Here is a 269,685-nt window from a genome sequence, read left to right as displayed (position 1 = left end):
CTGCAGGAGCAAGCTCTGACATTTGAATCATATTCATGAAAAAAATTCCTTTGTGGGATATGTATTTCCCCTCCCCCTAAGTTTCAAATAATACTACTCCTTAAACTAGGAACAAACATTTTACTTATGGCTAGAATGCATTTATTGGTAATTTTCACATAAATCAACTTATATGAAAATGTATTCATAATCCAAGCCTTCTCTATAGTGATAAAATGTTTCTGCTTCTGTGGTAGAAAATAGCTTATTATGCAAACAGCATTGCTAGTGTTACATTATGCATGGGAGTCACCTGGAGAACATCACAAAAGCTTCAACCAAAAGAAAAAAAGAGGGGAGAAAATCGGGTGTTCCATTTACTGCACCACTTGCCTATTATAATTAGCTGTAAATGAGCTGATATCTGTACTTTGAAACACATTTCATATATGCCTTGGTAACACTATACAAATACGAAAAGCAGAACAGAACGGAAGAATGTGAAACTCACCAAGGAACGGCCTTGCAGAATGTCACCCCAACTAGCAAATGAGAGCCAGTTGCCATTTTAGAACTGGTCAGTTGTGTTTACTTTGAGAATAAGTTATTTATGTTTGTATACTACTGGATTTAATTCAGGACACAGCAAATTCCCACTGGACTGTGAGTATGAAGAATGACATTGTTAAAAAGTTTGATTAAATAAGATCTGTCCAGAGAAGACTGAAAAATGCACTGTCTCAGATATTTTTTAATAATAATGAAAGGAAGAATTAGTCCCAGCACAATCATCCAAAGCCCAGTGTCTCGAGTCTTTCTTATTGAAGGATAAACCTTTAAAGAAAAGTGAGAGGATCACTACAATAAAGGGAATTCCTCTGGAGACAGTGAAATCTTACAGCTCTTTTTATGGAACATTTTTTAGGAAGTTCTGGAGACATATTGTATATTAAAGCAGCTGTTGCCCAGAGTGGATTTACAGTCAGGATTGTTCAAGATGAGATCTCAGAGATTTCTGTAGTCCAAAGACTAGTATTCAAGCAATCCTGAACCTTTCACAAACTATGAGACTCAGATTAGGGTCTGCATAAGATTGCCTCCATCAGCCCTTTCTTGGCCACTGTCTTTATGTGCCATATGTTGCTACATCTCACAAACTTTCACTGGAGGGGCTTGTTCAGCTAGTCTTGTTGAAGAGGCCAAATATTTCCATCGTCTTTTCTGCAGTCTTGGAAATAGTGAGTTCTTGACTTCTCTAATGTTCTTGGCTTTGTTTATAATCTAATTGAATTACTAGTATTTTCCTGAATGATTTAGTTTTAAAAACATTTGACTAAGTTAGATCAATTATTTTAGAGCAATTATCTATTACGCTGTATTCATTTTATTACAGTTGACAGCAATAGCATGACAAACATGAACAGGGCTTCACAACCCATGGCAGAACTCAACCTTTTAGCTATGCTAGTCAGCCAGCAGCGAAAGCTAGCCCAGACGAAAACAAGATGACATTGAAGTGAGGGAGATACTGTCAAAAAGCTCTTGGTATAAAGGTTGACTGCTACTGTCGAGGCTGTTAATCAGCACTTCTGTAATGGTGGTGTTCCTGGTCTAATGCTGAAGAAAAGCAATGAGGAACTGTTTGTTGATATATACGAGTCAGACCCCCTTCTCTGGGCAAAAGTCCTTGCTCACATCGGTCCTGGGCCAGTCATCCTTGCTGTAACCCCACCGTCTTCCAGGTGGTGCCTTGAAGTGCGCCTGGTTCACCGCAGGCAACAAAGCAGGAGGGTAGTTTTGGGGGTTAATCCCCGGGTTTACTAGCCCATTCATGGTCGCATGAAACAGCGAGTGTTCAAGGGGCTGGTGCTATTCGCCAGCCCAGGACAGGGCACTCTGGCCTTGGAGAAGTGTGGCTGGTAACGCTGCGCGGCAACTGGCTCCACAATTTAGAAAGTCAGTGCTGCTTTCTGAGCTCTCACTTCAGCATCATGGTTGTTTCGCTTGAGAAACGCTGAGCGTGTAAACTGCAGGGAACTGTACCTTTCAGTGGCTCCCGCATGAGCCACCTTGACCCAGCCACTGTGCACCCGTGGTGGCTGTTGCTGCTCAGGTAAACTCAGGTGCTGGATGAAGCAGGTATCTGTCATGCTTTTTGACTCTCTATGATTACTGAATGACACAAGGCAGTAGGAGGAGAACCAGCCAAGAAAATATCCTGAGAAAAAGATTGGATGTTGAATGTTAAATATTGAAACTCTCTGAAAATGTGCCAGACAACTGGAGATGGTTTAAATCTCACTTCACCATCCACAAGATATGGAAGCCAGCAAACAGGAAGATAATCAGAAGGCAATTTCGTTTCTGGCAACAGCTTGATCTGAGACAGCTCATGTGCTTAATGGTTTTCACTTAGTTCCCTCTTGGAGGGGTCACTGGGAAATTATATACAGAAATGTGAGGTGTACTGCGCTGCCCAGAAGGAAAACATACTGTTAATATTTCATATGTATAAATACATTTGTATATATACATACACATATGCATACATACACATCTATACATACATAAATATACATATTCATGTATACACACATGCACATGCATGTATAAAAACCCAAGAATCAAAAAAAAAAAAAAATCTGTGATTCATTTAAGCCAACGAGCCGGTTCTGGAGTTGCTAGCAAGAGACAAGATCATGACAGGAATGTGGGGCAAAATGCTCAAAGAAGAGATTGCTTGAAAAGACAGAATTAATCTGTGGCAGGGGAAATAACATTTCTAAAAGGTGGTCACTGCAGCTGTACTGTTTCTTATGGAGGCTACATGAGCTCATACTGCGGCCAGTAAGGGCGATCCTGAATATTAAATGAAAGAGAGTGGCAGAAAGTCATGGCTGGCAAAAATAGCATACAAAGCTGCACTAAAAACCAATGCAAGCAAAGATAATGCTTGACATTTGGGAAGATATGCAAAACCGCAATGGATTATGTTACCGTGCAAGAGTGCATACGCCAGCAGAGTGTGCACAGCATGGACAAAGAAGATGACAACAATATCACTAGCTCAGAGCAATTCCTTCTCTGAACAATGGATGCTGCTGCAGAAGATGAGGGGAATATTAGCCTGAAATCAAATGGAACATTTATGAATTTTAAGTTGGACACAGGTAGACAAGCTGGTGTGGGGCCAGAAACACAGATATTATCATGGAGATAAAAGCCACAGGCAGTAGGAAATGAGCTGGAAATGTTGGGACTTACAGTGGGAAGCTTATCTCTACCAAGGGAGTGTATGAACTAAATGTATGAGCAAATAACAAATTAAGAAAAGAAAGATTAACATGTGTGCCAAAGGGGGAAAAAATCTATTTTTGGATTTAAAATATGTAATAAAAAAGTACAGTTATTAAAGTGAAATGAGGCCAAACCTATTTGGTAAGAATTTGAAGATATCTTGTAGAGGGGAGGGAAGGGCGCAAAGAAGCCTGGAATAAATAAGGATAAACCTATTGATACCACATCTAATGCCTCCAAGACAGAATTTCCCCCCATCCTAAACCAAAAGGCAAAAGACCAACTAGTTAAATCTTTGCTGTTGGGTCACAGAGTAAGGAAAGCATCCCTCCAGAGTGGATACAATTGCTGGACGTTGCAGGAGAAAAGTAGTGGTTACTTCTGGATATGTTAAATAGGGACTTGAAAGGTAAAATTTGCTTCTCAAAGAGTGACATCTTTGGAAACATGGACATGCCAAAGATACTCTGCAAGCGATGTGTCAGTGTGGTCTGACAAGATCTCTTAGTGAGAGAGAGTGTTTGCTCACCTCACACAGCGTCCTTTCTAGGAGCAGCCCATGAGCTATGGAGGGGGGCATGGGCTGCGCTAAAATCTTCCAGATGCCTAGAGAACAAACTTCTGCTCTTGGGAGGAGTTCAGCAACACCCCCAGCCTCCCACACCTGGCTTTTCCATTGTCTCAGGTGAGAAACTGGTCTCTACTTTCATGGTCTTTTGTCCTATACCTATGTTTCAGTACCAATGAGTCGATTCTCTTCTCTTTCTGGCCATTATTTAATGAATTATATAATGAAAAGGTACTTAATGAGAGCATACTTTGAAGATCTACTACTTTTCAAGCCTTGGGAGACTATGTGTGCTCCTAGTTCATTCAGGTTACAGAAATGCTCCCCTCCATGGTGCCTTTTGCTTTTTCCTTGGCTCAGGACAGAGGTCTGTGTGGATATCCAAAGGTGATATAATTAGACAAGAAGCCTTATTTCAGCAAGTAACACCTTTATTTTCTTTCCTGACTTCACCCCTGCAGGTGGCTAGTGGACTGGACTAGCTCACAGTGATAAAACTGCAGAGGAGTGATTGAGGAATATTGTTAACTGAAAAGTCCTTCCGTCCTCAAATCAGCATCTCAAGTGCCCTGGATTTACTAATGAAATGACAGTCCTGTGTCAAAGTAGGAGCAAGTCTTAGACAGCACATGAACAGATCTCAGTAATCAACACAGTCACAGGATGCTAAAGATCCTGCTGCTGTCTAAACCCAGCAGAAAGAAGGCAAGTCTTTCCTGGTGCATAAAGGAAAACGACCCATCCTGCCTGTGTTCGTGCCAGTCTAGTTTCACTTCTGGGTTGAAATGTGTGGTCTCTTCATTAGCCACCAACCCCACAAACATTGTCTCTGCTTTCTCAGAAAGTTTTATCTCACCTCTTAACTAACAGAAAAATCCTTTAATGTTCAATGTACTTCATCGGGCTTAACTAGAAATGAGCAAAAATGGGTTTGAGGCAGAGACAATTTAGTGGAATGACCTTCCATCTTCCCAAAGCTGTGGCATTATCTGTATCGCTTGGTACTTGAGAGAGGCAGTAGTTGGGCTGGAAAAGGTGGAGCTGCTGCATCCCTTCACCTGCAGGAGCTTTGCTGAGTGAGACCATGTCTGCCCCAATACCTTTGGGTCTGGTGAGGGGGCCACAGTGAGAGCATGCTTGCTATGATAAGCTGGCACGGAGGGACTAGATCTGAAAGCTAACTTCCCTGCTCTTTATGGGTATGCCAGTGCCAAGAGACAAAGCGTACAAGACTCATGTTGTTTTCTCGTTCCCCTAGGAAAAAGGACAAGTGTGAAAAGGAAGAGTTCAGTACTGATCCAACAAATAGAGAGGTAAAAGACAACAGTCAGGCAGTAAGAGATGACACTGAGGACTAGAAAGGGGCTTTTTGTGAGAGTCTCACAGGTGAGGTAAGTGAGATTTTAGGGTGGTGGCTGGAAGTCAGAAAGGAGCAGGAATTACTGTGCAGGGGGTGGAAGAAGGTGGAAAGAAGCCAGCAGCACCATGGGATAACGTGCCCTTTCAGGCCGCTAGACAAGAGAGAGCAGTGCTTCTTCAGACACAAGGCTGAGCTGATAGGGTAATAGCTTGCTACAGTCAAACTGCAGAGTGGGGTTATTATGGTTTTAGATAAGAGCTATTAACTATGGTTAAGGTGATTGATCACTTTTATCGTTTTGTTATGGAAGGAGTTTCACAATCAGAGCTAATCATGGGGCATTACACTACCCCTGTCTGCTTAAATGCTGAAATCCAGAGGGACAGATTGTGAGATGATTACAAAAATTGCAAGACTGTCATTTCCATATTGAACATGGACTGGGCAAAAATCATAACAACACATGCACTGCTGAGATACCCTATGAGGGGAAAACACTTGTAAAGTTTGCTTTCAGCCTCGGAGGAGGGAAACAAACAAGTTTGCTTACTGTTCTGTTTAGCTTTTCCAGCACACAAAGTTTTCCCAGTTTCCAGAGAGTGTGCTACTCTGCATCTCCTCTGGTATCTGTCTGTCTGAGTTCTGGGGGACTGACTTCTGCTACTGCCTGCAGGATTTGCTGACATTTCAGCACGGAAAGTCGGGAAAGGCATTTCTCTATAAATGTATTTAAAGCAAGTAGTTGTGAAAACACACCTCACATGCCAGAGGAGAGCCAGATTAAGAAACAGATTTGAACTCAGGGTTGCATGGCCAAAAGGGTGTATTTAGGTGTCTCCAGAGAAGTGAGATGCTTTCTAAGAACATGGACTTCCATCTAACCCTCTCACACAGCCTCTGTGAGGCCATATGTGAGGTTTGCAGCTGAGAAACAGAAGACTCAAGCTCAAGGCCTTATTCTACTTGCTGGAGAAAACAAAGAAGATTTGAATTCACTTGAATTAAAACATAAGGAAGTTCTGAGAAAACCAGCTGCACCAGCTGGTGAATCCAGCTGGGACTGGTGGTTGAGACAGGCACAAATCTGCTCCACATTGTTGAGCTGAGGCAGTTCTGCACATGCCCAGCAGCAGAAAGGAGTTTTCATGAACTAAATCTCATGTGCCTCTAGGAACAGGCATGTGTGTGTATGTGTGTGTTTGTGTCTGTGTGTTTGTGTAAAGTACCAAGAATCTGAATTTTAGTTTTCAGTGTCTAAAGTGAGCATTAGTGACCATCAGAAGATGACATGCTTTATTAATTTTATTTTTGCATGTAAAAATGTATACAATTGTCCAGGGAGATCTGAACAGAAACAAAAGGGGAACTAGTCCACAAGACATCCTCTCTAGTAACACGTGGCTGATCCTACACGAAGATTTGAGATGCTCAGAATATATCAAGTAAATTCACATCTATGCCTCGAGGCTCTCACTAGTGATAAAAGAGAGTTAAGAGAATACATGTAACGTGTATAGTCAGCATCAGGAAAGCAGCGCCAAGGAAGCAGCCCTTTCCACACTTTTTCAAGGCTCATTTTCTCTCCTTGAGCACCCCATGAAGAACAACCTACCAAAAGAACGAGTATCTGCCTAAACAATGCAGTGTTCAGCTCCTAATGGAAGGTGCATGGTCACCTTGACCTTGCACAAAATATGCATGTAATAGTAAATGCAATGGAAATAAGAGGCAAGAGACTGCATGAGGACTGGACAGAGTGGAAAATTATGAGTGACACAGGACTAGCAAGTCAAGCTTTGATTAAACTGTGCGAAGTTCTTCAGCAATAAATCATGCAATAAGAATTCCACAACTAAGTAGTATATTGTTGTGCATAATATTAATAATGTCTCAGACCAGGGATATGTGTGTGTGTGTACATGTGCTCACAAGTGCAATCTCTTGAAATGCTGTTTCTCTGCAATGTCTGACTAGGACAGGAAAAAAGAGGTCTCTTGTGCTGCTAGCTCGCTTGTGTATCCCTACATCAGAAGCCTCATGCAAATAAACCCTTCACTGTCACTACCTTGTTAGTTTATAGTCTGTTTGCTCTGGCAGCTCCTAGCTCACATCTGCCCTGGTATTCATCTACTTTTGAATAGGGATATGAACTCTTCTGGCCCTAAAGATTAATATTTGCACAATCTGGTTTTGTGTACAACCAGTCCCATTCTGCTTTGAGAATATCAGCTTCATAATCTATGAACCTGAATATCAGTAAAGACACAAGCTCTGTGAGTTTTCTTGACTCAGTAGGTTTCAATAAAAGTCTGTATACGTGGAGTGCCTAAAAACCGCTTGTGTGGGTGTTATTGGGCTTGCTTTGCCATGGATAACCACTGACCAGAATTTAATCCATTTGCCTCAATTCATCTGTCACTGATGCAAAAGGAGTCCTGTTCATAGATATCATACTGATGGGCAGAATGATGCATGCATGAGATGAATTTGGAGACGTTTTATATGACTAAACAAGGCTCTGCCTCGAGAGCAGATAATTTTGCAGGGAATGGAGTAGAGCCAGTGATCAGCTGGTGTGCCCAGATTTCAGACTGCTTACTGAACAGAGGGGAAAACCAACTCTGAAGTCTTTGAATGTGCATGCTCGCTAGATTAGATTTGTACTGATAGCTTTTGTTTCCGTTTCTTTCTCTCTTGCCGAGTTTAATATGCATGGCTATATATGGAGAAAATGTGTCTCTGTGCCGGCATAGCAAAGATAACCTTGAAGAGTATAAATGAATGTATGTATTGATGGAGCAATTTGTGTTTTTATTGATTTCTTGCTGTGTCTCACTGAATTCCTAGTATGTAGAATAGGCTGTAACTATTTTGTTATGAAGAGCACTATAGAATATATTTTCCCATACCAGTTCTTAAGGGACTTGGACAATTTATACACAACAGTATGAAAGAAAGCATATGGTATATATTGATTATTATTGTTTATTGCTATAAGTAGGATTTAGGGCTCCAAAGAGAGATACAAGGCTTCAGATCAAACATGCAGAGCTGCTAAGATAAAATACCAAGATTTTAAGCCTGATGTCTATAGCTTTCCCAAATGTGGAAAAAGTTGAAGGTGAAAGGGTGATACAGTGATGTGATTCTGACAAGAAGGGACGTTCTCACAGAAGAATGATGAATGCTGTCAAAATGCAAATGGGAGCTAGAAAAGGAGAGGCTAGCTGGCTCTCCTCTGTGGGAGAGGCCGGGCTGTGCGTTAGGTGTGTTCCCAAGCAGTGAGATGAAGCGTCACAGGAATATAGGGCATTGGGCTGAAATGTGGATGTCAGGGTCAGGTCCAGAGGCAGGTGCCACCCCAGGCCCTGATCCTGCAACTGCTTCTGTGAAGCTGAGATCCTCTGGTTTCTTTGAAAGCAGTTACGTGCTACATGGGCACAGCGGTCTAATCCACATGGATTAATTCCCTAGCTGTCAGTTAGGGATCTAGTTTGGCTTGGTGACTAGCGTCATGAAAACCATGGATGTGTGTGGGGGTAGCTTGGCTGGATTTTCTTCCATTCCTCTGGATTTTGCCACCCTCCTCTCCTATTGCTCACTCCACCTGCTCTGAGCAGAGAAATAAATAAGAGAAATGTGTTGCCTACTAGATCCTTGTGCAACCTTGCTGGGCTTCGACACCAGCTGCTGTAGATTCCTGAAGTGCTGTTTAAGGCAGCTGTGTTCCAAATTTGAACCAAGTCTCCAGTCTGTTCACAGCTTGGAAACTACACCTTTCTTGTCTGCTTGCTAAAGAACAAGGAGAGGAGCAGCGTGTCTATTTTCCTACACGGAAAGTAGTAATATCAGAGACTCTGTACTGGGATGAACACACTTTCATTTAGCCCAGTATTTGGTATCTGAAAGTGCCCAGAAGTGGATGCCTATAGAAAGCACATATAACGTGATACTTCCCTTCAAAGACTAAAGGACTTTCTAAGCTGTAGGTTGCCTCTGAACCCTGTATTTAATAGCCACTGATGGGCCCATCCTCCACAAATCTGTCTTATCTCTTCTGGGCTCATTTAGGCTCCTGGCCTTCGGAACATCCTCTGGTAATAAATGCCACAATTTAATTATGCACTGTGAGAAAAAGTACTTCCTTTGATTGTTGTGTAAATCTGGACCTACTTAATTGTAAATGAATGTCCCTGTCAGCTAATGAGGCTTTTAAAATAGAGAAGGGAAGTCATGAAGCTGCTCATATAGGTCTGGTGTGTGAGGCTAAACTCTAAAATGTGGGTGCGGACAATATTGAAGCCTGAGTAATTAAAAGTTAGGACTGACAAAACAGGATAGCAGTAATTTACCAGTCCTTGCTAGATTTATAGGTTTCCAAGAAATAGAGAGAACATGAGAACATGCCAGAGCAATGATTAATTGTGAGATTTACATTAGCAATGAAGTTGAGGGTCATCACACAGATAACTGTGAATGTCTATAAATGAAGGCAAGTTTAACATATTTTCTCTCCATTCATCTCCTTACCAAGACTTGAACTGCACAATATTCAAAGTACCAGTGATTTGTACAGTTTGTACAGTAGCATAATATTTTCTTCCTTGTTCTCAATTCCTTGTTAACCATTTCTTACACATTCTCGTTACAACTATTGTATCCCCTTATACAACCATTTCTACATTCCCAGGAAGGAAATATAGGATTTTGTTAATGAAGAGTGCCCTATGCCAGCTTTCAGTTAATGCATTAAGATAGAAATAGGTAGATTTAAAACCAACAGCTTCAAACTATGCCATTTGTAGGCAAGCTGTGAGTCTCTGGATGTGTCAAAGTAGCTCAAAGCTGAAACTTGTGACCAAAACCAGGGATCCTTACAGCAAGCTGGCACACAAAGAGCGTCAGTGCTTCCTTGCGGGAGGGCAGCATTTCTGCCAGGCCCCCCCCCTGAGCGAGAGCCACAGGGGCTCCTTCCTGCTCAGAGCTCCGCCAGCTTCTCTTCCCAGCTTGCTTGATCTTTAAGATAATTTAATGGGCTAAGCAACCTGTTGCTGTCTAAAGTTTACTAACTTCCTTGGGCTGTACAGCACGCAGAGTGACATTAGTCTCCCAGACTGAGATTTTCCGCTTGGTGACAGGCACTGGGGGAGAAGCCCAGGGCTGGGAGCTCTCATGGATAATGCTGAGGAGCCCATCTCTATAGTTTGAACACTTCAGAAAGATGGATTTTAGCTCACAACATGCCTGTAGAGAGAAATTGGGGCATCTGTTGTACAATGGTGAGGCTGAGGCACAGACACTAAATGATTTTTTCAAGGCCAGGCAGACCCAGAATAAAACCCAGACTTCCCACTTGCCAGTCCAGTGTCTTAACATGTAAGACTTCATATAGATATAGCTACCCTCTAAGTCATGCACTTCTGCCTCCTTTCCCTTAAAAAAGAAGCCCCAACCCAGATAACGTTGTCCATCTTTCCCTCTGCTTGTTTGACAGATGGCTTGTGCAGCGGCATTGTCAGAAGAGGGCAGGAGGTAAATGGGTCCGCGGCTCATTTGCTTTTCATGAAAGAGACTTATTTAAGGTATCCTGTTGTGGGAAAGGACTCATGGCTTTCCGTCCAAAGGAGAGGCAAGGCACCCGCCTGGGCATGCCACTGTAACAGGCTGCCCAGGGCCTAACTGCTTCCTCGTGTCCAGCTATATTGCCTCTGCCTCAGCTGGAGCTGACTCTTTAGCAGCCCTGCTACTTCTGCCTACATGTCACCCTTGGCCAGGCTGGTGGCCCTCAGCTAAGCTGGTGTCCAAAGACATCTTCCTTGAAGTATCTCTGTCTGGAGTGCAGGAGCCAGCTGAACTTGGGGCTGATCACATCCTGAAGATCTGAAACCTGGTTCCCCATAGTCAAACGATCTTTTGACAAAATGGTCCCTTAAGTCCCAATCTGTTGACCTTCGAGGCAAGAAGGCATGAACACTGTCACTGAAGGGAGAAGAGAGGTGAAGTTAGGGAGTTAAGGTCAACAAATTCCTACAGAACTGACCCTAATACTGCTGTCTCTAGTCAGAGCTGCACACAGATTTCTGTTTCCATGGGAAATTCCAGTGATATTTCCATTTTGTGGAAAATCCATAATCTCAACATTTCCTGTGGAACAAGGTTTTCATGTTTTGTTCCATGTTTGTTCGGCAAGATTTAAATTTACAGAACATTTACAATTTTATTTTTACTATAAAATTTCTAAACTAAATTAGGATAAAACCAAATTATTCTAGACCAAATATGTTGCAACAGATATTTTAAGTTTTTCCAAAATGCTTTATTTGCTTTAATTAATGGAAACAAAATTTTATTGAAAATTTTCCTGCAAGACATTTCAATATCAACTTATGGAATTTTTCTAATGGAAGAATTTTCTGACAAAAGTTTTAAGCACTGTATATATTTCAATTTTGCATGTGCTTTTACTGTTTTTAATGCATTTTATAATTTCAAAAATAAATAAAGAATAATAAAAGCAAAAGAAAGTCTTTTTGGTAATGAGAACATTCACTAATAATGGACAGTATAAACTCAGGAAGTATTTTTAAAATGGCCTGCAGGGTCCTACTGTTTCACACTGAAAGAGTAATTGCTTTTGTAAGCTACCAGCCTTATTTTATACAATACTCATATATTACCGTGTTCCATTAATTTATGCTGAGAATGCTGTAGAAAAAAAAACCTCTCTAAGAGCACCAGAGAGAAAAGCTGAATTAGTCAATGCTGAAGGTTGCAGCGTGGCTCAGCAAGGGCAGCTTTCCCCCCTGCCTCCCGCTGAGCCTAAGAGGACCAGCAGAGTTGTGTTACTTGCCAGGCCAGGTCCATGTGGAGCCCAAGGAAGAGGTGTCCATAGGCTCCTTGTAGTCTAACCTTCCACATGCAGCTTTTGGTACAGCTGACTGAAAGCTCCTGGGGAAGTTTTGCTATTCATAGACAATTTGGAACATTTGCTTTTACCCATGGAAGAAAGTTTCCTGCGCTCAGGCATCTCCCCTTTGAAAGAGGTGAGCAGTTTGGTGAAAAGGAACACTCCAAATACCTCCACATTGCCAAGGCAGAAATATAATTTGAGGATCTTGAGGGCCTATATGCAGACTATTAAAGTAATGGAACAGATATACCTGACAGAGTGGTGAGGATTTCGGGGCTTTGGAAAATTCCTGTGATTATTTACTAGTTTGGGTAATATGGTTGCAGATGTTTGAAATTCAGATACTAACTGTTCAGCAACTGAATGTAGTGAATCTTTTTTGCAAATATAACTGAAGATTGAGGGGGAGATCCCACCCAATAGAATGATGCCAAAAACCATATAATGATTGCTCAGAAATGATGCCATCTCATTCCACACTCCTAGGTCCCTCATTCAGGGCTGTTGGCTGGTATGTCCATCTCAAAGTTTTTTCTGCTGCTAAGTACAGGCATCCATTCCTCGAAAAGCTGGAGCAGAGATCATTGTTGCTTTTGGGCTTTCATGGTCCCTAGGGTCACCCGTGGCCTGAAGAGGGTCTGCCTGCTCTTCAGCAATGATCCATGGTTGGAGTGATTGCATGAGGAGTAGGAGGTCTGGGACCTGAAGCCTATTCAGTTTAAATCCACAGCTCCAATCTACCAAGAGATTGACCTAAACGTAAGGCTACTGTACACAGATTCCTCTGCCCATGGTTTAAAAACCAATGTCCTCAACTACTCTGAGGGCCTGATCCTGATAGTGTTTTAGGTATTCCCAGAGCCTAGCGAACAGGATACCTTCAGGATGTAGGCAGAAAAGTGATCAGTTTCTGGATTTTGGTTGTGCTTACAGAAGAGGTGCTGTCTGGGACAGATGTTGATGGCACTGTTCAGGGGTGGGTCTGGAGGCTTCATCAGAGCTGCCCAAGGAGAGCTGCACCTCACTAGGCTCTCTGGGTGCTGAGTGGCATTCCTTTGGATGTAGGCAGGCTTTTGGGAATGAAGAACATATTTGGTCATGACAAATTTGGCATGGCTTGGGAAGACCAAGACTGCAAAGTATTCTCCTTCTGAGTGTCAGTACTTCAAGGCAAGTATTAAACTGAACGAAGGAACGCTAAGCGTTTGTGGCTTCTGAGGTTTTGATAGCTGACATAATTTCTCTTTTTGAAAGAGATTAGTCAGTCATTTCTGCACACTGGGCACTATCCAGATCCTGTGCTTCTACCTTACAGTGATAACACGGTACCAGTTACTGGGAATTGTTTTAAAGAACTTGTGGTTTGGGCACAGACAGCAGTGTCTGTCACAAACTGCATAAAGTATTCATTTCTTTCTACACAGGTCTCTAAAGAAACTTCCTTCTATTATCACTATTATTACTTTTCAGCGCCTTCTGGATGACTACTGGGTCAGAATCCCAGCAGTCTAGATGTCATACGATACACGGGAAAAGCAGCAGTTTGTGACCTCCACACTGAGAACGAGGTTCCAGAAGTAGAAGTTTGGTCTTCACTACTCACACCAGCTACTGCCTTCCTTCCCAAATATACCAGAGATTACCATCATTATTGGATTGGACTTCTGTTTCTTTCCAGTTTTTTAATGATAACAAAGAACTTTTTGTAAAACTTCATACACCCAAAGCTAGTGCATGAATGAGAGTACATAACACAGAAAAATTAAGAACTGAAGGGCTGTATTTATATTGAATCTGTTTTTTTCTAATAATTATATGGTAACAAAATGCTAAACTAATAGTACCAAATACAAAAGAAAGAGAAAAAGTCGATACTTATTATATTCAGTCTCGGCATAGTCAGATAGATATGACCATTTTTTCTGACACGTTAGCCAATATTTCCTTCCCCACTCCTGCTAGCAGCTGTCTGGTGAAACCTGACCATAAAGGGACAAACATATCCAGAGTATAACTTCAGCAGAATTACTCAAGGGATACATTTGGTCCATGATGGTGAGCAGGGAATGCAAGTTGATTGGAATCTCTTCAGTGTTACAAAATTGTACTTAAAGCTCAAGAAATTACACTTAGAGCATACTTTTTCACCCCAAAACACAGGCACAGCAGTGCACACTGTTTTTTCAGGGATGTGATTGCCTTCAAAAGATAAGCTGTTTGGATATATTTTTTTACTCTTTTGTTTCTTCTACAGATTCACAAGCTAAGGGATTTTTTGTTTGTTTGTTTGGGGTGTGAACTTTCTTGTTTTGTTTGGGTCACTTCTAGAAAGTAGTCTGTTTATGAGAAAGTCAGACTCTGTACATGTTCAGCTAATCTAAAGTAGAACATGGAAGATGGTGGCATTGCAAAGACCTGGAAGATTTCTTCAGGCTGCATCTTGCCTTGAGGAACACTTCCGAAGTGCCAGCAGATCTCTTGGTGACACTGGTGAGAGAGGAGAGGATGCAGATGAGAGATGGTGTGCCCGGAGGTGAGGAGGTCCTCTGGCAGTGGTGGCCACTGCTGACAGCGGCCCATGAGAAGGGATGGGTGACCCCAGGCAGAGCAGCGGCTGTCCTCTCACTCCACATTTTCGCAGTGGCTTAGCCAGAGAGGTCCAGGTTATAACCGGGATGCTGAACCCCTACACTCATACTGCCCAGTCGCTTGCTCAAGCCTGTGTTTTGCTTTCCTTTTCTCTTGAATTAGCTCCTCCAAAAAACAGCTATGGTCCTGAAGGGACTGACATACCAAATGTAGGACAGAATTGCTAAAATAGGGAAGGTTGCTGAGCCAGAGAAGATATATCTTTATGCCTTTGGAAAGCAAACTGAGTGAACTGCAGCTAGGATGTGGAGGCAGATGGTTGCTCTCCTGGGGTGTGGTGGTGTTTTGTGACCTTGGTTTACACAGGATTTGGCATGTTTTCATGTATCCTACATGTTAGAGGGACAGAGAAATGGTAAGGTCACAAATGGCCACAGTACCAAAGTCCTCATTTTCTTGTGCAGTTTTTCCAAGGAAGTATATGATACGTAATGCTACTGATAATGTAGCCAGAAGTCCAACAGTCACTTGTACCCAGGTAATCTGCGTTGTATTATGTCTCTTAGAACTGAGAATGTCGCAGGAAAATGTCTTTGGCAAGCAAAAGAGGTGTTTAAAAAAAAAATCTTGCTTTTCATTTAAGTAGCACTGGAGTATGTCTGCATTATGTTATTGCTTACTTTTTGGGGTGGTGCTTGGACTGTATGTCTTTGCTTATCTGACCCATCCAGAGCAGGTGCCTGTCAGTGAGTTACTGTCTCATGGTCATGGTTCAAACAAGGAACTTTATTGCAGCTAGAAGAGTTAGAGACATTAACTTTCTTTTTCTTTTGTCGTTACCTGGAGGTCTCACACTGCTTCTGGGAGATAGTTCACACCACTCCTCAGTGCTCTAGGACCACTGGCTTCCAGCAGGCTTTACGCTCATAAATTGCCCTGGCAATTTTAAGATTTCTGAAATGTCTCCCAAACTCAGCATCAGGAAAAAGCCCAACTAAATGGGGGGTAGCTGAAGCCTCTTTATGCTCAAAGACATCTGAGGTTGCTGTCATTTCTTCAGCACTAACCTAATGAGAATGCTGAACTGGAGCTTATAAATACATGGGTAATATTTCTAACTTCCACTTTACTTCACCCAACGCTCACCTACATTAAATTAACAAACATTACAAGCAAGAGCACCCTTTCTTCCTTACAATTAGGACATAAGAAGCTCTTGCAGCCCAAACAGGGGTGAACACAATATGCTGTGTATAGGCAGTTTAATTCCAGGGGTACAGGATGACGCATTCATCTATTGCACCTTGAGTGGCTTTATATCCCTGCGCCTTGGGACAGCTGTAGTTTATTTCTCCATCTCTCATGCCAGGCCAGCAGCTCTCAGGTCTTACCAGCCTCATGAGCAATTCAGTTACATGGCATATAAATCTCAAATACTCAGGAGCCTGCTGGGGCTTTGGCTCCGGGTGAATGAATGAGTGGGTGTCTGCCAGGGGACACTTGCCCCCCTCCCTGTGGTGGAGCGTGCCAAAAGTCAATTGACAAATATAAGTGCAAATCTGCCACGTACGGGCTGGAGCGGCAGACCTGCCGGTGGCGGCTGCAGGAGGGAGCCAGGGATCTGCACTCCCTGTGGGCTGCAACTCTGCCAACTCACAGCATTTACTCTGGTTCCTCCGCAGCGCCGAATGGGCGATTTGCTGCACTGGGGTTGGGCTCGGCACAACTTTCCCCCCAAAAGCAGCAGGCGCCAGCAGGTGAGAGCAGCTGCTGCTTCACGGCGCGTGCCAGGCCCATCTGTCAGTGCGCCGCGCACCCACACGCACCCTACAGCGGCAGGCCGACAGCGCGGAGAGCGCGGCTGGTTGTAGGCTGCGCCGGGTTCAGCTGGCATGGCCGGGGGACCCGCTTGTTTGGAGAGACCGTGGGCTGCTCAGTCTGAGAACTGCCGCGCTCAGCCCTGCTCGGACTCCTGTGTAACCGACAGCAGAATCACAGCAGCAGGTTTCCTTCATGGTGGATGTCAATGCTTTAACTTACAGTTTCCAACGACCTGAGACCTGTGCGTGAAAATGATACTTCGTAATAAACAAGATCAACTAGGGATAATTCTTATGGTGCTACCTTGTCCTTACTCTTGCTATGGATACGAGAAGTTTTTTTAGCTGTTTCTCTTGCTTTACAATAGACAGTATTGCCAGATAATCAGGTGAGCCCTGATGGGTTGGAATAATTCGGAGAGTGGACACTTCATTATTCCCTCTTTTAAATACAAATCTTGACACTTGTTCTTGGCAGAGGCACTTCTCTATGTGTGGAAGGCTGATGTAGAAAAAAATAAATCAACATTAGATTTCCCACGATGTCAACCCATTGAAGTTGCTGGTCTAAGGGAAGACAGGGTTTATGGAAACGGTGATTTTTTTCCCGCGTGGCTGCAGAGCGGCGTGCCTCTAGAGGGCACTGCCAGACGCCTTTTGCAGCAGGTTCGCCTTCGTCAGGCGACAGGGCTCGGAGCCTGAGAAAGTGCAGGACCACACTGAGCCATCACTTTTCCTTTCCAGCTATATCCATAATACTTCTGAAGCACATATTTTAAGACACTGATTTTAACAGAATTAAAATGTGCATGTGCAGCATAGCTGAATACAGACCATATTTGCTAATGAAAGCTAACACAAGCGTAAGATTTTCCAGAAGAATGTGGGAAGGTGCATAGAAAAGATTTTTGCTTTAAGGACCATCATTGCATGCAATAGGCAAGCATACTGCACAGTTTTCATTAGTATGTGAAACTCTTTAAATAGCTGGGGGACTTCTACTGACCACAATGGTCATGCACAGGGAAATGTGGCTCTCACATGAACTTTCCCATCACATACTTCTGCAAGCTCTTCACTTCAAGAAGTAACCAGCACATGAAGGAGGAAGAAAAGGTGTTCAGACTTTCATGAGGGTTGCTAGTGGTGGGACTCAGGGTGGATTTAATATGCTTCCTTCTGCCCTCTCCTCTCTCTGTATTTCAATAACAACTAGTTAAAAAGACTTTCCTTTTTTTTCTTTTTTTTTTTTTTTGAAAAGGTTTCAGCATTGCTCAAAATGTAGGTGCTGATTGCTCTCACCTTTACTTCAAATCAAAGGAAACGGTGGGTGAAATAAAACTGCAAAGGTGACCCAGTACTTCATGAAATCTAATGAAAAGTACAAGCCCTGAATTAAGAGGTCAAATGAGATAAATTCCAGACAGGATTTTTTTTTCTCTTTCTGTATACCAGCTAATTTTGGACAATGGAGATATAGCTAGGGTATGCTGTACTTTATAATTCCAATACTTTTTCATTGCACCGATAGTTTTGGGGTGGGCCTCACTGAAATGTTTTCCTGCATTTCACCTAATAGTGTATGCAGCTTGCCTCAAATAAATACAGATGCTCCTGTCCTGATGGTGAATTCCAAGTCTGCCAAAGGAGTAATCTGGCTGTCTGAAAATAAAGGAATAGCAAGAAAAAGTCAGTGGCTTTAATTTATTCAGACTACAAACAATGCTGAAAAAAGCTGTAAATGTTTGGGATGTGTCAGTGTTTTCCTGAATCTGCCAGTTATGTGTTTTCAGGGCACAACTTGTATTTGTTTGCACACATTGGCAGGAGAGACAGCATGTTCTAATGAGCTGCTTTAGCATAGGCTGCTTTAGCGGATTCCAAGGATTTGCTCTTGGTGTTTATTCCAAAAATAAGCACATCTTCTCCTAATAAATTTTGTATGCAAATATGACTCAGTCATTTCTGCATAAGATTCTAATTCATTCATTCAGAGATGTTCATTTTGTAGTGTATGCAAATTTGCATATGTAATTCGGCAAAGGAAGGAGCAATCTTTTATATTCTCATCACTTCTGACATTTTAATCAATGATTTATGTCTTATTCTTACATTTATTAGCCCTCTCTCAGAATGCTAAGCCAGATTATTATGCATTGATATTTCTACACATATATAAAGCTCATTACGGACTCTTTGACAGAAGCATGGTCAAAGTGCAGGAACAGGGGGTAGGCGTTTGAGGACTTATACTTCACCCCTTCTACAGGCTGGCTGTGTGCATTAGATAAACAGTTTCCCTGTATCACTGTCATCCCATCTGTACAGTAGAGAGAGGATTGCCCTAACTCAAACGTGTAGCTAATTGGAGTTTTTAAAGCTTTTTGAGCTCCCCAGCTGGAAGTTACTATATAAATATTCTTCCAGTCATGTAGAAAATTAATGAAGGTACAGCCCTCTGCAACAAACATATCATCTGTTATTTCTAGTTTTTGTCCGCACTTAAAAATGGCTGCAGAAATGGTGTTCTCTCATTCAAGAGACTGTCCCTTGTAGGTATTCATAGTCACATACTTCCTGACTTTTTGACAAAATACAGCTTTTACTGCAATTGCCTTCTTCTAACGTCATTGGCTTTGCAGCTCTGAGAGACTAAACTGGATTTTATTACCTCCTAGGCACCATCAACAGAATAATTTATCTAATCTCGCTGCCAGTCAGTCACTCCTCTGTGAATCCTTGGAGGGCAGTTGAGATACAAGGGTGATCAGGAAAGCCTGAACTTTAAGACACAGAATTACAGAGGAGTAATTTAAGGGTGTAATTTAACCTGCAGGATCTTTACGCATGGGGTGAAGATGTGAAAAGAAAGAAACCAGCTTGGATTGCAGATCCCATTTTGAGTCTGAAACAGGCCTCAGCATTTTAGAAAGTTATTTGTGATTTGACAAAACAATAAGGGATTTCTCAGAAGTATAATTTCACCTTAAAGAGTGGAAATATGACCCTGCAATCCTCTCAGAACCAGAGCTTTGCCCACATGATTTTTGGAAATATGTTTGTATTTATACATGCATTAAAGGCAGCCCTGTGTCCTACAAGAATACAGTTCTAATTTCCAGATGTGTAAATCTATTGATGCTACTTGTCAAAAGCAAAATCTCAAATGTTTGCAATTAGATATATGAACTGTAAACTTGGGTTTTGTGCTGGGGGTGTCTACCCTCTAGTTCAGTTTGGTAAATGCCACACCATACTCTTGGAGAACACACACATATGTGAGAAATCTGTTATTTTATTCAGTACAGCTGTTGTCACAGCCACGTCAGATCGTTCAAGCGCATGGTGTCTGGAGGACCTCTGAAGTGTCAGTTCAAACTCTTTTCAATAGATTATTGTCTGAATTGCTCATGCTACATACTCCAGGTCATATCCTTTGTTAGAGTAAATCCACATGACTGCAGTTATCGACATCAGCTGCCTAGCTGGCCCACAGTCAGGATGACAGCCACGGGAGACCTAGAACATACAACTGGATATTTTCACTATATGAAAGTCTCACCTGAGTTCTAATTCTGCTCAGATATTTTTATGACTCTCGTATATACTGAGATTATTTTGATGCCATGTTTTAAGGTCCAGGATAATGAGTAGAGTTTCTCAAACAATCTTCATTATCAGCTTTTTCCTAAGAACAGCATGTAGCTTCAGTGTTACCTAGTAAAATAAACATTTTTGATGTTGATCTAATTCTAAAGTTCCTAAAGAGAGGTGTGTGCACATCCCTCTTTTCCTGGACATGTAATTTTAAAAAGTTCAAGTTCCTACTAGTGAGAAAAAACATTAATTCTGTGGAGGAGCTCAGGAGTCAAAGTGGGGCAAAGAGGCACATCTTATCAATCTCTCTCTTCTAAAATCATTAGGCAGGACTCTCCTCTTCTCTCCTCAGCAAGCTGTTAAGAGCAGTTTCAGACTCTAAGAAAATACAGTTTATGTTCAGCATTGCCAAAAGTATCCTATTCCAGCTTTTAAAGGGCATTCCAAATACCATATGTTTTATTCTTTTCTCTTTAATTTATGACCAAATGTGGTAAAGGACAATAGTTGTTTTTTTGGCTTGTCTTGTCACTCAGACCAAACCTCGTCACCACAGAGCTGCCAAAATGGAACGAAGGGAAGATACTCATCCGTAACTGGAATGGTTTACAAGTCAAAGAAATCCTTTCCCTATGCTAACCTCCCACCTTCTGCTTTCTGAGAGGCAGGAGCACACCATCTCACTGAGGGTTTATCCAGCGAATGGATGTGCAGCATCACCTCCTCCTAAGGGAAGCTGGCAAGCAGCTACTCTCTGTCAGGGAACACACATTGTCTGGGATAAATCCTGAAGTTAATCCTCTGCATCTTAAGGGCTGCCAGGACACCTGGACCCCACTCTGTGTCCTCTGCTGTCTCACCATATCCTGCAGGAGAGTCCCCAAGGAATGGAGCCATGAACATTGTCCTCCTTCCTGCAACTTCACCTTTGGCACCTTCCACTAGTCATGGATATTCCCTGGATATAGGTTTCTTCCAGATATACAGTATCTGCTGCTTCTCTGATTTCAGGTCTGGAAAGTCTGGGCAGGAGAGCAGCAAAGCTCTCAGCAGGGTCTGACCCAGGCACATGCATGGCCTGGGGGAAGCCCTGGCCCTCCTCACCCTTCACTTGTTGCTGATGAACTAGCAAATAAATTACTGCATCTTTCTTGCTACAGAATGCACAAACCTGTCAGTCTACAGCAGGTGCCTTCCCCAACATTTCTCAGGGATTCTTCAATCCATAATTACATAAATGATATTGCAAATCTGAATTAATAATTACCATAGTAAATTTAAACCTTAGGGAAAGAAAGATTCTGTGAGAGAAGAATATAGTTTAAAGAGAATATAACAAAGGAATGACTGGAATTTTAAACACAGATACACAGCAGTATACAAGGCTCATTACTGAATTTGTTTCTTGGGAAGCCCATACCTTTTTGTTTGTTCTACAAGTAGCATTTTTTTTTGCTTGTGTGGTAGTTGTTGTAAAGAGGCAAACACTTTCTCTGCCATGATGAGACAGTCACACAGCCAAATTCCCACAGAAGAAATGACACAGGCAGTGTAGAGAAAGCAACTAGTAGTTATTATTTGCGTTGCCTGTCTTTTATAGTGTCTATCATCATGCTAAATACCTTCAAACGGGTGCTCCAGGGCAGAGGCAGAAATTCCATGGAGGTGAGCAATGTTAGTGCAATGAGACCAATGTGGGGTCTGGCCTGGTCCCCCTTCCAGGGTGGTGCCACTGGCCTTCATCACCCCACAGGAGGATGAAGACTCAGTCACAGGCCATCTCGGTTCAGTGAGGCCCTTCTGAAAACAAGACCTCATTAGTCCTGGGGAAGTCAGGAGTCAAAAGAGAGTGTTGAGTAAGGCCAGATGTGAGCGTGGACAGTGAGAGGGCATGTGGACCACAGCTGAGAAGACAACTGAGTGCTCAGTTCTTACACTGCAAATTGTTCTTCCATTTGGGACTTTTGGCTATAAACCTAATATCATTCACACCACAGTCACTTTAGGGTCTGTTTCTCTGGTGCCAGGTGGGTCCTGTAGAGCGAATGCAAAACTTTCTTTAAACAGGAAAATAGCAACAGGAAAGAGATTTGGCTGATGAAATATTAAGTACAAAATGACTTCTTTTTCTGTATCAGATGTCAGTGAAATGTATACATTTTTAGCTCAGTACCTGTGATTCAATTTTTTAATTGCACAATAAATGGTGTCACTGAAAAGTAAACACAGAGCAGTAGGTTCTGCACTGCTGTGCCTCAGCTGCTCTTACTGAGCATGTAGAGCTGGTCATCTGGCACATGAATTTCTCTGGCCATTTCTTGAACATTTCGTAAAAAGCTGCGCTTTTGTAGGGTTTGATATTTTGGCCAGCACGTGCACAGCCCTAGCAGCTTCTTCTTTGGTAGTAAGTACTACTCATTAATTGAACTTAGACTTTTTCTGTGTGGTTCTAAAAGTAATTTGTCCACCAGTAAGAGCTGCAGACCCATGGGCTCTAGCCAGCATTTGTTTCACATAAATCATAGCTTGCTTAAAAATTTTATTCGGAATGGAAAGCTAATTTGTTTAGTTTTGCTGGGCTGAGAGCATTAAATTGGACCACATTGTCACTGGTAGCATAGACAAGCTCACAGACTGCTCAACAACATCAGTAAATGTTATTGGTCAAATATCTTCACCTAGCCATAACTCTGAAGGTAAAAGTCTGATAAGTTAGTCAAAGCTTCACCTTTCATGAGCTATCAGTTCATACATCATCCTTGACATAAAAAGGGCCTCATTCCAATAGCCTTAGCACCAGAAATTCTTTTCCTGGTGTTAAATTCTTAGAAATAACATCTGTGTACAAGTCTTGGAAAATTTTATATGAGCAACTAATACATTACTAAATCAGACCATAAGGACGGTTCCTTTGGGACACTTCAGTTTATTTTGCAATTGTATTACTCATTCATTGAAGTAGCACTTTTCAAATCAAGCCTTAATAGTAAATCCAAGCAAAAGTAGCAATTGTGCTTCCATCTTCTAACAACAAGAGGAAATAAGTTTAATTATATTATTCTGTAAAATTATTTATGGACAAGTGACCTTTTAGTACCCTTCATCTTCATTAAATTTCAGACTAACATAACATTTTATTTATTAGAAAATTCTTTTCTAATTTATTAACTATATGGTCTCTCTCTCTCTTTTTTTTTTTTTTTTTTTTTTTTTTTTAATTTTAGTGCTGCACTTCACAGCACTGTAAAATACCCGGAACAAGACAGTGGTCTCATTCATGAATGACATGAGGATGTTTCCTGTGTTTCCAGAACAGTCATTACTGAAACCCAGTTGGTGGCCACCAGCAGGTACCTTTTCTGTGGACTTCCTATTGTGGCATCCCCAAACATTCCTTCTTAGCCCTAACATGGAATGAACCCTGTCAAAAAGAGCTCCCCCCAACATATAACACCAGATATGGATCCAGACATCTTGTTCTTACCCTCATATTGGCTCTCCTACAGAGCTAAAATTTAGGAAGAGTAAAGACATCTCTGCCCCTAAAGTTTGTATCTGTTCACAAACGAAAAAAGTTGTGCCATCAAGTTACAGTGGATTTATCTCCTGATTTAGTCATATTTTTGCTATTGTCAAGCTTTATTAGGCCTGGTCACACGGACTTTGATGAGATTAATGACCTCAGAGAATCAAAGGAGTTAACGTAACCCTGGTAGTGTACAGCATTATATAGTAAAACAATGTACTGGGTTTTGGACACAGGAACTCCAGCCTCCTTACTCTGATGATCTATTTAATGTTATAAGGAAGAAAACACCAGTTAAAGCATTTGGGATGTGACTGATTGAGGGTTTCATTTTAACAGCATTCCTTATAAATGTTTTCTACAAAGAAAAAGAAATAGGTAAATTGTCCTGTTTCACATTTTCTTTCCTTCTTTCTTTGGCAGGAAGGAGAGAAAAAGGAGGGTGGAGAGAAGAGAGAAAAAAAAAAACATAGTGGAAAGAAATTGAGTTGTGTGCTGCCATTGCAATTCTGTATTTTTCTCTTGGTGGACAAAGAAGTGACCAATGCAACGGGAAGGAGAGACAGCAGAGATGAACTGCAGCTCGTGTTTCTGACAGCAACTCCAGGATGCAACCCAGGGAAAAGCAGGTACTGCGGCAGCTCTTGGCAGCCATGCCACATGCCCGCACCGTGTCTTTCCCAGCAGTGATGTTCACGCTGCTGTCAGCCGGGGGTAGGGGACACCTAACTGGGGCGACCTGGCATCCATGTGGCCATGGGTGCCCCAGGCGTTCCCTGGTGAGCAGCTTCAGCTGTGGCTCCACCAGGAAGGATACAGCTCTAGGCTGCAAGCATAGGCGCATTTGCGGCATGCCGCTGTCTTGAGCACACTTGGTTGCTAGTGCTGGGACACCCTCTGCGGACTGGCGAGCTTCTAGCAGAGTCGCTTATAGTACTGGCTGTAGTTGTGCTTGCATTTATATCCCATGCTATCTTTATGTTTAATGACCTTGGATGGAGTTTTTTTTTCTCCCTACAGGACTGTCTAGCAGCTTTCTGCACATGTAAACTTCTAGCATTCAAAATATCCCATCCCACATCTTGATTAGCATTTTGCTAATTTTGTAGCTACCACCTGCTATTACTAGAAGATAGAGTGAACAACTGTTTCCTATTCATTTTCTCCATGCTATTCACAGTTTTACTATATCCTCCCTACATTGTTTCTGTTCCAGACTGGAGAGCCTTACTCTGTTATTATTCCTTAGAGCAGACACACTCAATCTGCTTACCCGTTCTTGGCACCATGCTCTTTTCTTTTCTAGTGGTCCTGTAGTCTTTCCGAGCCCCTGATCACCACTTCTAACATATAATGCTTGCTAGCTATTTATATATGTCTGCACTACATAGTTTGCAATCAAACTAATTTGCATGTATCATCTAGTGGGAATTCTTGCTCCTTACACATATTTTAGTATTCAAAGCATGTTACTCTTGCACTAGCTAATTAATACCCAAACATGCTGAAGATGATAGATAATCAGAAACAGACAAATCGGCAATCACATGGCAACTAGATCTCAGATGAAGTATGCAAGTCTCAATCATATAAAGAGTTTATTTGATACATATACATGCATGAGAAAATAGGCCTTTTTTTTTCTTGAAAGTCTGCTATGTAAAGTCTAATTCCAGCTACTATACAAAAACATGAGCAGACAAAAGACATAAGGTTTTGTTGCTCTTTTCATTCAAACTTCAGGTAGGAAGCTATTGAAAAACAGGACAAATTATTAGACTTCTGGCCCTTCCCATGAATTGCTTATTACACTTTTCTACCTGTTTTCACATTATACCAACTCCTCTTTACATTGCAATACACAGTCAGAAAAAAGAAAATAGAGGCATTATGACATCAGGGAATTACTTATCTAAGTTTAATAGCTCTACTTTTACAATTATTGATTAAATATTGCTCTCTCTGAGGGCTGCTGAAATAAGTTTTCATGATTTATTTTTCACCAAAAATGTCAATGCTTATTGTTCAGTACTATTGTATTGTCTTCTGGTTACATAGTCTTTCACTTATTAAAAAAGAAGATCCATTATGAAATGCTCTTTTGTGCACCTCCCAAATGTACCTCATTGTAGTAATAATTCATTGCAGGCCTGTCTCATGGTGTCACTGAGATAAGGCAGATTAGAGGCAATATTACCTTTAAGGCAATCACAGATGATCCAAAGGGACACACATGTTTAGCAACCATCTGATAATTGCCGTATGATAAGATCACTGCGCTTTGATTACATGTCAAGCCTATATGATGGTGCTCGTATCATGGTACATTGTGAAAGACACTACAAATGATCTGATATGCAGATTTGTGAAAAAATATTTGTTGAATTGAGGGGTAGTTTCTATCTCTCAGGTTATCTGCGCTGTAGTGTTATGTACAAAATGCAATAGCAGTCCTTTGTTTCAGCCCAGTGGACTAGCAGTGGCAGGTAACTGTATAGTGTTTCTTGGAAGCCCAGTTCTGCCTCGCTTCAGTTTCAGAACAGGGAACTAAGGACTCCTTCTCCCACTCAAGACCATGAACAAGTGATCGTTGCCTCCTTCCATATCAGCAGCCTCCAGACTAGGGAATATAACTAAAAACTCCAGTTGAAATGTTAAGTGGGATTAGGAATTTGGAGAGGGGGAATTGTCACGCAGATGTGGGTTATGCTGTGACTGGAGGAGAGCTAACAACAGGGAGCAGGGAGAAAGCACTGCTCCCAAAGTCCCTCTGCAACCAAACGGGGACAGAAGAAGCAGCCTCTGACACTCGGGAGGATTTATACTGCCTGCTAGGTCAGGAGCACAGGAAACACCACCGCCTGACTGCCGGCATGTAAAAATAAATCCATCAAGAGGATGTTTCCTGAGATTGCTATTTCTTGCTTTATGCTTCATAGAATATTTGTGGGTGTCTCTTAAGTTACTTTCATGTACACCAGAAAGTGTCGATGCATGTTACGGTTTCAGACCAGATTCCTATGGAGATGCAGAACTGGTTAGTCTCAAAAGGCATGTGGTTGTTTAAGATTGTCCGTGATTTTTTATCCATGCAGTCAGTGGAAGTTTTTAGAGATTTTTTTTTATAAGTGCCCTGAAAAGTTTTACTCCCAAAGGATGTTCATTAAAAAATTTAATAGGAGCTTCAACAGCCAAGTTATATGGAAATGCTCAGTCTTTATGTACTGTCCCCAGCATTAACAAAATTAGCAGCAATACTCTCTGCATTTGTGTAATGATTATCCTCCAGTTTCTATTTTGTGCCTGTAGATCATCTTGCTTGCTTCAAATGTTGTGTCTTCATGATTTATTGCTAGATCTGCTTTGTCACCATCTGTTCTGCTGTTGCTCAAGAAATAACAAATCCCCAGAAAACATTACTGTCCGGACTAAGAACCATATAAGCATCCTTTGCATATGCAGCCAAACATTGACTAATGGACAGCTAAGTTATAATCACAAATTCCCTCCTCTCCTGTTCACTGCAGTTCAAATTCATATCAAAAACTTGGTGGAATTCAGCTATCCTCCTTGGGGATATAGGTTACCATCTGTCTGGTTTCCAGTGGTACATTTAAAAAACATTTGTTCCATTTTCATAAAACATCCTGCTGCACAGCAACCACTTTAATATCTAATTACATAGTATTATGTATCACATATGTCACAACCAGAATAATTTGACCTAAGTTTCTCTTATCTGGTCTAGTCTGTTTTGCTTTTTGAAATTAAGTTGTCCAAATACCTACAAATCTAAAAATATGCCTCTAGCTAATGTAACTTAAAAAAATAAGTAATTATTGAAGCACCTGAGGAATATTTTGTATTTAATTTGGTAATTTATACAAAAAACCCATTTCGAAAGCAAGCTAGGTTTTAATCTAAAGGTTAATGTACTTACCATTGCATTAAAAAGAAAAATCCAGGTTCATAAAAGCAGGAAAGAAAATAGCAAAGGATATCACTAATTTTTACACTGCCCACATAAACATATACAAATACCAGAAATATAACAAAATAAATCAGCCTTATCCCCACTCCTCAAACCTTCCAGGCTGTCCCAGAGGCCTGTGCAAAGCACAGTGAGTCATACGGTGGCAAGTCAAGGGATAACGTCCTCCTAAGCAACATTACTCAGGGTGATTGATTCAAAGGCCACTCTAATTCTGCGGAAAGCTTCCCATTGGCTCCAACAAGTCTTGGCGCTGTCAGGGTGACCCAGAGGGGGCTTCAGAGAGCTCTTGCAGTGATGTCCTCACGGGAGGAAGAAAAGGGATTTCTCACTTAGGGTGGTCCATGCGACTTGGTGGTTTAAAACCAAATAACCTCACCAAGAGCCAACAGGCAGCCAGACTGCAACAGGGCAGTGTCCTTGCTCCCTGGGCAGCCCTAGGTCCCTTCCCCAGTCTCGCCTCTGAACATATTTACGATGCAGGCCCCAGTTAATGATGAGCAAGGCACTGATACTACGGAAGCGCTGTGACTCCAAGTGCACACGATACCTCTTAATACCAAAATAACATGGGGTGATGGCATTCATGATACTAGTCCAGTAGCTTGCCTCGCACCACCTTGCCCAGCTATATTGTGCTTCTGCATGTCTCCAGCAGCAGCGGAGGGATAAAACCTAGAGTCACATCATATTTCCATCCTGCTTCCCCTTCCCATGGCTTGGGTCTCTCTTCTTTCCCCAGCAATGTGTTGAGGCAGATCAGAGTTGCCATGAACATAGTGGAGTGGCAGTCTGTAGCTCCTCAGTGGGTTGTTAAGGGTAGGAGGTGGGGAAAGAAGAGCCCTTGACTTGGGGACTTCACCCAGTTCCTCTGGAGTAGCTCTCCAGCCATTAGCAAGATGAGAGTGACTCGGGAGTGGGGGCTCAGAGAGGAGATAGGGAGAAAGAGAGAGATAAAAAGCCCTCCCTCTTCCACCCAGCAACTCAAGTGACTCCTTGTCCAAAAGTTTTGGTATTCCAGCACTTGCTTGTGTCATGATACTTTTTTCTGCTGTGAGGTCCTGGAAGATCGAAATGGCATTTCCCATTGTTGTCCAAAGGAGAACAATTACAGCAGACTAGTCTTTAGCTGACAGACAGCTGGTAAATAATAGCTTTTTTTTTTTTTAGTACAAATATTTCTATTTTCCATCTGCAGGCCAGAAAGCAGCAATCTTGTTCACAGCTATTTGTCTGAGAGGAGCTATAAATAACTGAAGTTCACCATGTACGTCCACTGTTGGGAGAGGTAGGGCATGTCGCCTGTAATCATGCCAGTTCTGTCTGCATTGAATCTGAAGCAAATTACTCAAAAGTGTCCCTCAATTTCTCTTAGTCTTTCAGACAGATATGAGATAGTCACTCTGAAGAACAATGTTACTTGTGGAGATTACCTGTTGCACTGTGAGCCCATAGTGTAGATTATTTTCCCAAAAATTCAGAATCACCTTATAACAGCATAAAGCATCAACAAGCTTGTTCCTGAAAGCAACCAAGCTTGATCAAACCATTCTGTCTCCACTGAATTGCCAATATACTCTTCCAATGTGAGGAAGACTCTGGCTGCTTTGCAAATGAAAAATTCAGTTCAGATGAAGCTGTCTGCATTGCTGCAGAGGGAGAGAGATAAGGTCTCTTCTGGATGAAGCTGGCTGAAATTCAAGTAGAGGAGATTGTATGAACATTAGTTCCTTCTACACAAAGAAGTGTTTAAGCTTCAAAAGCCAGTTTATTAATAACACACGATAAAGGTATGTAGTAGAAGAGGAGAATTACAATTAAGGTAATATTAGATGTAATCTGTGAATCCCAGAATTCACCGCCGGGGACCTTGAAGGGCTGTTGATGACCAAATGTTGCCAGCTGTCATCTTGGGTGAATTTTGATGCCTCCATTTGAAGGAAGAATAAAGACCCAGAGAACGTATGAAAACAAGGACCACTAAAGAACAGGGGGAACTGACATTGTGCTGGGTCAGGGTCCTGCTTCTTCTTCATCAGATACAGTGTCAGAAATTAATTTTATGGGAAGGAGAAGGGGATCAGAGAGGATTACAAGCAACATGACTCTGTTAGATAAGGCTAAGGCAATCAGAGCTGGCAAAGAGCACTCAAGTTGCTTTTCAAAGTGGGACTTGGCAAATGTTGCCCTTTTGTCTGGAGGAGCAGCAGAACAGCCCAGAGTAGCTCCCTGTGACATACTAAACTTCTTATTGTGGGGGGAAATACAGAACTATTTGGGCTGTTCCATTCACGACCTTCATTGCTTTTATGGCTGATGAAGCAGTGGAGGTTTTGCCTTCACAGTGCTCCTTCCCTTTCCTTGAAACACCTCAAGGGTTAACTTGAGAGACTGACTCTGTAATTCCCTGAGCAAGAATGGTCTTTACATAAGGTATACGACTGGGCAAAGAAAGCTTGCATCCCTCGGGACTGGTCATGGTCTGGTCACACATTAGCCAGCATCAGTTGTCTGGCAGCAATGTCCTGGGCACCTGCAGACACTTGGCCAGACTCCCCGGAGCACTGACAGAGGAGCAGGAGTGTCAGCACTGTAGTGCTGGAGCTGCACACGTAGCTGGAGCTGCCCCATCTTTTGTGAGTGATAATTATTTTCATTGCGTTATTGGTGTTAAACTCAAGAGTTGGGAATTCCTGGGAGTAAATGCCAGATTTGGCAGATGGAAAATGATGCCATTTAAGCAACAGATATTGAATTGCTGGGCAGAATTAAAGCAAAAAGGGAAAGTTTGTAAATCAGTTTAGATTTTAGAGAACTTCTTCTATTCCACATACAGCCCAGTAGGGCAGAAAAACCTCTTTATAGGAACTATTGCACAGGCATCAAATAATGTAGCATTACACTGCTGGACTAGTCAATGAGATTGAGAAAATATTCAGACATTGAAACTAAAGCCTACTTGCCAACTACCCCTCATGGCAATACTGTAATACTGGTAGCAGCTAGTGGGGAGAGAAGTAATCCATTTAAATTTATCTGCAGTTTTAGGGCACGTTATCTGACCAAGAACAGTATGACTCTGAAGCTATTTCCAAGCTTTCAGATCACCACGAGCGAAAAATGGAGGCAGGTAAGTAACATAGCTAAGAAGACATTTCATTATCAATCTATAAATGAACATCTTTATTCTTCAAATAGCCAATAAATGCATAGAAGGAAAGTGATTGATACATTTACCATAGTATAACCTTTTACTTTTTGCTAAGTAAGTGACAAAATTTATAACTTTATGCCTAGAACTTCATTTGCAAGTCCACACTGGAGCACATTTACTCACACAACAACTATGATTGCCAGAGCAACCATACTGGCAGCTTATGAACAAAATAATCCTCCTGTGTATAGGAGTCCTCCTATGTCTACATATAGAGGTCTAAGTACTGTAGTAAAGGGAGGATTTAACAATTCACCTTGCTTCTCATCACTGAATTAAGCTGGACAATTGATGGTAAGGCAGGCTATACATTTAATAAACAGTTAATAGTCATAAGTTTTAGACTTATGACATATCTGAATAGACACAATCTTTCAACCCAAGGTGATGTGAATACTCTAGTGTTCTTTGCATAAACCTGAAATATACACTGACAGGATGCTAATTCCATTTTATGATTGCTGACGAATACAAGACATAGAGTATACGTACGTTCACCCCAGAATATACATTAATAAGTCTCATAAGTGTTTTAAGAAACTCAAATGACAGAAATTGGAAAAAAAAAGGTGTTCTTATTATTTTCAAAATTGATAGTTGTTCAGTGTCTCTGTTTCAACTCAGGAACTAGTTGCAATGAAAAATTTAAAAATATGAGCATGGTATTGCAGGATCAAGCTGTAGATCATATAGGCAAAATACCTTTAATTCTAGTGTCTGTTGAATCAGTCTGCCAACCCATTTGTAAGAAAAAGGTGGTTCTTGTTTTGTGAGCCTGGTGACCCTCAGGTTGCTTGACCTCCTCAGCCTCCCTGTAGCGGGGATGGAGCTGCCAAGAGAAGAGCTGAGAGGTGCCGAGAGGAGCGCGTTCAGCCGTACCTGCTGCTCCTGCCAGGGGCGTCAAAATGAACAGTAGAAAAGAGAGTAAACCCATCTGCATTAAGGAGTAGTATAATGCTGCAGCAAATTAGCCTCAAAAACGACGAGAGCAGCGCTAAAAGGAAACCCAAAGCAAGCAACGCAGTGCTGACTTGTCCAGGCAAAGGCTCTCTGCAACCAGTAGCATTCAGCAGCAAGAATATCAGCTGTGAAATTATCAGATGACCAGAGCTTTCTAGACCAATTTCAGAATTTTATTTAAAAGCAGCTGGTCCAGCCTTCCTGCCTCTTGCATTGTATTTCTTTTGTTTGTTTCAGAGCAGATAGTTAACACTCATTTCAAAGCTTCATTACAGGAAAAATAAGGCCCATGGGAGGTATGAAATGGGAAAATAGAACTGAAAATTGACCAAGAGACAGGAAATAAAGTGTTCCTTTACGTCCCTAAAGCACTTAGTCCAGCCTCCAAGCTATTTCACAATCCTGTGGCATAGTTTGCAAACCCATCTGCAGAAAGTTATAGTGCTGAATGTTTATTGTAATTAATTATTATTTATTTTTGCTGCAATAAAAAGTAATTATACTAGGCACTGGACACCTAATAATGAAAAAACAGTCTCTGCTCCAGAAAACTTAAAGGCTAAGGGAAACTCTCTCTTTGGACTGAAAATATTGGCAGTATTTTCTTTAGGGTTGATCCATCAGGTACTTGTGTCAGTATTTCCAGGGACAGGTTCCTCAACTTCTCCAAATAAATAAAAAGCCCTGGCTGGTAGAAGGAACTTCAGAATGTGAAAAGTGTCTTTAATTGCAAGCAAGGCTTCTGTTAACCAGAAGTTACCCAAATTGTGTTTTAGAAAACAATTCATAAAATCTGCTTGGATAGTTAATAAGGGGGTATTGGAGTTAGCCTGAAAAACATAAATGGAGCTTTGATTACGAGCTGATATGACAAAATGAGCTGCATTAGCAAAAATGAAGCTGAGCATTTCTATTTTTGCTGGGCTAAAGACTGTAATTGCCCAAAGCATGATTGTAATATCTAAAAGATATTTGATAGAGGGTGTGGGAATGAGGCATTATGAAATCTGTAAATGGTCTAGCATCTGCTGCTCAGAATGCCTGATGATTGGGTTATGACAGCAGAGCTACCAGTGTTTAATGTAAAGATGTGAGAACAGACAGCTTATATCCTGCCTGAACTCTTGGGGTAAAGACCTTGCAATTTGCTAGCAGAGTATTTTGCAGAATAGTTTCCTGATACTTTAACTGAATTCTTAAGTGCTTGTGTAGTAGTGTGATAATGATTAACCATACAGCAGGCAAGCTGCAGAACAAATGTATATGCTAAGAAAAAGACAAATAAGCAACTGTAGAGAAGTACAGTAATTAATAATTTGAAAATTGTCCTAATGAGAGAAGCTTCTTTAGAGCAAAGAAAAAGCTTCTGACAGGAACATGAAATTAACTCTTAACTAGGTTAATCTACCTGATGCTTCACTGTTTGGTTCTCTTAAATAGTAGGATTTGCAATAGGTCTATTAATCAAAGTGATGGAGGAATAAAATCTTCACACACAGCCAGGAAGGCATCAAGTCAATATCAAAATCATAACATTTTAAGTTAAAGCTGTCTAGCTGGACTTTGGAAGTGTTTAGACTACTCAACCAAAAGTTAGAAACCAAACATTTGAACTAAGCTGATAACAAGTGATCATTAATTAAGAGTGAAGTCAACAATCTGGCACTGAAGACATTTCTAAGACAGTGAGCCAAGAGCCTAAAGATTTCCAAAGGAGGTTCATAATAATTTATCATTAATGCAAGAGAAGAAAAGCTCATTAGAAGAAGCCAAATGTGGATAACAAGGCACATAATAGGCAGACTGTATGTTGAATATTATCTTCTCTTCTGAGATGGAGGTTAACAGGGACTCAGGATTCAGGTAATTTAGGACAGGTTTTTATGACTGGATAAACATTATTTCAGGGCTACTATTACTGCTGTTTTTGAAGATTTATATTCAGAAGCCACCTAACAAGCACAACCAGCTGGGACCCTGTTGTGCTAGACTGTGTCCAAACACATATTCATGACAGTCCTTGCTTCCTCTACCTTTTAGTCTAAAAAACAAGATTTTATGAGATGAACAAACAGCCTGGGTAATGAAATAATAAATACCGCGGGATGTGCACAGTTCACAGCTATCCAGCAGCAAAGATCTCAGTGGCCAGGTTATGAGCAGACTGCTGAGTGCTGGACCTTCTCAAGGTACAACCCACATGCTGCTGGTGGCCTGCAAGACACAAATGAGTGGATGGAAAAAGCAAAAGTTGCCTGAACTACCAGTTGTCTGCTGTCTGAAATAACCACTGCCACAAGTGGTGCGCAGCACGGGCTGTGCTGTCGCGACGTGGTGAGCAAACCAGGGTTTGTGCTGACCATGCAATGCTTGTAATTTAGTACTCTCTGAGTGAGTCCTCCCGCTAAAAACGGACTGTGCTCTCCTCCTCCTCGCCTTGCATAGTTTCAACCAGCTTTTCTTGAGTAAGGCCTTAATATTCTGAACAAAATCAGTTAGAAAAACATTAGTCTCCAAACTCTGTGTGAGTTCTCACTCCTCACACAGCTGCCATTAACGTTCCTTACTACGAAGGCCCTTCCGCAAACCGTGCTCTGCATCAACACGACCTGCTGCCAGAGCAGAGAATCCCTGGCCGCCTCTGCCAGAAATCCCTGCTCTGGCTTTTCCCAGCTGTAAACAAGTCCTGCAATAGCCCTGGCCTGCACCGTAGATGGCAGTGTGCAGTTACTTTCCTCGGTATACTGCCGTGTTAGCTGGTTCCTTCACATTTGCTAGAAAACTTCTTCACTCAGTAAACAGCAAAAAATGGTAACATCTGAGACTGTACTTAAACACTATTAATTTCATCTCTGAAACAGCAGTATTTCTTAAGTGTTTGCTGTAAACTTTAGTATATCATCAATCCAGTTGTTTTTATAGGTCAGATCCCAGAAGAAATCTAAGCAAAGAGAATGAAATGTAGATAAGCAAAAGAAAAATTCCTCAGGCTGTTATACGTAAGAATAATAAGTAATACTTAGAGGTAAAGTTATTAATTCCCCAAACACATGACTACATTCAGCCTATGTGAATATTTTAAGTCAAATTCAAAAGCTAAATATTTTGAGACAACATTGCTGCACTCCAAAATAACTAATGTGTTCACCAAAACATTTTGTGAGTCTACTCTTAGTTCTTTGAAGATTTAGTCCTTTTTAGGTCTCGTACACCACAGAACATAGTCTTCACTGGTGCCGTATTCAAAGATACCTTCCTAAAGTACTCATTTTTTTTCTTGAATAGCAGTCAAGCTTCGTAACTGTACCATGGCAATGCTCTAAATTGCCACGGGACAAATGTGCTTGTGATTTATTTGGTTAGTTGGGAGGGGCAGCAGTGCAGGACAGGGGACTGCGATCCCCCTATGCCCCACCAGCCTCCCCAGTGCTCCTTACGGAGAGCTCGGGGGGCAGGTCTCACGAGACAGACTGAGCAGCCAGGCTTGGAAGAGCTGTAGAGAGACCTTAAAGAATCAGGTGAGTGGGCAAGGGAAGGGCAGTGCCTGCAAACAAAATGTAACACAGTTCAGAGAGGCATATTCAGATTTCACTTTACAGGACTTGTATCTAACAGTATTATTTCAGGAAAAAAAGGGTACCTCAGTGAAGACATCTGCTCAATGTCCAGCTTCTGTCAAAAAAATTACAAGCAAAATATTTTAGAAATAGTATTGGTGTGCCTGCTCTAGGGTTTGAGTTAAAGCCAGTTCCCAACTATTACTGATCCAAATGTTTCAAACTATTATACATTGGGCTCCCCAAATAAGACATCCTCCCTGCACCTAAATTTTGTTTGGGTAGGTTTCAGGGCTGTAGATGTCCGACCAGCAATCCGGACTATTTCCTCTGCACACACCCTGCTCAGCTGGGCAGCACGTACCCGACCCAGCTGGGACTGAAGCAGTCAGTGGCGGCCAGAGGCAGAGAGGACTTCAGATTAGGTGAACAGCAGGATGGATCTAGTATGGGATTGCATCATATCACGAGCAACAAGTAGTTGAGCACGACGTGCAGCAGCTCTGGACCTACTCAAAACTGTGCCAGATTGAACCCGTCCCTGCCTGGCCCTAGACTGGGGAAGCAAAGGGAGAGAGATTTCCCTTCAATCTGACCCGCTTGCAGCCAGAACAACAAATACAGCTCTCAGTCCTTAAGCTCACCTAATCCTTTGTTCACTAACTGGATTATCATAAATACGGATCTAATTTATGTCATTAAATGCTAATGTTTTCAGACCTGTAGTGTTTTAGGTATTTGGGGAAATCTGCTGTATGTATGAAGTGGGGAGAGAGTTGTCAAGAGGCCATAGCAAAGGCAGGGCAAATATAACATAAAACGAACAAAATCTAGCTATCTTTTATGTATGTGAAATGATAGAAATGCAAAACCTGAATGAGTGTTCTTTGTTTGGGAGAAATGTAAGCTGAGGGAGCCGGGTGTGGAGGACCTGAGTCACAGGAACTGTGGGAATGCTCCCGCATCCAGAGATGCAGGTTTTAGCCTTGTTTCTTTAGCACTGGATAGTGGCTATTTAATGGTCAGAACAGATTGGTAACAGCAGGAATGTGAGCCCTTTTAAAATTTCTGTTTGTACCTTTAAAATATTTAATAAAATTATCGTATGTGTTGCTGACTTAAGTGTCAGGGAACAGTTTAGTTTAGCAGGTTCAGTGCTACAGCAGGATTAGTCTTTTAGGTCAAGAGTGTCTGTTAGTAGTGAATTACTTGTATAGAGCTTTGAAGAGTTAAAACCAGACTACGAGTGCTAGAAATTGCTATTTCCTAAATAATTAGTTCTCCCATATGTTTGTGAAGCGTGACTCTTAAGGTTTGAGGCACTCCACAACCAGTCTATCTGAAGATTTCTCTTCACATTAGTTATTACATGCTGTAGTTTCATAATTAAAAAAAAAATCACATACCTTTAAACTTAGGCACACTCCGTTAATACTTGGTCATACTCTGTTAATTTGGGATTGAAACAGTGCCCTCACATTTAGCAGTATTCATCTTGCAAAAAAAAAAAAAAAAAAAAAAAAAAAAAAAAAAGGAAGAAAAAAGAAAAAGAAAGCAGCAGTACATATTCCCTATTTTTCTTTTGAATGTTCAAATGTTCTTTTTCTTGGCAAGAGTGAAAAACAACAGTCGTCTTCATTCCCTGGTACGAACACTCTCTTTCTACCCTTAGATATCATATTCTGTCATATCCTTTCACTTTTTAGTCATTAATTCTCAGGGCTGCAAGGAAAGAAGTGCACATTCTGTCGCAGTGCAAAGCAGACCTAACTAATGCTCTCTCTCTCCTCTGACCTTTCTGTAGCAGTATTCATTAATATGACTATAGCACAAAGTCTTCTGTTCAGGGGATTAGGGAACTGCATGGCAATAGCATATAGAGCTTTTCACCTCTAGCTGGTAGTGCTTAAAAACGGTTACAATACGAATATTTTTAGAAAAATGTAGTTAGTTTCTAGCAATGACCTATTCTTTTGCTGCAAGTTACTGAGAAGGAGCTGTGTGCCAAACTGCTGTAGCTGACTAACATTTTTCAGATGAAAATGGTCAAAATGCCACCATTTTCAATCTTTTTTTTGCTGTCAAAACATTTCCTCATATTCAGTGCTTTGAAAATAGTTGTTAGAAATGTAACAAAATATTGTCAGCCATTCCTGTATTTTCTTTTTGACTTATTCTTTATGTTCTTTTGGCTCGTGCTGTACTAGCTGTCGGTGTAATTACATATTGGGTTTTTTTCAGAATTGAAAAACGTTGTGTGCAGAATTTGTTTCTGAAGCTAACAGCACGGGAACTTCTGGTTGGAAAGCAAATTAAACACCTTTTCAACAAAGCTGGAGGAAGGATTGTACTGCCTGCCTAGCGTGGAAAACAATGCACAGCAGAAATGTCAGCGTTTCTGCGAATTTCTATTCCACTCCACTTGTTATCCAGAAGACAGGTTATTTCTAGCAGTGGCTGGAGTGAAGGACAGGTAATTGCATGTCCTGTGAGAACACCAGTTCCTATCTCTTCTAGACATCTGTGCTTGCTCTCCTGCTCCTAAGAAACAGCTGTATTTGCATCTGGCCGCTGAAGCAGAGAGCAGCAGCACTGGGGTGATGGGAGAAGAGGTGCATTCAGCGCACTCCAGTCCCTGCGCGCAGGCAAAGCTTTTCCTCTTTCGTGACATGGCCTCTACAGAGCTCAAGGGTAAGACAAAAGCGGCATCCCAAAATACAGCTGGGGGGCTGAGGTACGATGTCCTCTGAACAGCGACGGATGCCTGGTGGCTTGAAAACAGCTTCTGCTCTTGGTGCTTTATAAAGAGAAGAGCGATTTCTGAAGCCTGCACCTAACTCCTCCACCTAACAGTGCTATGAACTTCATACGAGGGAACATCAGCGCAGTGTATGTATGCACATATCTGTATAGCACTAACCTAACATCCTCCTGCTTCAGTGAGCCCTGGGGCTTTTTAACATATATAACCTTATTGCTTAGATAGCCATTAGGCTGAAATAGCCCGACCTCTACATTTTTGCCCCCCTAAAACATAACTGGCTTTCTCAACAGACTACTTATGTGAAAGTACAAGTGATGCTGCCTTTACTATCTGGGCTATGTAACCTTCTCTCTCCAGGATGCTTGAGAGACTTTGGAAAAAAGTAATAAACCTGATTGGGATGAAAAACCAACGCAGTACTGGTCAGATCTCATCCTGAATTTCCTGCTAATCAGAAATAAGCCATAAAATACATTGACTGTCAGAGACTGTGACTTCCAAACTAAAATAGTCTAGAACGATCCCGCCCCGCTAGATATGAAAGGATAAGAACAACACACTGAAAAAGAAAAAAGGCAAAAGAAAGAAGGTAAGACAGACGCTTCCCCTTAGTTAAACCAAATAAAAGACATCTTGTGTGTTTCACAGCTCCGAATTAATTTGCTGAAGTAGGAAAAGAGATGGGGGGGGGGGTGGTGTGGGGCCCAGGGTGCATCCTGGTGCTGCCGGCCGGCTGCTCCGTCTCGGGAGGGAGCGCGCGGCCTCGCAGGGAGCAGCAACGCGCGCGGCCTCGCGGGTGGTTTGGCCCGCAAGGCCACTCAGGAGGAGCTTTCCCAGCAATGGGCCAAGAACAAGGATACAGTTTTAGAGACGAGTCCTACACAGTTTTATTCAGAACAGTCCTTACATACTTGCATGCTACGTGAAACCGCTCACCTTGCTAAAGGGTTTGTGGTACAGGTCTGCAAAGCTTTGCAGTTACACGGTAAATTTCCTTTCTGAAGTAAATCTGCTTGCTCAAGATGAGCTTCTGAAAACCAGATTTAGCCTTTTTGTTCTTTGAAATCCAAGGCAATCTTTAATGAAGAGCAAGGCAGAAATTACCAGTATTGCTGGTTACATCAAGAAAGATATGAGCTGAACCTATCATTTTTCTAGTCAAGAGAAATATGTGCAACCATTTATGTGTCTGGAAGACCCATTCGCTGTTTGGACTCACACAGTCAGGCCCAGCTCCCAGAGTTTTACTAATGTCGGCATTGCCTACCCAAAATGGTAGTAAGATTGCCTCTCATGCCAAAGCTTCACGGTTCATTGACTTTTTTATACCCCAAAAGTACCACAGTAAAAACAGAAAAAGAAACAAACAAACCCCAAACCAAACCCAGAAATCAAGGGTAGTAAAAATATTAGCAGGAAATATGAACCTATTTAAGAAGATTTTAATGCCTATTTTTACAATCAATGACTTTGGAAGAAGTGAGATAATTACTGCAGACATGAATGCAATGATTTCAGCAGTAATTTAAGAGAAATTGTTTGAATTTGCACTGGAGCAGATGAAAAGTGCTATAATGATCTATCTCCATGGGTCTGCTGTGGGGATAACGATACCTTAAACCTAACTGATAAACAATAATGCCTTAAACTAGCCATGACACTATCTTTTCTGCTTTTGTATTACCAATCCCTTTTTCGCTAGTCTTAAGATCAACAGTAATCAGAGCAATAGCTATATGGGCTTTTAAATTAAAAGAAAGGTTTTTCATTCAAAATCAATGATGGTACATTATCTAAAAACTGGAAGGCTTCAGCTAAGAATAAACAATAAGCAAAGTCCCTGTAGGTACTTTGCAAGACCAGTACCCAACAAAATACAGGCTAAGCGAGGCTCTCCCAGCAATCTGATGTACTTAAAGTGAGAATGAAGGATGTCACCTACAGTCTAGATGACTGTATATAATGTGCCTGATTTTCCCTGGAACTCTTAATTTTTCTTGTGGGTTTAGTTTAAAAAACGTAATATAAATAGATGCAAACAAATCTGCCAACATCTCAATTTCTTTAAGTACGCCGTGACACAGATACAAGCCTCCTGACGGGAGAGCAGAGCAAAGGTATGGTCTTTCTGGGACAGAACGACCAAGTTCCTCTGCTCCCGAATCACACCACACTGTGTGAACTGCACCTGTCTTTCAGAGGAAGCTGAAAATAAGCCCAAAGAAGTCACTCAGGACATCGGCAGTCCGTACGAAAACTGCCCAAGCATTTTGAGACTTTCACGGTTCCCTGTGTGTGGAAGAGCAGTAACGAAATTCGCCTCTGGCTTTTATTTGGCGCAAGCGAGACGAATCCCTGCCAGTGAGTGAGATGCTATTTATCCACGGAAAAACCAACCAAACTCATACACACGTTAAAGCAAACAGGTAAGTTCTTGCAGGAATCGTCTCGCAGAGTGGGACAATTTGGGATTCAGAGAGACAGGTAATCGTGCACATTCGCTAGAGACACTGCACAGCTGCCATCAGGTCACACAAGAGGGGAGCAGAGAGTGGCGCAGCCTAAAGAGGGACACAAATGATGGACCTTTATTAATGATCCAAACACTAGACATGGTCCAAGCACAACAGCACAGGGGAACAAAGCCAGCTCAAATTCATGCTGATGCTTGTGGATTGGGGGGAACCCCCCCCCCCCAGTTCCTGCATGAGGATCGAAGAGAAATACCTAAATATCTGAAGTATCTAGCAGAATGATGATTTTTTTCAGACCACTTTCCTTAAAGGTGGTGAATTAATTAGCAAAATTCTTATGAACTGCAACACATTTGTTTAGGTATCACTATGAAACGTGGCCTTCCCGCCAACCTGACAGGATGCATCTGCTACCTGTAGAGTAGCCAGCTAAACGTACCCTGCAGACCTCATCGGGCTCTTGATCCAAGTCTCATCTTTGTCAACAAGAAGATTCCTCTTGACCTTCTTGGAAGCTGCATTAAGACTTTAAAAGCCTTACATTATAAAACATTCCCTGGAGGCTACATTTGCTTTAAAACCACAGAGAAGTAAATGCAAAACTATATTAATATTTAACATTGGACTGTAAAAACTAGTAACTCGGAGTCAGGACAGCTGGTGCAAGTTGAATTTACATCCTCATTTCAAAATGAAAATGCAGAAGAGGACAGAGTATCACATCTTCATGTTAGAAATCTATTTTCTTTTCTTTAATACCTAATTTTGTAGTTTCTATACATATGCCTGCTAAATAGCCATGAAAAATGTTTTGCATTTATATAACTTTTTGATTTGCTTTTCCTGTCCGGTAGTAGGGGTTATATTTAAAGATATCAAAACAGAAAAAAGAGGGTCAGAGAGAAAAAGATAATGGACTGGTAAAAAGTAATAATAATAGAAAAACCCAACGAACACAAATATTGTGCTTGTGGACTTTATCTGCGTTTGGCCAGAAGTCCATGGTCTTGATAGATGGTTCTCAGTGTGCAGAGTTTTACGGCTGGTACACAGCACACTTTGTTCCTTTTGTTTCACTAAACCTGCCAGCTTTTAAAATTAGTGACATAGGCATTCAAAATGTTTGACAAGTGGTCAGACTCGGATATACATATTCATACCCCGGCAGTAAATGATGGGAGGAAGTTGAAGATGCAGTACAAATAAATTCTTTAGTTGAGCCCAACTTTGATGTAACACTAGCTTCGTAAGCACTGCCGCTGCTAGGGCAGGAGCACCCCTGGGATAGCACAGGGGGACACATCACTTCAAGAAATGTTTCTTTGCTTGAACCAGAAGTCCAAACCTGCTCAGTCCATTTAAAATACTTTTTTCTCTAGCATAAATGAATAAGCAGCTCCTTTTGCGGGTTGCCTGATGCTTGGTGCCTTGCTATTATTCTTGCAGCAGAAAAAGGATCACGCGTTCATACCAACAGATGTGTCCCTCCTCCTCAGCCCAGTCTCTCCCTCCCGCTTCGGAAAATAAAGGTGACAGGTCTGCTGGGTGCCTAAGAGGGGCTATAAATCATACATGCCTATATTGCTGTGGCTTTACACATAAAAGTATCAACGAAAAGAAACACGTTAAAAAGCAAAGAGGCTAGTGTTAGATAACGTGCTAGGCTTTTTTTTAACCCTTAAAGTGCTGAGGTACTTTAGTGAACTGCTAACGCACTGAACTCCGGTTCGGGGTGTGAAGACAGCGGAAGGAGAGGGACCTGTTCGGGCGGTCCGGACGGGCAGGCTCCTCACCGCGGCCCCGCCGCTGCCGCCCGCAGAGCTCGTACCCGGTACAGACCCGGGCCTCCCAGAGCGGCGCCGGGCGGCGGCGCCTCGGCAGCGCGCGTCGGGCCGGGCCGGGCCGGGCCGGGCCGGCAGATCCTCCGGGGGCGCGGCTGCCCGCCGGCGCCGTCCCGGGGCTGCCGTCCGGGGGGCCGCGGGAGCGCGGCGATGCCCCCGCAGAAGCGGGCGCGGGCGGGCGCCGGGACGGCGCGGGCGCAGGTGAGCGCGGCGCGGGGGCGGCGGGGCCCGGCGGGGGGAGGCCCCGCGCCCGCGCCCGCGCCCGCGCCCGGCCCCCGGCGGCGCCCGGGGCCGCCCCTGCCCGCCCGGCGGCGGCGGCGGCGGCGGCGGCGGCGGCGGGGCGGCGAGGGCGGGCGGGCGCCCCGCCGGCGGCGGCGATGGCGAGGCGGCGGCGGCGGCTGCTGCTGCTGCTGCGCTGCCTCCTGCTGGGGCTGCTGGGCGGCGGCGGCGGCGGGCAGCGCGGCGGCGGCGAGTACTGCCACGGCTGGGTGGACGGGCAGGGCGGCTACCACGAGGGCTTCCAGTGCCCCGAGGGCTTCGACACGGCGGCCGCCACCATCTGCTGCGGCTCCTGCTCGCTGCGCTACTGCTGCGGCGCCGCCGAGGCCCGCCTGGAGCAGGGCGGCTGCACCAACGACCGGGAGCCCCCGGACCCGGGGGTCGCCGCCCGTGAGTGCCCGGCCCCGGGGCGGCCCGGGAGGGGGGCAGGAGGCGGGCGCGGCCCAGGTGCGCCCCGGCGGGCGGCGGCCCCGGGGCGAGCGGTGCCCGGCGCGGCCGGACGCGGCTCCGCGGCGGGGGGCGAGCGAGCGCCCCAGGGCAGCGCCCGGGCTCGCCGCTGCCCAGCTCGGCGGTGCCCCGGCGGCGCCCGCGTTGGCCCCGCACTGGCGCTTTCAGTTTCCACCGGCGGCTGCGTGGCGGCGAGGCGCCGACTGCGGAGCGCACCGGCGTCTCTCCCACTTGCTTCATTTTTCCCGGAGGGGAGGCTGAGCCCGGCGCTCGGCAGGCGCAGCCCCGCAGCGCCGCGGGCCGTCGGTTCGCCAAGCGAAATCCAGCAGTGCACACGGAGAGCGGCTTGCAAAGCCCCTCGGTCTGCATTTATTTTCCACCTTACAAATGGAAGCAGCAATATCTGAAGCACTGGAGTTAGCCTGCAGATTCAAACAGTTACACCAGACAGCTCCAACAGTTTTTTGGGGGGGAGAAGAAGAGTTTGATTCTTGAGTGAAACCTAATTAAAATAAACTATGTGGCAAAACAGACAAAGCGTGGGCAGTTTTTACCATTAGAAATTATTAACACTGTCAACAGAAAGAAGTTTTAACTTGCACAAGTTAAGTTAGGTCTAGTGCTGATGCACAGGAGCTCTGCTTTCTGCAAAGCAGAGCACCTCAGTGGGGATCTAACAGTGTTGTGGGTCTTCATATCCTCTGTGGAGCTTATTTCTACATGATATAACTATTACTTCTGTAGGTTAACATGCATGGTTTGTCTGTTCTTTTTCTTTACCAGAACCAATCTACGTCCCATTCCTCATTGTCGGATCAATATTTATTGCCTTCATTATTGTGGGCTCTCTGGTAGCTGTTTATTGTTGCACATGTTTAAGACCTAAACAACCATCGCAGCCAATACGATTTTCTCTTCGGAGCTATCAGACCGAGACCCTCCCCATGATCCTGGCTTCGACGAGCTTCAGGACGCCGTCGAGACAGTCCAGTACCGCCACGAGCTCCAGCTCCGCCGGCGGGTCGGTTCGCAGGTTCTCCGGGGCCCGGGCAGAGCCGGGATGCCTGGTGGCGGCCCCACCTCCGCCCTACACCTCTGGCTGCTTCCAGGCAGCCCCTTCTGCCCACCTGCCTCAGCCCTCGGGCTTTCTGGTGTCGCCCCCGTACTTCGCGTACCCTGCCCAGCCAGAGCCTGCCCTGGGCGGGAAGAGCGGTGCCGAGTGTGGTCAGAGCTGAAAGGAGCTGTCGGGAGGCCGTGCCGGCCGCCCTCGGGAGCGCGAGGAGGACGCTGCTGGGTGCGTTTCGTGCTGACGGGCGCTGTGCTTGAGGGAGCGAGAGCCCTTCGAGCGGGTGAGTTGCCCTTGAAAAGTGCAAGGTCTCATAGAATCAGCCTTGTACGAAGAAACATTTAGTTTATTTTCCTGAACGCGGAATTACTATTCACAATTACAAATGAATATTAAAAGCTTAATTGCTTTAAAAACTGACTACTCTGTCTGATAGTTTGGTCTAATTTGTACAATATTGAACATATTCAGAGACAGGTAGAAAAACTGTTCTGCGATAAAAGTATTCATTTCATAGTGTTATAAACAATATTTTAACCCTAAATGATATTAACTTAGTTAATGAAGTGGCTGCGTTGCACAGGTCTAATCGTCAGAATAGCTCTGTAAAGCGGCAATATGATTGAGAAGTAAGGGAGAAGTAAGACTTATTAAGAGGAAGGGTGTGAGCATCCTAAAAACAGCGGACTGCTTCCCATGCCCATGAGCAATGAAAATATGAGGAAGTGCATTGCTATAGATATCCAAATGTGTGGGGTTTTTTAAATGCACTTGCTATACCTGAAATTACACTCCACACTTGCATTAGTAAATTACTAGTAAGGAAGATAACAATATTTTAGTACTAATTAGGCTAGTTGAAAACATGGCAATCTCAAGCAGCCAAATAATTATATATGAGAAAAGCAGAATGTATTTAATAATATCATTAATAACTTCTCAGCATAAAATTCTAAAAATGGCATTATATTAAAGCATTTTTCAGAAGGAAGTATTTATTGTTGGCTTTTTGCTCCACAAACCTTTATACAATAACTTGGACAAACTGATCTTAAAGTTGTATTTGTAAAATTAGCAATGTATAAAATGTAAAGACAAACTTGTAATTTAAAATGTATTTACAGCATTGACAGCACTAATTATTTAGTAGTCACACTGATAATTTTTATCAATAAACTGTGCAGTGGAAATGTTGTGTCATCTGTATGTCTCTGTGCAGAAAGTGTTTGATGACCAAGTTCTCATTTTGATGGTTTCACTATATTGTATTTTTTCTGTTAAAAATAGTTAATTTTGCTTTTATAAATGACTTGTATCTTCAACTGTGCACCTATGATGCTATGCAGATTCAATTTCTGAATATATAGCTAGCTAATAGGTTAATGTCACTTTATATGCAACTAGAAACTTGTTGTGGTCAAAACTACACTGACTAGTTAGGCACTTTAATTTATAACATCTCCTCACAGGAATACATCTGGTTTGCCCCTCTACATTTCCTTCATCCAAGCAATCCAGCAAACCAAATGGAAGAAGAAAAAAGGCATCTAAAACAAACATATGCTGCAAGCAAGTGGAAAATATATGAGAAAAATGTACAGTCATTAAAAGACCTCTATGTATACTTATTTTTGTGAAAAAAGTCATTCTCTCAGAATCTGCTGTACCAGAGGCTGAACTTTCCTATTTTATCAGGCCAAAATTCCCTATGTGTAGGATCTGTTGAAATACATTATACCTAACTTATTTTACAAGCATTAGCATATCAGTGCCTATTAAAATTACAGTACTTCTCTCTGTACTTTAAAAAGGCTTCATTGGCTCTTCCTCAAGAGTTCAATATAATTTTTTCTTGGCAAATATCTACAAGTCAGTATCTTAGCTTTTATGAAAAAATATTTTGAAAAAAATCATTTTATATTATTTTATTGCATAATTAACATTACAGCCCAATATAAATTATTGCTATAAATATATAAGCATAAAGACAACTTACTTAAGTTCTGTACAATGGTTTAAGTAATAAGTTTTGGCTTGAATGTTGTAATTGTTAATTACGAACCAAAATAGTGATACACAATAGTGTGTGTGTTTTATAAAAAAATCAAATATTTGTAAAAGTACTTGAAATTTTCATGTTTTGCCTTGCACTTTTTAGAAACCAATCTTTTTAAGGAAAGGGGACCTACCTTTGTCAGTGTTTTATAGAGCTCTATTCTGGATCCATTGGGCATTTTGAATCCATAAGGAATATGGGACTGTGTTAATGATTTTTGGAAAAATGAATCTAGAATTTAATATTGCAATAGATACTAGCTCTGTTTTTTGGGAGCAGCCTGTGTGATCTGCTGATCATTCTCATATACAGCAGAAATAGATATTAAAGCAATTAAACACTGTTGGCTTGACCGTGGCTTACAAACACATTAAGTCTTCTATTAATAAGGCTTTTTAAATCTAGTAAACAAAGGCAAAAAAGAGTCAATATATGGAAGCAGAAACTTGAACAATTTGGGCCAAAGTGGTGCAATTTTGTTTTCTTTTGAACAATTAAGGTGTTTTTTAAACAGTAGTCATCAGAACTACTTGCCTAAGTGGTGAGTAGCTGAAGTTAGATGTTTTCCTCAAAGAAATCATGGTTTCAAAACTGGTATTGGTTATTAAAATTTCATGGTGTAGGTTAAAGCAGCCAGCCTGCTTCGTCATAATGGCCTCAATGGACTTTAATTTGATTTATTAATGTATTAACATAAGGACACATTTTGCTACATTTACATACAGTCTCATAGACTCTAAAGGATTATTGAGTGTAAGTAAAGGCTGTAAAGTTTGCCATGGACTGTGAAATCCAGCCTAGCAGGGAAGACCCATCTGAGCTACTGCCTTTGCTCCCTGGATGCTGCATAATGGTTTTGTACTAGCATATGCTGCATAACGGGTTTGATCTCATAAAATGCTTAAACAACTTGACACACAGGAATAATTTCACTGAATGGGACTTAAAGTTTATAGAGTGTTGAGCATTTCACAGAGTGGTGGCCAGAGTGCAACGAAGCTTGTAGACAGGGCTCTAAGACTGTGGGAAACATCAGCTATAGCTAAAATAGCTGTACTGAATTACCTGTAAACCAGGTGAGGTGGGAATTATGCACGGTCTGCAAATAGATTGATAAAGAAAAAAAAAATCTGTAAGTTATTGCTAGTGTAGTGGTACTAGCTAGCGATGGCAATAGCTGAACAGAGATGAAGGGAGCTGGCCAGAATACGAGGCCCTGGACTGAAGTGATTTTTGCCTGTGCTGGTACTTTCCAACACCAATGGATTTAGGCTACAGGTGATAATAATGAATTTCTTTCCTAATGAAAAGGACCTATTGGCATTAGATGCTTCTAAGATTTATAGGAAAACAGTCATTTTCTAAAGCTTGCAGGCAGAACACAAATGGTATCCTAATGCACAATTTTAATGACAAACTAGTTTGGTTTGAAGGGTTATATATCATATGCTTGAATTAAAAGAGAGAAATTCCTTCTTATCAGAAGTCTCATTTATACAGTACTTACTTTTTAAACACAGTAGATTTAAATCTTCCATTTGTAATACTGGAGTTAATTTATACTAATTTTACTAGAATGACACTAGTCTAAAATAAAATGAAAGAAAAATCACGCTCAGTAAATACTCTGCCATTAGCCGGTATCAGCATGCGTGAAAACCAAACCTTCTATGGGTGAAGAATAATAATTAGTGACATGAATTAGATCAGCCATTTGTTTTGTTTTTCTGTGCTATGGGTTTCTTAAGCATACATCTCCAAGATATTTCAAAACTCTTCAGTGCTAAGAAAAACATTACATGCATTTGCAAGAATTCCTGAAGGCTTCTATTTTAAACTAGGTCAATGGTATGGTAAAAGACTAGGTAAACTGATTATGTTTTTGTAATACTAACCCCACTGGAATTAAAAAAAAAAGTGACAATTTCAAAATTTTTATGTTGCTACTACTATTTGTTTAAAGTTTGAAATAACGTTAAGGATATGGAGTCAATTTTTGGAGCTGTTTTTCCTGGTGTTAGAATGGGTGCGCTGGCTTGAACAGAGTCCTCCGAACCGAACTTCTCCTCCGCAGTGGGCTGCTGCTTACCACAATTATTCAGGTTAAGAAATGCCTTTCTGTTCTTTTTATTCTCCTCTCCATCTCGCACTTGTGACAGGGTAACTATTCATGGCGCTGTGGTGTAAATCCAATTAATGAAATGATCTAGCTTAAAAATAACTTTTACCTGAAAGAAAGGAGGGAAAGGACTGGAAAGGGAACCTGTGTCATTATAACCTGGATTATAACCTGGATCATTTCAATGGCCTTGCACCTGCCAGCATAACAGAGAAGATGCCGGCATACCACATGGTGCAATCTCCTTCGAGCCAGGGTATCACAAAACTAACAGCATGCATTTATTATTGCATGTGCCTTGACAGAATACAAAGTCTACAAAAATAAATTAAATATTTAGTGTATATAAAGAGTTAATCATCTATCTACAACCAAAACTCAATTTAGGTATGCATACATTGATTTTTATTCTGTGGGTAGACACTGTTGCAGAAAGAAACATCTGCTCCTATCACAGCCAAAGGATAGAGTATTTATCAAGTGGTCAAAAAAATGAGACCGTTTCCTTATTCAAGCTCTACCATCGCTGTCATACCGCACAGTTCTCCTCTTTCAAAATATGGTATCACTACTGGAAGCATTGTTGCAAGTCACTAAATTGCAGACTGCCATACTGCCTTTTCTAAAGTTTGTTTTTAACTCTTTCTGTGCTTCACATGGTAACTGGAAGAGGCATCTAAAAATAGTTTTTTAAAAAAGTAAAAACAATTTTCTACATTTTCCAGCAGTTTACCACAGTAACATAAGAATTTTTGGGTACTCTCATGAAGTGCTATTTCTTATACATCCCATTTTGATGGATTACAAAACAAGAATGATGGCTTATACATTTTCGTTTGAAAGTAATCCCAACATTTGCAACCAATCACTTCAACAAAGCTTCTTCATTTAATGGCAAAGTTTATTTTTTTTTAACAATTAAAAGACAAAACATTTAAAATTTGCAGTTCAAAACATGCACAGTCACCAAATGCCAAATGACATGTAACACTGCATAGAACTGAATGCGTTACTAAGAAAGAACAACTATTTATAAAACACAGTGCATTTAACATCCAGTTAGAACTAAACCTGAGAAACTACCATAAACACTGAGTCAAAAAGTCTTCATTCATGCAGCTTCATAAGTTCCACAACAGCTTCAGCAGTAATGGTGTAGTGGAGCTGGAAACCCTCACTTTACCTTGAATGCAAACTTTGCTTGGCCATAGTAACTGCTTTCCGCAGCAGTTCATACATATCGAACACTGGAAAAACTTAATGAAAAATTAAGTTGAAGTAGAAAAACAATATTACTGCATTTATGGCTTCTATTCTACAATAAAGAAACACCATAAAACATGATTTTAAACAAACTTACTCTGGTCACAACTTTGCAATTACAAATCACTCTATATAAGGAAAAGCTTTTATTTAAGTTAAAGCACCAGCCCTCCAAAGTGCCCAACTTTGCACGTCATTACTCAGACGAGTAGTCCTTATATTTACAAACAGTCCAATTGAAGCCTATGCGAGTAAGAGTTTGTATAAGCAGGAACAAGGTTTGGAATGCTAAAATATTCCTTTATTTAATAGAGATCTGGTTAACAGAGAACAAACTGGGGGACTGAGGGCAGAGCGGGGAAGGAGAAACTCATTTGTTGAGTTTTGCTACCAGTGAACACATCCAGTACCAAAAAGATTGAACTGACAAACTCATTTGCTTATATATCACTAGCTCTGAATATATTATGAAGAGATTTTTAATGAAGGCATTAAGAAAGGGAACAGCAACCCATCATGCATTGCCTCAGAACACTTAAAAATATTATTTCATGCAGACAGATAAATTCATCTAAACTACACGTGCTTTTGCACAACACATAAGAAGAAAAAAGTGAAAATTTCGCTCCTTAAATTTAACATATATTCCAAATTACTAATCATTCAAGATGGGTTTAAATGTAATGAAAGAAGTCTTATGACATTTAATACAGATCTTCATAACACGGTGGTCTTTCTGAATGTACATGGACATATAGGAATCTTCAGCTATTTATTACTGTTTGAAAATATTTTATTTATCATTTTTATACAAATAGAATGATGATTAAATATAAATCTGTTGAAACTGCTTTGCAAAAATAAGTCTAAAATTAGGAAATGGCAAGAAAAAATTCCAAATACAAATTATCAATAGGTTTGTTAAAATTTGTTACGTGTTACTTACTGTTTTGAATCATTTTTATATATAATATATATATGTATTTAAAAATAACCAAGCAACTGTATTTATATATATCTGATTTGTAAGTGGCACTGCTTCAACTTTTTTGAAGGAAATTTTTAAATACTACCTTGTTACTGCAATATAGTGCACATAAAACAGATGGAAAATTCCATATGAGTTCCATATTCAATACAAATTCAAATGTTTAAACAATAAGAACAAATGCACTGTGATGAACAATTTTGACTAAATTGCTTTTCCTTTAAATAAACATCTGCACAATCCCCTTAATTTAACAAAAACATGATATATTAAACAGATGATATTAGTTTATATTACTGTGTACTTAACATGAAAATAAAGTGCATATTATGTATTGGATCTCATTTAAAAATGGGCATAAATAGCTAAGACGATCTTTTATTTTAAAATGGAATTGTATGAGCAGTCAAGAAACATGGTTAGAACTGCCACATTGTCTTTTTACTGTTTTCAAAAATCTTCCCACCATTAATTACCAAACAGTAAATAACATAGTGGGTGGAAAACATACAGAGACAGCAAAAAAAAAAAAAAAAAAAAAAAAAATCAATTAGAAGTAATCAAAGTGAAAAAGGTACTTTGTGGGCTACTACTTAAGATCCTGTAAAAATGTAAGGATGAAACACAGCGGTAAGATTACACTATCTTAAAAAAAACAGAGCAAAATATGGCATAGCACAACCACCAGCACAAATTACAGTCTAAATTCAGGATCTCAGAGATTTTCAGTTGCTTTCTTCCCTTTTAATACAGATAAACAGATAAACCCTCCTCCCCCACTATATTACACTGGCACAATACATTTTTATTTGATAGGAAGTATAAGGGATCTTGTTTCTCATACAACATTAACAACACATTTCTAGTCCTTGTGTCATTTCTTCAGAACCAATATTTAAGCCATTTAGAACAGAAAAAAAGATCAAAAAATAATTTACTAATAAAGAGTATGTATGAATTGAGTTGTTTTATGTGAGTTAAGTACACTGAAAGTTTATAAAAGAACAACAGCGTCATGGTTAATTTCAGAAATGTTTTGAAGTTGGCCATTGCCCCTCGGATGACAGAAAATAGGATCCCCATTTTGGAAAGGGGCATGCCCCCAAATTTTTTCTTGCCTTAGGTCAAGTGATTTGGCCCTCCCATATTGATCCATCTATTTATCTATGCTTGAAATGGCTTTTCTGAAGGCAGTTCTTGTCTGCATGACTGACTGGCAGCACTGTTTCTAGTGGGATACATTCCCTTTGTCCCTATGTCTTCTGTTTTCTCTTCTGTGTAAAGATCACTCCGGGAAAGTGAGAGGAAAACATTGCATAACATGCATATGAAATACAGACTGCCTTCCAATTGATACACTTTGCAAAATATGTACTTTCATACAGTGCTTTTTGTTGGAGTTTTCATGTATATTTGTTAGTTTCTCCTAGAATGGAACATAAGCAACTTGGATGGTGCAATAAAGTTAGATGCTGAGTGTTGAGTTAGATGAAAGGTAAGAAGATAAAGTCAGCTTTAGCAAGTATATGACAAATCAGGGAGGATAGAGAAAAGATGGGAGTGTATGGCTTGTTACTTACAAACAGAAACTGGAGGATTGGGACAGCAAACAAGAAATTCTTGATCTAGTAGATCACGAGGAAGATCCTTGTTCTATTTTTCTATCTAGTTAATCTCCATTCAAAGAAAAAACCCGTCATTTCCACGTAATGCATTGAAATGTAATTAAATTAAAAGCATCTGTTACTCTATAAAAAGTATGTTAAATGTGATTAACATAAGAATAAAGGTGGATTTTTAAATAAGAATTAAAGGTGGACTAAAAGCCACACAATTTAACTATTTTTTTTTCCTCAAAAGTAGGGGGTTTTTTTAATGGAAATTCCAACTGGAAAATAGTGTGGAAATACCAACTATAGCTACTTAAAAAATCACCATCATTGTTTTCCTCAAGGGAATAAAACTGTTAATTTAACCTCCCTTCCCTTTTTGTTTTAATCAGGAGTGTTTTCTCCGTAGTCACTTCCTCTCTGTTTTTAATAAAAGGTGAGAGTATGTAGGTTTTCTTCATGATTAATAAGTTGTAAAGAGGCTGCTGCAGTGTTTTTAGCTCCTTTACAGGAAATGGTTTTAGTGCAAATAAAACAGTACATACCACACACTGCTGAAGGGCATGCTTTGCTCTGACTAAATATATTTCAGAAAATTGTAGTAAAAAAAGTTGAAAATTTAATTAGTATTTAATTTGTGTTTATAAATTAAAGTTTTTGCTGAAGCTGCAGCATGAGCAGCTAGAACTTCCAATTCTAAGCATTCAAAAAATGATTAAAGATTGATAAAGAAAAGTAAGGCAGAGCAATTCTTAAAAATGTGGACAAATCAACAGTATGTGCACTTCATTTTATAAGTGGCAGTCATTTTCGGTTTATGCATTATTAAATGAAAATAAAGAAAAGTTTCTATAAGGCCAAAGGTGCGAAGAATTGTAGTTTTGAAAGCAAATGACATAAAGGCCACTCAAATTAGGCTCATTGTACTGTAAATCTTTCTCTTCAAGTGTAGAGACTCAAGCATGCAGTTCTGAGATCAGGACTGGAGTTAATTTCCTTTCAAATTACTTCTGAAGAGAGAAAACATTTATGGAACTTCTTTGGCAAACATTTTTAGGTTAGTTTGACACAAACATCTATAAATATCTTGATTCAAAATCTTTCTTAAAGGTGAGTTAACACCATTAGGATACTGTTTTTTCAGCACTTGTTGAAATCAAGTTATCAAGGCTAGTTATCAACTGCATTTAAATATTTATCACTTAAAAACCCTAACAGATGCTAATGGTCTGTCAATGTAAAGTATGTTTAGCAATCTGACCATTACATTCCAAGTATATGACCAGTATTGATTCAGCTTCGTTGTAAAATAAGCAAGCTGGCAAGATACAAGGTAAATTTCAATCTGTTTACAAAGGCTAAGCGAATACTCCTTAAAAATTTTAGAGAGATGGTGTGTTACAGTATAGTTGCACAGTGCTTATGTCTACTGAATACACGAATCCAAACTTTATGGAGTAAGACCGTCGTGGATCTTAAAATCTCTGATAATAGGGCCTTGGTCACAGTTCCCAGCAAAGATCTAGCAGTCTGTCTCACTGAAGTAATTAATAAGGTCTAAATCTCAAGCTGCGTTCCTTCACCATTCCTCAGGCCTTTGTTTTGTGGTATCGTAAGCTCTTATTACTTCAGACTGGGAAACAATTCCATTTTCATCTTGAGAGAAAGCGTAGCCATCTGCAGGTAGAAAACAAATATGGAAATAAATGAATTATTGATCACTGTTTCACTTATTCCTCAACATTTTACAGGTCTAATGAAAGCAACTCAAAAAGGTCAATAGATGTGAATAAGCGTCTTTTCAATGACTGGTAGGTAGAAAAAACACACGATTTCTTACATAATTTTGCAACTATAAGATAGCAGAAAGAACTCTGTGTAGTATCTTAGCAATGAAGAGAATCCTGTCAAAAGGCAATGAACATGGTCTGCTCCGTTTGCATTCTGATACAAACATAGTCACACCCATAGTTAAACGTCACAAACACAATATACGATACTTACACGTTCCATAAATGTCTTCCTTTTTTGAAAAAAGATTTAATTAAAACAACTTAAGGATGCAAAAAATTTGAAAATTTAATTGCCAAATCTATGTACAATTCAAAATAATTCATTAACTAATGCCTTAACACGTGAAAAAATAGTTCTATCCAAAGTTTCAAAAATAAAATGTATAGACATGAATTGTACATGTATATTCTAGACAGATGTATTCTAAAAAGCCTTAAAGGCCCGGTGACAACTAGTAGGATACTGCATCTTTATTGTAAACAAATGCACTGAAACGTAGACATTTATTCCTGTAATTTGAATGCATATCATTTTTTTTGTTATATCTCTGAACACTTACGAAGCAAGTTTTGCTGCAGAGAGTCAGAGCGATATAAGTTCACATGGTTCTTCTTAAAAACATTCTTCAGTAGTTGGGCTCTTTCAGTTAAACTAGAAGGAAAGTGGACATTTGTGAAAAATATTAACTTGCTAATTGCAGTATTCTTACCCTGTTAAACAAGAGTTAGTTATTAAATGAAATTTATTTTTCAATTGTGCCTGAAATAATTATTAAACAGATGATTAAAAGCATGTGAAAGGGCAGATTTATGAGGCTGACGTCTCAGGTATTGTCTTTATTTGTTCGTACTTGCCATAGTACAGTCAAAACACCTGTTTGTCAATGCACACCACTGCTTCAATACAAAGAAATTTATAATACTGAAAATATTTGAGTCTGACTCCCTTAGAAACAAGTAAAAGGAAGGTATTGGCTTCCTTTAAGGAGCATGGCCTGATGAGAGCCAGGCAGAATTATAGTCTTTCCTTTCTTTTCCCTTTAAAAAGGAGCGCTTTTTGCCTCTGCTGACACAGTACTCAAAGGGGATGGGAAAAGAAGATAGAGGGAAGGTCATATACATGGCCATCAGCTGCATGTACTGAAATATGTTGCTTCCTGGCAAGGTGTCCTAGCAAGGGGTATTCCCAAGGCAACTCTTGAAGGCATTTTTCTCTAGATTATACCCAAATAAGGAACTACTATTACTACTAGAGGTGGGTCATTTCAGCCCATATCCTTTCCAGAGCAGTGCTGACTCAAAGCATTGTTTTGTTATGTGTTTAGTATGCTCTAATGTGATCCTGGTGATCCTCCATTTCAGCCCAACTAGAGAAGAGAAGGAATATTAAATAGTTTTTAAACTAACTGTGGCTCAAACACCAGCTGAATGCTGCAAATTTCCTTACAGTTACAGTTCTCACAAATAGGATACTACTTTACTAAATAATTAATAGCTGGAATAGCCTTAGCTCAGAAAGTTTTGAAAATGTAAATTACGATTTTGATAATGTATTAAAAATGTGCAAGGAACTATATTAAGAAATTCAGTCATTGATCTAAATTTAATATTATGAGTTAGAGCTTGTATTTCAGAAAAACACTAACCTATCATTTAAACATTGCCAACAGTGGAAAACCAGCCCCTCCATAGATGATCCAGTCTAAAAAATTAATTAATTCTTTTAAAAAAATGTATCTTACTTTAATTCTGAGTATATAATGATTTGTTTTTGTTATAGTTTTGGTAGGTTATCAAAATTGTTTCTTGTGTAAATACTTAGTATTTATGAAAGATCTCACATACATACTTAGTGAGTTTTGACGAGTCAAATTACTTTTTAATCTTCTTGTTGATTAGCTAAACAGGCTGCCTTCCCAGGCTACTTACCAAACTTTGACTGGTGGAAGGAATGGAGCTAGCTTGCTTCCTCTACTAGATTAGTATTCAAACCATTAAATTAGAAATGCTTATTCTTTCGTGAGTACCTAATTTTTCTATACAAAGTTGAATTATTAACTTAAACTGGAAATACTCTGTCTCCCCTTTCTGCTCCCCCCCAGTTTGTTATCTGGTGATTAAAACATATACCAAGAGGAAAGAGCTCGGCTCTTTTAAGTTAGAAGAGGGAAATGAAGCTAGCATTCTTGCATCCATAAAGGAATGCTAACTGCAAAACCTACAGGGTGAGGGAATGAGTGGGGGAAACCTGCCTCTGTGGCCCTGTTTTGAATGAAAAGATGGAAGGACACTTCCTTGTAAAAAGGAAGTAGGTACCAATTCCAGGAAAGGGTTCAGTGTCTGAGCCAAAATCTGAGGAATGGAGAGATTGGAGTACTAGTACGCACCTTGCTTTCAATGTTTTTATTAGCTAGCTTGTTATTTTTTTTGGTTTTGAGTATTTTTTCCCCACCTAGCTTTTCATCTAGGCTGTGTAAGAGTCTAAGTTTTTAGTTCAGAGCTAAAAACTTTTCAAGTGACAAGATGACTAAAAAGTTATGGGCTGCAATGCTCTGCACATAGGATCTCTTTGTAGTTTAAACAACATAAGTACACCATGGGAGTAAACAAACACCTTCAGGTAAGGTGAGAGAACAAAGAGGTGGAAAGCCATGTGAATATTGACAAAGATACTGGCTGTATCTCTTCCTTAACACACCTGAGAAACCTTTCTTAATATAAGCTGAGTTGAAATCAGTAAATACCTATGAAATTTCTGGTTTGGACAGGTGTTGTGTTCTAATACAAAACAATTTAAATAAAAAATAGCAGGCCTGTTCTAGCTTTTTTGGTATCATGATTATCCTTTGCTTGTGTTCCAGAATAAAATATTCAGATTCTTTAAATGCTAAGCACTGAAAACATGGTCTTAAGTTCTACATGAATGTGCAGTATGCACCTTTGTTATTTTCTATATTATAAAGTATCCACTATGCATAGATCTGGCAGCCAGTACAGAAAATAAAAATAAAATATGAAATACATCTGGGAAAAGAAAAGTTCTTTCAGCTACTCAGCTATTAAATTCTGCTCTATTTGTATACTTGAGGAAATACTACAGGCTCTTTGTTATGAATCACCCAGATGCCATTCAAAAGCAGATTTAAAAATCTACATGTATCAGAGTCAATAAAATATTGTTTGATAATTAACCAATGATAAATGATAGTAATCCATGACTATGTTCATTATGTGCACCTACCTGGACAATAGTAACTACTTTCAAACACATAACACATATACATTTACAGGCAATTAATCTCATTTATAGATAAAAATCTTACTGCTTTATATATTCCTGATCAACCATTTCTGCTCTGAAAATAATTTCTAAGTGGCTTGGATGAAAGACAATGATTATATGAAGCAGCATTTGCATCTATTCATCTCTAAAGACATTTGCACAAGTTAGGGATGTTGTTCATGTTATGGTTAGTATAGGTAATGTTCAACCCATTAAAAACATTTTTTCAGTAAATATTAATGTTGTTGTTGCTGTTCTTGCTGAAGTATTATATACTAGGTATCAGAAAATATCAGCTATACAAATAGTATCCTTTAGCCTAATCATTTCAATTTTAAATACAAATGGCTTTATAGCATTTCAATTACAATGGCTCTAATGATAAAAATCAAATTTTCTGTGGCACAAATTTGTTGATCTCCTGAGACTGTGCTATTCTTTGTGCTCTCAACGCATCCTCAAGTCAGTAGTATTCCAACATGAAAGTTTACTTTCAGTTAGAAAAGCGACCATGTAAAACTTGCACCTTCTTGCCCAAGATAGATTCTTACTTAACTGACAAGTATATGTGACAAAAACAGTTTTTCTGTGTTGTCTACATAAGGACAGAATAAATCATTTGTTGACAGTTTTGGAGAAAAATTCTGTTTACACATCTTTTTCTGAAATGGCACATCTTTTTTTTGAAAGGGCAAGATATAATAAGAATGATCTTCCTGAGTCTTCACTGGGAACAGTTAAAATATGTTTTCAAGTCAGCACTGGGAAAATATGAGGGATGACAGCTCTTAAGACTAAGTCAGTATGTCCTGCTTTTAAAACATATCCTAAGATATAACAAAGATCCTTGAAGAACAATATTTTAAATTATTCCAATTTAAATGACAATTTCATTTGAATTTTAAGAAAACAGCTTAAAATATAAACCTAAAATGTAAATAGAAAATTCCCATCCTAAGACTGTTTGATAGGAAAATACTGAAGTGTAAATCTTCATAATCTTAGTTATATTTATATGCATGTAATGTCAGGTCAGCACAATTCTAACAATCTGCAACAAACATATGCTAGCTGAAAAAATAACATTAATGTACTTTTAAAAAGTCAAAATTCAAATACTATCTGATTATAGCATCTAACCAATGGAAAAATCTTGACTTGTTATTTGTGAAAGGTAAGCCTCTTACTTTCTGTTGTATTAATTTGAAGATGGGGATGAGCAGCAGGAAAAAGTTTGAGTTATCTTTCTCCCTATTTTACTCTTAATCAAAGAGTGCTTTACATTCTCTAAGAGCCTGCATTCTAGATTATTTTGGCATTTCATAAGAACAGATCCCTTTTTCTGCTACAGTGTAGGAAGGTATACTTCCAGAGGTATGCACATTAGAATAATATTCGTTGGCTTTGATGGACTTATAAGAAACTGTCAAAAAACCCCATTGAGACCAATGTCTCATGTGAAAAGCACTACAACTCATGAGTAAAAATATCCCATGTGATGGCGTATCTAAAGCAGAGATGTTGAGAACATTCCTTTGTATTTTCACCACTTACTCTGCAGTGTTAAAAGGCTTCTATAACTTAGGAGATTCAAATCTGGTTTACAGTAAAATGAAAACCGAAAATGGTTTTCAGTAAAATTTCTGAAGATGTAAAGCCAGTTCACCAGACCAGAGACTTCTCAGGTCCCATTTTCTTAACAAAGAATACTTTCTCCGTAAAGGGTGAAATTTTGGCTCTATTACCTGAATTAAGATACTATGCAAATATATATATGTATGTACGTATGTATGTACATAAAAAGAATATCACTCAGGAAATAAATCCCTGATCCTTAGAGATATTAACATGTCTAACATCCTTTGATTTATATGTGAGGCAGCTGCTTATATACTTTAAAGAATAGTCTAAAAATGACTTTGTGGAGAAGGAATGGATCTAAGAAAGATATTTTTGTAGCTAACAAAACAGTCATTATGAAGTCATCCAGACTACTTAATTGTGCGATAAAAATATGATTATAAAACTAGAGAGGTACTCTAAATGTATTCAAAAATTGTTAGCAGCTGAAGGCTAAAATACAGAAGTAATATAAAGGCTCCAAGATAAAATCAATTAAATGCTTTAGGAAAATCAGATTTTCTTTGAGGACTGAATTAATAACCATATAGGTGAGGAAAGAACAAGACTCTTCCTTAAAAAAGACATATACTTGATGCCTAGTGCTTGGAAGCATCAAGTTTCTCTGACTTAAAAAATAAGGAAGAGGGATGTAGAAGAAATTCTGTAAGATGAAGGAAGAGCACACTGTCTAGACAACTGAACTAAAAGTAGCTAAATCTGGGATGACAAGAAAATTCTTTGGAATGCAAATACTGAACACAAAGTGATACTTTACTTTCTTCTGTATCCACTACAAGATGTTCCTTTTTCAGCACTTTCTAGCACTAACATTAGTGGGCATTTTTTCTGTAATTCATCCTTTTAAAATTTTTGAATCATCTTTTATTTCTCCAAGGCTCCCGAGTTGGAGATTACATATCAATAATCGTCATTAATATGTTAGCCATATGCATATTCACATTGTCAGTCAGGTAAACCTTCAGCTTTAACACTGACTGCTGGAAGACTTCTCTCTCACCTTTCTTTTTTGCCATCACCCTTCCTACAGGAACTTGTGAATAAAGGAGAAAACATAACTCATATTCAATCTTGAAAGTCCAATTTTTTTCCAGAATGAATTCTAAAGGTGGAGGGGAGATAGTCAATAAGTGTCCTTCCTGAAAGATTTCTACACCCCATAAGTCCACTTTAGTTATCTTTGTCTATATGTGCCTTGATACTTGGAGAGGGCCCTAAGCAGTACCTTTCCCAAACCTGTACCAGTTATCTGGGTAAGGATCTCAGGATCCTTAGAACACTGACTTTAATTTTTTCCTAGACCATGCTGCACTGTATCCGAAGGCCTTCATGATGACACAGTCATTGGCAAGAGTGATCTGAAGCAAGTGAACTTTTTCTTGGAAATGCCACTGAAGTTACCTGAGCTCTTATAGGGTACACAGTTATGAATGCTGGCTTCATCCTGGCAATTTCATAGCAGGTCATCACATAATCTACCATCCAGTATCACAATGTTGGATTGAAATAACTAGGCTTCTCTTTCTTAGAAAGGAAAAGGAAAGGGACTAACCTTTAAGTTTCTGCCCTATGAACACTGAAAACAAAATGTTTTTGATATCCAGGATATGAAGGAGCCTCAGCTCTGGAAGCGAGGGCTTGGAAAAGAACAAATGATTCTTTTTTCAAATTAAATTCACAAATTACTTCAGATAAAAACTTACGATTCCTGAAAGAGAAGACAGCCACAGTGACCTCAATCTCCAACTCTTGAAGCAAAGGTGATAGTTAACAGAAAAGCTATTTTGATCAAAAGATGAATCAAAGAATGTAAGGCTATGATTTCAAAGGCTTCACTCATGAAGGCATATGAGCATTAGATTAAGTCTACTGTGGTCAAGTGTCTAAAAGCAGAAAAAAGATCAATCACTTCTTGAGAAACCTTGAAGTGACTGAGTGAGAAAAACAGTTTTTAATGCAACTATGTACAGCTTTATGGAACAAGAGATGCAAAATGTATCGAAGGGAGAGAGGCTTTATGGAAGATAGGCATTTGGCCTGAGTGAGCTTTGCAGTGAGAGAGGCATCCATAACAATCTATTTAGATCACCGTTAAAGGTAAAAGAACTCACACTTGCAAGCACTTGTTGGGTCTTGCAGTGATGAATAAAAAGTATGCCTGATGGAGGAATCATCATCAACTGTGGGATTTTGCAGTACTTCAGTACAAATCCACTGCTACAAACACAGCATATGGAGCCTGGTGGGAGACATAGCATAGGTATGTGCTCCTACGTAGCCCACCACACTAGACTAGGTGTTCCACTGGTGGCAGGATGAACTTCCAGGCCATGCAGTATCTCAGTTGGTATTTGTTTGTGGTAGCAGGAAAGATGAACTCTGCTAGAGATAAGAAGTTCTTATAAAAGAACATCTAGGAAGGAAATGGAAAAGTGGCAAACAATGACATGAGCTGGATATTCCATCCATCAGAAATAGTGGTCATCACCTTGGTATCCCAAGTAATATGATTTCAACCTGGTAGGACCTAGGAAGTTGACTCTCATAGAACTGGGAGAGGAATACCATAAGATTAAATGAGAAAGGGAACTTAAGTATCTTAATGAACAGTCAAAAGGTGCTGCCTGAGGCTGGACCTACAATAGAAAGATGGCTGCTGGTGTTTCTGCTGGTCTCCTTCTATGCATGCCTTGACATGAAAAAATGCTTCTTGCCTAAACAGTCCCCTCCTCTCCCCTCCTCCTTTGACTGGAAGATACTAAAATATCAGTAATCTAAAAAGATTTTTTAAAAAAAAGAAAAAGAAAAAGAAAAATCAAGCATCAATAGTTTTTTTTTTTTTTAATTTCACAAAACTCATGAAGACTACAAAAGAAAGCTCTAACTCTGCCAAATGGCACGAAAGAATTGAAAGTAGGGAGTGCACTCTTTCCTCTTATACTCACATTCAGCGAGTGCTTCCTATGAGTTTGGCTAGGGCTAAAAAGTCTGAAGTGTTTTATGAGTGCACCCTACACTAAGTTTACAATATAAAAATGTTCAGTTCTCAAATTTACCTTGTCCCTTCTCAGATTACCTGCCTGACACATGAGGGAGCATGTAGCAAGAGAATTTTTGTGGAGTGTTAAGTTGAATTTATTTCTTATCTGATATAGATTTGTCAAATTTGATTCTCTTTATTTAGTCATGAAGGCAGAGATGCACCCTCTGGACTGGCAATGGATAGCAAAGTCAGCTTGTCCTATTTAATTTCAGCAAATCCTGGAAAGATATTGCTGTTTTCCTCTACGCTACCAAGCAATTTTTTTTTTTTTTTTTTTTTTTACTTTTTTATTAAATAGTTGTGCTTAGGCTCAAATTGTAACTATAATTGTGAATGATCTAGGTTTAAACTCACTTTCTGTTAACTGTTAACACAGTTAAACTGACAGTACTGAAATTCTACCACAGCTTTGTTCAATACATAATAACTAGAAACATAAGCATCCACTAGAAGGAAAGACACCTGTTAAAAGCTTTTATAAAAACTACCTACAGCTAAGCATACGAAGAACCACACAGGCTGAGTGTAGCTGAAACCTCTTTATAGACACCCACAGAGAATGCTTTTTGCTTGCATGTTTTTGGAAAATAACCTTTTACCTTTGACACATGTATGAAGCTGAAAACATTTAGCATTATTACTATTTAAAGACAATAGTCTACAGATTTTTACAGTACCTCTTGCCATGCACAACTGCCCCAGGATCCTCAGACTTTGCTTCCAACTCCTGTACTTCATCTACCAGTGTCTTAAAAGTAGCTCTTTTTACTCTGTCAAAAATACAAAATACTGCCAGATTTACTCTCTTGAAACCAGAAAATCATTGTTTTAGAATTCGTTAATAAACTTTCAGTTTACAAATCCATTTTCCCAGATGACTTAAAATTAAACTTTGAAAGAAGAAATATTATAAAGCAAGTCTAAATAATACATTTTATCAGTTGTTTTTGCAAATTATAAATGACAAATATTTTATTTATAAAAAGACATTACAGTTATTAAAACACTTAAAATAGTATTAAGGTTTGCAACAAGATTTGTAAACTACAAACAAGGTGAAAAATAATTTTATATATCCAGCAGATGTGAATTCCATTTGTTTTTCTTATATTAGTAATTAGAACAAATGTTTAAAAGTCAGTACCTTCCCCCATAAACGTCAGCATTTCTGTACTCACACTTTGTATACTACATCAAAAAGCAACGCTGTCATAGGAATGCATAGAAGTCCCATCCAAAACACTCCAGAGCTGAACATCATAGCTGCCTGGATGGAAAAAAGCACAAAATGAGATGAAGTTATGAAGAGAACTAGAAAAAAGTTAGAAATACCAATGCCTGCTTGGTTGAGAGCATCAAAATCAAATGTAACAGAAGCCTTCTAGACTCACTAATGCAGACTAAGAATTTAACCCCTTTCTAAAATCCCCTTACTCGCTACACAAATCCAGCATTTAGTGAGCACTAACACATGTTAAAAGACTGGTAGAAAGATCACACTGCTTAGGCTCTTTGAGAGGGGGAACCTAACCTCCACAAAACCAGCTCTACACCACTGTGCTGACTGTAGAGATTTCAACTAAAATCAGATTTATTTATTGAAAATCCATTAACATCCCCCCCATCTTTGCCAATACATTATATATGTTATGAGCACAAACTCTTTTTTTTGCAGTCAATCCTAACAGCAAATAATTGTTATTGGCATTTGATATTGATATTGGATACTGTTATAATCATTTTGCAATACAACTCAGATCAAAGTAGATATGCCTCCGATAGAACTCACTATACCACAGTTCCCACACTGCAATAGAGTCCTGTTCAACAAACTGTTTAAAAAAGAGAACTAAGAATACAACTAACTACATAAATACCGAATAGCTTAGGAAGTATGCAATGTATCATTAAATGAAGATCTACAACACTATTACTGCATGGTAAAATACTTGTAAAACATGTTATTGCTTTTAGTTGTGGCTTTTATTCTTTTTTTTTTGAAACACTATACTAATACATAAGAATTTCTTCTCTTCATAACTTGGTTTGTACACCTGCTAAAAACTAAAGCCAAAAAAGCTACCACAATAATAAGGACAGGGAAGAAAACCCTTTAATCTACTCTTTTACTTCATGCCCAAATATCTATATCATAATACTATGGCTGCAAGTAATACAATGTATACTTAATCAAGCATACTACTGAAATATTCGTTTGCAGTCAGTATTAAAAATGCCTTTGTAATGTAATTAGATTGCATATAGATTAAAAGTCACATTGGTGCACAATGATACCCTTTCAAGCCTTTTGCTTCATTTCTTGGAGACTAATTCCTTTCACAGGTTAAACCTCAGCACCTAACTGAAATAAACAAGCTGAAATTTTGCTAATCTTAATTAGCAGACAAATGTGGATAATTTGTAGTAGCTCAAGTCTAATTTTTGAACACATATACATGAAATTTTGTTTTAGAATTATACCTGGTATACTGTTACTTGTGTAAAAACAAAAAAGGAAAAAACCTCATTCTAATATAGGAAAAAAAAAAGTCTCATTTACCTTTTTTTTGTATCCAATTGGTTGGATCAGTTACACAGATTCTTTGGAAAGCATAGAATATATTTGAAATGAAAACTTGGTAAGCTTGCCACAACCTATGTTAAGGGACATCACAGATATTGCCCTGAGATTTTAGTAATTATTTCTGCCAAAAGCTGTCTGCAAAAGGTAATAGGTTCAAAATAAAACAATTCACATCTTCAACAGGAAGAAAAAAAAAGAAGCATTTCTATCAGGAAGTGGAGAAAATGTATTTGCATTGTCACTTTATAAGCAAAACATGACTTTTGACATACTTGATGACATACTCAGTTCTTAAAAAAACAGCTAATAGGAAATGTCCATCACAACTACATTTTGTAAGAGCTTTTATAATTAGGTAACAATTAGAGAGACTAATGGTTTCCTAAATAACAACAAAAAAGCATAGAAAAATGCAACTTGAAGTATCACCCTTTCTTCCTATTATTAATAACATTTTTTAGTTTATGAGAACATAGCAAAGAGTTGTCCTTGCATTAGCTACCCTGTATTAAATGTTTGCTGGTGAAACAGCAAAAGTGATAATGTAGGTCTTAGGATGTTAATTCTGACCATTGTAATGCTAACTATGAATGAAGGAACAACTGGCGCCTACTATTCAGCCCATCCAGCCTTTGGCTTTACAAATGAACGACATGAATTGAGGAAAAAAAAAAAAAAGTTTTTCTGCGTCATATTTGAAAGCCTGTCAGATTTTTTTTCTTTGACAGAGTTAATCCAAAAGACTTAAAGCCGACATTCGCATTAAAGACAGAGGGCCTCTTTGTATTTTTTGGACGAAGAAGGGAAAAATAAAATCCCACAGAGGTATTTCCTTCCTTTCTGTACAAGAAAGCTCCCCCCTCACTCTGTAGAAAACATTTTTGTCTCTAACTTTTCACATCTCTCTACACATAGGCAGGTCATCTGGGAAATGGCAAACCAATCCTTTTCAGACAATGGCACTAACAGGAGCAGCCTGTTCTGGGGATGGACTCTGGCTGCCTCTGTTCGTGGTTTACAAATTGTTCCTAATGTGAGAGATTTGTGGTCTATGCCAAGTTTTTCCCCTTCAGGCCTTGTGAAACCAAATGGAATCTGCCACAAAAGTGGCTCCCAGGGGAATTCAGAAGTAATCCAAAATGAGAGCTGGAAAGCTGAGTTTATTGTAGGACTAACAAATCCTGCAGGGAGGATAAGTAATTTGTTGTCTCTGTAGCTCATGCTCAATTTTAGGACTTTCTACAATGAATTAACACTGCTCGTAAGCACAACTTAGAGATTTTATATTGGTGCTTAACTTTTTTAAAAGGAAAAAATTGCTGAAAATTACTCTCTTTCCTAGTTTAGTAGTAGACTAGAAAACCTGGCAGCAAAACATTTTTAGTGCACTGATGAAAATGTACTATTAGGAAATCACATGCCAAAATGAAGAGCAAGAATATTCCCTTTTTCTTTACTATGAAATGTTCTGCAGAAAGAGGTAGCACAGATTCAAAAAAGGATAGCCTTCTAAAAGCAGAGAGAGAAAGAGGAAAAGAGCCGTAAAATTCTTTCTGCAGAAAAGCTTATGAAAGGCCTTTTCTGTTTATTTATTTCAGGTATCATCTAGGTACAAATCCTCGCCCTTTTAAATTATATAACTATTAAAATAACACTTCTTCAATGCTATTAAGAAAAACCAGCAATGGTTTCTCTTATTACCATCCTACAGAGAAAGCTTCATTAATTTTAATTATCTCTCTGTGTTTGTTCTAATACCTGACAAAACCCCCCTTACCGATGCAATAGTAAAACAGATTCGCGTTTAACTCCCAATGCAGTGAAGTTCCTATAAGTGAGTTCTAGCAACGTCTCCAGTCTCTCTTTGCTATTTAGAGCTTAGAAAACCATCTCACAGTTCCTAGTAACTTGGAATTAAGTTGGAACTCTGCTTACCGAGAATATTAAAAGGGGATCCCTCCATTTTCCGATAATATACTCAAAACAAAGTCTTAGTGATACAACAGAACGCAGAGATACTTAAACACAGCAAGTACCAGGCAGTTGGGAAGCAGATAACTGTGGACATCTGCAGGCAGAATCTAGAAGTTCTTACTCAAATAAATCTCCTGTGAAATAAAGAATCTCAAAAACAATAGACTAAGGAACATGCCTCCAGTTTCTCCCCAGCTACTCTCAACTTCTCCAGCTAAGAATAGCACTAGTCCATTGCAAGAACAGATTTCCCTGACTGCAGGTGGGACATGAAGGGTGGAATGCATCCCACAGAGGAATAAACTATGAGTGTGTGTGCGCAAGTGTAAAAATTAATAAAATCTCACAGATATATACTACAAATCCTAAAGACAGCTTCAAGACAGCATCTCTGCGGTGACACTGGGAGCATATAAACATTAACAAAGCCAGACAGAGCAATAAAAAGAAAGCATGGATGAAGGTTTCTCTTCTCCTACAGGAGTGTCCTTAGTTCAGTCCCTTGTTTCAACCAGTACTTTAATATTCTAAGTATCCATTGGAACATGCATCTTGCCTTTTTCCCAGATAATCACTTAATCACTCAGGTAGAGCAAAACCCAGCACATTGTCTCTTTTGATCCAATAAACATTTAATTATTCCATACAAAGTGGAATAGCAGAAGGCTTATAGTTCTCTATTCAATGACTCTTTCAGCAGAAAGCATTACTCTGAAAGCTCCAAAGGGCAGAGAAACTTAAATTTGGCTTTTAGGTAAAACTGATTTTGGGTGAGTGTTCTAGTCATTTAACTATCAGAAAAATGTGTATTTTGGAAAAAAACCCAGCTGATATAAGGGTCTAACTGCAGAAGGACGCTTGTGAATCATCAGATTAGCACTTATCTCTGACCAAGGTAAAGCACTTGAACCCCAAAGGGAGGAAACCTAAGACTGTTTCTTATACCATGTTCTTGTGACTAGCTTAGGGGTGTATTTGCTCAATTTTCATTTTGTGAATTAAGTTCATTGGCACTTAATTCTGTCCATGCATTTTATGACAGCTTAGGGCACCTCTACGTATTTCACCTTTGAAAAAAAGAACACCGTGACAAATTATAGTGCCAGGAATGGCTTCTACCAGTTGCTATTTCAGTAGACCTTAGCTGATAGAAATAATAATGGAGTGCTTTCAAAAATAAAAAACAAGAAAAGAGTAAAGCTGGAGACCTCACAAGAAGTATTAAATAATTCCTGAAAGCTTCCTCCAGGAAGTCTGAGAGGACAGATGACTTACAAAAAAAAAAGTTTCCCCAAGAATTGGAAGAAATAAGCAAGTTCTGTTAAGCAAAGGTCTGGCTAACAAGGATGTGCTACAGCACAGATTGAGACCTGAAAAAAAGCACCTTAAAAAAAACCTAAAGAGAATCAGCTATCTGGATGCAAAATTAAACCAGCCAGAATGTGTTGGCAAGGTCAGATTTTTTTTTTTTAACATTACTCTTAATTGTGCTTGTAATCTTGTTATGAAAGGAAGGCTCAACTATTCTCTTTTAAGTAAAGCAAACCCCGATTGCCTTGGAGAGAAACATTCGGGGGGGGGGGGGGGGGCGCTACCTGAATTACACAGCCTTGGGAGGAGGGAGAGGTAAAGCCAGGATGAGTTTTGATGGTTCTGCTGAATTTATTATACAGATAGAGACTACATGAACTATAATAAGCATAGTAGGAAGAAGCAAAGGAAACACAGTTTCACTGGAATTTGCTAAGGAGCTGAAATCATTCCTCACAATTGCACACCAGAAGAGAAAGCTCGTAAAGAGAAAGATGGAAGCTGAATATCATGAATTTTGTAAGGGTAGTTCTGTGCATAACTGCAACAGAAAACTGTACTGAGTTTGATTTGTAACATTTTAAACATTAAAAAAATAGTTACTTTTGCTTATAAAAAGCGAAGGGGAAGGGAATGAAAGAAAGGAAGAAATAAAACTAAATGCTGACATTGGGAAAAGGCTAGCCAATAGAAAAGAAGAATATTAAAACTAAAACTGCCAAGACAGACCATCGTAAGCTGAAAAGGCAAACTTGATAGCTTAAAGATCAGCTCTGCTGTTTCCATTCATAATGAACTAGTTAAAGAATAACTATAGGAATGTGGCTATTGAATATGCAATAGGATCTCAAATATATCCAGGAATAGCAGACACTGGCTAGCAAGTACCTAGTACTAGATTACATACAATTAAACTGTGGGGGTCTGAAGACTCAAAATTGACACTACCTAAAGAGAATCTAATGGAGAAAGTACTAATTAATGTGACAAAAATAACTCCTTATAAAAAGAAAACAATTTGGATTCCTGAAGTGAAAAATTAAGAGAAAACTTTTGATAGAAAGATCTGAATGAGCTGAAATATGCTACTAACACAACTGTAACATAATTTTAGGCTCTCAGGTGACGACAGATGACTAAAATGGAGGTGTGTTATGGGATGGATTCTGATTTGCTTAAAATATCTTCAAGAAATCATTTGAGTTCTGTTATGCAGTAATAATGTTCTCACCTCAAAATACAAAACACATTTGATTTCCTAAACAGGAGGTTTGCAAAGGTATATGGGGCAGGAAAGAAGCAGATTACTGACTGCTGCTTTGTAAAGATTTACACGTCTGTATAAGAAAAGCTGGAAAAAACCTGGATAAGGAGCACTGGAGAAAACCTAAAAATGTGGTAAGAATGTGGGAAAAAGCCCAGAGGGAACTTATGCTGAGTATGGGCTGGGAAAGATCTTGAACTATAAGTGAACACACTGGCTCTTGTTTGACTCTCTGTGTTCAGGAAAACCAGAGAGATGCTTTCTTTGCAAATAAGCAATATCCCCTCACTGAAAATTTACTACACCAATTACCCCTCCCGGAATGAAGACCCAGAATTTTGGCTAGCATTTGAATTCAAGTAGGTAATAAGCAGTGAAACATGGGACAACACTGCTTGCTAATACTGGGTAAAAGTACCAGGACAAATTTCTTAGATGTGCAGTCATCTAAATTTATTTGTTTTTCTGTAGTCTGCAAAAGGTATTATAGTAGCATTATTGGTTTTCAAAAATGCAAGAGAAACATCCATTAGTGGAATCCATTATTTTACTAGCTTTACAAAATTTTAAAATGAATTTTTAAAATTTTAAAATGGATTTTTAAAATTTTAAAATGGATTTTACAAATCCATTATTTTACTAGCTAGCCTGAATATTGACTTTGCTCTTTGTTAGACTAAAACACCCTCTTTCTCCCTCCTTCCTCCCAATCAAATCAGAGTTCAAACACCTCCCCAGAGAAGACCTGTTCATCAAAAGTTGAAGTATTTTGACAGTTGCATTAAAAAAAAAAAAGGAATTTTTCAGCAGGGCAATTAAAAGGAGAATATCTAATTTTAACAAGTACAATTCCACATACTAGGTTACGGGGGATAATGCAGACAGAAGCAATACTTAAGAAACTAATACTGTTAGTACAGTATATACCAATATATCTTTCCTACATGGTGCAGCTAAATTGTCCAAAAAGGAGTTTTACTGTTTTTCATAAAGATTCTCTAAGCCTCATTCAAAGGATCTGACATTCTGTAAAACACATGCTTGTTCCTTAACTTTAATTTCCTTCAGCAGTTTCATAGATCCCCTGAGCCAGACAGAGAAGAAACAGCTGGTGGTCTGGAGAACTTCACAGTGCACATCTACAGTACCACAATAAATAAGAAAGTTCTGCAGATACTGAACTTTTGCTTTTAATCTCAATATGTCATACTTCTTATTCAAGTAAATTTTGTATTTTTGTGCTCCTTTATTAATCAGATAGGTGTTTAAAAAAAAACACCAACAACTCTGAGTACACAACAATAACAAACCCTAAACTCTCAGCGTAAAAGAACACATAAGCAATAATTCAGACAACTACAGAAAGGAATCAGCACGTGCTTATACAGCATAACACTTTCCCTAATGCATGCCATCCCTCATGAATTGTTGTACTAGCACAAATTATACTCAGGCTTTGTTTAGTTTATCTTTTTTTCCTCCCAATTAAAGGTTTCAACTCAAATCACAACTGTATTTGCTCAAGAAAGAGATAACTATACCAGCTTAGAAATGTATCCAATTTTATCATTCTAAGGAAAAAAACAAAACAAAACAACCCCCCCCAACAAGCCCCTCTCCCCACCAATCTCCTTCTATTAAGTGGTATTGAAAAGTTGATAGAATAGAAACATTAACTGTTCTACAAGCTTTATAATCCACCGACACAGGAACAGCCAGTAGCTATTCTGATTAGGTGATAGAAGTTACAGGATCTTTATTAGTTAGTGGTTTATCTTAAGAAGACTAGATAAATAGAAAAAATATATAATCCATAATTTAATCACAACATCATTATTTCTTCCGAGTGGATATAATGCATAATATGGCAAAACAGAGACAACAGGAAATTTCTCTTGGTAATGCACTGAATCATAGATTTAAAATGCATTTGGCTTGGCATCACAGAATGTAGTGTGCTGTGTTACGGAAAGTCTTGTAAAGAAAAAAAAAATCTGTTTAAAAAGTAAATATCTCACCAAATACAAAGAGATTTGGCCTTTATTTTTAGATATTTATGCAAACTAGTTCTGTTACATGTGGTTTTATAATGAGAAAATAGTGTAGTTTTGTTTTAAAAAAAACCCTACAGAAGTAAATACCACTATTCCCTTTGCTAATATTATGCATAAAAGCAGACTATCGATATCAGTTTTATGAAAGCACTAGAGAAAGAGATCTATGCAGTTGATTTACTGAGGTCTGCAATGAAAATGTTCTACTAGTCTGCAGTGACACCGTCCTACAAACTAGACAGCCTTCCATTTCCAGACCAGGTAAGTCATAGCACCGTGAAATTCAGAACCGAGCTTGGACAAAGGTGTCTTTTAACATTTTTGGCCAATGAGTTGGTATGAGAAGAAATAAGCAATTCCTGTGTCTAATTCTATGATTATTTATACTTCTGGCATCAGAATAAAGATGATGGGGAAAAACAATTTTAGAAAATAATCTGTCTAAAAAAATTTAAAAATAGCAGCTATTTATATAAATTCCTGCAGACATTATTAAAAATAAGTTTCGAGAACTTGTTTCATGTAATGGATCAAAACAGATATGCCATGATATGGCCAGCTTCTCCACACTGGTGTTAAATCTAACTAAGAAATGCCTGTAAAGAGATATATTTTCCTTTCTTATGCACCTACATTTACAAGCACAATTTTTTCAGGTAAAATACCACAAAGACAAGCTGTAAAGCTGTCTATGCAGATGCTTCCACAGTAGACAACACTAACAAACACCAAATGCAGCAAAGATTTACTACTACTGCGGCTAAATATTGTGCTGTAATACAGATCATCTTACAGAGATTGTAAAGTTACTGTGAAGTCACTGGAAAGTTTTGGAATGTTTTCCAGATTTCTCTCTCATACACTGTGCGTCAAATTTCCTCCAGCAGAAAATCTCTGTTTTTCCTACTACTACTGAAATCCTCCTAGTAGAAAAGCTATTTGAACATTTTGCTATAAGAAGATACAAATTGAATCCCTTCTATTTCAGGATCTGTGACTAAGACTAGGAAGAATATAGTTTCTTAAATGTAGGAAAAAACTCAAGAAGAGAAATTTAAAATGAACGAGCCTAAAATACAAACATAAAATGAATATAAAGAATGTAAAAGATATTTTTCCTTTAACTAAGATGAAATACAGAAGAGTCATTTCAGATTATTAGAAGACTCCAAATATAAAACTGATTTGACTACAGTACTTGAACTAGCCACGGATGCTACGTAATTAACTACTTAGTTATCACCCCCTCTTGTTATTCTTATAATTGGTAAAATCTCCTTATAATTCTACAGCTTACTAAAATAGGGCATTTTTTATGAACATATTCATAAAAATAAGAAAAAAACCTGAATATCCCCTCCAACATAATTTACCAGATTAGGCCAAAGTCAAAACATACAAAGAGCTACAGAAATGGGGGTCAGCTTTTGATTTGTTTGATTAATTTCTGCCAAATGTAGTTGGATGGAGTTAGTCTTCAAGTCTGACTCGCACATTTGAAGAAATTAGACAAACAGCATTTGTGCTGGCAAGCAGAGATGTCCATATGGATCTCTTCCACAGTTAAATTTGTGAATCTTTTAGTCGAAATACATATCCGAAAGGCCTGGGCTTGCTTCAGTGCAGCCCAGTGACTTCCAGCCTGCCAGAGGCCACCCTGGCAGGGAGGAAGTGCCCAGGAGAGCATACAAGGTTCTTTCGTTCCAGTCTGCACCACAGGATTAGTCGATTAGGACTGTCTTTGACCACACAAACTACGCTTCAAAAAGCTAGAAAACAGAGTTTTAAAAACAAGCACTTCAGTTCTATGGGAAGTTTAGGAGACTGTATTCAGATGCTACAAACAAAGCAACTCCCCTGTGACAGAACAACTTGCAAACTCTGCATGTCCACACACCTAAAGCTACTGTATCTACATATGCATGCACAAACACACAAACTGTTACTAATAAAGTAATTAGCTCCATTTCATATACAGACATAGTGCTGTCACAAGAAATAAGATAAACAGGGGTTTGTGAGTCAAGTTAACTTCATTTTTATGGTGAACCTAAACCCTAAGAATATTTATTTGTTTTTGTTGACAGAAACCTCACATTGTAAACAGCAAATTTTTCAAGTTTGTAGGACTTTCCTTCCTTCCAGCAAAAACTTTTGCTCACAATAACTTCAACAGAGACTGGACACGAAATAACTGACATTTTTCTTAGTGCAAAAGTAGAGTAGCCACCTTTCTTTGATGTCATCCCATGCCAATCTCCTGTTGCTCCCACTGTGCTCATCACTATAAATGTTCTTGTCTTAAGACCAACCAAACAGACAATATTACAAAACTTGTAAAAAGAACAAATTTTAAAACATTCTAAAATATTTATTCTACAAGATACAGTGTATATAAAGAAAAATACTTAAGTATGATAGCTACAATTACTCAAATTTAGCATAATATACATAATTATTTTTGAGCAATGGAAGCAGCAAGGTAATGTATAAAATTAACATATATACGTGGATGAGGTGTACAATAGAGGAGAAAAAGTTATATAAGTTACAAATTCACTTTTTCATAGGTTTCCAAGTACTCAAGTTGATTACTTGTGGCCTTGCATTATAATGTAATAGCTACTTAAATGTCTATATACTACTTTTCCATAACAGCTTGTGTGGGAGGTGAAACTTGTGGATTTGAATCACTTCCAAGCAAGGAAGGGGAGTGAACCTAATTTCCCACATCCAACATGAGTTTTTTAATTGCTGAATTATATAATAGAGAGTGAGTGACAGGCACTCCCTCTCCTACTTGGTGTAAGGCCTGATTTTGTAGATATGCTTGGAGAAAAATTACAAAAGCCTCTTTCTGAAATAAGCAGGTATTCTCAGTTTGTGGTTCCCAACGAGACTACACACCTAACGTCTCAGCTCAGGAGGCACCGGCCATGCCCAGAAGCAGACATTAGTGCCTGGGAAGTCCACACTAAACTTCAGCTGTTTCTGGAACTGAGTGGCTTTGAGAATTGGTAATTGGGACTTCAGTCCCAATTAGATTAGGACAGGTAGCAATGGCAGGTCTTTCGTGGATTCAGTCCTATTTGCAACAGACAGAGCACATATACACAAACAGGATAATAAATAAAAGCCAGACAAATAACTACTGTCAAAAGGTTAAGGATATAGCACAACAATGCATTCCAAGCAGCAAATTAATTGAAAAAGAAAATTACATGAGCAAATGTACATATTTAGGGTACCTCAAATGTTTGATGCATATCATAGTTTCAAAAACTTGGAAAATTTGTAAAATTTTATATTCTGATGAAAAGACAGCCATAACTAATACACTACTTGTACTACCTCATTATGAAAATTCTCCAGCCAAATATGCAGTATAATTTTACTGAGTTCAGAATTTGGTAAGACATCTCTCTAAAAAATTCCAATTTACCAGAGAACAGTCAAGCAGCTTACCTGCTAGTTCTCCTTCACTATACCATATAGTCACAGCCTGTTAGTTGAACTCCATTTTCACTAGAGTAAAAATTCATTCTATTTTAAATAAACATGGCTACTATATTGGATGTATAGGGGAAGCAACTCTTACGAACCTCTAGTTAGCAGAACTATCTGATTAGGCCCGTACTGAAAACTGAAACATTATTCTTTGCACAAATTTGGAGATTAGTTAAAATATACTTTACCTCTCCTGACATATCAGGTGCCATAGGAATGACTGGCCACAAAGAAGAGTAGATTCCAAAAAACACTACCCAAAGTGCTATGCTGCCCCAGATAGCTATATGGCTGAACTGTTAAAAAAGAGAGACAGAGACACACACAGAATAACCATCACAGATGTATTATGACATAGAAAAAGATCTTTGCTGCTTAGCGTTTACTTTGAATGCTGATGTTTTGGATGAAATTTCCATGCCTAGTATTAATTTAACTCTGCTCTTTCGGCTTGCTATTGGTTAAAGCAAGATGATACTTTCAGCTGCAGTAACAATTGCTAATGTGTTTTAAACTAATTTAAGTTCAAATACAACCAATTTACAGTCATTTGATTCTTCTAACTTAGAGATTATTTTAAGCCTTACACCAAAGCCGTCCTTTTCACTATTCAACATTATATTCTGTCTTTCCACACAGTAACCACAATTTAGTTTGATACTGTGTCTGGCAAACTGTCAGGACATAATATAATAAATAGGGATAAAATAATACAATTATTCATCCATGATATTTTTATAGCACATTTGAGAATATGATAAAGATATTTGCTTACCAAAGTCCAGTATGAGGTCTCTAATCCAGCCTTCAAACACACAGTTAGAACCACAAACTTGAAGAAGAAAAAAAAAAAAAAAAAGAAAAAAGGAAAAAAGAGAGAGAGAGAAAAATATCTTATTTAACACATACAGTGTTGATTAGCTTGGTTAAACCTTCAGTAGAACATAGAATACACAGGTTAAATATTTTCATACTTTGATTATATTGTTTTTATTTACACAAATGAAGTAGGAAAAAGGATAATCAGTTTCTTCAATTTAAATGGGATTTTCTTAATAGTATTCAACAAAGTATCGTGTGAGTCAATGCACCTAGCTGGGTACTAGTATCCAATCCAAAGTCCAGTAAAGCAAAAGGAAATCATTTCCGTGGACTTCCAGAAGCTATGGAATAGCCCCTTCAAGTTTAATAGTCTTTTAGTTAGTAGTTCAAATTTTTTTTAAACATGCGTGAGCTTAGATCAGAAGTTTAAATGCCCATTTGAAATGACCACAGCAGAAAATTTAAAGGTATCCCAGTAAATAGCTAGTAACAGGGTACTCAGAACTATTACCTTTCATTACTAATCCTACTCATTCTTTTTGGAAAGCGCTCATTTTTTGAGACACTTCTGTTGTATTAGAAATCTTAAACATTTCCTTGCTTCCCAGAACTCTGGGTCTTACTGAGTCTTTGGCTTCTGTATCTATGCCACTTTGGTTAGACAGAAAGGTTTCTGAAGTGTTCTGACTGTAGTCCACCTCCGCAGAGATGACAGACTACATCCTCTAGCTATCGAAATAACTTTCTTTCTATATGAAGAAAGATTTAGTTAAAGATACTGGGCTAAAAATTTGCAACTTGTTTAAACTTACACTAGTGTAAATCAAAAAAATGTTTTGTTCACTTAATTAGTAATTGAGTTACCTTTGTCAAACCCTGAAAAGCCAAAGTGTTAATGTCAACAGCCTAAGACCTATAGTCTGCATACTGAATAACAAAATGTATGAATTCTTTTTGTTATTTTTATTTTTTCCCCCATCTTTACTCTTTTCTTATCTTTACTCTTTTTATGAAGTAATCTCCAAAAACACATCATTCTGTTGGACATGTTCTACTTTAGTTGAGAGACCAGCAGTAGCTGAAAGTTTATAATCCTACAGCAAGGACTAGTCAGTTTAGGAAAATGTTTATCTCCTTCCCTGTAAATTCACAGAAACAATCAAGTTTTCCAAATACCAAAGAAATAGTTACTAGTTTCATAACTCACATGTAAACCCATATTATAGGTTTTGCTCTATGTGCAATCTGAAGAACATAAGGCTGACAAACTGAGCCACAGAGACCAAGTTCCACCTATAATCGCTCTGTTTTAGTTTCAGATATCTATGGTTTAACCTCTAGTCTGCTGGCCAAGATGGCAGTGGGGAGTTTATCTGTGTTTGAACTTCGGCGAGCCCCAGACACTCAGAATAAATTTCGTTCGATCGGAAGCTAAAAGTAACTGATTAGATATATTTGACATGTCCTTCTTTATGTTTGGGGCATAGATGGATACAAATCCTGCCAGAAAGCTTTCACTCCAGCTGTAACAGTTTATGCTTTTAATTCTGGAATCTCCTGTTTCAACTAATGCTGCACTATTTAGGATGACAAATTACAGCTCCACAACTCCATTATCCAGAACACGTGTGAAATCTGATTAGTGGATAATTTAAGGCCCATGATGAGTGTTTAAATTTACCCAGTCTACCCAGTCCTGGTGCTGTATTTGGCCAAGTGGAAAAAACGAAGAATTATGGAGGAAAAAAATACACCACTTCCCATCTGCTATGCTTGCTTGCTATTTTTGAGTCAGTCATTAGAAGAAAAAAAAACATTCTTTAGGATCAGATTAAGAATTCTCATTGTATAGACAAAATATATACACAGCCCACATAGGCACTCTACTGCAGGTCTCTCTATAAAAGGAGTTACAGATTGCATGAACATGTACTCTCTTTGCACCTTCACTGTTTCCCTAAAAGTTGCCAGCTATGCACACCTGCTTCCTCAAGGATTTCAGTTTTATTGCTCCCTTCTCTCCCTGTCCCAAACTAATGATAGCTCACTGAATCCTACCCAGGAAACACAAAATCAAACTGTTATTTCTGTATACACCGTTGAGCTAAAAAGACCTCTCAAGAACGGTCATACAAATATTTTCATGGGACTCTACTGTTATTTGAAGTTTATATTTGAAGTAGTAATTAATTCCAGGACTTGATATGAATCAGCACACATTCCTGACTTTGTTCATGGATCCAAAGAACCTATATTAATTACTGAATCCCTTCCCTACTGATTTTTTTTTGCATACAAGAGGGATTCATGGAACTTGATGTCCGGATGAAGGATTTTTTCAAAAGCCTCCTGAAATGGCAGTTTGGATTGACAACTCATTTGGCACACTGAAATAAAAGTATTCTGTTCGGTGTACTCTAAGGTGCTATGTATCATCTAAAATAGGTTGTTCAGGGAGACAGAAACCCCTCTTTGATGTTTGTAGAAGCTTACTTCTGGTAAAAACTTTTCCTTTTGCTTTTCTTTCTGTCCTTCTGAATGGGCATGTTCTTGAGTGTAAAATTCCTAAACACAGATTAACAGCAGAGGAAGAAAGAAAAGTTCCTTAACCTGTTATGATTTGGATTTTTCAAGACTATGACTTCCAACCATCAGTGCAGACATACGTCATATGCACAGATTTTTTGAAAAGCAGTCTCTCTCAAAGCTACATATACGCCTCGGACCTCCTTGAATTCCCGTAGGATCAGGACCTGGTGCAGGGAACCTCTCTCCCCAAGGAGAACCTATTTTGCTTAGAAGAACGGCTGCTTCTGGTAGATACTCTTCTGATCTGATACTGGATGAAGCACTGACATTCAGAATTATGAGACGATAATACAAACAGGTCTATACCAGTTGAACTACTTTTGTTGCGAATGAGCTACGACTCTTACATCTTAATTTTATAAAGTCTTGCACAGGCAACTGAGGATATTCCATCTATCCCTAGTGCATATCAGCTCATCATATGATAGATTGTACAATCATATGTGACTACTGCTAACAAAACATGCTGTGCTTTGCCCTTCAGAACAGAGAAGGAAGTGTAGAGCTTTTTCAGAGAATGTGCTAATGCAGAATTCTTCAATGTGGCCTGAAAGAACCCACTCAGAGTCTTTGTACAGAGTGTCCTAAGAATCATTTTATTTTCACTGCCACAGCAGTAAAAAATGCACAAGAAGGCCTGTGGTTGCTCTGCCCTTTATGCTCTCACATGGAAGTTAGAGGAATAGATTACATGTTAGCTGACGAAACACCACTATGTAAACATTTATCTCATATGCAGGAGATGCCTACTGTAGCTACAGATGCTTACATTCTCAAATAACTACCATTTATTCTAGAATACCTTCCTTTTGTTTCAGTTATGATGCTTTCCTTTTTCTTAACTGAACTAGGAACTAGATTTTGATACAGATTTATATTCATATTCCAGGCCTCTTACTTTTCTGGAAGAACTAACTTCTTTTTTGTCTAGACCAACAATAGAAATTTGAAAATTAAAGTTTAATTTCCAAGAGCAGAAGAAAGGGACTGCAAGCCTAATTTTACTTCTGAGAGAGATCTGGGGAAACCCACATCTGTCAGGTAAGACTGATATCTAACAAGTGAAAAACTTGGTGTTTAACTTCATTAATTTATTCTAGGAGGTAAAAGACTAAGAAAAAAACCAGTAAAGACTACTAAGTACAAAACTAACAAAAGATTACTGTTAAGTATGAGTTAGGTGTAATTACTTCCAGCACTTTGGTTGTTTTTCAAGAGACATCCCACAAATGTTGGTTCCACATGGCTCTATCCTTCTTTCAAGGTCCCATTATAAATTAAGAGAGTGAGTACAGAAGAGTATCTTCACAAGTCCATAAGCCAGTTCCATGTCCACTGACCTGAGATTTCTTTAATGCAGAAACTTAGCTTAAATTAACCAGTATGTTAATTAGGGAATTACAAATTCCCATTATTTGCCAATATAGACAGTTCCCAATAAAGAGGACAGACCTATCTTCTGCATCTTTACTTTGTTAAACTGCTTTGTTTTATAAACTGAAGTCAGAATGCATAATGTACTTCAGAGCTTCTCAAAGAGTCATCTAAGTACCATTTCTTATCCTTAAGGTGCTCTGCTGAATCAACTCTTCCACACAGAGAAGTATAAATAAAAACACATTTCTGTGTAAGATGTAAAGATAGAGTCAATATAGACAGAGAATAAATAATCAGCTAATAGAGCACCAGATAGCTATAGCAAAACTTACAGTGTAAACAGTGTTTCCCAGGAGCAGGTAATCTGAAGTTTTACCATTGCCAAATACAGTATCTGGAAAGGACATAGTGAAAAAATAAAAACATTTAAACATTTAAACATCCACAATAATACAATATATATGAACTTTTATTTTTGCTACTGGATCTCATGTTTCCAATAAACGAAATGGCAGTACTTGCTACAGGTACTAACAGCAGATTTCACCTTGAAGGGTAGTGAACAGTAAAAGATATAAGACTTTGGCAGTTTCTAATCTTTTAAAACTTTTAGTGACTTCTGGAATTAGACTAGAATTCAAAGCTTTCCATAACATCCTATACCAAAAATAAGTAATAATGTGTTCAGCAATAATTCAAATTAGAATAAATTTTAAGTTTAGAGACACAATATCTTCCTTTCAGAAAGGTATGAAACATAATGACTCTAGTGTACATTGTTTGTAACATATAATTGAACAGAAAGCTTAGAGAGTTAGATTTTCATTGGCTCTGAATACTTTCAGTGTAGAAACGTGATCTTTGCTCTTTTTGTAAATCAGTATTTCTTAGATTTAGTTGAAATAAAAAATACAAAATATATTTCATTTTAATTCTTCAGATGATTATTATATATAAAATTTTAAAAAAATAGCCATCTCAAATCTGTTGATTCATATAAATACATATACATTTTACCTATATGGATATACACACGGCATTTAGGCTAAGACTCAGTTTGCTAAAGAGAGATGTGTGTTCGCATAAAAATGATACTTGCTGTGGTTTGTAAGCTAGGAATTCTAAAACACTGCATTTATACTTATTTAAACAGAACTTATTTTTATGACTGTTGCTACAGCATGGGCTTTTCTGACTACAGTTGTGTGAAAGTTCTTGGTATACACAGGACTAGATACAGCTAAAATATCTAGAGGGAACTTCTCATTCCCAATTAAAACTGGACTTTTGCATATTCAGTTTAGCAATACCTTTAGCACTCCAGCACCCAAGATCATTCCTTGAGTGCAAACAAACCACAGCACTTACTGTGCTGTAGACATATTAATAATCATTTCAACATTGTTTTTCACTGCCATCACATAAAGTGATACCAAAATACTGAAGATGTAGTAGTAAGGAGGGATAAAAGTACAAGACAAGAAGAGAGGAAAAATAAAATCCATTAAGGCTGAGACAGCATAAGGATGTTTTTAAAACAGGTGTCAGGGGAAATGTTTTTTTTTTTAAACCACCTCTGATTGGACTGGTTAGAGGAACGTGACATGCTGATAAAAATGGCCTGGAATTGAAACGACTGATTTTTCACTATCCTCAGTTAGCATAAGGTGAGTTAAATGATGCTAAATAACTATTTTTGTGTATTTGTGTTGTTTTTTGTATTTGTGTTAGCCTTAAATATCCCCTCTACACATGCTGGAAATGAAACTTATTTTTTAGTCATGGATGAGGAGTGCTCCTTTCCAAAAGCTTTCCAACATCTGTGAGGCTGGTTTATCACAGAAAGATGATTTTTTATTTATTGATATCCTGGGAGACACAGCAGGTAAAAGTTCAGACAGAAAATTAGGTAGTCTGCAAACAATAATCACTTTTCAGTACATTCACCCACTACAACACTTCTGTTTCGCAGGCACTTCAACTCAGCACATATAAGAAACAGAAAAGAGCAGCCATCCACTTCTCACATGTAAAGAATAAAAATGCTTGGAAAACACTTCTTCTTAACCTAGCCCTTTCCTCTTTCCTAGCTGAGGAGCTCACAATAGCTACCTCCTTAGCTCCAGCTTTACTGGTTGTACTCCTGACACTTCCCCTGGTTAACATTTCTCTCCAGATGGACTGGCAGACCACAAGAGTCCCAAGAGCCCTGGAAGCCCAAAAACTAAGCTAATAACATGGGTCATAAAACAGGTAACAGTTGATAGGGTTACTTGTTCATACAAACTTAGCTTCCATCATTTACTGTCATGTCAACAGAGAAGCTTCTCTGAAGATTCAGATGCTTCCTACTGTTCATATTCAGATGCTGCTACATGGAGGCAAAGAGCCAAGTTTTATGTACTGTCCAATGTTCAGATCCCTTAGAGAAAAATTCTCACAAATAATTCTCACAAACCCATCCCTATTCTCCAATCATTTATTTCTTGGCAGACTGAACTACAACGCATACAGTCTGAAATTTGCTACTTACAGACAAGAAAGATATAAACAAGTGAGATTAAAGAGTGAAGAGAAAATGCTCAAAGAAAAGGCTGTGAGCTCCGAGTGATTTTCATGACCTTCAAGATTTTATTTTCAACATTCTAATAAATATCAGCCTGAATTTGCACACTGATGCCTAACGATATATACAAAGCAGTAAAGATCTGTAGGTATGTAAGAGCAGGATTTATTTAAACAGAGTTTTATAACAGGACCAAAACAAAAAAGGACCCATAGCAATAGGCTATTCCCATAAGTCGGAGTGCTATGGGAGACTCAGCACTCTTATGCACTCTTAAGCACAAATCTGAGCTTGTCCCATTCCTCCCACTCCTCCTGCAGCCTCCCCAGAGGCCCTGTGCCTCTCAGTCGCTAGGAGAAGGTGGAGGTTGAGCTCTCTTCTCACAAGTTCCTCTCTTGGGTGGACCCTGGAAAGTTACCCAACACCACGATCAGAAAGTATTTCTGATCCAGCCAGGGAAATCAAATACAGGAAACTGTAGAGGGTAATTCTGCACGCTTTCAGTTCCACCTAAAGCAAACCACTTTTCTGTCCTAGTGCTTTTTGTGGCTGTTCTCCCCTGAAAGCTCTAAGAAAAGGAAGAAGATGCACAGAATCATCTGGTCCAAAGTAGCACATGCTACAACCCAGACAAGATCTAACTTCCCCAAAGAGTGACGGGTTCTTCCCCTTCTCACACATACACAACACAGTAAGCTGGCTAGGAAAACAGTCACACTAGGCTGCAGGAAAATGAAGACGACTCTTTGCTCAGTATGAGAGATCTAACAATGAGAGATCTAACATGGAGTGAAGGAGTCCACGTATGAGATAAGGGAAAGAAAAGGAAAGCCTGTGGAGAAAAGGAATAATACACTTTCTTATTTAAACTCTTTCTCTCTGACTCTCAAAACCCTCCATATAGGACCCTAACAGCATTATTGCTCTTCTCTTTACATAAAGAGTCATCACTGAGGGATTATCAGATGCTTCCCTTCTGTGCTCATTTGCCCTGCAGGCAGAACTTTGTCCACCAGCTGTACCCACTGCATGTGCTCATTATACTGTACACAATGTACACAACCCCCAGGTCCCATTTCTGCTGTTCCTCTCCCTCTGGCCTTTCTCTAGGAACAGATGAGGAAGACAGAGGACAATTTTTGCAGACTTACTGAGGGCCACTTACAGGTTGTCAGCAGGTCAGTTCTGGCCAACAGGCTGCGTGCTGAGGAGGGCTGCTAGAGCATTCAGACAGCAACTCTGCAGTCCTATGCAAATAGCTGTGCTTTTCCATTCACACATGAATTCTATTCTGCATCACCGTGCCTACTCATTAAACGTTTCTGCATCATATACACCAAAGTTGTTTTTGCATTGGAAAATATCCACTCTTACACAAACTGACTACAGCTTTGAAATGAGATTTTAGATTTGATTTGAGTCTGTGGTTTTAGAGTATGAATCGACATTTTGGGAGCTTTCTCCTGGGCTGCCTACAACCCGCTCCAGTGTAAATAGCAGCCACTGAACTCGCATTCATATGACTTTCACAGAAAGCAAGGCTGCTACCTACTTCGTTCACCCATCAAATGTCACCGAGTATAAAATACTCTGCAAGAACAACAGTTTCTCTCTTGAGTTTTTTTGAGCAGAAGCAGCTGTGACCTTCTCACTATCTAGTCTCGACCACCAGAACCTTCCTAAAGTTACAAAATTTTGAGAGATGATCAGAATATTTCTGTGCCCCCTACATCACGGCAGACTGCCTGGCTATCATCAGGGAAACTGAGAAGACTACTACTTTTACAGAAAATCCACAGGGTACACTCTCTCTCTATTTTTAAAGATTTTCTACAAACTGAAATCAAAACATAACAAAACCCACCCCTATGACAGCTTCAATACACATAAACATTCCCATTAATTGGAAACACTGCTTTCAGTCTCCTCTGATTATTATGGCTTGCTCACAAGTTTCCAGTGTCCTTCTGCCTCTCAGGTGCACATACAACAGAAACAAGAATAGTGACAGGACTGAGCTGTCCAAGATGTAGAAGTTTCACCTGTCACCAGCCTAATGATACAGATGCTTATTAATGGGCTAATACGTCCCCAAACGGAGAGAAGGTACAGACACAGCAATAAAGGCCCCCAAAACATAGGAGACTTAATGCAAGAGACAGTAGTGACTAATTTAGGATTGTACAAGTATTCAACACTGTAGATTATTACACAAAAGTAGGGTAATTAATCATCAGTCTTTTTTCCTTCCATATGGTTTCTATTTACTTCAAGTATATTTATATAATTTTATACATATGTACATAATATTACTCATACTTTTAAACATAATTTAAATAAACCACATTTTAAATAGATTGCATATTCTACTCTAGTTTTAGAAATGATAACCTAAAATTTAATTCCACAAAACTGTTAGTATTTATCAAGTGTTTTTAAAGAAAATGTATTTAGGTACTTAGTATCTTTCAAGATTTTTTTTTTAAAAATATATATAAATATACACACACATATACACACATGTCTTTTTATATATATATTTATATATAACATATATGTTTCATACACTTACCATGCTGGAGGGCTTTTAGTGGAAACCAAAAGAGAATGAATGAGTGGAAGAGGCCGTTTAAACAATGAACCCAGAAAACCTAAGGGAAAACAAAAATCCATGAGAACCATTTGCAATAAACTAGCTCTGTGAACCCTGACCTTTCTTTTTATTTGTGTGTTAGATTCACAAAATGTGTTTCTGTCAGGCCACCACTGTGAAGTAATATAACTGACAGGCACTTTCTGCCTCTTAGCTCTTCATGGGTCATTTGTTTATTTTTTCTTTTATTTTGAAAGCTTCTCTCTTATTATCTCTCCCTTTTAATTTCAGATTAGAAGGGAAATTAAAATATATGTGTATGGCAATACAATTATAAAAATTGAACTAAATCAGAGAACTGAAATAATTGCTATGTTGTAAGTAGAGAACTAAAAAGGAATCGAGCTTCAAATTTTACTTTTCATGTAATGAAGGAAAATTTGGACAGCAGAACAACCAAGTTAGAGTTTTACATGTAACTATCTACATATTTCTACATAGAAATAAATTTTAAAAGGACAAATAAACATATCTTCCTTGGGTTTCTTCTTACATGCTCCATTCTTAAAGTGTATAACTTCATCATATTTGATATATTTGCTAAATAATTCTAATTTCACTTTCAAGTTTATATCCACTTACAAAGAAACACCTTCTGAAAAGAACAGTATTAAGTGTAAATGTAAACATCCTATTAAAGCTTTACATAGTATATTGTATAAAGATATAAAAAGACTTAATCAAAAATATGTAACTCATGTCCTTTGGGATAGCAATCATGTTTTCTCATTAGCAATGCTTTTTACAAACATAGCCTTTATTGTAACTAACTGACAAGTATTACGAGTTTTAAGGTGTTCAAACAATAGAAATTAAGTTGCCTGCCTCACAACGTTTTCCACAATGTCTCAAAGCCTTTTGTTAGATCATATAGCTACACTAGGTTGTATGATCCAATTTACACTCCAATACTTTGCACATTTGAACTTGTGCTACTCATTAACCTTTGTCTCTCCTTCTTGCTGTGTCATTACCACAAGTTTTTATTTGACAGAAAGCACAGGTGGGTGCAAGAAAAATTAGTTCTACTTTTCCATTTTCCTGACCAATACTTATTGTCACATGCTAATCCTTTAACCTCTGTCATGACCTCATAACCTTTGATCCTTTTTACCATAACAAACATCTGCATCAACATTCAGGGCAGTAATGTTTCCAAATCTTTAACACCAACTATTCAACTTCTATAGCTGGGAATTTTGTAGACAGTTACCCATTTCAAGGGTTATATGGGAATAGCCACAGAATTTCCACTGAAGTCAACAAGACATCTGTGCAATACTGAAAATGTAAAGAGTCATCATTTTAAACATAACAATTCAGCTACTGCAATGCTCTTCACATATATTATTGTATTAAAACTATTGTAACATAGAAGTGCCTGTATTAACAGACCATGAAAAGTCTTATATTTGTAAAGCATTCACAGTGACACAAGAATCTGACTGGGAGAGTGAGGGAAGGGTGAAGGAGAAAAAATCTCATAAGCTTCAATGAACAAAGATGGTCTAGACAAATAATTCTATAAAAAGTACTCCAGTTCCATAATAAAACTGGCATATCCACATCTGTTATAAACTGTCACATGCAGGCATTGTTAATTCAATGACAAATTCAATGTACCTCCAAGTTTAACATACAGTGAAATTACTCGAAGTGTCCCAACAATGTTTAGAAAAATCAAATCAGACCAGAAGGAATTGTCTTACCAATGTCACCAGCATTCATGAAATTGCAGATTCAGGAAAGTTTAATTTATGTTTTTACTAGAAATTATTTATGGACGAATCTGTAGAAACTGTGTATATTTTATATATTAAGAAGTCCTACTTTCTTCTACTATCTTTTTAAATTAGTTTCTGCAAGCTGGATATTTCCCATGAAAATGCCCATTTCCCATGAAAAGTAGCCTCAGATTTCTTTTGATCCATCCTCCCACATTTTAAATGTATCAAAGTATTTTTTCCTAAAACTCAAAAGAAGACCATAAAATTGCAACTCAAAACTGACAAGGAATAGTGCAAAGTGCTTCCCTCTATAAATCTAATAACAGTTCTTATCATCTCCTGCAATACTTCTCCACATACTTCAATAATCCATTTCCATATAACAGTACAAATACATACAGCCCAAAGACAGAGAGCACTAATCACTTCTGCCTGCAGAAGACAGCTTTATTAACAGCAGAGAAAAAAATCAGGGTTAAAAAAAAAAAAAAAAAGGCTCGTCATCCTTCTTCTCATTTGCTAAAAATGGAAAATATGATTTGTGCCATTCATGGACAACTGGACAATTACTGGAAACAGTAGTAACAAAAATCCCCACCATTTTTAACCATGAGAATATGCAGCATAGAAATCAAATGGGTAACTATATTGAATTACTATTAATTTTTGCTTTAATTATATTTGATTTTCAGCTACCTTAGTATTGAAGTCCAGTGCATTTTGAGAAGTCTTGTATAACTCAGGATATTTCAGCATGTTTTCTTTTCGGCAGGATCTCTCAAATATTCCAAGAGTTAGTGGAGGCATTGCTGTAAACATCTAATATAGGTATTAAAAAGAAATATTGCAGAACTTGAAATGTGAGAACTTGCTTAAAAGTTTGCTTACTTAAGAAACTTTCGTCAATATAGTTGAGACCGAAACTGAAAATAAACGAAGCATCTTACCACATTGTAAAGACCTATACACCATCTTTCAAAAAGAATTTGTCCAGAAAAGCCGTTGACAAAAGCAAACCAGACCTGAAAAAGAGAAGAACCACACTAATCAGATGTCTTGCAAGGTATGGTAAATGTATTTTTCCTCTGCATCACAAAAAGGGATGTTCCTACAACACATTTACAACAGAGTTGAGAACATTCTGGTTGAAAACTATATAAAAAAATTCTAAAAACAACCTGCTTTCAGAAGACACGATGGGAAACATGATCAAAAATGTGAGCAATTCTGTCCAAATATGAAAACATTTCAAAGAGGTAGCCATTTTCAGAAGGAATTTGATATTTCACTGCATTTGTACTATATTTCAGTCTTCACAAAATATGAATTCTGAGAAATACAAAAGTTCCAGGAAAATGCTATAGATTAAAAGTAGTCATCTTCTAATTAGTAGCATCCTCCCTAACTTATGGAATGCATACAGTAAGCTGTAATTTTGAACTGAACACTGTATATGTCCTTTTTCCTACCTGAAACTCATGACATAATGAGGACGTGCCAGAGTACTAAGTCAATTACAATTACACAATTAACAAGCACTGATTCAGTTATAGAGTACTTTAGAGGGGTAGTTGGGAGCCTTTCTTTGCATAAATATTACCACTTTTGCTAAAAGATTAAAAAAATCAATTTAATTTGAAAGGCATGTTTCATCCACATTTTCTTATGTTTTTCAGTACATTATTCAGTGTGACAGTACTTTCTTCTATAAGTCACTCTATGCTTGCATTACATCAAAGAGAGTGGGTAAGAAGCATATCTGATCAATCTTTCTTAACAAGTTACACTGCAACTATACTGCATACTACAAATGTAAGTTATAAGGTGACAGAAGTTATGACCATCTAAACAACATTCTATTCTATTTAAGACTGATTTTGCAGAAATCATTAGATAAATAACCTTTTGGCAACATATGCCACTAACAGTACTAAGATATAAAAAGCCAAACATGTACTTACAACTTAAAAGCTCTAATTCAGTTTAGATAATGGATCAGCAATAAGATTACATCCAAAAAAAAAAAAAAAAAAAAAAAAAAAAAGGCAGAAATCCTGACACACTGCTCAAGTGAATTTTTAGATGCAGCTTTGCAGAGACTTTGCTACAGTTCATGTTTCATTTAACTTCATTATGGAAGCATGAATTGCTACAAATTACCCATTTATCAATATGTACTCAAACTGGCCTGCAGCCCACCAGATCCTATGAACAAGCTCATCATATTTTAACACGTGAAGGCGTGTTTGAATATGTTTGTGAATACTTTGAGATGGAAAAAAAATGAAATTAGAGTTAAAACCCAGCTAAAACTTTAATGAAATGAAAAGTAAACAGACTTTTTCCATGCCAATTATTGCAACAACATTGCGTACAAAATCATGAATGGCAGAGCGTGCAATACAGAGACATCATAGAATTCATTAAAGTTTCTGTCTGTCTTCTTAATATTAACTTCTTGGGTTTTGCTAATTTAACACTAACAGCTATACTTTTCTGTTTTCTAATGCTTCGGTCTATTCACAGAACAAACTAATGGGAGTAGTTTATAGCAGTTGATTAATCAGATTTTTATTAAATCTTCTGTTATGTATTTTGATTTTGGATTTTTGAAATCAGAGCTATGATTTAACTGCTGTGAATTTGGAAGACATTCACTACCAGCAGTTTCTCAGTAGTTATTTTTCAAGTTGACATGATTTACCATATAAATACTGTGGAATATGTTCTCTGTGTAATGCTATGTTGTGATGGAGTATAAATGCTTCTGTTGTACAAAATTATATCAGAAGAATGATACTTCAGGTGAAAACCATCAAGTGTTCAAACATTAAGAAATGACAAATACAGTATACTATATAATCATAACTAATGTTGTCTGTTTTATGTATTAGGAAACAGTTGTATGACCAAATAATTTTACTTCCAACTGGACCCTTGTCTCAATGAGGGAAAGAGGACAAAGATATTTTTCCAGTATTTTCTCAGCAGAATAGAATGAATTCCACAAAACAGACAAGGTAGTTCTCTGGCTTCAGACATTTCCCCTCTTGTGAGTTTCTAGAGTCTGCTGATGGCAACAGAGTTGCTAAAGACTCCAAAGAAAGGAAAGCATCAGGCAGGTACAATGAAGGAGGTAGTTATCACCAGCAATTGCTCTAATTGCAAATGTGAAATTATGTTAAAAATCACAAAAATAGGTATAAAAATAGGTGAATAAATACTAAAAAATGACTTTTGCAACTTCACTTTGAAAAATGTTCTAGCTCCTAGTTAAAGAAAACATCTGTATTTGGGAAGATATTTGTAGACAAAGTTAAACTAATACACAAGTTGAGGAAAGAATGCAACCTGGATTTTAGTTCTATTCTAGCATCTTAAAGAAGCGTTGGCACAAAACATGATTTCAAGAAATTGCTGCTTGTCTATCTAGCTGGTGATCGGTAGCAGCATGGAATCTGTGACAAGAAATGGTAATGGGAGTGCTTCAATCCCGGAGACCTACTAGGAAACCCCACCAACGAATAGTTACACTCTACTCTGCCTGTCAAAAATGGGTGCTGTTCACCATCTTCCCTCATACCGACTGTTACACAGCTTCTGAAAAACTGTATATGCAACTGTATAAACACTGTAGTAATGTGAGAGTGTGTGTGTGTGTGTGCGCGCGCGTGCACACGAATGTGCATGTGTGAGAGTGTAAGGTGTTTAAATGATTACACAGCTAACCTTCACTCTGCTTTTCTTCACTACTGAACAATCGATCATGCAGTCAACATCAGCACATTTTGGATGCTTTACAACTAAACATGTGAATCTAATTTAATTCAGAGGAACCTCATCACCACTGTTCTATAACAGCTGCACTGCTCAACTGCCTTCCCTCTTTTCAACCTTTGGATTATGCAGTTACTATGTTATTTTACTCCCAAACTAGAGGCAGATGGCTGGTATGCTGCTGGGCTGTAACAGGACATGGAAGTTTGCATAGAAGGAAGGACAGTTAAAGTGAGTGGATGATGGCTAACATCTCAAAAGGCGTAAGATAATGTTGTGAGACTAAAAAAAGCTAAAGCTGTGAGGCAGTCTATGATATAGCAGATATGGAAGCTTCCCTGCTCCCCTTCAGTTTAAGGTTCAAGTACATGCTAGGTCTGACGGTAATGAACATTACTTCTTGACAGAACAGTGAAGGACAGATATTATGTAATCTACCTGTTTTTTTTTTTTTTTTTTTTTTTTTTTTTTTTTTTGCATCAAATACTGAGGTAACTTTTAGAATTTTTAATTTGGAAGGGGTTTATGATGTGTGAAAAAGGACATGCTAATAGAAAATATGTGACATATATGTGCATATATGCAGGGCATAAAACTTTGTGCATCTCAGTGCTGGTGATCTCAGAAAGAGTTTAACAAAAGTACAACTGTTTTGGAGTAATGTAGAACAAATATCCAACAGACATACATACATATGATCCCAGTCAGCACCAAGGAGTATATGGAAAGCACATTAACTTTCTGTTGTGATTTAACTAGCAGTTATATGAAACTCTTGCTTAAAAAGAAAGCACCAAATATCCACATATTCTCTGCTATTAAAAATAAGTGATGTTAAGTAACACTTGAAAATGTTTTGAAGTGACTGTTTTAAAGAAATGTAAGTATTTATGACCAGTTTTGATTTACATGGAACGTGAGGTATGAAGTTACTACCAAGCCTCTCAGCAATGCTATGCATCATTTTATTCCTTAAACTTCTAATCACTTTCAGTTTTTATTTTGTCCAGAATTTAACTTATAATTTTTCAAGCTGTTGAATGTCTGAAAATTATACTTTTACTGTAAAATTGTAAAGAAATCCTTTAAGGAACAATATTAACTTGCTGAAATCACAGATTTTACTTTCCTCCAAGCAAAGTATGCAAGTTACAGGTACTTCAGTTGGAAAGTCTTACTGTAATAAGGAACTGGCACAAATCTTGGTCAGAGATCTAGATGCAATGCAGTAAGGTATGAAATTTGGTAGCACCGCTGAGTTCTACAGCTCTTGTTCAATCTAGCAAAAAAATGTTTCGGTAGGGAACCCTTTTAAGTGGCTAAACAACACTGTTGTAAAAATATTACTACCTAGTAGCCTACCAGATATACTACTGTAAGAGACAGAGTATCTTCAAGGCCTAAGCAGAAACAAAGGTTTTCTTTCACTTGTAAGATATCTAGGGAGAATCAATTGTATTCAAATATTCACATCAAGAACACCAACAGCTTGAAAAAAATTAGCAGCTATGGAGAAAAGAAAAAAAAAATAGGAGCAAGGATAAACACAGCCCTCATCTCAAGCTGGAAAAAGATGAGAAAAATATGTCACCTTTTAACCCCCTCTTAACCTCTGAACCCTAGAAAATTACATCCTTAACCTTAACATAACAAATGCAAATACAAACTCTACAGAGCTTACTACAGTATTAATAGTGACAGTGACAGAAAACAGCTTTGCAGTGGAAAATTATCTTCATGGACAAGTGTGTTTCATCCTGATTATGACAGACAATGAAGGAAGCTGTAAAATACCTGTACCTGTAAAATATTATTATTCAGGGAATATGGTACATGATGATAATTTAGGAACAAATTCAGGAACCTTCTTACAGGAGGTAGACCCTACTCAGACTGCTCAAATTATTAATCCAGCATCTCTGTATAAAGGAAAGAAGATAGGTGTCCTTGAGAAGCGATTTAGACTATGTAAATGAGGGGGAAGTGAAGAAGCAGACTATTTCATAGTTCAATAGCTACAGAATTTCCCAATGAAATTAAAGATTCAGGTTCATAGCCAATGCAAAATGAGATGGGCTGCAAATGTGGATCCTTATACTTCTAATTTTTCAAACCATATAATGAAAAGGTGGGCATGACCACTATCAATTCTGCTGTCCAAGTATTAAATTGAACTATATGCAGCTTTCATACATTAAGCATACTGATGATGTAGCATATGGACCTCCTGTGATTTAAGCATCCCTCTACCTCATCTTAGCATAAGTGACAGAACAACAGCTCCTAAACTCTATGGCTCAGAATCAGAGTATACCAGAAGGTCTATTTAGGTTTGGATTTATGCATGTTAGGGTCTGAATATGATTGCAGGGATTCATCTGATGTGCCAGGCTAGAGAATCAGGAACAAAATGGTAAACTTCAGTTATGGATAGGAACAACAGGAAAAGTGTCTAACTTACTAGAAGAATGCAAAGCACTTGGGGAAAAAAGATACTAAGTGCAATTTTATCTATGTTAGACTTGGCAGATAAGAAAAGATATGAGAGAGAGAGGGACAGATGTAGAATTGGATAGAAGGAAAAAAAAAATCAGGATTGAAGAGCTAAATGTACCAATAATTTGCAAAATAATAAAAAGATGTGCAACTGTCCGTAGACACCCACCACCCAAAGTTTAAGGAAACAAAGAGAGGCAGGTACAGCTAACAAAGTTTTTAGTACAATTTAGTTGTTTACACAAGATCATTTAAATTATGACATATGACCATGTTTAGGAATTGGTGACTGGACTTTAAACATGAGCTCCATGTATTGGTTTCTTTTGTTTATGTCCTGGTCTTTTATCTACTCTTTGGTTTGAACTTTCTCACAGAAATGACCTATGTAGATCTTTAAAAATTCTTTTTTTATTGTAAATCTTCTTTATTTAACATGAAACAGTTATTTTTCATTACTAGCTAGCAGATGACAAAGTAAAAATAGCAGGAAAATTTTGTTCCTCTGATGTTGAAGAGAGATTCACATAACTTCAAAGTGAGAAGCTTACCAAAGAGTATATGCACTGATGGCAATGTAAAAAAAACAAACCAATCCACAAAGGAGTTCTCAGTCTAACTTAACATCCTAACCATTATTAAATGATGACGACTCTCCCCTCAAAATGGGTCTGAGGCTCTGCATAAGCTTATCCCATGCGAATGTGAGGCTCTGTACAGGCTTAACAATGCACGTTAAAAGATTACTAGAAATTCACAGTTTGAACTTGCAGTTTAGAGCGATATTTCAGTATATAACCACAGGGGACTAGTCCCATACAACAAGTGAGGCCCATGTTTAAATAGCTATTGAATCAAGACACAGAGTGGAAAAAGTTTTTACAGACCACTTCTAGTTTCTTATGAATAGGAGTTTAAATGTATAGAAAGTGTTGTTATAGACCTTCAGTGTGTTCTGCACCAGGAAAGCAATGTCACTTATTTCATATCAATGCACAAGTGCCTAGGAAAAAAGCTGTGCTTTAGATTAAATGGCATTTATCATATTACGTTTGATTAGTACTAAACAGACATTTACCAAAATGCGTATATTAAGTAAAGGTAGATAGCATTAGTTGTCTTCAGCAAATAAAAGCAAACTTATTTTAAAGCAACTTCCAGACATGCTTTTCATAGTATTATTTTCTGAACGCCCGAGGAGGTGTGGCCACACAGGCTTCACAGACCTACTCCTGAGGTAGCATTTCTGCATGTTAAGCAGCAGCTTACAAATACTCATTGAGCTCGCTGCTCCCACGCCTCATCAGTACAAAACACTGAAAAGAGAGATTCAAGACTGGCAGTTGTCCTTTCTAGAGACATTCAATGATGAATATCTGCCCATTCATTCACAGTATTGACACGAGCTATTAACATCTGCAAAAGATTTTTGAGCTGACAAATGTTGGGTATGTAGGAATTCAAGTAAAAGTCATCTTGTCTTCCAGAGAAGGTATACATGATAAAATGCTTGTAGGCACTATATATGAAATGTAATAATCCATATAAAAATAATTTCTTTGCCCTTCCATCTGCTCCTCTACCTCCTGTAGTCTTTTGTATTTTTTAGATTATGATCTCTGTACCTTGCGTTTAACTTTCTTGCACAAGGGAATACAAATGGGGAGATACTTATGCCTGATTTAAGTTTTAAATTCACAAAGCGTGCGCAGGTGACAATGACACAATGCGAAGAAAAATAAGGTAGTATGTCCTAAAGCCCAATTTTATATGCTTTCTGTAAATACAAAATATACATTAATACTGTTTTAAATATTTATTTAGCTATTTATTTAACAGTATTTAATACTGTTTTATTAAAAGGTTGAAGTACTTAAAAAAAATACTAACAAAGAGCTACAGCTAATCAGTACTTCTGGAATTCAGACGTTCAGCTTTGGAAATGCAGGACCTAAAGATTGCCATCATTTTTAAAAACAACTAGGGATTTCTAATGGAGTGTCTTTTTGCATTGCTTCCTACTTTATATGTTATTCTAAATAGACTACAAACTTGTTGATACTTACATTGAAATCCATTCACATTAATAAGAATAAAGAGAGAAAGCACAGAAAATTTAGAAACTGTAAAAGTGAGGTAAGAAAAATACATAGATTTTGGCTACAACATTTCTACATTAAAAGATGTTTAAAGTATTTTAAAATATTACAACAGGTTATATCGTGAATTTAAAATTCAAATCAAATATAAACATCATTACTGGATATATATTTGGTTAGAGGAAAGCACAGAAGAAAGAAAGAAAGAGGCTGTTGGAAGAAAGAGAGGAACAGTAAATGAAGGGGAAAAAAGAAACATTTAAAAAATGTATTAAAAAGCATGTTAAAAATGGTATGGATGCAAAGTGGTCACAGAGATCATAAGTATTACAGTTATATACATACTGTCTTAACTATACCTGCTAGTAAACATACATTCATTACAGCACAGTCCCCTCGTACAACTGTATTTCTCACCCCTAGTGAAATTTTAATGAGACACCAGTCTCATTAAAATCCTAGATGAGAAAACTAGGTCAGCTACTTTTAGAAAAATATCCCTGTTCACAAATTAGAGCCTAGAAGGGGCATGGATTCCACATTAAAAAATAAAAGGTGTAGTGCAATAGCATAATTAAGCATGCACATAAAAAACACTAAGTACTGTTCTGAACAGCAACAGCCTAAACATGCAGTCCAGCAGACATCTGAAAAGGGTATTCAGTTTGCAGACTGGACAGTTGCAGACCCCAGTTCAACAAACAGCTTAAGCACATACATATCTTAGCAAATTTAAGGCTACTTATAACATATTACCTAAGGAATGCAGTTACACATAAATATTTTGAATAAGCTAGCAGTATGATGCAATACAAATATTCAGTACTAATGTAATACTAATATTCAGTAGGTATTTGTATGAGAACAAAAGTAACAAAATCTTACTATAATATTAATCAGTTTATTATAATGCAAGATTCAAGCCAGTAAGTGTTCACTGACAGTTTAATGCTTTGTAAAGATCATATGTATTAATCAAAAGCTCAAAATAATGCTTAAAACTTTGAAAAAGTAAAATTACCTCAATAATATAAAGGACTATATTCTTGTAGAAACAGTATAAGATGCATTTAGCTACTCTGTTATAGTTCCAGGCACCATGAACCAATAACAAGTTCTTCAAATACTTGAACTGCAAACAATGAAAAAGCACATACTTAGAACATGCACGCATTGATATTAATCTGATTTTAAATTACTTTACTGTAATGATTTACAGTGTAGTAACTTACCTGAGCAATTGAGTAATCTGAAGAATTAGCAGCCTGTAGACCTTCATTTCCACTAATACCAACACCAACATGTGCTGTTTGTATCATACTAACATCATTTGCTCCATCACCAATCGCTAGAGTTACTACCTTAACTTGTTTTTTAACCATTTCTACAACTTCAGATTTTTGAAGTGGAGATACCCTAAGGGGTAAAAGAAAGCAAAAGGTTTAATACAGGAATTTCAAATGAATGTACTTTTACTTTCCCCCTACAGTTGTACTTTCCCCCTACAGTTGAGAGGAGAAATTAATCTAGGAATGACTCTCAAAAGCTGTATCGATGAGATTATCATTTTGGCTCCATCTACCATCCTATACGTCAAACATGTACCTTCCATTTCATATTGCACAAGTTCTACTCTGCAGGCTGCAGCTCAGTTCTTGCAATATTTGAGACACCTTAACTGCAAAGATTATAGAGAAATTGTGTGCTAGGACTGATGTGTTCTACAAGGTGGGGAAGGAACGGAGCAAATCCTAAGCAATGTGACCATCCAGTCTTGTGTTCCTGGCACTGGAGTAAACTTCCCCCCTGCCCTGTTTAGTTGTACAGGTAGAAATAAGCAGAAATGCAGAAAACCTGTGTGAGTCTGTTTCTCCCCCCTGCTACTGTTCACTGCCTCCCACAGAGCAATTCTGGTACCAAAGTGTGACTCCTGCTGCTTCTAGTTAGGTTTACTGTGGAGCTGCTAAGGTGCATCTGGTGAAGTTCAGATCCTATTTCCAAGCACTTCTACCGCATCAACCAGAAACAGCTAAGAAACAAACAATTAATGATAATGCCATATATCCTAGGCTGAACTGTTTTCATCTGCAGCTTCGAGAGGCAGAGAAATTTTACTGATGGTTTAAAAAAATAATAAAAAAGGAAACAGTTGGAAGAAAATGGGTAATGGGGGGAAAAGTTAGGTAAGACAATAAGAATGATCATGCTGGGTTAAAGCAAAGATCTGTAGCTTCATATTTAGTCTCTTATGACACTCAGGAGCAAACAGTTATGGTATGAGTATCAATAAAAAAAAAAAAAAGAAAAAGAAAAGGATGAAGTCAGCCTTTCCTCATCTATCTTTCCAGCTTTCCAGCCAAACTGTTCCAGCTGCCTTCATGCAACAGCTAAACGTGAGAAAGATGCAGAACTTGCCACCGGATACAGAGTGACACCAAAAATTGGGGGAAAAATACATTTCTAACTAATTTTCTACAAATCGTCTATGTGCACACTTATGGCAATAGCCCCTCTGGCACCGTAAGCTTCTGTAATTTCTGTAACTTTGCAGCTGGGGCTGTGTGAGATTTTCCCTGCGATGCCAAAGCTCAGTGCTTAGGGTTATAAAGAGGTGCTCATACCCTGACTTCGTTCTTTCAGGTTAAAAAAAGAACTCCAAGATAAAATACAAGGTTTTGGTAACAAACTTACAAAAGAAAAGCACAAAAGAAAGTTAGTTCTAAATAACGTTTTTTCCTGAACATCCTCTGTATATTGATACTGATTAGGATACTGACAGGTAATATGGCCTGTGTAGTTCACAGGTTGAGTCCTCACCTGAACGGAGAATGCAGTATGGCACTCGTGCTCAGTAATAAGAGGAAGCATTACCATCAGATACCAAAAATTCAGCACTATTATAGCATCCATGCAGTCATAGAAATTTTCACAGAAGATCCTGCAAGCTCAAGGTCCCAAGAGCACTATTCTCCTGAGTATGTGAATACTGAGAGGCCTCAGGATACTTGAAAATATTATACCATTATAATTGTTAATAAGATTCCTGAAGGGCAAGTTCTTTCTAGTTTGAAGAACTCTAGCAAATCTGGTAACCTGATGTAGCAAAATCACTGCCCTATTTATATTAATTTATAGGATGAGAAACCAGTGCTAATGAAAGCAATAATAAAAAGAAACCACCTACAAAAGAAAAAAATATTTCCAACTATATATATTGGTCATATTATTAGTCAATACAAGCTCCTGGTGTAATAAGATGCTCCTGTCTCCCCAGTGAACACTGGCATTACAGCCAAGGCTAAAGGATCTGCTTCTCTTGACACTGGCCAGTCTGACAAGTTAAAGTTCATTGCTCTTTATAGGAACCCAACTGTTGATTTATAATTCGGTTTTCTAGAGGAAAAGTTTTCTTCCCAACTTGACGTATAAACCTTCTCATCACAATTCTTCCCCTCCCCCTACAAAAACCCCAAACAGAACAAAACCCACACCTCTTTTAAAATAAAAAATGAAAAGAAGTTAAATTTCCCACATATTACAACTAAGTTTTATTGGTTAAAGAACAGTGATGCACCAATTACCTTTCTTCATCAAGCACTGCTTGACCTTCACTTTCTAGCTATCTGTAACCTCTAGCATAACTACCAGTAAATAGAACAACAAGCAATTACATGACTGGCTGAAGCTAATGGCGATACCAGCTACCTTCCATTCTGCTTCTATGAAAAAGCAACTGGGTGACACTTTATTTACTGAGAGACAGTTCAACAAAATCCAATGTTCACAGGACAGACAAGCTATAAAACTTAAAAAAGAAAAAAAAGGAAAGCAAAATTTTCCTTAGAATTGACACTGAGGCTGATGACTGATTCCATGTTTTTATTGAAAAAATAAAAGCAAAAGGGAGTCACGAAAAAGCTCAGGAAAAAGCTCATGAAACCACCGACATCACATTGCTGTTATTATCAATCTATTTCTTTTATTAACAAATCCAAGTTACAAAGATCTGAGAAAAGCTAAATACGGAGGCCAAAAGGAGAAACAGTCTTTGAGAAATATTCCTGAAAATGGTCTTTAGAAAATTCCAATTTCTGCAAACCCACAAAACTTTTCTATGATAGGAAAATACTCTCCCACTAAAATAGAAGCTATTTAATTTTTAGCAATCCAAGGATAATCATGATCACTCTGAAATACACCACACCTATCAGTTTATGTTGTTAGTCCATAACGCCAAGATATTCATTTTACAATGGAAAGGAACAATACGTGATCTGATTTGGGTTGTCACAGAAGAAATAGGAAGCAACAGTATGAAGCATATAGTTCATTTAAAAAAGAAAAAAGAAAAGGGGGTACACTAATGGTGGTTGCCTCTATTTCCTAGACCATGGTGATCAGCAGTGAGACAGTGTTGCTAAACAAAACTGGGTGCCTGGCATCTACATGTCTTTCCTCATACAGCATATTCTAATTCCCACTGGGAAACATCCTTGTAGCTCTAATCTAGTCTTCTAATCTTCCTCTCCATGTGCCATAGGGCACCTTCTCACAATTCACCTGAGGGTGATGCCTGATCAGCTGAAAAAATCCCCCAATGCCTCCTGTACCAATGAAGTAAAACTTCTTAAACTTGAAGTGCAATCAATCAAAAAGAGGTTAAATAAAGTCTAACTACATGGTCTTCCAAAAGCAAAAAAGAAAGCAGTGAAAAATACAGACTTTGGATTGAAGGCTGCTATCTAGATACTTTATTCAGCAGCCTGTGCAACACATCTTTGTACATTACCTTTTTCAAAAGTCTAATTGCTTGCAGAAATTGGGATGATAGCTCCTAGGCAGAGCCGTTCAAAAGAATTTCTATGGTCCAAGTATATCAAGAAGTGTTTCCATGATCAAAAGATTATATATGTTATGTATCTTATTTGAAACGCTGCTTGGTGATATCAAGACTAGCTACAGCCAGCTTCTACAGAAGATTCCTGACCCAAGAACTGAAATAATTTGAAAATGTTACAAATGCAAAAATAAAATTCTGAGATTATTATTACTAAAAATAGGATGTAAAAATATTATTTTTCTTCATGATCTAAACTGTGTGAGATACTACGTCTTTTACAACACTACTTAGAAAGTGCATTACAAGAGAAACTGATTGTTTTCTTATTTTTGCTTCAATACTAAAAAAATCAATTCATCATGATATGCAGATCTACCGTAAATTATCCCCTTCAAAAATGCTGTTTTCCTCTGACACGGTAAGATTTTTATAATTAAACTGATGAGGCACTTCCTGTGTCTACCTGGGAATGAAAAAAGTGGAAGTTAAAGCTGATTTTTAAATCTACTTAACTTTCAAGGAACAGTGGGTTATTTTCCTTTTGGACAATGTTATAGGGCAGTTGGAAGATGACACTTACTTTCATCGCCACATGAGAGCAAAGTGTACTGGAGATCTTCAAATTCATAGTAAAATGTACCTTCTGTTCAATTTGTTCACTCTAAGCTGTACATTTTTATTACAGAATCATCATTTTAACATACTTTTTACACATATTCCTTGGAAGGCAATATAGGGTTGGAATTCAGCTAGTCTAAGTCTTTAAGCCAAACATCTGCTAGAAATTAATAGCATATGCAGATTTTTGAAGTGAAATGTCTACTGAATGTTTGTCAGCTTCATCTGTGTTATGGCTACTCTTAGGAGGAGTTCATTGGCAATAAATGCTTCTGAACAAGTGAATACAGTGTGAAAGCTTCAAATCACAGAAAAGCTACCAATAAAAAACTGCTATTTGTACAGGATATCCTAAAACGGTTCTAGTTTAATAGAAACTGCAACATTGTTTCTTTATATAGCATGAAATGTAGCTTTAAGTCAAGAAAACAGAGGAGAGAAGCAGAGTGTTGAAATAGCAGGTCTCCACACATCTACTGCTTGTTACTTACTATACTGAGCAAAACTGGAACTAGTAGAATGCCCACAAAGCTCCTACTTGCCTGTGTGATTGTCATGAGGACTGTTGTCATAATATGGAAGTGATTATAAAGATGTTTATTCATCACACAAATGCTAAAGTAAGATCTTAGTTTAAAAGAGACTTTAATGCTGGAGCACGGCCACAAAGCTAAACCTTAAAAATCAAAACCCCAAACCGTTTCCTCTCCTTTTGCAAGACAGAAAAATTTCCATTTTAACACACAGATCCATTTTGAACATACTGCTTCTTCAGAAGGATCTGTTTTTACCTTAGTGAAACATTTTTAAACTCTATACCTGAACTGACATGAGAACTTTTTTTTTTTAAATGAGAAGCATTTAAGTATATTTAAGTGTATTTTCAACAGTTCCCAAATTTGCATGCACTGTGCCTCTACCTTCAGATACTGAGGTAATGGGCAAAAAGACACTTACGTAACTTTTTAAAGAAAGATTTAAATTTGGTGAGAAATGATGCTGAATTCCCTGAATTATTTTATTCTTGTACAAGATCCAGGCTGACTTTTCTTTTCATGCATTCTTCTTCTAAAGCAATTGTAATCAGACTGTGCAAAGAAAAGTGGAATTAGATGTAACTTGAGAAGACAAACACCCTTAATACTTTCAGTACTGCATTAACTGTGAGAACCTGAGTCTGTGAAAATATCTAATAGTGATAAACATCAAGCTCTAGAATGAGAGTTTGAATGTCTTGTTTCTGAGTTTATAGTTTATATTTCAGGTCTAATATAGAAAACAGCTTTGTCTATGCTAACACAAAGGTCAAAATAGTGAAAATAACCTGAGAACATTAATTGGATATCCTTGCAATAGTCTCTCTAGTTATTTCCACAGTTCTGGAATTTGTGATTGCTTTTCTAACATGGGTGTCCTACCTGAGTTGCCAATGATCTGATAAAGAAGAGTTCCTGCTTTTGCTTTTTGACAGATCAATCACTTGGGTTCAGCCACTTGTTTAAACATCAGCAGGAACAGTTCTTGTTTATTTAGCTAATAGTTGGTCCAACTCCCTTTTCTTTCAATCATTCAGATGTAGAAGGTGATGTACTGCACATGAGATGTTTGCTGTTTCTGTGTTTAGAGCCATACAGAAGATGCGAAGAAGGCCCCAAAACACACAAGCTATCACTTTTACAGTAATGATGCATTCCTTCCTTAAAATAAATCTGGAAATGTTAAAAGACTAGCCAAACTGCTTTCATATTTTGCATATTTGCAGAATGAATATATTTAATTTTCTTTGACCTGGCAAAGGTTCCCTTGCTACAGCTCTAATAGCTAACATTTACAGTTAGGGATTTAAGGTCTGATTGTTTTGTAAGAATCCCAAAACAATAAAGAATAAATAAAAAAGGTGTTTCCATCAACTTCAGGAAAAAAGTATCACTCGGAGTCCTATCTTCCACATTTTTTGTGCACTACTTACACAGTGCAATCTATGCTTTACAGAAAAGGCACAGATACAAATTCTTGCCTGCGGAGGGAGCTCTGCGAAAGAATCTACATGTGCCAAAGCCTTCAGGTAACTGTAACGTCAATTTAAGGTTAATATCAATGTCTGAGACTATCCTAGATAGTCAACAACTGATTTTTCTGGGTATATGCAACCTGAATGACTTTGACAGGTACAAACCTGTTTCATCCTTCACTACAGAAATATTTTGCTTGAATGATTATATTTCAGAATTTCAATTACTAAAACTTTTTAATATTTCATGGTTGGAAGACGTGCGCATATATGTATTTGCCTACTCTGAAATGGAAAATATTTCTTAATTTTCAGATATCATTAAGAAAATTGCAGAGAAAGAAAAATGTAAACCTTACCTGCAACAAATAACAGCTTTACACGACAAAGCCAAATCCAGGAAATACTGTCTCACTCCAAATGTCAAAGCATACTTCAGGGATTTACCATCAATGATAAGAGCAAAATCATTTTCCTTCCTTAAAGCATCACCAAGAGTACTGCAATGATGGCTAAGTGTCTCTCTTGTTCCCTATGGCATATAAAATTGCAAGAGTTGATTATTTTTAATTCCTACTATTCCTATTTTTAAATTCGAGAATATTTTCAGTGTGATTAGAAATATCTTCATTCACCTTTTAAGGAAATTACCTTTAGATTATGCTATCAGATCTATCAAATATATCATATCAAATAATAACAACAACAAAAAGTATTTGCAATAGATGTGCTATTAGAAACCACAGTGGAGAACGCACACAGCATTGCTCTAACAACCTGCCAAAAAAAATGTTCAGAAGTTGTGGTGGAACTTTTAATGCTGTTTGAACGGCAACAATAGCTGCATAAATGGTTGCTAACAGACTTTACTAAAGTATGTTTTTTACAAACCTATCCAAAGGAAAATTGACATATATACATACCTGAAGAAATATATTTTGTTCACTGTTATACAAAATAGATATAAACATTCAGAAAAAAGTAAAAAGTCAAAGATAACTCACAATACAAGTAGATGCATTATAACTGATAATTCTAACCATCATATTAAAATTATACTTTAAGATAAGCCAACATTAACAACACGTTATACAAAAAACTGTATTTCATATTTTTTCAGCTGCTATGGAAAGTTTGAATCACACCTGCACAAATTGCTATTCTGTGATCCAGCACTAAGAGCTTTTGATTATATTCAGTGGACAATACCTTCACTTGTATTTATGCAGCAGGATTTCTTAACCACCTTTGGAGAGGTCACTAATATCTAGTTAATTACAGCAAAGTTCTACCATACCACGTCATGAAGAAGAAGAAAAAACAAGTAACTGCTTATTATATTTCTTTTTTCTAAATGGCCTTTATAGAGTTACAACCATTCTTTTCTTCTGCTGTTTTTTCCTTCACAGACCAGAAGTAATAAGGGTTTTGGAGAAGAAAGGAAGGTCAAACTTTTGCTTGTATAAAACTCGATTTCAGACACAGTCACAGCCTATGACAATAATATTCCTACATTTTTCTACAGTCTTAACAACTGAACAATTATTTTAGCAGGGGCATGCTACTTCAGTGACGTGTATCCATCTAAAAAAAAAAAAAAAAACACTAAGCAGATGTAAGTACAAATCTTTAACACTCTAAAATGAAATTAATAATAATGCTCTGCCTTCTCCATTCAACTTCCTCACTCCATTTGCTATTCTCTGTTTTTTGTCTGCTTTGCTTTCACTCGTCTTCTAAAAATTGATTGCTTTATCTAAGATGAGACTAGGCTCTTGGGGCATTCTGCACTTCAGAGGTTTCCTCTCTCTCCTTCTCTGAAGGTGCTGCAATGGAAAGGAGGTGCCACTTTTTTAACATGTAATTTTAAACAAATTCTTAAAAATTACAGTAACCTCCATAACTATTTTCCAGAATATTATTCCAGAATATATTTATTTGAATAACAAATACTGCAATATACAAGAAAGTATGAGTTTTTCTCATGTCCATGAACGTACTTCAAATATACTTTGTGCATGTGGGGAAAGGAGCTCTCAATCTCTATACAATCAAAACACTTCAGTTTGAAATATGGACTATGGTATGGATATAATACTTTATATTTGTTATGTTTAAAATAAGCTGTACCTACAAGCAGTTACTTTTTAAAATATGTTGCTTAACACACATTTAATCAACTTCTAAACTGTCATATTAGAAAATGGTTAATATGCAGTGCCTGTTTACTCAGTTTTATATTGGACTCTTTTTAGTAGTTAAATAAAACTACTCCAGTTTATTTCATTACATATAAAGAAGCACACAAAGTTGTCAGTCTTTTGCACTTTAAATCCATTGATTAAGTATGCAGTAGTTCTGAAATCCAGTCAGTGCAACTAACCTAAACACAGGCTAGTAGTTCTCACTCCTCTCGTATCCATTAATTTTTACTCAGAGACTGGTTGAGTGAAAAAGCAAAATGAAAGGCATAAACAAAAAACCTTTCCTGTTTTTTTCAGTAAACAATGTTCACTTAATCTTTCTTAAGCTATCCAATGAACTAAACTAAGAAAAGAAAATTGTCTCTCCATTAATATCACAGGCTATTTGTGTCAAAAGCTGGCTTAGTATTTCAGCAAACCCTGGTTCCAGACATTGATTAATGTCGTCTGCTTATTCTGTGTTGGGATTTTTATCGACAAAATATATTGCTTAAAATAATTTATATTTAAAATATATTAATCACGACTAAGTTCACACTTTGATGTTGAAAATGTATCATTCTAAGTGGGTCAAAAAACATTTAAATAAAGTACTTATTTAGAAAAACAAATATTTTTAATTCATGTTGCATCCTCCTACCCTTACATACTGCCATTGAATCCTTCAGTTCAGCTGCTATGGTTCTTGCTGATTCTTTTACTTTTTATTTACCTTTTTCCCCTTCCTTTCCCTAACCCCAATCTTGAGCAACCTGAACGTAATACAGAATAAGTTAATCTTAGCTTCTGTTTTTTCTGCAGAAGCCTGCTGTACAGGAAATACTCCTGCTGGAGAAATACTTCAATTTTTAAGTTCATTTAAGGCTCCTTCAGAGGGTGGTAACAGGAATTATATCTTTTCCCTTCACGAAATTTTACATGTAATCTTTCATTTCTGCATTTGCTTATTGCAAATTTACGCATTTGGTTATTTGCTCATTGCATTTGCTTATCCAAAAAACCTTTTCTTTACAGAGCACTGAAGACTGGTAGTTTCAACCTTTATTTGTAGTTCAGTATCCTGCTTATAATTTGAGTTGTTTAACCACATAATAACAAATAATTTTTGGCAGATACTAAGAATTCTCTAAGAAACAGCATTAGAAGGAACTTAGGATTAGTTTGGGTACTGGCTCGTACTAGTAGAAGCATGTGGAGTTGCTGGCTCTTTGCCTGCATAGAAGATGGCACCATTACTAATTCCTGCTATTTGGAATTTGTTTGATTATCATTCTGAGGTTTGTTTGTATAGTAGCTACACTGTGGTTTTGGAAGCTGCAGACTAGGTCTCTAGTTATTTAGCAAAATTTTGTCACAAAGACGATAGTCTTCCAAAAGCCCAATACTAAAACTAAGTGCTAAGATTAAAAGGAGGGGAAAAATCAGTGGTTTTAGCAGAATTTTCTGTATTGGTCCAGATAAATGATGCTCCAGACAAATGGATGCTAAAAGTTCTTTTTCTACCTTCCCCTCCCCTCTTCTAGATATCTAGGTATTTTAAGTAGTTAAAGAACACAGTGTTTTATTTTGACTTACAATCATTATTTATATCGAAAACTTTGCAGGTTTTACTTACATCAAGAGAGCCTTCATTTATAACAATTAGTCCCATGTTCTTTCTCAAAAGTTTACAGGAGTGACCTGTTAAAAATATTTTTGCATTCAAAATCTGCTCGACAAAATCCTTTACAACGTAACAAAGCATTTTTATGGAAGGGAACTATGGACAGAATTAAAAACAAACTGCCCCAACTGAAATCAATGTTTAAAAAAATTATTATATATCATTCTATTAAAAGTTAGATATACGGTATAAGTCAGAATAGTCAAAATTTTCCTTGCTGAAATTTGCAACTGTTGTCTCTCATCCTGCTGAGCACCTATGAATAAAACACATCTTCTCCATAAATCCCTTTCAGGTAGTTGAAGACAGCAAATAGATCTCCCTTAGCCTTGCAAATTTTTGGAATGCAAACTTTCATACAAATAATTGCATATAAAAATACTCCCATCATTTCTGTTATCCTTTGAAGCTTTAAACAGAACATATGTATTAGGTTATGTGATAAAAAGCTTTTCTCCACACAAGCAAAGGAGAGCAGAGGCACAATGGCAGATGGGGGAACCTGAATAACACCTTGCCTGGCTATTCCCCGGCCCATCACAGGAGAGTGGTCAGCCCATCAAGGGCTCATCTCCCCAAGCACAGAAGAGAAGCACGATGGCAGGTGGGGAACCCAAATGAAACTACACCTTGTCCGGCTCCTACCAGGGCCCTCCGAGGAAAGCATCAGCCCTATTGCCCAGGTATGAAACCCAGTGAGGTGAGTCAATGGGAGCAGCTGTCCAGGGCACCTTTCAGACTAAGTGGGGGTCACTGCCTAGGGGTATGGGACACCTTGTGGGATGCAGGGGAAGAGCATTTTGGGATTGCACAAGACTTATTATGGGATATTTAGGGGAGGCACAAGCATGGGAAAACATAGGAATAAAGGGCTGAAAAGGGTTAGGGCTGGTCTGTATGTTTGTTTGGCCATGCCCTGCACCTGATCAGTGCAGTCTGTCCCATCTGCTTCCTAAATTCCTTTTTTTTTTTTTCTAAGTATTCTCCTGGGTGAGGGAATCTGTTCTGTGCATGCGTGTGTGTAGGTCTGAGTGCGAGCAACTGAAGTCAGACCACAGGTCAGAGGGCCCATGTGTCTGGGGTACCAGCAACTGGAGCAGGCGAGGGATGTGAATAAGCATGGTGTCACAACTAGCATCACACTAGCTGGTGTGTAGGTTAAGTGCCATGTGAGTCAGGTATGTGAGTGTGTGTCCTTAAGGGTGAGACCACAGGGAGTTGGCTACTGGACAGACCAGGGGAGACCCAGCCAACTGGACCAGCTTCTGGATGGACTGTGCATCCAAGGACAGCTACAAGATGGATCCACAGCGTGTGTGGGCAGGCGTGTGTGTGTGTTGCGTGTGACGGAGTCTATACCAGCAATTGGAGTGGGGCTGCAGGCCTCGGGAGCTTGTATGTCCAGGTACCAGCAACTGGGGAGAGTGGAGATCCAGGGGCCAGGTACTGGCTAGACTGAGCGCCTAAGCCCAGCTACTGGGGAATCCACATTGTCCACATGCATGTGTATGTCCCACTGATGGATCTTCCTCCTGATCAGTCAGGAAGGGGAACAGGACAAGGCCATTGGTGCTGTTTGAGTGAGTGCTGAACATGCCTGTCTGCATTGATCTGTTGTGGCTGGCTGTGTACATATGTAAATATGCATGGTATATGTGTGCTTGTCTACTGGGAATACATTCTTAGCCTTGCTACTGGTTGGACCTGAGGGCACGCAGCTGCAACAGCCTTGCCTCTGTCAGGCTCCTGCATTCGCCTCCTCCAAACAGTATGCTGTACGCTAATGATGCAGCATGCCTAGACAGCTAAATATATACTACTACTCTAATAAACTGAAAATACTGGTATTATATGCATTTCCTCAACCCTGATGTTACCACCAAAAATAACCTTAGATTACCTGTGTTGTGTGCACAGAGAAATTTCCTTAAGATTAAAAATTAATAATAAAAAGCATCTGTATTACCAAAACAATGTCTCAGGGCACATATTTAGATTAGTGCAGAAGTGTTGATATCCTCTTATGCAAATGATCTTAAATCTTAAATGCAGTCTTCATATATTATTATTTAACATATAGATTTATCACTATTTGAATTAGTTAAGTCCTGATTCCTTTTTTTTATTTGAATAAAAGGAAACCTCTGATTGATGATAAAGATTATAACACTTTAATGTACAGTCTGCATGTTTTGCTTAGCTTTAGTTGAAATTATGGTCCCTGAATAACATCTGTCTTTCTTTCCAAGGAAGAAAAAATATAAAAAGGAAACGAAAAATAGTTGAATTTTCTTAACATTATTCCCTTTCACTGCCAAAAACCAAACAATGTATTCTTCATGATTTTAGATGCTACAAAAAGCACAAACGCCCATTTTTTTCCTCCTCTCTAGGATAAGATGAGTTTTTCTTGCTGTTACTGTTGTAATGGAGGAAGAATCCACCATTCCCCACTCTCCCCCTACCAGAGACCGAAAAATAAGTTAACATTTAAATTCTAGAATGCCATATAATAGTACTATTTTTACAAGATATCTTTGTGTTCTGACAATAATTTTACTCTAACAAGATCTATGATTTCTAAACCAGACAACAAAACTGTAAAATAAATGCAAGTATAATACCAATGTTAATGGCAGTCTCTTGTTTGTCCCCAGTAAGTATCCAAATTTTGATGTCTGCTTTCATGAGTGTCTCTATAGTTTCAGGCACTTTGTCTTGTAGTTTATCTTCGATTGCTGTTGCTCCAAGCAGCTGAAGATTCTGTGAACACAGAGTTTGCAACACGTGAAGTTTTTTAGTTTAAATTCAGTTTTACTCTTTTAGTGCTTTGTTGGTTTTACTTTTTAAGCTTTCCATATTTATCACAAGACTAATGCTCTGGAAATTCATGAATCAGACTTGGTATCAACTAACGATCTTCCAGGCTATTCTCAGGAGCTTTCAGTTAAATATCTATTTGGTCTGATAAACTGTACAATATGAACACTACAACTTCACTGAATTATTCACAAGCTCAATAGCTTGTTTGGCATCTACCTTTTCTTGAGGGGCAACTCTCTGATTTGAAGAGTTAAGGAGTGCCTTAACTATGGCCTCTCTCACTTGAAATAACTTTTTTTCACCTGGTAAAATCTAGCCATTCATCTTAAAAACTATAAACTTGATTATGTTTGATTTTAACTCCCCACACATCATGTCTACACAGTTTTTCTGAATACAGCCATTTTAATATTTCACATTTCTATAGCTTTAAAACTAGCTAACTCTCTATAATGACAACATTTTAAACCTAATCATGTGCAATGCTTCTAGTAGCGTGGCCTGCATACTACAAGTCTGAAAAAGTACTAATACTAGTACTAATTTTTGCCAATACAAAAATTTGTTTGGCTAGCAGGGTAGCCATGGCATTAACAAAGCTACGTAGTTTTAAAATTGTCTTCTTTCTGTCTGGATAAATTGCACATTTACATAAATTGAAGTGCCAGAAGTGACTGCAGTGATATACTCTCACTCTTTTTTTTTTTTTTTTTTGACAAATTAAACAAGTCAGGTTCTTTCAACTTCCAAATTAAAAGCAGTTTCACCAATGTAATCCCTCTCAGCCTTTACATTAAAAAAAGATGAAAACAAATCAAACTTCAAACAATATTGGTCTCATAAACTCCTTTTGCAACCCCAGAGTCACAACAGCCTTTTTAATTGCTGCAGCGAAGGCTAATCACATCCCTGGCTATTCCTGCAACAGTGTTGCCAGAAAGTCAAGGGAGGCCATTACCACCCTGCTCTTGGGAGGCTGTATCTAGGTATTACATCCCCTTCTGGGCCTTCAGTTCAAAAGCGACACTGACAGACTGGAGTGATTCCAGCAGAGGGCCACAAAGATGTATCACCATGTGTTACAAGCAGTTGCGGGAGCCCAGCTTGCAAAAAGAACGGTGACTAAGGAGGAATCCCATTGGCGTTTTCCGCTAACTGAAGAGTGCTTACAGAGAAGCCCTTTTCCTCTAAGAGGTGCAGAGTGGAAGGACAAGAGGCAACAGTCAGAAGCTGCAGCAACAGAAATTCTAATTCAGAAAAAGGGAAAAATGAATTGTTGAGCACTGAAAAAAATGATTACAGCAGTTGAAAAATCTGCATCCTTGCAGACACTCAATACTTGACCAGACAAAGCCTTGGGCAGCCTGGTCCAACTTTAAAATTAGCTCTGCTTTGAGCAAGGGGTTGTGAGTAGATGACCTCCAGAAGTCCTTTCCATCCTTAACTATTCTATGGGTCTACGATCATTATACCTGAAGCAAATACTTTGTCTGTTTCACACTTTATTCTAGAAAACAGCAACTCTAAAAATTTTTTTACATTAGTTCAACCCCCAAAATCAACATTTTTTGGCAAGCACTCACTGCAAAAACTTTGTAAAGTGAATCTTCTCTTTATTTTTGATCATCGGAACCGTTAGGACTACATGACTCATCTATCAGTATAAAGCCAGAAATTTTTCTGTCTAAGCATTATTTTTCAATAAAGATTCAGGTTTCATGGAATACAAAAAAAGGACATGGATTTAAAAAAAAACCCCACCTCCTCCCCCACAAACCATGAAAACTGTACATACTTTTTCAATTAGTTCATAGCTCTCCTCAAGTTTGAGTGCTCTATTCTGTATAGCTGTTGAAGCACGGTGATAGACATCTAACCACTCTCGATATTCACTTTCTGAAATTTCAGCCACAGCAAAACACAGAGTTCGTAAACCTAAGGAGAAAACAGATAGCAAATATGATTCAATATTTATTAGTCCCTTTCTTAATATGCCTGCAATGAGCAACTGCTAAAAACTAAATTTATTCTGTATTTTATGTATGCTTATGCCTGATTTTCAAGTTACTGCTTCATGTTCTGAAGAACTTTGTTTCACATATATAAAGTAAAAAATGCAATAAAAATATAAATTTTTGCAACAGACTAATTCTGTCAATGTAGATGAATGTAATACAGGTGACATTTCAGGGAAAAAATTGAATTTTGTACAAGATTTAAACTATCTTAAACTGTAAAGTATGCAGCTACACAGATGATATAGTGAAGAATTCAGTGTGTATGAAATATCAGCAGATGGGTTTTTCAGGGCATTTGCTGTCTTGTTTTTTTAAATAGAAAAATAATTAGGCTCTGATTTAAAATTTTAAGAAAATTTTTTTCATTCTGATAAAAAAAACTTCCAAAAGAAAAAAGGAAAACAAATTATCATTCCGTCTGCTTTTTAAACAGACTGAACCAACAACACAGAAAACAAATACACTTTCTGTATTTATCCAAGTAGGCATCAACATTCAAGCTTAATAAATGCTCAAATATAAATGCCAGCCATGCTAACCACTTCATTTTTGAACAACACATCAAGAACATGCAGCAAATGCCAAGGACATACTGTACTGCCACATGAAAGGATACACAGCAGAAACTCTGAAACACCATCAGCTGCAATTTAAATTTGATGCAAAAATAAATACCAATTTCTTTAATCAATTCCAGAGAGAGATGTACTTCAATTTTTTTTTAAGACTGAATTCAGTGCTTTTGAAAGGTTAGCAAGTGACTCTCTTGAAGAGTAAATCTTATCTGCTGAGAAGAAAAGTACAGAAAGCACTTGAACAAACTTATCAACACCAATATATACATACACTGGTTTTAAAGAAGAGCAGAATTTTTCACTTTTTATGTTGATTCACGCAGTCCAGCCTGACTGCTTAGGAAACATGGTATCGGCTTTATCACTGATTTAATGAGAATAGTAATTAAAAATTGGATTGAAATTCTTGTAACAATTCACACAGGATAACAGATATTAAACTATTTTTGCCTTTTCTGCAACCACATATATAGTCTGCAACCCAAACTAATTTTTATTATCTTTTCTTTGACTGATCCTGGTCAGGCCTTTACAACCTCCCCTGAGAACTGTTCAATCAGCTCAGACAACTAGATTCTGAATCCCAAAAATGTATCTGAGGTTTTATGCTGTTGTGCTATCAGTCAAATTTGTTTGGTTTTAGTTCTGCTTTTAAGTTTCTTCTAGGAGAAATTTATTATAACTTTGATACTCTGTAAGATTAACTAAGGCTAACCAAATGTTTCCTGCAGAGATCTTGATATGGAAAAGAAACAAAAGAAAAAGATCTGTGGCTTGCTTCTGCTATCACAGACAGAATCAGGAGACTGAATGTGTTGACTATGACAGTAGCCAAACTGATAAATTCTATGATAAACCAGAAGACAATAATTTAAAAAGTCATATGGTATAATAAACAGAAAAAGATCTTTGTTGATACAAAAAGATTTGGCCAGAGCACAGATCTCAGTTATCAAAAGCTAAGGAGCCTATTTCAGAAGGAAAATGCATCTTTTTCCATAAAGGGAAAGTTTGAAAGACAATTTGGGGCAAGAAGATCTAGTTTTATTTTAATAATGTTAAATTTTAAGTGTAAGCTTATTTCTTAAGACACATCAATGATATTTGTAACATCCTAATAACAGTGTGTTAAAAAAATTGAAGAGGTAAAAATCTGTAGTTTAGGTTCCGGTAACTATTATAATTCTGCTCCCAACTACTCCCTCCATCAGTTAGAACATTATGATACTTCATAGTACAACTCTATAATCCTTGCCATGCCCCCTTTCTATTATCTCAGGTAAAGGAAGATCTAAGAACAGTGCTGCAAGACCTTATATGACAGCAGAAACCCTTCTAAAGTCTGCTTACCTGCTTGTATCTGTACCTTGGAATCCACTATTATTTAATAGCTTTAACTGCCTGCTTGATAAAGAGATGTATGAATTGCTTTAGTTTTTTAGTCTTTTTTATTCTACTTATTATTTCTACTTCATGAATCTCATGAGGGCTCCCCACTGTCAGCAATTGCTTTTTAAGAGTGATTGTTAAAACAGAATAGATATCAAAATACAGCAAATAATAAAAAACTAGTGCTGACAGTTCCACTTATCATCACCAGTAACAGAGATAATATATTATAAAGCTGCCCTAAAAGCACTATGCTAATCATCCCAACACCTTTACTTTGATTGCTTCTTCCTGTGCAACATCCCTACAGTATTCATTGTATGAGGGAGATGAAAGCCATCACAGAAAGTAAAATCTTTGCAGAAACAAAGAACTGTGTAATGTATTGGCTCTTTCAAAAAAAAAACACCTTAGGTTTAAAGGAATCAATTTAATTCCAACTGCTCTATTCTTTTTTTTTTATGTGAACTTATTACTGAGAATTTTTGGGAAAAGAAAGGCAGTTTTAGAAAGGCATTACTAAAACATTGTAATTTTCAAACTTAATGTGAATGAGACATTACAACAATATAAATTCACAAAAATAAAAAGTTGAACAGAAATCGAGTTTCAGATTTAGTTTTATATTGAATAATATTACTCACCTTCTGTAGCAAACTGCTCTAGATGTTTTAAGGTGATTTCTTTGTATTTTGAACTCTCAGCAAGACGGTCATAAATTACAGTATCCTGTAACACAAATAAAATGAACTTGGAACAATTTAATAGAATAAATGAGTTTTGTTGGATTGACAATACAAATTACATAGGAAAATGGCAGAAAAATATGCAGTACTGTATTGATTTATTTTGGTATCAAAAAATGAGTAGAAGTGAGTTTCTTTCAGGGGAAGGAAAGGACATTCTAGGCCCTCACATTCTACAAATTTACAACTTCTGCTGTCAGGCAGGTTTTTTTTTTTTTCTCCAACAGTTTTTACTGTTATTTCTTGTCATATTGAAGAGCACTGTTTCTTCCTTTGCCCTGCCATGTGAATTTTTTTGTCTCCTAAAATGTCATCTTCCTCTTTACTAGTAAGGCAACAAGTTAAAATTAGTGTTTTTAATAACTGCTATTCTCAGATTTTTGTGGCCAGATCACATATACAGAATATTAATGACGGCTTCTTGCAGCCACTTAAGAAGATAACAGAACAGACATTTATATTCAGTCATCTTCAGTTTTTAATACCATCCAGGAATTGGATCCCCCCCCGAAACTTGACTTTAGATATGGAACAAGAACTAACGAGCAACTCTACCACTCCTGGATACACTGTGATCAAAATATCTTCTTCATATAGATCCTTTTTGTTTCCAGGAAAATTTACTTCTGGTGTAACAGCAATGGTAGATCACAATTCCCACCTAGTCATTGGTGCTAGATTACTATTCCCACCTAGTCACTGATGTCCAGCTGCTTGGGCAAATAAATAATCAACTAACCCAAACCTTCAACCATTTTATTGGAGTACAAAAGAAAACAATTAGTAGTAAGTACAGAGGTGCTAGTCAAATACAAAGAATAGGACGAGTAGGTCTGACTTACCTGCAAAGGCAGTTAGTAAAAAATGGCATAAACTACATAATAAAATTAAGTAAATCAAAAAGGCATTTTCCTTTTCTCCATTTTCAATATTATGACTACAGTTATAATAAACTTTTGCTTTTGTGTTTGTGTCAGTAGCACATGTTCTTTGATACAATGAAAATATAATAAAACTCACAGCTCCTTTGCAGTAGAGTCTTAATTTTCCTGTTGGTGTGCGAACTATCACCGACATTCTCTTCCTAGTGCTGAAAGAGAAATAAGTGCCCTTTATGTGTATATGGTTCATAAATATTTATATTTGCCCACATTTTTATCTTAGAATATTGATATGTATGTCAAAGCAAAAGAAATAAGGCCTATATATACTGAATGATGTTCTTCAGCTGACTGGGATGGAAAAACAGTTTTACTGTCAAATATTTAGAGTTAATGTGGTGACTGCTTGTAGGCATTTTTTCTCTAAAAGCGTCTTTCAGAACCTTCATCTAAACACTGCTCACTGTTCATGAAGAAGCATCTCATGGCATAAAACATTTGTGACTGAGATCATAAAGAGTTAATGCATCTCTTTCTCCATTCTGTCTCTAATCCAAGAAATCTCAGATAAGCAGAATTCCAAAATCCTCAGACAGAGCCCAGTTGGGGATCTGCTGTGACACCAATGGAGAAATTCAGATCATCTAAACTGCATTTGTACTGCCTAAAATAAGAGCAAGCCTCAGACAGATCCACTTCAATTCCTGGCAAAATGATCTAGTCTATAGCTACTAAAATTCTTTACACTTGCCTGAAAATTCCCTTTAATGATGGAGGAAATAGTTATTTAGGGTTTGTATAAACTGTAATTATACATATATACATATATATAAAAACAGGTAAAACCTCAATAGCTTTGCAATACCAGAAGACTGCAATCCCAAAGTTCAGCATACAATTGCATGTCTATTAGTCTACTGAGAATGTATCAGAGAATAACTAATGTTTTCCTATAGCCTTCTGAAAATTGAGCTATGAAGATAGAGATTGAATCTCAACTGACAAATACATTTTTGCAGTAAAACTACAATAAAGCTAGTGAGCAGGACTTACTGTCACGGACTTTAACTTTTTATGAGTCGTGTCATTGCAGTTCCAGTTTTATTTCTTGGTGAAATACAGAAACCACAAAATAACACTGGTACAAACAACTGAAAAACTTCCAAATGTGATATCCTTTTGTTTTGTTTTGTTTTCTTCACCATAGGAGGCAGAATAGCTGGTAACTTCCATGGAGTTGTTGCTGGATTAAAGATGGACAGAAGGGGAAAGAGATGCTTCCTTCTTTCACAAAATCTGCTGCCTCCAGAATTTGGGAATGCAAAGGGAGTAGCTCCTGATTGGCCCTGTTACTTGAAAGTCTGTCTCAGATTTAAGGTGACGATTTCATCATTAGTGCAACAACACAATCACAGAAAACAAACACTGCTACAGGGACTTTGGTATCTCCTCTGTCAGCTCTTCTAGTTGATCTGCATTTAGAAGTATCAGTCTTTTGTCACAGAACACGATCAGTTCTGGACCTCACTAAATGATAGAAAGGAGGTAAGATCTCTAGAAGGAGGCCTAGTGTGGGCCCAGTACAACAACGAACGCAATGTGTATTATTTGTAGGACTGATCAGATGGGGGACTAGTCAAGCTACTGCCGTATTTCAGGTAAATACATCTGCATACTAAACTGAAAATAGCCTTTAGACAAGAAATTTGACTCTAAAAAAACTGTAGAAGGCTTTTGCTAGAATGTGGAGTGATTTCCCAGTGAGGGAGAAGAAGATCAGTCATTAGGTCAATAGATGGCGCATGTTCCCAGATATTGAGATATTATTACCATGTCTATGCTCAATACTTGTCAGTGAAATTGACTCTGGTGGCAAAAAAATCAGTTCATTACTCTAACAGGACAAGTAGATACAATCAAAACCTCTCTTAGTAGCTGGTAATGACACATGTTGATGCAAGCACTGATGTACAAGCTGCGATGCAGGCTGTGGAAGTCAAGTCATCAAAACTTTAAGGCACAAGATGAACGTAGCTTATGCTTACTAAAACAAGGAATCTCGTGCTCAAAATCATGCTCATCTTTGTGACAGGTTATACCTGGTCCAGGTGAAAAGACAGTACACATATTTGGCACAGGGATGACAGTAAGCATTAAGGCACTCTAATTCTGGATCCTTAACTGACATGGTGCCTTCCCTTCCTACGCCACTGTAGGTACATACCCTTGGTGTTATACGTTGGCTTCCCAGGGATAGCTGAAGAGCCCTGGACAGTAGAGGGTCTCAACTACTCTCCTTGAGCTTAAGGTACCACAACAGTTGTGACATCTGAGCTAAGTATCTACTGGGGGCAAACTCATCAAGACGTCACTTTCTCCACAGAGATTAGCACTACTTTTTAGATTCCTAAAAAATGGTCAACTAACTGCTTTAGAATTTATTAGATGCTTTCAGTTTGCTCGCACACTGGTAGGACAGAAAGCTACCTCCATGCCTCTAAGAAAAGTATATTACTAGCATATTATATAAGTAGGCTACTTCTCTTTTCACAGGCACATCTTGTGATCTTTGTAAAGAAATAATACCATAAAACACAACTCTACCAAGCATTCCTACAAGTTTTACTTCTGTGATACACTTCTCCAAAAACCTGCCACTATCAAAACGTTGACATTGTTGTGCTCTACTTGCAGAATAGTCTTATCCAGCTCATGCTGGAATCAGTACAAGAATTCAGTTTACTTTTTTTCCCCCCAGGAAAAACAACTTACAACACCTGGAAACCCTTAACTTGGGAGTCTTAATTGTTACAGATTACTTCTCTGAAGGTACATGCTCCTGGCCATTCAGATGTTGGTAGGTTTTGGAGACAAAATTTCTTCTGCTGTGGAACAAGGGTGACCTCTAGTGCTTCCAACAACTCAGTTCCAAGTAAAGCTATGGAATGTATAGAGTAAGTGAAAAACAACTATAAAATCGGAATGCTTAGTAAAATTGAGTGATGGGTATCCAATAAAAACCTTAATCCTCCAAAGGTTAAGATTCACAAGTAATTCTCTTTTCACCAGAAAGTATCACCGTTTAAATCACAATAAATTAATATCTGTCTGAAGCTTCTTCCCCTCAAAAATATCAATTTTCTAATTAATTTCCATGGTGCTAGTGCTTTCGGAAATAAATTTAAAAGTTCATTTCTCTATACTGTCTATTCACACTTAAAAAAACGTTTTTCAGAGCAATTTTTTGGAAGCTTCGAGCAAAAGTGAAAATGAAAAATATTAGCCAAAAAGGAGATGACAGAAGAATTACATGCCTCTGAAAATAATGTTACAATAAAACCAGAATGTGATCTTGCTCATGTGCATTGCTTTGTCTAGAGTATGGTCATATACTCTAAAGTGATAAAAGCCACACAACTTAAACTCTTTGTAAAGTATAAAACCTTTAAAAAGATTTTTCTGTATGAATATCATAAATGCAAACATTTTTATCCATAAGAGAAATTCATAAAGTACTTTCACAAAAGATGTTAGGTGTTTAACATGCTGTTTACCTTGTAAATTCCAGTACATTTAGCAATTCATATCGTTCTTCCTGTCCCAACTGAAAAATAGTAAGAAAAAAAGGGATAAGAATTCATGTGAAAGGATTTTCTGTAGCAAAAGACACACAAAGAAACAAACCGCATCTCAATAGATATGTGCCAAGATGCAGTTATTTGGAAATTATTTAATATGGCAATAGAAAATACTGCAAATTATACTGTTATTCTAATGTACTTACAGACTCTATGATTACTGAGTCAGGTGTCCTTCCAGTGAATACAAAACGAAGATGCCTGGCTGCTCTGACCAATGCTCCTTCATCTGCAACAAATCAATTACTGTTTTCACAGAAGTACCACAAAATTGTTATTTTCCCCCATGATTCAATGGGCACAGCTCAAGGTTTTCTACTTTTGATTCCCTCTTTTCTTGATAGATTTGTAAAATTAGAGGTGACGATGGAATAGAAAGAACTCTCTGTTTCTCCTGTTGAAACTGTGCTGAAATGAGTTTACGTTTCAGAGGAAATATGCTACAAAAGAAACATGCTTCTAAGTCCGGTAAGGAGAACAACCTCTTTAAAGTTTGAGTTGCAGCCTAGTGAACTCTGCATTCCTGTAGACACGATGATACAACTTCACCAAGAGAGAAGGCTTCCTGCCTGCCTCCGCCACATAAGCCTACTTTCTAGGAGTTAGATGTTTGGATGCTCTCTGACTAAATATTGCTTGGAGAACAAACCTCCCACTTCTGGGCAAGTGCCTTATTCAGTAGGGCATTACACAAGAAAGTAAGTACCTTGTCCAAGTTCTGTTTTAGAAGACAAGAGTGTTAAGTCATTCTTGTAAATAATAGATAAAATCAGTGCCTACATCCAGGAAAGATTTCAAGCTGTGACTCAGTCTCCCACAGGCATCAGTTCTTCCCAGATGGTTCAAGGTATCAAAACTGAATTAGCTCACCATGCCTAACAAAACCCAGCTCTGGTCCCATTAACTCTATTTTTATTTACTTTATTTATTATCACCCTACCTCTGTCCCGTCTTTTAATTCTTGTAGGACAGAATTTGCAGATAAATAGCTACCCAGGAGTTGGGACAGACAAAGAGGAAGGCTGGAGACCGTGCTTCATGTCACTTCTCCTATCATAGTTTGTCATGTTACATTAGTTCAGTAGAACCGATCATATTTTAATCATTTTGCCTTGGTCCATCAGGCCCTGAATTTAAAATTGTCTGTGCAACAGAGTAGGCCTGAACCAGACCTTTTGTACTCTAATCTTTTTTCACTTTGTTTATTTGGTAGAGCTTATCACAACTTCTATCCTTCTAAAAACTTTTTTTTTTTCCATTTTTGATTAAAACACAGTCTTTGTTGTAACTCAATACCACCGTTACTGAATATGGAACAGGTACAAAAGCAAGGACATCAGCTTGCCTTCTAGCTTATTTTGATTTCTATTTGCATTTGAGTAGTTCGCTCAGAGTTCCATAGTAATCTGATCGCAGCTTAGTAATACTACAGTTACCAATCACCCTTTGCCATTATGTAATTCACAGGAAATCCATACATACTTACTAAAGCAAAGTAAACAAGAAAAAAGTCTAAATTTATTTTTCTTGATAAATCTGTTTCTGGCTGACACCAATTCTCTTTAGGGGGGGCCTGTCTTCTCTTTTAATTTCAGCAGATACTTCAAAATAAACAATACATTTTGAATACAATTTTCTTGTTGAACAGACAGAATACTTGGCTATATGATCACTCCATTATTTGACTCTCACCTGGAGATGCAGCTTGATATATGATCTTATCACCTTCTCTTTCTGGAACAGCTGTATGACACACTGCCATCATTGTCAAAAACTCACATATTATAGGTGCAGTTGGCTAAAGAAAAAGTAGTGTCGGAAAGTGGTAAATCATTTGAACAATATAAGCAACTGAAATGTAATAACAGATATGGACAAATAAATGGTCAAGAAAAATCTAATGAAGCATTTTTTTCCTCCTTAACTATCAATAACTAAATAAAACAGACATTACCTATCCTCCAGTTTCAGCATGCAGAGTAGCTTCTTGCTGCTCTACTTCAATATAGACTCTACAGATATTGTTTAGTGGCATTTCCTATCATAACTATCAAAAGGGAATAACCACAAATGTAAAATAATTCAAATAAGCATTTTACAGGAAAGCTAAACCTGAATCCTGTATTGAAAGAATTTTACTTTAAAATGATTTCACAACTGATTTTATTATTCACTGAAGTCTCTTTTGAATGTTAGTCTTTTCTATTAAAAATATTCCTCTTTACATTACTTTTTTCTAAAACTGTATTTGACAACTTTTAAGAACCAAACTCTAAAACCATGTGGAAAACACTGCACAGTCAGGTAAATGGAATTTGAAAAGAAAAGAATTTAAAAAGGTTTAACCAAGGGAGTAAGGGAAAAAGAATAGATCTAATCAAAATAGTTGACATTTGTGACTAATGCATATAAAATGCCTTATTAGTACATCTGAAGCTGGCAAAACGAAGGTACCGCTTCCTGAACAGTCGTTCAAAAAAACCCCCAGCATTTACCCTAAATAAGCTAAAAACAGCTGCCACCTCAAACTGAGACATTTTGTAGAATATTTTTAGTATTTCTGATTAGTAGTACACTAAGAATATCAACAATAGTATTAACTTTACAATTACTCTATAAAATATAATAATCTTTGAAAACCTATCTTAAATCCAGAGTGCAGAAACAATGAATGGATGAATTATTCTTATATAACTGGGATCAAGTCAAAGCTCTTCATAATCAAACATTGGATCAGGTATCTGTCGTCTTCAGCTGAGAGCCCCCAATCCTTTCAGACACGCTCAAAAGGTTCAGCTATAGATTCTCTTCCAAAGCATTCCAGAACACAATTAACTGACAATGGTGAAGCCTCTCTCTGAATTTGTGCCTCAATTTTTACTTTAAAATGTATAAAAATGCCTTTTTTTTAAAAAAAAGGAAAAGAATTCAAAACACTTTGTCCATTTTATACAGATTTAATGCATATTTATAGAAATTTAATACATCTGTAAAGAAACTTTCAAGATTCAAGTATTGTCCCCAAGTCATCTGCACACCTAGGCATCTATAAACAACAGTAGTCATAGGAAAATTTCTCTTTCAAACAGCTTACATTACCAGCACCTAAACTGACCTGTGCATTTCTGTATGAGAGATCCCTCTGTCACATTTGTAGGAAGAAAATACTTCACTGTCTGTCAGTTACCCTGAATTTATCCTCAGGGGGAAATAAAATTTAAGCAAAAAGGGTAACTTATTTGCACTCTTCAAACACAGTTTAAGGATTCCAGACAGGTGTTCTTTGTTATAGCCAGCTAAAAACATCTCTTGTACAAATGACAAACCAAAAATGTCAATGATTGGGCTGTTTCATAATCAAATTATAAACTAAACTATTAACCTACTGTGAAATGTACTGTCTCTTTGGAGCAAATATCAGACTATAATCTCTATTTCAATTAATTATCTGATGTGATGATCCAACTTTAAACAAGCACACATACAAAAACAATGTATATGGCTAATTCCTTGCTTTTAGCTAAGCCTGGGCACAAAAATAATTAATAATGTCAAGATAGTAAGTTGACATGGCTGGTCCTGCAAGCTTTGATCGATAGCATGACCAACATATGAACAGCATGACTTAGGATAAAATAGTGGTAGAAATACCCACAGAATCAACAATTTAAGACCACTATACCTCAATCTTAGAAATTCTGAGTCTGAAATTCCTTCAAAAGAAGCCTCTCCACCAGTTAACACAGGATGTTAGTTCTAGATGGATCTAATTAAGTTACTCACATCAACAGTGAACAATTAAAAAGGTATTAATGACTACACGTCGGTTTTGTGTAAGTACTTAAATTATTTTCCTTTACAGAAGATCATCTTCTGGCTTACTGAAAGCCACGATTTGATTTCACAGAACAACAGTAATTATTTCATTATCACTTACATGATTGCTTTGAAGATTCTCCAGTAATGATGAGTCACTAAATGTTTTTTCTTCTCCATTTTGTGAGCCCTGCCTAGAAATAATTAAGTAGAAGAGAGAACACCATTAGCATGTTCTTAACAATTCATCTGCAAATCATCTACACTACTGTGCTGAGGTCAAACACAAATTTTGGCTTGTAGGTGTTGCAACATAGTGCCATGGCTGCAATCACATACGATGAGAAACTGAAATGAACAGATGCTTGTTACATATCTCAACATTTATCTAGTTTTGCTAAACTTTGATTTACATAAATACTCTCAAATGCAGGGATTTTTTTTACTGACTTCAGATAATGCAGGATGAAGTAAAAATCTACTAAAATACAAGATTGTGGCTTCTGCTCTCCCCAGGAGGTCATTATTAGAGGCACACAGAAGAAGATATGCCTTAAGAAATAACATTTCTTTGAGAAATTAGCAGCTTCAGAATAGATTTCCAAACATTTACAGAAAAGCAAGCAAGGTAGCTGAAAGAGTTAAACTGAGTTTGCACATCAAGGAAGTTTGAAAGAAGATGGCTTGTTTTCTATTGCCCATAACCAAAAAGGAACCTAGTAAACTGATGTATAAAGATGCAGCAACAATAGTGAGGCAGGAAGGGACCAAAGAGAGACAAGGTGATGAGGGCTCTGCAGAAAGTAAGTTGCACACAAACATATCTCACATTGCCCAAGGCTTCTGGCTGAAGCTAAGGACTCAAAAAAGTAAATACTTCTAGACCTGTTTACATCTTGTTACAGACTTGTTACTACAGCCGATTGTTGAGCATGAAGACAATCCACCTGAGTTTGAACCTCAGTGAAACAAAACGGCTGAAAAGTGAGCCTAGTTTGGAGAAAAAGTATTCTTTTTTCATTTACACTGGATTTTGCCTTGGTCACACAATGTTAGAAGAACCTGAACACATTCAGTGACTTAAGCTGGAGTCGTATCAAAGGTAGCCTAAAGATTCTCTATGGAAACAAAAGAGGGTTGTTGCAGTCCTGCATTACTGTGAAGGAATATGAAATGACAGTACCTCCTCTACATAAATTCTCAAGGACCACTTCTTGCACAAGCCTATAATGAAAGCGAGAAATCCAAAGCATTCTCCATCAATGAGAATTTTTTAAAATAAATATCAAAGCAACTGGCTCTTGAATTGCTGAAAGTGAACAATTTCAATAACATTAAGTTTGTTTAGAGCTTAAGGTTTAAATTTTGTTTGCTAAAAGTTTCTGATAGAAAAATTTCAGGATATAGATCCCTTCTGTAGCAGCAAAGACCATTTTTGAATCCTCAGTGCTAAAAAGAAACTGCAAACCAGTCAGAGCTATTGCTGTTTTCCAGCTATACGCACAAGTGTTTTATGCTAAGCATGCTCATACATGTTTGTAAGAAATGGGCCACTACAACAAATACAGATATCCAGGTCGGGTAGAATTTTGGGGCACATGTGTGGGTGAGAGATTTTTTGGTGCATGTGGGGAAAGAGTTAAAAAAAAAAAAAAAAAGCAACAAAATCTAGAAGAATTGTTCATTCTAATCTAGCAAAACAAGCTTTTCCTCACAAACTTTTTAAACATACAGCGACAACCATTAGTGCAATGTCTTGCTCTGACTTTCAACAAACACAGCAATAATGTAAAGACTGCAAATGAATTTTTGTCCCCTTTTTATTTGAGCTAATTCTGAACAGTATAGCAAATGATTGGTTTAGGAAAGAACAATGAAGACAGTACAAGGCATCATGCAGATGGGAATAGGAAGGACTTAGTCTTTCCTGAGATTCCTGTTTAAAAGATTAATATTGGCCCCAGGTGCATTTGGGTGCTTTAATCTCAAATTCAGTTAAAAAACAAAAACAAAAACCAGGCAGTGCTAATATTCTAAGATTCTTTGTAGAAAGTAAAATATTAACAACAGCTTATTACATATTTTTCACTCTCAAGTTCAGACTATTTTTCTAACAGATATTATTACTAACTTATTACTAGGTAATGGTAGAAACATTTTCAAAGTGTGATCAAAGTTACCCTGATATCTTTATAAATAACCAAGACTCTCTCTCCAATAGCTATTCTGAATTGTACTGTCAATAGGTCAATTGTACTATACCTCAGTGACTGTATTAGTTAACAATTCAATTCCAGAGTATCAACCTAACCACTTAGAGTTCTGTCAGCATAAAATTGTATAAATCTTAGTCAGCCTGCATCAATTTTGAGCTAAAACAGCTTCTGAGAAAAATATCTCATATTTATCTCTATTTCTAAAAATCTATTTATCTCACCAGTCTTAAGTATGAATCTTAAACAAACACCATATACTAAATGAGTTTTAGAGCTTACCAATCATCTGAAGGAACACTATAATCCTCAGGCTCAGGGCAATGGCTGCACAAAAAGTAAGAGAGGAATAGAAACAGGTAGGGGAAAAAGAATCACAAAGGCTACAAAATTTGATCATGTGTAAAAGAGAAGTTAGTTAGTGAAATCATGTTACTAAAAAGAGAAAGATTTAAAAGCATCTTAATGAGTATTTTCCCAGTACCTAGGTAACAATAAAGCATTGCAAAAAGTGTGATACTTCTGTTGAGGCTTTATAAACCATAAAGGATAATTTTTGCTTGATTTAAAGCTTGCCTATTTACCAATGTATACCAGCTGATATAATAGCATTATCCCTCTTTACAAATCTTGCTTTATATTTCAGTATACATTAACTAACAAACTATCTTATACAGAAGTCCATGTCAAAGTCTAACACATAACAGCTGAACAGGCTGTTATGACTGTGACTTTGTTCTAGAGAGAAAGGGGTAAAGGTCAGTCTAAGATTGGAATATACTCATTTTTAATGCAAGAAAATATAGCAGGTACTCAGAAACTGAGGCAGAACAGCTAGGACCAGATTTCCAAAAGGTATCTTTACAAAAAGGGAATGAGGTAGACAGTTAGTAATTAGGTCCAAGAAAGCTAAAAGAAGAGCCCACTGAAAAAAGACTCCAATTCGAAACTTTGAAAACTTTATCAGGCTGAAATATTACTTTGTTTCACTTGAAACATCTAATTGTGTTCTGATTTTGTTTCCTGTACATATCCAAATTGGGTTGGCCTCAGCAGCCATCACATCTAACATGACATATCACATCAAACCTGCCACCTCTAACACATCTAAGAAAGACTCCGTCAGAAAATAGGCAGAAAATAAATCCAGTGCATACTAAACAGAATGCAGACTACCACAAATGTAGTCAGTTACTTTTTTTAAAAAACAATATTTTAGATGTCATTTTACTAATTAAAGCACACACTCAAAAGGAGGAGGAAATGGGGTCAATTCCTTCCTCCGACTGCATGGAATCCTGGGACAGTGCTTCGGTCACTGGGCACTAAGGTAGCTCAGGCTTGCTTCTTTTTTATTTGGACTTATACTTCAAAAGTGCATTACTCTAATTCTTCCCATTTGCTGTCATAGCTTATCTTGGGTCTCCAAGCCAACTGGGTCTTGCTCCTCATTATTTTAGAAATGTTTACTCCTAATTAAGGAATAAGACATTCAACTGCTAGAATTTGCTGCAGTTTCTTATTAAACAAAAAGTAGCCTTTCCTGCTATGTTAATGCAGCTTATCTGGCTGAGTTAAAAAAATGCTGATCAACACAGCTAACTGTAGCATGTGAAAGGTCCAGCCCTATGATGACACAGGTTGGAATATATTACAAATTATACTACACTTAAAAAGAAGAGGCATGGAAGAGGAACAGGCACCTCTACCCTTTTCTCTGTGTTCCCATTCTCCTCTAATCTGTACCAATACAGAGAGAAAGAGTGAATCTGTTGTCAGAGTAGCTATGAGAGATGCTGTAATGGTTATTTGCTGTAAAGAGGAAGTGTTTTCTAAGCAGAGTAATGCTCATTAAAAATGCCAATGTCTTTTCAAAAGAGGGTGAATAGGAACTGGGAAGCATAGCAAGAAAAATTAGATCACTTTTACTTAAAATACATTAACAACCTGGTTTTGCAAAGGAGAAGTCTGAAAGTTTGTGCTAAATCAACTTCAGATAAAGATATATAATGAACTGAATATCAAATGTTGATTTTAATTGCCATCATCATTAGTGTATTCTTGTCAGCTTACAAAACTGCTATACAAAGAATTTGAAAATAGATGGCTCAGAGCAGTTTCACTGAAGTAAAAAGACTAGCTCCTGTGCTTGAAGATGAGCCCAAAATAAAGTGTGGGTTTTGTGGGTTTTTTTGTTTGTTTTTTTGAAATACCAGGGTTGAAACTGTACTTTTGAAAAATGAAATTATTAATTAAAAAAACACCATTATGGTTAATACATTGAAGATCTAAGTTTTGAAAACAAAAAGCAGGCATCAGACTCCTCAAAATTATTTTAGGATCTTCAAAGGGATCCAAATCATCCCACAAAAGCCCCAAGCCACAAAGCCGCAAAAGCCCAAACATCACTTTAGCACAAGTTCAAAACTTAAAATTTCATAATGTCTGCCTGGTCTCTGCCCAACATTTGATGTTCTAGAGGTGTCCAGTTATCTTCTACTGACCATTCAGAGACCTGCCTAGGCCCAGCATTTCATTAACTGCCGGCATTTATAATGTAGGCACTTCTGCTCTATTTATTGGTCTTCTGAGTTTTGTACAAGTTAACAGCCTTAGAACTTAGAGGATTCCACAAACTTGGTCGAAGAATGTGGCTGCAACTATAGACAGTAAGTAATCAAATGCTTTGTTTGCTTTTATTTGGAGAGATTTCTTAATAGTTAAAAATGTACATTTGGAGTTAGGCCACTTTCAAGCTACTCATAAAAACCACTTGGATTACATGTTATAGTAGTGTAATCCAAAATCTTGTTTGTCCTGCACAGCATTTAGTGTAAGCGCATGTGCCTACATGAAATATGAGGCATGGACAACTACAGAAGTTTTCTGCAAGTATGAGGGAAGTCATTTTTTAATAATAGCATTAAACAGACTGAGCTACAGAAGAAGCAGGCATATTGAAGTTACTTTATGACATTAAGTCTTTGGTATCTATATTTTTCTTCTTGTTCCCAAAAGAGACGTCATAACTGGAGTGATAAAGAATTGCAGCCTTCTTAGAAGCAATAAATTGACTCTAAATTGTATCTACTGCCAAGCATAAGTTTGTTTTAAATGTAGCTTTATGTATATATGTGTACACATACACACAAGCAGAGGAAGAGAAGGCATACAGATATAGAAATGAGTATATATAAAAATACCTACCCATATGCAACTCCTGCTATAGTACACTTCTTAAATTGCATGACATTGCATGTCAGGGTACCCGTTTTGTCAGAAAATATGTATTTGACCTAAACAAATGGTAAAATTAATTACAAATTAACTTTCAATAATTATTTATATATTTTTAACAAATCATGCCTATTAGCACACTAAATATCTTTTTAACACTTCTGCAAACTTCACACAGTTCATAGGATATAAATATATCCAATACACAAATGTTGCAGATGCAGAGTCCTGACACCTATTTCCAAAAAGCAATCAACTAAGATTGCATGAAAATTAGGCTTGCTTCAATGCATGGTGGTATACTTAACTATTGCTCACTCTATGTATTGCTGATATGCAAAAACTAATGAAGACCAACAGCTGTTAAAAAAAAAAAAAAAAAAAAAAAAAAAAAAAAAAGCAAGAAAGACCAACTTGCAGGAATAAAAGAAATACCTTCCTTTTTACCTACTATGGATCTCCCCTTTCCCTAACATCATAGCCATTTCCTCACCAGAAACTACTGCATAAATTATTTTAAAAACTGGAGCTAAAATATACAATCTGTGATATCTTTAAATCTCATTCAAATCTCACCTTAAGAAAAAAGTTAATACACGATGAAATAGTCTGTGATGAAACGATCGCTTTGATAAAGTCAAAGTCAAAACTTCAATTTTAATGAATTAAAATTTATTTTTCATTAAAAAATTACAGTATTCTTAATTATGAATTAATTGTATTATATATTACAGATGGAGCTAGTAACACTATATGTATTATTAAAATTTACTCAGTATCTCCAGCTTAAAAAGATTCTGTTTCTGATAGGTTATGATTTTGCCAAATCAACTGTTAAGACACATCTTCCACACCAGATTTATGCCTCAGGAGGGTGTGTGTGCGCACGGTGGTAAGGCAGAATGGGAAAGCAGGAACTGCAGCTAACAAAATGCTACCTTTTTTTCAACACTAATGTTTTGCCTTTCTGAAAACCCAGGGACCTCTTCTAGGAAATCTTTTCTTCAATATCTATAGCCCACATGTTCTTTAGAGTAGAAACTTCTTTTTGTTAGCAGAGTGACCAAATCAAGCATCTGGCAAAAAAGCAAAAATGGAGATACCAACAAGTTTGACTAGATATTGCTGGAGAAGTTGACTTTGATGAGAAACTTCCACTGGTAAGGTGGAAAAATAGGAATGTGAATGACAAGCTAACTGCGAAGAGAGAAAAACAGATGAATGGTATAAAATGAGACAGAAAGAAAGCAAGTATTTAACAGTCTCTCCTCGAACTAGAGTATACAGTCCTTTAAGGCCAGGAACAGAACAAAAACTTTCTGCTCTCTGTACATACTTGTTAAACCCAGTGATCAAAAGGTCTCATCTTCCTCTATGTGGACTAACATTAGAACATGTTAAGCTATAACTGCTGTCTGTTGCTTGATACCGTTTTCCCAAAAGCCAGATCTCTCAAGCATTAGATCCTAGAAGTTGGATGCTACATGGCTAAAATTCTGTTTAGCTTTGCAAGAATAACAGATAATAACTTTTACATTCCCATGCAATAAGCTAAAGAATCAATTAGGAAAAATTATAGATTAGAAAATGCAAGAATATATACACTTCGCATATACTATGACTGTAATTAAATGAATACATACTATTTTTTCCACAGAATCAGTGTACTAGCGAGCATAATGTTGAATATGTTTTTAAAGCAAGACTGCAAATGCAATTGGCTGAAACAACAAATATAACATGTAGTGCTTGTACAAGCATGCCTCAGAAATAATTCAATAAGTCACACTTGCATAAAATGGCAAAGACACAATTAATGATCTCTTGTGAAAAGCCTGACTGATTTTTCAGTATTACATGGGAACTCTACAGGAAAATGCAGAGAATAAAGCCCAAATTTCCAGGACTCTTTCAACTATTAGCCTCTGTTTCTTTCACTACTTTCAGTCTTTTGTGGCAAAAAAATAGGGAAGGCATTTAAAAAGAAAAAAGAAAATCTTTGTTTTATACAACCATGATTCAGCCCCAGAGGATATCCATTGTCTCTATCGAGCAAGACAGAGAATGTGAAAAAACAACCACATGGAAACAAAGATGCACACAGTCATAGTGTATATATATAAAAAGACTAAATTTATGTGCCACAGACAGCCTTAACTCTTCAGAATTCCTCTAATAGACTTTGCAAATTATATTACATACAAAACACTGTTGAAGTATATTATTAATAAATACACTTAAATATGGAGCCAAAACCCCACTTCAATTACCTTGGATTACATTAGAAAACCATTTGGAATCTTGGATTACCACACGTACAAAGAACAGTTTTTGCTCATTTAATACTGGCTTCAAATATTTACCTTATAAGTACTGCAAAGTGTTTTAAAGAAACACCTCTGACAAAATTAAGAAAAAAGAAATAAGCAAATCAAACAAAGAGTAAGGCAAGAATATCAATTTTAAAAGTAAACCCTCATGTTACTTTAATAATTTAGATTTTAAAACCATATGCATAATTCTCCACACACAGTTAGATCTAGTAGTTTCTTTGTACCTGTCCGAGTTCCTCATTGAGATTGGAAGTACGAGCCATAGCAGCAGTGTCCGTAGGTTCATAGCGCATATCTATATCCTACAGAAAAAAATATTTAAAAGTTTGTTTTCCATAGCTTCTTACAAAAATGTTAAGTTTATAAATAGAGAGGCTAAATGAACAAGAACCTATGGAATATGATACAAATTATCTACTTCTGCTTATTTCAACAGGGGAAGCCACAGACAGCCAGATCACTTCCAAGAATCCCAGAAAGAAATTAGATTTTCTCTTTAAAAGAAAAGAACTATATGATGCTTTACGATTTTACTGAGATTACTCCCAGTGATTTATATTATTGAAAAACTGTTTTACAAATTCATCTAAAGTAGAGACCAATAAATAGAAACACCCTCTTGTAATATTTAGTGAGAAGTCAGTTTTATCTATTTATACTGTATTCACAACTAGCCATTCCTAAATGGTAAGATAAATATTTCTTGAGACTTCAAAAAAAAAAAAAAAAGAAAAGAAAAAAAAAGAAAAAAAGAAAAAAAGAAAATTTAAGAATACACAATAATAAACATAGGTTACATTCTAAGTATTTCTTTTGTTTGTTCCAAAAAACTCAAAGCTTAGTTTTTAAATGCAGGAAAAAATTAAAATACGGTATGATTTGGCAATTCAGTGCTAGAGACTGTAGGTGACCAACTTCTCTATACCAGTATCATAAGCATACACACAGCAATCATGTTTAAGGTAGTAAATATCCAGTGTCCTAGATTAAGATAAATTGACTTTTGAAGACAACTATCTCTTTGTTATGTGAAACTGGAGGAACAAAAGTTAAAATTGTCTCTGTTAGGATTTCATGTATAAGTACTAGTTATAAATCTACTCATTCAACTTAGGTTATATTCTTTCTCCTGTCCACCAAAATCTTTGTCAAGTATTTATTTTGGAATATAGAACATAAATGAAGAATTGTGTTGCATTATCTTATTTGTCAACAATATTTGTGCTGTAGCACAAAAGAAATGAAGAAATCAATAATATGTGACTGCTTGCAAAAATGTTTAACTTTTAAAATCAAAAGAAATGTAACCTGCTACTGTACATATTCATTTGTATGGCATCACATCTCTCACACACAAATCCACTTCATGCACTTGATCACGGAATCAAGTCAAAGAGCTCAGAATGATAAGATTAAGTTATTTTTGGGGAAAAAAAAAGACAAATTGAAGGCATGATACTAAAAGCAATTAGATGACTTAAAAAAAAGTCAGTCCTTCTTTCCCCCCATCAATTCACTAGGAAAAAAATTAAAGGACAACAAAATGATCTTTATTTATTTTGTAGAAGATTATACTAGTAGAGACTGGCTTTGTACAAAAGCATTAAACTATGGTGGGGAGGGAGGTGGAAATCAATGAAAGCTACAGAAAGTGTGGACTAAGCTCAGAAAGAAAAACAAGAGATAAAACTGGATAATACTGCTGGATTGCAAAACACACTTTTACAACCATTCTAGTTGAAGTTCTGATACCTGAATATTAAGAATGAGAAGGGACAAAGCACTGGAAAGAGCAGTTCTGCTCCAAAAATGAATCCTGTGCTGTTAAAGAAACACTAAAGAAAACCATATTATCATTGCCTTCTCAGATTCCAATAATAAATACTTATTTTAAGTGTGCAGTTTATGTAAAAAATATGAAAAATGTTCATTCGGACAAATAAAATCATAGAAATCATTCATGGAAATGACTGGTTAATCATTTCACTTACTTGTAAACCACTTGATTTTAGAAGTCTATGTAAGTTACAGTAAGAACAATATTTACCCAATTTATGAAATATGCCTGGATAAATTTAACAACTTCAAGTGTAACCAGCAAACTGATTGGAATAAGATTATTGAAGAGAATGATGAAAGTCAAGAAATTCAACCCAAAATTGCTTGCTCCACCATCTGCCAAAAAACAAAACACATAAAACATTTAAGACCATACTAAAAAACAAAAAAAATTATAGTGCATTCAGAGTACCATATGCTGCTGATTTTTTAAAATGTGTCAATTTCTGAAAAGCAGACTTGCCAGCCATTCCCTTCTTTCACTAATTCCTTCATTTTAAGATAATAACCTGGTTAGAACATCTATACATAGGAACCAAGTTCGAAATACAACTTTTTAAAGTTTGACTTTTTTAAAGTGAGAACTGTGGAATGGAACTTTTCTCTATCTGTCCTTACACTTTCCTATTTTCCCTCAACAAAAACTATGAAAAAGGTAAATTCACACTACCTAAAATAGAGATAGAAGATTAGAGAGCTTAATCAATCTTCTAAAAGAACAGGGAATGTGAACATACATAGCCTAATGACTTCAGTCAACATACAATAAAGACTGATGAAAAACAACACTATGTAAATTTGAATGTTAAACATCCTCCTTTCCAGACAGCAAGAATTTAAGGGCAACTGAACACTAAAATATTAATAATTTATTTTACAGCTTACAGTTTAGATCAAGATACCAGTCTCTTCCAGTATGCCTTCGATTCCATATAGCTGAACCAATAGAGCAGATCAAAGACATGGCAATAAGGATGCAGAACAAAATCAAAATCTGAATATTCGTAATTCGTTCCACATTAGACATTTTAAGAGGTGGGCTTGTGGAATTCTGCAAGAGACAAAAACAACAGTGGCTATTAAATATTAAAAGGTATGCATATAGTTCTCTTTTTATTCAAATTGTATATTATTGCATCCTTTTCTCAATTTTTCCACAAATAGATCATCGTATACCGCGTAACTATTTCACTTAAAAAACCACAAACTCATGAATTTGAGTTTTAGGTTTGTATCACAAGCACTTTAAACAATCACACAGAACACTCATAACAGCAATAGCTACCAGTAAACATTAAAAGTTTACGTACGTACACTCAAACAGAGCTATAGAAGACAACTGCTAACTAATACTAAGAACAGTCAAACTAGGTTTTACAAATCAGAAAAGGAATAAGAGACATGCACGACCAAACTGAAAACATCCACTTTTCTTGACAAATGTTTTTTAATTTGGATATTTCAAACAACACTAGGAAAAATATCTTCATAGTCCGAGAGGTTTTTTTTTCCCTCATTATTTTGCAAATCAGTAAAATTTCACTTCATTTTCTGACAAGAATGCTTACCTTCATACTTGAAAGAAAGCTCCACAACAGGACAGTTTTAGGAGCAGTCAAAAATAAAAGAAGATGAACAGGCAAACTATAACGATCCAACTTGCTAACAAAATAGTTTTCAAAACACAAGTTACAAAATATTACCACTGAATATGCTTATTAGTGGAAAAACTGCTCTGTGGCTAAGTGACTGATAATTGTCTAATAGTTATAATAAGAAATTGCTTTGTTTTTATTGATTTTACTTCATAAGAAAGATGATCCATTACCAACAATTTAACTACTATATTGAATCTAACCATGTTTTCTTAAAGAATATTCTGTGCAATAGTGATATAGAAAGGTAACAAAATAGAGAATTCAGAAAATTTTGAAGTGACAAACCTGCATGAGTTTTGTATCATGTCCTGTATAAACAACTATTCCATGAACCCACTGAGTATTTCTCAACTGAGCTCCTCGTAGAAGAATCTGATCAGATCCCAATGGAACAGTACTAGAAGGAAGCAATTTTATATTTTATCACCAAAATAATCTATTTCAAAGAATAAATGCAACCAGCAGTTGCTAAAACTTATTAGCTAATTTCTCAAGCATCACTAGCAATTTGGATGCTTATGATAAATACACTTGGAACCTAATTTTTAAAGTTTTTTGGTGTGTTGACTTAAATATAAACTGACAGTTTAAAGCAAGTCATATGGGGAGCTCAAAAATTACGTTTGCAAAAATATTACTTATCACTTAATTTTGAATACAGTCACTAAAGATCTGGGCTAATTTTCCTTTGATTTATGATTACAGAGGTTTTTCTAAACTTTTATGCTGAAATTCAGGTATTCTTATAAAATTAATTCTCCAAAACAATTCCCAAATTAAATAATTTTCTTTGGACTCTCAATCCACTTTCCCAGTCAAATAAATAACCCTTATGAACCTGATTAATTGCATAAAATTTATAGCTGTATTTTCTGTATCAGCTTTAAATCTCAAAATGGTTTTTGGATTTACCTGTATTATTCTTCTAAAACTGTATTAAGTAAGCCAAGAATAAAAACTCATAAGAGATGTTGGAGATGTCTAATAGTCTTTAAATTTAGACAGCTGAGTTTAGACATATACTGTAACTCAAATTTGTCTTAATACACAAAACATTTTAGATGATTATTACCTTTTTCCTGGGGCAACCAATATCCTATTTTTGCACTTTTCTTTCTATAAATACTAGCTTACACTTCAGACTTGTCAATAGTGTTCTACTGTTTGACATCCTCATCAAAACCAATGATCTCCACAGCTGTTTGAAACCAACACAATATTAAGATTATACATGAATTACTTGCACACTAATTCTGATAAATAAGCTCTACAATTCCTGAGGAAGCCATGATATTTTGATAACATTTTGGGTTGCACAAAGAGCTTAAAGCCGATCTCAGCAAGCAAGTTTCAGGTAACAGTTTCTTTCTTCTGGATTGTGATGTTCCCTTCTCTACTCTTACATTCAAGCTTTTAAGACTAAAAGACAACAATTAAAGAGGAAATGACACATTTTTCCTCCTCAAAATTAACACTGGCAGTAAAGATTTTTGGAATCAGTTCTTGCAGAAACTAGAAAAAAAATTTAATCTGGAAAAATGTTTGAATGCCTTTCCATTAAGAAGAAAAAACAAAAAAACCCAAATGCCAGTACATCCCAACTTAGTCCACCTACTGTCTCAAAACCTACGTATTGAAATGTATTGAATGGATTCTAATGTCTCAGAAATCATTCCCTCTACCAACTAAATATGTTTCAACAAGCTAAACCTGGAATGACAAAGTCATGTAAAAAGCTGGACACTTCCAGGGGCAGGTACTTAATTAAAAAAAAAAAATCAGAAAAGAAAACAGAAATATAACACATACTGAGGTTTACTTGCTTCTTAAATATGAACTGAACTCTTCCTGTATCTGATATGTGTTCACATCTTGGCAAAATTAAAGAATAAATTTTCTACCAAATATGAAAAGAACTACCAGGTTTTAAATTATAAAACAATCATTAAGTGGGACTCCAAATCCATTGCTTTTTCCATTAGAAAGCTCTCAAATGGTTATGGATACCCCTTCCACTTGGGATGGGAATTTATCCTCAAGGGTCTGTTACCAAGACAACATTCAAAACAGAGCAGGGAGTGTGCAGCCAGGAGGAGTTGACTCCCAGCAGAACCAATGTGCAGACCAAGGAGAAGAAAACACACAGCAAAAGGACCAAAGACATAGAAAGCCCAGAGCTGCCAAGGGTCTTGCTACTGATTCTCAACATTGTGATCTTCCTCCATTCTCCTATGAGGGGATGGTGCCATGAGGTTGCTCAGATCTGCTCCAACTCATCTGATTCTCCTTGTATACTACACTACTACCAGCTCCTTGACAACATATATTTACCTGGGTTGTATTCTGTAAGGGATGTTCTCAAAATGGGTACAATGGAATAGGAGTTCGTGTCTTGGGAGGGTTAAGAAAAAAAAGGAAAAAAACAAAAAAGAAAAAAGAAAGAAAAGAAAAAATCCCCAAACTCACACACAACCACATATTTGAACTGCTGTTCTAGAAATGCTAAATCTCTCTCAAGATGATGCTGTTTCTCTGTACAAGGGTGAAAGTGAAGATGTGATGATCCTTTAAGTCCAGACAGTGTAATTCAGTTTTCGACTGAAATTTATTAAGGAGTGGTATGTCCTGTGTCTTTCATCTGTTTCTACAGACTGTTTCTGCAGTTTTATTGTTTAGACTGGGAAATAATTTTCACATCTACCCCAGCATTTCATTCTGGAAACACTAAAACTTTTTATTCCAAATAGGAAAGAATAAACTTTGTCTTTACACAACAGCTTGCAATTCTTCCTAAAACCATTTGTTTTGTATGTATCAGTAGCCACTATTTAATTGAATTTCTCACTTGACAGAAATGCACAGGAAGCTTATCCATAAAAAGATTTTATTTTAATAATTTTCAATTTCTGGCATCTTTTGGCTTAAACTGCAGCCTAGCTGAACATTTAAAAGCTAGAGAGCTCCCCAATAGCCTCATGGGGATGATGAATTCACTAACCATAAACAAATGGTAATGAATGTATATTCTTTCATTTCATGTCATACCACCTTGAGTTCTTTACTTCCCTGGAATTAAGGCATCTTACAATCATTACACAAAGCATCTGTGGTTCTAGTGAAGAAAAGCTTTCCCACTGAGACTGCAAGAACTGTTTAAGAAGCTTTCACTTCTTTGCTTGTTATATAAACTCTGCCTATTATGGTTAAGAAAAAGTCCAACCCTTTCAGCATACTTTCCTGCTAGGGCTGTCATTGCTATATTAAGAGCTCTTAATTTCTGAGACACCTTTGAAAACTTACAAATCAAAGTGTTTGTCCTATCTAGCATACCTCACTCTTATTGAAAGTGTTTGTAAAAGAAAGCCTTCAAGAAAATGTTTATTTTAGGTCTGGATAGCCAGTATCTGACCTTGTTTTTAATCTGCTCACCCTTTTTCCTCTGGGCCTCTTTTCCAATCATTATTTCAAATTTAGCAAGACACTTCTCTCCCTTCTCTAGCTATTTGTCTTCATTGTGCAAAAAACAAGTGTTATGCTTCTATATGTTCATGAGCATAACTGAAAGAGCTGCACACCTTGCAGAGAGGAATTAACACCCTCAAAAGTTGAGGAAAGGTTGAAAACTTTTGGGGGGCTCTTCTACTCCATCTTCATAGCTAATAGGCAAAATAACTGTACTGGAGTTCTATTTCTTGAATACTGCGTACCCAAAAGAGTGAAAAGAATCTCTGTTTCTTCCATTTACTTTCCCATGAAGGGAAAAAGGAGGAGATAGAAAAAGCCTATCAGGGTACAACATTTATGAACCATAGTAGTCTGGCATTCCAATCAGTTATTTAAAGTGAAAGAAAAAAAGACAAGGAAGAAACATTTTCATTATTCTCTTGTTGGTCTTGCAAAAATGTTAAGATGACAGTGGATAAAGTGGAAATCATAACTGCTGGAAGGAAGGTCTTAAATATCAGTATAAATATTAGTTAGATGAATCTACACTGCCTCTGATAGGTGCAAAAAGAGAACTCATCCCTGATTTTTCAGGTTGGAAATAAGGTCAGGATCCAAAAAGAGTTACTTACCTGCAATTCTTTTTCACTGAAGGTAAATATTATACTAGAGCCACACGTTTGGAACTATCCTACTGCACAAGAACTATATTCTAAATATTTCATAACTGATTTTCTCAAATGGTAAATTGCTTGACCAGCAGATGGCGTGCTCCTACACATTCGTGAGGCATAATAGCCAGTAGCACACTCGGTGTTCCTTTTTTAACCAAATTTTAAAACTAAATAATTTAATTTAAGAAAAAGTGTGTTTTTCCCCCTAGACAGGGAAGAAGGATGGATGTGTGGATCTATTATAACTATTACCTTCAGAGAAGAATTACAGGTAAGTGTTTTTCTCTTCTGAACGACAAGTACAGTGGAATTATAATAGATCCACACTCTTGCGACTGAAAACTCCCGGAATGCATCTGTAAGAAATCAGTAAATAAAAAATGGAATATAAAAAAGGTATATTATAATTAGTAAGTAATATATATATCAGTCTAGAAACACAAACATGAGAAATATTCTACATGGAGAAATAAATGCCTACCAAATTCAAAAAATCCTGTAAAAAGTCAGTCTTTGGGAATGAAGAATTCAGCAATTCTGGATATAGTAATGAATATTATACTTCTAACACACCACATTAGGTTTGACCCCACAGAAGACTCCTAATATCAGTGTCAGGTAAACACTTAAGTATTTTAAGAATTCTTGAAGCAGTTTTAAAAGCATGTATGTTATAATTGCACTGCAGTTATCTATTTTTACAGAAATATATTTCCAGGAAATTAAGGTATTGAATGTCTTTTAGATATATCTTGAGTACAACTGAACTCAACATTCTTATATCAAATTAGAAGAATTTGAGGTATATAGTAGTAGACTTGCTTCTACTCCAGACTTAAAAGCACTCAAGAAACTTTTTATATTTGACTTCTATAATAGGACTTAATAGACACAGAATGAGATGCAGAAAAAGTGAGTTACTAGCTACAAATTCCAAAACACTATCAGAATTTGATAACTACTCGCTTGTGTTAATAATAGCTATTGGTTTCTGAAGGTCATCTAGTATAGAAAGTCAAGTTGTAGACATAAGAAGTTAGATTTTACCTTTCCAGTCTTAAAAGAATAAAGACTTTAGTATTCGTATTTTAATTTGAGTAGTTTAATGATATATATCGGATTCTATTGAGACCTTTTTCATCAGATTTACATACCCATGCCCATCCAGTCTGATGTTTCCAACAAAGTCATAGAGATGTCGATTTGGGCTTTCACATTCAATTCTGCCTGAAAGTCTCATCAAGCTTTCAATGTCCTTTATATCTGATGTCAGTGGCAAACCCTGTAAACAAAATTTGTTTGGCATGATATGATAAACCACTTTCCAATATATAAATATATATTGTATTATAACTTTGATAATGCAAGACCAGCAAACCAATATCTGAAGCAAGAACTTCCATCTCCACTGGAGTTGAATGGGACAACTACATTGTGCTATCACATTGCTGGCCACTACAGACAGTGAAAAAGTCACCTTGATATCTTGAAACCTCTTGATGGAAGCAGGGTCATAATCCCCAACACTCAATCACATTAACTCAGCAAGTGTGACTTGCATACAGACAGCACATTCAGTTAAAAGCTGTCATCTGTACCTTCTCTGCCTGTCCCTCAAGGGCAATTCTGGCACTATCAGATTCTTTCTGCAGGGCAGTCCTCTCAGCTTCTCTCCTCTAAAACCAAATCCAATACCCAAACTACAAACCTTCTCCTATTCTATCAAAGAAAAAACCTAAAACAAAGTGCAAGGCATGCCTTAGGAGCCAGTATTTGTTCCTTTTGCTTGAATATTTACTGAATACATAACATTTAAGATACCAATAATCCACAGTTTTCTATTCAAATTATTAAAATGTCACAGCTTTCTAAAATTCCTGTTAGCTTCCTAAAATGTTTCCATACTTTTCTTAGAAAGCTATATACATGCATTTTAAATAAGTAGTGATAGACTAAAAATAATTTTAGCAGTATACTCAAAAATGAAATTCCTACCTGTCGAATTTTTAAGTTTGTTTCACCATCTAAGTTTGATGTTTCAATGTAGCACATAGCCTGTGGTTCACTACAAGAAAAAAAATTTCCTTAATTTTAAGTTATACTGCCAAAATGCACAAATTTTTTGTACTCTTCTAATACATACTTATGCATCCAGTTTGTTTTTTCTTATCACATCTTCAGAACTAGAATACTTTATAGTCAAATCTGTAAAATTACTAACAATACTTTACATTTCCAGAAAGCAGTTTGCCAAAACTTGTCGTCTTTGACTATATACAAGATTTTTAGCAGTGTTTGATCTAAGTTTTCTAAGTTTTTGTATGAGATTTACATGTAGGCACAAATGTACTTTCAGCAGTAGTTTAGATATGAAAGATTTCTTGTAAAGCGTTTTACTACAACCCCCCTCACCTCCCCCAACAGTTACATTATGGATACCATAATACAGGTTTCAAAATATCTGTTCTTTTAATGCTATTTTTAAGAAGCTTTTTTAAAATAAATTAAGTTTATGTAGAACACTACTGCATGAATAGTTTATTCTTTTGACATATACTGATAAGTGGCTTATCCCTCCCACTTAATTTTTTCAACACTATTTATCGATGTATAACAAGTAGCAACAATTTTGTATTTTGTAAAATATTCTTACATTTCTTGTATTACACAAATTATAGAGATACTAGTTAGGAAAATGGAGATGCAGAGAGACCAAATGACTGGTCTGCAAGTGGATGGTAAACAAGAATAGATCTAACAGGTCAGGATTTCTGAATTATTCCACTCAGCTTCCATTTTCTGGACATGAGGATGGAGCACCTAATATTTATATCTATGGTAGAAACAAGTTTTGATCCCATAAAGAAGCAGAAGAGTCATGAAAAACCTGTAAGAACTAAGAGAAGAAACATTTACTCTATACAGTGCTTTAAAACTTCTAACATTTTCCTTCCTTTCTAGCATGAAAATTCAACATTAAAGGATTTTTTTTGTTATCTTAATGCAATAGTGGCTGTTAATATATAACTTAACTTTATCCTGCAAATATTCTAAAACTGTGTAGGTTATTCTAATATATTTTTGTAAAGCACAAGCATTAAAATATCATAGATCATTATCACAGATTCCTTTCAGGCTAATATTTTCTCCTTGGCAAACTTTTCTAAAAATGTAAATAGTTTCTGCTTAGTTTGTTTGGATGGAATCACCTATATACAACATTATTCCAATTCTAGTATTTTTTATTAGTCAACTAAAAAAAACAAACAGTACTTTTGTGAAGCACTTTTAAGAAAGACTAAGGCAGCAAAGACATTTCAAGTGAGACACATGCTTAATTATAATTACTTTAGCAGATAGCAGTGACCTCCAAAAGAAACAGAATACATTTATATCGAGGCAGGCCCATTGATTTGTTAGGGAAAAAACAAAGTGCAGTAACAATGCAGACAATAGCATAAAGCTGACATGTCTAGGTAACATGCATTCTGTCACAACACACAAGAACAGCGCTGCTTTTGCCATTGCATGCAGCAGAGACTGTGCAACATCCAAGTTTGTGCAGAGGGTCCTCTACCACTCCTGTCAACATTATACTATGTTCTTTATTGAAAATAATAAGTTGTTATGAACATATATTCCTCTGAATTTGCTTTAACGAATTAAACATATGGTTATCCTAGTGCTTTACTGTGTGTTTAATGAGAACTTGTCTGATAAAATTCAATGGCAATAATGTGAAAAGGGAAAGAAGGACTGAAACAAGTTTTCATTTCTCAGAGTGTTATGCATTTACACTGTAATGATCTATATATTTATCAACTGAACCTTTTCTAATTTATAAAAGATGTGGGTTTTGTTTAAGGAAGATGAACAGCAAAGCAAAGATTATCAAAGCAGCAATGTTTTTTGTATTTGGTATATGAGGACCCACGTACACATGTCCTGTGCAACTAGTTTATTCTAACCTTGACGACAGACTGATGAGATCAGCTGGGAGATGTTCCCCATTGGTGACTTTCACTACTTCCCCTACTGCCACCTACACATCCCAGTTTAAAAATGATTAGAACAGAAAAATAAGTGACGGGGGGGAAAAAAAACAAATGGACAAAGACAAAAAGACAGAATCTGAAATTATTATACAAACAATACATTGTTAATTAAAATGTCTGAGGACAATTTTTTCAAAATCTATTTTAATCAGGTCAGAAAGAAAAGAGCTAAAATATTCTCATTTTTACACAAACAAATTGTTTTACTTTAAAGCACCAATTTTAAGCTGCAAAAAACATTGATATTGAACACTAAAAATAAAACATTGTCATGCTTACTTCTCAACTGAAAATTTTTCTAGCCACTGCATACATTTAAAAAAAAAAAAAAAAAGAGAGAGAGAGAGAGAGAGAGGGAGAGAGAGAGAGAGAGAAAATCACAACAACAAAAGATTTTCCATGAACTTTCCTGAAAAGTTAGGTGACAAGAACTCTTAGACGTAGAGATGCTGTAAATGATTTTGGATCTTCAGTTTCAATTCTGTAAGTTTCAATTTACACTGAACTGGAAAGAGCAAAACAGAATTAAGCCTTGGAGGTTTGAGTCCTTCCACTGGAAGAGATTAGTTCCCTAAAATAATTGAGATTCTCTTATTCCCCAGAAACTTCTATTGCTGGCAAAAAGAATCAGATTATATCAGTTAGAAATAAAATCAGGCCCACAGACTCTCATTACTGTTGAAGCCTAAAACGTAACTGACCAGCAATAACCACCTAGAAACCAGAACTGATGACACGGTCGTCTTGGTGAATGTGTGGCCATGTGAGGATGAGACTTTGAGAAGGAGAGTACATGTTAGTAAGCAGACAGAGGTGATGCGGAAGCAGAAGGTTCTCTCCTGGAAGAAAGGTTACAACAGGCCCCCAGTAATACTGCTGAGGAAGAAGTTTTAGCTGTAAGAACTTCAAAATTGGGCCCAGAGAAGCAATCAGGAATCAATGAGTCATCTTGGCAAGCTGGATCCTAGAAGAAAGTCTGACAGGAGAATTCAAGGTGAATGATAATCATCATTGGGACACAATGTTCTGACAAAGGGCAAAAAAGGGCAAATCAAAAAGTGAGGTGAAGCAAAGAAGAGATAACAGTCCTGACAAGTCCAGTAGCAGCTAAATCTTGTTTCAATATACCAAGATACAGTGTATGATTATTGGGGGAGGGGAGGGGAGGGAGGAGGCACAGACAGGCGGCTTTACGAGCAGTTTCTAATTTTGAGTGTGTACAAATATGACCAGAGAACACTGCAACACAAGTGTCCTCCCAGATAAAAAAAGGGCATAACAGTGAAGAAATCTAGGCAGAGACTAAACTCTATCACTTCAGGAGTTTTTTCAGGAGTATAATGAAACTGTTCTGAGATGATGTAAACTGGTTAGCCTACACTAATTAATACAAGACATGAGGATTAGCTCATGACGGTTGGCATGAAAGAAGCTATTATCAGGCCAATAGAACAACTGTTCTTGCTACCTGGTGGATTGTCTATGAAGATATCGGTGGAGAAGCACCAATAGAAATTATAAATGCTTCTCAGAGTGGAGAAGTAAAAGGTTCAGAGAAGATACCTAATGAGAAAACATCTGAAGTTATGATAAACATTAGCACTGAACAAATAAAGACCACGGGAGAATTTACAGAATTATCTGGCAACTATTTTAAACTTGATAACAGCTTGTTAGAAATACTGTAGAAATAACTACACTAAATTTTGAACTACAATGGAAGATGGAATGAATCATGTACCAGCATTCACCAGAATCTGTCACAGATGCGCATAAGATCCTAACCCTATTAACTGTATGTTTTAGTGGATTCATTAATGTCAGTGGGACCACAGAAGGTTTATACCTAATCCATAATTATATGCATTTCAGTAATGTTTCCACTTTTATCACAAAACAGATGTATGTAATTTCAAAGTAAAAAAAAAATCTAATAATAAAGTGAAATACAACTGATATTTTAAAAATAATCTTAGCTAAAAAAATCTTAGACTACGCTGTCTATTGACCTGATCAAATAGATGTTGAAAAATGTGCATCTTCCACATAAGAAGATGTGGATTTCTTAAATAAAACTGTCCAAGGAAATGATGATAAACAACCTCTGACTGTCCATGTAAGACAGTCACAGCATTAGATTATATAAATTCAGTCTTGCTTTCAGTACATGAAATTATTCAAAATATACATTACAGAATAAATTGAATGTTCAGTTCATAAAGACATTGCTAATTTGATGGTTCATATCTTACATTGACTTTTTTTCGTGATTCAACTGGCGACTATATCTGCTAAAATTCATTTCTGTTGCCTGTAATATATCATATTTTGATTTGTTTTTAAGATGCAATTTGTTATGTACCTATCAAAAAGCCAACCAACCTGGTTAAATATAGCAATGGAGATCCAACGTTTAGGCAGAGATTCAGACTTTTTTTATTATATCCACTACCAAAGTAACATACTAAGTTTTTCTTAGGAGTAAACAGAACACCAGGATAACTTTAAAATTGTAATTGACACAATTTATAAAACATTGCCTAAAATTATAAGTGCCCAAATTAACAAAAAAACACATTTGAGAGCAGCAGCATTTTTGTTTATACCTTATTTCCTTGGACTAATCACAAATTAAATAAATAAATAAATAAATGCAGGGTAGAGAAACCAGCCTCTACACTATAAGCATCAGTGGGCATCTCTACCTTGATGAGAGCAGTACAGTGTCAGCAGGTATATACTCTTTGCCTTTTATTATAACTATATCTCCAACATCTACCTGAAAGAAAACTGGGAATTGGTTAATGGTCTCAAACAAAATACACTAACCCCTTGTTTTAAGCAGAGTAAATATTTAACTTGCTGAATTTGCTAGAAAGACTGATAGAAACTTAAACACTTTTAAAGAAGCCTCCAGGCATTACTACTCAAAGGTCACTGCAGTTCTTCAGAAACCTACCCTTTAAACTATCCTACACATTTCTTTACTTTTGCAAGTTATTGGAATAAATATTTTACTGGTAGGCTGAAGCTGAGTTAAAGAAGAAACTCATCTCCCTACGATCACTGTTCTGTTGCATCGCACTATAGACCTCATCTTGGTTTCCCCAGACTTATAAATCTAATTCCATTGAATCCTGCCTCCAAATCATTGTGGGACAAATTTTATTCAAGCTTTCAGGTATGGCAACCAATAAAACTAAGGGACTAAATGGACTGTATAACATTTATACCTAGAAAGTTGATTTAACAGTCTGTAAATTTCTCATGCTTTAAGTCAAACTAATCTGCAAATACACAAAGTAACTACTTCCCAGAAAGAAGTTTCTTGCTTACTACTACAAATTATTCTAAGTAACTGTAAAAACTAGCCATATGTGAATAATCTTAAGTCAATCATATTATTCAGGTGATTTTTCACTGAACTTAAAACCCACCATTTAATGGCAGTTTTGCCTCACTCATGCCACCAGAACTGACTTGACTTAGAAGTACATTTTAAGAGACAAGTATTAACAAACAGGAAAAATAAAATACAACAAATTATGCATTTCCCACTACACCAGTTCATTCTTATTAATGACAATTATTTGGAGAAATAAAGCAAATATGAAAATGGTATTATGCTCTAAAAATCCCCAGAAAACATAAACACACACCTTTTCCCAGTGGACAATCTCCCATGCACCATTCCGTAGTACTGAAAAAAAGAAAAGAAAGGAAAATTCTCCAGATGTACAAATAAATAATATACAGGTATATGTTAAAGTCATTAACAAAAGCCATATTGACACAGCACATTCACACAGCACTTTACAGCATGCTGTGTTTCCATAAATTTTGGTAAAGCACCTCAATTATATGATATGTATTTTGTATGACAGTTTTTGTACTGCAGAAACTTATTACAAAGTGAATCATGACATTTTACATGATATGAGTATCAGTTAAATCTGATGTGCATTGTATCATATCAGGAGAGATGTCTTCTAAAAAAATTTAGTAATTGGAATAAAAAGTTCCAAAGTTAAAAAAAAATTATGAAATTATAATGGAAAAAAATCAATTTAAGAATATACATTTGCTCAGTTTAAATACAGAAAAGAGGATCATGTCCTAAAAAAGGTTCATACAAAGTCACCGCTAGACTTAGGATTCAGGTGTTCTCACTGTTATTGGCATGTCATGAAACTTCAAGGTAAATTCAGTCATCTGGAGACATCACCTCCATATATTATCAGTCCCCCCAAAATATTATCAGTCCCCCAAATCAACCTGTGCCATTCAGTATAAGTTTTAGCATAGGATTTCCCTGACATTGTAATGAATATTGCAAGCACACTCCACTACCCTAGTTTTAAGTACTGCTACTACAATACAAAAAACAAAGCCCTGTTTGCCAGTTAATTGCCAGGATTATGTCCTCAGAGAATGATAAAGGTGAAATCTTTATTAACACCACTTACAAAGGTATTGAAGATTGATGTTAAAAATAAAATGAGAAGAAAATGTATTGACATGTATCAATACTCAGATAGCTTCAGGAGATTGCTTTCCTTCACTGTGGCTCCCAACTTTCAAACCATCAGGATGCTTATCCAAGCACCTAATCAGAATTCAGCATGTGTTTATTTCACAAAAGTGGATCAAAATCTGAGAATACGTATTGCCTTTACATAGAAATCTTCCTTGCGATTCTGGAATTTTCCCCACTTCTTGCATACCTTAAGGATTTCTCTGAACCAGTAATTAACCTGGTTAATAACTCTTTAGGAAGAGTTTAAAAAGTATCTCAGCCCTTTCTCCCAAATGTATTAGCGCCGATATGCTTAGGAACAGTAAACGGCGCAGCCTCCCTTTCAGACAGTAAGCTAGATATTTTCATGACTGTCTCACCAATCAGTCTATCTAAACATACAAAAATCTATTTTGATGAACCATTCCCTTTCACTGGGAAAAATCATGGATCTGCAGTGTGAGAACCAGGAGCAATACTGTCCCAAGTAACTCAAGACACATGATAACTGCCACCAACTACTTGTTTCCATTCCGTTAATAGCATAACTATGACAGTGGAGTTTTGTGGGTCCAAAAAGTAAATACACTGCCAGAGGTGCCCAGGAGCTTCTTAAAAAGTGCAACCAGAAGTGCAGTTTTGCTTTGCCACTGCCAGGCGGAGTTCCTGTTCTGCCCTCATCCCATGTAAAGGTGCATGCTCTCACTGCTTAATGTGTGCTGGCACCGGTGATGGTTAGACTCTTTGATGAGCCAGTTCAACCCACTAAGTGGCAGGAAACTGTTGGTTTTTTTGCTGGGTTTGTCTAGTGTAGCTAGTTAAAATGAGCTCACAAATGGATGAGTCACTCATGAGAATGTACTGTGGGACCTGGAATCTCAGGAGTACTCTACCCTTAGCTTGATCCAATAAGCTTGTTAACTCAATTAACATATACTGGCATTCAAGCAAATCTGTTTTCTTAAAAGAAAAAAAGCAGTGTTGCGATTCACCTTTTCTATAAGCGTTAGAGAACTTGCCCATAAAAAGTCATAGCCTTAGAAGCCTGGCTTTTAAATCCATATCCCACATTTTTTCAGCTAGTATCTTTAACAACTAGATTTCAAAAGCAAGGTTGTGGATAGGCATGGTCCATCTCTCTGACAGAAGTCTTCTTCACCACACTGCAGGGAATGCATGCTTCACTGTGCCAGAGTGCGTGACTGTGTCCTGATGTCTAGCTATTCAGCCTGGAGTAACAAAATCATGCCTAATGCAGCTTAGTAAATCAAAATCTTCTGCAAAAGGTATTTATAGTAATAGAAATTTAGGAAGCTAATTACTTAAGGTTAACTGTATCTTGAATTAAATAAGGGTCATTTAAGAACAGGCAAATGAAGGGAAACCCATATACAGATCTATACATGCATATGCCATTTCATTAACAATTTTATATATTTAAAAGATAACCAGAAGTGGAGCTGAATATATAACACACTAAACATATGGCTGTTTTGCAGCACTACAGAACTGCTGAATAGATATAAAAAAAAGAGAGAGTACCATACTGATTAACTCTAAATTACTGCTTTGACAACGGTACACTAAGGTCAGTGTTGTGATTATAAGAATCACCATTAGCATAAAAAACACTCTTCTTTTTCAGTGCTAGTAATATTTTGTGTATCTTCATTACAATTTCAACTCAAAGATGCTTTTTGTATGCCTGGAATTTTAGGAATAGTCACCAAAGAGGCTCATGAGAGGCAACCAAGGATAGAAGGCTGGAAAGACAGTAAAACAACAGGCTTCTATTCATTTAAGACTTTGTATAGTCCGGATGAAAGTTTGAGAAGGTACTTGAAGATTCACTGTTGATTAAAATTGTTCACCATCTCAAAAGATAGGAATGCTTGATGAAAGAATTTGACATCTACATTAAGCTTTTTTTTGTTGTTTTTATGTACAGATATAAAATTATCTGTTTCTCCAGTTCTGTTCTCTGTATAATATTCCTAAACATCTCTCCCATCTCTACCTAAAACATCTGCTAAAAATGTCCAGCCTAGAAAGTATGCTCAGATGCTTTATGGTCTAAGCAATTAGAGACTGGGAAGTTTCCAGTGCTTTCAGTCAACATATTCATCAGAATCGGGTGTGTTGTGCTCCTACCCTACTCCTTCCATATCTCTTACTGAGCTACTAGCTAAGTTTCTTATGGAAGTTCACATTGTTTTCCATAAATTTTATAGTAAACTTAAGATTTATGTACAATTTATGTAGGCTTTAAAATTTAGAGTTTGAAATAATAAAAATTTCTAGTGGCTAACAGTGCTTGGCAATTCTGGTTATATAACATCTTTAGTCAATGAGTGCAATCCTCCCTAAAAAACCTAAGTATATGTTTTGCTTTCTGTTAAATAAGCAAGATTCCACACCTAGCTATAAGATTCTCTTCTGTGAAAAGCATAAAATATATCAACATCAAAATCACAGGAAACCCAGCCCTCTGTTTAAATAACAGGACCAGCCCTATGAAGAAAGGCTTACCTCAGAACAGCTAACATGAGAAGTTCAAGAGCAGCAAAGTAGGAATTCAACTTGGACTTTCTGCCTGACAAGTGTCTTTATCATTATAGGACATATTAGCTAGTATCACCTTCATTACTCACAAACACTTCCATTCATCTTCAGCCACAGTTTTGCAGCAGCATGGAAAAAAGTTCAATTTTATGGCTTTTCCTTCCAATTCCAAAGTGTTCCAAAACTGAATTATTTCAAATTTGCTGGTTGAATAAAATTATGTTTTGTGAACTTACAAATTCATAGACTTTTCATCATAACTTAGTACCACTGAATCCAGAGCTGTGATTAGCTCAATTAACAGCTACAGTATCACTTGTGTTAAGTGAGTTAATTCTAGAGTTTCTTAGGAACCTCACAGATTTTTTTTAGATTGTATTTCATTTTGTGATTGCAAAATGACTTCAAATTGTCATTTTAAACATTTAGGTTCCAAATTTTGAAGTAATTTGCATAAGCAGTTTTCAGCTCAATTACCTGTGTACTCAGCATCTCAATTATATTACTATGATTTGCAAAAAAGGAACCTAACCAAAAACAACCCTCTTCAAACTGTAGCTAAGAGGCTTTTAAAAAATTCCTACCTTGAGTTTGTTTCTTGTTCACTGCATTATCAGCTTTATGTCTTTTCTGAATTAAAAATGCACAGTGGTTAATGAGGCCTGTTAACACAAAAAAGCTTTCACATTTAAGACAAACATTACATTCATTACTCCCTCCTACTCAAGAATTTAATAAACTGATTTAAAAACATTTTAACAGAACTATAGATTACTTGCATAGTGATGATCATCAGGAAAAATCACTCCCAGTTCCAGCCTAACAGTGTAATACTAAAATACCCTCCCATGTGGGCAATCACTATGTAGACAAGTTTCTTTAGATACAGAAGTGCTGTATTTATGTACCATATTATTATTTATGCATCATAACCTTGCCCTATACTACAACTGGGATATGATTCTAAAAAAACCAAAGATCATGGAATCATTCCTCAAACAAGCATTAGGTTTAGATTACAAATCAAGCAACGATTTTTGAGTGAACATATGATTTAACTTCCATGCAAATGCCCTACAGACTTCTGGGAGGAAAAAAAAAAAAAAAAAAAAAAAAAGCAGTAAAAAACCCCCAGCCCACAACCAAAAAGGTCATGGTGTCTCTCAGTTCCCACACAGCGGTTAAAAAACTTCTGATAAAAATCTTTTGAGGCAGCTATAAACAGCAGCATTTTCAAGGCATTATCAAACTCATTTTGGCTACAAAAAGGCTAAGAAAAAACTAGTTTAAACAAAATATTTAGGAATAAGGAATTCATTTCTTCCTGAGCAGGTTTATCCTATGGTCTAACATTGATAAGTTTTGCCTCTTCTCCATGAACGGAGGAAACTCTACCAGGATGCTTTAAACTGAACAGAGGCTCACTCTGCTGCTGATTTAGGGTAAATACTAGCAGTGATTGCACCTTAGATGCTGAGGAGACTCTCATTGTCAAAATGAAACTCCTTTCATTGCTAGGGAAAACTACTACTTGCTCCGCCAGTGGGTAAAGTATAGTGGGTAAAATATGAGACTTGTTTACACATTGGTTTGGCATAATCATAGCATGAGAAATGCTAAAAAACTAGAAATTGAAAAACAATTTTCTATAAAATGTTAAAATTTAGTATAGCATTCAGAGGTTGAAGTTAAATCCAGCTCACAAGTGCTATTAGTTGGAATAAAGGAATCTGCTCAGGAAGGAAGAAAAAACAACTTGTCTAATCAGATAAAACTAAGTAACCTTTTAAAAAATTAAAGTAGATTCCACCTGAGATGAATTCAGTAAATTCCAATCTTCTTTTATCAGAGCCCTTGTTTGAGAAAATTGGCAACACTCTGCACTTGACTGGGCTCTTTGGAGTCAGTAGAACTTACTGGTTCCAAATCACACTTTACCTGCAATATGCTTGTACTTCATTAATGAGAACTGTTTGACTACAATGAGTTACTTAAAAAATAATTACCTTATATAATAAACATTAATCACTGTTTTACCATGGTGTTGTCACTTCTAGATATAGTAAGCACTTTCAAAGCATAACATGATATTCTAAAGATTTTCATCCTCAGAAGTAGTTTTAGAAGCTTTCAACAACATCCAGAAACCAAGAATGGCTTCACACATTTATTCAACAATATTTCTGCAATATAATCTATCAAAATTTTAAAGTTATTTACAAAAATATTTCTATTAAATACTTACAATATCCTCTATTATCTCCTTGACTGCAGCTACAGCTAAAATAAATAAGAGAGGAACCAATGTTGTGTAACGACCTGTTGGTGATACATCTGGAATTTGCTATTAAAAAGAAAAAGAGAGAGAAAAGCTTTGTTTGTACTCCTAGCTAAAAATATATTTTTATTACAAGAAGCAGAACTTGCACAGGGTGTTGATTATTTCCAAGTGAGGGTCATTGTGCTAGAATCAAAAGAAACTGCTACAATTAACAGAAAGGTACATTTTAAATAGTACTCGGTGGAGTTACTTTCAGAGGTTTTAGTATCTGCAGAAGATTCACCTTTTTCAGTGTTTCAAATCAAATATGTATTTATAAAATACATTTTTTCAGTTTACAGATTTGTATTAGAGTAGATACAAGTCAAAGGCATTTTTAGTTCCTCACAGTTTTAATTTATAGCAGATATTTTGTACGAGTTGCTAATTGACAAATCTCAAATAGCCACTTCCTGCCAGATTATCATAAGAAATACGTTTTTGATAAGTAAGTACAGGTACAAATGATGCAAGCAAATGCATGTGTATATAAAGTAAATGCAGGGAGGAGGATGGCTTCTTATATGATATACATTGATGCCTCATCATCCATAATTATCTGTATATTGTCTACAGTTTTCAGTGGCAATATTAACTAGTGAGCAAATTGCTGCTTGAACAGATTTATAGTAGGTAATGCAGCCAATATGACTACAAGGAGATTTTTGAAGAACAAAGTATATTAATAAAGTGGTGCCTCAACGTGTTTAGAACATATCCTCAATTTATCACTAAAAGCTTTGAAAAACAACCAATGTTAATTATAACTGTAGACATTTTCTTTTGAATGCACAGTGCATTGGTGGCAGAAGACCACACTTTTCAAGAAATCTGAGTGGGAACCAGACAGAAATAAGTTGATGGGGGGCAAGTGCCTATGTGTTGGCTATGTGGCAAAGAAACAAGGTACTTGTCCGGCTCTTCTAACCTTGCCTTCCTCTCTCCATGTATGCCCAAGTGCCCCCATTCCAATTACACACTGTTTTCCAGGAAAAATGTGAAAGCAAAGGAGCACCACCCCATGCTGCAGTTCCATTACCTTTCCTAGCACTCTGGTCTCACACTGATAGCCTGATAGGAGATCGTGTGCAAGTCCACACTTCCTTCATCACAATCTTCTTCCTACAGCACTGCAAACATCCACCTGCTAAGTTCTCACCCAATCATGCCAAGTCTCGGACAGCTTCTGAAACTTCACATTCTGCATCTTCTGGCACGACTTGTACAGTAAGGAAAGCAACAAACGAAATGCTGCTGCACCATTGGATTAACCTTGAGATGCCAGGTAAGTTCAAGAGGCTGCTTCTTTAGAAGCCACAGGTTTCCAGGCAGACAAAGCTAATGAAACTCTGAGCTTAAGATTTCTCTTTTTTTAATTTCCTAGAAAACAGTGTAAGTACTCTGTGCACATGCATCCTAAGAAACTTTTTCAAGCACTCATCCTTTCCAAGCAAAGTAACTTGAATGTCTACACAGGAAGCAACATTCACTTGCTGAAATATCTGAACTGAGGGAGGAAAAAGTAAACATGGCAGTGCTTTTATTTTAGTATTTTTTTTCCCCTTACATTGATTCCTAACACAATGATCCCCACAACAGAAAAATCAACAAATTATAAAATATGCATTAAAAGCACATTTTTTTCATAATTGCTATCAAATATTATTAGAATACAGAACTAGCCAATGGTGATTATCATTGTGTCTCCACACAGTTCAATTTTTCATCATCAGCTATAACATTTGTAAAGTATTATACAAAAGACAATGTCTATGACAAATATTTTTAAACAACATTTTCCTGTAACAAGTCTTTTTTCAAGTGACATTTCACTATTCTTAACAGAATTCATACACAAACTTTTTTGTAAAACAGGTATCCCCAAGTATTAAAAAAACCCATTTTTTAAAGGAATGTTTATATAATATAGTATTCTGTGAGGCTAACTAGCTCAGAAAGAAAGCTATATCAACTTCCATATCTCTGCTGAAAGACAGCATCACTGTCTGCTGTGTAAATATCCTCAATAGGTCTTAAACACCAGCATTTTATTGCTGATCTTACCTGAAGTAGCGCAATAAAAAGAAAAAATGCATTAGCAGCTCTTCTGAATTGGGAATAAAGGAATCTTGGCAGGAATGTGATTATGTTGTACTTCGCAGTGCTGAGAGAGAAAGGCAAAAACATGAACCCTTATTATAGTACCAGAAACTCTTCAAAAATATTCCTTCCCACTCAGTTATACAAGCTTTCAAATAAACCAGAGCCTTCACTGAGTCCTAATCTAGCTGCCATGTTCATTTTGCCTAAAAAAGTAGTTTAACGATTTTTATAGACAACACTTTGGACCACAAAAAGGTGGATATGAATTTGCCAGATTCATTGCATCCTCAAGACTAAACACTCTAACAACAGGATCAACTGAATTTAAATGGTGCATTTAAGCAATAATTAAAAATTATAAAATGCTATTAAGATAAGAAAAACTGTACCCCTCACTGAAATGAAAGATAACTTTTCTTCTAACTGATAAAATATTTGATATTAAGTGTAGCTTTGCTAGGCTGGAAGAGCAGAAAACAGTTCAGCCTTACTGCAATAATCTTTGCTAAACCATACAGACAAAACAGACTCCTGGCTCTAGGTCAGCATTACATTTGTTTAAGAACAGACTGCTAGCATTTATCATCCTAAAACCAATACTATCCTAATACCAATGTCCAAAAGTGACAGGCAGAAGACTAATAAGAACAGGTTAACCTCTTTTTTAAAGTTAATAACAATTCCTTTAATGTAGCATAAAATGGGCAATTCAAAGAAGGAATTAATATATTGTGCAAAAAGCTTAGCATTGTCAGGAAACACACAAAAACACAGTAAGGAAAACAGTTGGGTATACAAACAATAAGTATTACAAAGTATCTCCAGTTCATAGAAAAAATGGCTTTATTCTTACTGTCTATAAAATGCCTGCATATGTCAAAGATACCTTCATAAAACACACCTAGCTAGAACACAGATATCTGTGCTATTATTTATTTTTAATTTTGATAGCTTAACTGAAGGACATTATCAGATCTAAATATACTATATTTATGAGTATTCAGTATATTACTTAAAACTCAATAGAAAAAATAAATATAATACTGAGCATCAGCAACAGCCTAAAGCCCACACTGGAAATTCAAGAATAGCTCCATAAGCAACAACAGCATCCCTGTAGCTGGTTAACTGAAAAAGGTGCAGAGTTTCTGAAGCATAAACAATGCCATGCTCAAGTAAAGTACTCTGTGCTGCCAGAAATACATTCAAAGATGAATTGAACTTCAACTGAACCGATAGCTGAAGAAAAAATCCATACTCTAGGGGATCTAGGGATATGCTGATAGTGTAGCTATGAAGGTGATGCTCTTCCAGCTGAAGTATGTCCTCTAATTTCTCACCCACAGCTTCCCCACTCTGTTCTTAAAAATTCTGAAGGTAAGGTCTGTAAAAGAAACAGCTCTGCTGTTCTAGTCGTTCTGCAATTAAATACCTATTAACATTGGAGTTAATACCTGACATGATTATTGCAGAATTTGGTTAACTGGGGCTGATTGATGAATATAGTTCTCAATTCCTCTTGATCAGCTAAAGAAGTTTTCTCTGAAACATCATCTGGCTTCTCATAGCCTGTGAAAATACAGCAGGATTTTTAAAATAAACAGGCATACAGATTTTTAATATAAACAGATACATATACAACATTCAAAAAACTTCATGACAAGAAAGGAAAAACTCAAGTTACACCTATGGTGAATATTAACCAAATGCATTTGCATTTCTCACAATAACAAGTATGTCGTTTTAAAAACAAAAACAAAAAACCTTCAGCCTTTTTAATCATGTTTGTGATCAGGCTATGTGGATAAAAAGCATGCAGTCAAGATGCTTGGTAAAGCTATGGTAGCGAATAACACCTGTAAAATCTGCTGAACTCATGAGTACACCTTAACAGCTTGTGCTGCTTCACAGCAATATGAAATGAAATATGGGCATGTTGATGCAGAACCTTGGATCCAGAAGTTGAGCATACAAAAAAAAAAAGTCTCTTCCCTGTCTCCCTGCTGAATGATCTTCTGTTAATAATTTGCAAACCTACAGAAATGTGCTGAAGTAAATAAATATTTAATATGGAAGACACCAAGAGAAATATGTGAAAGCTAACAAAAGAAAAAGGCAAAAAGGTCAAGAACATACCAGTAATATCAGTAAATACGGGCAACACATAATAGAAATGTTATCTCCCAAATAAGCATTATAAACTCAGAACCTGTATATTGCACACAGGACATTTAATAGATCAGTTCTAAGGTTTGCATGTAAAATTTAACATCAACTTGTCACTGAATTTAAAGGAAAGTCAAATATTTAAAAGGATGCTTGCTTATAGCCTTTATACAATCTGCTCCATATTTTTAAATCTACTTTTCTGTATAATATCTGCCTAATATACAAATAAAACATTTTTCCCCTTTGAGTCTTTTTTCTTTTAATAGACAGTTAAACACACAAACTTATAGTAGTGTAACAATTAAGAATTAGCTAACGTATAAATACACAGGCTGTTTCCTACAAAAACTTTGTGAAAATATAACCATTAATCCCAGTGGTAGAAAAACAGTTCATTAAGAAGATGCTTGAACAATGAAATAGAATAAAAAGCATGTGTGTAATATAGCTATCTTGAACTAAAATGACTCAATAATTCTGTTTATATTCACAAATTGTCTGTTCTGAAAAATACGCATAAAATTTTCTTGTTTACAATTAAAACTAAATAAACACAGAAAATGAATAAAATTACCTGCAGTTAGAGCAATTACAATCTTTCTACTTTTCTTCCTGATGAGCTTTTTAGTTGTAAAAAACACTCTGGTTCCCTTACTGCACTTTAATCAGATTTGCTTTTTATGATCAGTGCCAATTGTTTAGTGATCCTCCATGAGAAACTCATGCATGATTAAAGTTCATTAACGACTGCACTCTTAATCTGCATCTCACTGCAGTCCCTCTTGTACCAGCGAGCCCAGAAATGGACCCAGCAGGCCAGATATGTCTCATGAGCACCGAGTAGAGCAGAAGGATTACATCCCTTGACCTGCTGGCAACGCTCTTCTTCATGGAGCCCAGGATACCAATGGCCTTTGCAGCAAGGGGGCAGTACTGGCTCACGGTCAATTCGTTGTCCACCAGGAGCCCCAGGGCCCTCTCTGCAAAGCCACTCTCAAGCAGGTTGGCCCCCAGCATGTAATGGTGAATGGAGTTATTCCTTCCCAGGTGCAGGACTGTGTTCAATTTCATGAAATGTCTTTCTGCCCATTTATCCAGCCTGTCGAGATACCTCTGCATGGCAGCACAAACATCTGACGTATTAACCACTCCTCCTGGATTCATATCATCTGCAACTTCCTGAGGGAGCACTCTGCCCCATCATCCAGGTCATTAATGAAGATGTTAAACAGGATTAGACCCAGTATCAACCCCTGGGGCATACCACCCATGACTGCCTCCAACTGGACTTTGTGCTGCTGATCATAACCACTTAAAACCAACAGTTTAGCCACTTTTCAATCCACCTCACTGTTCACTTGTCTAGCCCATACTTCATCAGTTTTTCTATGACAATGTTATGAGAGACAATACCAAAAGCCTTACTAAAGTCAAGGTCAATTACATTTGCTGCTCTTCTCTCATCCACCAAGCCAGTCATCTCATTATAGATGGTCATCTCCGGTCTTCATGAACCTCCCTCAACTGCCATGACCTTTCAAACATAATTGAGAGTAGCGTTACAATGACATTGGCCAGCTCCCTCAGCACATGTGGGTGCACCCCATCAGGTCCCACAGACTTGTGCATGCTAAGCTTGTTTAAATGTTCCCTGACCTGATCCTCCTTCACTGAGAGTACGTCTTCCTTGCCCCAGACTTTCCCACTGGTCTCAGAGGCCTAGGATTCCTGAAGGAAAGCATTATTGTAAAGACTTAAGAGCAGGCACTGAGTACCTTGTCATTTTCCATGTCATTTGTTACCAGGTCCTCTGCTGCTTCAGCAGTGAATTCATGTTTTCCACAGCCTTTCATTTGCTGCTGATACATCTGTAGAAGCCCTTCCTGTTGCCCTTCAAGTCCCTCGACATATTCAGCTCCAGATGGGTTTTGGCTTTCCTAATCCCATCCCTGCACACTCAGACAGTGCCTCTATATTCCTCCTAGGTCACCTGTCCCTGCTTCCACCTCTTATATGCTTCCTTTTTTATATCTGAGTTTATTCAGGCATTTCTTGTTCATCCATGCAGGGCTCCTGCTGCCTATGCTTGATTTCCTGCTTGTTGGGATGGACCAATTGTGAGCCTGTAGCAGGTGATCCTTGAAAATCAAGCCCACTAAGCACTGATTAATGGGATAGTAACCCTTCAACTATCACAGTTTTTCTGTATGATACTAGCCATTTATTTCCAGAGAGGTGACTTTTGTATGTTCTTCATTTTCTGCGTGCTCAACTTGAAACAATGTCATTTGACTTACAGACATCCTGAGCACCTGCAGCCACAAAACAGTGAAAGCTGAGCTTTGCACATATTATTCTATGAGCCGTGAGGAATCTTCTAGCAATCTGCATCATAGTTCTCATCTGTAAAAGGGGATATCAATGCAACCTCTGAGAAGGCTTTTCACTGATGTTTTGCCAATCACTCTCCCATTATAGTCACGGCCAATAGGCCTAGGCAGTTCATTCAGGCTGGAGGTAAGGTATAAGCCAACCACCCAAAAGTTTGAAAATAACAACAACAATGTCTGTGTCTGTAGCTGCTTATAAAATAAATGGTTGATTCTGTATGCCAAATAAGGACGATACACAGAAAAAAAAAAAGTATGTTACAGTGCACCTGAATATCACATCATAATGTCTATGCATTTGAAAGCTAATTAAGCTGCACACGATATCTTAAAACTTATTTCTAGCATGTACTATAAACCCTCACAAACAGATTATACAAAACTCAAACCATCCTCTAGTCCACTAACATTCTGCATGTAAAAAACAGTAGTTTTAGCCTCTTACCCATTATAACTAGAACATATTTCATATGTCAACTTCCTTTAAAGGTCAAGTCTACACACATTAAATGAAATACATCCAGTGCAGAAAATCAGTAGAAACATGTAATTTCATGCCACTTGCCATTCAGAATTTACAGATTCTATTACTAGGCAGGAAATCCATGCTACTACAGTGATCTACTCTATCTGCTGGAATTTCTTTATTTCTTTCCTTCCAGCTCTCCCAGTGGAGGACACATCCAACCCTCTTCTACCGAAACTTCAGTACATGTCTCTAGAAGACCCTTCAGAGGAAGGGCAGCCAGACTAAAGACTTGATGCACCTGAACAGATGCCCATGCTCCTTGATTCAAGGAACCACAGGAAAACACATGGCAGACTAAGCAGGCCATGTCCTATTCCTGTCATTACTTCTCCTGAGAGTGACAGCTCCTTCCCACATCACACAACTGGCTGCGTGTGACATCCATCACACTACTCCATGAATATACATCCCTATAAAATGACTGGATACATGCAGGTCTTTGACTAAGAATGCCAGGGTTTTAGTCCAGTCTCAGGTGCGCATCCAATCACATGGTTATACATGATCAAATATGAATCCATCCTACACAAGTGCACCTTCATTCTGGGTGTATGACATTTACTTGCCCATTGCTTGCATACTGACAGAAGTAAGGCAAATATTAGCAAGCATTAAATATTATATATCACCTGTTTGTTTAAATGACTATGAAACTACAGACATTTATTTTTATACATCAGTATTAAGGCATAATTTATTCATTATTCTTTAATCAAAAGGGCAGCAAAAAGGTGTTCAGGAGCTTCATAAAACATGCACTGCCTCAGTTCCCTTCATCTTGAGAACATTCTTTTTATCTTTACCTAAAGTAGAATCTCAGGAGGTCAGTTCAGAGCCTCATGCACAGCCCTCAGTAGGCTGTAGCTTCAGGAAACACAGCTCCTCTGCCCTAGAAGTGTTATACTACCCTGAAAGTTTTAAAGGTTACACGTTTCCCACCACTTCTCTGCCTAAACTTTAGAATACATTCATTGGACTACACAGACTAAACTGAGACACAAAACTGGGCATCAAGGGAACACAGTCTTTCTTTGTGTGAGCATATGAATGTGTATACACGTATACACAAGTACCTAAAAGCTAATACATTACTTAAGTTATAAATATTACACTACCTAAAATGGACAATACACCTAATTTAAATGACTAGATTGTCTTCTAAGCACCAACAGACACAAAATGCTCTTTGAAATTGCTTTCTCATAGGATTATCAGAAAAAATATTAAAAAGTGATGTAATTCTAGTCTAGCATTTAATTATAGAGCTTCTGCATCCTACCCTTCCACAACATCATTTCCTTAGAATAGTCATATACCCCTGTTTACAACAATATCATTACATTTTACTTGCATTACCTTCAGAGGAACTTCAGCCAAGAGTCAGCATACATATGTTTCAGCTCCTCTGCAGCTATGCAGTTATACCAGTTAGCTAAAATATGTCTACTTAATGGCCAGAAATTGGGTGCATTTCTTGCCAGGCAGCAGCTGATTTTCACAACTGCCTGAGGTCAAACAGAACCCTTTGCTGCAGGGCTGTCAGGACAGTCAGGCCAGCCAAACCTCAGGCACTGTTTCCGGGGTCTCAGCACACTGAACGCCCCCAGGGACACCACATCATCCCTGACCTGCATGCTGGGCAGGCCTACCCTAGAACACTTGGGTTGCTTTTTTTGTTTCATTTAAAAAAATCTAGACGACATGTTTTGCATGTGAAATTTTCCAGTAGTTGTCAAGCTATAGGACTCTACATTGTCTTTACACTACATAGCTACCACCTCGAGCATGAATGGGCATTTTCCCACATGATGCATTCTGTAGAATTGCAATTAAAAATTATCTAATGCATTCCCAAGGTTTGTTTGTAGTCTACATCTTCACAAAGCTATCCTAAAGCATTCAAAACTTCTGCCATGTCTCACCCACACTCCTCTAGTGCAAACAGATTTAGTCATCACAAGCTTTATTTAACTATAACCATTCTTTCAAACATGACCTGCAAAGAAATCTTCAATTCAGTTTATTTACATAATGTGAATTGAAAACTTGACATCACTTGTTGGTACTCAAATGGCCCAAAATAATTTCATGTTAAAAAAGAAATTGGAAGTTTCCTAAGTAGCAGTCATAAGTGAATATGCTTTTCAACAAAAAAAGGATATTACACATTATGTGGGTTATACATTCATTTGAAATGCAATCTACACTGTAGGGGACAGAAATCATGGCTGCAGATTTGCCCCAGTATTACAATACCTGCTGTTCTGAAGCTCAGAGAGCATGAGACAGTCTGGCACGTTATGGGAAGTCACGTGGCTAAGATAGGTATCATTTCAGCTATTTACGTTCAAATAGGAAGTGGACATCTATCAAACTATACTTGTTAATATGAGTCTAACTCTGTATGACACACTTTAAGAGCTACATTGCTACAAAATTTTTAAAAAAGTTAAATCAGTTAATAATACCTTAATTGTAGATAGTGCTCAACTGCTGACCAATTTAAAGGTATTTCAGTGCAGCAGGTCTACATACAAGCTCCCCACTTTGGAAAAAGAAAGCTATTAAGTGCTATGTTTCTCCCTCCACAATAAGGATACATTGGCATCAAAACATTTTGTACAAACTCAGCCTACTAATAAAATAAGCAGAGGCTTATCATAAAAATATTGCCTGCAGGTAATCACAAAACAAATAAAAACCCACTCATGTTTAAAAATGGACTGAAAATTTCATCAGATCATCTCTTGGTGAAAGTAGCTATCATTTTTGATGAAGGAGGATTGAAATCATGCATTTAACACACCACAAGAATTAAAACAAGTTGGCTGCCCTGCTGTAATCAAGTAGCAGGTTCCAAGGCAACAGATGAATGCTGACCCAACCATTTAGCATGTTGAAAGAGAGACAGAGGAAAAAAATATATATATATACACACTATATATATATATATAAAAACCTCAAGTATGCAACCCAGACAGGAAAAAGAAAAAAAGAAAAAAAGAAAACCACAACAAATACACACTCTATAGCAAAGTATCAGCTGTTTCAAAAATCTGATTATGAAGAAATACTGTGAAGAATAAAAATAAAAATTTAAAATGAATAATCACTCTAATCTCCTTTCAAAAAAATGCAGTTATTACTGTTATGAGTATTAAACTGGTGTCCATCTAACTCACTGCTTGTTTGTTGACACTATGCTATCAGAAAAGCATTGTTCCAGGGCTTAACTTCATTTTAAAAGTACTGTCTCTTTTTTAGCTCTTATCTAAGGTTACAAAATGTTCTGAAGTACTATTTAGTACTATTTAGCAATAATTTTAATCACTCACATCTAGCAGGAACAAAACAATGATTATCACATTTCAGACAGGAAATGTAATGCTGCAATCAAAACATTTGTTTACAAACCTGTTGCATGAACCAGAATGACTCTACATAATATTTTTTTCACTTAAAATTTATTTGTTAGCAGAACACAGAATCTGGAAATTGTTGATGGATAGGCACAAAACACACAATGTCATTCCACATCACGTAATAAATAACTGAGGCTCGGTACAGGATTTCTTTAAATCTGCTCAAAATTGAAGAATGGAAGTAAGTTATATGCAAGAGAGTGGGAAAAAGGCAGTAAAAAAATTGAGACAACTTCTGAGAATTCTGAGAATATGGAGACTGGGTAGTTACTCCTCAGAGTAAAAGCAGTATCTGCAAATATTTTGTAGTAAAATGTGTGGGGGTTTTTTTTGTTTTTTTGTTTTTTACAAAATAAACTTTTTTTTAGTTTTGATAGTGAAAGTAACATCATCAACAACAAGAAAACCCAAACAATCAACCTGAGATCCCACCAGTAAGAGACCTCACTGAAAACCACATCTTTCCTCCAAGAGTAAATTAAGAAGAGGCAACTATGAGGAACAGTTTCTAAACCAGCTTTGGTAACTAAGTTTCTCATTTAGTAATTAACTCCCCCCCCCCCCCCCAATTCTAAACAATACACATTATCCAAATATTTTCCATCTTTTCAGTTTTTCCTTTACAGAGGCTAGGTTAACAGTTTCAGTTTTCATTCCTTAATATGATCTCATTTTCATTGAAAGAAGCAGTCGAGGGTAAATGCAGATAGACTATAACACGGAAAGAAAGGAAATTCTGTTGTCAAACTGTTCGTGCAACAAAAGTAACTATAAATGAAAGTCAAGTACAGATTTGCTACAACCCAAGCTGAAGGGAAGGTTTGCCCCCTGCTCCACAAGGACAGCAACTGCTATATATTTTCTAACACTTCTCTTTTTTTTTGGCATGTCTATTCCTTTTTTTTACATTCATTGCTTTCCTCTGCTTGCCCTTTTCTTTTTTTTCCCCTCTCTCCATGGAAAAAAACTAGTCTATTTTTCAAAATAAATGAAATTTATCTCACTCAAATCACCCAAAGAATTTTAGTTCATTTCACCTGATCATTAAAAAAAATCATTTTTATTCTCAAAGTATGGCATCCCAAAGCTTTGAAAGCTTGCTTGGTAGCCAAGAACTTCCCATGTGAGCAAGTCTGCTAGCTGACACTGCCAAAGAATACAGCACAGCTCAAAGAGGATATCATCAGGAAAAGGAAGATGGTCTCAGAGTTATTTGTCATAATGTCATGATATGACTTCAGTGACAGAACTGGCACTGGGAACCTTACCCAGCAGTCTGTGCTCCTAAGGTGTCAAAGAACAGAATGGAGATGGAGTCATCTGCTCCAGCCTGCCCATAGCGCTGAGACGGCCAAGTCTGCATTCCAAATTAGCCCAAATTTTTGCAATTGTGGAGCACTAGGACCTCAACATAGTCTGCAAAACACACTTGTCAGAAGAGAACAGGCACACAAGTAACTACAACAAGTACCAGGTCTAATACAATACTATATAGTCCTGTAGTCCACTGGTAGAAACATCTAAGGATATACTAAACATTACAAAAAAAATTCTGCTGAAGAACAATCTGATGAATATAAAGAATTTCAAAATATTTATCCTCTTCATATGAAAATCATCTCACTTTGCACAAGCTCAGCTTCACCTAGTTGTACGTAGGCATTTACTAATAAGAAGAACTAGTTATCACCTACAGCTATTGATAGACAGCACCATGGCACCTCAAATTTCTACCCTCTACCATCGAAAATAGTTCACTGAACTCCGCCAATACAGCGAGGAAAGCATTAATGCTTCTACCATTAAAAGACTCAGAGAACCCTGGTAAGAACTGCCAACCACCATTCCACTCTCCCAAAGTATCTCAGGAAAATGACATGGAATCACTGTCCCCACAAGTCTTAAGCTGCTTTAAGGAATGGTCTACACTATAACAGTGCTTATGAAAGCTGTCATTTGTGATTACAGCATTACCAGTGACTTCCAAAGAACATACGGTGACCCTGCCAATAACAAGAGCTGCCTACTCTGCACTGTAGCTAGGACTTTGGTAGAGTTCTCAGAAGACAGCCTTATCATTGCCTTGCACAGTGCTTCTCTAAGAGACCTGTCATGGCCAGAGTTTCAGTGCTCCTTATGTCACTTTTAAAATATTAGGGATGAGAACCACAATGTAGAACTTTAGAGTTTTCTATTTTTTAAATATAGTAACGTTTACTTACAAAGAACTGTTTAAAAACTCCAACCACGAAGGCCAAGCAAAGTAAATTTGGAAGCCATTTATTTCAAAAAGACAAAAAGACAGTAGCAGACTCATTGACAGGAATTTCACTATTAGTGAACTGAATATAAATAAAATGAACTAGCAAACTTCACATTAATCTAGGAGTAAAGGAACAGTAACAGTTTTTAAATGAATTTTTGACAACTACTGACAAGAGGTAGTAACTTTATTGCTGTGATGAAAAACTATCACATAATTTTCCAAAAGTAGGTTCTTAAAAGAAGTTTCATAGCCTTTTTGAGTCCCAAAGGAAGTATTTTAAAGAAACCTCTTAAACACTATATTCAATTATTTTAAAGTCATCCAAGCTTTGACACTATTCAAATAAGTAGACTGCCCCCCCACCCCCACATATATGCACATCTTACAGGAACATTTGGTTTTGGGGGACACCATCACTTGTTCATTGAACAATCCTGTGATTGATTCCTGCAAAGATTCCTGTGCATCAATTTTCCCAATTTATTTGTGCTCAGCTTTCAAGGAAGATCAACTGATTTGGAAAGAATTACTGGAAGAGAAGTGAAATTAAGCACTACAAATTTGGACAGCTAACTTACATGCATCTACTAATCACAGCAGGTGCACTATCATGACTACTCATGATGTAAGTGCACTTTGAAAGTGTCCCTGGAGAGACCTATCTTCTTCAGCTCTTTTTAGAAGGGTGCTCTCCTTCTTGCTTGGCCAGCTAACATCGGCTAGGAAAAAGAGGTAAAACCACCAGTCCGACAGACCCACTTTTTGCAAAGGAAGGTAGGCAGCATGGGAGAAAGGCGAGAACGTTTGGATAACAACCTATTTCCACCCTATCTTTCTTCATGCTCTCCCTAACACACACACACACAAAGGGGGGAAAAAAAAAAGAAAGCAGGCCTTTGTTTGGAAGCAAAAAGGAAGATGCAGGGAGCAAATTTCTACTTCCCCACACAGCCAAACAGAGCCAAAGGATATTCTACGAGATGTAACGGCTCGATTTAAGCACCAAAACTTTAAGACAGCCAAAGAGGTAAAGCCTGCCTCACGAAGTACCTGCAGTTACAACGACATTACTATTATCGTCTACACCAAGAGTAAGCCATAAGCCGTCCAAACCCGGTACTCTTTCAGCATCTGCGATTTTGAGCCTCGCTCCCGCATGCGGTGAGCGCTGTGTCAGCGCCGCCGAGAGCGCAGCCGGCAGGACCGCAGTGCCTCCCGCCGCCACCGCATCCCCGCGCTCCCGAGCCGGCCGCGCGGGGCACCGGCTGCAGCCCCCGGCGGGCTCCCCGCGCCCGCAGCTCCGCGCAGGCGGCGGGGGGCGACGGCGCCGCCCGAACAAAGCGCCGCGGCGGGCGGCATCGCTGCCTTTCGCCCCCGCCCCCCCGGCACGCTCGCCCGGAGCCCCGGCAGCGCCTGCCCACACGCCGCTGCCGCGAGGCCGCCGGCGAAGGGGGGCTACGCAAAGCCCCCGGCGCTGAGCGCCGCCGCCCCGGCTCGTCCCCCCGCCGCCCCCTCCCGCCCAGCGGGACGCGCCGCGGGCGGGCAGAGGCGGGTGCCGCGGCCCGCACTTACCCTCCGCGCGGGAGCGGATCTCCGACACCGCTTTCTGCACCGGCGGCATCGCGGCGGGTGCGAGGGGGGGTGGGGGGAGGCGGCGGCTGCCTTCGCCCGCGCGCCCGGCACCTGCCGCAGGAGGAGCGGTGCGGAGCGGAGCGGAGCCCTGCGCGGGTGGGCTGGGCAGCCCCGGGGCAGCCTCCCGCCGCGCTGCGCCTCTCGTCGCTCGCGCCGCCGCCGCTAACTGACAGCAGCGGCGCCCGCGCTCCCCGCCCGCCCGGCTGCTCCTCCGGAACCTACCAACTCCTCCCGCCCCCCCGCCTCTCCGTCCCGCGGCCCCAAAACGCCATCGCCCGCCCCCACGGGCTCACCCTTCCCGGCCCCCGGTGCCTAACCGCGGCCGGCACCAGAGGCGGTTTCAGCCCCGCTTTTGGCGCTAACGGGCGTTTTTCGCCGTGCCACCCCCCCCCGCCCGGCGTGAGGGGAATGGAACGTGCCGAGCCTGGGCCTCTGCCAAGCGCCGGGGCGGTGCGGGAGCCCCGCGGCCCCGCTCGGGCGGCGGCAGGGCGAGGGTCGGTGTCGCCCGCCCGCACTGCTCGGGGCTGCCCGCGGGGGCGCCGCGCCCGGGCCGGCGGGAGGGGGCTGTGGGGCCTGCTGAGCAGCCGCTCCCCGGGCAGAGGAAGGGGTGGGGGGAGCTGGCCGCGGAGCCGCCCGGCCTTGTTTATCGGCAGGGGACCTCGCGCCCGTGCCCCCACAGCGCGTCCCGCCCGGCGAGGCATGACCCGGTGGGGGGGACGTTCATCCACAGCGGAGGTTTATCGCCGCCCGCCGGAGGCAGCGTGCCGCAGCTTGGCGGCCTGGAGCCGTACGAAGCCGGGCTCTGCGCCGCGTGGGCTGGCGGGGGGAGGCAGGTCCCGGCTGCAGGTGGCCCGGGCCGAGGCGGCAGCGGCGGTCTGAGGCTGCGGACGTGGCGGCCGTGCTGCAGCGGGCGGAGAAGCGTCCCCTCGGCGTGTTGTCCCCACGTCTCGGCAAAAACAGCCACCTTCGCCGTGGGAGGGTGAGGAGGAAAATAGGAAAGGTGGCAGGATCTGGAGCTGCAGGTCTTGGCGTGATTGTGTTTTGCATTCGTTTCGGTAGGGCACAAAGCCTGGGAGGAGGTGGGAGTTAGGAAATAGAATAGAGCTGCTGTCGTCCCAGGAAACTCGGGAGGATTTGAGTCTGACGTGCCCAGTAAATGCCAACATTGTGTCCTCCAGAAATTAGGTAATGCGTTCAGTCAGATTGTAGAGGCGGGATTGCTGCCTCTTTCTTTGCAGAGCATGTATGAATGTTATGGAAAGATAAGATAAATATAGCCTTTCTTAACAGCAAAGTCACTCTTGTTCGGTAAATTTAATCTGTGCAAGTCAGGCAGTTAGTACTACATCGATGGAGAAAAGCAAACCCCAAATTTGCTTTTCTTAAAAGCCTAGCTCAGGCTTTTACCAGGATACCAGGAAAACAGGATATTTTCCTTCACAGAGGACTGGATTTGGAAAAAAATGCAGCTTTTTTTCAGGCCGTTGGCCAGAAAACCTGCTGGAAGCTCGTCTTTAGAAGAGAATGCTCTTCTGCATCATCCTCTGCAGCACTCTACATGTGTTTTTTTGGCTGAACCAGGAACAAAGATTATAGGATGATAATTATTCATGTTTAAAGTAGAAAAATAAAATGCCCTGCGATAAAAACACAAATCATACACACTTCATATCCGATTTTAAGAACTACTCTGTGCAGGTCTTATTCAGACATGGGTAGAGGCTTGGCCAATGCATGTTAGTTTCATCAAGGGACAGCTTTTATTTTTCTGCTGAGATTCCAGAAAAGCCTGACTGAAGCAGTCAGATGAGTGGCTCGGGAGGAGACTCAACATATCTCTAAAGGCCCAACATGAATAGGGCCTTTTCCTGATGCAGAACCTTGTGGATTGTTTTTGCAGTTCATGAGAGGTATGCCATAATTATAAGGCTGCAACCCAGATGGTGAAATTCCCTGGCAATTCGCTGTCAATATACATGTCAGTAAATGTATATCTCCCCCAAAGTACCACAGTTCTAGTGCATTCCATGAGTGACAAATAGGATTGCCATTTAAATACATTTTAAAATCCATTTTTAAATGGGTATCTAAAATTTCCTCTGCTGTGGGATCCCTGGCTGGTGCAACTTGTTACTGATAACCTCCAGACAACGGAAGATTTACCCACTTGAGTACAGAAGATGCTAAAACAATGCTAGCAAGTGCCCGTTGACATTTGTGAATAGTTACTTCGCAAACAAGGCCATATTCCACATCACAATGAAAACAACACAGCAACAAAATTGGGAATTTTAATCTCAGTACATGTTTGTGTATTTTGGCTTGTGAATGTTCAATGTTCCAAATTAAAAAAAAAAGTTTAAAAAAGCCTTTTTGTATTTATATTGTGAATAATAAAAAATCATAAGGAGTAAAGTTCTATTACATGTTTCCATCACTACAAGAAATTTTCTTTTACAATTTTTGTTTTAGTAAGCCTCAATGGTAAGCTAAGCATGTTTCATCCGTATAATTATGCAACAGACTTTGTTCACCCAGATGTCATCCAAATGTAGGAAACTATCTTAACTAACTACAATATTTTGTAAGAGTCCCCATCCACTTGCAACATAATCTAGGAGAAGCCCAGTAGAATTTCTCTGTCCTCTCTCCCTTCCTCCCAGAATCTGCAGGGAAAGCCAACTGTCCCTTGTATTTCTTTACCCTCTTTGGAAGAAGAGTATATTGCTTCACCTCTTCTACAGTAAATATAACCTGTGTTGCTAAGGCAGCTTCCATGTCTGCATACCTCCCTTCCTTTTTGGGTAGAAACAGGTTAGAAAAGGCTTTTGCAGCTTTTTAAGCTCCCTTTGCTCTGCTGTGAGACAGACACACTCCAGAGTATGCTCCATATTTAAGGAATCCAGTATTTGCTGCTGGACCATCACTTGGGCAGGATGTGCACAACGAGGATGCAAGAAGAAAACAAGCCAGGCAGGGGTCCAGCTAAGCTGTGAGTTATTCCATGTGAACCACTGTGCCATGATCATACTTTAAAGATTAGATGGTACTCTAGATTGAGCTTCCTCTTTGTTTTGAATGTAGATTTTGAAATATGCTGAAGCTCTGATGCAGCTAATAGCAATTTCTTAACATTAGGGTTACAGACAATACCTTTTGACAGAAAAGAGGACAGGAACTACCTTTTTTAAACATAGCAGAAATATCAGAGATTCCACAGAAAAGAACCACACAAGTTATTTCAGCTGGAGAAAAAGCCTTGCAATGACAACTGAAGTGCTGAGCTAGTAAAATAATATCGAGAAATGACTCAATTACGAGTATATTCATAGGGCAAAAATAATTATATACTACTCCGTAAGTCAATAGATTAGACTAAGCTATGATGAGTGACATAATCAGAAATAATGGCTGGAAATGAAGACCAAATTTGTCTATTTTAAGGACAGGCACTTTAAACCTACCGCCAGCACCAAGCACAGTTACAGATTCTCATCTTCTGATATCTTCAAACTGAGAATGACAGAACTTTTTAAAATTATGTGCTTTAGTTAAATGAGCTAGTATGCAAATAATAGGCTGAGTTGTGCCACACTTTCTCTGTCTTTAGTAAAGGAGTATAGAAAGAAGATATGAAGAAGCAAACAGTTCGGGAAGAGAGTAGGACCAAAGTGAAAATGTACATTACCTGGGGAATAGTTGAAATGATATGCTCGTTAACTGCCATTTAATGAACAGGATAATGTACCAGCTAAAGAAGTTAAAGAATGCATTTCATTGGCATAGGAAGAACTGAAGGCAGTTTTCAAACTTGTACTGACAAATTTGAAAATTTAAAGAAATGCTATTAAGCTTATGTGTGCTGTGAGGGATGTTTGCTAGCACACTGATGAGAAGAACTTACACCTACAGCATGCAGAATAAAAATCTTAGTCAAAACTATGATGATATTCTTACAGTTAATAAGACCTGCCTTACTAAATGCAGTAAGTCACAGCTGTCCTGTGTGACCCCTCCTTCTATCTGCAGAAGTTAGATTCAGTCTTTGAGGTGAGAGTTCACCAGTTCTTCACCCCAAATGTGTATTTTGTCCTTGGAATGAGAGATTTACTGTTTCTTTTTAAATGGAGGTTTAGGAGTTTCCCTGAATTTAATCAGAATAGTTTTCCTTTCTCATATTTACATATGCCACTTAGCAAGGCTATTTGCAACTCCAGAGTTCACTGTCATGTGTTGTCAGGTATTCTGGTTCAATTAAGTAATTAGCATTGGTGTCTTGCTCATAGTGCTCAGAAGTAATTATCCTTTATAATCTGGAGAAATCTGTTGCTATGAGAAGGGCTTTCAAAACAACTTATTGGCTGTCAATATCTTTCTTCAGGAACACGTATGGCCCCTAAATAGGTTGCCCTTCTCCTCCCTCTTTGCAGTATAAACAAAACCTGATTTTATTTTTAAAGTGGCAATGCAACAAGAAGCCTCATTCTCAACTGTGATACTAACAAATCTAGGATAACACTATGATTTCTGCATGGTCTCATTACTTCATTTTTCATAGCTGAAAATCAAGACTTAGGTCTGTGCTTCGTTATTCTAAGAATGTAGTTCAGCTGTAGTTGCTGAACTAGGTTGGGATTACCAAGATTTTTTAAATTAAATTATCAAAGCAATGAGGGTCATGTTTGCTTGCATTGTATTATCTTTTGGAAAAAAAAGATTGAGAACAAAAACCAGAGGCAGTACCAGCAGATTCTAGACCATGCAGTTCCTCCTTGCCATCGTGGTGGCCCAAAGGAGCTAGGTGAGTATTTTGTCAGTGAGTTCTATTACAAATAAAACAGGAAAATTCCTGGATAAGGTTACTGGCATGGCTCCTATTCCACAGCCTCTGGCTTGTCATGGATATTCCTGAGAAGAGGGAAAAGACTGAGGCAGTCTTATCTGACCAGCTCAGACTATTGACCTTTAGTGATATCGACTATTAAACCCAACTGAAATTCGTCCTATTGTAAATGGTACTATCACTTACTAAGAACTTTAAAGTTGCATGTTTCCTTTTTTTACCGTAAACCAAACTACATGCCACTGTAGTAGCCACCCAGAGTAAGAAATATTCCCTTGAATATGAATGCATTTCTAGAAAGGGAAAATGAGGGCTGGAGGCTTGAGGTTGTCATAGACTTGACATATATAAAAATTTCATCTGGCTTTTTCCTATAACATTATTAGTGTATATGAAATGGTGCAATTTTCCTTTCTGATACATTGTCAGAAAACAGGTGGCCAAGTTTCGTACTATAGTGGAAGTGAAAATTAATACTGTAACTGCTGATACCTTTCCAAAGATGTCTGAAAAGGAGCTAAATTTCATTGTCAAATTCTGACATTCTCCCCCCACCCATTTCATAAGGTATTGCAGCAACTGGAGACTGTCAATTTCAAACTCTCACAACTTTGTAACCAATACCTTTTTAGTTTAGTATGTAAAATACTTATTCTCATAGCACAGGAAGTTTCTAATGACATTTTCTAAATAGATACATTTGAAATTAGAAAAGGTACAGGGAAGTAACCATTTTAGCTCAGAAAAGTCTACAATTTGCCTATCAGAGGTACTGAATGTGATTGCTGAAGACTATAAAACAGTGCTATGCTCAAAGGAGCAAAAGCACATGTGACTGGATCTTGCATTCTTCATGTTCTTTGACTCTCTTGAGTAGCACTTGTAGGTTATGTGTACTGATTTTTTAATCTTTTATGCAAATATATAAGCAAAATCTTATGCTACCTATTCTATAGGCAGATCAGATAATGTGCTTTGAAATTCTTCTTGAAGCCATTATGTTTTGTTTCCTAAATTATATGTTACCTCATTGTTATTCGCCAGCTTTTTAGTCTCTCGTATTAGGTTTATTTGGTCTTATTAGATAAGTATGTTTCCAAAACAAGCTTATTTAAATTACTTGGCTTTTCTTTTTGGACACTGCAAATACTCTGAGTGAAAGCCCTGACAGTTCTCTTTGTGGGTTTAACAGAAACCACCAAAACTTTTTTTGGCCGAAGTATGACATGAAAATTAAGAGCTACAAATTCTAAAGGACAGAAAATGTCATGTTTATAGGAAGTCCTACATAAAGCAAGACGTAATTATTGCAACAAGCTTTTTACTCCTGGCTGACCTACAGCAAATCTTTTAGAAGAGTATTTCATTCATGAACTGCTAAATCTAGTTGTGACTAACCTACACTCAATAAGCCAGCAAAGTCTAGCCAATGTACACATCTATTTTATCAATATCTCGCAGCAAGATGTGAAGAATTATTTGACTTCTACTTGCTGTTGCTTTGTTTAAATAGTGGTGTTTTGTTCTTAAGTGTTTTGTACCCTGTTGCTCTAGCTTAAAAATAGATCACAAAATAGGCTCACCAGTGCAAACAAGCTGTCAAGCTTTCCTTATAAGATGTGTTTGATCTGTACAAGACAGTATAAATTTATATTGTGTCTATCTTTTATGAAAGACAACTTCTCCTTTCTTGAGGCAAGGCTTATTAATAAAAGAAAGCTTCAGACCCTTACATGGATATTTAGACCCATAGAATATACCACAAAATATAGCAGATAATTCAACCTCTGGGTTGAGTTTCAGGAATCCATGAAGGCATCCCTGTTAGTTACCAACTCGGTTGCTGCAGCAACTGAGTGTATAAACAATCCCCCTGCACCCCCCCAAATGACCCAAACAGAAACAAACTCGATCCAAACAGAGCATAACAAACAGAGGCTATATCTGTATATGCTTTTGGTTGTAGGCCCACCTCCATACTTGAGCCCAAGTTTCCTTCACGTATGTACACTATTAGATTGCAGGCTCATACTCCGGGCACTAGAGTAAAGATTCAGGGACGTGTAACTCCATAGCATGGGCCCAAGCCCATGTCTGCTTACAATGAAAATCAAGGACAATTTCTCTGGTGTGCGTTCTGCAATGCCTTGTGGCAGCATCAAATGGCCAACATCAGACATGCTAGCTCGTAAAAAGACTTGTTGCACACTTAAAGGAACTGTGGGAGTTGCAAGCAGCCAAACTACAGGTGTCTTCAATGGCACAATGCAGTTATAGTCAGCTTTTAGCCTGTCTCTTAGCATGGCCTTGGAAAGACAGTACAGATATCGTTACGTGTGCCATCAGGAACATAATCAACAAAAGCAACTGTGTCAGCACGTCTTAAGATCCACCTCATTATCCTTTTCTAATAAGAGAGGGGCACAATAATTTTTTATAAATGTGGAGGGAGGGAAAGCTATTCCTCATCCACTCCCAAAATAGACTTTCCTATAACTAAGTTTGGACATGATAATAGTGGAATGGGTACAGACAGAGAGAGGGGCTACATGAGAAGAAATGCTTGGGGACCTCTGCCATCAATTATTATCATCTCCACTTGATTGTCCCCCATACTTCTGCAAGTTGTCACACATGACTTGCAACTTCTCAACTTTACCTTTTTTTACATGTTGAACTGATTTTAGGATGACTTTATGTCTGAGCAAGAGATGCACACTTGATGATTCTATTTTCTTCTGTACTATTACCTCTACAGGACTGCTGAGAAGTGAGATATCTATGGGTTTTTTTCTGAGTCTGCAAGGGACCTGTTGTGTGACCTTGGATAAACACTCACTGGCTGTTTTAATCCCATTTCTTTGTGGTTTGAGCTGTGTGAAGGAGAGGTTCTCTCCTGGTACACTTTTGAAATCCCACGACAGTGGAGTCCTGACGTCAGCAATAATGTTAGTGCTAACGCTAGTGCTCAGTTTTCTATGGGAAGTGTTCAATACTATGCAAGGCTGGGCCCAAATGATCCTACCATTTAGGCTCCCATGTTCTTAAGTAATGGATATAGGTCTCAATGTGACAGTAGAGATGTTTGTGATAGGACTGGCAATACTGAGGTATTGTACTCACAAGACCGTGTATGCTACAAAAGAAAAGGAACCGCCAAAGGCAAATGGGGAAGTATAGTTCAGTGTGTGACCCTCTGACAGTCGCTCACAGCTGTGGAAACTACAAGGAAGAACATAATGCCTGAAATAAGGGCTGTGCCAGAAAACAAGACAAAGATTTGATCTCCTGCCAGACTACTTGGCATTCATATTGGGTTCAAGACTATTGTAGCATTCTGCAGGCATACTTTGATGTTTATAAAGCTGAGACAAACACAGGAGCGCCCATTGCTCAGCAGACAGCAACTGAAACAGTTGTGCTGGTAATTTCAGTATAGAAATGTGGTAGGCAGCTTTGTCACATAAGGAAAACAGCACAGAAGCAAGTGCTGTTGGCACATAAAGAAAATGGATCAGGAAGAGCGTGACCAATCTTTTTTGTGGCTAATCACACGTTCATGCAAATACTTGATTAAAAACACAAAAAAACCTCAGAAGATGTTTATATTAGATTGGTTTCTTCCATGAGGACAAGCCACGTAGGAAAATGTTAGAAGAATAATGACAAGTGGATTCCACAGGTCTTCAAATTATAAACAGGATCATTTAATCCTGCTATTCACTGGTCACTTTCACTTTAAGTGCAAGTTTAAGTTATATGGCTTTACGCTAATAAGAACAGTTTAATTCGCTGCTGTATTCCTCCATTTTATGATGGTGTTAACACTTTTGATTTTAATAGTATTATGATGCTGTACACATAGAATAACTGGATGATGAACTAGGACAGTGAAGTTTAGATTTAAAGCTGCTGCAGATACTTTCCTGATAGTGTTTTAAAATGCAGATATCTGATTAGATACACGTCCATAGGAGAATGAGAGGAGAGAGAATAGGGCAAGCCTCTGGAAAAACAAATGCTTTCAGTTTTCCAGGCAGTCAGCTAAGAAAAGCACTTCTAAGAAGAGATTTAGATATCTGTATAGATACCACCAGGGACTATGGTGACAGAAATGTTCAAATGTTAGCAAAGCAAAAGGAAATCTTAAAACAAAAATGCATGATCAATCTGAAAGGCACCCAAAGCTGAGTGGGTCCTGTTAGCAGAGCAGTACACCGCGTGAGTCAGCTCCCTGTCTGGAAGAAAGCAAGCACGTGTCGCTCCCCGTAGCATTACGGCAGCACAGTCTGCACTATCTGTTATCTTGCAGCGTAGCAGATTTGAGCTTGAAAACAGAGCTATGTGCCTTCGTGTCTTTCTCCAATTTCACTGCACCCAGATATCAGCAGAAAAGCTCAGTTTGTGAGACAGAGAAAACAGGCTATGGTGGGGGCTTCCTATGTGAAAAATACTATGTAACTATTTAACTGAGAAGCTGCAGAGCCTTTGCAGAGACTCTGGTGATCTACCTGAGTATCAGAGCAATGGTTTATGACATTTCTCAGAAGAAATTAAAAATAAAGTCAGCTTAAACTGGGGGAGCAATGAGTCTGAAAATCTCAATTTGCATATTCGCAGCTCAGTCAGAGTTTGACAGCCAAATCTGTGGCTGTTCTGATTTTTGGCAGATCTATTCTGACCCAGCACTACAGGGACGAGTGGGACTCTCATCTGCAACTGCTCTTCCCAATGTCTCCTCGAGGATCAAGAAGGCCATTACTGGCTTAGCATTCAATCAAGAAAATATTAAATTTCCTGTGCTCTTCATGTCACTCCTACTCACAACTGTGTAGTAAGGAGGAAGGCACGTGACCGCATCCCAGAGGACTGGAATGGGGAAATGGTTGTGAGAAGGGAATACAGGAGGAAGGAAACATTGTATAAATCAGAGGAAGAGAGATCCGGCCTGGGGACTAAAAACAAGGGAAAAGGTGTCTTTAGCTACCAAAGTACAACTCTTTTAGGCCACTGGAATTATGTGCCTACCTTTCGCCAAAGCCAGTCTGTAAGAGCGGTTGCCTTCATGACTCATGCTAGAGTCATGGGAATGTGCACTCTAAGATTTACACACAAAAAGTGTGACATTCAAGAAGCCCCTGCTTTCAAGAAGCTCCTGCTTTCTACAGACTCGTGGACATACTTCTGGCATTCAGCACTAGGGTGGGTGCTTCTCCAAGTCCTCAGCTAAAAGTCTCAGTTCTTAGACAGTTTGCAAATGGATAACAACTCTGGCAGCCAGTAAGTGTTGAAATTCATGACTATCAGCAAACACTCGTGGAGTTTACTGCTCGTGTCATCAAGTGATTCTACGAGGATGATAGTCCATCTGTACAAAGGTAGCTTTGACAGTAAAGATATCAGATGGTATAGATTTAAATCTGATAATTTTAATGAAAAGTGAAAATAAATCTGCAGGACAGATTTGTTGTTGTTGTTGTTCTGGAATGCTTTTGAAAGTATAGGAAGCTACGCTGCAAAGGTTACAAAGCCAGTTTGTCACCAGTTAGAAGTAACAGAATTCAGGCTGCCTGCTGACTCTCATAGGCTTTTTCTGTAACATGCACATGGAGCACTGTCCAGGTTAGACTTTGATCCCATACTTCTTCTCCCAAGTTCCCAAAGTAGTTTCATTTTCATGTTGCTTCTGTAAGGACTTTGTTTCAAAATGTCTCTCACCTCTCTCCATAAAAAGAAAGTAACAAAAAAGAAATCCTAGATATGCTTAACATCAGTCTTCTTTGCTATTAACCTTATGGACACAAGGATACTACCCGTAGTTTTTTTTAGTAATTTTAAATCCATCACATCAGTATCTAGTCTGTAAAATACAAACAAAAAAACTGCCTCCAACCAATGCAATCCCAAATACTGCTATAAATCAGTATTATTCTACGGTGATCTGATATACTGCATTATGCATTTCCTTTCTATTCTCTCTAAACACATAGTCTGGGACAATTAGAAAGAGATGAAGGGTAGAAGGGCATTCTCATACAATTTTTCAAACAATGTAATTTCTAAATGAAGAATGTAATTATGTATAACCTACACTGGGCATACATGACAAGGTATTTTACTTTCTAATGCAGTAAAAATTTGAACAACCAACAAAAGGAGCTAAAGTCTCCCACTTTAACAGTACCCATTTGTTTGTACACCCTGGATCTAGCATATTTATACCAAGCTAAATGCAGCCCAGAGGTAAAATTTGCCATTACAGAACAGAATTCTTTTGGATAGACTGATAGGTCTTCTTGATGTATTTGTAAGTATTTACAATGCAGATTCTCTTTTACGTAAGTAAATAATGTAGGCAAATTTGAGGAATGAGGACACTGGTCCTCACTTAGAACCTCACAACAATGGGTCCTTATAAAATATTCTAACAATGTGCATGTATATAATAGTTTTTTAAAGAGTGTTTTGCGTGACCTTTACACAAAATAGTGTCCTTGTGCTGGGCTCACTACAAAATGAAAACATGCACCATGGTAGGAGTCTCTGAAAAGTTTTGAAAGGTTCTAATGTAGATGGAGTAATGTAATATGACAGATGCCCATTCTTCTGTGTTAGGGAGGTGAGAATTCATGTTTTATTTTTGAGATGTTTGATGTGCCAAAAAAAAATCTCTATTAGTCTGGGTAATCAAAAATGTAACAAATGATTTAGCTCATATTCCTCCACTCCCTTTTTATTTATATATTTTCAGACTGTAAAAATTATATGCTGTTCTATTTCTGCATTTCAGAAAAATAACTTGTTACATGATTATTCTGTTAAATCTGAAAGTAAAAAGTCCTTTATTGCTTTGTTTACATCTTCATAGGCCAGATTCATTCCACGTATACTCAAATAAAGGCAGTGGAATGCAATCAAATGAAATGAATACTGACTAGCAAGCAAAGTTTTAGGAAGGTGTGCAAGGACCCAAACATATCTTGCACTAGTCCAGAATAATGCCTGCTATCCGACTGGATGACTTGGCAGGAACAAGATGATCACAGCACACACTTAACAAGCACTTAGGACAGGTGTCTGTACTTTTTGCATCTATTCCGAGGGGTAGCAGGTTAGCTGCTCTAAATCTGAATTTAGCTGAGTGTTTTAGTTTAAAATATGAGACCTCAGGGGTAAAGATGGGTTTAATGTTTCTGTACAGATGGCATCGCTCAAGTGTGGAAGCTTAGCAGAGCTCTTGGCACTGAAGCTGAAATTGCCAAGCATTATCTTTGTCTAGGCATGTGATAATTCTTCCCCATAAACTCAGAAATTGTGGCTTCTGAAAGTTCTCATGGACATTAAAGGTCCGTGAAAGGTCCTGGGAGTTCTCTCCCCCTCTCTCCCCCTCTCTCCCCCTCTCTCCCCCTCTCTCCCCCTCTCTCCCCCTCTCTCCCCCTCTCTCCCCCTCTCTCCCCCTCTCTCCCCCTTTTTTCTTTTTAAACCATGACCTAGGAATTGGGGCTTTTTTTCCCACAGGAAGCAGCTACAAACCTCCAAAACTAAAATTTCCTCATCTTCTACAGTGTGTTTCCACATAAGTTCTGAAAAGGTCACCCGCCTTGTGTAGTGCATTCTGTGTGCAGCACGCATTCAGGGTCCATGCTCCGCATCACGATTTCGTTGATACTGACCCATTATCTACACAGAGTGGCTTTCCTGTTGTAGAAATCATGAAGACTATAGCCACAGTACTCCCCTACGAAAACCCCTCTCTGAGTCAGAGCCTAATGGCATTACAAGGTCTGCAACAGCTGCTGCAGAGATATATCTGTGAGTCATCTGAAATTCTACTATGAATAAAGCACTAATCCAGCATCATAGCCTATTCTGCTGGCCAAATAAAAATGCTAAATACAAATAAATCTAACAGAATGCAAACATAGTGACAGGCTGGTAAGAGGTCAGAGAAGTCGAAATGTTCTAATATTGCCCCCAGAAAGGAAAAATGAGGGGGAAATGAAAAAAGCATTATCTCTAAGTGTTCCACTTTCCTGTTAGATGTCTAGAGGTACTGACATCCATTTAGATACCATAAGACTAATCTGATATTTATCTGAGAGAGAAGAATCATAAAATGAAGATGAGCAAGTGGAATCATTTCCTATTACATCAAATGTTTGGAAATTAAAACAAAATGGTCAAATTTTGAAATACAGAATAGTATTCACCATGTATGAAGTTTAATCAGTCCATCTAGTGTCAGCTGCAAAAGTTCCTGACTTCAGTAATGCTAACTTTAATTTTGTATGTCTTACCAAGTTGGTTTAACACATACTAGGATATAAAGATTATACTGCTTTATACATTATTTTAATTCTCAAACATTAGACTGCCGAAGAGGGCAGCCTAGCAATTCTTCTTCAGATAAATACTTGCTATAAATTCAGCAGAAATACTAGATTTAGTATCACTTTCTTTTCTCTGTAGTACTCTAGGTTAAACTAAATTTAGTGTTACTGAATTTAAAGTTTAGAATAAATACAACTGAATGCAGTTTGTGCAAAATCTCAATATTAGTAAGCTTATTTGTTGCTTTAAAACCTGCTGAGATGGTAATCTATTTATATTTCAGCAATGATAGGCACAGATGCAGTGTGTTTAGGACCCAGAGCAAACAGTGGTCTTGAACCAAAAGGAACTCTGTGCAGAACTAATTTAAGGGTAAACTATAGTTTACTGAAGAAAAATGAAAAACAACTGACAAAAGTAATTTTGTGCTAAACTGAATGTTTTTCTACAAAATAAAATAAAGGAAAATAAAGACTTCCAACCCTCCATTATGGAAGAACAGCATGCATTCCACTGACAGCTTCCCTCTTTTATTTACTTTTCTTCATCAAAATAGAAAACAGGCAAGAACTGAGCTACAGATAATTCCTTTCATTGCTTGTAGTGATTTCCACAATTGTCTTTTTACCAGTAAAATGTAGCTGATAATAGCTTTTGGTAACATTTATAAAATTCTCAGTTTAAAACAGATGAATAGTATTACTAATTTTTCATTTTTCTCTAGTAAAAGGACAAGCATTGAAAACTACCAAAAACATGCTTTTAAAATAATGTGTTATAAAGTTATATATTATTTTGCAGCCATACTAAGCATTTCACATGTGGAAAGCCATTACAGCTGTGGAGATCAGTTTAATCTAATTATTGGTGAGGCTGAATCATCACTCAACACACGGTGATCAAACAGCGAGTGCAACATGCTCGTAAATCAAAGCAGTGACTCAGCAGTCAGCACACGCTCTTTGCCTTACTTTCCTTTCCCAGCAAAAACGTGACAACGAAGAGAAAGCGATTCCTCTCTCCCTCTCGTACACCACCATCTTAGCAAAATACAATGATTAAAGAAATGCTCTTAACTTAGGAATTCAACATTAATATCAAGGCAAGATCGTATATTATAATCTAAAGTAAAATCCTACAAGCTGAAATAAGTATGGTGCATTTGCACATAAATACATATCTGTGCTGTTTCATACTGGAGAGCATAGCAGAAGTTTCTATCTCGTTTACTAGCAGAGGAAGACGATGCATTTCCCCATTTGCTGAAGCAGCTTGCTTTACCTTCCTTCCGACACATCCAATTAACAGCTGCAGCTTGTGGGTAAGGAGCAGTGGTTTCTCCATATGCAAATACCTATTTTTCCAGAATACATGAAAAACTGCGGATGCATTATAAAGATCAGGAAAAGAAAGCAAGGTCTAACTTTCCTTCATAAGACCATCAAGCACAACACTTAACATAAGCATAGCTAAAAAGCATCCCTACAAACAGCACTTTGAAGATGGTCTTGCAGACCACAAGCTCAGGTTGCTCATTATAGAGGTATAGAAAAGCTTCCCGGCTCGATGTTTAGTATGTGTAGTTTTGCCAAATCTAACGCAGCTGGAAGCAAGCACAACTGCTCCGACACCTGTGCGCTTGCCTCCCCCCCCAGTCTCGGTTCTCCTTGCGAGCATGGCCACTTGCTCTGCTCGTACCACTTTCGCTCTTACTATCCCCTTTCCCCAAACGGGGCTCTGCGCCGCTGCCTGGAACGGGACTGCTGCCTCGGCTGCAGTTGCCACGTCAGGGTGTCAAGTGTATGCGGGCAACACGATCGCAGACCGTGCACAGAAAACAGAGCAACGGCACAGTCACAGAGCTGCACTGCATCGTACACGTGTGCCAGCCGTGTCGAGCCCTGCTGAGCTCCGCTGCATCAAGAAATGCTCTCTTGTTCGAGGCTGAGGCAGAGGCTCCAGAAGGTAGATCTCTCTTTTCAGATGTGGAAAGAGACAAGATAAAACCAAGGAGACACATACACTAATGGGATTTTTGTTGGTGGGACAAGAATTTATCATTCCCTCATTTTGTGATTAAATCCTTCTGGGGATGGGGAGCTTGTCATTGAAAAAGTACCTGTTGTAAACTGCATTTGACAAATAATAACATTCATATTGTTGAGTGAAGTTTCTGTCTCTGCACACATAGTTGAGAGCAAAAGAAGTAGCTGTGAGTTTATCCTTTCAATCTCTGACCCAAACAGCAACTCCAGGATGCTTTTTTTCTGTAAAATGAGAATTTGATTTTAGCTCTGTGTATGCAAAACCTCTGTTTCTATGGAAGACAAATTGCCGGTTGTCATACTGCACAGTTCTGGAGAGTAATACAAACTGCAAGATTAAAAAAAATCTTGGAGGGTAAAAATCATCTTTTTATAATACAAAACAATGAAACAAACAAACAAAAAAAGAATTGTGAGTGGTCATTTGTGAAACTAAAGTAGGACATTCATTCATAGTGTAAAGAAGAATAGTGGGAACCCCATGAGATGCTGGTAATCATATTTACAAGAATTAGGAAACTCATTCATTCCTGATTATACAGCACTTATGAATTATTCAGTTAATCCTGTTTGGGGGGATAAACATTGCATGCTATAGGAGCTGATGCTATGGTATTTATTAACATAATTCAGTGTTTGACAGGCTTGAAGTTTTCTTTTCCAGAATGCAAAATATTATTATTTTAGTTCATGTGTTTTGCTTCTTATCAGTGAGTTTACAAGAACCACCTCCATCCGTGTTTCTATCTGACAGGTTTTCTGAAATGAATTAACCGTTTTTTTTTTTTTTTAAATCCATTGTAGGCATTCTGTCTTTGCAATATATGGACAATATCTGTCATCCACCAAAAAAACACAGCTTATCTGGACTCTTCCGGTGCCTTGGAATACTTTTATTGTGTTTTATACTTTATTTTTGATCCAGGTCCTATGTTGACAGTGTTTTAAAATTTCAAACTGATGTATGTTTATGTACTCATAAAAATCAATGCATTCTCTGACCAGTCTGGAAGACTATTCAATCCATCTTCATTATCTGATTGGGTGAAAAAAGTTTGTTTCAGTTTAAAGTGCACACAATACCGTATGGCACAGATTACTGCTACCCTGGGCTTTCTCTCAGGGCTGCAGCCCTGGCAGCGCTGCCTTTACGCAGCTTCGGATGCATTTGCAATTCTTTCTAAAACAGTTCATGTGTTTTACAGATGCCCCATTTCTGATCTTATTTCACCGTGAAATACCTTGTATATCAGCTCATAAACAGTATCTGCACGGTTAAAGTGAAGCTGGCACTGCTCAGGGGAGCTCCTCCCTTCGCTGGAAGCAGGCCGTGATGACCGTGGGAGCAGGAGGGATGCAGCGAGGAGCGTGCTTCCTACAGCACACACTGAAGTGGGACACGACCTTTACTCTGTTGGGAACTTCCCCATTTCACTGCAGTGTCGCAATCACGCTGCCCGTGTGAAATCAGAGGGCTCACCAAACACCTCTGTCAGCTGCGAACTAGGACCCGGAGCTGGCACGTGGACAGAAAACCCTGTGGTTTCCCAGGCACCTGCTCTCTAGGAAAACCCTTGCCCGTTTCCCCCCTCTAGCAACATCTCTCATTCTCTGTGTGCACTTGATCTGCCATTGTCCTCTTGCGAGAGCACGAGAGGAGTGTTCAGTCTGCCCAGAACACCGTGCCTGGGAGAACTCGGTGAGCTGGCTCAAAGTCGCTACCACAAATACTTTTCTGATGGTATCACAGCATGAATGCAACTGATTATTCTGAAAATTAATTGGAAGGCATGTGTCAGAATGATGGTTGATAATTCTGCTACAGATTTAACCACGTAAGAGTCTTTAGTGTCTAACTGATGATCCACCAGGAAAACAGCAGGATATCTGCAAGAATCAGTTCTACTGATCAGAGATAAATATTGTGTTAGTAGAAGACTAACACAGATCATCCACAGCCCTTGCGCTCAGACCACCTGCACGGGCTGTTTAGCTGCCACCCTCAGGGAGCATTTCATATATGCCAAAACAGTCCCTTTGCTACCAGGCCCCAGAGTCCCTGTTCTGCTATGTATTTCCAGGCTAAAATCTTTCTGAAAGCTTCTTCTGTCTCAGTATGATAAAACAGAGCGAAGTCAGAAGCCTCAAGATAGTATATAAATGGCTTTTATGTATATACACACGTGCGTGTGTGTGTGTGGGGGGCTAAGTGTAGGCCTATGTGTCTTTATGAAAATAAAAAGGGAAATAAATAGCGGTGATTTCAGGTTCCCCGTCCCAGGTATGTTAATTGGAGGTAGCAGACAGAAGGAAGTGCAGTTTCAGATAAAATACTGTTTATCAAAGGTACATTTTGTAAAAACTCCAAAGTAATCATTCTCTGAAATGTATATGTAGCTACAGTACAGTATGCTATTCTCTGAAAAAATCATATTTCTGGGGAGAAGAGAAGGGGAATGATGGATGCCCTAACATAGTGATAGTTTTTCTTGTCTTGTTTATGAGTAAGCCTTCAATTCTCCCTCCTGAGTTTTATACTGTTATAATTCCACTTGACCTGAATCTTCCCTTTTCTGCAATGGAGTTATTTTCATCCTAATTACTTCTCTGGTCTATATTTGTTATTATTTTCCCAAAGTGAGAGAGAGATGAGAAAGAAAAAAGAAATCAATGAGAAAAGTCCCAATATTTGCCTACTGTTGTGTTTTGTTTAGACTAGCAACTCTCCACTGTGAAATATGCTGAAGACCATTATTAGACCTCTGGAAAAAGTCTGAGTTAACAGTTAGGTGATACATTAATAGAGCTACTTTAAGCACCTGAAAGTTACCCTCCTTTCTAAGTACTATTTCCAGATTATAAAATGAAGCAAGAGCCCAAGACTTCACAGTATCAGTCTTACTAAGTTTATAATTTAGGAAATTTTGGTCAAATTTTATTTTCTATACCTCGAAAGATACACTGACTTTTCCACTTGGTTACTTTTTCCCTCCCCAGGGCATTAGGATTGTGCCAAATATGTGCTTTCTACAGAAATTCATTGTTGCAATTGTCATTTCCTGTTTTGCCCTCCCATCTCTGAGGGATATTGAACACATGCCCTGTATTAAACATATTAAATAAGATGTTAAATCATGTATCTTCTAAACTTGCCAGATTTTTATCTATCTACATTTTCACTTTTCATTTGCTGTTGCTTGGTGGTTTAGTTATCTCACATATAGAATACTTCCTAAATTATTTCTACTAGCAGGGAAAATAATTTATCCAGATAAGCTTTCTCTTGTAAATTAGAATCACTTAAAGATATTTACTTCTCATTTAATAGTAAAAGGTAGGTCAGTTTCTTCCTTTCTCACTCTGGGCAACCTGCTCCAACACAATAGGAACTCCTGTCTTCCCCCCTCCCCCCCCCCTTTTTTTTCTAAAGGAAACTTTTCCTTTGCCCCTTCATACTTGAGCGATCTCAAAAACCAGAAGAAAAGCTAGTTAAATGACTTAGATTTTTCAGCTGGACTGTTGATTCTACTTTTTTCTGCAGATACAATTTTTTCCCTTATTTCCTGCAACCACTTTATATTTGAACTTTCCCTGCCTCTGAGAATTGTCTTACTTTTCATCATTTCTTATTTCTTGAAATATAGTTACACACTGCACCACATAGGAAAGGGGAGGCGGGAAGGATGACAATGGTAAGAAGCAAAAGTCTCAGTCTAGAAATTCAGGATCCGCCTGAACTTAAAGAGTAGCAGTTTTGCCTCATGCCCTGGCTTTGCCTACATTGCTCTTTTATGACCTGAGAATCTAAGATAATATCATAACATTAGAGTTTGCCTCTCAAATACAATAAGAGTAACTATAGGACTGAAATTCAGTTGTACCTTTTAAGTGCTTTCCCCACCCCCCACCCCCCCCCTTGTTTTTTTGGTCCAGAAAAGACTGGCAATCTGATTACATCAAAATTAACTCAACGGTTCCAGTTCAAAACAGTTGCTGCTTCTCCTCACCCCAATTCTCCTGTCTTGCTCTTCTCTGAGCATTTCAAGTCTGATACACCTCTGAGCATCCAAAAATCAGTAGTCATGGACAGAGAGGGTAAAAACTAGATCTGAGATTTTTTTCCTCCCATCTCTTTTCTAAAAGAATTTATTTTTTTCTGCTCCCATGCTTTAAATGTCTAGCAGATGATTTTTTCACTGCCCTGAGTTTTGAAAGGGAATGGCACATAACTTAAAATCTATTGTGCATGTTACTTTCAAGTGATAGCCTGAAATATAGTTTAATTGAGCAACTGACAGTATAAAATACAAAAATAAAAAGCACATTTTTATATAGTAAGTTTTAAAAATCTGATTCAACCGTTATTGAAATAGCTTATATGCCATGAGAAGAGAGTAATATTAGACATACTCTTCTATTTAAGGCTGCCTAGTTTATAAAAATACAGCATAAAATATCCTGACAGTATGACAGAGAATTGCAGTTACCTTTTGATGCCACCATTAAGAATGTCTTTTCTTTATTTTGCATTAGGAAAGCTAAGCTTTCCCCGGTAAGTGGTGGATGGTGCCATAAAGCACTGCCTTCACAGCTAAGCAGTAAGCATTCATTATAGCAGACAGTGTCCTGTTGGTATTGTTGTGTCCAGCAGAACAGGCAGAAAGCAGAAGCAGATGTTATACATCACATCGGCTCCTCTGTGGTTAGAGGAGAAACACTTTATTGCCAAAGTCACAGCAGCTTTCTAGTACTCAATTACAGAAGTGCTGAGACTTCATTCTTTAGGAATTTTTTTTGTTTTCCCTGAGAAGTCAGAATTTGGCTTTGGTGTCCAAACTCCCCCCAGACTCTGTATATCACATGCAATAGAGGACATGTCTCCATGGCAGAGTTCATTTGAATGAGCCGATTTTGTTGGGTTAAACCAGCACAGGTGAGAATATCCATATAGCAGGTGACATCTGAGCAGTTGCCTCCACCTTGGTGACAGACTGACCAGTGCTCATGGTACAAACTGTGGGAACCAACCCATGATTCTCTGCCCTGCACTCAGTTTCTCTGCAGAATACTGCATGGGGCTTAGGGGGAAAAACTAGTCCAAACTTTAAGCTGAACTTGCATTCTCTCACTCTTAGTCTTTTCTGTTCAGTAGCCCACCTTCAGCAGTATGGTTAGAAATTTTTTTGTTTTCCATCCAGAAAACCTTGTGGCTCAGGTTTCCTGACAGAATGTAGGGTATTGCATCTCCCTTTAGCCAGAAGAGAAAGTTTTACCTCTGTTTCCTACTTCCAGAGCAAATGGCTTTAGAATTATGCAATTATGTAAGTTCGTAGAGCTTCTTCCATCACAGCCTCTTTCATCATTTTAAAAGAAAGTAGTTGTCACCACTGCTTTGTTTAGTAAGTCTGATCTTCTTGGTGAGCGTTAGATGTGCTTTGAGACAAAAACATATCTGTTCTCAGCTTCTTGAAGGTCTTGGCGAGAGGGTAGTTTAGTATACACTCAGATTCAGGTCTGGTAGACACTGAATTGCTCAGCTGTCAAAATCAGATCATTTGTGTGCACTTGCACAGGTAGAATGGGCTGGTGTTTTGGGAACTCCAAGGGCCTAGACTACAACCCCTACCATGTTCGAGTGCGTCCAAGGTGAGATAGTGTCCAAGTGGAGAATCCAGCTGCATCTCTTGAGATTTTGTACTTCACTTCAGAAGCGTGGTTTAAAGATGGAGGTAAGCTTACCTAACGGCTATCTGCCCTGGAGAGGGGTGATGCCCCTCCACTTCCTCCTTTCCCCTGCTGCTTTCTTTGGGTTGGGGTGAGATGCTTCAGCGGGTAGGAGCACCACCATGACCACAGTATTCTATACTAAAAAAAAGTCTGAGTACTTCTCAGAGTGCTGATTTAGCACTCTGAACACCTTACCATAGTATCAGACATATGTTAGGAAGGGTCTGGGACCACGTGACCAGGAGTGGGGGAAAGGAGGGAGAAGGACCATCCTTTTCCATGGCAATTAGGCATTAGATCGGTTAGTCACTAAATCACTTCCTAACCTGCCTTTTGAATGCCTCAGCTCTGTTGTGGGCCCACCCCTAAGCCCACTGAAACATACCAAAGAGTCTTCATTAGCTTTGCACCTTGGTCCAAACACAGTTAGCTTAAAATAATTAGGGCTTGATTAGGCTTAAATTATGCTTAAAATAAAAAACATTTATTTATAGAATAACTTCTAAAGAATAATCTTCCTGTATTTTTCAACTGAGCTTTAATACATCTTTTATTAATAAATCTATAAATAGAGACTGAAGGAACAATCTTTTTAATGTCTCATGATCTTTCCATGGCTGTAGAGCAGAGCAGAGTTTGCAATCAAATGATACACTCCTTTCCTAATGGTCTGGTCAGTCCTAAGATACTTAAAGAGTTGCTGCATCTTTTGATATAGGTTCAATAAATATTCTTTTAACTTAATTGGCAGTTAATGTTTACAGTATTGACCCTGCTGTAATTATCCCCATCATGTTGCTCACAGAGAGAATAATTGTTTTGTCACAGCCTAGCATATAGGCGACTTGCTTACTCTCCCGCTTGTGATGCTTAGCCCATGGATATATACTTAATGCACAGGGATCACCAGTCCATCCCAGTTTTGCAAGCACCATGCACTCTAACTTCCTGTTACATGAATTAACTACAAAACCCTATACCTGGTACAACTGATGAAATGTGTGGCGCTGATTAAGTGGCACTGCTGCCATGCTGCACAATCTGGCTTAACTGCTCAAAACTCAAGCCTCTAGCTACATTTGTCCAAAAAAACAAAGTCACAGAATATGGCTAGCAGGTGACAACAGGCAGCTGTGAAAAGCTGAAAACCGAAAGAAGTTGCTGAAGTGGTTAAAAAAAAATCTATCACTACTAATCTGAGTCTAGAAAGAAATCTGAAACACCTACTGCCAAGTTGAGTGGCATGGTCTATGCAGAGATTTTTAGTTTGGGCTTACCAGCACAGTGTAAGGCACATAAAACAAAACTGGCTTCATCTTTATGGCCTTTGCAGGTGCCAGCATTTCTGCTCAGATTTTTCTGGTGTTTCATATATATGGCAAAGAACTGACAAATAGATCCTGAGGACTCAGCTCAGAAGACAGAACCGGGTTTAACAAAAGTGTAAGGGACAGCATTTAAATTGTTTCATACAGCTGGAAGATGGCAAGTCTACTTCCATCATTTCTCAGGTGGATAATACATCTCTGTAGTAACAATCACTAGAAAACTGGAATTTCTGGTTTTCTGCCCTTCTTTTTCAGAAGAGACTTCTCTTGCTATTTGTCCTTCTGCTTTTCCTACAGGTTCTTGTGAAAACAGAGACCACGCTGTGCTAAGAGCTCTCAGTAACTAAGACATTAAGTATTACAGAGGTTGAACTCATAGCGATCCATCCCTGTCTTCTGAGTGAACAACAAGGTCCATCACATTCAATTCAATTGTAAACTTCTTCCATGACTCATTTGTTTTAGGAAAGGGAATTTTTAATTCATCATTTCCCCTTTTGTTTGTATATGGTCAGTAGTCATCTGTGTAATTTGTTTCTACTTTAATCAATAAAGACTATTGCCAGAAGTTGAGTCTTATATATTGCTTTAACTTTCTAACTAGCCATTTCATTTTAACCACGCAGTCATTCTTTCTTGGCATCACACTTACACTTCCTCCCCCTCTGCCTCCCCTTCCCTGAGGAGAGTTCCATTTAAATTAGATTAATGTTAAATGAGGAATAATTTGAAATGTCTAGAAAATGAATTTTTAAACACTAATCTGTTTCCTCTGTCTGTCAGATATTATCCACATTATTTGCAGCCATTCTGTGCACTCTTGTTTCATGCACCACCACAGACACAGAAATACAAGCATGGTCCTTAAAGGCAGGATGACAGGAGAGAGAATAATGCCCTTTCATAGCTTTTTCATGTCAGCTCCCTGGCCCATGTGCCATAGCAATTGTACACCATTCTGCAGAAAGGTGCAGACTAATACAGATCCATGAACTGCCTTGTATTGTTGTCTGTGGTATTCTAGCTACATCTTGTCTCACTATCCACAAAGAGTGTGCAACTTTTGATCTAATATTGTTAGTTTTAGTGTACTCATTTTCCTCCTAGATACTGTGAACTCCGCACATGTGGATATGATTTCTGGAGAAAAGATCAAACACAAAACTATGCTTCTCAGAATAGGTAGTGCCTGAGGCTGACAAGGGGGAAAGAATTTAGCAAGCTTAATATTAGTGCAAGGACCAAAAGAGCATGTGCAATAGAAATGTCATAGCATTGCTGTGTTGCATTTCATTATTCAGATATCTTTTTCTTTTTTTCTTCTTCAAGTATTGCTGGTGGTCCTGCACCATTCCAGGTAAATATGGGAGTACTTTTACAGAGCAGATGCTGTGGAAACACCAACTTGTTTTACCCTGGTCACTGTATATCAACAAGGTGACAGTAGAATTCAGATTTGGGGTGCACTTACATTTCTTACGTTTCTACTAGAGCTGCAGGCAAGTAGGGAGAAGGCTTGAGCCAGACAAAAGGGCAGAATTATAGGGAAAACACTACCATTAACCTGACCTAGATTTAAAGTGCAGCACTTCATGCAACTTGGCAGGAGCATCTGAGCAAAAGGGGTGGCATGCTTTCCTTCAGTTTAAACTAGTCATCTATTTTAGCTATTTAGGATAGCTATTTTTGGTTTGTATTAGGCAACACAGAATGCTACAGCTAGATTTTACTTGAGCAAAACAGAGAGCCTTGAGTAACAGGTGCAAAGAAGTTGCACAAGTCAATGAGCATTACTGAGAAGGAATATGTCACTTTGCTATGCAAGTTAGGGTGCAAGAAGATCCACCTCTCTAGTTTGATAAAATATATATTTTTCTAGATTATTTCTCTGGGTTCAGGCTAGATGTCATCCCAGGTGGTCAAACAGATTTCAGACCTTTCAGCATAGCTGTATCCTGAGCCTGCTCTGCTGATCAGCTTACAAGTTAGAATACAGGTTTTGCATCAGGTTATTTTCCTGCCTATGCAGCAGCCTATGCATTCAGGGGCCCACAGAGAGACCAGAATCTGGGATTTTCCTTAGCTGCTGATGGGAAAAGTACAACCCTCTCTAGATATCTAAAGATATTAAGCAATAACAAAACATGGACTATTTTAAGTCTTCATGCTTTTTCCTTTTCTTTAAGTAGGCTACATTTACTAGGTCAAGAACAGAAATCAAAAGCTATTACAAAATGTAAACACTTCCAATAGTTCCTAAAGAGTCAGCAGAGGTTCATGTTTGCCACACACTTTGAAAATATGAAGTCTAAGGTCTCAGTCAAACAATACTGTTTTACAAGTTTGCAGCAGATTAAACAACTGCATTACTGTGAACTGATTTTGCTTCTGAGCACTTCAGCTTTTGCAATGTCTACCTGTATATGTTTACAGCAGAGGCTCTTGACAGCAGGTCCTTTTGCCCTGTTAGCAATCAGACACATTTACTGTGAAATACCTTAGAGAAAGTTTCATCTGCCCACTTTCAGCTACAGTCTAATGGCACCTATCTTAAAAGTCAAACTTCTTTTTTCCCCTTCTGACTCAAACTTTAAAACAAACTCTACACCAGACTGGGAGCAGTTTTCTTTCAAAATGTTGTGAGGAGCAAAACTTCCCCTCAGACTGCACCCTCAAGGCACAGGCTTTGCCCTCAGGCACATCTTCTTGTCACGGCTGGGAAGCAAAAGGGCACGCAATTGTGTAAAACCAGCATCCCAAAGCGCAGGGTTTGGTCAAAATCCACAGCAGCTGGGTTTAGTTGTGATAGGCCTGCATTTTCTAAACTTCCTGAGGGGCAAAATATAAGAGTACTGAGACGTATTCAGAGAAGCCCTTTATCAAATGGTGGCAAGGAGAAGGACTCCAAATTAAAATGTTACTCAAGTCTTCAGAAAAGTGGCAAACAGAGCTTTTAAGTGGTCGGTACTACTGGGGAGACAGCATAAATGCTAAAGGAGCTTTTATTTCCTCTCTAAACTTCTTTTTTCTTTAATGGACCCCAAAAGGGCATGGGGGTAGCACAGTGTGCTCATCCATATTATTGTTAATTTTCAGCTGCATAGGAAAAAATCTCTTCATTGACTTTCAAGGAAAGTCTGTAGTGTAGGCCACATGTTAATATGGGTATCATTAATTCAGCACTGACAAAAGTTTGTTGTATTATTTAGACAGAATTTTTTAATTTTCTGTGTGAACAGCATTTAAAGAAACTACACAACCTCATCTATTTCTAGTCTCAGGGGAATTCTGAACATCCCCTTTATTCTTGCAGGAAAAAAAAAAAGTTAAAATGTAATAACATTAGAAAAGAATGCTTGGATTTTTTTACTTGTTTTGAGGAAAAAAGAATTATGCTCTCTCCTCCCCCTGCCACTTCATTTCTTTCTCTATTTTCCCCTTTTCTACTCCCTTACATTTAACAGCTAAAAAAGGAACGAATTTGTAACTTACCAGCTCTCTGCAGCTTGAAAATCTCTGTTGTAAGGAACTGCACTAAGAAAGGAGTAAAAAAGCCTTTTGACTTTGCTTCTTAATCAGTGTACCAATTAGCGTGTTTCAAAAAGATCATTCAAGTCATTAGATCTTTCCTAAAGATTAACACAGGTAGTTTTACTGGTTTAAGCCATTAATTAAACCAGTTTTCTGGTTTAAGCCATTAGTTACATTCTGCTCATTTAAACAATTTCAGCAGGCTCATCTGAGCCCCTAACCATATTTGTCATTTAGATGGCTAATTCAAGGGGGAGCTGTGTCCCCCATTACACCATACCCCCCACCCTTTCCCTTTCCAAACACAGTCATGCGGTAAGGGCAGCACATTGCTACTGCTCCCCCCGCCCCCAACCTCAGAGAGGACTGCATTTCGCTGTGTTTTTAGAGGTTGGAAAACACTTGTACGCATAAGGGAAAGAAACATTACCTTCTACAAAAAATGCCTTTCCTAATACACTTCTCCGTTCTTTTTTGAGAGATTCTAAGGTCAGATATTGTTATTTAAGAGTGAAATCTCTCTCACCCACAGGTCAAGCAACTGACATGTTTGCAGGGGATCTACTGGAAATTGCAGTGGAGGATAAAGTCTTCCTATAAAACTACAAAATAACTGCAGTCCCAGAATAGCAATGAGCTCTGGGAGCCCTTTCCTAGCTACCAGAATTGCTTGCTTCTTACACCAGTTTACTGAGTCCTATGTGACCTGCTCCTCTCACCCGAGAGATACTATCTCCGTAGCTATATTGCAAAGAGTCCTTCCTTGACTGGGGACATGGATGACTAAGCTTTGCCCCCAAATGATAAAGTAAGCCAGAAGCTTTTTGAAAAAGCAATATTCCATTCATTAGCTAGCGTTCATAAGGAAAGATCTACAAAATCCTAGAGCAGAGCAGCTTATCGTGGCTCTGTGGTTTCTGATGGGAAAACAAATATATCATTTAACAGAAATAAAGTGCTTTTCTCTGCTTATCATTCCACTCCAGGCTTTTGCGTTGCAGATTGCCTGGCAGACACTCACGATTGTTTCCTCCTGCAGCTTCTGGAAATGATCTTCTCTTCATTAAAGAGAAATATGCCCAAAGCAGAGATGTCTTTTATTTACTGTATTCCCTTGTATTTTTCCATTTTACCATTAACTGATTTTTAGCTCTATTTCATGTGTATGAATGTCATTTATGTCAAGACTTGTACAGTGCTCCAGGAAATTGTTGATCTGCCCTGAAATCTGTGCCCTATTAATGCGTTGATATTGTTGTTAAATCTTTGATAAGCACACAAGATCTGACTGACCCCACTGACAGCACTAAGCAAGTGACTGTACCTTTCAGCAGTGCAGATCTGGCTACGCACAGGGAGCTGAAGGATTACATATAGCAGGTTCTAAAGAGGAAAATCTGACACAAAGGGTACATAAAAAGCCAATATAGTATTAGCTAAATGGACTCTCCCATTTGATTTGGTAGAATTTGTGTGTTTAGGCTGTCATCAAATCTACTACTGTAGGTGGGTAAGGGAAGAATAATATCCAAGACAACTGCTTTTGACTTTGAGTCTGATCATCCATCTGACAAAAGGGAACAGCAGACATTTGGACATGAGCTAGCTGGCTAGTCCATGTTCGAAGAACGCTTCTTTCCCTCCCAGCTGTCCTCTTTCAAGGTGGCTAGAACAGTGGCAGCTTCCCTCCGCTGAAGCTGCTTTTGTAGCGCTGCGCTGCAGGATGGCCAGATGGCTCCTTCCTCTTGCACAGCTAACATGCCACCTTAGAGGGGCCCCGAATCTCCACCTGCACAAGGCCATGCTCTTGGACACTAGCCTGTGAATTGCAGGAAGTTTGAGTACAATTCAAACGGATACTGCTAAAAATCAGCCATTTTTTTCCTAGCCGATGCAACTGCACAACACATTTCCGTGAGAGCTGGGGAGGAAGACGCTGCACCCAACGCCTCGCGAGGCGGTCACGCCCTGCCTCACAGTCTCTATTTGATGAAGGAAGGCAGAATCGCTGGCTGTTTTCCTCACACCACCTGAAATGCCTCACAATCAACTGTCCCAGAGAAGCATTTGCCACCTGTCTAATCTCTTCCAACCCCACCACAGAACATGTTTATTTTTTCAGTTACTTTCTTCAGCAGCTGATTTCCGTTGCTTCCTGTGTAGGTAGCGCTATGTCTGTGCTTGTGATTCATTGCATTGCTTACGGGTGTTGAGAGTCTGGAAGCTTCCTGTGAAAGGTGATTTGTAAATATATCCTCCATGTGAGACAGAGGAAAAGCAAACCTGAGCACTTTGCTGTCTGCTGCACTGGTAGAGTATGAAGGCATGAAATAAGAAACCTGTCCAAAGAAATCTGCTCTGTGTTGAAAGAGCTCAAAATGGAAGTTTAAAATTAAGCAGGAGTGGCAAGCCATACCTACACTTAACAGTAAGGTTATCAGCTGGTTGCTTTTAAATCATAGATGCCAAACCAATTCCTCCCCTTACTTTTGGGAGAGAAAGTGAGAGAGCAAGAGCTTGAGGACGCTTTATGCCGAGAGGATTGCTCGCGCTGTTCCACTCAGCCCTTTTGCCCATTATAGATCATCAGGTGAGATTTCTGTTTGGGGCACATAGGCAGACTTTGGCAGCTAAATGCTGAGAGAAATGAAGTGGAGCAATCTCATGTGAACTGTGGTGGGAGATAGAGTCAGCTTTTAATCTGGTTTTCTACAGCTTTGATGTCACTGACTTTGAACCATCTGTATTTTTCCCCTGCGTATTTCCTAGATTTAACCACCCCAAGAACAGAGAAAACCAGTGCTGCCATGCAAAAATCATTCGACTGTGACACGGCATTCTGACTGACATCAGCACTATTGAATGTTTTGGATCCAGTATGCATACCTCTTATCTCTTATCCCTGGGAGGCACAGCGGCTTGTCACTGTTTGCAGACCAGCCCTGTGATGAGATGAAGATGACTTGAGCTATCAGCTGAAGGATGGGGAGTCTGGTGACCTCTGGCTCCATCAGGCTCTGAAAAGCAGAGCTCCCCAGTGCATAGCCAAGGTTTTGCTCCTCTCCTCCCCTTCATCCCCCTCCTCAAGGACAGATTTTTTGTCTCACCCCAATACTCTCTCTTCCTTCCCAGTTTGACACAGAAGTTTCTCTTTCAAAATGGTTGGTGCTAACATCCCTTTCTCCCTGGGAGCAGTCTCTCCCAAACCAAAGCAGAAATCTGAATCTTGCTTTATTTCAAGCACCCCTACTCCTCTGCAACTTTCAGCATCCTAGTGTTTCCCCCCCCCGTGGTCCAACCTTTTTGCTGCAGCACCTGTCAATGACTGAAAAACAATGGCAGGCAGATTCCTGTTTAGTTAATTGAACTGTTTTGTTAATGTGGAAAAAATGACGTATCTCCCTCCTCCACCAGTTCTGTTCTCTGACATGGCAGAGCCATTTTTTCCCCAGCACTGCTTCCAATAAAACTCAGCCTGAGGCAAACAACCTGGCATAGAAAATTTTAGTCCAAATAGTTAGACAGAGATATAAACAACCAAAATAGGAGCTTTCAGTGGAAGCTGTCAGGCAAGTGACAATAGGTGTTATTAGCAGCTCTGCCTACAGCCACATAGATACAGTCTTCCTGTGCATACTGCTTTTGCTGTGACACGCTCAGAGGTATGAAATGCTTGAAAAAATGGGTTCAAGTCTGTCTCCTTAGGTTGCCTACAGCTGTTCAGATGGTTTCAGTTTTAGCAATATCAGTGGCAGGATGTAGCATAATGAGTGTATGAGCATTATTAAACAGTTAGCAATAGAAGTCAGAGGACATTTTTGGATTTTATACTACCCTCTAGTAAGTGTGTTAACACTTGCACATTAGCAGCTGATTAATTATTCCACCAGATCCCAGACTATGAGTAACTACATACCCTTTTTTAATTTTTTTTTTTAGAAGAGCCAAGCAGCACATGTAAAATGCTTACACAAAAAGGGGAGACAGTATAGAAAGAAAGACAATTCGCAAGACAAGAAAAAGCATGTTCTCATGATCTGCAGTAGCTTATACTTAGAAGATACTGATGTAGTATAATGCACTTAAAATTACACCTGCATCAATACCTAATAAGAAAAAGTATCCTTTTAGCTCAACCCAAGAGGAAAACTAGTATTTAAATTTAAATATAAATTCTTTCAAATTCTCATGCAAGTCCATCAGAGTTTAATCACATAGATATCACCCTGTCATGGCCAAGCATTAAATACAACTAACCTTTTCTAAAGACATAGTGGCAGATAATCTCTCCCAACTTCTCTTCAAACAAATGAAATTTGTAATCAAGCCTATATTACTTCCCCAACCTTTCTCCCTTTTAAGAGGTGAGCTTTATCCCAGAAACCTCCTTTCATCCCAAATTACTCACACTTACAAAAATCACACTTGTTTGCTGAAACTGAAGCAGAACTGCTAACTTGCCCCCACAGCAGCTCTTTGAGTCTTTGTCTCATTAGACTAATTAGACCTTTCAGGTGCATTGCTCCAGGATTGAGTGCTTTTAACCCTTCCCTGTTCAGTATTAGAGAGAGATGGAAGTTGATTCCATCACAAAATCAACATGAAATTAAAAATAATAAATATAGCTGAGCTTGTTCACACTGTGTTAAAAATGAAAAATGGAAAAATAGTTTTTGGGAAAAGTTGAAACAAAATAGTAAGCCTCTTCTGAACTCTTATAAGCTGAATTCTTTGCTAATACAACCTTAATTCATGTTTTTGCATGTACTATCTGTCAAATAATTTTCTACCGCTGCTGCCACAGCCTCATTTCTTCATTCCTCCAGGGGCTGCATGTCCACGAGAACACTGGCAGAAGCAATTGGGTTTGTCTAGAGATGAGCTCGGAGTCCAGCATCCTTTTCTGATGACATAAGCAGGGGATAAAGCTGGCTGCCCCAACAACAGCTCTCAGAGAGGCCAAGTGGCAACAGGAGCCCTGGAGGTTACCTGTTTGAGTGCAGCAGCTGGACTGATGCCGGGAGGTGTAATGTGAGAATAAGAGCAAGACTTCACTGCCTGTCAGATCCCCTTAGAGATGCTGCTTTTCATTCCCTTTTCTGGGATGCGTGTCCTCTGATCGCTCCACCTTACACAGCTGTACAGAGGGAGAAAGGAGGTGAACTGTCCCAAACCCTGCTGGACTTGCACAGAACACACTTCGTGGAGAGGATCTCACACAGTCTCCAAGGCAGATGTTTTTTAAACTTGGATGAAGGAGGCTCTGTGATTGATGTGCACAATGGAAGGAGCCCTGAGAACTTCCATCTGGAAACAATATTTAGCTGGAAATCTAAATTTATTGCTTCAGTCCTGCTGGTCTGAGGAAGATTGGCATTTGCCTTGCTGTTCTTGCTAAGTGTTTCCCGTCCTACCTATGGATTGTTTCAAGTAATTTTTAAAGCCAAACCAAACCAGGTTCTTGGAAACTAACCCTTGATGGAGGATGTAATTTGGATGATGGATTCCTGTGTCTCCTTCTAGAGTAGAGGCACCGTTGCTGTTCCTCCTTCAGGTTTTTTACAACCAGCAGTAACAGCAAAAGAAAGAGAGCAAAGACCTTGAAATTATTCACATTTTTCCTATTGCTATGGAAACTAAATGCTTTTTCACACATCAATACATGCTATTGTACTTTATTATGAAACTCTGGTAAGACTTATCTTTGTATAATGAGGAGCTTTATGTAACTGTGTAACCTCTCTTGAGTTGATGCAAAAGTGGTAAGTCTAGACTATGAGCTAATGCTTTTACTGTATGATTTTAACTCAAGATATTTTACATATCAGACTTTGTGGTCAGAATGACAAAGGCTTCTGCTTGTCTGAGAGAAGTTCAGATGGGTTATTCTAAAGCACTGGAAAAACAGCTATAAGAAATGTCTCCAGACAAACACTTGTAGTTAAAAGGAAAAGAGCTACAAGACATCTCACTGTATTGAATGAAGAAAATACTATGGGTATCTTCTTAGATATAGACATCTTTCTAGGGATCCTGTTGCATGCTGTTAGTCTCAGTCCTAAGACCTACCATGTAAACTTATTTTACACTGTGCTGGAGGAATTAGTTAATTAATTTCCTAAGACTCTCTGCCTGTGCTTCCTTGTCAATATCTGTACTTAGACCAGCTGTAGAAGAAAAGCACTTTTTTCCTTTGAAACCGTTAGAAATGCTTTATGTCTTGTCACGTACTCTGTGGACAGACAGATATTTCTGAATAGTTGAAAAAGAAGAAATCCATGCCTTTTCTATGCTTTAAGTGTCAAATTTTGTGGAGGTCCTTAAGAGAAAATCTTTTTGACATATACTTTACCACTTAAGGCAGCTCTGACTTCCCTCCTTATACTTAACAATAAACTACATTTCATCTGCCTGTGTTGAATAGTGTCCTGTCTGTAAATCCATATATTTGGTTTGCTTTTTTTCCAAGGAAATGGGGAAGAGCTGTACCAAGGGAAAGAAAGAAAAACAAGCCCAAGAAAAAACATATTGTCATCAGAGACAGCATACAATTACAAAAAAAAAAAAAAAAAAAAAAAAAAAATCAAATTTTCTTCTGAATGATTTTACCACAGTATGGTAAGTCTTGACACAGAGCAAGAACAAAACTTTTGCTGGCTTGTTCCGTGCCAGGGCAGAAAAGCACAAACAGAAAGATGGAGTCTCCCTCTTCCCCCTAAAACAATCCCTCAGGACTAGAAATAAACATAAAACCCCCAGCCCCTCCAGGGAGAGCTTGGAAATATTCTGCAAGGACCTTGTGTGCCCAAGTCCAACTACTGGCTATATGCTCAGCTGACTCCCTGCTCACTCTGCTGCCCATGCACTCCGCACTTCATGGGAGAGTGCTGAGGAGTCGGGCGGAGGGGTGCCTCCAGCCCTACCTTCCTGCAAGTCAGCTAGACTCTCACAGGACTTCTGTCATTTAGCCTTGGTTATAAGTGACAAAAAGCAGTGGAAAGTTGAAGAGCAGACCTACCGGTCCTGACAAACAGCTCGTGCAGCTACTGCTGATTCAGTGCTCTCTCTTGGGCCTCATGAACTAGAAGCTACTGTTGCAGGTTTGCTGTTGTAAGAGAACTGTTTCCCAGTCTTGGCTCTAGAATCGTCTAATCTCTGCTATTAGTGCCAGTCTTGCTGAGTCAGCTCCTTTTTTTGCTGGACCGGAGTCTGTGTCTCCTGGCTTCTTGCAAATTCTGCAGAAGATTATCGACTTTCCAGAACCTTTGAACACACAGTAGTGAGTGGGTCAAAAACAGAGATGGCTTTGCATAACTAGAGGTCTTTGGCAAGGCTGTATTAGGTGAGGGAGGGAAAAAACACTGGCATTTCATTGTTTCATGCACTTTACGCAGAGCCTGCCATGCAGCCCATGTCAAGTGGTGCAGATGCAAACCAAAGGGCTGGGTTTGTTTGCTTGTTTGTTTATTGCTTAAGCAGTGCATAGGCTTGCTTTCTCCTCTCTTCCTGGAGCAGCAGTTACCAACCACAGCAACTGTCACTCTATCACTGGGCAAGACTGCTGAACCACAAGGGAGGAGTGCCCAATTTATCATGATGAGAGATGACGGGGGGCAGGTACTAGACCAAATGACCTGAATAGAAGTAGAGAATAGAAAACAGCCATGGGTTGGGGAAAGGACAAGAAGAGAATGAATAGGATTTGGTGTTTGGATAAACTATAATGAAAATGTCCTTTTGACAGAGACCCACACTTCAAACTGCCCAACAGCAAGATCTAGCTGGGGCTGACATATCCCGCAACATCAGCAAAATGCTCTGCTCTATATTCCCCTCCACGCAGCCCTGTTTAACACAGACCTGTCCAATTGCTGAACACTGGCCAGTTTTGAGGCAGGGTAGGAGAAAGGGAGGTATGGTGCCATGGAGGTATAAATATGGCCAGGAGATCTCCCAGGGAGGGCTGAGGCCTGGCCAGTATTCATCACCATCACACTGAAATCTTACGGAAGAAGTTTAATGGAAATTAAACACCCAGTAAGGGTTTTAAGGAGTTACCTATTGTAAATTTCTGTTTAAATTCCTGTCTCTTTGTTTAATGGGGACAAGATCAGGCCCTTAAAACTACTGAATAATTTCTAATAATAGTTGGTGGCTAATTTTAAAATATTAAAACTCTGGTGCTATTGAAGTAGAAAACTTTGAAGACTAACCATTTCGCTTTGTCAAAATATTGTAATTCCACTGTCTTTGATTTAAATGTAGTTTCTTAAATCTCAACAACATACGAAAAGAAGTGAGTCATGAATTTAAATGCCACAGATTAAAATCTAACCAAAAATACTCATCTTTTCATGGGAGATAAAAATTTTCTGTGCCCTTTCTATTGTAGCAATATGTAGTACAACATGGCTGTTACTGGCAACAAAGTATGTTCACTATGAAAGGAGAGAGATTCCAGCAGAAATACTGTGTTTCTTGTTGAGTGACCATGTACCTGCAGAACATGTATTCTTTTAAAAATATCTGTGATTGCAGCTCTCATGTTTTCTGTTCTCACTTCTAGAAGGGAGATATGTTGCTGCAATGCTCTGTACCTAACACATTTTATTTTAATATATCTTTCAGAAATGGCTAGGCTGGGTGTCCTGAGCAAAGAATGCAAATAATTTTTTTTCCAAGTGAGAAAATATTAAGGCTGCAAACTGTAACTCTAAATCTAAATATCTGAAATAGTGTATTTGTCTGGACACTAATCGTTCTCACAAATCTTACTTTTCCATGTCTGTACTGCAAGGAGTTCTTTGGACAGACCTTCCACTGACTTCAGACTCATCATGATCTCTGCTGTCTGAGTAGCTATGTAATCTACCGTTTTGTTCAGCAATAGCTTTTTATACACATATTTATGTACATATATATATGTTTCTTGTGGTTCTGTGGCAGAATCTTGCCTTGTGAAGGTTTCAGGGATACAGTGCTGGGATACTGGACGTGGGGAGAGAAGAGAGGATGGGCAGCAGTGTAGGGGAGACACAGGGGTCTCACACTTGCATGTCCTCTTAAATGGTGCAGCGTGGTGCATGCAAACATGGTGCAGTCTGTTCTTTAAGAGCTAGATAGTCTCCTGGCCCTGCATCTGCCCTGGAGACACTGAGGTGCAATATCTAGGGTTTCAGTTACACCAGGCTATTAAGTACACCTTGCAGCATGGGAGGAAATTACTTGCATACTCACTCCTAGCTGTTCTTTTTTTACATGCTTGCAATGTTGCAGAGATGCTTATGTATAGTTCACTATCTCACTTCTTTCCTCAGGTCTGCTTTTGCATCAGTTGGCACACTGCTTCCAAATATATGATTTAATGTTGAACCCCGGCCATCACTTCCTCATTTCATACCGTGAATCACAAGCTTTGTTTCTCTAAATAAACAGAGATTGTTTCACTTCATTTTCCATGACACATTGTTGCTCCATGAGTATGAAGTTATCATCATGGTTTTGCCACCGACCTGCTGCCATCTTAACATCTTTATATTGTGAAGTGCTTTTCTCACACAGCTTCAGTTCTGCTCCTATAAATGTCATGTTAGTGCATGTGAGTGAGCTTTTAGAGATTTACACTGACTCTTATAATCTATTCAAACTTCAGTAGGTTTTTTTATTTTCCTCTCTCTCTCTCTCTCTTTTTTTTTCCTTTTCTTCCTCCATCTGGGCCTTTACCTCCACAATGTGTCCTATTTCCAGTCATAACTTTTGTAGTCTTAGTTGAATGTTCACACACTGATCCTCTTCTCTCTCCTGATCCCATTTCACCCTTAACCAGTCTTTGCCAATGAGCAGTTCCTCCCTCATTGGCCTGAGATGCTATCTTTTATTAAAATGAAGAAGGATTATCATAAAATAGCATAGTTAAAACTGGTTGGAAAAAGTCACAATGATGAGGAAAGAGGAGATTAAAGATCAGAATAGGTGGCAAGACAGAGATTTACTACTTCTGAAAAAAACAGTGCTATAACAGGAGATGAAGTCATCTGGAAAATGGCTATAATATTCTCACTCTAAGGCAATCTCCTACTAGGTAAAGATATCAAGATGAACAACTTAAAAACATATGAGAGAAACCTGCTGTGTTTTCCACTTCAAGACACAAAACACATTCTTGTAGAATATCCAACTGTTTGTTTTTTCATTTTTAAATTATAATTTCCTTTCCTGCTGCTTTTTTGTTGCTCAAATCTCCTTTGCCATTATAGATACACTTGTACAGCTCTCTCCCAGCATACTTTTGTAGACAAAGAAGAAGGATGAGTGATAATATCAAAAGCAGCCTTGAGATCGAATGGATCATGATGTGAGATGGCTCTGTGCTAAGACACAAGAAGTAGGTCAAGAAGCCACTGAAGCAAGGTAGTTAGCACAGTGCTCTGAGAAGGGTGAAGCACTGAAAGAGAGACTGGCAGAATGCTTATTTGAGGCAAGCTTTATATTTCATGGAGGTGAGCTTTCTTTTGAATAAAAGGAGAGGGACAGCAGTGGCTTTCAGATAGATAATCCAGTGAAGGAAGAGTAGCTAAATGCAAGGCTGTGAGATGCCCTGTGGAATGCATATAGGATGAAAACTGGAACTAGAAAGAGGTCTAGTGGAGTGGGTTATTTAGCTTAACCACCAGCTTAACAGTGATTTGTTTAACAGAGAACAGGAAAAATGGGAAAGTGGTGAAAGGTTATAGAGAGCAACAGCAGATCTGGATTTGAGGCAGCATTTCACAGACATCTGCCCTGTGGAATGTTTAGTAATTTTCCAGAAAACATAAAGGTCTAAGTCACTGTCCAAAGTTAGAAAAAAGCGGTAATTTTCAGACTGCCTTGATACTTGAAATGAGCTGCTGCGGCATTGAAACCTGAGGGTGGAATGAGCCTATTCAATTAGGGCTGGTAGACCTGTGGTCCTTATGTAATCATTAGAAGAATGGCTTCAGGTAGGTGTCATTTTCAGGTTGCATGTGGCAGATGTTAAATATATTCCCTATTTACTGTATTACCTTATAGTCAAGTATCAGTTTTATCGTGAAATTTTATCCAGAGGCATGCAAGAAATAGATTTGATATAGACATATACAGAAATCCTGTTATGGATATGAGAAACATGCATCTGCATCTGTGTTAGAACTGTTGTAAATAGACATCCCTAATTTCTGGAAATTGTTTTAACGGAAACTAAATGTCAGAGAAAACTGCACTGTCAAACAGAAGTATTGCATATACACCCCATATATTTGGTCTTTTATAATGCTTTTCTTTTATAAAAGCTGGGAAGAAAATGAAAAGAAATGTAAAGTAGTAAGAGAATAACCCAGATTTTTTTACGCTATTCCAAAACATTTTACATATTTAGATAAGATAATCAATGGACAATGTTTAACATTGTTTTTCACCTCATATAAAACTCTTGTGTTTTATAATGTTTTACTGCTTCAGAAAGAAGGTCTGAAATATGCATCAAATACATGCAAATATCTGACCATATTTGTACCAGACTTTCACGTTTCATGCACAATTTCATGCTCAGGTGTAATTTCATGCTCAGGTTGATTATCTTTCTATTTAATTAGTCATTTGTACTTGCAATTATAGTAATGGTCAAAACTGCAGTAAAGGAAAGGACAAATTGCATAAATTTTGTATAACAACAATTTGAAAATCCTACATTTATCTCTGTACAAGGCACTGATATTCAAACAGTTAGTTGTAACAGTGAAGTAGTATAGTTAAATTAATGGTAAACCCTTAAATAACTTTTTTTTTCTATTGCTTTTTAGGTTCTGGGGAATTGCAAAAGTAAAGATGAACATCCCTAGGCCTCCACTATTGGTTATTTTTTGAGCCTGAATACCATGTTGGAAGGATTTTTGGTCCTCTTACTTGGTACAGCTCTTCTTACATTTCTTAAAATGTAGTTTCCAAAAAAATTGATTTTTTCTCTTCTACAGCATACTGAATCAACTTCACTTTACAAGGAAGTAACCAGTCTTTTATTATAGAAATACTTGAGAGGTATAGTACTGCTCCAGCATAAAGCAGAGTGGGTTATAAAGTTATAAATGTCTTCTCCTATAGTATAGCTGGATACATTTTATAGAGTGTCTTTTGCTCTTATTCACTAAAGATAATGGTGCCTATATTCTCAGGGCATCTGAAACATCCATTTGCTTTCAGATTCCTGTGCTCAAGAGTTACTATATTATTACCATGTAGATTTGATTGCAAAAGGAATGAACCATTTCATCATGTGTATTACCACAGACTTTTTGCCAGCTCTTTCTCTTGATTGCAATGATCCTGAAGCAATGTTCTAATCTGTGGAGGAGTGGAAAGTTTAAAGTAAAGCAATCATGCATCATGTGCTTGAAAATTTGGTGTGTTTAAGTAAAAGGAGCATTGATTTGAAAAAAAAAATACTGACTTGTTGATGTATTGGCAGCAGTAGAATTTACAACAAATTGACTACTTCTGTAGTTTGAGTCAATGGCTTAAAATGTAAAAGTGGTAAGCAGGAATTACAAATCACTGTTGTTTGCCTGAGGATGGGATTTAGCATTTATAACTTAGAAATGCATTTTTAACTGGGAAGAAACATTTAGATTGGCTGTTTTAATACATATAATACAAATTAAACTCATAAAAGATACTCAGTCATTTGTGGACTCACAGTTGAACAAATATTGAAAGAGACATAGTAAAAAATTTTGGCAAACACTACAATCTTATATTTTAAAAAGATTTTGTAATAAAAAGATGGCCTCTGTATGCCAGTTTTTATTCTGCAGTCTGCCAGCCCTCTCAGTGGAACAGTAACTACCATATTATCATTTTGAGAAAGGAAGATGTGTATTATAAATGATTACCATGATTAATAAACCCCATGATAATGGAGTTTATTTGCAAGAAAGAGGGGGCCATCTTATTATTAAAACAAGAGGGGGACTTTGTTTTATTGTAGCTTAACTCTGTAATGTTAATATAAGCTACCGCTGGACATTTGGGCGTACTGCCTGCAAGTGATTTGCTTCTTATGTGTCAGTTCATATTGATGTATACATGTAGATTTGATGAGATAGGCTGAAAAGACTGTGTGCTTCAGGTAAAAAGGACAGAGTCATGTGAAAAATGATTGTTTCTTGACATCTGTGTCTTTGCTGGCTTGCTACTTAGTATCATGGCAGATTACATCTTTGTTACCTCATTGGTTTAACGTCTTATTTTTGTGAATACAGACATGCAGAAGTTTTAATTTAGCATTAAAATTTGACACATTTTTGAGACCTTTTCTCATTTTAATGGCTTTTAGATTCTTCCTGTCTGAGATGTTAATGTTTTATCCATACAGCTGATCTATACGAGACAATAGAGCCATACAACACAACAGTAAAAATCTACTAATTAAAAATAAGGGGAAAAAACACAGAACTGGACAAAAAGAATCTAGCCTTTCTTCAATAGATGGAAACTAATTTGCACAAACAGAAGTTGTAGATCGGTGTGTTCAAGTGTGAAATTACAGAGTTTCCTTTCTTGACTGTTGTCCCAAGTTTTAAGGATTAATTTAATTCCTGCTGGCTGTTTTCTGCCTTCAGTTTTTATCATAAGTAACATTTTATAAACCATCATCCTTACGATTCAGACTTTCAGTCATAGTCATTTCTGCTGATTTTATTGCTCTGGTAAATTAAAGCAATATATTTAAAGAAAATAGGACACAGTCTGTCATGGCAGGCAAAGAAAATTTCATACATATTCCATGTAAGCCAGGAAAGTTAGGGAAACAGGACTAGGCAAATGGAGCACTCTCCCAGGAATGGGGCATACTGCTTTTTATAGAGTTCAACTCCTGTTAACATGGTACATGACTATTCTCCTCATGTGTCTCCAGCATATGAGCTGCTAGACCATTTCCATATTGACTCTATTGTCTCTAAATTTCTGTGGTAACAAGGGTGTAATGCTCTGCAGTGATTCATTAATTTTTGCTTTATATAGCAAGAAACTTTCCACAAGAAATAGATACCAAAACTTCACCTTCTCTGTTGAGGCAGGGAGAAACATTGTGTTTGCCCACTGTGCTTGAAACAGTTGGTAAGTAGAGTTGCCATTAACAATTAAAAAATCTCACAACATTCTTTACTCTCAAGTTAGGTTTGTAGGGGAAGAGCAGAAGAAAGACTTTAGATGTCAGCACTGTAAATTCAGTAAGTTGACTTGTTTTTACGGGTTGCACAGAGAGACAGAAACTCTGGAATATTTGTAGGGAAGAGGTTATGTCACTTAAAAACATTTTCCCCTGATTCTGTGTCACTAGCATGTATATAATCAAAATTTGGGCTCATCCTTAGCTGAACAATTCTATCTAGTGGATCTAACATTCAATGTAACTGAACTTTATGTAGGAAAATAAGAACCTATGTTTGCGTCTTTGAAAAGTCCATTATATGATTGTCTTCTGTATGGGAACTTCTATTTCCCTATTACATTATTTCTTTTAAACTATCCATTAATTCTAAGGACACATACACTTTTATTATCATTTTATGTTAGCAAAGCATTATGGAAGACATTCTGCCCTCTTGCGGAAAACATCAGATAAGTAGGACCATGCTACCAAGCTCCCTCCTGGACTTCTGTGCAAGTGTTGTCATGATGGACTTGGTGTACTTAAGGAGAAAGATTCTTTAGAGCATGGATTGAGAATACATGATGAGCAGCTGAGGTTTTAGACAGAGTGCCTTTGTCTGCCAGACCTCCCTCACGACCTGTCCCCCCAGCAATAAGATTCATACTCTGGTTGTGTGGGTCTACAGCATATCCTTTGTAGAAGAAGGAACCTCAGAGACATAGTGTATGCTGGAATATGTGTAGAGTTGTCATGATCCCTTTCCAGCACTTACAAAACAACTTCTGATAAGAGAGAGGCTCTCTACAGACTGTTGGGTAGACTGTTGTTCACTTGGCTTTCTTGAATACGGGAGTATTTTGTCCACGGGCTAATGACAAGAGTATGATCTGGCTGTAATGCAATGAGGCACAGCCTCTTTAGCTCTGTCGTATCGACATTATTCTGCCTTGTCTTAATGGAGATATTCACAAATTTTTATACTGAATCCCTCCAGGGAGAAATGATACATTTTGGCCTGTAAACTGATGTCAAGAGACCTAAACTAGGATTAATCTACCTGATATGTGAAGATGATGGAATCCAATGTCCAATGAATCAGTGAGACACTTTGCATTGACTTCAGTGGATTTGGATCAGAGGTTTGTTATCATTTTTTCTGGATCAGTCCGCTTGGCCTCAAAAGAGGCAAAGCTGTTCGCACTAAGTAAATTGGAGAAAAGAGCCAAAACACTGCTTTATTCATTTTCCCTGGGCTTACTTTCTGCCTCTTGTGAAATAGATATTTTTTTTTCAGTTTGAGAAAATGTCACTGAGGAATACATGGGCATTTCTATTTTTGTTCATATTCCTAAAAATATATCACTATTGCTATTTTTTGCCAAGAGAAATGAAAATAAAGAGTTCCATCTTGAGCTATGCCCAGGTATTGCAGATAACTGGTAGCCTACTTGTAGTGTATAAGCACGTTTGAAACTTAAAAACCTGTCTAAGTTTGTGATAGTGTATAACCTGAGATGGCAAAGTATACACTCACTGAAAAGAAAGGAGAGGAAGGTTCTGTGTTGCAATTTCACGACAGAGAAGTGTGCTGTAGAACTGTGCATTTCTTCCAGCTTCTGTATAAATATTTTTTTTCCACATCAATGGCAACTTTCAGCCTTGATTCTACACAGACAGATGCAAATATTTGCACATTTTCTTGAAGTCAGTGGGACTTCCCATAATAAGCAAAGTTATGCTGGTACTAACAGATCTGAGCAAGTAGGCACTTGCATAATATTAAAGTTTTGTTTCTTCTCCAAATCAAAATATTTGCTTCTGACAATACATACAATCCATCATAGTGGAAAAATGTAACTACAGGATGTTCAGTGTCTCATGTGTCAGTGGTTATTGTAGTGATGTAAAATTAGAAAACATGCAAGTATGTTGCTGGAGAAAGATTATCACAAAATTTGAGACTTTAATTTATAATTTTGCTTTTTTTCATTTTACTTGGGTTCCCATTCTTTGAGTTCTGGCTTCTTGATAGGCATCTAATTGAATTTCTGTATTTTTAATTATTGCTATCATACACTGAAAATTCATAAAAACTAGGAAAATTGTTGAGAAGATATTGCTTCTAAAGCTGCCTCACCATCTTCATATATTTTTTTTCTGTATGAACATTGACTTTTCAAGTTTTTTTCTTTTGCATGCGTGGCAATTTAAATTTTTTAAATCATCCTTAACATTTTTGGCACAATTTGTTTCAATTACTTCTTACATTTGTTGCTGTTGCCTTTTGCAATTTTTTTTTCTAAAAAGCATATTAGATAGTCTGACTTATATTTTCTCCATTTTATTCACACTGGATGTATAAACAGTGAATGTCTGCTTTTATTATCTCATATCCCAAGTACATTAAGATCTGGCTTCTTAACTGAAAGCTAAAGAGCTGAGCTACAGCAAAAGTTGCTGTCTCTAGTGGCTTTATATTGAGTCTCAGGATACTTGGAGAATTTCAATGAAGCTTTCCCTCTTGGAGTTAGGTTATGATTCTTTTTCTGGAGAAAAAATTGAAATTGGGACTATGGATATATCAGAAGTCACAAGCCAAAGACAAAAAATTCAATGTTATTTTAGCTCCTATTTTTCAAGCCAGTCTGAAGGTTCAGCATTCGAATAAATGGGCTGCCAAAGCACTATTTCTCCCTGCAGAATGTCTGTGCCTGTAATGTTGCCAGAATTCTTTATGTGCTCCGATGCCCTCTTTTGTGCAGGCTGTTAGTACTTAGGTCTAAGGGGAACTTTGCCCAGTTGATACAGATTATGGTGATACATATATTCAGACTTGGAGTTAACATAACGCCTATGCTAATATTTATAGTTTTTTGTGTTGCGGTTCTATATGAAATCAAACCCATGCATATTACAATGGTTTTGCCATAAGTTTCCAAATGTTAATAACTTTTTGCAGAATTTACCAACAGAACCAGAACAACTCAGAGGCGTCTGATCCCAGAATTAAGTATAATGTACCACCTTGCAAATCCCTAAAGTATGAATCACATGCAGTAGGTGTCATGAAAGTCTATGGAATAAATGTGAAGCTCTCCAGTACAACCTTTCTGTGGCTATTACCTTTGGCTCAGCACCTTCTAGAAAGATTTACCTCATTACTTTTCTTAATAGAGGAACCAACGACATTTTGACAACAGCCCATATTTTTTTTTCTTTTCCTTATTCTTTCTGCCGTTGTATTTACTACTTCTATTTTTCAAATAATGCTGCAGTAGAATGAGTCATTGGCCAAGGACATCTACTGCCTAACATTGCAAGAGCGAATATGGAAAACAAAGGCAGAGAAGAATTTTTCCAATTTGTTTCCTAGCAGTGACACAAATCTTTAATAACGTTTTCATTGATTACACTCTCTTGCTCAGCACTTACGCTAACAGAAAAATTATTAGTCTGTAATGTGCAGGACTCAAGCACTGGTGAATGATTTACTGTGTCTATCAGCTACTTAATTAGAAATAATTATTCATAGACTTTCCTGATGAAAGACCTCATTATTACAATAATCTTATAATGTGGGTTGTCAGTGGATTCTGAATACCTTGCCTAATGAGGTTATGGAAATTGCTTGTGATTTTAGTCTAGCAAAAACAAAGATTAGAAAGAAGACTTGAAATGCACTGTGATAGGATTTTCTCATTGCTGTACATCAAGAAAATCCAGCAGAGAACACATCCATGCCTGGCCCAGACCAGCCCATCCACAGAAACATGCGATGAGGACATGCCGTTGTCCGAGTAGCCAGTGAAAGATGCAGTATATTCCTTGTGAGGCTGTAGCAGGACCTCAGCAAGCATGGTGTGGGATTAAAACATGCATGGTGTGGGATGGAAGCAGATCAGCAGCGGTTCTGTTTGCAGGTAGATCTCTGCAGATGGCTGAATTGCTGGACTGAAACCTTTCTAGAAGTTTGTGTTTTCTTTGAGAACATTAACTAATGTTAACTTGTGGGAGACATGAAGAGGAGGGCAAGGGCAGCATGTTCTCCAAGGGAGCTGGAATGCCACGGCCGTTTCATGGAGCATGAGACTCCTAAGAGTGAAAGCCATGACATTCCTGGCGTTGGACACTTTTATTGCAGAATCAAAAGAGACAATTAAAACAACTCTCTCTTAAGCATCCTTGAACATTTTCCCTTTTTGAGGTGTTCCTTAGAGTTTCCAGATAGCTTTAAAGAGCAACCATTTATTTTAGGATTGAATGCCTTCTACTTCAGATGAGAAGAAACAGCAGAAACATGGTGGAACAAAGCTAAGCTTGCTTGAGTGAGGATTTTTGCTGACGTACTGCCTTTGTCTCTGTTAACTACATCATAACATGGCAGAAACCCAGAAGACAGGTCAGTGATAAGCAAATGAAAGCACAGAGAAAACAAAGTCAGAACAGCTCCATGGCTGCCTATATCACAGAAATTACAAGGTCATTAGTTTTAATTAGGTAATTAATTAAAAAGATATTTTTCACATTACGTATTCAAACCTTTACTCTCTGATTACCAGGAGTATGCTGAATTAGCAAAGGCTGTGTAAATGAGGTTTGAGGGCTTTCACTTTGGCTCTTCGCTTGAGCCTGAACAGGAGGGAAAAAGAGATGTTTACAACTAGAAAGGAAACTATTAATAAGATGTCACTTTCTTGCTCACGGTAAAAGCTGCAGTTCCTTATACTTACTTTGTGACCAACCAGAAAGCTTCCAGAATACTTCTTTTTTATATTTTAGGTAGCATTTCCTTATGGAACTTGGGTACTTGATGTGTCAGGCTGGAAAGAAGAAAACAGCGTTTGTTAGTCAATGTTTTATCTAGACCAGAATGAGAAAGAGAATGAAAGCAGCCTGGGTGTCTGACATCTTCTTACACAAGTGAATTTCTGCCATGGAAACATAAGGTCTCACTCCTTATTTTATATTTATGGTCTTTGCACAAAGTCTTTAGTGAGAGACTTCCCAGCAAAAGTGGATCTGATCTTTCAGATATTTTAGATCTGTTTTCAGGTGATCTGGGAAGATGTCTGGGCTGTATGAGCTTATAGGCAACCAGCATCTATCTATTTATCCGTTCTTGGAAATAAGGATAAGTTTCACTGGATAATGCTGTGGATTTACTAGAATCACAGAGGAAGATCTCAAGTGTCTAAGCAGTAAATGATCTGAAATACTTGGTGTATTGTGACTGATGAGGCTGTCAAGTTGAGCTGCTGAAGCATCTCACTTTGGCTTATTTGTAGGGCTGAGGTCCATTGCATTGTTTAGGCTGGGTTTCATCTGGAACAAACTCTTAGTGTTTGGCACATACTCGGAAAGGTCCAGTAAGAACAAAGCCACAGCTGACTGCTCTGGTAATAGCTGGAGACATTGCTATTAACCTAATGCTATAGAGTTTGTGAAGATAAAAGTTACTTCTCACACAGAAATGCAAGTCAGAAATGTGGGGCAGGAGGAAGGAAAGGAGAGAGTTGGGAAAGAAGAGGAAAGAAAGGGAAATGGAGCAAGCCCCTTCCCTCATTTTGCAAAAAGCATAACACACTTTGTACAGTTAGTATTACTCATTTTACAAGAAGCCGTTAGGCAATTTTGCACTCTCTGTGAAATTAGTATAAAATAGCAGTGCTCAGAATAGCACACCATTATTAATTCTGAAATTGTTTCAAGGTCCCCCTTTTCCTCCCACTCCATGCATTACGTAGACACAGTTACTGTTATTTTTATGCTAAACTCCCCGTATATCTGAAAATGAACAATGAAGTATGCTCATATAAGGGAAGCAGGAAAAATGCATGTATTGTTGAATTCTGCTGTCAGTAACACAGATCTATAGCATGTAAAGGGAAGCCTGTTCCTTAACTCTGTGCTGCAACTGGTTAAACTGAAGGCAGCAGCCCTTTAGCTTTTTCAATATTTGAAAATATAGATATCAGTTTAACAAATTTCTGCCGACTTGCTTGCCTGAAATTAATGCACTATCATCTGCTTTTCACAGAAGAGCTATAGATTTTTTGTGCCAGCCTGTCAAATAAACATGCTCATCTTGCAAATCACAAAAAGTTGTTTTTACTCAAGAGCTGCAAATGCTGTGATGCTGTTGTGTGTTCTGGTAATGCAGTGATAGTGGGAGTGAAATACTGCTGCCTTCATACAGTATTTCAAGCTTTCAGTCACATCGAGCTCCCTGTGTTACGGAGAACGTGTAACACGGGTCTCCGATGGAGTAACCACCCTGGTGTATCTAGCTACTGGGATGCATACCCTCATGTGGCGGGATCTATGTACTGCAGCGCTGTAGAAAAGCAGAGGGCTGGAAAACTTGAAAAGACTTTGCCACTTCTGTGGCAAAACCCAATGATAACTCAAAAATGTTATGACATATTTCTAAAGCGAGGATCGGCTACAAGAGAAGGGGAAGCGTTCCAATCTGCTTGATAACTTTCCTGCTGCTTTCAGCGAGCTTGAATGGGGTTGAATTCGGTGTGGAATTAGGCCTTATAGGTTATTGCTTTCCCCCAGATATTTAGGAATGATCATCTGGGACAGCACTAATAGCAAGTCAAAACATCTATTAGCTTCCTACAGGAAAAAGAATTTGCATTTATGCCTGTGACTCAAATTAATGTCACTTACCATATGAGTCAAATATGAATCATGATAGATAGAAGCATAATTCCTGATCATCTTGTGATTATTTGCTCTTGCTAAAAGCCCTGTGTTTATGTTTGGCTAAATGAATTTTTTCAGTATCTCAATGTACTTTATCATTAAATTTTTGAACAGCAAATATTTTTTTCTGCAATGTGTATGATGGTATCTTTAATAACTTTGTCCTAAAACTATCCCTAACTTATACTGCTTTAAAAGCACACTAGAACTTTCTTGAGGGGCTGGGGAACTGTTTAGGCCTAAGCTAGCATGGGACTGAGTATTGTAATAATAAAGTTATAGCATGTTCTAATCACCTCTTTGAGTGTAAGTGCATATACTTGCACTGGGTTTTGCAAATGTACATTCTTTTCTTAAGGAGTTGGAAAAATGATTCAGTCATATTTGTGTTAGGAAGAAAAGCTGGGTCAAAATGAACATGATCAAGAGACCTACGATGAGGATAGGAGAAATATAAACATGATGTTTTGTGCTATTGTTTCACAAAATGAATGTAGTTGTCAGTAAGGAGAGCTTTGTCTTGGCATTCGTAATGAGAGGGCTGGTATAGACCCTGCTCGCCATGCAATTCTCACTAAATAATGTTCCGTTCAGTAAATTTCTCTTTTGCCCCTATAAATTTCAGAATTCTGTTCGGCAATATTGAGGAATCTGGGTATTACTGGAGCTGTTTTACTATCAAATACCTGATTTTTAAATATGTCTGACTTCATGAAATTCAGGCTTAATGAAAATACAGTATTTACAAATGTTGTACTACTCCGGGACTTAATGGTCACGCTGCTGTTTTTCCACAGTGTCACAGGATAACTGGATGATGATCACAGCCTTGGAGTGGGGGGATTCTGCATGCATTCATGAAATCATAGATCCATCTGCACAGACGGGACCACGTGATCATTTCTTTTGACATTCTCCATGTCAGGTCAGTGTGCTTCTTCCACCTGCTCCTGTACTGAGCCCAATCACTTGGATGTTCCTGAATGATATCCAGTTGATTTTAGGACATAAAGATGCATTTGGCTTTAGTTTCTTGGATCCCATGGTGTCTGAATGGAGCTATATGGTATTAAGAAGTTACATCTCCATTTTCTTTCCAGCAAACTCAGCAGACTAAGGTCATGTCTAAATAAGACGATGCTGTCTTGAGCTAGCTTTGAGCAAGCTAGCATGTGTTCATGATGTATGGCAGCCTTATGCTGAGGTACTAGCACAAATCTCAGAAGCGACATGGGATAGTACGACACCACAAGCAAATAACCCTTGTTGCTCAGCTGGGCTTATTTGTGCCATGCTGATGCAGCTGTATGACTTCCCAGTGTTACCTTGAAAAGCACTAGCTAATATCTTGGCCAGTGCTGCAGTATGTCCACATTTGTCTGCTCTAGAGCATTTTCTCCACTCTTGAATCATTTCTTTTACTCATTACTGTACTGTGTGCAAGTTTTTCACATCAGAATTTAATTACTGTATTGTAACATCAAATTTATCAATACCAGATCCACTAACTTGTATTCATTTTCCAACAAACTAGAAGAATTTCTAAATCTAATATTACTCAGGAATATTTTTCAGATTTACTGTTTTTCTGATTTATTTGTTTGGGTGTATAGTTTGTATTCATTTTTCCTGGATACATAAACCTACATTTGGCTGAGTTAAACTATGATTCAGAGGTTAGTCTTTTATTTTTTATTTTTTCAAATTTTTCAGTGAGCTGTTTCTGAATCTTTTAAATAAGTTCTTTACTGAAATTGTGTAACACAGATCTGTATTCATATTTTGTCATGTCATACTAACGTGTGTGGATTTCATCTACTTAGTTATTTTAATCGACAACTTCTGCTCTTAAAGAGTGCAATTAGGTTTATTTGACAAAAGTAATCTATTTGCCATGAAACCATGTTGACTGGCATTAATTAGATTCCTGCAATCCTTAATCAATTAAACCATGTACCAGCTTTGCCCATGATTTTAACCAGGACTGAAGTCATGCTAAATGACACTCTTTTTGAATCCTTTTCTTTTTCTGTTTTGCAAATACTTCTTATTAAGAAATCCATAATAGACAGTCCATTTGTATACAGCACCTGGATAATTGAGAATGCATTAATTAGTGTATTACAGCAGTGGCACTTATTTTTTATTATGCCATAATCGGAGAGCACAATTAAGTTATTGTAAAGTTGCTATAGTTTCCAAAGGAGGTACAGTGCAGGCTAATTACCTCAAGATGCCAGATGGTGCTGATTAATTCCTGAGCAAATGCTCTGTCACCTCTGCCTCTCCTATGTTTGTATAGTAAACAAAACATTGATAAAATGAAGGCTGAGAATGCAGTGATTTCTCTTCATAGGTCTCCACAAGTTTCTATTTGCCCTTACCACATTTACACTCTCTGGACTTTCTTGTTTAATTTGCTCCCATCTGCCCCAAGATCCTAATGGGAGAACTACAAATAGAAGCATGTAAGAAAGCTCTGCAACTGCATATGCTGCATCTGCACTGTACCTTGTCTGTGGATAAGATAATTGCTTGTGCTTAACTGCAGCTAGATAGAGGAACCAAGACTAAAACAGAATGATCTGTCTTTAAGAGAGTATAAGGTACATAACATGTCACCTGGGTGAACCGACTAATAGTAGAGGAGTTTTGTGTTGTTTTGGGTTGTGGGGAAGCTGGATGTAAGAGAATTGGGATCAGTGAAGAAAATGTAATTAGGGGCAGGTTGTTTAGTTGGGAGAAATTTGGACAGAGAATGGGAGGTGCAAGGCCAGCAAAAAAAGTGAGTCTAGAAATAGAAAAAGTGGGGAATAACATATAAAACCAGGTAAAGAACAAAGGAGAGGCTGGAATCTTCTGACGGCAGGAGGGCGGGTGTCTATGGACATTAGCAGATGGGGAAGCTGACCTGTGGACCCAAGCCCACCAGGACGCCGGAGGGCACCCTCTTCTACAACCCCCTGAACTTTCCCTGAGGTCTATGTCTGAAAGACTTAGTGTGGGGTAAAGAGGGATGGACTTGCACCCTACTAGTAAGAGGAGGGGGAGGAAAGGCTGCTAGAGGTGTAATTCCATAGTAGCTGAGTGTGATTCATTCAGTAGTTGTGTGTGACTTAAAAGGGATAATTAATAGCCTTACAATTGTATGCAAAAACATGCAAAATTATATAACTGCAAATCAGTAGTAGTGGTGTGTTTATTACTGAAGTTATTGATTAGTTAGTTGATTTATTGCTTTTTTAGTAATGTATTGCTTAATGAATGAACTTTGTAGTCTCTTACATCAGTTATGTTTTAAGCCTTTAATTTAGAGGGAGCGACTTGGACCCAAGAGGTAACAATATCCAAGGGAGAACATCCTTAAAGTAGCAAAGACATAAATATCGACTTTTATTCTGCAGTGTTGGGCCTTAGTTATGAAAATGCCTGTCTGCCTCTCCAGATTGATTAAACTAATTTCTTATTTAAATATTTAAAAAATGGGAGTTGCAGTCATTGCTTCAGTTCAGGCTACATTTGTAAAGATCTTTTCATTTCTTATTCCTGCATAAATTTTGGTTCTTGTCTGAGCCAGTAAAGGTAATAATAATAATTAAAATACCCAGATCAAATGAAATACTATACTTCTTCCCTTAAAGTGCTAGTTTCTTAGAAAAACTGAAGACAGATCGCTGTCTCAGGTCAACAAATTGCAAAAGAAAGCATTGTTAAAGCGTCAGCCAGTTCACTTGAGCAATGTGTATGTTTCCCAAAACAACACGTTTAGCTGTGGAGTTAGTCTGAGCATAATACATGTATTTCTGGTATAATAAAATTATTTCATTACAGGAGCCAAGGAGCTATGAAATCACTTCTTTGCATTACACAACCTATTGATCGTGAAACAGCAGATTGGATAGTCTGATAATTTGTTAGGAAATGACTTGGCTGTAATCTATCTTCTTGCAGTCTGAGGAACTATGTATTTTTTGTATGTAATTAATAAGCCATGACTTCACTGAACACAAAAAACTGTATTACTGAAAGTTTACAAGCTAGACATTATTCTAAGTAATAATTTTATTTCATTGTAAAAATTACTGTAGTGATTAAACTCAGCCAAAAATGGAGCAGAGAAGGAGGTCAGGCATAGAACGCAGGCGAAGCAGGGAGACTGTGAAGTGGGAGAAGTGGACCAAGAAGTCAGTTGGAGCAAGAGAGAAAAATTAAAGCCAGAAGTGCAGAAAGGTCTCTCAATATGCAAACGGTTCTGCTCTGATGACTCTATTTGCTATGAATTTTGAATTTGATTAAAAGGCTTTTAGAAAATTAGTCACTACAAAATGTTTGGTCTTTATGAAATTATTTTTATAATAATTTCCTTTAGTCTAATATATGATAATTAATAACTTTCTCCCTCTCTGCTTTATATTCTATTCAATGGTGTCCAAATGTTAGAGGAAAATATTTTAAGTTGGGAGAAGTTTGGACAGAGAAAGGGAAGCCCAAGGACAGCAAATAAGATACTAAAACAGGAGCACTAACATGCACACAAATAGTTTGTCAAATACTTGAAAAATACTTGCAAAAGAAGTTGTGACATGAACATATTTCTTATCTTTTTTTTTCTTTTAAAGAAAGATCTCCAGCATTTCTGAATACTTCTATTGAAAGTGTAAACAATCCTCTGAGGTAAAATGAGACTACTCTGACTCTGATGACATGAAATCCAGTTACTGCACACCAAGGAAATATCACAGCTCTCAAAACCAGTCATCTTACATATGCTGGCTAGTGCAATCTTATGAAATAAAGGTTACAATTGTCCAACAGTGTGGAGGAGAAGATCTTTCTTTTTATCCAAAAAGGAAAATAACAGGACACATTCAGGAACTCCAGGTGCTCAAGAGACTAGGCAAAGCTACAATCCAGGAAGCACTTCTAGTGAGTGCTGTTTAAAACAGCATGTGTGAATATGAGTCCGTGTGTGTGTGCATACGTGTGCATGTGCGTGTGGGCACATCTACCCCAGCTGCAGCCACAGACAACCAAAGCTTGGACTTAAGCTTCATGTTTGTTACAATCAAATATTTTTCAGTATAAAAAGTAATTTTATAGTACACATGTATTTTCAAATATATTGTACAATCATCTTGGTATTGTAAACTCTATTACCACAGTTTGCCAGCTTTTATACGACAATGAACGTTTTGAGACCTAGAAGGCTTATCACCTGGTATTCCAAGTCACAGAAGCATACGTAATCAAAGACATACAAATTTCTAATTCTTTTTATTCAGCTACAGTATTTGCTTAAAAAATATTCTTGTATAATCACAGGGATTGTTTACACAAAAAATGACATCATTCTTGGGTCTCAGAAAAATAATTAATTAATATTACATTGAGAAATTATAGTAACACAGAGCTAGTAAAAGCATGGAAAGGCACTTTGTGAGAATTTCCCCCTTTTTCTACAAATTTACATATGAAAACTTATTAAAAATTAATTTTTTAAAAATGTTAAGCCATCTCTATGTAAATATGGTGCTAAAGCTGTAGCTGGGTTTCCAAAACCAAAAAAAAAAAAAAAAAAAAAAAAAAGCTCTTAGTGTTCCCAACATGAATTTTATCCTATTTGCTCATGCAAGTGATAACTCAGTTCCCTGCTGCACTCTGTATTGCCCTTCAGTGCCAAGCTGCCTGACGGATAGAGCAAAAAAGGTCCCTATTTTACCATTTGACTTTCTCTTGTCTTAGTATGCTTCCTAACCTTGTGGCTTACTGTGAGCTTCTGGTATTTTTAGAGGAAAGAAGGGCTGAAACAACAAAAATAAAATTTGACGGCTGGTCTGGAGTTCAGTTCTTTCATGGAGAAAGACTTGGAGAGCAATTTGCATGCAGAGGGCCAGCTCAGTTCAGTGCCATACATCAGCACAGACTTACCGGGCAGTCTGTCTTTGAGGTGCTCTGAAATCTATCCTGACTCATATCAGTGACACTTAGCCCTGTCAGTAGGAGTGAAGTGCCTAAATACTACTGAGGGTCTGGGACAGGACACAACATATATCGTTATTATGCTGAAGACCAGGATGCTCCTGCTGTTAGCTGCTGGCATCCATACTATATTTGCACATATCTTCTCAAATCCCATCCAGCCTGGTAGCAGGCAACATTGGGGTCCTTCTGAGAAAGGTCTGTATTGAGTTGGTCTATGCTGAAATATCAAAATGCTATCACTAAAATGATGGCTAGGACGATTAAAGCCATCTAGACTGCTGATGCTGCTGTGTAGCAAAATCTGTAAATAAATGCAGTCCAAGGGACAAACCAAAGCACCAGTCTTCCCACACCAAGGACTAGCTGTGTTGCTCCCATCTGGCCCTGGTGGTGTTGCAAAAGTTAGGCAATGGGGATGACCACAAACAACACTTTTGTGCCTCATAGAAACATTGTGAAGATACTCTACAAAAGATTAGCGAGGAGCTTGCATGTGATGGCAATAGGGACCATGTAAGAACTGTTAGTCGAGTTTCTTGTGAGCAGGTGGCTGATGGATAGGCAGGTGCCAGGTTTTTGTGTCTGTGGAGTAAGAAGGAGAACCCCCATGGATGTGAATAGCTGTGAAACCGATTTGCTCCTTTTAGACTCCCTACTGATGGATGCTATAACATGACAAGGATTGTAAGTGATATATCTTTGAAAAATGTTTGTGTGCATATGTTTTTAAGACTGTCACAACATATTTATGTGTGTAAATTTTTAATAGAGTGTAAGGTGGTAAGGTCATAACACATAATGCTGTGCTAAGGTCTTTTTCAATGTGGGGCTCAAATTAAAATTCCCAATATGTATATGTGTATTTTTATTTTTGACAAATGCTAAATAAATTTTAATATTTCTTGTTGACTAGAATAAATAAAATAGCCATGGAAAAAAGTAGCACATGTTGCTTGATTTTATTTTTTACAAAATCTTTCAGGTTATAGTTTCTGGTTTAATGACAATTTTTGATTTCCAGCTATATATTCTTAGAACTGCTAAATTAGTTACTGCTATATCTCCTTTGTTGTCATAGGGTCAACTCTACCCTCAGTTACACAGCCAAAAATCTAGAATAATTCCATTCACTTCAGAGAATATGCTGAACCAGTGGCATAACTGAAAAAAAATCTTCCATAATGAGGATATTTTTGTCTAAGACTTAGCTAGAATTAATTTCAATACACAGAAATCATTATCACCCATGTGAATAGAGTCCTGCCTCTGTTATTCAGAGAGAATGTTTTATATAACCTAGTATGGATTGGTTTTTGTTAGACTGTCACAGAATTCCTCCTTATGAGATATTATTTCAGCCTTCGTTAGTGTAAGTTAGTTTAAATTACTGTTTTTCTTCTGACAAATAATACAAAGTCACTTTATTACAAAGGTCACTTTCTACACTTAGCCATGACAGAGTTTTTAATAACTTTTGATGTATGGCTTAATGTCTAAAAATATTTTGCCAGCTTATATCTTACACAGCCAAATCTACTGAAGCTGAGAACATTCAAGAGATGCAAGATGCTGTATGCACCTTGTTGCACTTTATTCTGAAATAATGGATTCAGGAAAATTACATTCTTGTAATTTTGCTGCGAGCGTCACAATAACTGGTGATCTTAACCAAATGTCCAACTCTTAAAATCAAAGGACTGCATGAAAATCTCAGCTTCCATTAAAAATGAGATCTCTATCCATGTTGTTGCAGGTAAAAGTTTGAAAATATCAAAGGAGTACAATAACAGATTCAGGATTCAGAGATTAAAAAAAATACACATTTTAAAATCTTACATTTACCCAGGCTGAAGATTTTAGGTGACCTGACTCAGGATTTTGGAATTCTTAGGAAATATCATTGGTGACTAAGATTCATTCAAGTCATCCCTGGGACAAGTTTAAATAACTTGATATCTGTGCTAGAGCTAAATCACCAAAATGCTTTCCTTATTTAAAAGGATTCCTCCTCTGGCCAACTGTTTTATCTTTCATCCAGGTCTTTGTTGCTGCTGCAACATAAAGCCTGCTGCAGAGTGGATATGAATCTGCCCCTCAGACTGTAGGATGCAAAAAATGGAGAGAAGCCTCACTACTCAGCTGGCCTGAAACTGAACTGACAGCAGAACAGCAGAAGGGAGATTTTGAATTATATAAATGCAAATCTTCGGAGATAAGATGGGATTCTAGTGACAGTACATGTCTATGAAAATTCACTGTAGTATTAGACATCCCCAGTGTCTATTTTATCAGGAATCATTATGCTGTTCGGTGTTCCAGGAACAGTTCTGGGCAATGAAGTAGCTTTTGCATTCAGAGAGGTGACATTTTTAGTTGTCTGGCATAAAGACCACTACTTGTGAAAGGGATTTGTTTGAGAAAATAAAATGCCTGTGCGTGTCATTAACTGGAGACTATGGGTAAACTTCTAAAACAAATTTGCAGCAGCTCAGACAATATCTTGGCCTCAACGTCATTGCTGGGGGGAGGAGGGCTGAGTTCCTGCCGAGCCTGTTTAGAGTTAGGAGTGCCACTGAACCTTGCCAAAGATTCGATCAGGAATCTCACATTTGTGAATGCATATTTCAAATGTAAGAATCTAGTAAAATGAGAATGTGCATTTTAAATAGCCTCTGAGGAATATAAGCCACAGAAGAAATAGCAGAGTGTTCAGTTGAAGCTTGCATCCTTTGGGAACTGATATAATTTCTAATATCTTCAGGTCCAGGGAGCAAAGGAAAAAAGGAAATCATAAGCAAACAGTTATCATAAAACAAACCAAAACAAAAAGGGCCTCCAAAAGATATTCTGACCAGAAAAACATTTTCTAAAACAAGGAATCTAGCATTTGTGGGGAGCATCTTATAGCTAAAAGGTAGCACTACCTACCACATGATTGTCAACAGCACTGGGGGACGGTGTGAACTGGAAAGCTCTGACAGGGGTACTCAGCGCACAACCCCTCAGCATACTTAGACATGCCTGCTGGAAGCACAGCGTTGAGGACTGTTGCCCTCCGTCAGCCATTAAAGATAGACAGAGAGAGAGAGGGAGAGTGAGAAATATTTCTTTTGATTTTAAACAGCTTTAAGACGACAGAGAAAAAAACCTGTCACGTAGAATAAAAGCCTTGCATTCATGTTACTTCCCCTATTGGCAAGTCAGGCATTATTTTTAAAGATTACACCAGGAAGTTTACAGACAAATTCACATGCATATTTACTGGAGAAAAAAGCATTACAATTTTCCTTTCAGATTCTTTGCCACTTGCTTTACCTGTTGGATCCCATTTTGGATTTCAGGTCTGAGAAAGCAGCCTGATGCTGCAGCAGCAGCTGAGGCTTGAAAACCCCAGGACTGTTTTGACATTGAGGATTCCGGTGGAGACACACTGTCTTCCCTTTGATTTGCAGTCTGATTAATGAGCCTGCAAATTGAATTAGCTCAGTTTAAGTGCTCAAAATTCAAGCTCAAATACAAAGAAAATAAGATTAGAAAAGTGTGTGGAGGCTATACTTGTTTTGGTGCCTTTGGTTTTCTAAGCAATGCAGTTAAGTCTGAAAGAATACTAATGGTAAAAGAATATGGCACAGAAGACATAGGATGCATTATAATGTACAAACCAACATGTTAAACACTGTTCAAATATTAAAGTGTTGAGTATTCAGCTGACAAATGACTGTTTCCAGGTTCTAAAGAGGTTAAAGGTAGTTAAAGAAGAAGGCATCTTATCTTTTTTTACTTAACCCAGTGCTACAACATGTGCACATCCTTTTGGACACAATGTCTAGCATCTCTGCTTCTTTTTTAATAATAATAACTGAGTGTCTCAAGGAAGAAAGTGCAAATTAGAGTCATGAATAACTGGATTTATGACAACATCAATGCACTGAACTATGGGAAAAAAGCTGGACAGCATTGTGTCATTTGTTAGCACATGATTTCAAAGCAATCAGTGCTAGATGAAGCAAGCATCACCTGTCCTCCCAAGCTTTGCCCTCCTCCGTAGAGCAAAAAGCACCTGCTTTCTTGTTAGCAAACAGCACAGGAAGCCTCTCTCCTTGCTTCTGTTTGTTGGCTGTGGCTAAGATCTGCGCTAGGTTCTGACATCCAAACCTACAGCTGCAGTGTTTTAGTGGAACCTCCTTCCCTGGGACTTGCTTGTCATACTTAGTTGGGAGAAGGGTTGGAGGATAGATGCACACTCAGTTATTACTTCTACATGGAATAGGACACCTCTGCACTGTGTATGTGGCCCCGCAAACTGGGAAGTTCACCCTGATGCCACTTGGGTGGACAGAACTTAATATCTAGCTTAAAATCTAGCCAGTATTTTATATCTGAGAGTGGTCTGGCAGAGCAATTACCTCTTACAACATGCCTTTGATCCCTTTTAAGTTGGAAAGAGATTATATTTCCTGATGCATAAAATCTTTACTATAACACAATTTGTTCTTTCCTCTACAAATTGCTGCTATAATATTCTCCACCTTCCTGGAACAAGAAGCATATCTGCTACCCCCATGGTTACAACGGAAATATTTTTCTGAAGCATTAGGTCAAGCCCTCTGTGCTTTTACCCATTCAACTAGAACACAGGAAAAATATACCCAGGATTTTAATGAAGATCAGCCTATAAATTCAGTCCTACTCAAGACTCTAAAATTTGTGGTTATCAAAAATTTTGGTGGAAAAATATAAAATAATTAAAAAATATATGCACAGGTTAAAGCTTCTGGAGAGACAACTGACATTTACATGTGCCCTATGATGACCACAGTGGAAAAACAGGAGCTGCCAACAGTGACTTTTTAGCCTTGCTGTATGAGAGAGGAAATAAATAATTCTGCCTGATGTCAGCCATATGATCAACCACTGTTCTTACTATTGTAACCAGTAGGCTACAAGTATTCGATAGGCTATCTTGAAGAAAGAAAGCAGGTATATGTCCGATATTTAAGACATTTAAGGAATTGTCTTTTTAATTACTTTGCAGAGTAAGTAAACAAAGTAAGTTTTCAGTAGAAGCTGAACTACCTCATAAGGAGCAATTGTTTTTTATGAACCACAGCTTCTGAATTTAGCCCAGCAGTCTTGTTCCTATAGAAATCTACTGTGGAAAAAGCAGGAATGAAAGAACTATGCTGAAATGACTGCAGATGTCAAGCTAAAGATAGCTGTTGGATACCTTTCCAGATACAATGTAAGCATTTTTCCTTAAAGAGTTTGGGAACGAAGGCTTTGATGCTCTTCCTGCAAAAATGATATCAGAAAAGTCCCATATGCTTGCTTACCTTCTTGTGTGCTTGTGTGCATGGCGTAGATACGCGTGTTAATTTCCACATTCTGTTAACTCCTTAATTATATGAATCAGAGAAAGAGCTAACTCAGCTCACTAATGCAGGCAGAAATAGAGACACAGAAGCCCTGCCATTTCGTCTAACAATTATTTGACGAAAGTTAAATGAAACCTACAAATGAAATCTACAAATAAAATGAAACAGCAGTGCAAAGCACTCTTCATTTTACTAACTAGATGTTATAATAGCAACAGTATGCTCAGTCTGTTCTGATTTGCAGTATTTCTGTTTAACAGCTGCTCTGCCTGTCTAACAATTACCAGATGTGACAGTTCCCTGATGGATACCTGAATATGCTGTGTGTGTCTTTCTGGACTTTATTACAGCTAAAATATTATTCTGGATCTGCAGGAATGTAGACAGATGTTTTGACAGGTTAGCAAATGGGAATTTTCCTTGTCTAAACCAGTGGGAAATGTACTAAATCTCCCTTAGCTGGAAGAATAATTATCATTCACTATCCAAATTATCTACCTCTCTAATGTCTCTGAAGCATAGTTTACTATTTCTTGTTTATGTTATTCACTTTACTTACTTGTAACAGAATAAACAAGCTCAGATTTTCACATGTGGTTTTACAAATCAGAATATCTGCTTCCCAACTACAGTTTCAAAATCTAGGGCTCTTGAAAATCTGGGGCCTGATATTCAGTTCTGCTAGTTTTGCATTAACCATCGCAGATTATAGCAATATGCTTATGATTACTACCACTATAATAAAGTTAAAGGCAGTTACAGACAGACTTTGTAGTGTGAAGAAAAATTAGTATCACAAGACATGTCACTGTGAATTCATGCCATCTGTCTAATGATGAATGACACCAGTGTGAATGGTACCAAATCAGCCTACAGATTTGCTATATATACTTAGTAACCTGCACATGCATACGGCAAAATGGCCTCACTTACAATGTACATCAAAATAGATAGTATAAGGCTTTGACATATGGTAAACTACCCTATTAAAATTATCACATGTTTCACAAATGAAGTTTCAGCCTAGTTTATTTCTTCTATGGCCATCTGTTTTCTTCCAACAGTCTCATTTTCATGCTTCAATTTTTATTTTACTACTATTGTAATTCTACCCACGCTAGCAGTTCTTTATAACCTTGGCTTTTTATTTTTCAGCCAGTGGGAATGTCATGAAGTCCATTTTTACAATAGTTTCAAATAGTACAGCTTACATTTCTTCAGCAAAATGCAAAAAGTCATTGTTGCTTGATACACTTCTCTAGATTCTCTTTAAGCATTTTGCTACAGGTCAACCTTATTGATTCGTGGTCCTTTCCCAAAGTGAACCCGGTACTACTCTAAACTTCCAGAGGTGGCATGCCTGGGCCAGATTCTTTACTGGTATAAGCTGCTGAAATTGAAGTGTATACAGTTCTGATGAACTATGAAAGCTAGATCTCACAAACATATTCAACATATTGTGTCAGGGTTATAAATGAGACCAGAGTTTCCTTCTCTTCTCTTCTGCTCTCTTTTTCCTTCCTGATACAGTTATAAGGGTATCATTTGATGTAACCTGATTCCTTCTTTAGTTTCTGGAGGGCTGAAGGCTTTCACTGTAAAAGTATTAAAGAATTTGGCTCACCTCATCGAATTGCAGTCATTTAAAAGGTAAATATTTAGACTAAACTAATTAGCTAGACTTTTCTACTAACATGGAAGAAAGATGTGATGAATTACCTTCTGGAGGAACCTTTCTCTCTGCATAGACTGTGGACAATTCTCAGATGTCTAGGTCAGAGCAGATGTTTGTCTTGCAGTGTACAGCACCTGTCCCATGATCTTCATCTAGTACTGTTACCTTGACTTTGTGGCAAGAAGGAGAGAGTCAATAACTAACAGAAGCATCATCTTCCTTGTTCCTTTCAACTTACTGATAAATTTGTACATAAGAAAATGTGAGGATTTTGCTGGAAACCATGTTATTTAGCAATAACATCAAGTTAATGGACTTGTCCAGTTTCTCGTGAGAAGGGATAGAGTCAAAGAAGAGGCAATACACGTAATATCTTCTGTCCAATTGTTTTTTCAAAGTTGGTTTTGCTCTGTTCAGGAGAAATCTCTATAGTGACACTTTCTTCTCCATGTGCTTGCACTTGGTGCTTAGGGGAACCTATACCTGCCCCCTGAATTAATCAATGGTGGAACAGAAAAACCAACCCAACCCAACCAAACCCAAAACCAAGCAATAGCCAAATGATTTAGAAAGAGATACAGTTCTGGGTAAGAAATATCTCATTACTGCAAAACTGCCATATTATTTTTAATGGTTATTGCTCATTAGAAGAAATAACCGTTTAAATAGAAAGAATTTTGTGTAGAGAAACCAGAAAATGAGGAACACAAATAGGAAGATGGCAGTGTGCAGAGTTAAACTGGGAAAGTAGAGTGAACATCAACATTTATTACAAGAATGAGCATGTTTAATCATACAGGATGGACAGAGATACTCACTCAAGTCAAGTCACTTTCTACCTGTGCTGAGAACATGCACCCAGCATATGGCACAAATATGTGGACTTCAGTTCTTTAAATCTGCTCTCCAATGCCTTATGTCATGAATAAAATTAACTTAGAATCCATAATCTGTTTCCTGATGGTGATGTGCACTTACCCCCCAAAGTCACATGTTGCCTCAGAGAAGGTATATTACTGGAACATCAATATGAAGGCTGATGTGTTTGAATGTCTCTGTTAATGGGCATTTTACACTATGCTTAACTATTTTCCTGCAGAGAAAACCATACATACAGTTTCTCATTTTTCATAACCAGATCCATTCACCAAAAATATTTTCCAACGAAAAATAGCATTATCATGAAACTAAATGATGGCCTAATCTCTTTCTGACAGAGAACAAGCAGTTAACAGTGTCTGGAGAGTTTTTAAAATGTAGTAATGATTAATTCTGCATTTATTCAATGCTACATTAACTCTTTTAATTACTCATGTAGCAGCAAATCCTATGCACTGCCTACAGTACAAGCTCTCCCAGTGCTTGCAATGGGACTAAACTAGTGTCTATGTTAAAAAATACGTGGCATCAACTGGAGGAGGTAAAAATATTATTAAAGTGTTGTGTAAAATATTTATTATATAGAAACTCAGATTCTTAATCTGTGGCAATTCATTGTAAAGCACTTGGGTTTTATTATTGAATTCAGAAAAGAAAATTAAAAGGAAGTTCATTACTGTAGGTTTCTAAGAGGAGAGCACTCAGATATTCACTGTAATATAGTTAACCTTTGGGTAGGCAACAGGCAAAGTGATTTCCTTAGGATCCTTCCAGCCCTGTTTGGGTAATTCCATAGCAGATATTTTGAAATATTAACTCTGCTACAAAATGTTCTTAATTCTAAGTCACTGTTTAGTAATAATGACTCTATTTGTTGTCAGAGCTCCCGTTGGCAGCAGCTATATTACAATCAGTGTGACTCAGCCTGCAAAGAAAATGCATTTTAAAAGGTGTCTGATAGCTGTATTTGATATTAGTACAGACTTTGATACAAACTGCTTTTCTTCTCCAAACGATAAATAGGAATGCATTTGAACTCTTGCAACTTATTATTTTTAGTTATTTTTTTTCTGTGTGAATAATAACAGTTGATAATGTAATGAATTACCTACTTTTAGAAAGAAGTGTGGCAACCACTAATGTTCTAAAATGCCATTAATTATTTGTGTTTTCAATTAGTAGATGGAAAATAAGTAATTTTAGAGTTAAGTCAGAAGAACAGAGATAGTACTTAGGCTGAAGTCCAGCACAGGCAGAGTTTTCATGCCTCTTGTTCAAAAGAGCAAGGCACAATAACCCCCACCTAACTGCTGAAGGATTTGACTTTGCATTTTCAAAATCTTGGCCAGGAAGCCTCCTCAGATGCTTGAAGCTCTGCAGTGGCTTATGACCACAGGCATTACCATTTTGAGATGGCTGAGAATCTAGAGACTCATTTCATTCATAACCCTGTCTGGGTGTCATAGGCTTCAGGAAGCAATTCGGTATTCATGAGTCCAGAGATTAAATGAAGCTGTAGAGAGTATTTTTTCCAGGAAGGTGGGAAAGGGACGGAATTCTCAGTACCACTCTAAGGACTGCTACACATTTTGCCTCACATGGAGAAAATGCAGAAACAGCACTGTAAGTAAGGCTCAGCATATGAATTCAGAACTAGCTTGAGGGTCTAAGGTGCTGTTGCATGCTATTGAGTAGACATATCCAGAAACCTTAATCCAATATGTGTTTGTTAATTTTAGAGCTAGAGCAGGGTGTCTAACACTATACCAATTCCTATTTATGATTTGTTGTAGTAGGAGAACTTGCTTCCCCTGCTATTGTATCCACCTTACCCTACTTTTCTTTGCTTGACCCTTGTTGCCCCAATTAATTAGCTTGCTCTTATTCCTTTGTTCAGATTCCCTTGGGCCAGTCCCTTGAATAATTAACAAAACAGATCAGAGGCCATGGTTACTGCATGATACTAGTTGTGGCTCAGTTTTATTTAATATCAGTGTGTGACTCTGTACAACATATTGTGAGTAATTGCTTCTCCACTGCTCTACCAGTCTGCTTGCATGTGTGAAAAGGCAGCATCACAAAGCACTGGGCCATAGCTCTCCTCCTACTATCTGTAAGCTTATATAAAGAGCAAAATTTGGTCAAAAGCCCATGAATGTGATCTGACCTGTAGGTGCCTGAAGTGTTGTGCTGAAAGAAATGTGCCTATCATTGACCCCTCTTCAGCACTGGAGCTCACAATTTTCACCTCAGGCGCAATGTTCATGTACAGTTTTGACACTGCGAATCTTGTGGAAATTTCTGTCTTCCTTTTTGCCTTTTTCAGCAAACAAAATTGCCTTCATGTAAACTCATTTAATTTCTATTATTGGTTTTATTAGGTATGGGTTTGAATTTTGATTCTAATCAATGCATATAATTTCTTCTTTTTTTCCTTTCTTCCTTAGTGCTAAAAACTACACAAAGGCTCTTTAATATTTAATTGATGATATCATTTTACAGGTTTTAGTTTAAAGGTAACCATAGCACAAACGCATACATTTTTAACTGCAGGGCTGCAGTATAGGTTCTTGGGATTCCTCTTTGGTTTAATATGAGAACTCTTGTCAACAGAAAACAGTGCTGATATTGTTGTAAGTGTGACAAACTGGCAAAGACAATGGGCACCACTCTGGAACAATGCAAACTGCTTATATCAATGGACGAGACAATGTTTAAAAGTGAGGTGAAGACTGAAAGTGAGAGGCTGTTGAGGAAAGTTCGATTCCGGGTTGCCTCCTCTCACAGCGGGAGAGTGCTAAAGGAGGTTTACGCCGACGGAGAAGCTGGAGACTCTCTGGATTCTGAATACGCCAGCAGTTCAGAGACTGACCAAGCCAGCCGGTTAAGTGAAGTGGAAGGACAGCAGAATGGACATGTAGGCTCTGAGTGTGATGAAAATGAAAACGAGCAGGATGACTTGCTCATTTTAGCGAGAGCCACTAAAGAAGGGGGTTTTGGTACAAAGCGGGTGAACATTCTCAGCAAAAATGGCACAGTCAGAGGAGTCAAGCACAAAGTCAGTGCTGGCCAAGCCCTTTTTGACAATTTGTCAAAAGTATTTCAGGTAAGTGATGTAGTAAGCCCTTTTTCTGTCCCTTTTAACCTGTGTCCCTAGTTATTCTTTTCCTTTGTCCAAATCTCTCTCATTTATTTTGGAGTTCTTGAACTCCAAATTCAATTTTATTTCCTTTATATTGCTGTGTGTTTGCTCTTCTTGCACAGCAGAGGCTCATTACTCTTTCTGATGTACCCCGGCTCCACACTGCAAATTGCCTGTGAAATTTTTCTTTCCAAAACGACCTAAAGTTTGCTGACTAGAAATAGACATGCTGCGCTTGCCATGTAAGAACCAGGAAAGAAACATACTTGGGGAATTAGTTATTGTTTTATTGGAGATCTTTACTGTGGAACTACAGGGATGTAAGACATGTTTCCACTCCTGTTATATCAGTTTTAATGAGTTTATGGTGTTATCTACTGGCCCCTACATGTAAATATGTATACTTGTAAATTCCAATGTGTTTAATCTACAGAGTAGATCAAATTAGATGCGGGATGGCAGCAGTGACAGTTTTCCCACATAAAAGTTTCAGAAGAATGAAATCTTAGTCGGAGAGCTCTTTTATTAATGTCTGTTTTCCATTCATTTTGTAGAAGGACCTGAATATTTGTATTTGAAACAGTATATGCCACATTGACCCCTTAGGCAGATAAACACAGCTATCTGAAAAATCAGCATAAATGTTCTAAAAAATACATTATTTCATTTATATAATTCTATCTCTATATGCTGTTTAAGTCTTTAAAGGACTAAAATTCAAACAAGATAGCAACAGATATGCTACCAAACTCTTTCTAGAGGCTGTTATAAGCTAGAATTATTGTGGTCACTTAAATTAATTTATAAATGGTTTCAGTGTATTGTTTTGAAAGAATTTCTACAGTTTTAAAGTGGGTGGAATTTAATATTAGAAATAATTGTTGATGTGTATTGAAATGAAATCTCCTAAAAGATCTTTTTTTTTTACCTTGAAGCTAAATAGTTTTATAATAAATTTATAAATGGCTACAGATTAACATTTTCTTACTTCTGAATATGAATTTATCCCTTATGTTGTACCTAAATTATAGCAGTCTTGTCGGTACTGATTTTGCTATGGAAGATGGATATTTCAAAGACCATGCACCTGCTGCAATATGAGAGCCTTGTTCTTTGCAGCCAGTGCATCTTATAGCACTCAAGTAGCTAAAAATTCGCTTTATTTCAAGCTACTTCCTGAAGATTTTGTCCTTAAGTTTCCTACTTTGATAAAAGTTGTACCTGACTGACTAGGGACTTTTTCTGATTAGATATGAGTCTGGAAGTGTTCACTGAGGCACATTTTTGTTCTCCTCCAACCTAGATTCCTTCTATTGTTCCATGTGGGAACACGGAATACACCATTTCACTTTGCCAGCCTCATTAGTGAGACTAAGTTAAGAAATTTGAATCAACTAAATAAGTGGAGCCATCTGAAGACATATGCACCTTAATTAGCAGCCCTGTATCTTGCTGAAGTCATTCTTAGTTATCCCAGTTTTAGGTTAGAAGCTCTTCAAGAAAGGGTCACAGACTGAATTCATGTGTCGCAGTTTTGACATCACCATACTTTGATTGCAGTGAAATTACTTTTATTCAGAGTTACAGCTAGGACCAGCACTATTTCCATAAAGTGTTTTGAAGGAAGAAAAGAAGGCTTAAGAGGAGCCATATCTATCTCATAGCTTCAGAAAATGATATGTAGTGAAATCTACCATAGAAGCCCATAAATAAAATCTATAAAACAATGAATAGCTTGAGCAGGTGATAAGTAACTCCTATTTACAATATTTTACAATAGAAGAAACTGGAAGAATTAAATCATTAGGTGAAAACAAGAATAACAAAGTTTCTTATACAACACAAATTTAAGAGCTCACTGCTACATGATATTGTAAAAGCCAAAAGAATAGACAAAAATTTTCAAAAGAGATTTGGCAAATTTATGGGAACTGAGCAGCTTCTGCTCAGGCAGTTTCTAGACAACCGATTTCTGGAAATAACTGTATACTCTTACTGTAAGCATCTACTGGATCAGAAGGATATATTCAGTAATACAGAGAACACCATGATTTGAGGTTTTTACACAAACAGGTTTCTGTTTCCCCAGAGAGAAAGTACAGTGCAGGAGAATGATTTTATGCATATTTTTATATCATAGTGTGAGTCCATTTCTATGCTATATGGTATACACATGGAATATCAAAGCACAAAGGTTGTCTTTGAGACTGTTTGGGAACTGCTTTATCCTGTTGGGAAACTTACTCATACTCCTTCCAACCACAACGGGAGTAATGATCTTTAGGGTAAGATTATAGGATGATTTCTAGTGTTCTGTAAGTATATCCCAGGCAATTAATTACATAGCAATGCCTCTTAAAGAACAACAGCAGTTCTGCATTTGTGGATAAGATAGAAATGTATCTCTGTTAGGAAGGTGCACCTCAGAAGCCTTTGATGCAGGCACATTCCTCAACTGTATGAGACCATCTGCAGTTGCATGTTCCTCTTCTCTTGGCTAAGCAAAAACAGCTGTATAACAGCAGGTAAGGAGCATGCCAAGCCCCTCAGCCCCTAGGGAAAAGCCTGTCTCTGCCTCGTTGGTGATGCAGCAGTAGGTGTCCCAGTTACGCATTCCTCAGAATATGTCCCAAAACAGCTATTTGAAACCTCAGCATATGCCCATGAACTCCAGGCTGAACCCTAAACCTACAGCACGGATAAACTCTTGAATACGAATACTTACTATGTAGTATTTAATAGATCACTTACTAACTAAAATGTTTCTGTAAAAAGTGAAATATTGAGTATATGTGAGTATCCTGTGATGCTGAAACTACATTTTTTTGAGATTTACTGCAGTGGCAATATTCTGTTTCTTTAGACTGATGGCTGCATCTGCAACCTCCTTTACTACCTTATTATTCAAAATCCCCAAATATTCCCTGTGGTAGAGGAGAAATCCTTTAAAAATAGTCAGTTTGATCAGATATTCTAGGGATAAGCAGGGATTCACTGACTCTGCTAAGTTATGCAATCAAGACCTTTGATGTTTTGTTTTTGGAAAAACTTCTAGTACACCTATGTTGTAAGTATTTTCATATTCCATGGAATATTTGGGCTTGTGAATAATTCTTCTACATTTGCTAACTACAGCCTTTCTATGGAACTGGTTCAAACAGTTCCTTCCATGAACAACCTCATCAGACAGTTCTCATGTCTTCAGGACTTTTTTTAAATGTGACTAGTGTGAAGTATATAGTAGAGGAGGTATTTCTAGAGGAAAAGAAGGATTTTCTTCTGTCATATGTATAATACAAGCCTGCCCTGAGAGGTGTATCTACCATCCAGTGAGATCCCCTGGTACAGCTGCCCCCAGCCACATGCAGAGCAACTCCCTCAGCAGCACAACTGGTGACGTCCGACTTCAGCCCCACCGTGAGACACTACATCCAGTACCTTGGTTTGCCCAATAGCTGCCCCATGAATTGCTGTGGCTGTGAAAATAAAAGGCTTCATAGTAATTCAGCCCCGTGCAGCTAATTGCTGCTGGCGCCGGAGGCCTCTGCAGCTGGTGGTGGCGGTGGAGAGATGGGAGCGCGGCAGGAGCGGATGGCGGGTGGCCGGGGGAGGCATGGCGGCGGGGCTGGCGCTGGACTGGGCAGCACTGTCTGGGGGCGGGGGCCACACCAACATCAGGATAGGCTCCATTTTGGGACATTTTGGGGGTAGAAAGGCAGGACCGGAAGCAGCTCTATTTATGCCTCAGGGGCACACGGTTTCCATGGCAATCCTGCCAGCCTTTCCCTCCAGGCAGCTGTGCCTCAGGCAGGAGCGTTGCCATAGCGACCACCACAGTTGGGGAGGGCGTTGTTGTGGCAACGCCGGCCACCCCCCTGCCCGGGTGAGCTGAGGCATGGGGGTGGCGGGCCAGGTCGGGCTGGGCCGGGCCTGTCGGCAGCGGTGGGGGTCCCCCGTGGGCCGGGGAGGTGGGGATCCCTCTCAGAGCCCCTCTGTGGCACTTGCCAGGCCCAGGCTGCGGGGCCCGGCACACTGGCCCCCGCGGGCACCCTGCGCATAGGCGAGGCGGCCACAAGCTGCTGCACCAGCTCCCTCCTACGTCGCTCAAAATGCAACAGCCCAACAGACAGTGAAACATGAACATGATTTATTAAATTTTATCTAATACTTAGTTAGACCTGAACACTGTCAAAATGTGTATGGGTTTGGGATACTTCCTATATTTTCCTGTAAAATATTAGAAGTGAAATGACTCTCGTTCCCTTTAAATAAATGTAATTTTCTTCATAACCATGTTTTGTGAACAGGTCGCCACTGTGGTGGCTTCCATGCAATAGAGAACAAAAATCCTTGGACTGTTCGGTATATCACTAATTAGTACAATGTTCATTTCATGCCAGATCTGATTTCCATCCCAAAGTTCAATGTAATGGAGCTTAGCCAAAGGTTTTATGCAAGTCTCTCCTCATTTCCACTGTTTCAGCAGAGATTTCCTTTACACACTCCATTGGCCTTCCAGCGTGCTCTGAAAGGTCACTTTCTGCTAAATTAACTACAGCTCTCATTCTCAGGCAAGGTCTGCTGATGTCTATTATAAAAGGGCAGGCATGGTTAACAAATCTGATTAATGTGTTTGTGAACATTGCAGCAGAAGTGATATGGGTGAAGAGACAGACATAAAGTATTTGGTCTTTATGATATTTTCCAACACAGTATCTCAGGTAGAGCTAACATTTAAAGTTGCAAAGTACAGGTCAATATTCAGCCAGATAAAGAATTAGCTTATTAACATTTAGAGAGAGGTGGGAAAGAGTTAAAAATCAGATGGAAATTTATTAAGAGGAGGAGTGCTTCTGGGGTGGTTAGATTCACTATCATCTTTCGTTACTTGTTCGTGACCTGGAAAAGTGAATACATGGCAAGGCACTCAAATCTGCAGATGCTACAAAACTTGAAGGGCTGGCTAATACCAAATCTTAGAGAAAATAAAAGTAAAGAGAGCGAGAAAAGGAATTGTCTTCTCAAGAGGGCAGATGCTGCAAAGTGCTGATGAGGAAAGTTTCTGGTGCTACAGTAAAAGCAACTGAAGTTTTTAGGTTGGGTGGCACATTGTATACAGCTCCTGCTGCTTCTAGGATGTACAACCCCTGAAACTGGGGAGAATGAGAAAGAAAGAATACTGCACTTTTGTTAGAAAAGTCAAGATGTTACATTCCTCAATTTTTTTGCTAGATGATCAGTGCTGACAGTGCTCCTGATGCTCAGGCAACATCGGACTCTGAATTCAAAGACCTCTGCTATGACCGTGATTGAGTTCAAAGGGGCCTCCCGAGCTTTCCCTTCATATTCTCATCCATACACACTGAACAGGGACTCACAGACGGGTGTAGCTTGCAGAAGGAAAAGACATGCTGGATTGCCTACACCTACCAGTAGGGATGTCAGGGAAACACGCTCAGAACCTAAAGCCATAACATTTGGTGTAGTAATACCACTTATATGGATGGAGATAAACCCCAGTGAGCTGCAGGTATCTCTGAGAGACAAAGCTCTCGTGTATATTCCTGGTGTTAGTGAATCTAATTGTTGAACAGTGTAGGACTGAAATCCACTGAAGAATAGGAAAAAGTGTAATGGCACAGAGGATCAAGAGATTATGAAAAGTAAATATCTGTTTGCTACAGAAAGTGCAGTGTTAGAAGGACAACTGGATCACCTCTGCAATAGGCCAGGTAGAGAATGTCTGTTCACCACTTCATTTGTGCCTTCCTCGGTGTTTCTATCTTTCGGCTGGTTGCTATATAGCCACACTGATTCAAAAAAGAAAATGTTCAGGTCTGTGTGCTTTTAACTAGAGTCTGAGGTTGGTCAGTACTTAGGATATTAGTATTTGTTTTTCCCATGCTCTCCTAGAAATCATCCAGAAAGCACTGAGCTCAAACAAGTTTATTATTAGACTGTTCATGATATTTTAGGGTTTGCTGCTTTTGGATTTGAGACATAGACTTTAAACAATCTAAACAGCCAAAAGTGACATATAAGCTTTTAGATCAAACGTACTCAGCTATCTCCTTTTTTTAAAATGAAGATAAGTAATGTCTTGACTCTTGGAATACTCAGTATTAGGAAACCTAGCAACAAAACCATAGTTACCTTAGTACTGGTTCATGCTTGAATCAATTATTGAAACAAAAAATTGCTCAGCTTTTATGTTGACAATCTGATCAGCATGTGTCTGTCTATCCAGCCAGGTCTCTAAATTGTCCTTGTTCTGATGTGGATGGATCCTAACAGAGGATCCATAAGTGAGGGCAGTGTTCTTGAGAAACTCAGGCACACTGTATAAGGATAAAGCAGAGGGAAGCCCTAGAACAAAAAACATTTCTGTTCTGTGTTTACATATGTTTCTGCCTCAGAGGATGTAATGAGAACATCCTTTGATTCCTTCTTTAATGTTGTATAATCACACCTGCATCTGCAGATGAGTGAAAACTGTTTGAAACAATTAATGCTGCTGCTTGCAGAATTTTTATCCATTTAGCACAGGTAGAAATGACTACATATAATGCAAGACACCTGAGAACTAGTCTTTACACATTTTTCAGGAGAGGTCAGGCATTAGCGGTGTGAGCAGTGCAGGTTCAAACTTTAGCAGGCTTGTCTGTGCATGGCATCCTCCCCTGAGACAGAGACTGAATTTCCCACACCCCTCCCACCACGGGTCTGTGAAATACCCTGGAGTCTCAAATATAACCAGCATCTGGTAGGTGCAGGCAGCGGTGAGGAAAAGATCATTTTGCACTTAATTTTCACCTTCACTCTTCTTTGATGGAAAGCAATTTTTAGCAATTGCTTAGTACTGACCAGAATTGCCTCAGGTTCACCCCTGCTAGGGTCTAGCTGCCTGTGGCTCAAACAGATTGTGCAGCCTGTCAGAAGAGCAGAGCTGTTGCCCCAGGCTATGAGGGAGGGACAGGATTAAATCCTTTCCTTTTTGAAGTCTACACCATGTGGTATTGACCCAAATGGGCTGATTTATTAATAAGCCTCATTCCCTGGCCTTAATACCAAAGGGCAGAACAAAGAAGCTATGTTAGTGCTGTGGTGAGTATGTATATGCACAATATCTATATTTAGTGCTTTAAGTGAATTTAAGAGTGAATTAAGGTTTTAGGTCTAGATTCAGAAAAACCCATAGGCTTCTGAAGAGGAGCTCAGACATCAGGCTTCAAAACTGCGGCCCTCAAAATCCCTCTTTGGTTGTCACCTTGTCTCAAAGACAAAAAAACTTTTATTAATGAAAAGTTGACTAATGATCTGCCTTGGCCATATGCCTCAGAATCTTAGTATTGACAGGACATGACAATTGCCTCCTACTCATGTCCTATGGGATCCACAAAATAGGCGTTCCTTTGCCTGTCTCACCTGCAGGGCTTGATGCAGTAGGTGTCCTCTGAGCATGCCTAGTGGATCAGATCCTACACAAAATGTACATAAGCAGATGCTGCTTTGTTACTAAATGTGTCTGCAGGAGGCAGTGGTGGGAGTTGTACTTTGAATTAGATAGTCATAAGACAACATAAGTTACTGGAGCAGGAGTGGAACACAGGCTTGCTGATTTTCGGCTTGTCCTCCTGGATGCTATGTTTCAGAGTCATGCTTGACTTTCATTTCATTCTCTCTCTATGTTAAGCATTACTGTGTAATAGCATTGCTTCAACATGGAGATATGAAACAATCTCACATCCCAGAAAAGCTTGTAGCCTGTGTCTTCTTGGTTAGGGACATCTTCTGGGATAACAGGTAGAGAGGTGACTGAGTCCAAGTAGCCGTGACTTGAGTGGTTACAAACCACTTGGTGGTTCCACCACTTTGTTTCACCCCATCTCTTTGAATCTTAAAATATGTTTGATTTCTCTTTGAAAGAAAGAACCAATGTGCTTGCTCTCAGGCAATGAATGTGAATGCCAAATGCAAGAAGATACCTCCTGGTAGTACTAAGCAGGACTCCTAAACCATATTGGCCTCGAGAAATTCTCTTGGCTGAAAACAGTCATAAGTTGAGAGGGTACTAGGAGGAAGTACCATGTTTGCTGGTATAGACCGTAGCTGTCTGGTATGTGACATGGAACACTAGACACTCACTGGCTTTGGTATTCCTATGCAATGTCCCTTCATGGAATTGCTCAAGAAGGTGCTCAGCCTTTGAATGAACATGGAGAATATATCATCTGTCTTCAGACTGGCTTTACTGATGACTGAAAAAGAATAACATTACATAAAACTTAGCTTGTTGAAAGTAAAAAATGCTTAGGACACTAGTACAGCAATTTTTTTCTAAATTTTCTGGTAGTAGGAAACCTGTTTTTCTGAATTGGGCTCTTACAGCAGAGATGAAGAAGATGAGCTGATTATTCTTACTCATTAATTAGCAGAAATAACTCTTCTTTACTTTTTTCATAGCTGTGGAGCTCAACCATGTAACTCAGCAGGACAGTTATGAGAAAGTGTCTTTTGAAGCATTCTTAAAACTAGGAAACTAAAAAAGGTCAAGATATTCCCCTATCTGTGATATAGTACAACAGGCCGACTATAATTTCCTTTCTTGTGACCTCTTGCTCCTGAATATCTGCATTCCTTTGACACAAAGTTTTTGCAACACTTAAAGCTGAAAAATGAAATATGATTTCCTACAAATGTGAACCATCCTATCTGCTTAATAACTGGCAGTGGTGTTTATTCATAACTACCAGATGTGTGGAAATAAATTACCTTGTAGCAAATATTTAAGGGTCTTCATTGCATCTGAGTGTCTTAGGCATAAGTATTTTTTAGTTACATTTGCAAACATGGAAGTAAATGCCTACACTGGGCTTCACACTTGCAATCTAACTGCACAGTTGTGCAGTTGTGCACTTGTAAAAATGTGGTAATAATGGAGACAGAACTCAGCTACATTATTTAAAAAAAAGTAAGTGCAAGAGAGTGAGGAATTTTCTTTGCCTTAGCAGTATGGCTTTCTAGGCACATACTTTGTGTGTGGCTTTGGATTCCATACCCTAAAAAGGCATTAGCAAAAATACCTGTTAGCAAGTTAATTACATTACAATTCCATTTAGTTGGCAGATCTCAGAACTGTTTCAGTGCACTTGCACTAGGATTTGCAAACACTAGCTAGACAAATAAGAATGTGCTCATGCCATGCGGATGCTGTGTTACAATGACCCAGAAAAACTGTATTTTAGCAGTTGATCACAAAAATGTGTTTCAGGAGTCAGCTGCTGCCAATTTGATTGGTATGTAGGTGTCATTAGGAACTATTTCCTTCCTTGAAAGAGAAGAAATGAAGTTATGCTTTATTTGTAGCTAACACTTGCTAGGCTGTTCTGGTCTGTCAGCAGTCTGTTCTGACATTTGTCTGCTACTGTTGACAGTTTATTACACACTACACCAACACAAAGTACATGATTAACACTTTGAAAGAGAGAAATGGTTGAAGATATGATTCTTTTTTGGCTGGAGCTTTAACCTGTGACTGCAGTGTCCTGCAGGATCATAGGTGTGTAGCTTAAGTGCAGTAAAATATGCTTTAGAATATAATTTGCAGCCGGAGAAATAAGGGTATGACTTTCAAGCATGAAAACCTTCCTCAGTCTTGCAACATCCAGTACTAAGTGATATAGGGCATGTAAGTAAAATCTCACTGTATTTTACCAAAACTTGTAGCATAAATAGTAATTAGGACAGCATCCACAGCCTGCAGATTTTGAAACAGCAATGGGAAAAATATAGCTTCCCATCCAAAGAGGCAGTCCTGTGGTTTTTGCTGGACACAAGAGTCTGGAAAGGCTGCCACAGCACAACTCTTTACAGCCTCCATTATCCAAATCAACAGAAATGGTCACGGAAGAGCAGCTGGAGTCAGTGAGGTATAGACTCATTTCACACGACAAGAAAGATTACAGAAAAGCCATCTGTACAGCTAGTATGAATTCTGGAAAGCATTTTAACAGCCTTAGTACAACCTCACTTTGGAACTACATCTTGAGATACCATCCATCAGTAATGTCATGGGAGTTGTCTTCTATACCACAGAAATTCCACTTCCTTCATTCTCCCCTCCTCACAAAGAAATACGGGAAAACTTACTGGCCAATATTTGCACAAGTTTCTAAAAACATGCAATGTTATCTCCTGCATTGACAAATCAGTCAATGCTAGTGCAAAGGCAAAGAAATTTTTCTTCGGGATTGATCCTTGGTAACCTTGTTTGCAACATCACTGATTAGTAATAGGCGAACAGGTTTTAAAAATAAGAATTGACAACAGCCAAACACTATTATTTTACAAAAAGCTGTATTCCCATACAAATTCTGTAGCATAGAAAGCATTCAGTTTCTAAACCTGCTGCTGAAATTGCAGCCGTTAAAGGAAAATATGTTCTTTTCCTAACCAACTGCTCCTGGTCTTGGTATTACATCTTTCTACACTACTACAGTACTGCATCTCAGTACTACATCTTTAAATACAAGGGTCTCTCCCTACCCATTGCATAGGCAGCTATGAAGCATTTCACTGCCATTCAAGTTGAGAATGTCACAAGAGGCAGACGGGATAGAACCGGTGAGAAATTAGAGCTTTAAACATTATTGCTAGAGTTCCTTCCACCTATTGCAAGTCTTAATCTGTATCTTAAGGACTTCCCTTTCCAGGTGTTGGCTGATGCTTTCAATCAGATTTCCAAACATGCAATAGAGAAGTCCAGTTGTTCTTACAAATCACACTGTGATCCAAAAAAAGAACTGCCTACTCATTCCCTCCAACTCCATACTGAAGCTCCACTGAGGATTTAAAAGAGAAGGCAGTTCCTAAATGACTTCCTCAGGAAATAGGTTCTGTTCATTTAAATCTGCCTGCAGAGTTTTACCATGGCAGCTACAGGTTTTGGATCTGCTAGGTGGTCAGCCCTTTTGAAAACCTGTCTGCTTGATGTATGATGTTCGCACAGATCTTTGCATGAGAGACTGTGGGGTGGAAGGGCACTTCTTAAGGTCAATATTTGCAACTGAATACAGTTACTCTCTCTGCACTTATACAGTCTTTCAGCTGCTGCCACTACCTCAGAGCAGCCCTGAAGAGGTAGTTTTATCCCAGGCTGCTCTAGCAATTCTCTTTTGAAGGCAAAAAAATTAAGGGCAAGAATTTTCAAAAAAGGAAAGCTGAACTTTCTTACCTATGTTTCATCCTGTCTCAATTCTGATTTTGGTAAAAGGTTATGTAACCAGCAGAAATGCAATCAATATAGATAATGGAGCAGTTTCAGAGTTGTCTGAAGACACAATATGATATCAGAATAAATTTTATTATTCAATTTTTTTTTCTACAGGGGATTGAATCATATCTGTGCAAAGGAGATGGAAATGTTACTCCAAGAAGAAAAACAGATAGCCAATTTGAATCATCTCATTATATGCATTTGCAGTCATATTCTTCAGCCACCAGAACTTGTTTAACTCTATGACATGATACAGTTTCTAGCCCTATTGTATATGAAAAGTATGATAATAAGAATAATAATTTTTGTTTAATTTAAAGATATAGATCTCTGGGCCAAACCCTGAATCAGACTAGAACATAAAGCTGCTCACAGTGACCTTTTTAAAAAATTGCGCTAACTGCAAATGTGATATATGTAGGTTAACTACATGGGCTGCTCTTCTGACTAACTGGCCTAGGAGCTGGTAGAACACATACAACCTGCCACACTGATTTTCAGATTTTTCCCTATTTGATTAAAAAAGCTCAAACAAGCCTGCACCTTAGATTTATTTCCAGTAACATGGTTTATAACTCTGCTCCACTGAGATTGATTCTATTTTGGTCACACGGAAATGGTGGATGAGTCATACGTCCCCATTTATAGATTGAGGCTAAGAGCCAAAGTATACGCTATTTTGGAGCAAAGCCAGTTTATGTTTGCTGTCTGGGAGTTGCATCCTTTATGTTTGTAAAAAACCCTCAAGCTCTGTGCCTTTCATTTTGATATCTATTGTATGAGAAAAGGAGTGAAGCACGGTATGTGTGCAATATAGATGGATTCTTAGTTTAAAAAAATGAAGATTGAGCATGTAACTAGTAATTAACTACTCAAACTTTGAAAATGAAAGGCAATACCCAAGATCCAGGTATTATTAAGTAATGAGGAGATAGCTGAGAGCATAGTTCCAAAAATGTTAAGTAATTTAGAGGGAAAAAAGGTGTCCTTTATCATTCAGTGCTAATAATACAGCAGTGCTATAACTTGGAGAGATTCCTTTTCATCACCATGTTGAGTGGTAAGGCACAGCAGTGTCGTTGCACAGTAAGGACTGAGTCAGCACTTCATCAGCACTTTGTCAGTCTAAGCATAGCTCAGCTTTGCTCTTTGTGTCATTCAAAGACTCTTGCAAAAGCTATTACTGGTTGCAGGGTGCTCCATGATCCTACGCTATAGAATGCTTTCTGCACATGTGAAAAATTGTTTGCATTTCCCTTAACTGTGCAATACAAATGACAACTTCAGCTTTTACAAAATAGCCTATTTTAAATTGGCCCAGCTGAGTAACATTTTCAGGTATAATTTAAATTGCATAGAGCAGCAGGAAAGAGAAAGCACATCTAAATTCCAGATGTTTAGAAATGAAAACTAAGCATACTGGTGTGGTGTTGGTTTTCCAGTTTTGTTCAACACTTCCTGTGAGTTTCAGGATCTCTGCGCACCTCTTTCCGGTTTCCACTCACAAGAGTACAGTAAAACGTGAAATGACTTTTGACAGAAAGCTCAATATCTGCCAAACGTACAAGCTCCAGGGTGTATCCCAAGTCAAAGCCAGTCTTCAGCTAAGCCTTTCCTCTGATTTTATTGTTTAGGAAAGTAAATCGTGAAGAATGGTTTGTAATATTTAAATTTATCTGCTACTGATTGCAATTCAGAGTGGCACCTTCCATCAATGCCACAGTACTCTGAACTGGTTCTCTGAACAAGCAGAAGTAGTTCTGTTTGTAGTGCAGTAGTGCAAGATGGACTGACGCAAGGGTGTAATTAATACATGATGAAAGGCTGGATCAGCTGCCACTGAAAATGCAATAAATTTTCAACTGGGCTAAGTCTAACTGCTAAGAGCTTTACTGGCTGCTGGTTTTTACCTGTTGATTATTATCTTTAATGCTAAGAAGATTACCAATGGAAGCACTAATACTAGTTTCTATTAAAATACAATATTTCAAATGTCTTGCAAATAACACTGAAGTCATGGATTACTGTGCTGTTTCCTGTGTTGTTCTGGGATATCGAAGGATAAGTCTTAGGAAAAGAGATCCATTCAGCACAAAGCATACGTTAGTGAAGAAGAAAGTGCCCTGTTATATCATGAGCTAGATCTCACCAGCTAACCATTTTATTTATGTGATTTTATTTATGTGATGAGTCACATTTCCTGGTAGCTCAACAAACTAGAGCTCATTTTCATAGACCAGTAATGACTTTTAATTAAATGAATTGTAATTGACATTTGGGAATTGTAAAGGGGATCACTGAGTAAGCTGCACTTGGCTATGCTTAAATGTAAAATGATTGAGTCAGAGGTCTATATATGTATTATTGTGTTATTTTTAGCATCTGTAAATCTTTCTAGCAGTGTAGGGATACACTGCTAGACTTGAAGGGAATATTTTAGAGAGGATATGTGAAGGACTGATAAAAGACAGGAGAAAAGAGAAAGACTTCTTGAAGCAAAAATCAATCTGCCAAAATAGGATGGGATAGCAACCTTTTTTTGAACTGGAGCTGCCTGCCAGAGGACAATAAACAGGTTTTTCTGAAGTTGCTGCCAAGCTGAAAAGAAATGGGCCAGAGTAGATATAGTAATTTTCATGACAGCCATTTGCTGCTGATCAACACAACTCTGTCTCCCTTCAGTATGAAATGTTGTATTGAGTGGAACAGTCAGCAGTGATTACAGACAGATGGGACTAGTATGCTCAGACCAGGACTCAGTCACAGTCATGCTGTTTGCTAATTTTTCCACATGATCTGAGAAGTCAAACAGCTTCATCTTTATCTGTCTACCCTCAGCAAGCCCTGCTCTACTTCACTTCTGGCTAAAGCCACCCTTAATTACAGGATCTTCTCAGATAAGACACAAGCTGCCCAATGATCCTACCTCGATGGACAGCTCAAGCTTCAAACATGTTGAATCACTGTTCAATAAATAAACAACCAAAAGGAAAAGCTGTTTTGTCATAAGAGAAGAGAGGAACTGGGAAAATCAATAAAAAATGTGCTCTTTTCTGGCCCTCCTCCTTCTTTTTTTGACTAGAACCAGAAAAATAGAAAGGCCCAGAATAATTGAAAAAATAGAGCTTAAATAAAATGGAACTGGATTTCTCAAGTTTAAAAAACATTGTTTAACTTTTTATACTTGTATTTAAGTTCCATTTTATTGAAGCTCCATTCTCATTTTACCCAATCTATTTCTCCCTGTTGCTAATAATAAGGAGATGCTAATAATAAGGAGATAACAGTGAAATAAACACTGAAGAAAGGTTGAATAATAATCCTTTTCCGTACTCCTACATATAACTTTTATCACCAAATAACAACTCATAACCGTTAAGCAATAGGAAATTAAATGATGTAATCTAGGGTAAATCTTCTTCTAAGAATAAAGACTTATTCTTAGATTTCTAAGACTTGTATATTGTTTAGAATTGTATAATTAATATTAACATTCTTTTCATGACCCATCTGTGATCCTTCGTTTCAGTACTCTGGTCTTCCACACAATTTACAGACCTAGTTTTAGGCAGGCAGATGCTATGCGGCTCAAGCCATACATTTTTAATTTCCTGAGGGCAACATTTCTTTGGGTGACATATAGTAGACTTTTTCTCTCTTACATTAATTAGTTACTGTTTGCAAAGTGCTTTGGAGAAGTAAAAGTGACCTTCCCATTTGCCAGTTCTCTAGCTTCATGTTCTCTGCTAGTAGTCAGAGGCAGAAAATTGGTAGGAATGTACCATTTCTGTTTTCATATTTTGTTTGATTTACCAATTTTCCAGAAATTTGAAAAGGTCTATATCTTTGTTGTGTCAAAGGTACAGTGCATAAACTGTTATGCTGCTGTTCTGAAAGCAGAGTCTTCAGAAAACAGTTCCCAGGCAAACAGCTGCAGCAGCAAAAGTAGAAATTCTGCTCTTTTCCTTTCACATTAACATAATATAATCATAAACACCTACTGGGATCACTGGAAAGCTATGTCGCTTTAGTTTTGCATAGATCTGTAGCCAAATGAGTTTAAAATACAATGAAAGTTCAGGCTAAAATTTAGAACTAAATTAAAATGCCTCCTAGTGGTCACACAATTTCTACAGCAGCGAAATAATGTTACACCTTTTTGTAGACATCAGACCTGTATCCAGGCCTGCCACAGTACAAGCTATGAATGCCAGAAATAATATTCAGCTTGCAGAAGTGGGGGGTTTCAGTTTGACCACTGCTACATCACAGTGCTTCATAGATACCATGTTTACTGTGGGTTGGTTGTGAAATTTTATTGAAATTATTTTCATATATTCAAATTATAACATTACTTTGCAAAATAATTTGTATCTCATAACTTTGAAAGGAATTCATGTTATATCAAGCAGTGCTTTGGTGAGAGTGAAGGTGGAGACAACCTTTGAGTGGAAGTGAAACAGAAAACTATGGTGAGTGGACACTGGGAGAAGATGGGTATAACTCAAGAGGTTGTTGGTGAGGGAAGCAAAGGTCCTTCTCTTCTGAAGAAGATGACAAAGGTAACTGGAGAGTCTTTAGAGAAACCTCTCTGGATAAATCTGGTAGGATGAAATTATGCAGCGTCCTTGGGAAGTTGTTCTGTAGAGATTTCTGAAAATATGAAGCTAACCAAGAGCTGGAGAAACTAAGGTGGAAACCAAGATCATGGCATGGCAATTGAGACTGGCCAGGTTGTAGATAGTGAGACAAAGTAATTAGGTTGCAGAAAAGCTCAGGTGATAGTTATGCAAGGTCTGTGACTGAACATATAGGAGAGGCTGAAGATGAAGAAAGTAGGAACACTGAAACTGTAAGAGAATTCAGAAGATAAATCAAACACTTGTGGGGAAAAACTAAGTTTATCCAAGGGATGTTGAAGAGAGCTACCTGCTATCAGGATTGACAGAGATGTCTAGGAGGAAGATGGAACAGCTGTGGTTGTCAGAAGGTTGGGAGCCTGCAAAGCTGGTGTAATGACTGTGGAGGTGCTCTGCAATAGTTTTAAATATCCTGTATTGACTCCAAGCCTGGTAAGATGATTAAGTAAACATATAGGCTTGGGTTCAAAGAGTTTATCTACAGCCCTGCAGAGAGGGAAGTGATGCTTTGATTTTGTCACATTTCAGCAATAAACTGTAACCAGAATAAAGCTTTGAAGGTTTTGGCTCAGTCTCTTCCTGGTTGCTTATGGCAGAGTCCTGGACAGCCACAGCTGAACTGTTACAAGTGAAAAGACCTTTGTCTGAGGGAGGGAAAGACTGTTTCTGAGATGTTTAAAAATTAACTACCAGCACAGCAGGTCTTAAATAAGGCAGAAATACATATGAGTTGTTTATTATCTTAAGCTATGTATATTCTAGATTATTTTCTAAAATAAGCACTACTTTTTTGGTTTTAGGAAGGCAAATATGTATGTGCTCCATGGCAATGCAGGGCATTGATTTTTATATGAAAGAATCATATATCTATGACACTTAGCAAGTAAAAGGCTTACATGCAGAAACCTGGAAACTATGTTTGCTGCAATTGTGCCTAGCTTAGATTTTGGAAGGTCTATCTGCTCAGTGGTCTGAGTTCTCTTGTGGGCCTCTGTTGCATTTTGGCTGATTCATTATACGCTCAGCCCAGCTAAAAGGTAGCAAGGAGACACAGGCCACTTCTGAACCAGAGTGACTGGCACCATGGAGGCCTCTAGCCCAGAGGAGCTGAAATTGCAGCCGTTCTTGCAACCTGCCTGCAGCAGAGGCTTGCAGCTTTGCCCTTACACAAATCTCACATGAGGATAAGGGCTGCACTTAAATCAGTCCCACAATAGCTGCCAGGCATGTCAAGTGTGGAGGTGGAGTGCTCTGGCTTGAGAAAAAAAACCAGAAAGGAGAGAGGGACGAGCAGGAGTAGGTGGGCTTCTGCGTACTGGCAGTCCTGGAGGAAGTACAAAACTCCGCTGGACGCCTGATGAAAACTGGGTGTTAAGGTCCTGAAAGACAACTTTGACCTGGAAGAAAGATGAAGAACAGTCAGGTTTGCTGGGGGAGAAGGAAAACTTAGGCTGCAGCCTGATCAGTTCTCTGAGACAAGGAGAAAGGCAGAGGAATAGGTAAACACGAGTTTTCCATTATAGGTTAAATTCAGAAGGTATAGCAAAGGCAGTTGAATGGGAGGAAATGTCATTCTTTACACTCTATTGCAACAACACCATTTGGTGACCAACATTAAAAATAAACTTTTTGTTTATTCTTTAGATTACCATTTAACTTAAAAATATCTGTATTTTAGCTGCTTCTGTGGTAAATTTTTCTTCCTGACTTTGGTGTAGCCAGAAGAACAAATAATTTTCCACTAGGATTTCAGACCTGAACACAAAGGAGTAGTTTTTGCCTTTGAATTTTTCTGAAACTTTTTAATCTCTTCATCTGTATCTAATTGGTACAGGCTACTTCTTAAGAAGTGCTACTCAGATTTTATAAGCAGTTCTAAGTAGTATTTGTTATATGCAGTAAAAGACACAGGAAGGTAGTCAGAGAGCTTATACCTCCTGTAACTCTATAACACAATTTTGCAGAAGGATAGGTTTCAATTTCCTGATTCAGTGATTACATCAAAAAAAAAGAACTTGTTTATAATGCCACTCAGATTTTCAGCTCAAAGTCATTTATCAAACATAGCAGATAATCAAATGATAGTAAAACTAGCTTATAACTCCCCTGCTATCACTGCATCTATAGAAAACAATGGTTTCCCTGGTTGTATGCTAGGGTTACAGCTTACTACAATGAGACTTTCAACACAGACTAGATATACAGAAGAAATACTGAATTCCTCTTGCCAAGGAAGTCATTGTTAAGACAGGTGCTCAGGTTTGCATGAAGTGCTCTGTACAGGATAAGACAGGTATTACACATATTAGTATTAAATACACTATAAAATTGTTATGGATAGTAAAATTTATGTATCAGAAACAACAGAATTTTCCCCCATGAAAAACTGTTGTTTCCTGTTTGTTTTGCTGGAAAGAAAAGCTTTTTTAGTTTAATGTTTTTCATTGACTCAAAAGAGACATTTTTCATAATACTGTGTGTATAAACAAAAGAATCCCAGCACCATTCCTCCTGTATAGGAAGGCAGAAGTTTTGTTGCTCTGAAATGAATTGATCAGGTGAGGGGAGGGTAAGGGAAGTTTAAAATAGATGAACAGACAGTTTGATGAGCAGCATCGGAGCAGTTTTTAACTTCCTTTACCCTCCTCTTCCCTGATCAATTCATTTCAGAGGTGGCATTACAGTTATCAAACTAACAGATAAAAAACAAGACTGGACTATACTCTAGCCCTGCCATCAAAGACTGAGAAGCAACCAAGCTCTAAGTGAAGGTGAAGATCAATATCAGAAAAAGCACATGTACCTCCTGTGTGGTTTGAGGCCACTTTGCTCACCCCACAAGCAAATATTGTATTTGTTAAAATAAACACACTGAGAAACTCTCATGGATTTTACCCAAACCTTCACTGATGTGCGCTCAAGAAAATGATGGCCTAAGAGCTAGAAAATTATGCTATTAACTTTGCTTTTAATCAGCCTTCTTAGTGACAAATGTTGTATCTTGGCACAGTGTATTCTAGGAAATACTGCAGTTTCCTTCTCTCTGTAACAGGATCATGAAAGCAAAGGATTCTGTCCAGCAAGTTAAGTCATATAGGGATGAATCCTGTTTATTGATTTGGACCAGCTAAAATACCCTGAATGTATCTATATCATTAGTCAGACTAATTAATTTAAAATAAGCATACTAGAATAACGCTTTTCATGGCTTATAATGATCTATATACTCAAAGAAACTAAAGCAATGGGACAACACCCAATCCTCATTTTAACTACTACTTAATCCAGGAAACATTTCACTCCAGATACATACTTTTTAGATGGGATCATAATAAGGCTGAAAGATAGCTTGTCGTGTCTCAACTACCTATTTTGGTACAAGATCCCATGGCACATTATGCAAATGAAGGGGAGATTACTCCTGTGCCTCACTGAAATTTGGTTTGGGTATTTCCTGACTGCTGCCTTAAAATGGCACTGGGAGTTTCCTGCTGTAAATAGTGAAGAACTGAATCTAGGCTGTGCTAAAATGAAAGCATGTTATTATTGTATGGTGAGAGCATTGGTTGATGAAAATTTTCTGAAATCACATTCTCTTTGTACTACTGCTAATGGAATTGCACTGCCCTGAATGATGTGTCAGATTTTTCCAATCTAGATGCAGTCATAAAGATTTTCTGTGTACTGGTAGTGAGAGTTTCAAAGCTACTAGCAGTCCAAAGTCTATACAGGCCATCTGTATAAAGATTGCTAATGGGACCATTTGTCTGGCTCTAGTATTTTATCGCTATTTTCCTTGCACATCCTAACACTGATTTTTTCTTCATGTCTTTGTAAGAGTGATGATCAGGTAAAAAGATGCTAGCAACTGAATCACAGAGATTTCTACCATAGTGAAGGGTTTTTAAATAATGAAAAGGAATGGAGTAAAGTCAATTAAGTAAGAAATATCCATGATTTGGTTCCTATGACCATCACTGGATTAGCTGAGAAAGAATTTAATTGCATTTTAAGGACAAAGTAACAGCATTATGTTAGATGCATAAACAGTACTTGATGTATTATTTAAAGGTGTTTCACAGCTCATCTGGACTGTGTTTGAGAACTTTGCACTGAAATTGAAAAAAGGGCAACTGCATTTTGGCAATTTCCCAACATCTGTTGTTTCCAGGGCAATACTTTGGCCATTATTACACTTTCCTGTAATAATTTCTTCTATTAGTCTCCAGGGAGAGTTGCCATTGGCAGATCCAAAAAATGGATATGGCAGGTAATACTTTGCTGCAGTTTGGTTTGACCTGCTAAATGCTGACATTTTATCAGCTATAAAATACATTACTGTGCTGAGGATCCAACATAAGATCCTTCAGGGGTAAAAAATACCCTACCATTTCTTTCAAGTCATTATCTTTCCTTTGGAAAGAAAGATGATTTACTAGTTAGATGAGGACTGTAAGATATGGAAGATAGAAACACTCAGCTAGTAAACAGCTCAGACATTAACTATCTTAACCTGTGTCCCATATGACAGACTAGCTAAATGTAGCCTCAGCCATGTTACCAACCAGTCTAGGTACAGCTTGTCTAGCTTCAGGTCTCCTCTGCCGAATGCAGCAACAGTTCAAAGCACTACATCATATCAGATGAGACTGTTGTATACTGTTAGTGAAAAACCTCTTTTTTCAAACCACTTCTAGTGCTTCCTATAAATCGCTGAGGACAGAATTATTTTCAAATGTTCTTGGTTCTTCACCTTCTGTCTTTGTGGGAGGTGTTGGTGTGCAACAAAGAAATGTTACTTTTTTGTTACAAACCCCTTTAACATTTTCAAGAGAGTCTTCTCAGAAACCCCTCTTTCTCTCTGGTAATAATTTCTTGGAGATGTTGAATAGGTATGTATGAAGAGGAAGAAATAATAAACAAGCAAGCCAAAGGGAGAAACAAGCATTGTGTCACCTTGTCATTTCATCCTGAGAAAATTACAGACACGTGAATATCTTTTGCTTCTGATTTTCAAAGATTTCATTTGTTCCTATCATAGCAGAAAAGAAATAATACATTAATAAGAACATACTGATAGTCCTTCTAAAGCCTGATAAATAAAATCCAATTAGGCATGGACAGATACTGATCTTTTTCTAATAATGTGATCATCGTAATAAATTATGCCCTTACTAAATTCCAGCCTGGGTATATACATTCTACCTGCCTTAGTCCCATTATCCCCCTTTCAGGTGGATGTAGTGTTTGACATTTTAGATGCCCTTAAGCATCGCCGTGCTTTGTTAAACAGGAACTGCTTTTTTTCCCCCAGTGTCAGTGTGACACTGGTGGTAGACAGTTTGATCTTATAAAGTCTGTGAAAGCCGAGGCATCAGGGTTTGGTAGAGACCATGAACCCTAGGGAGATACAACCTGTGCTCTGATCTGAACTCAGGCCACTTGAGAGCAGACTGTAGCCTGGCTATATGAGCGTATACAAGATGAAGGGTAATAAGGACATTAGGAGGTGAGCTCAGTTGTAGACTTTGTACTTTCTGAACATGCTGATAACTGAAGTGTCACAAAAAGCAAGGAGAAGCAGGGTCATGCCCCATCCTCTCCTGCCATGGTATTGTAATTATCTTTTCTGGTTTGAAATAAAAAATCTTTGACATCTTCTGAACAGCTGTCTGTGCTAGAAGGTGTGTGGGAAAATCTACAGTGGCAGAAGAAATGCATGATGTTATATTGTGCTATCTGAGGAACAGAAGCGGGTTGCAATGCACATTCACATGGGGTTTGAAGATTGACAAGCCACCTCTTGTCTTCTGTGTATTCAGTCAAATGACTTGAACAGTGATGATAATAAAGTTATCAAAATATATTTTTTGCTTAAAAGGGTTTGGGATTCTTTAGGATGAAATAAATAATATAAATATCACATGAAATATTATTATTACCTTTGCTATTTTCATCTGACATCCCCAAAATTGATAAATAACCTTAGAAATAAAATAAATTACAGAGATACATAAACTATACCTGTGTCTTAGGTAGAGTGAAGTCCTATACCTACTTTGCACTGCAGATGATGAACAATTTTGAGGATGCCAACCTTATGCAGGTAAAACTGTGATACATTACAAGCAGCAGTATATGGTGGATGTATAGATAAGAGAGATGACAACTGCCCAGGAGCTGGAGATCCCACGATTCATGTCAGCTGCATCACAACTGTTCTCTACAGTTGTGAACAGCTCCTCAAAGTTATCTAGGTCTATCAGACTGAGAAGAAAAAAAAAATGAGATGTTTCATCCCCTGTGTTGGGACACAGAATCAGGCAAAGGGGCCTGGTTTCCTATACTGCTTTTGGAGGTGGATATATTTCCAGAGCTGCCATTTATGAGGGAGGAGAGTGACAGAAAGCAGACAGACAAAAGGAAGACAAGTACTATTTTAAAATCTGTGGAAAACAGTGAGCTGACCACCTTCTTAGGGACAGCAAAGCCAGGATCTATATTCCGGACTGTCCCAGAGTCTCTGGCTACCTAATTTAGGTGTGCAGCTTCCATTGAAATTACATGAATCTCTTTCAGTACTTAGGTCTTGGCTTCTTCGTGCCCACATTTCCTATTTGTAATATGGAACTGATAGAATTTCCCAGTTTGCTGAGGATGATATGTTTTGATATTTGATATATGATGGATGATTACTGATGATATCATTGCACTGTCACTAATGATATAAGGTCACAGACTCTAAGTCCTAGAATTATGGTTCCTGTAAGTACCAAAACAGGATAAGGAAAAGTATTGTGTTTTCAAAGTGAGGTATTTCAGATAAGGTCATCACATGCTTTGACCTGAATATATGACTTGCACTATTGTGGAAATTTAGTCTTTATTCTATTGGGGTCTATTAGAGCACACAACTTTCTGAATTTAATAAAGTTCTAGTTCTGATTTTTCCCAAGTGTTGATATAGCATCAGATCCTTGAAGACAGTACAGACAGAACTACAGCCTTAACATAGTAAAACACTTAAAAGAGTGCTTAAATTTAAAATGGAGTGCCCACTGTGCCTTGGTGAGAGAGAGCCTAGAATGGTTTAGACTACGAATAGGGAAATGGAACAGAATGTGGTTTTGTACCAAGAGTGCACGCTGTGGCTAGCTACTATTTGCAATCCATTCTGTATGAGCAAACAGATCCTACCTGCCAAAGAAAAATATTTTAACTTGGCAGATAAGATCTGTTTGTTCGAAGAGGTCTCCTGCCCAGGAAATCTATTCTTTCTGAAAGATGCCATTAAATCTTTAATTTCAAATAGGCAACCAACAATGACAGACAGAAGGGACAAGTTCGCAACTCCATTAGCACGATACAAAGTTTGTAAACATTTATATAAACACATATGCCTGTGTATATATACACACATATTTATGTACACATTTTTTCTTGCTCAACTTTTTTTTTAGATCGCAAATGCTGTATTTACTCTCTGAAGCATCTCTTGTGCAGGATTTGTAATGCACTGTAAATTCCTCCCTCAGCTGATTCAATGGATAGTAGATACTTCTGCCAGTCTGATAGTATCTAATTACAAAGCCAAAGGGTGCTTATTTCAGTAGAACACTGAGATGTTGAAAGATGATATTCTGAGACAGAGAAGGGCATATCGGCCATTGATTTAGGTCAAAGAAGCAATTCACTACCACATAGATAACATTAATTGAATGTTCATCCTTCATATAGTAAAAACCTCTGAAAATCTTGTGTTTACTAAAGGTCAGCATTAAGATTTTAGCTTTTGCCAAAGTATTATACCAGCACATTAAAATAAGCAGAAAGAAGATCCTGTCTTTGCTAGAGTACAGTAGATCATATAATGCAAAGTATAAAGATGATTTTTGTTGCATTTGTTATTGGAAACAAGCACAGGAAAATGATGTGTACTTTAAAAGAACCAAGTGTAAATTTGCAGATGATACCACCATGATGTAAATTATATATAAGTATAAATGTAAATAGATATTCTTTTCACACCAGTGAGGTTAAAACAAAGAATATCCACAGAAGAAGGATTAAAAAAATCCCTAGACTGCTTTTGTAGTGTTGCTGTGATAGTTTTCATTTGCAACCAAACAAAAATTAGGCTGAAAACTCATGTCAGCAGGACAGGCATAAAAATATCATAAAAGATATTAAATAAAATCTAAAGCAATCCAAGCAAACTGCAAGCGATTCAGATTTAGGCAGTAAAACAGATACTTCCTTTGGACCCTTCTTTGTCAGCTGGTGGTATTATGCTGTTAAATTAAGAGCTGTAAATGATGTAGAAGATTGTTACTAAAGTAACTTTATTTCTCTCTGAAATCATAAACCCCTTCCTTGACACATATTCATGGGCCATGTACATAGGTCTTATTGAATCTGACACAAAAGTTGCCACCTCAAACCAAATTATTTTTAATTGATTTTCAATTAGCTTCAGGTTTCAATGAGAAGCAAGCTTATAGGAAGTTTGAGAAAGTTGTCAGTATAAGTTACTCCAAATCTCTTGGTTTGTTGATCTGTCTAACTTCCAGAAGCTGAGCAAAATTTTGTCTTGCCTATTGACCCACAAATTACCTTCTGTTTAACCTCAGCTCAAATTTTATGTGCATTTCTGAGTCATATAAAGATGATTTTAATTTAAAATTTGTTACACTAAACTATGAAAGTTCATTTTCTAAAATACCTTCCATTCATTTGTTTAGACTGTTTGTGTTTTATTATAATTTTGCTACAGTTGCAACCTAGGAAGGAAAAGTATGGTGAGATGTGCTATAACATAATTCCATTGATTTACTTCAAGAGTATAATCTAGTCACTAAATATGAAAAGCCACCAAATTGGGCAGTGAAACAGGAATTAGCATAGCTTCTCATCAGGAAAAAGCATATAAACCTCTCTACTTGTGTTCACTTTTGTTTTGAATTACCAGTATGGTTCAGGACAGATGACAGGACAGATTTTCCCTGATATGATAAAGTCCTGCCAAAGACAAGCTGTGTGTGTTTGCAACACAGAAAAATAGGTGTTTACAAAAATTTACCTAAAAAATTATTTAGCCCAGGACAGATTTTCCCTGATATGATAAAGTCCTGCCAAAGACAAGCTGTGTGTGTTTGCAACACAGAAAAATAGGTGTTTACAAAAATTTACCTAAAAAATTATTTAGCCAATGCCCGTGATACTTCTTGGAAGGGCAAGTAAGGATTTTTTTTTCACTGCCACATGAAATAAAAATAAAGGAATAAACATAAAAGGGACTCTGTGTGCATGCTTACCACTTGATATCTTCCAGATTACTTTACAACTATCCATTTTTCCATGTCTTCAACTGCTTATTTGTATGCTGTAGAGACACTGCAGTCCTGTTGCTTCCCGAGATAATGACTGTCTGTATCTATCCAGCCAGCCCCTGGTGTCTGGGAACAAATGGCATTAGAGATTAGAGTTATGAAGGAACAAGAATTTCCAACCTGTTGTATATTTTTTCACTTCAAAATGTATTTTCAGTCCAAAGAGTGAAACAATGAGTATGTGAAATTATCTTTGAGTGAATATTTTCTCAAGAACTCCTTTTGGGTTCTTCTGAAAAGGATGAATTTCTCTTCCTCTCAGCAATCCATGCATGGTTACTATAATATTTGGCAGTGTTAATGTAGAGTGCTTGTCTTTTAAGCAAAAGAAAAGCTAATTCTCTCACTTGAAATGTGTGAATAGTATGCTGGGGAAGAGTCAAGTGCTGCAGTAGAGGTGTTTTAAGTCTAGGAAACGGGTTAGAGAGAAGTAGCTTACTTTTTATAACATTTTTCCTAAAACAGAAGCCCTGAAATATGTTCAAAGGGAAGTAAACACTGACCCATTGCAACATGCTTTCTTCCCAGCGTGGGAGGTGGAAAACTGATAAATTCCATATGTTAGCAATTACACTTTCAATGATCTATAAAACTCAAATGTTTTTCTTGAGAACTCTTCTTTCCCTTCTAAGAACCTTTCTAAGTAAAATATGTTTTCTGCAATGACTTTTTTTGTTGTATTTAGTTAGATAAATCATGACTTCATTATTTAGAAAAATATGCAGTGCTGTGTATCCAATTTTACAATTTTGTCTTTACAATTATTACATGACATAGTTCAAAAATTATTTATTCACATGTCAGGATTCACTTTCCACAGATTGCTACAGTGTGTTATAGGTATCCTTGCTTATTAGTTTCTAATTTTTGGTTTTACTCCTGGAATACTGCTGAGATAATAAAATTTCATTTGCGGAATGTAATGGATAATTCAAAAGTCTTAGAAATGTCTTACTACCCTTAAAAAAAGCTAGAGTTTTAGCTATTTATCTGAACATAATATCTTCAGTTAGAACAATGATTCTCTTTTAAAAATGTCCCCCTCTGTCTTGGAAAAACTAGTCCTTGTTAGTTTGTCACTCTGTAATTGTTTTCATCCCAGAGAGGAAAGATGAGGTATAAAGCTTTACCTATGAAGAAGAGTGGTAAAATTTCAAACCTGAATTGTAGTATGAAACTTGTTACAGCCAACGCAACTGCTTCCAGTAACTGCAATGGGCTTTGAATCAGGTACTTAACACACACCAAATGTCCTTTTAAAATGTTTGGTTGGATTTGACTTGGATCCAAGCTGAAGATTAGGGATATGTTTGTCCACTCTGCAATCAGAATCTAATACAGCATGGAAAGACCTAAAATATTCTGAGTTACTGTTGGTACATGGGTACGATGGAGCTTAGCATAGGCTGTCTTACCGTGCTTCAGGGAGGCTGCTAACAACACCTGAGCTAGCAAGGTAAAGCTTAGTCTGGGTGTATTTGTACTACCCTGATTCACTAGGAAGTGCTGTTCATCCATCAAGAAATGCAGATTCCTATACATTGGATAAAGCATCTCTCTGTCCCTTGCAGCCTCCTGTTCAAAGCAAGTCCTTTTTACAAGGGACAGTGGTAGAGCTGGCTACAGTTCTGATAAGTCATGTGAAATCAAGATGTCACAGGATGTAGGAATCAGTTCTTTATTATGCTGAGAAAAAAACAAATGCAGATCACTATTATTACAGAATCAGACAACTCTAAAAACAGTGGCATCATCAGAGTCCTGTGTTCAAATCACTTTCTCAGTTTTGAATAGTTTGTGCTTTTGTCAATGAAAGGGGATTAAGCCAAAGCATTGTATCTCACAATTTGGGGAAAGCGGGGTGTGCAGACACTTCCGATAGCTCAGCTCGAGGGTGATGACTTATCCGCATTCCAGAGTCCAAAAGGTTCTAAAATATTCATTACTTGAAAATGTTGGGCTTGATTCACCATCTCTAAAGCTTTCCAAAAAATGTGAAGGTCCACCTTACTCAGATAAACAGCTTAATTTGCCTTAAGTTGGCGATTACAAGAACTTTCCCCCCTTGCACGTTTATGTTTGAGAAAAGTACAATTTTCTATTGTGTTTTCAAGATGCGTTCTCCTGCTTAAAGAAAAATTTAAATGAAATTGTTCAAAACTTGGAAGCTATTAAGGCAGCCGTGAAAATAGATGAACTGTTAACACCTTATATGCTGCAATGAAATCTAAAATAATTTTGTTTTCTAGGTATCAACAGGGCTAGAATGTGGTCGCATAGTAATTTATACCACCAGCCTTCGTGTGGTGAGAACCACTTTTGAAAGATGTGAACTGGTTAGAAAGATCTTTCAAAATCACAGAGTTAAATTTGAAGAAAAAAACATTGCTCTGAACAGCGATTATGGAAAGGAACTCGATGAAAGATGCAAGAGGGTATGTGAAGTTCCCTCTCTCCCTGTAGTGTTTATCGACGGCCATTACCTTGGGGTAAGTAAAGCATAAGCATACATTTTATTCTATAGTCTGTAAGATCAGATGAAAATCTATAGGAATGAGAAGCAAATTTTTAAGAAAATTGTTGGAAATGATGGGATGATGAGGACAAAGACAGGGATCCCTTTGTAGTAGGTGCTGCCCAGATCTACGCTGACATACTTGATCCAAAGACACAACGGGTGAATGCAACAGAGAGCCTGGGAGAAGGCTATCGGGAAGAGGGATGAGAGGTGGTAATACAGACTAAGTTATCCTCTGTTTCTTAAAAAATAGTTTATCTTTGTAGTTCAAGCCATGAAAATCTAGATAAATAGATTTTTTCTTCACATTCTTGAGAACCTATATGTATGATTGACTCAGGAAGATGAATACAATTGTTCTAAAACTGTCATTTAATAGTATCTGTATTTGAAAATGAAAGTGTCTAACAGCTTGGGTCTTGCAACATGCATAGAATTTTGTATGATGTAGTCTATACCAGGCAGAAGTAATCAGTTGAACATTGTTTTGGGTATGGAAGTGCTTAATACTTAATTTTAGAAAAACCTAGTCCTAAAAGAGAGAAAAAACCAGCATAACCCTGCTCTGTTGTGAGACATAAACTCCAAGTGGAAAATTGTAATCCAGATTTGGATTCTGGTACTCTGGGGCTAAAAGCCAATTGATATTTGAGACCATCCTTTCATTACGACCAGCCTGCACTGTAGGAACTGCTTTCTCAGAAACTGAAAAATCAGAGTTTAAAAGAAAAAGATTCTGAAAAATGACACAAACAAAATCGCTTGAGAGCTCAGAAAAGGTATTTATTATATGTGTCAGTTGGTAAAGAACTTGTAATTAGCACCAACAGTGAGACTGTGATTTGTGAAGGCAAACTATATTTAAACACAGCAGGGTTATTTTGTTTGTGTTGCTTAACACTTTCATTTTTATTACAGATTTAAGCAATTAAATGGGACGTAATCAACAAACAGCACATAATTGACATTGGGCCTGCACAAACACCGACCTGCTCTTCTTTTCCCTCGTTTTCCCTTCCCAGTCCACATTAAATCTGGCTGTGCTCTATTTGAGGCAGTTTTCTCTGAGCAGTTTGACAAGTGAGCTTCCTGGCAGGTATGCTTGCTGGAGCAGCAGCAGCTGCAAAAGCAGTTATGTTTGGAGTATTAGAAGACAGTGAATTTTAATTCATACTGGAGAATGTTTTTATCAAAAATCTGAGTCAGAGAGTTATCTAGCCAGTTAGGAGCAGAAATATACTTCAATTGAAAGCAGCTTAAAATTCAAGAAGTTTCAAACTAAGAGTTGCTCACCTAACTGTGATGAAAAAAATAAAAAAAGTGAGTTATGACCAAGTTCAAGAAAATCTCACTCTTTGTGTGATGAATTTGTCAGAAGAAATCAGGCAAAATATTGAAATGTATTGAATAAACTACTTGCTCAGCCCTAGCTGAAACCTGATTACAGTCATTTTGGTGTGATGGATAGCCCATTAATTCACCACTTCTCTATTTTCTAGAAGATCATGTGAAACTTGTCTCTTGACAGAGGAGCAATAGTGTAACAAGCAATAAAGTCTTATTAAAGCCATTTCAGTATTGTATGAGATATTTTGGAGAGGTATAGAAACAAAAGAAAGGGGATGAATTAGGAAGGCAGCTGTCTGTTGGAGAGACAAATCTAGCTGTTGAACTACCTGCTGACACCAGTAGGTAAAAAAATGAAGAAAGAAAATTTGGTGTTGTGATGGAATATTCTGGTTTACAGACATCTATTACAGCATGGCAACTCTATTCACATTATCGAACACAATAAAAAAATCTTTTTGTCTCATAAAAAGCAGGACAACATCACACTTGGGGTGGAGGGGGGAGAGGTGGAAGATATTTGTTTTGATGAAATGGATGAAGCACAACATGGTTAAATGGAGGAGACTTTGGCCCCAGGATGGGATCAAAGTTATTCCACGTTCCAGCAGTATTATTTGTGGAGAAACTGCTTTGCAGACAGGGAGCAGGTCAGGAGAGGCCTGCTCTGCTCATGGGGGGCATCGTGGACAGCGAGGACGGTGGCACCCCTTTGCTCTGTGGCTGTGGGTGCCCCTTACCTGTGCTCACAGCAAGGTTTCTGCACTGTGCTGCTTCCTGCTAATTGTCGCCAACTGTGGGTCACTTCTGCTTTGCATCTGTTGCTATGGCTACTCGTACAATCCCTCAGTAATGCGCTTTAGTTGGGATGAACCAGGATGCAAAAACTGCGTTTTATGTGAGCAGAGGTAACCCCAGGAGACCCGCTGGGGCTGAACCCAGGGAGCGCCACGGCGCTCGAGAGGCCAATGGTGAACTTTGCATTGCACTGGCAGGGAGCAGGTGTTCACAGACTCCGTTTGGAAAATGAGGCAAAAAGTGGTATTTTACTGCAGTTTTTATTTTATTGCTTTAATATGACTTCATAAAAGAGACTAACATTTGATCATTTAGGAAGTGAAACAAATTGGGGTGAGGCGCCTTGCATATCAAGAAGGTTACAAAGGTTTAAGTAACCTTCCAGGATGTGGCAATGACGTTATCCCTCTCTGGCTATTTCAATGCCTCATGGATGTGGCACCTTAAAAAAACAGTGCATCAGTGACCGAAAATGTATTAATTTGGCTGTGTCCCGCATAGGGTTGTGTTTCATTAGAGTGTGTTTCCTTGGGTACTAATTACAGAATTCTGTTTCTGTAGCAGTGGACATTTCTATAATGCCTTTAAGAGGACTGTCTTCTGATGTGCAAATGCAACACAGAAATCCAGAAGCCTGGGATGTCAGTAAATTAACCACACAATATTCTCTCTCTCTCTTTTTCTTTTTGTTTCAAATATTTATTTCCTGGCAAATCCCTCCCTTATGGAGATTGCATGTAGCAATACAAAGAAGACTCTATAGTGAGCCAGGCACCTTTCAGTGAGTCATAGGGAGGAGGAAGAAAACCAATTAAAATATGAACAGTTTTGAAGGAGTACAAGATTATTTTTAATGAGATAAATGTTGCAATAAAACACCAGAACACAGTGTATGTGCATCTGATAGAGTACCCTTTATGTGAGCCACCCAGAAGCACTGGCAAGGTTGTTAGAGTACTGTAAGTTGTGAGGATAAATCTTCACAGTGCTATGGAATTTATCATTGCCAACGTAGGGGAAATGAAGTGAGCTGGCTACTTGGGCAGAAGCAACAGAAAAATCGTAGTTACTCCCTGTCAAGTCAAGTGCTTCATGCTGCAGTATAGCAGGTTTTTTAATACATCTTTCTCAGGATTGAATCATTGTATTTCTTGATATACACTGTCTAGGAAAGTCTGTCAGGAAATTCCAGGTTCTTTCTGCAGCGTGCTCTCTACCAGCTGATCCAGTCCCCCCTTTTCACTTGAGGCTGTCTCATCTGAAATGGAATTATGCCATCTGCTGGGACACTGAAGCAGAATAAAAAATGATTTCCAGAGAAAAGAAAGCAATACAGAAAAGAACTGAAGCATTCACTTACTCTTTTACAAAGGTACTCATGATCATTAGAGACTTATGTTATGCAAAGTCCCACTCTACTGGGAGATGGGGAAAGCGATGCACATGAAAATGCAAAATAGTCATCCTTAGTATTCATATTAGCTCACTGAATAATAATTTAAAAATACATTTAATTTGCTTTATTTTTTCACTTTAAATATGATTAAATTCCAGTATTCATCTGCTGTACAAAACTAATTGAATCATATTCAAATACATAGTATTAATAATTTTTATTTCTTTTTCCTGAAGAAACAATTTCCTGCTTAATTTTCCCAGCTCTAATGAATCTACAGCGGCATGAGATTTGCGGTAAAATATTTTATGTGACTCATTGGTTATGATTACTTCCTGAGAACCATGAGGCTATTTTTGTAATCGATTTTTAGAAAATACCCTTGTAACATATTGTTCTGTTATAGAAATAGTAATAGTTTCTTCTATTGCTTCTTTCTAGTGGCCATAAAGATTAGTTGCCCTCAGATGCCTCCATATTTTGTTAGAGTGAGCATGTTCTGGCTTTCATTCGATGGGGTGGATATGAATGGCTTATGGACAATAAGACTGTGTAATTGTCGCGTGTGAGTCACTTTCTGTTTTTCCACTTGTTTCCTGCATTTTGCAGTTTAGCATCTCTGGGAGAGCAAGGTTTACTGGTATGTTCTCTTACAAAGAAATCTGGTGTTTTAGATCCTTACATATCAAATCTAACATTTCTGGCCCTTGTACTGTAATGCATTCACAACTTTCTCAGTTCGTGGGAAGATTTCCAGTCATTTAATCAAATTCGGTGCCTGTCTGCTGCCATGCTCACATCACTGTGAGGACTGTGGTGTTGTAGGCTGAGGCATATGTGAGCTCTGGGCAAGGACAGAACTATATGCTGTCTCCTTCCTTGGTAAACCACAGTGAAAAAAATGGCATGTATAGTGATGATAAGGCATGTGGTTGCATGCTTTTGCTTTAGCAAGAGGCTGGAGTCTCTCCCATGAATTTAGCAAAAGTTTGTTTTTAATGAGATAAAGGAAGTTGGAAGTTATCTGCACAGCAAATGTGTCTGCTTGGGTTCAGGTGTTCCTTATTTTCATGTGTTCCCTACTTTCATAAACCCAATTCTCTCCCACAGAGGTCGCAGTTGCTTCCCCTCCCATCCTCATTCAAGGATGCAGTCTTATACTCATCTTCGTCTGTATATAGGAAGGACATGGAAGAGGTACAGCCTCCTGAATCAACAGGCTTTCTAATACAGCCAAGCACAAGGGCATATATCTAGGTGTACTTTGTGATGAAGAATTGCATCATGAAAATGGTAACTGGTTACATCCACAATGGGTGATCAACAAACTGGTTTAATGCTGTGACAGAGCTGGGGCAGTAGGCAACTTAGCGGACCTTGGATTTTGTTGGTCAAAAAGAAGGTCAAAGACCCAAGTGCAGCCCCTGGGTTCCTCCACAGCAGTAGAGAACTATTTAAGTTAAAAGATAAGTGCTTAAAGGCTGGTGTCTGGAAGCGTTGCCTGGTTAATACAAAACTGAAAGCTCACTGCACTTACTCCTAGCCCTGTGCTTCTGGGGCACTTTCTCTGTTGCTTCTCCAAACATTATGGCAGTACTACTGCCAGTAGTGCTCCTTATGTTAGTCTTGGGAGGGATGGACTCTTTAAGTGTTTTTCATCCCATTGGGCTGAACACAATCTAAGAATATAAAGAAAGGCGTCACTTTCTGGTCAAAAAAGCAGCTATCAAACTTAAGTAACAGCTGCTTTCTGTAATAGCACTATGAATTGCACACGCTGCGTATTAAGACTTGCAGATCCAAAGGGTAGGTTAACCTCTGCAAAATACTTTTCATTAAAAATTTCACTTGAGGCGGACACTAATTGTAAAAGACATACAGAAACACTTAAAAATGTTGCTATCCATTTAGAAGTTTGTTTTTTATTTTAAAGCCATAGTAATGAGACTTTCCATTTTGGAAATAACACAGCTAGGTGATAATGCCGACTGAATGTCATTTGAAACATAAATCCTTGAAAATCTGAATCTATAATGGACAACCTGTCAAGCTTTTAATTATACTGCTGTAAAAGCCATTCGGCTTTACAATACAGTATCATTGTAACATGGAGCAGAAGTCACAGGAATGTTTTTTTTTGCCAACTGTTACCACAGAGAGCAGATCCTTTCCTAAATGAGGACAAATCAGGGCTTGTCTAGATTAGGGAATTTGCAGCGCTGTAATTACATCAATGAAGCTGCAAATCCTTAATGTCTCTGCATCTCACGGGCAGTGCAAGCTTTGTCTTCAGCCACTGTAGTGCGTACAAGCCCGGAGCTAACACTCTGTGGGCCCTTTTGGCCAACCCTTGCTTTGCTGTGCCCATCACTCCTATTGCCCAGTCTGTGTGGAAACAAAGAGGGATTAGAGGGCAAGTGTGCAGAGGCTGCTAGACTGCTAAACGCTACTCTGCTGGGGGCACAGAGGGCCATGAGGCATATGTAGAAGCTGGTATGTTCTGTGTCTGCCGTCTTTAATAATTTTCAACAGAAGAAGACTAAGCACAAGAAAGGCTAGCAGATCTGAGTCTCCCATCTTCTTCTGCAACTAATTAACCACTAATTAATCATTACTAATTATTTCGTAGATACTTCTATTTAAATTTATTTGAATGTAGCATAATAGAGTAGCAGTCACTGCAAAAGTGCCTCTCACACCCACTAAAATATTAGTATTTTGCTTTTTAAATGACATGTAATGCTATAATTATAAACTGCCTCTGTATAAGAGACAACGAACATGGTAAAGAAGTCAGCAAATCAGCTATTGAGTGTATCGTTGAACACCGAGTCAAAAGTGCATTTCTTTGTGCCAGAGTAAAAAGACTTTCTGCAAGGGAAACTAACCTTGCTAGGGTGACATGTGAAATCCTTTGCAATGCTTCTGCTGCTGTTTGTCAGCTTTCAGGCTAAACACGGGAGCGGTTCTCAGGTACGCTGTGCTCATGCATTGGTGTAGCCACCGGCCTCTCGCCTGCTCCTGCTTTAGACCTCTGAGCAGCCTCCTAATAACTAGTCAGTGATGTGTGCAGCGAATCTCTTTGACTGCTTGTGGACTGACTTCTCAGCAAAATGGTGGGACTGCTTCTGTGGCTGTGGTTTTCCAAGCTCAAAAAGGAAAATTAGAAGGATAATGGTGCAGGCTGGGAAGGACCCTGCAGCCAGCAAGGCATCATGAATAGTCCAGCACTAGCTAAGTGTTGCTGAGCCGTACGTGATCCACACACTCCTCAGCCACCTGCACCTCACATCAATGGGGAGAGCAGTGCGCTCGCCCTGTGCCCACCCGAAAGTGCTCATAAGTAATATTTCGTATTCAGTACATAAAATCACATAATAGAAGCATAAGATTGGCTGCAATAATTAGAAGAAAAGGGAAACAAGTTTTATATTATCTCTGATGCTTTCATTTTGTCTGCAATAATCTCTGAACATTTACTTTCAGAAGGAAGAAAGAAAAACTACTTCATTACTGCCTTGGTTCAGATCACAGAACCCCTCAGAGGTCTAATGTACTCAAACTAAATTATTATTATTCACTGTTGTGTCTGACTTTAATGTTGTTACAATATTTTCATTACCGTTATTCTCTTTCTGTTATACATTAGGCATATTATGTCTTAATTCAATGCTGAATTGCCAGAATATTTGAAATACAATTTCCTCCTCATTTTGCTGCATTCTCTCATGTGTTGTATATTTATTTAATAGTAATTTTTGACATGGTAACTAGACATATTTTTTATTCTGTCAGAAAACATACCATGTAAAATAAAGTGAATGCAACCACAATTTCTAAAACATGTCACCTGTTACAAAAAGGAAATGCGATATGACTCTTGATAACTAACCTTGGACACTTCTATCAAAACTAGGTTTAGATTCTTCTCCCCTTCTAGCTTTCCTAAGGTTGACCTAATTACAAAATACTTAATTTGAATCAAATTTGTCCTCAGACTGCTTAGATTTTCAAGACCAAATCTTCTAATCATCTCTGTGTTTTCATGCTAAGCTGGCTGACCTTTTTCTTCTTCTTACTAATAGGGTGCTGAGAAAATTTTGCTAATGAATGAATCTGGGGAACTGCAGGATCTCTTAACCAAAATTGAGGTAATTGTATTTCTGCAAACATAAGCAACATATATTGAATATTTGCAATTGAGAACTTTATTTTAACCAGTTCCTTTCCCTCTGTTATAAACTGATGATCTGAAATGCCTTTTTGGTTTTGCTCTTTGAATGATTGATAACATAGTATCACAGCCCATTAAGTTTTAGAAGATGTGGGTGGTCATAACATCAAAACCAAATGTGCATCTCTATTTTCTCTTGATTTTTGCCACAACAGGAAAAGCAAGTAGTTTTTTCTTTCCCGTAACTTTTGACTTCATCTCTAGGATTTATTCTTCATGATGCCCTGGAAAAGTCAGGCCTGCTGTGTGGATGCTCCACCACTTCTCTATGTACTGCGGTGAATGTGCCTGGAGCTTGCTAATCTCCTACATTTTGGTTAGATCTAAAGCTGGACATCTAGAAAATATGGGCAAATGCTAGAAGTGTCAAATTACACAAATTTCAAATTACAGGTTGCAGATTATGCCTTTCTCTGGCTCATAGTTCATCTTGTCATTTCAGATTTTCTGAAGCAGGTTTGTCTTTTGTTATGGACAGTTGATGGCCTCTCCCTGGGGACAGCTGAAGTGCATGCCTGCTACCCTTTACTTTTTTATAAGCTAGGATCTTTACTGGTCATCAGTTTTCCACTGATCTTGTGATATTGGCTGCCCAAGGCATTTTGTGTTTTCCTTTGGATATCCTGCAACAAAGAACATTTTGGGAGGATGTGTGTTATAATGTCTGCGTTGTGCAGATAGCTGTGTCCTTAGAAATGGAGTGTTGTGCTATTATCTGTTTATCTTGAAGTCACCCCTAACGAAATTAAGATAGCATACAAAGTTAAGAAGTATGTAACTTCAGCATTAAAAATAGATAACATGGAGAGGATATTTGTGAAAGACACTGATGAAAGAATAAAAGAAAGCTACATCTAGTTGATTTAGCCCTAAGGTTAAATCTAAAAGGTTTCTCTTTCCCTGCATTTAGCCTGCCTGCAGCAGATGCTTTCCTGATATGCTTTCAGGAGCCCATTGTATAACATGAATTTTATGTCACATCCATTAAACAACATCTCTTTCTGTGAAGCATATTGGTTTCTTATAGCCATTCTCTTTCCTGGAGTGCTCCTAAAGTTCCAGTCAGACTGAGCCCCAGGGTTATCCAACTCTGCCTTGTTCAGGAGGTAGGTTTGACACCACACAGCAAATTGTGGACTGCATCAACTTTTTGGAGATATAAATGTCCTTTTGCAGAGCAGGCTCTACCTTCTGCATTTGTCTGGCCTGTTCTTTAACTCAGCAAAGCCTCCCTTGCCTCATGACTCAGTGTATATATTTGTGTATAAATTATAGAAGAACATTCTGGGTCTTCTATTTAATACATAACCAGAAACAGTTAAACAAATTTATACATATGATTAATGAATGCAGCATTATTGTTGCCTGACTGAGACCAGACAGGATGGGTAATAAAACTCCTTAACATTGTTCATTGGTTTGGAATGAATCATCCCCAAATCCTACCATTTGAGGAGTCCTATAATATCAGTACTTAGCCCAGTGTTTCTTCTAAGCTTGGGACAGAAAGTTTTTCTGAAAGACAAACAAGGCTAGGCTACAGCAGACTGTGATAACTGCTAACTGAATACCACCACTGCTTCAAACACATGCCATTGCTTGTTGTTTTTTATTAAAAAAATGGCTTTGCTACAGCTACAAGGGGCAGTCATGTTTCTTCATTATTGAAGGTACAGAGGATGGTTACACAAACCATCATTTGTTCAAGAAGGAAATGGTCATTTTTCAAGGAACTAAGCTAAAATAACTTTCTATTTGTTTATTGTTAGCTCTCTTAACTGCACGTGCAGGTAGTTACTTACAAACCTAACACGCAATAATGAATTTAATGATTAAAAATATTATTCTCTAGCAGAGATTACATGGATTACTTTTCTTCCTTTGTAAATAAATCTATAAAGTCTTTACTCAAAAATAAAGCCATATATCTGTGCTGTGGTAAGTACCCAATGTGTTGTACCTTTGATTTCTCTGACAGAACTTTAAGGCAATCATTAAATAAACTAGCAACATTTTCAGCTGGTGAAATTTAAAATGTCTTTGAAATCTCTTCCTTTATTCTCCATTATCTTTAATCCAATACAAAATATAGTAAAATTATTGTTTTACTCAGGAATTAGGACAACTAAGGAAGACCATCCTTGCTTGCAGCAATTTTCACCTGGAATAACTGTTGAATATTGATGATCTTTCTCTTTTACAGTTAAAACCTCTCTGTTCTACACCCATAAATTTGAATACACCACTTTTTTCCTCAAGCACTCCTTGTCAGAAGCTATGAATTGCTCTTCTGATCAGCTGTAATAGGAACAGCATGAGCATGCAAACTGTAAAAGTCATTGTATTTCAACATTTACCAGAGAAAATACAATGTCAGCATAAACTGGCTGGAATTTAGAGTTGATCAGTTAAAATACCTAGTAGAGTTGATCTAGACCTAAGATGACATTAGAGTAATGTACACAGGCTATTACTTAGCTAGTTATTTTGGGAAGTATGAACTCAGGCTACCGAGATATATTGTGCTAGATGAATGAACTAGCAGTAAGCCTGTCTGACCATGGCATGTGTGTCTGAAAAGGCAAATTTGCTGATGTTACACAGTGCTAGACCTTGGGATGGGGTGGTGGATATTTCTCAAAACGGGTACCAGGATGTGTATTCTCAGTTGTCCTGAAACCTCGTTGTCCTGGAGCTTATGGTGGTTGAGGAAGTAACATCTTTGTCTTTCTCACTTTCTTCTTTGAGCAGAGAGTCCAGCATCCCCATGAGTGTCTGTCTTGTGGGGGCTTTGGTTTCCTTCCATGCTCAGTGTGCCATGGGAGCAAGATGTCCGTGTTTCGGAACTGTTTTACAGACTCGTTCAAGGCCCTCAAGTGTACCGCTTGCAATGAGAATGGCTTACAGCGCTGCAGGAGCTGTGCAGGCTAAGAATAGCATCTCCACATGTGCAACTCATTTTATGGTACTGCAGCAGTTTGTAATATGATTTTTTTAAAATTTATCTGTTTATCCAATTCAGTCAATAAAAATCCATTTATAGTAAACTTCTGCTGGTTTGATCATTGGAGCCATTTAAACTTAGGCCACTGACCATATCATGAACTCTGAAATATATGTTTCTACATTCTTTATGCAGAAGATTTGTTATTTATAAAAGTTATTTTTATTAGCCCTTTGAACGTGAAGTCTTGAGTTTTTCTACCGAGGATCATCAGCAATAGTATGTGTTTCCACTCCCAGAGTCCTGAGTCATGCCCTTGAGATTATGGCAGAATGAAGCCTAACCTTCAGATCTATTGAGGAGTTGCTGCTTGCCAGACCAGTAAGAATAAAAATTTTATGATACAGACTAGCCCAAAGCCATTCCATTTAGCCTTTGACTGAAAAGTCTCCAAAAGCTAAACTGTGGTCATAACTAATGTGGCCGGAATTTTAGAGTGGCAACAGGTGAACAGAACTATTTCATAAAAGCCTCATGAATCAGCTTTCTCTTTTAGTACTGCTTTGCTCTCAGTACTAAATTAATGTCATTAGACAAAGTTACATGAATATTTAACATTGCAGATGTTCATAACCATTGTTATACTATCCCAGAACTGTATGATCCTACATATTACACTGAATACTACAGCAATCAAGTGAGATCACAAAGATAGGCTTATAAATTGCAGAAAAAGTCATTCAGGATGAGATTTCTGCTTTTTCAGCTTAGTAACTGTAGTGGTTCGAGGGTTGGCCTGGCACAAGTGTTTCAGAGCACTTGTTCTTTCCAGGAAGGCCGCTGGTTTATGCCCGTCTAGACAGCTCCAGCAATTTGTCATTTTTGGTGGGTTTCCCCAACATGAGCACAAGAGGGTTAGCCAGTGGCTGGTCTGAATGCACTGGCTTTGGGCTCTCCACATGGGATACATTCTAGTTGTAAGTGCACAGAGTACTCTTTTAATGGGGTGTATTTGCCATCTTCTTACATTAGCACTGTATCTCTTCTTCTTGTTCCTGCTGTCTGTCTGTACTCGCACAATCAATACAGAGGTCTAGCACGGTGTTGCAATTGGTATTGGCTAGAAAAGGCTTCCATGGTAGGCTTTTCATCCAGCCTGAACTAGTTTAGCAAACCATAAGCCATGTAACCTCTTGTTCTTTGCCTCATGCCCTGTTTAACTAGCTATCAAGCTGTGCTGCTGGGGGTTAGGTTAGGGCAGTCCGCAGTATTAGAAGGTATTTGCTCTGGAGGGGGACCCCATTTCCTTTCATTCTTCCCCATACCAGCTTGCCTGATTTGTCTGAAATGGGAAACTCAACTTTCCTCAGCAGTGTTTTGGGCACAGTATAGCTGTGGTATAAAGTAGGTTATCTACAGATGCACAAAGTGTGCCTGGAAAAAAAGCCCTTTCCAATAACATTTAGATCTCGTAATGCCTTATTTCCCTCACTTGAATCGATACAAAGCAAAATAAAACAACCTTTGCCTCACCTCTGCTCCACTTGCTGTATCCAGAAGTGCTAGCTGCTGCTGAAGGGTTGGAGAAATTGGGCTGACTTATCTCTTGAACATCTGGATCTAAAGGATTCATGCATATTCTATGAGTTACCAGAGGGGTTTAACAGTCTTGAATGTGCTGTAAGCTCCTACAGCTCCCGCAGCGCTGTGAGGCTCGGAGGGAGCGCCTGGACCTTTTGCATAACAAGAGAGAGGACATTTTCTACAGAGGCTAGCCACAATGCTTAGCAGCACCCCAGCTATTATACTGTGAATTACATATGTGCTCAACATTTTACTGAACAGGGAAAGAAAAATACCGTTCCCTTCTTGTATTTAATACCACCATGGAGACATAACCTCCATTACTGGCCAGTATTGACATCCAGATTGGTGCGACAGGAACTACTTTTGAGCTTTCTTTTCTCCCTACTGGCCTGAAGT

The 269,685-nt window shown here is 38.0% G+C and overlaps 3 protein-coding genes across 7 annotated transcripts; 2 read left to right on the top strand and 1 right to left on the bottom strand.

Annotated features, from left to right (window-relative positions):
* The first annotated feature begins 42,682 nt into the window (after positions 1-42,682).
* SHISA3 (shisa family member 3) lies at positions 42,683-45,429 on the top strand. Its single transcript, XM_064511210.1, has 2 exons — positions 42,683-43,116; positions 43,957-45,429. The coding sequence occupies exons 1-2, from the start codon at positions 42,825-42,827 to the stop codon at positions 44,406-44,408; spliced, it is 744 nt and encodes a 247-aa protein (XP_064367280.1). The 5' UTR covers positions 42,683-42,824; the 3' UTR covers positions 44,409-45,429.
* Positions 45,430-49,294: 3,865 nt separating this feature from the next.
* On the bottom strand, positions 49,295-165,633 carry ATP8A1 (ATPase phospholipid transporting 8A1). 5 transcript variants are annotated; one of them, XM_026093656.2, is made up of 37 exons: positions 165,360-165,633; positions 154,466-154,580; positions 152,973-153,072; positions 150,834-150,932; positions 149,173-149,218; positions 145,170-145,210; positions 144,216-144,289; positions 139,451-139,520; positions 138,610-138,737; positions 133,623-133,734; positions 132,565-132,730; positions 131,888-132,015; positions 130,065-130,142; positions 127,478-127,566; positions 124,553-124,597; positions 122,179-122,251; positions 119,934-120,039; positions 118,388-118,470; positions 118,158-118,207; positions 114,743-114,812; positions 113,621-113,705; positions 110,790-110,929; positions 108,796-108,934; positions 106,124-106,188; positions 102,664-102,836; positions 96,068-96,251; positions 95,857-95,967; positions 87,411-87,485; positions 87,160-87,282; positions 84,656-84,734; positions 79,850-79,911; positions 75,505-75,561; positions 74,918-75,025; positions 63,214-63,302; positions 62,713-62,805; positions 54,629-54,720; positions 49,295-53,952 (listed from the first exon to the last, which is right to left on the bottom strand). In XM_026093656.2, the coding sequence occupies exons 1-37, from the start codon at positions 165,406-165,408 to the stop codon at positions 53,855-53,857; spliced, it is 3,495 nt and encodes a 1,164-aa protein (XP_025949441.1). In that variant the 5' UTR covers positions 165,409-165,633; the 3' UTR covers positions 49,295-53,854. The 5 variants fall into 5 exon arrangements, with proteins under 5 accessions (XP_025949441.1, XP_025949440.1, XP_025949442.1 ...); XM_026093655.2 differs by lacking the exon at positions 144,216-144,289 and adding an exon at positions 141,424-141,497; XM_026093657.2 differs by lacking the exon at positions 124,553-124,597.
* Positions 165,634-228,657: 63,024 nt separating this feature from the next.
* GRXCR1 (glutaredoxin and cysteine rich domain containing 1) lies at positions 228,658-267,749 on the top strand. Its single transcript, XM_064511771.1, has 4 exons — positions 228,658-229,125; positions 256,715-256,954; positions 264,610-264,675; positions 267,510-267,749. The coding sequence occupies exons 1-4, from the start codon at positions 228,679-228,681 to the stop codon at positions 267,687-267,689; spliced, it is 933 nt and encodes a 310-aa protein (XP_064367841.1). The 5' UTR covers positions 228,658-228,678; the 3' UTR covers positions 267,690-267,749.
* Positions 267,750-269,685: the final 1,936 nt, after the last annotated feature.

This window comes from Dromaius novaehollandiae, chromosome 4, assembly GCF_036370855.1.
Source record: "Dromaius novaehollandiae isolate bDroNov1 chromosome 4, bDroNov1.hap1, whole genome shotgun sequence".
NCBI classification, from domain to species: Eukaryota; Metazoa; Chordata; class Aves; order Casuariiformes; family Dromaiidae; genus Dromaius; species Dromaius novaehollandiae.
Note: the sequence above shows the minus strand (reverse complement) of the source record. Positions and strands in the feature narration are given on the sequence as shown.

What these genes read in the sequence shown, in the direction of transcription:
- SHISA3 (XM_064511210.1), top strand. Translation starts at nt 42,825, where the DNA reads ATGGCGAGGCGGCGGCGGCGGCTGCTGCTGCTGCTGCGCTGCCTCCTG. An exon ending in GGACCCGGGGGTCGCCGCCC is followed by an intron (nt 43,117 to 43,956) that starts GTGAGTGCCCGG and finishes TTTCTTTACCAG; the next exon opens with AACCAATCTACGTCCCATTC.
- ATP8A1 (XM_026093656.2), bottom strand. Translation starts at nt 165,408, where the DNA reads ATGCCGCCGGTGCAGAAAGCGGTGTCGGAGATCCGCTCCCGCGCGGAG. An exon ending in AGGCATATTTCATAAATTGG is followed by an intron (nt 130,143 to 131,887) that starts GTAAATATTGTT and finishes TTTTTTCTGTAG; the next exon opens with GATATAGATATGCGCTATGA. An exon ending in AGAGACTGCCATTAACATTG is followed by an intron (nt 106,189 to 108,795) that starts GTATTATACTTG and finishes TATTTTTAACAG; the next exon opens with GTCACTCCTGTAAACTTTTG.
- GRXCR1 (XM_064511771.1), top strand. Translation starts at nt 228,679, where the DNA reads ATGGGCACCACTCTGGAACAATGCAAACTGCTTATATCAATGGACGAG. An exon ending in ATTTGTCAAAAGTATTTCAG is followed by an intron (nt 229,126 to 256,714) that starts GTAAGTGATGTA and finishes TTTGTTTTCTAG; the next exon opens with GTATCAACAGGGCTAGAATG. An exon ending in TCGACGGCCATTACCTTGGG is followed by an intron (nt 256,955 to 264,609) that starts GTAAGTAAAGCA and finishes TCTTACTAATAG; the next exon opens with GGTGCTGAGAAAATTTTGCT.